The 288,358-nt window shown below is 36.7% G+C and overlaps 1 protein-coding gene across 1 annotated transcript; it reads right to left on the bottom strand.

Annotated features, from left to right (window-relative positions):
• Positions 1-62,669: 62,669 nt before the first annotated feature.
• On the bottom strand, positions 62,670-210,251 carry RPS6KA6 (ribosomal protein S6 kinase A6). The gene is given in 24 exon segments (XM_033233510.1): positions 62,670-67,486; positions 68,050-68,190; positions 102,495-102,612; positions 104,063-104,139; positions 108,332-108,493; positions 110,802-110,905; positions 110,908-110,959; positions 112,087-112,176; positions 112,667-112,789; positions 113,211-113,341; positions 113,932-114,020; positions 114,752-114,765; positions 135,086-135,144; positions 135,927-136,015; positions 136,255-136,325; positions 138,797-138,939; positions 157,262-157,299; positions 157,582-157,688; positions 167,924-168,003; positions 169,413-169,493; positions 170,480-170,561; positions 178,144-178,260; positions 186,062-186,121; positions 209,802-210,251. Coding segments are annotated over 24 exon segments (2,235 nt in total). The 5' UTR covers positions 209,883-210,251; the 3' UTR covers positions 62,670-67,360.
• Between the last annotated feature and the right edge of the window lie 78,107 nt (positions 210,252-288,358).

The following is a 288,358-nucleotide window of genomic DNA, read 5'->3' as shown; positions in this document are numbered from 1 at the left end:
TATCCGCCACAAACAAGGTGGCTTCATCCCTGGGATGCAAGGCTGGTTCGACATACACAAGTCAATAAATGTAATCCATCACATAAACAGAACCAAAGACAAAAACCACATGATTATCTCAATAGATGCAGAAAAGGCCTTCAACAAAATTCAACAGCCCTTCATGTTAAAAATTCTCAATAAGCTAGGTATTGATGGAACATATCTCAAAATAATAAGAGTTGTTTATGACAAACCCATAGCCAATATCATACTGAATGGGTGAAAGCTGCAAGCATTCCCTTTGAAAACCGGCACAAGACAATAATTCCCTCTCTTACCACTCCTCTTCAACATAGTGTTGGAAGTTCTGGCCAGGGCACTCAGGCAAGAGAAAAAATAAAGGGCATTCAATTGGGAAAAGAGGAAGTCAAATTTTCCCTGTTTGTGGATAACATGATTGTATATTTAGAAAACCCCATCATCTCAGTCCCAAATCTCCTTAGCTGATAAGCAACTTCAGCAAAGTCTCAGGATAAAAAATCAATGTGCAAAAGTCACAAGCATTCCTATATACCAATAACAGACAGTGAGTCAAGTCATGAGTGAACTCCCATTCACAATTGCTACAAAGAGAATAAAATACCTAGGAATCCAACTTACAAGGGATGTGAAGGACCTCTTCAAGGAGAAGTACAATCCACTGCTCACCGAAATAAAGAGGACACAAACAACATGGAAGAACACTCCAATGGAATAACAATGGAAGAACATTCCATGCTCATGGGTAGAAAGAATCAACATAGTGCAAGCAACCATATTGCCCAAGGTAATTGATTGATTCAATGCCATCCCCATAAAGCTTCCAATGACTTTCTTCACAGAATTGGAAAAAAACTTCTTTAAAGTTCATATGGAACCAAAAAAGAGCCCACATTGCCAAGACAATCCTAAGTAAAAGGAACAAAGTTGGAGGCATCATGCTGCCTGACTTCAAACTATACTACAAGGCTATACTAACCAAAACAGAATGGTACTGCTACCAAAACAGATATATAGACCAATGGAACAGAACAGAGGACTCAGAAATAACACCACACATCTACAACCATCTGATCTTTGACAAACCTGACAAAACAAGAAATGGGGAAGGATTCCCTATTTAATAAATAGTGCTGAGAAAACTAGCTAGCCATATGTAGAAAGCTGAAATTGGATCCCTTCTTAACCTTACACAAAAATTAATCCAAGATGGATTAAAGACTTAAATGTTAGACATAAAACAATAAAAACCCTAGAAGAAAACCTAGGCAATACCATTCGGGACATAGGCATGGGCAAGGACTTCATGAGTAAAACATGAAAAACAATGGCAACAGAAGTCAAAATAGACAAATGGAATCTAATCAAACTAAAGAGCTTCTGCATGGCAAAAGAAACTACCATCAGAGTGAACAGGCAACCCACAGAATAAGAGAAAATTTTTGCAATCTACCCATCTGACAAAGAGCTAATATCCAGAATCTACAAAGAACTCAAATAAATTTACAAGAAAGAAACAACCCCATCAAAAATTGGGCAAAGGATATGAACAGACATTTCTCGAAAGATGACATCTATGCAGCCAACAGACATATGAAAAATGCTCATCATCACTGGTCATCAGAGCAATGCAAATCAAAGCCACAAGAAGATACCATTTCACACCAGTTAGAATGGCAATCATTAAAAAGTCAGGAAACAACAGATGCTGGAGAGGATGTGAAGAAATAGGAACACTTTCATACTGTTGGTGGGAGTGTAAATTAGTCCAACCATTGTGCAAGACAGTTTGGTGATCCCTCAAGGATCTAGAACTAGAAATACCATTTGACCCAGCAATTCCATCACTGTGTATATACCCAAAGGATTATAAATCACCCTACTATAAAGACACATGCACATGTATGTTTATTGCAGCACTATTCACAATAGCAAAGACTTGGAACCAACCCAGATGTCCATCAGTGGTAGACTGGATTAAGAAAATGTGGCACATATTCACCATGGAATACTATCCAACCATAAAAAAGGATGAGTTCATGTCCTTTGCAGGGACATGGATGAAGCTGGAAACCATCATTCTCAGCAAATTATCACAAGGACAGAAAACCAGACCCCACATGTTCTCACTCATAGGTGGGAATTGAGCAATGAGAACACTTGGACAGTGTGGGGAGCATCACACACTAGGGCCAGTTGGGCAGTGGGAACCTGGTGGAGGGATAGCATTAGGACAAATACCTAATTCATATAGGACTTGGAACCTAGATGACGGTTGATTGGTACAGCAAACCACCATGGCACATGTGTAACTATGTATCAAACCTGCATGTTGTGTACACGTACCCCAAAACTTAAAGTATATATATATATATATATATATATATATATATATATATATAAAATGGTCTGGTATTCTTAGTGCTGGCATGACAAAAGACAATATTATAGTTGGCTCATAAAAAATACTCTTAAGGAGAAGGGACATGGGAAAAGATTTTCAGTGCAAAGGACCATCTCATTAGCTCTCACTTTAGCATTCTCCAACTAAAACAGAAGGTAGTAACCACGCCCCAAACAATGGCCCATTTTCAAAATGGAATAATGCAAATGTGAGATGGATTTATCTGGTTCACCCCTTTGTTTGGCCAGCTCAGCCAAAATGCTCTTTTGTGCTGAGATCAAAGAAATCACACCAAGGACCTATACCCAAACACTATACGAGATATGGGGTGGATATCTAAAAGACATTTTGACCACATCATCATATCACAAGACACTGACTGGCATGCCATCAATTTGGTGCAGTGACCAAGTATTTATTGGCTAGCTCCAAATGAAACATGTTGGTTTTGTGGCACTAATTTATGGCTGTGGTTACCTCTAGGGTGGCTAGGATAATGTTCCCTAGGTTATGTTTGGGGTACGAGAATAATTCAGACCCTGCCAAAACCAGCTAACCATTTTCATTTAAAAATCTTGGACATGTTTGGTATTCCAACGGTATAATCATTTTGTTTCAATCTTTATACCACAGATAGGTATTTAGATGTTATATGGCATATAGGGGCCTTAAAGAATTATACTCAAAAGGCCCTGAATGATAGCCACATGAGTATCTATCTCTTTGCTAAATGATGAGGTCATGCTTATGAGGAAAGTTGAGCTACAAAACTGTATGGCTTTAGATATACTAATGACAACACAAGGGGGGAATTGTGCCATTATAAAAACTGAATGTTGTGTGTATATTCCAGATGAATCAAAGAATATAACCCAACTTAGGACTGATATGAAAACCTAGAAAACCAAAGTGCCAGATCAAAAAACGTTACTAACTGATTGGTTGAGCAGTTAATTTGAACCCTGGGGAATTCCGTGACAGAAACTCTTGCTTATAATATGAATAATAATAATTATTTGTGTTCTGTCCTGTTTTTACTTACAATGTTGTTATTGTATGTGCTTGCAAATAGGTCGATGTGTAACTGGAAGGGCGAGGGTAATAATTGCCCAGAAAATTGCTCTGAGGAGGCAGTGATATAGCCTAACCCAACTTCTAGGTTTGCTTTCCTTTCGTTGCCATAAATCTGACCGAGGTTCTTATATAACATTTTTTCTTTCTTTCTTTCTTCTTTCCTCCCTTTTTCCCTTCCCCCCCCCTTTTTTTTTTTTTTTTTTTAACCTTCATGGGACAAGACTTCCTAGAAACGAGCCCTCATAGTGATGTGGGACCTGAACATCTAGGAATGAGCCTTCCTAGTTACATGAGACCTGAACTTCTAGGAATAAGCCTTCCTAGTGACATGGGACCTAAACTTCTAGGAACAAACCATCCTAACAATGAGAAACTAGCAAAAAAGGAGAGAGAGAGAGAAAAAAACAACCTGACGCAAATAACCCATATTCATTTTAAAATGCTTTTCTCAAAAGATTCTAAGAAAAAGGTTGGGGGGGCGGAATGTGAAAAGAAAATACATTTTTGACCCCAAACTCATTTCTCAAAAGGGAAAAGTCAAGCTGGGAACTGGATCACGCAAACTTGCCTCCACCTTTTGGTTCCTAAATAAGATGGCTACAAGATGAAAAGTGACCTGCCTCTCCCATATTTTGCCCACGAGGAAATTCCTGGTGAGCTGTTCAAAACTTCACCAGGACAATGCAAACTGATAGCTTATCTTTACAGGTGCACTCATCCTGGCCTGCCAGACAAAAATGCATATCTGATTGCTCCCTACCCCATTTTGTCTGTGTCATCTTATGTAAAATGCAGATTCCACACATTTTTCCTTTGCCCCTTTTGTTTATGTGAAAACTCTGTGCTTCCCAATATCCTTCCCTTTCCCCTTTAAATTTGGAGCCCTCAAAATCATCTTCAAAGAAAGGCCATAGACCTGTCTCCCAGATGCATCCTTAACTTTTGCAAATAAATCTCCAAAAATGATTGAGACTTGTCATGTTATTTTCTTGATTGACAATGGGTATGTAGCAAGTTATTAGAAAAGCTCATTTTAACAGGATGTGAAGTCTTATGTCCTATGAAGAGAAATTAGGGGAAGAGAGAAAAACAACAACAAACAAAAGAACAACCCTGGAAAATTGATATCAGCCACATTACTCTGGGGTCCGTACACAAGTAGGCAGGTATAAAAGTGCCTTATATATGTAAATAGGTTGCTGTTATGTTCTTCTGAAGTTTAATTTGTCTGGCTTCAGTTTGCAGGGCTTTAAGAAAGCACAGCTTAGTTATCAGTGGTTTAATATTAGAATAAATGAGGGAAAAATATAAAAGAAGAAAAAAATAAAAACATTATTCTGGATACTTGCAGCCATTTAAAGTTAGAATGAAGTCCAAATTGTAGAAAATAACAGCAATTGAAAAACATTAGAAAAGACTAGAATCTAATAACAGATATACTATAATTTTTGAAACATTTTTTCTCTCTCCAGTTTTTTATTTTTATGGAAGACAAGTCATAGTAGGACTGATTTGCTTTATTATACTTGGCCAAATTATTTGTATACATTGCAGCAAGAATAATTATTATTCACATGGGCTTTTTAAATTGGCTTTGATGGAACTTTGTTCCATAGAAGGAATCTCAGATAAGAGTTTTTAAAGTTGAGCCCAGCCATGGATTTGTACCATTGAGTATCTATGAGTTGGGTAAATTCCTCTTCTCTTGGGGTCCCAAGAAAACTTGGGGCTCCTGGGTCTGTCAGAAAGTGATGATTTTTACTAACCACAGATCAGGAATCCTGTACAGGAACTGTGTAGACAAGGTTGAGGTCAGTTTTCTCAATGGGCTTTTATTGGCTCTATAAATCAAATTTGATTCCTTAAAGGAAAGAACACCATTCCAGTCAAAACCTTAGTAAAATAACCAGTTCTTCCAATTGTGGCCATTACAAAGAAAAACAGATTCTTATTCCACTTATGCAAATAACTTTATTGCCATAAGTTAAGAATACTCAGTTTCCAAATTCTGGAGAAATCAGGTAGAGAGAAATATGCTCCAAATGTTGTTCATAGGAGTATAATTTACTTAATTGTTAAAAACTGTCAACAACTCGAAAGTTTTCTTGACTCTGAAAAACCAACAAAGGATGAGCAACGACTTGGAATCAACCCAAATGTCCATCTGTGACAGACTGGATTAAGAAAATGTGGCACATATACACCATGGAATACTATGCAGCCATAAAAAGGATGAGTTTGCGTCCTTTGTAGGGACATGGATGCAGCTGGAAACCATCATTCTTAGCAAACTATCACAAGAAGAGAAAACCAAACACCGCATGTTCTCACTCATAGGTGGGAACTGAACAATGAGATCACTTGGACTCGGGAAGGGGAACATCACACACTGGGGCCTATCAGGGGGAGGGGGAGGGATTGCATTGGGGAGTTATACATGATATAAACGTTATGCACATGTACCCTAGAACTTAAAGTATAATAAAAAATAAAAATAAATAAATAATAAATAAAACAAAAGTAAAAAAGATTACTTCAGTCTTCTATTAGTTCAATCCATGAAGTTAATTTCTGTTCTGCTTGATATTCATGAACATTTTAATTCTCCATGATCCTGAAAGTTTCTCCTCTATTCTGTTGTCACAATCTCCAAAATTACAGGCATTTGCCACCAAGCCCAGCTAATGTTTTTTTTTTTTTTTATTTTAGTTGAGATGGGGTTTTGTTTTATACATAACCTTTAAATACACTTGTATTTAACTCAAACTCCTGACCTCAGGTGATCCACCTACCTTGGCCTCCCAAAGTGCTGGGATTACAGGCATGAGCCACTGTGTCCAGGCTTTTGTTTTTTTTTTCTATCATAGGCTTGCAAACTCTTGATAACCTGTTTCCTTACCCTAGCAGTTGTTAGCTAAATAGCCTTAAATCTTCATATTGAAGGAAACAACTCTTAGGTGAAAAATCAGATAGCAAAAGTTGCATCTCAAGGTACAGAGAGAAAAGTCTGGTAGTGCTGAAGAGATTAATGGTGGATACCAAATCAAATATACAATTATAGAAATCTATCATAGGATTGTATAAGGAGCCCAATTTTATTTAGATAGGGACTACCTATCTTACAACTGAATGTCTGAGATCTGGAAAAAGCCCACACTGAAACCATCGGTCTTCAAAATGGGATAATTAATATGAGCCTAGACCACGTGTGCTAGCAAAAAGGTGCACTTCTTATGTAAGTAAAACCCTTGAAGCAGTCAAAATAAAAGCATTTTCTTATTTTTTCTTTTGCTAGCTATTTTCTCCCCCTTACCACATCACCTTTGTGTGAGGGGAGAAGGTGGAATTTAGCCACTTCAGAGGCCTTCTTCCCCATAATTTGGAACTTTCCTTTGGATTTGATTAAGTCAAATAGAGTTGGTCAAAACCAATGGAAAAAAAGACTGAAACAACTACAAAAACAGAAACAAACAAAGCAGTTAAGTAAAACAAACAAACAATCACACAACTTATATGATTACTGAGTGTTGTTAACAGTAAGGTGAAATTAAAACTAGCAGATTATTAATCTGAACTTTAGCCAAGAAAAATCCCAATTCAGTTACCTACCTAGGGATAAGTCTCAGGCTGAAGACTGCTCCCTACCATCCTAGAAAAAGGAAAAAACACAAACTCATCTTCTTTATTGGAAGTGAGCTCAAATTTCATGAAGGAGTTATCTGCCTTCCATTATCATGGAAGCAGGAAAACTTGCCTTCCTTGTATTGAAAACAAGAAACATTGCAAAAAAAAAAAAAATGAGTTGTACAGCAAAATAAACTTTAGATCTCGACCAAATTTGGAGAGGTCATGGATTCTCTGAAGGCAAAACCTTCAGGCCTTAGCAAATTGTCCTGTTGATTTGAGCCATAAAGATAGCTCAACCTCATGCCAGCACTGATAGGAGATTTGTGAAAGGTCAGGGGCACCTCCATTCAGAACCCCTTTGTGGTTTACCGAAATGCGAACCCCAAATGTCTGAGACCCTTCTCAGCCAATCATGCTAGACTAAGTTTAGGACAATGTCTGTCTAAAGTAGATGCCCAAAATGCTTTTATTTTTCATTGACATATGATTCCCATATTATATAATTTGCCCATTTGAACTGTAAAATTCAGTGGTTTTTAGTATATTCACAATATATAATCACATTATGTAATTCACATTATGTAATCATAACCATTATCTAATTTGAAAACGTTTTTTATTATTCCCAAAAGGAACCCCATACCATTAGCAGCACGTTTCATTCTTTGTGACCCCCATTCTCTGGCAGACACCAATCTACATTCTGTTTCTATGGAGTTGTCTATTTTGAACATTTCACAAAAATAAAACCAAATAATGTGTTGCCTTTTGTGTTTGCCTATGTTCACTTAGCGTGTTTCTAGGGTTCATCTTTATTGTACCATGTATTAGTACTTCATATCCACTTGCTGCAGCACCATTTATTGAAAGACTATTCTTTCCTTCATTGAACTGTTTGAGCATCCTTGTTTCAAATTTATTACAAATATATGAGTTACATTTTGGGGTCTCAGTTCCATTGCATTCATCTGTATGTCTATTCTTATGCCAGTACCACACTGTCTTCATTACTATAGCTTTGTATTAAGTTTTGAAACTAGAAAGTATGAATGCTATCATTTTATTTTTACTTTTCAAGTTTGCTTTGGCTATTCTGGCTTTCATTCATTTATAGATAAATTTTAGAATCAGATTTCAGTTTATGAATAAAAGTCAGCTGGGGATTTAATAGGCCTTGTGTTGAATTTGCAGATGAATTTGGGGAAAGATTGCCATCGTAACAATATTAAGTCTTTCAATACATGAACATGGGCTGCTTTTCCATTTTTGTAGGTCTTATTTATCTTATTTAATTTATTTCAACAAAATCTGTACTATTCAATGTACCTGTCTTTTACTTCTTTTCTTAAATTATGATTAAGTATGTTGTTCTTTTAAAATTTTTATTTTAGGTTTGGGGTATTTGTGAAGGTTTCTTACATAGGTAAACTCATGTCACAAAGGTTTGTTGCATAGATTTTTTCACACAGATATTAAGCCTAGTACAGAATAGTTATCTTTTCGGCTCCTCTGTTTTCTCCCACACTTCACCCTTAAGTAGACCCAAGTGTCTGTTGTCCCCTTCTTTGTGCTCATCAGTTCTCATTATTTAGCTCTCACTTATAGGTTAAAACATGTGGTATTTGGATTTCTTGTCCTGCAGTAGTTTATTAAGGATAATAGCCTTCACTTCCATTCATGTTGCTACAAAAGATACAATATCATTCTTTTTTATGACTGCAAAGTATTCCCTGGTGATTAAGTATCACATTTTCCTCATTTTATCTGTGATATACGGGCATCTAGGTTGATTCATATCTTTGCAATTGTGAATAGTGCTGCAATGAACATTCACATGCATATGTCTTTTTGGTACAATGATTTATATTCCTCTGGGTATATACCTCGGGATTTCCGGACCAAATGTTAGTTCTGTCTTTAGGTCTTTGAGAAATCACCATACTGTTTTCCACAATGGTTGAACTAATTTATACACTCACCAAGAGTATATGAGTGTTTCCTCATCTCTATAATCTCACCAGCATCTGTTTTATTTTGTTTGTTTTGTTTTTACTTTTAGTAATAGCCATTCTGACTGGTGTGAGACTGTATCTCGTTGTGGTTTTGATTTGCAATTCTCTAATAATCAGTGATATTAAGTTTTTTTCATATGCTGTTGCTTGCATGTATGTCTTCTTTTGAAAAGTGTCTGTTCATGTTCTTTGCCCACTTTGATGGAGTTGTTTATTTTTCTCTTGTAATTTAAGTAGCTTATAGATGCTAGATATTAGACCTTTTTCAGATGCATAGTTTGCAAATATTTCCTCTCATTATGTAGATTGTCTGTTTAATCTGTTCATAGTTTCTTTTGTTGTGCAGAAACTTTTAAGTTTACTTAGATCCCATTTGTCATTTTTTGGTTTTAGTCGTGATTGCTTATGCTGTCTTTGTCAAGAAATCTTTGCCCATTCCTATATAAAGGATGGTAGTTCGTAAGTTGTCTCCCAGGATTTTATAATTTGGTGTTTTACATTTAAGTCTTTAATCCATATTGAGTTGATTTTTTTACATCGTGTAAGAAAAGAGTCCAGTTTAATCTTCTGCATATGGCTAGCCAGTTATTTTACCACCATTTATTGAATAGGAACTCTTTTACTCTTTTTCCCACTGCTTTTTTTTTTTTTTTTGGTCAAATTTGTCAAAGATCAGATGATCATAGGTTGGTGGCATTATTTTCAGGCTCTCTATTGTGTTTCACAGGTCTATGTGCCTGTTTTTGTACCAGTACCATGCTGTTTTGGTTACTAAAGCACTGTAGTATAGTTTGAAGTTGGGTAACATAACGGCTTCAGCTTTGATGTTTTTGCTTAGGATTGCCTTGGCTATTCAGGTTCTTTTTTAGTTGCATAAGAATTTTGAAATAGTTGTTTTCTACTGTGAATAATGTTGTTGGTAGTTTGAGAGGAATAGCATAAAATCTGTAAATTGCTTTAGGCAGTATGACTGTTTTAATAATATCAATTTTTTTTTATCTGTGAGCATCATTGTTTTTATTGGTTTGTGCCTTCTCTAATTTCTTTAAGCAGTGTTTTGTAATTCTCATTGTAGAGATTGCTTACCTCCCTGGTTAGCTGTGTTCCTAGGTATTTTATTCCTTTGTGGCAACTGTGAATGGGATTGCGTTCCTGATTTGGCTCTTGGCTTGGATGTTGTTAATATATAAGAATGCTAGTAATTTTTCTACATTGGCTTTGTGTCTTTGCATCCTGAAACTGTTGAAGTTGTTTATCAGCTGAAGAATATTTGGGCCAAGACTATGAGGTTTTCTAGATATAGAATCATGTTGTCTGCAAACAGGGATAGCTTGACTTCCTCTTTTTTTATTTGGATGCCTTTTTTTTTCTTTCTCTTGTCTGATTGCTCTGGCCAGGACTTCCAATATGAACTGAAAAGAAGTGGTGAGACAGGACATCATTGTCTTCTCCCAGTTTTCAAATGGAATGCTTCTAGCATTTGCACTTTCAGTATGTTGGCTGTGGGTTTGTCATATATGGTTCTTATTTTTCAAGGCATGTTTCTTCAATACCTAGTTTATTGAGAGTTTTTAACACAAAGGGTGTTAGATTTTATCAAAAGCATTTTCTGCATTTATTGAGATAATCATTTGGTTGTCTTTAGTTCTATGTGATAAATCACATTATTATAATTGATTTATGTGTGCTGAATCTACCTTTTATCCCAGGGATGAAGTCTTCTTGGTCATGGTGGATTAGATTTTTGATGTACTGCTGAATTTTGTTTGCAAGTTTTTTATTGGGGACTTTTTATTAATGATTCCATTTTGGAGATTGTTATTGGTTATTGGTCTGTTTGGGAAATCAGTTTCTTTATGGTTCAGTCTTGGGAGGGTGTATGTGTCCAGGAATGTTTCCATCTGTTCTAGGTTTTCCAGTTTGTGTGCATAGAGGTGTTCATAGTAGTTTCTGGTGGTTATTTTTATTTCTGTGGGGTCATTGGTAACATTCCTTCCTAATTTCTAATTGTGTTTATTTGGATCTTCTCTCTTTTCTTCTTTATTACTCTAGCTAGCAGCCTATCTTGTTATTTTTTTCCAAAAAACCAACTCTTGGATTGATTGATCTTTTGAATCTTTGTGTGTGTATGTGTGTGTGTGGTGTGTGTGTGTGTGTTTGTGTGTGTCATGAATTCCTTAAATTCAGCCCAGATTTTGGTTATTTCTTGTTTTCTGACAGGTTTAGTAGCTATGAATTTCACTCCTTAACACTGTCTTAGCTGCGTCCCAGGAATTCTCATTAGTTATATCTTTGTTCTCAATAGTTTCAAAGAACTTCTTGATTTCTGCCTTAATTTCTTTATCTTCCTGAAAGTTATTCAAGAGCAGATTGTTTAATTTTCATGTAATTGCATGGCTTTGAGTGATTTTCTTAGTATTAATGTCTATTTTTATTTTGCTGTGGTCCAAGAGTGTGTTTGGTATGATTTTGGTTCTTTTGCATTTGCTGAGTATTGTTGTATGTCTAATTATATAGACAATTTTTAGAGTATGTGTCATGTGGTGATGAGAAGAATGTACATTTTATTGTTTTTGGGATGGAGAGTTCCATACAAGTCTATCAGATCCATTTGTCCAGTATTGAGTTGAGGTCCTGAATATCTTTGTTAATTTTCTGCCACAATGACTTGTCTAATGCTCTCAGTGGATCATTGAAGTCTCCCACTATTATTTTGTGGAAGTCTGTGTCTCTGTGTAAATTTCTAAGAACTTGCATTATAAATCTGGATGCTCTTGTGTTGGGTACATATAAATTTAGTAAAGTTACATTTTCTTGTTGAATTGAACCCTTTACCCTTTCTTGTTGAATTATATAATACCCTTCTTTGTCTTTTTCAAAATTTTTATTCATTTAAAGTCTGTTTTGTCTGCCATTAGGATTGCAACTACAGATTTTTCCTGTTTTCCATTTGCTTGATAGATGTTCTTCATTCCTTAATTCTGAGCATATGGGCATCATTATGTGGGAGATGAGTCTCCTGAAGACAACATGCCATTGGTTCTTGCTTTTTTATCCAGCTTACCACTCTGTGTCTTTTAAGTGGGGCATTTGGCCCATTTACATTCAACGTTATTATTCATATATGTGGATTTGATCCTGTCATTGTGTTGTTGGCTTGTTATTGGGCAGACTTGTTTGTGTGGTTGTTTTATAGTGTCACTGGTCTGCGTATTTAAGTGTGCTTTTGTATTAGCTGGTAATGGTCTTTCTATATTTATTACTGCTTTCAAGATCTCTTGTAAGGCAGGTCTGATGGTAACAAATTTCCTCAGCATTTAGTTATATGAAAAGAATCTTATTTCTCCTTCACTGAGAAAGCTTAGTGTGGCTGGATATACAATTCTCGGCTGAAGATTTTTTTTTCTTTAAGAATGTTGAATATAGCCCCTCAATCTCTTCTGGCTCGTATGATTTCAGTTGATGTTATTGTAAAAAAATTGCTTTTAAAAATTTTTTTGGAGTGTTCATTGCTAATATATAGAAATAAAATTAACTTTTGTATTTTGATCTATTGAGGAATGTTGGTGAACTCACTTGTTAGCACTAAGAGTTTCTTAGTTGATCCTATAATCTTTTCTATATACAAGATCACATGATCTGCAAATAGAGGTAGTTTTTCTTCATTGCCATCTTAAATTATTTTTATTTCATTTTACTTTATAATTGGTCTAGCCAGAATCTCCAGTACAATGTTTATAAACATTATTTATTTTCATTTTTAAATTTCATTTTACTTTATAATTGTTCTAGCCAGAATCTCCAGTACAATGTTTAATAAACATGGTGAAAGTGTACATCCTGTCTTGTTCTGGAAATTATTTTTAAAGCATTCAGACTTTCATTGTTAAATGTAATGTTAGCTTTGGGTTTTTTGTACATGCTATTAATATCAGATTGATAAAGTTTCTTTCTATTCCTAGTGTGTTGAGGTTTATGTTTTGTTTTTCTTTTACCATTAAAGCATGTTGGATTATGCCAAATGCTTTTCTGTGTCTAATGAGATGATCATAATATGTTATGTAACATTAACTGATTTGCATATGTTTCACCAACCTTGCAATCCAGGAACAAATACTATATGGTAATAGTGTACAATCTTTTATATATATGTTTTTGGATTTGTTTGCTATAATTTTGTTTATAATTTTTATGTATGTATACATGAGGGATATTGGTTTGCAGCTTTTTTTTCTTATCTGGCTCTAGCATCTGGATAATACTAAATGAATTAAGTACTGCTCCTTTCTCTTCTATTATTTGGAAGAGTGTGTAAAGAATTTATATGAAGTATCATTGAAATGTTTGGTAGAATTCACCAGTGAAGTCATTCAGGCCTACAGGTCGTGTGGTGGGAGTAAAATTTTTTTAATTACTAATTTAATCTCTATATTTTTTATTGTTCTATTCAGAATTTTTTCTCTTGAGCCAGTTTTAGTGGTCTATGTATTTCAAGGAATTTGTTCATTCTATCTAAATTATCTAATATTTCATCAGGCAAAAATATTCTCTTTTAATTATTTTATTTCAGTAAGATCAGAGGTAAGAGCCCCTCCTTCACTCCTGATATTAATAATTTAAGCTTTCTTTTTTTGGTCAATCTAGCTAAAAGTTTTCTCATTTTAAAGTCTTTTCCAAAACTTAAGTTTTGGGTTCACTGATTTTTCTCCTTTTTTTGAGACAAAATCTTTCTCTGTTGCTCAGGCTGAAGTGCATTGGTGTAATAAGAAGTCATTGCAGCCTTAAACTACTGGGCTCAAGTGATCCTCCTGCCTCAGCCACCAAGTAGCTGAAACTATATATATAGGCCACCACACTTGGCTAATTTCTTTTTAATTTGGTAGAGATGGGGTCTCACTATGTTGTACAGGCCAGTTTCAAACTCCTAGACCCAAGCCATTCTCCTGTCTTGGCCTCCCCAAACACTGGAATTACAGCATGAGACATAGCACCTGAACTTTTCTAAATTATCTATTTCATTTAAGTCCACTCTCACTTATTATTTCCTTCTTTCTGTTTGCTATGGGATTTGTAGTTTGCTTTTTTTTGCCCCATGTCATAAAAATAGAGGACTGGGTTACTGATTTGAGGTCTTTCTCCTTTTTTTATGTAGATGTTTTGAAGCTATACATTTCTTTTTAAGCATTGTTTTCACTGTATCCCCTAAGTTTTGCGTGTTCTGTTTTTACTTTGAGTTCAAAGCATATTTTAATTTCCACTATGATTTATTTTTTGACTCATTGATTATCTAGGTGCGCATTTCCACATACTTGTAAATTCTCCAACTTTCCTTCTAATTTATTCTACTGTGGTCCAAAAATATACTTTGTATGGCTTCCATACTTTTAAGTTTATTTATTTATTTACTTATTCATTCATTCATTTTAATATTTTCACAGTGGTAACATTTAACACGAGATATACCCTGTAAACACATTTTAAAGTGCACAATATAGAGGTTGGCAGAGCAAGATGATGGAATAGAAGGCTCTACCAATCATCCCTCCCCCAAGCACATTAATTTAACATCTACATAAAGACACATCTTCATAATAACTGAAAATCAGATGGGTACTCACAGTACATGATTTTAATTTTATATCACTGAAAGAGGCACTGAAGAGGCAGGAAAAACAGTCCTGTATCACTGATATCATCCACCTCTACCCAGTGGCAGTGAAAGCGAGGTGTGGAGAGTGTTTCCGTGTGCTGGAAGAGGAAAAACTTAGAAACTGAGGAATTAAACTCAATGCTGCCCTGTTATACCATAAAGAACCATCAGACCAAACTCAGCTGATGCTTGATCACAGAGGGAGCATTTAAACCAGCCTAGTCAGAGAGGACACATGGATCTCAGTGGTTAGAACTTGAGTTCCCAAAAGCCTCACCACCACTGGCTAAAGGGCTCTGCAGTACTAAATAAACATGAAAGGTGGTCAGCCAGAAAGATTGCAATTTCTAGGTGAGTCCTAGTGCTGAACCAGGCCCAAAGGGATTAGACTGGGTGGTGGAGACGACCTATTGAGACATCAGCTGAGGCAGTTAAAGGACTGCCGGCATTAATATTATTTGAAACACAGGCTGCAGACCTTATAGTTCAAAAAGACACTCCTTACCTCTGCTTGAGGAGAGGAAAGGAAATAGTGGGGGAGACTTTCTCTTGCTTCAAAGGGGCCAGTATAAGAATTATTGACCCTAAAGGGAACATAGAGACATCAGGGTAGACAATTTATTTAAAATAAGTATAGACATCTTCTAAAACCTACAGAAAGACATCAATATTGAATTACGAAAAGGTTATAAAACACCAAGAAAATGTATCCCAAAGACTACTTCAAAGGTATTTAATAATCAAACTTCTAAGGGAAAGGACAAAAGGATTCTAATAGCAGCAAGATAAAAACAAAACACACAACATACAATGGGGTTCCAATACATCCGACAGGAAACTCTTCAGTGGAACCCTTATATGTCAGGATAGTGAGAGGCAAAATTTTACCCTAGAATTGTACATCTGGCAAAAATATTCCTCCTACATGAAGGAGAAATAAGACTTTCTCAAACAAACAAAAGCTGAAGAATTACATCAACACCAAACTGTTCCTACAATAAATAGTAAAGGGCATACTTCAGTCAGAAAAAAAAAAGAACAACAATGTGCACTAAGATTACACAATTAATCAATTATAAGGAATAAATACAACAATTTCTTAACATATACATAGTATAGTAAGATTACAATAGAGATCACAAAAAGTTAAAAAGTGTGTGGACAAACTTAAGATGTAGAGTTTTTCTTAGTTTTCTCTTTTCATGTTTGCTTGTTTGTTTATGCAAACAGTGTTATGTTGTTATCAGCTCGACGTAGTGGGTTATAAAATAATATTTGCAGTTCTCATGGTAACCACAAATCAAAAATACACAGAATAAATACATGAAGAATAAAAATCAAGAAACTAGGAGGGGCGGAGCAAGATGGCCAAATAGGAACAGCTCCAGTCTCCAACTCCCAGCGCAAGCGACACAGAAGACCGGTGATTTCTGCATTTTTAACTGAGGTACTGGGGTCATCTCACTAGGGAGTGCCGGACAATCGGTGCTGGTCAGCTGCTGCAGCCCGACCAGCAAGAGCTGAAGCAGGTCAAGGCATCGCCTCACCTGGGAAGCTCAAGGGGGAAGGGAATCCGTTTTAATAGCCAGGGGAACTGAGACACACAACACCTGGAAAATCGGGTAACTCCCACCCCAATACTGTGCTTTAAGCAAACGGGCACACCAGGAGAATATATCCCAAACCTGATCGGGAGGGTCCCACGCTGACGGAGCCTCCCTCATTGCTAACACAGCAGTCTGCGATCTAACCGCAAGGCAGCAGTGAGCCTGGGGGAGGGTCGCCCGCCATTGCTGAGGCATAAGTAGGTAAACAAAGCCGCTGGGAAGCTCGAACTGGGTGAAAGACCAAATCGACGTCTGATTGGGGTGCCTGAAAGTGAGGGGGAAAATGGAACAAAGTTGGAAAACACTCTTCAGGATATCATCCAGGAGAACTTCCCCAACCTAGTAGGGCAGGCTAACATTCAAATTCAGGAAATACAGAGAACGCCACAAAGATACTCCTCGAGAAGAGTAACTCCAAGACACAGAATTGCCAGATTCACCAAAGTTGAAACGAAGGAAAAAATCTTAAGGGCAGCCAGAGAGAAAGGTCGGGTTACCCACAAAGGGAAGCCCATCAGACTAACAGTAGATCTCTCGGCAGAACCTCTAAAGCCAGAAGAGAGTGGGGGCCAATATTCAACGTTCTTAAAGAAAAGAATTTCAACTCAGAATTTCATATCCAGCCAAACTAAGTTTCATCAGTGAAGGAGAAATAAAATCTTTACAGAGAAGCAAATGCTTAGAGATTTTGTCACCACCAGGCCTGCCTAACAAGAGACCTTGAAGGAAGCCCTAAACATGGAAAGGAACAACTGGTACCAGCCATTGTAAAAACATGCCAAAATGTAAAGACCATCGAGGCTAGGAAGAAACTGCATCAACTAATGAGCAAAATAACCAGTTAATATCATAATGGCAGGATCAAGTTCACACATAACCATGTTAACCTTAAATGTAAATGGACTAAATGCTCCAATTAAAAGACACAGACTGGCAAACTGGATAAAGAGTCAAGACCCATCAGTCTGCTGTATTCAGGAGACCCATCTCACAGGCAGAGACATATATAGGCTCAAAATAAAGGGATGGAGGAAGATCTACCAAGCAAATGAGGATCAAAAAAAAGCAGGGGTTGCAATCTTAGTCTCTGATAAAACAGACTTTAAACCATCAAAGATCAAAAGAGACAAAGAAGGCCATACATAATGGTAAAGGATCAATTCAACAGGAAGAGCTAACTCTCCTAAATATATATGCACCCAATACGGGAGCACCCAGATTCATAAAGCAAGTCCTTAGAGACTTACAAAGAGACTTAGACTCCCATACAATAATAATGGGAGACTTCAACACTCCACTGTCAACATTAGACAGATCAACGAGACAGAAAGTTAACAAGGATATCCAGGAATTGAACTCATCTCTGCACCAAGTGGACCTAATAGACATCTATAGAACTCTCCACCCAAAGTCAACAGAATATACATTCTTCTCAGCACCACATTTCACTTATTCCAAAATTGACCACATAATTGGAAGTAAAGCACTCCTCAGCAAATGTCAAAGAACAGAAATTATAACAAACTGTCTCTCAGACCACAGTGCAATCAAACTAGAACTCAGGACTAAGAAACTCAATCCAAACAGCTCAACTACATGGAAACTGAACAACCTGCTCCTGAATGACTACTGGGTATATAACGAAATGATAGGAAATAAAGATGTTCTTTGAAACCAATGAGAACAAAGATACAACATACCAGAATCTCTGGACACATTTAAAGCAGTGTGTAGAGGGAAATTTTATAGCACTAAATGCCCACAAGAGAAAGCTGGAAAGATCTAAAATTGACAACCTAACATCACAATAAAAGAACTAGAGAGGCAAGAGCAAACACATTCTAAAGCTAGCAGAAGGCAAGAAATAACTAAGATCAGAGCAGAACTGAAGGAGATAGAGACACAAAAAACCCTCCAAAAAATCAATGAATCCAGGAGTGGGTTTTTTGAAAACATCAACAAAATTGACAGACCACTAGCTAGACTAGTAAAGAAGAAAAGAGAGAGGAATCAAATAGATGCAATAAAAATGATAAAGGGGATATCACCACCGACCCCACAGAAATACAAACTACCATCAGAATACTATAAACACTTCTATGCAAATCAACTAGAAAATCTAGAATAAATGGATAATTTCCTGGACACTTACACTCTCCCAAGACTAAACCAGGAAGAAGTTCAATCCTGAATAGACCAATAGCAGGCTCTGAAATTGAGGCAATAATTAATAGCCTACCAACCAAAAAAGTCCAGGACCAGATGGATTCACAGCTGAATTCTACCAGAGGTACAAGGAGGAGCTGGTACCATTCCTTCTGAAACTATTCCAATCAATAGAAAAAAGAGGGAATCCTCCCTAACTCATTTTATGAGGCCAACATCATCCTGATACCAAGCCTGGCAGAGACACAACAAAAAAAGAGAATTTTAGACCAATATCCCTGATGAACATCGATGCAAAATCCTCAATAAATACTGGCAAACCGGATTCATTGCAGACACATCCAAAAGCTTATCCACCATGATCAAGTGGGCTTCATCCTGGGATGCAAGGCTGGTTCAACATTCGCAAATCAATAAACGTAATCCAGCATATAAACAGAACCAAAGACAAGAACCACATGATTCTCTCAATAGATGCAGAAAAGGCTTTTGACAAAATTCAACAGCCCTTCATGCTAAAAAAGCTCAATAAATTTAGTGTTGATGAACATACCTCAAAATAATAAGAGCTATTTATGACAAACCCACAGCTAATATCATACTGAATGGGCAAAAACTGGAAAATTCCCTTTGAAAACTGGCACAAGACAGGGATGCCCTCTCTCACCACTCCTATTCACATAGTGTTGGAAGTTCTGGCTAGGGCAATCAGGCAAAAGAAAGAAATAAGGTTATTCAGTTAGGAAAAGAAGAAGTCAAATTGTCCCTGTTTGCAGATGACGTGACTGTATATTTAGAAAACCCCATTGTCTCAGCCCAAAATCTCTTAAGCTGATAAGCAACTTCAGCAAGTCTCAGGATACAAAATTAATGTGCAAAAATCACAAGCATTCTTATACACCAGTAACAGACAAACAGAGAGCCAAACCATGAATGAACTTCCATTCACACTTGCTTCAAAGAGAATAAAATACCTAGGAATCCAACTTACAAGGGATGTAAAAGATCTCTTCAAGGAGAATTACAAACCACTGCTCAGTGAAATCAAAGAGGACACAAACAAATGGAAGAACATACCATGCTCATGGATAGGAAGAATCAGTATCGTGAAAATGACCATACTGCCCAAGGTCATTTATAGATTCAATGCCATCCCCATCAAGCTACCAATGACTTTCTTCACAGAATTGGAAAAAAACTGGTGTAAAGTTCATATGGAATCAAAAAAGAGCCCGAATTGCCAAGACAATCCTAAGTCAAAAGGACAAAGCTGGAGGTGTCACGCTACCTGACTTCAAACGATACTACAAGGCTACAGTAACCAAAACAGCATGGTACTGGTACCACAACAGAGATATAGACCAATGGAACAGAACAGAGCCCTCAGAAATAATACACACATCTACAGCCATCTGATCTTTGACAAACCTGAGAGAAACAAGAAATGGGGAAAGGATTCCCTATTCAATAATGGTGCTGGGAAAATTGGCTAGCCATAAGTAGATGAAGCTGAAACTGGATCCTTTCCTTACCCCTTATACGAAGATTAATTCAAGATGGATTAGAGACTTAAATGTTAGACCTAATACCATAAAAACCTTAGAAGAAAATCTAGGTAGTACCATCCAGGACATAGGCATGGGCAAGCGACTTCATGTCTAAAACACCAAAAGCAATGGCAGCAAAAGCCAAAATTGACAAATGGGATCTAATTAAATTAAAGAGCTTTTGCACAGCAAAAGAAACTACCATCAGAGTGAACAGGCAACCTACAGATGGGAGAAAATTTTTGCAACCTACTCATCTGACAAAGGGCTAATATCCAGAACCTACAAAGAACTCAACAAATTTACAAAAAAAAACATCAACCCCATCAAAAAGTGGGGAAAGGATATGAACAGACATTCTCAAAAGAAGACATTCATGCAGCCAACAGACACATGAAAAAATGCTCATCATCACTGGCCATCAGAGAAATGCAAATCAAAACCACAATGAGATACTATCTCATATCAATTAGAATGGCAATAATTCAAAAGTCAGAAAACAACAAGTGCTGGAGAGGATGTTGAAAAATAGGAACATTTTACACTGTTGGTGGGATTGTAAACTAGTTCAACCATTATGGAAAACAGTATGGCATTCCTCAAGGATCTAGAACTAGATGTACCATATGACCCAGCCATCCCACTACTGGGTATATACCCAAAGGATTATAAATTATTCTACTACTAAGACATGCACACGTATGTTTATTGCGGCACTATTCACAATAGCAAGACTTGGAATCAACCCAAATGTCCATCTGTGACAGACTGGATTAAGAAAATGTGGCACATATACACCATGGAATACCATGCAGCCATAAAAAAGGATGAGTTTGCGTAGTTTGTAGGGACATGGATGCAGCTGGAAACCATCATTCTCAGCAAACTATCACAAGAAGAGAAAACCAAACACCGCATGTTCTCACTCATAGGTGGGAACTGAACAATGAGATCACTCGGACTCGGGAAGGGGAACATCACACACCAGGGCCTATCATGGGGAGGGGGGAGGAGGGAGGGATTGCACTGGGGAGTTATACATGATATAAATGATGAATTCATGGGTGCTGACGAGTTGACGTGTGCAGCATACCAACATGGCATAAGTATACATATGTAACAAACCTGCACGTTATGCACATGTACCCTAGAACTTAAAGTATGATTAAAAAAAAAAAAAAAGAAAATGTGGCACATATACACCATGGAATACTATGCAGGTATAAAAAAGGATGAGTTTGCGTCCTTTGTAGGGACATGGATGCAGCTGGAAACCATCATTCTTAGCAAACTATCACAAGAAGAGAAAATGAAACACCGCATGTTCTCACTCATAGGTGGGAACTGAACAATGAGATCACTTGGACTCGGGAAAGGGAACATCACACACTGGGGCCTCTCATGGGGAGGGGGGACAGGGGAGGGATTGCATTGGGAATTATACCTGATATAAATGATGAATTGATGGGTGCTGACGAGTTGATGGGTGCAGCACACCAACATGGCACAAGTACACATATGTAACAAACCTGCACGTTATGCACATGTACCCTAGAACTTAAAGTATAATAAATAAATAAATAAATAAATAAACAAAAAAAATTAAGAAAGTAAATTTTATCACAAGAGAAAATGACCATCACTAAAAGGAAGGCAGTAAGGAAAGAAAAAAAAAAAAAAAACGAAAACCACAATACAATCAGAAAACAACAAAATTATAAGAGTAAGTTCTTACTTATCAATCATAACATTAAATTTTAAATTTAAATGGACTAAATTCTCCATAAAAATGCATAGAGTGGTTGAATGAATAAAGAAAGAGACCAACTGATCTGTTTCCCACAAGAAACACACTTTACTTACAAAGAAACACATAGACTGACATAAAAGGATGGAAAAAAGGCGGAGCAAGATGGCCGAATAGGAACAGCTCCAGTCTCCAACTCCCAACGCAAGCGACACAGAAGACCGGTGATTTCTGCATTTTCAACTGAGGTACTGGGGTCATCTCACTAGGGAGTGCCGGACAATCGGTGCTGGTCAGCTGCTGCAGCTGACCAGCGAGAGCTGAAGCAGGGCGAGGCATCGCCTCCCCTGGAAGCGCAAGGGGGAAGGAAATCCGTTTTCCTAGCCAGGGGAACTGAGACACACAACACCTGGAAAATCGGGTAATTCCCACCCCAATACTGCGCTTAAGCAAACAGGCACACCAGGAGAATATATCCCACACCTGCCGAGAGGGTCCCACCCACGGAGCCCCCTCACTGCTAACTCAGCAGTTTGCCGCGATCTGTCCGAAAGGCAGCAGCCAGGCAGGGGGAGGGGCGTCCACCATTGCTGAGGCTTAAGTAGGTAAACAAAGCCGCTGGGAAGCTCGAACTGGGTGGAGCTCACAGCAGCTCAAGGAAGCCTGCCTGTCTCTGTAGACTCCACCTCTGGAGAGAGCCCACAGCTGAAGTCCAAGGGAAAGCAGCGGGGGCCGGTGCAGACGCGAACGACTCTGTCTGACAGCTTTGGGGAGAGCCGTGGATCTCCCAACGCGGAGTTGAGATCCGAGAACGGACAGACTGCCGGCTCAGGTGGGTCCCTGACCCCTGAGTAGCCTAGCTGGGAACATCCCCCACTAGGGGCAGTCTGACACCCCACACCTCACAGGGTGGAGTCCCCCTGAGAGGAAACTTCCAAAGGAAGAATCAGACAGGTACACTCGCTGTTCAGCAATATTCTATCTTCAGCAACCTCTGCTGCTGATACCCAGGCAAACAGGGTCTGGAGTGGACCTCAAGCATCTCCAACAGATCAACACAGTTCTTCTGACTGTCAGACGGAAAACTATCAAACAGGAAGGACACCTATACCAAACCCCCATCAGTACGTCACCATCATCAAAGACCAGAGACAGATAAAACCACAAAGATGGGAAGAAGCAGGGCAGAAAAGCTGGAAATTCAAAAATAAGAGCGCGTCTCCCCCTGCAAAGGAGCGCAGCCATTGCCTGCAACGGATCAAAGCTGGTCAGAGAATGACTTTGACGAGATGAGAGAAGAAGGCTTCAGTCCATCAAACTTCTCAGAGCTAAGGAGGAATTACGTACCCAGCGCAAAGAAACTAAAAATCTTGCAAAAAGAGTGGAAGAATTGACAGCTAGACTAATTAATGCAGAAAGTTCAAAACATAAACGAAATGACAGAGATAAACCATGACACGAGAAATACGTGACAAATGCACAAGCTTCAGTAACCGACTCGATCAACTGGAAGAAAGAGTATCAGCGATTGAGGATCAAATGAATGAAATGAAGCGAGAAGAGAAACCAAAGAAAAAAGAAGAAAAAGAAATGAACAAGCCTGCAAGAAGTATGGGATTATGTAAAAAGACCAAATCTACGTCTGATTGGGGTGCCTGAAGTGAGGGGAAAATGGAACCAAGTTGGAAAACACTCTTCAGGATATCATCCAGGAGAACTTCCCCAACCTAGTAGGGCAGGCCAACATTCAAATTCAGGAAATACAGAGAACGCCACAAATATACTCCTCCAGAAGAGGAACTCCAAGACACATAATTGCCAGATTCACCAAAGTTGAAATGAAGGAAAAAATCTTAAGGGCAGCCAGAGAGAAAGGTCGGGTTACCCACAAAGGAAGCCCATCAGACTAACAGCAGATCTCTCGGCAGAAACTCTACAAGCCAGAGAGAGTGGGGCCAATATTCAACGTTCTTAAAGAAAGAATTTTCAACCCAGAATTTCATATCCAGCCAAACTAAGTTTCATCAGTGAAGGAGAAAGAAAATCCTTTACAGATAAGCAAATGCTTAGAGATTTTGTCACCACCAGGCCTGCCTTACAAGAGACCCTGAAGGAAGCCCTAAACATGGAAAGGAACACCCGGTACCAGCCATTGCAAAAACATGCCAAAATGTAAAGACCATCGAGCTAGGAAGAAACTGCATCAACTAACGAGCAAATAACCATTAATATCATAATGACAGGATCAAGTTCACACATAACAATATAACCTTAAATGTCAATGGACTAAATGCTCCAAATAAAGACACAGACTGGCAAACTGGATCAAGAGTCAAGACCCATCACTCTGCTGTATTCAGGAGACCCATCTCACATGCAGAGACATACATAGGTTCAAAATAAAGGGATGGAGGAAGATCTACCAAGCAAATGGAGAACAAAAAAAAGCAGGGTTGCAATCCTAGTCTCTGAGAAAACAGACTTTAAACCATCAAGATCAAAAGAGACAAAGAAGGCCATTACATAATGGTAAAGGGATCATTCAACAGGAAGAGCTAACTCTCCTAAATATATACCCCCAATACAGGAGCACCCAGATTCATAAAGCAAGTCCTTAGAGAACTACAAAGAGACTTAGACTCCCATACAATATAATGGGAGACTTCAACACTCCACTTTCAACATTAGGCAGATCAACGAGACAGAAAGTTAACAAGGATATCCAGGAATTGAACTCATCTCTGGACCAAGCAGACCTAATAGACATCTATAGAACTCTCCACCCCAAATCAACAGAATATACATTCTTCTCAGCACCACATCACACTTATTCCAAAATTGACCACATAATTGGAAGTAAAGCACTCCTCAGCAAATGTAAAAGAACAGAAATTAACAAACTGTCTCTCAGACCACAGTGCAATCAAACTAGAACTCAGGACTAAGAAACTCAATCAAACCACTCAACTACATGGAAACTGAATAACCTGCTCCTGAATGACTACTGGGTACATAACAAAATGAAAGTAGATATAAAATGTTCTTTGAAACCAATGAGAACAAAGATACAACATACCAGAATCTCTGGGACACATTTAAAGCAGTGTGTAGAGGGAAATTTATAGCACTAAATGCCCACAAGAGAAGCAGAAAGATCTAAAATTGACACTCTAACATCACAATTAAAAGAACTAGAGAGACAAGAGCAAACATTCAAAAGCTAGCAGAAGGCAAGAATAACTAAGATCAGAGCAGAACTGAAGGAGATAGAGACACAAAAAACCCTCCAAAAAATCAATGAATCTAGGAGTTGGTTTTTTGAAAGATCAACAAAATTGACAGACCGCTAGCAAGACTAATAAAGAAAAAAGAGAGAGGAATCAATAGACGCAATAAAAAATGATAAGGGATATCACCACCGACCCCACAGAATACAAACTACCATCAGAGAATACTATAAATGCCTCTATGCAAATCAACTAAAAAATCTAGAAGAAATGGATAATTTCCTGGACATTTACACTCTCCCAAGACTAAACCAGGAAGAAGTTGAATCCCTGAATAGACCAATAGCAGGCTCTGAAATTGAGGCAACAATTAATAGCCTACCCACCAAAAAAAGTCCAGGACCAGATGGAATCACAGCTGAATTCTACCAGAGGTACAAGGAGGAGCTGGTACCATTCCTTCTGAAACTATTCCAATCAATAGAAAAAGAGGGAATCCTCCCTAACTCATTTTATGAGGCCAACATCATCCTGATACCAAAGCCTGGCAGAGACACAACAAAAAAGAGATTTTTAGACCAATATCCCTGACGAACATCGATGCAAAAATCCTCAATAAAATACTGGCTAACCGGATTCAGCAGCACATCAAAAACCTTATCCACCATGATCAATGGGCTTCATCCCTGGGATGCAAGGCTGGTTCAACATTCGCAAATCAATAAACGTAATCCAGCATATAAACAGAACCAAAGACAAGAATCACATGATTATCTCAATAGATGCAGAAAAGGCTTTTGACAAAATTCAACAGCCCTTCATGCTAAAAACGCTCAATAAATTCGGTATTGATGGAATGTACCTCAAAATAATAAGAGATATTTATGACAAACCCACAGCTAATATCATACTGAATGGGCAAAAACTGGAAAAATTCCCTTTGAAAACTGGCACAAGACAGGGATGCCCTCTCTCACCACTCCTATTCAACATAGTGTTGGAAGTTCTGGCTAGGGCAATCAGGCAAGAGAAAGAAATCAGGGTATCCAGTTAGGAAAAGAAGAAGTCAAATTGTCCCTGTTGCAGATGACATGATTGTATATCTAGAAAACCCCATCGTCTCAGCCCAAACTCTCCTTAAGCTGATAAGCAACTTCAGCAAAGTCTCAGGATACAAAATTAATGTGCAAAAATCACAAGCATTCTTATACACCAGTAACAGACAAGCAGAGAGCCAAATCAGGAATGAACTTCCATTCACAATTGCTTCAAAGAGAATAAAATACCTAGGAATCCAGCTTACAAGGGATGTAAAGGACCTCTTCAAGGAGAACTATAAACCACTGCTCAGTGAAGTCAAAGAGGACATAAACAAATGAAGAACATACCATGCTCATGGATAGGAAGAATCAATATCGTGAAAATGGCCATACTGCCCAAGGTTATTTATAGATTCAATGCCATCCCCATCAAGCTACCAATGACTTTCTTCACAGAATTGGAAAAACTGCTTTAAAGTTCATATGGAACCAAAAAGAGCCCGCATTGCCAAGACAATCCTAAGTCAAAAGGACAAAGCTGGAGGCGTCACGCTACCTGACTTCAAACTCTACTACAAGGCTACAGTAACCAAAACAGCATGGTACTGGTACCACAACAGAGATATAGACCAATGGAACAGAACAGAGTCCTCAGAAATAACACCACACATCTACAGCCATCTGATCTTTGATAACCTGAGAGAAACAAGAAATGGGGAAAGGATTCCCTATTTAATAATGGTGCTGGGAAAATTGGCTAGCCATAAGTAGAAAGCTGAAACTGGATCCTTTCCTTACCCCTTATACGAAGATTAATTCAAGATGGATTAGAGACTTAAATGTTAGACCTAATACCATAAAATCTTAGAAGAAATCTAGGTAGTACCATTCAGGACATAGGCATGGGCAAGGACTTCATGTCTAAACACCAAAAGCAACGGCAGCAAAGCCAAAATTGACAAATGGGATCTCATTAAACTAAAGAGCTTCTGCACAGCAAAATAAACTACCATCAGAGTGAACAGGCAACCTACAGAATGGGAGAAAATTTTTGCAACCTACTCATCTGATAAAGGGCTAATATCCAGAATCTACAAAGAACTCAACAAATATACAAGAAAAAAACAAACAACCCCATCCAAAGTGGGGAAAGGATATGAACAGACATTTCTCAAAAGAAGACATCCATACAGCCAACAGACACATGAAAAAATGCTCATCATCACTCGCCATCAGAGAAATGCAAATCAAAACACAATGAGATACCATCTCACACACCAGTCAGAATGGCAATCATTAAGAAGTCAGGAAACAACAGGTGTTGGAGAGGATGTGGAGAAATAGGAACACTTTAACACTGTTGGTGGGATTGTAAACTATTTCAACCATTATGGAAAACAGTATGGCGATTCCTCAAGGATCTAGAACTAGATGTACCATAGACCCAGCCATCCCACTACTGGGTATATACCCAAAGGATTATAATTATTCTACTACAAAGACACATGCACACGTATGTTTATTGTGGCACTATTCACAATAGCAAGACTTGGAATCAACCCAAATGTCCATCTGTGACAGACTGGATTAAGAAAATGTGGCATATATACACCATGGAATACTATGCAGCCATCAAAAATGAGTTTGCGTCCTTTGTAGGGACATGGATGCAGCTGGAAACAATCATTCTTCGCAAACTGTCACAAGAAGAGAAACCAAACACCGCATGTTCTCACTCATAGGTGGGAATGAACAATGAGATCACTTGGACTGGGGAAGGGGAACATCACACACTGGGCCCTATCATGGGGAGGGGGGAGGAGGGAGGGATTGCATTGGGGAGTTATACATGATTAATGATGATTGATGGGTGCTGACCTTGATGGTGCAGCACACCAACATGGCATAAGCATACATATGTAACAAACCTGCACGTTATGCACATGTACCCTAGAACTTAAAGTATAATAAAAAAAAAAAAAAAGGATGGAAAAATATTTTTCCTGCTAATAGAGATCAAAAAAAGAACAGGAGTAGCTATGCTTACATCAGACAAAATAGATTTCAAGATGAAAAGTAATAAAAGGCAAAAAACTATACATGATAAGAGATCAATTCCACAAGGATATAAAAATTTTAATATCTATGCACCTAACATTGGATCATCTATATATATATAGGCAAATATTGGTAGAACTAAAGAGAGAGAAGGACTCCAATGTGATAATAGCTGGAGACTTTGGCATCCCAGTTTTAGAGTTGGACAGAACTCCCAGACAGGATATCACCAGCAAAAAATTGGCCTTAATCTATACTATGGAACAAACGAACTCAATAGGTATTTACAGAACATTATATTCAAAAGCTGAATAATATACATTTTTTTCCTCAGCACATGGATCATTCTGAAGGATAGAGCATATGTTAGGTAACAAAGTAAGTCTTAAAACACTCAAAAAAAATGAAATAATATCAAGCATCTTCTCTGACCACAATGGAATAAAAATAGAAATTAAAGAAGAACAATACTTTTGGAAACTATGCAAATACATGGAAATTTAAAAACATGCTTCTGAATGACCAGTGTGTCAATGAAGAAATTAAGAAGGAAAGTGAAAAATGTTTTGAAATAATTGAGAAAGAAAACCCAACATCCCAAAACCTATGTGGTAGAGCAAAAAGAGCACTAAGAGATAAGTTAAAAGCTATAGAGCCTACATCAAAAAAAGAGAAGCTTCACAGAAATAACCTAACAATGCATCTTAAAGAAGTAGAAAAGCAAGAAAAAGTAAATGCAAAATTAGTAGAAACAACGAAAGAATAAATATCAGAGCAGAAATTAATAAAATTAAAATGAAGAAATTAATACAAAAGATTAATGAAATAAAAATTTGGTTTATGAAAAGTTAAACAACATTGACAAACCTTTATCCAGACCAAGAATAATGCAGAGAAGATCCAAATAAATAAAATCAGAGATGAAAAACAAGACATTTCAACTGATACTGAAAAAATTTAATAGATCATTTGTGGCTAATGTGAACAATATGCCAATAAAATGGAAAATCTAGAAGAAATGTACAAACTCCTAGACACATAAAACCTACGAAGATTAAACCATAAAGAAATCCAAAACCTGAACACACAAGTAACAAGTGGTGAGATCAAAACTGCAATAAATTACCTTCGGGTAAAGAAAAGCCTGGAACCCGATAGCTTCACTGCTGAATTCTACCAAACATTTAAAGAAGAACTGATATAAACGCTACTCAAAGTATTCCCAAAATGGCAGAAGAGGGAATACATCCAAACTCGTTGTACAACCAAATATTACGTGATATCAAATTCAAAAACTCATAAAAACAAACAAACAAAACAACAACAACAACAAAAACCCAGAAAACAAAAAATCACAACAAAATACTTGGAAGCTGAGTTCAACAATATATTCAACAATTATTATCACGTCCCAGTGTGATTTGTCACTGGGATGCATGGATGGTTCAACATATACAAATCAATTAATATGTACATCATATCAACAGAAAGAAGGACAAAAGCCTTATGAGTATTTCAATTGATGCTGAAAAAGCAAATGATAAAATTCAACTTCCTTTGTGATAAAAGCAATAATAAAAAAAAAACTGGGTATAGAAAGAATATATCTCAACATAATAAAAGCCATATACCACAGGTTCACAGCTAGTATTATACTGTATAGGGAAAATCTGAAAGTCTTTTTTCTAAGATCTGAAACATAACAAGAAGGCCCACTTTTATCATTGTAATCCACATAGTATTGAAAGTCCTAGCTAAATTGATGAGACAAGAGTAAGAAATAAAGGACATACAAACTGAAAGGAATAAGTCAAATTATCCTTGATAATAAGTCAAATTATCCTTGTTTGCAGTTGGTATAATTTTATTTTTCAATACCACACTTTATTTTTAAATATTTTTTATTTGTATAATTTTTAACGTTCAATTTTTCTGGGTACATGGTAGGTATATGTATTTATAGGGTGCAAGAGATGTTTTGATACAGGCATGCAGTGTGGAATAAGCACATAATGAAAAATGGAGTATCCATCCTCTCAAGCATTTATCTGCTGTGTTAAAAACAATCCAACTATATTATTGTAGATAGTTTAAAATGTACAATTAAATTGTTATTTATTATAGCCACCCTGTTGTGCTAGTAAATTCTATGTCTTATTTAGTCTTTCTATTTTTTTATGCCCATTAGCCTTTCTCACCATCACCCCCTCACCCCTGCCCCACTGCCCTTCCCTGCCACTGGTAACCATCCTTCTACTATGTCCATGAATTTAATTGTTTTGATTTTTAGATTCCATGGTATCCACATTTTTATATAAAAAGCACTTACTAATGGTCAGCAGTATTGTTACCCATTTCAAGTTGTAGGTTTATAGGGTTTTTTTGAAGGTTTCTACTCATTCAGGCCTCCTGTTTACGCATTTTTCAATACAATTTCTTTTACATTTTCTGTCTTTCATCATCTTCTATGTCCTGTGTTAATATAATTTTTCAAAAATTTCTGTCTAAGTGAAGTTGTAATTGGGCTTTTACTTCTGACACATCCAAGAAGGTACAAATTGGTCACATAAGCCAATATTTAATGACAAAGTTTGGATATGTTTTCCTTACATGTCATCTATCTTTTAATGTGAAATGTTCTAAGGAAAACACTATCAATTCATAACTAATGTGTCTTTTCTGGCCTGGCAGCAATCCAGTGGCTTTAAGGTCTTAACCAAGGAATATCTGAGAAGAAACTCACAGACTATGAACAAACATGTTCATATAATTTTGCCAGGGTAATGGCTACAGGGAAGGTAAGTACTGTTTTCATTTGTATACCTGGCCTTGAAATTACAAGAATGCATTTACCTGCTAGATATCCTTACTTCGTTAAGGCTCCAAAAGCTTGAACTTTGCAAATATCTTGGGGAAAGGAGAATTAGGAGCAAAGTACCTGGAGAAGAACAATTTAGTACACAGAGTCTTAAAGTTTGCTGAAGGCATATGGGTCATCAGGGTCAGGTAAACATTTTTGCTACATTTGATGATACCTGGAAGCGCTAGATAATGATTTTCGGATAGCTTTATTTGCACAAAATGACTACGTAAGTGGTGTGATGGAATGACAGAGGGAGAAGGAAAGACCACATCTTAATGAAAAAATTAATTCCTTCAATGGCCAAACCAGGTGCCAAATGGTTATTAAGATTGAAGTAAGAGTGATTGCTGGAGAGAAACAAATTGCAGTGGTGCATTTATCAGATTAATCTGTTGTTTAGTAAGACTAGAACCTGAACTCATGGTTTAGTTAGAGGAATAGATAGAGATAAATCTAGGCCTAATTTGAGGAACTGGGTAAATAGAATGAAGTTTCTAGGAAGATGGTCCTACTAGCTGAGGACACTGGGATTAAAGGGATGGGGACCGCTCAAGGTGAGGCACAGATTAGAAAGGACATTGAAAACAAAGGTGTTTCACAGTTTTACAAAGGGTTGGCCCTTATGATGTTTTCCAGAACTTGTGACTCTGAAAAATACTCCACAGCTCACTTGCTTAGTAAAACCACTATAATGAGTATCATAAAAATCTCAAGTCAGAATCTTGAGTTAAACCAATATCTTTTCACATTGTGAAGAAATTTGAAGCATTCACATCACACCTCCAAGATATCCAACTTGTGATTTTCACACTCAATCCACTCCCTCCTATCTCTCTTTCTTAACCACCCTCACTCCCACTCCACCCTCATATTTACATCTAGTGCCTTGCACATTCTTTATTTTTCCACCAGATTATTCTGCTTCTGGCCTTGTTTTTCCCTCCTGTTCAGTGTATATATCAAGGTTTACAATTTCAACAATGTACTCAACACCTTTCTAGATTCCCTTTTTTACCCCGGGCCAATCCAAGTAACCTTATTTGTCACTTTGGTCCCCTAGGTTATGGAGCACCCTAGAAGTCCCAAGCAAGTCTCAACATGTCTCCTTTAGAAAAAAAAGGACAACTTGGCCCCCACTCTCTGGATTAAGAAAATGTGGCACATATACACCATGGAATACTATGCAGCCATCAAAAAGGATGAGTTTGCGTCCTTTGTAGGGACATGGATGCAGCTGGAAACCATCATTCTTAGCAAACTATCACAAGAAGAGAAAACCAAACACCGCATGTTCTCACTCATAGGTGGGAACTGAACAATGAGATCACTTGGACTCGGGAAGGGGAACATCACACACTGGGGCCTATCATGGGGAGGGGGGAGGAGGGAGGGATTGCATTGGGGAGTTATACATGATATAAACGTCATGCACATGTACCCTAGAACTTAAAGTATAATAAAAAAAAAAAAAAAAAAAAAAAAAAAGAAAAAAAAGGACAACTAAACTACCTCCCTTCTTCACGAGAGAATAGCCTAAGGCAAGGTTTCGGGGACAGAGCCCTGAAGGAGTGGAGAGAAAAATATTAAAAGTATAGGATTGTTAAAAAAGAGGGTGAAGGGGCTCCAGGGATGCCAAACATTCTGCTGTTTAGGCTTGGGGAGCTAAAGGATATATGTTGGAAATAATTGGCAGAACTCACTTCTCTGGTATGGAGCGCTTCCATGCACATGGTTGCACTTCTTCTTCCGAACCTTACCCTAGCCTAAGTTTCAGAGCCAGGGAAAGCTAAAACAAGCAGGAAGAGGTAAGTGGGGTTTCATTCTTCTTAAATTACCACTGAAATTATTTATTTCTCAAATATAATAAGCAAGTTAAAGGGAATTGTTTCTAAAATGCAACCTTTTCTCCAAAAGCAAAAACACACCCAGGAGATGTAGTAAAGGGCACTAACTACTGAAGGGGAAACTCTGATTACTGGTTTATTCCTCAGAAAAAAAAAAATACAGATAATTTTCCCTTCCCTCTCCCATAAAAGCTACTGTTTTGCTTATTAGATTGATGAGGGATAACTTATGCTTCAAAGCTCAGTGTCCTGAGCCAATCTCTACTTTGCAGTGACTTTCACTGGTGCCTATGAATGAAGAATTTTGCTTCTCAAACAGAGCTGAGTATACTTTCCCCAATCCTCAAATTTAAAGAAAGTTTTATTTGCTCAAAAAGATGCTCAATTGTTTTCTCATGTTCATTTCTTCTCTCTTTTTCTAATTTCTTTAATTTTTGTACTGTTTTTATTTTCCTGTGATGAGGAGGAAAGAAGAATGCATTCAAGAAAATGTGATTATAACCGTGCATCTTTCTTCCACACTGACCATTGTCTGTTCTAGTAAACTGTAGGGGTGTTATTTAGGAAGGAGAAATATCAGGGTCTTTTGTCATTAACAGTTATGTTAAACCAATCCCTCTGTGGCCACACCACCATGCACACAGAGTCGGTACTCTGGCACATAGTCTTACAGGATTTTACTAGCAGTTTTTAATCTGCTTTGTTTATTGCTACCAACTAGTTCAGTAAACTTTGATGAGAAAGTTCTCAATGGAAAGTTTCTCCAGTATGAACTCTCCAAAAACTATGTCACTTCTTAAAGTAATTTTTGATTCTGATTTTATAACATGTACAGCTCTATAGCACTTATAAGGCAAATTTTTAATTAAACTTTTTATTTTGAGATTATTGTAGATTCACACGCAGTTGTACAAAATAATATGGAGAAATTGCATGTATCCTTTACCATTTTTCCTGAATAGTAACATCTTGTAAAATTATGGTACATCACAGCCAAGAAATTGATACTGATAAAGTCAAGATAGAGAACACTTAAAGTACCATACCAGTTGCTTTTTTGTTTGTGTGAGATGAAGTGTCACTCTGTCCCCAAGGTCGGAGTGCAGTGGTGTTATCTTGGCTCACTGCAACCTCTGCCTCCTGGTTCAAGTGATTCTTGTGTCACAGCCTCCCTAGGAGCTAAGATTACAGGTACATGCCACCACACCCAGCTAATTTTTGTGTTTTTAGTAGAGACAGGGTTTCATCATGTTGGCCAGGCTGGTCTTGACTCCTGATTTCAAGTGATCTGCCTACATTGGCCTCCCGAAGTGCTTGGATTACAGGCATGAGTCACTGCACCTGGTCTCCCATGTTGGTCTTTTATAGCCACAGTCACATCTCTCCTGCCTACTGCCAGTACCATCTCTAATCCCTGGAAACAATTGATATATTTCCCATCTCTATAATTTTCTTATTTCAATAATGTTATATAAATGGGCCAGGCTTGGTGGCTTCTGCCTGTAATTCCAGCACTTTGAGAGGCCAAGGCAGGTGGATCACCTGAGATCAGGAGTTCTAGAACAGCCTGGCCAACATGGTGAAACTTTGTCTCTCCTAAAAATACAAAAATTAGCCAGGCATAGTGCACGCCGGTAGTCCCAGCTACTAGGGAGGCTGAGGCCGAAGAATTGCTTGAATCTGGGAGGCGGAGGCTGCAGTTAGCCAAGATCGCACCACTGCACTCCAGCCTGGGCGACAGAGCGAGACTCCATCTCAAAATAAATAAATAAATAAATAACAATGTTATATAAATGGAATTAAATTATAGACTATGCAACATTTTAGAATTGGTTTTATTCACTCAACGTAATTATCTGGAAGTTCATCAAAGTTGTACATATCATTTCATTTCCTTTTTTAAATTGCTGGATAGTATTCCATGGTATGGATGTTTGTTTACAACAATGTATGCACTGAAGAACATCTGGATTGTCTCCAGTTTGGGGCCATTATGAATAAAGCTGCTACTAACATTTGCATATAAATTGTTATGTAAATATAAGTTTTCTGGGATAAATCTCCGGGAGTGAAATTTCTGGGTCACATGGTAGTTGCATGTTTAGTTGTTTTAAGAAACTGTCAAATTGTTCTTAAAAGTTTCTGTATCTTTTTACATTATTACCAGCAATATATGACAGTTCCAGCTTCTCTGCATAACACCTTCTTATTGTACCTGTTCTCATAGCTATGTGTAGTAATATGTCATTGTGATTTTTAAAAACAGATTTAAAGGTAAAAATGCAGTTGTGTTACATGGCTATATTGTATAGTGGTTAAGTCTGGGCTTTTAGTGTACCCACCATCTGAGCAGTATACATTGTACCCAATAGGTAATATTTCATCCCTCACCCCCTTTCCACATTACCACCTTTTGGAATCTCCAATGGTTAATGGTCCACTCTGCATGTCCATATGTACCCATTGTTTAGCTCCCACTAATAAGTGAGAACACATGGTTTTTGAATTTCCATTTCTAAGCTGTTTCACTTAGAATAATGGCCTTCAGCTCTATCCATGTTCCTGTAAAATATGTGATTTAATTATTTTGTATGACTGAGTAGCATTCCATTGTGTGTATGTACCACATTTTCTTTATCCAATTATCCATTGATGGACACTTAGATTGATTCCATGACTTTTCTATTATAAATAGTGTTGCGAGGGCGGAGCAAGATGGCCGAATAGGAACAGCTCCAGTCTCCAACTCCCAGCGCGAGCGACACAGAAGACCAGTGATTTCTGCATTTTCAACTGAGGTACTGGGGTCATCTCACTAGGGAGTGCCGAACAATCGGTGCTGGTCAGCTGCTGCAGCCTGACCAGCGAGAGCTGAAACAGGGCGAGGCATCGCCTCACCTGGAAGTGCAAGGGGGAAGGGAATCCATTTCCCTAGCCAGGGGAACTGAGACACACAACACCTGGAAAATCGGGTAACTCCCACCCCAATACTGCGCTTTAAGCAAACAGGCACACCAGGAGAATATATCCCACACCTGGCCGGGAGGGTCCCACGCCCACGGAGCCTCCCTCATTGCTAACACAGCAGTCTGCCACGATCTATCCGCAAGGCAGCAGCGAGGCTGGGAGAGGGGCGCCAGCCATTGCTGAGGCTTAAGTAGGTAAACAAAGTCGCTGGGAAGCTCGAACTGGGTGGAGCTCACAGCAGCTCAAGGAAGCCTGCCTGTCTCGGTAGACTCCACCTCTGGGGACAGCGCACAGCTGAAGACCAATAGGGGAAGCAGCTGGGGCCGGTGCAGACGTGAACAACTCTGTCTGACAGCTTTGGGGAGAGCCGTGGATCTCCTAACGCAGAGGTTGAGATCTGAAAACGGACAGACTGTCTGCTCAGGTGGGTCCCTGACCTCTGAGAGGCCTAGATGGGAGACATCCCCCACTAGGGGCAGTCTGACACCCCACACCTCACAGGGTGGAGTACACCCCTGAGAGGAAGCTTCCAAAGGAAGAATCAGACAGGTACACTCGCTGTTCAGCAATATTCTATCTTCGGCAACCTCTGCTGCTGATACCCAGGCAAACAGGGTCTGGAGTGGACCTCAAGCAATCTCCAACAGACCAACAGACAGTCCTTCTGACTGTCAGAAGGAAAACTATCAAACAGGAAGGAAACCTATACCAAAACCCCATCAGTACGTCACCATCATCAAAGACCAGAGACAGATAAAACCACAAAGATGGGGAAGAAGCGGGGAGAAAAGCTGGAAATTCAAAAAATAAGAGCGCGTCTCCCCCTGCAAAGGAGCGCAGCCCATCGCCAGCAACGGATCAAAGCTGGTCAGAGAATGACTTTGACGAGATGAGAGAAGAAGGCTTCAGTCCATCAAACCTCTCAGAGCTAAAGGAGGAATTACGTACCCAGCGCAAAGAAACTAAAAATCTTGAAAAAAGAGTCGAAGAATTGACAGCTAGACTAATTAATGCAGAGAAGATCATAAACGAAATGACAGAGATGAAAACAATGACACGAGAAATACATGACAAATGCACAAGCTTCAGTAACCGACTCGATCAACTGGAAGAAAGAGTATCAGCGATTGAGGATCAAATGAATGAAATGAAGCGAGAGAGAAACCAAAAGAAAAAAGAAGAAAAAGAAATGAACAAAGCCTGCAAGAAGTATGGGATTGTGTAAAAAGACCAAATCTACGTCTGATTGGGGTGCCTGAAAGTGAGGGGGAAAATGGAACCAAGTTGGAAAACACTCTTCAGGATATCATCCAGGAGAACTTCCCCAACCTAGTAGGGCAGGCCAACATTCAAATTCAGGAAATACAGAGAACGCCACAAAGATACTCCTCCAGAAGAGCAACTCCAAGACACATAATTGCCAGATTCACCAAAGTTGAAATGAAGGAAAAAATCTTCAGGGCAGCCAGAGAGAAAGGTCGGGTTACCCACAAAGGGAAGCCCATCAGACTAACAGCAGATCTCTCGGCAGAAACTCTACAGGCCAGAAGAGAGTGGGGGCCGATATTCAATGTTCTTAAAGAAAAGAATTTTCAACCCAGAATTTCAAATCCAGCCAAACTAAGTTTCATAAGTGAAGGAGAAATAAAATCTTTTACAGATAAGCAAATGCTTAGAGATTTTGTCACCACCAGGCCTGCCTTACAAGAGACCCTGAAGGAAGCCCTAAACATGGAAAGGAACAAACGGTACTAGCCATTGCAAAAACATGCCAAAATGTAAAGACCATAGAGGCTAGGAAGAAACTGCATCAACGAATGAGCAAAATAACCAGTTAATATCATAATGACAGGATCAAGTTCACACATAACAATATTAACCTTAAATGTTAATGGATTAATGCTCCAATTAAAAGACACAGACTAGCAAACTGGATAAAGAGTCAAGACCCATCAGTCTGCTGTATTCAGGAGACCCATCTCACATGCAGAGACATACATAGGCTCAAAATAAAGGGATGGAGGAAGATCCCAAGCAAATGGAGAACAAAAAAAAGCAGGGGTTGCAATCCTAGTCTCTGATAAAACAGACTTTAAACCATCAAAGATCAAAAGAGACAAAGAAGGCCATTACATAATGGTAAAGGGATCAATTCAACAGGAAGAGCTAACTCTCCTAAATATATATACACCCAATACGGGAGCACCCAGATTCATAAGCAAGTCCTTAGAGACTTACAAAGAGACTTAGACTCCCATACAATAATAATGGAGACTTCAACACTCCACTGTCAACATTAGACAGATCAACGAGACAGAAAGTTAACAAGGATATCCAGGAATTGAACTCATCTCTGCACCAAGCGGACCTAATAGACAACTATAGAACTCTCCACCCCAAATCAACAGAATATACATTCTTCTCAGCACCACATCACACTTATTCCAAAATTGACCACATAATTGGAAGTAAAGCACCCCTCAGCAAATGTCAAAGAACAGAAATTATAACAAACTGTCTCTCAGACCACAGTGCAATCAAACTAGAACTCAGGACTAAGAAACTCAATCCAAACTGCTCAGCTACATGGAAATTGAACAACCTGCTCCTGAATGACTACTGGGTACATAACGAAATGAAAGCAGAAATAAAGATTTCTTTGAAACCAATGAGAACAAAGATACAATATACCAGAATCTCTGTGACACATTTAAAACAGTGTGTAGAGGGAAATTTATAGCACTAAATGCCCACAAGAGAAAGTTGGAAAGATCTACATTGGACACTCTAACATCACAATTAAAAGAAATAGAGAGGCAAGAGCAAACACATTCAAAAGCTAGCAGAAGGCAAGAAATAACTAAGATCAGAGCAGAACTGAAGGAGATAGAGACACAAAAAACCCTCCAAAAAATCAATGAATCCAGGAGTTGGTTTTTTGAAAAGATCAACAAAATTGACAGACCGCTAGCAAGAATAATAAAGAAGAAAAGAGAGAGGAATCAAATAGATGCAATAAAAACTGATAAAGGGGATATCTCCACTGACCCCACAGAAATACAAACAACCATCAGAGAATACTATAAACGCCTCTACGCAAATCAACTAGAAAATCTAGAAGAAATGGATAATTTCCTGGACACTTATACTCTCCCAAGACTAAACCAGGAAGAAGTTGAATCCCTGAATAGACCAATAGCAGGCTCTGAAATTGAGGCAACAATTAATAGCCTACCCACCAAAAAAAGTCCAGGACCAGATGGATTCACAACTGAATTCTACCAGAGTTACAAGGAGGAGCTGGTACCAGTCCTTGTGAAACTATTCCAATCAATAGAAAAAGAGGGAATCCTCCCTAACTCATTTTATGAGGCCAACATCATCCTGATACCAAAGCCTGGCAGAGACACAACAAAAAAAAAGAGAATTTTAGACCAATATCCCTGATGAACATCGATGCAAACATTCTCAGTAAAATACTGGCAAACCAGATTCAGCAGCACATCAAAAAGCTTATCCACCATGATCAAGTGGGCTTCATCCCTGGGATGCAAGGCTGGTTCAACATTCGCAAATCATTAAACGTAATCCAGCATATAAACAGAACCAAAGACAAGAACCACATGATTATCTCAATAGATGCAGAAAAGGCTTTTGACAAAATTCAACAGCCCTTCATGCTAAAAATGCTCAATAAATTCGGTATTGATGGAACTTATTTCAAAATAATAAGAGCTATTTATGACAAACCCACAGCTAATATCATACTGAATGGGCAAAAACTGGAAAAATTCCCTTTGAAAACTGGCACAAGACAGGGATGCCCTCTCTCACCACTCCTATTCAACATAGTGTTGGAAGTTCTGGCTAGGGCAATCAGGCAAGAGAAAGAAATCAAGGGTATCCAGTTAGGAAAAGAAGAAGTCAAATTGTCCCTGTTTGCAGATGACATTACTGTATATTTAGAAAACCCCATGGTCTCAGCCCAAAATCTCCTTAAGCTGATAAGCAACTTCAGCAAAGTCTCAGGATACAAAATTAATGTGCAAAAATCACAAGCATTCTTATACACCAGTAACAGACAAGCAGAGAGCCAAATCAGGAATGAACTTCCATTCACAATTGCTTCAAAGAGAATAAAATACCTAGGAATCCAACTTACAAGGGATGTAAAGGACCTCTTCAAGGAGAACTACAAACCACTGCTCAGTGAAATCAAAGAGGACACAAACAAATGGAGGAACATATCATGCTCATGGATAGGAACAATCAATATCATGAAAATGGCCATACTGCCCAAGGTTATTTATAGATTCAATGCCATTCCCATCAAGCTACCAATGAGTTTCTTCACAGAATTGGAAAAAAATGGTGTAAAGTTCATATGGAACCAAAAAAGAGCCCGAATTGCCAAGACAATTCTAAGTCAAAAGGACAAAGCTGGAGGCGTCATGCTACCTGACTTCAAACGATACTACAAGGCTACAGTAACCAAAACAGCATGATACTGGTACCGAAACAGAGAGAGAGACCAATGGAACAGAACAGAGACCTCAGAAATAATACCACACATCTACAGCCATCTGATCTTTGACATACCTGAGAGAAACAAGAAATGGGGAAAGGATTCCCTATTTAATAAATGGTGCTGGGCAAATTGGCTAGCCATAAGTAGAAAGCTGAAACTGGATCCTTTCCTTACCCTTATATGAAGATTAATTCCAGATGGATTAGAGACTTAAATGTTATACCTAATACCATAAAAACCCTAGAAGAAAATCTAGGTAGTATCATTCAGGTCATAGGCATGGGCAAGGACTTCATGTCTAAAACACCAAAAGCAACGGCAGCAAAAGCCAAAATTGACAAATGGGATCTAATTAAACTAAAGAGCTTTTGCACAGCAAAAGAAACTACCATCAGAGTGAACAGGCAACCTACAGAATGGGAGAAAATTTTTGCAACCTACTCATCTGACAAAGGGCTAATATCCAGAATCTACAAAGAACTCAAACAAATATACAAGAAAAAAAAAACCCCATCGAAAAGTGGGGAAAAGATATGAACCGACATTTCTCAAAAGAAGACATTCATACAGCCAACAGACACATGAAAAAATGCTCATCATCACTCGCCATCAGAGAAATGCAAATCAAAGCCACAATGAGATACCATCTCACACCAGTTAGAATGGCAATCATTAAAAAGTCAGGAAACAACAGGTGCTGGAGAGAATGTGGAGAAATAAGAACACTTTTACACTGTTGGTGGGATTGTAAACTAGTTCAACCATTATGGAAAACAGTATGGCGATTCCTCAAGGATCTAGAACTAGATGTACCATATGACCCAGCCATCCCACTACTGGGTATATACCCAAAGGATTATAAATTATTCTACTACAAAGACACATGCACACGTATGTTTATTGTGGCACTATTCACAATAGCAAAGACTTGGAATCAACCCAAATGTCCATCAGTGACAGACTGGATTAAGAAAATGTGGCACATAGACACCATGGAATACTATGCAGCCATCAAAAAGGATGAGTTTGCGTCCTTTGTAGGACATGGATGCAGCTGGAAACCATCATTCTTAGCAAACTATCACAAGAAAGAAAACCAAACACCGCATGTTCTCACTCATAGATGGGAACTGAACAATGAGATCACTCGGACTCGGGAAGGGGAACATCACACACTGGGGCCTATCATGGGGAGGAGGGAGGAGGGAGGGATTGCATTGGGGAGGTATACATGATATAAATGATGAATTGATGGGTGCTGAGGAGTTGATGGCTGCAGCACACCAACATGGCGTAAGTATATATATGTAACAAACCTGCACATTATGCACATGTACCCTAGAACTTAAAGTATAATAAAAATAAATAAATAAGCAAATAAATAGTGCTGCAATAAACATTTAAGTGTTTTTGATCTAATTTATTTCCCTCTGGGTAGTTGCCCAGTAGTGGCATTACTGAATTGAATGTCCGTTATATTTTTAGTTATTTGAGAAACCACTGTACTGATTTTCAAAAAAGTTGTACTAATTTAAATTCCCACTAACAAGTGTTTAAGTGTTCCTTTTTCTTTGCACCCTCACCAACGTGTTTTTTGACTTTTTAATAATGGCCATACTGACTGTTGTAAAATGGTATGTCATTGTGGGTTTAATTTGCATTTCTCTGATGATTAGTGATGATGAGCATTTTTTATACGTTTGTTGTCCAGTTGTATTTATTCTTTTGAAAAATGTCTGTTTGCGTCTTTTGCCCACTTTGTAATAAAATATTTGTTCATTTGCTTGTTGATTTGTTTTTGTTCCTTATTGATTCTGGAGATTAGCCCTTCGTTGATGAATTGTTTGCAATTTTTTTTTTCATTCTGTAAGATATTATTTCTTGTGCAGTGCAGAAAATTTGTAGCTTAAGTCTGATTTGTCTATTCTTTGTTTTGTTGCATTTCATTTTAAGTACTTAGTCATAAATTATTTGCTTACTTCTTTTTCTGTGCAGAAAGTTTTAGTTTAATTAAGTCCCATTATTAGTCTATTTTTGGTTTTGTTGCATTTCCTTTTGAGGACATAAATTTCCCTTTTGGTCACAAATTATTTGCATAGGCCAATGTTCAGAAGAGTTTTTCCAAGATTTTCTTCTAGTATTTTATAGTGTTAGGTAATGCATGTAATTTTAATAAATGTTTAGTTAATTTTTATATGGTGAGAGACAGGGGTCCAGTTTTATATTTTAATTTTTCCAGCACCATTAACTGAATAGGATATCATTTCCCCAGTGTTATTTTTGTTTACTTCATCAAACGTGAGTTAGTTGTAAGTATGCAGCTTTACTTCTGGGTTCTCTATTCTGTTCCATGGGTCTACATGTCTACTTTTATACTAATACCATAATGTTTTAGTTATTATGTAGCCTTATACTATAATTTGATTTCAGCTAATGTGATGCCTCCAGCTTTGTTCTTTTGGCTTAGGATTTTCTTTGGCTATTCAGGCTCTTATATGGTTCCATATAAATTTAAGAATCATTTTATAATTCTGAGAAAAATCACATGGTAGTTTGACAGGAATTACATTGAATGTGTAGAATACTTTGGGCAGTATGGATATATCAGTGATATTGATTCTTCCAGTCCATGAGCATTTGATGTTTTTTCATTTGTTTGTGCCATCTATTGTTTTACACCATCCTTGCACTGCTATAAGGAAATACTTGAGACTGGGTAATTTATAAAGAGAAGAGGCTTAATGGGTGCATGGTTTCACAGGCTGTTCAGGAAGCATGGCTGGAGAGGCCTCGAGAATCTTTCAATAATGGCAGAGGATGAAGGGAAAACAGGCATGCCTTACATGACCAGAACAGGGGGAAAATTGAGTGAGAAAAGTGCCACACTTTTTAAACAACTAGATGTGTTGAGGACTCACTCACTATCATGAGAGCAGCACTAAGGGGGAAATCCACTTCCATTATCCAATTACCTCCCACCAGGCCCTACCTCCAACATTGGGGATTGTAATTTGACATGAGATTTGTGTGGGGACACAGGTACAAACCGTATCATTGTGTTCCTCTCCTCTCCTAAACCTCATGTCCTTCTTACATTGCAAAATAAAATCATCCCTTCTCAACAATCCCCCAAAGTCTTAACTCATTCCAACACTAACTCAAAAGTCCTCAGTCCAAAATCTCATCTGAGATAAAGCTAATCCCCTACATCTATGAACCTATAAAATCAAAACAGTTTGTTACTCCCAAGATACAATGGGTGTATAGCCATTGTGTAAATACTACCATTTCAAAGGGGAAAAATGGCCAAAAGAAGGGTGCAACAAGCCCCATGCAAATCTGAAAACCAGCAGTTCGGTCATTAAACCTCACAGCTCCAGAACAACTCCTTTGACTCCATGTCTGTCACCCAGAGCACACTGATGCAAGGGGTGGGCTCCCAAAGTCTTGGGTAATTCTGCTTCTGTGACTTCATAAGGTTCAGCCCCCACAGCTGTTATCATGGGCAGGCATTTAGTGTCTATGGCTCCTCCAACTGCAGAGTTCAAACTGCTGGTGTATTTACCATTCTGGGGTCTGGTGTATGGTGGCCCTCTTCTCACACCCTCACTAGGAAATGCCTCAGTGGGGACTGTGTGGAGGCTTCAATACCACATTTTCCCTCTGCATTGCCATAGAGGAAGTTCTCCTTGAGGGTTCCACTCCTGCATCAGGCTTCTGCTTGGACATCCAGGCTTTTCCATACATCCTCTGAAATCTAGACAGAGGCTTCCAAGCCTCAGCTCTGGCACTCTGTGCACCTGCAGGCTTAACACTACATGGAAGCCGCCAAGGCTTATGACTTGCACCCTCCAAAGTAGTGGCTTGAGCTGTACCTTGGCCCCTTTCAGCCACAGCTAGAGCTGAATTGCTTAGGATGTGGGTCCCAAGGCTGCACAGGGCAGTGGGGCCCTGGTCCCAGAACATTAAACCATACTGTTCTCCTAGGCCACTGGGCCTGTGATGCGAGGGGCTCCCACCCTGGTCTCTGAAATGACTTCAAGGTCTTTTCTCCATTGTCTTGGCTATCATCATTTCCCTTCCATTTAGTTATGCAAATTTCCATGGCCTGCTTGAATTCCTCCCTGAAAATGAGTTTTTCCTTCTACAACATGACTGGGCTGTAAAGTTTTCAAACTTTTGCACTGCACTTCCCTTTTAAATATAAGTTTTAGTTCTATATCACTTATTTGTTCATGAATATGAGCATAGGTTGCTAAAAACAAGCAGGCCACATCTTGAGTGTTGCTGCTTAGAAATTTCTTCTGCCAGATGACCTCAATCATCACTCTCAACTTCAAATTTCCACAGATCCCTAGAGCAGGGGCACAATGAAGCCAACTTATTTGCCAACTTTCAACAAAAGTAGCCTTTTCTCCAGGTCCCAATAAGTTCCTCATTTCCATCTCAGACCTCATCAGTCTGGCCTTTACTGTCCATATCACTATCAGCATTTTGGTCATAACAAGTCTCTAGGAAGTTCCAAACTTTTCCTCATCATCCTGTCTTTTTCTGAGCCTTCCAAACTGTTCCAACCTTTGACAGTTACCCAGTTCCAAAGCTGCTTCCACATTTTCAGGTATCTTTACAGCAATGCCCCACTCCTGGTACCAATTTTCTGTATTAGTCTGTTCTTGCACTGCTATAAAGAAACACCTGAGACTGGGTAATTTATGATGAAAAGAGGTTTAATTGGGTCACAGTTCCACAAGCAGTACAGGAAGCATGGCTGGGGAGGATTCAGGAAACTTTCAGTTATGACAGAAGGTGAAGGGAAAGCATGTCTTACATTGCTGTAGCAGGAAAAAAAGAAAGAACAGACAGGTGCCACACACTTTTTATACAACCAGATCTCATGAGCACTCGTTCAATATTATGAGAACCAATCACCTCCCACCAGGTCCTACCACCAACATTGGGGATTAAAATTTGACATGAGATTTGAGTGGGGACACAGACCCAAATCTATGATTTCTTTTATCAGTATTTTGTAATTATCCTTGTAGACACCTTTTATATTTTTTGCTATATTCCTAGGTATTTTTTTTTTTTTTGGTAGCTATTACAAATGACACTGAGTTCTTAATTTTGTTATTTGCTTGAATGTTATTGGTGTATAGAAATGTTATCAATTTTTGTACATTTATTTTGTATCCTGAGACTTTACTGAGTTGCTAATCAAATCTCAGAGTCTTCTATAGGAGTCTTTATGGTTTTTGAAGAATACAATTATGTTTTCAGTGAGCAGAGGTAATTTGACGTCTTTGATCTGAATGCCCTTTATTTCTTTCTCTTGCCTAATTGCTCTAGCTAGGACTTCTTGACTATGTCGAATGGGAGAGCTGAAGGTAGGCATCTTTGTCTTGTTCTAGTTCTTAGAAGGAAATATTTCACAGTTTCCCCAATCAGTATGATGCTAGCTTTCTTTTATCATATATGGCTTTTATTATTTTGAGGTATGTTCCTTTCATTCCTAGTTTGTGGAGGGTTTCATTCATGATGGGATGTTTGGCTTAATCAAATGTTTTTTTCTGCATCTATTGAGTTGATTATATGCTTTTTAAATTTAATTATATTTATGTGGTGAATCACATTTATTGGGTTGTGTATATTGAACCATTCTCCCCTCCCTGAGATAAAACCCATTTGATCATATTGCATTATTTTAATGTGCTATTGAATTTGGTTTGCTAATATTTTGCATCTGTGTTCATCAGTGAGGTTGGCCTATAGTTTTCCTATTTTTCTTGTCCTTGCTTGGCTTTGTTATACGGATGATGCTAGTTTCATAGACTGAGTTTGAAAGCATTACCTCTTTCTTGGTTTGTTAGAACAGTTTCAGGATTGGTATCAGTTTTTCCTTGTACATTTGGTAGAAAGCAGCTGTCAATGTGTCTGGTCCTGGACATTTTTTTCTTGGGAGGTTTTTTTTTTTTTTTAATTACTGATTCAATTTTACTACTCATTATTGGTCTGTTCATTATTTATATTTCTGGTTCAATCTTGGGAGGTCGTATGCTTCCAGGAATCTATCCTTTCACTCTAGTTTTTCTAGTTTATGAACGTATAGTTTTGCGTAGTAGCCTCTGATGATCTTTAGTATTTCTGTGTTGTCAACTCTAATGTCACCTTATCATTTCTGATTCTGCTTATTTGAATATTCTCTTTTTTAGGTAATCTAGTTAGCAGTCTATTTTTTTAAAATTTTTTTCACAGAACCAACTTTTCATTTTATTGACCGTTTTTTGTCTTAATTTCATTTAGTTGCACTATAGTCTTTGTTATTTGTTTTCTTCTGCTAGATGGGGTGTAGTTTGTTCTTTTTCTATTTTCTTGAGTTGCAACATTAGGTTGTTAATTTGAGTCATTTCTATCTTTTAAATGCACACATTTATTGTTATATTCTTTCCTCTTAGCACTGCTTTGTTTGTATCCCAGAGGTTTTGGCATGTTGTATTCTTATTTGTATTCCTTTCTAAAAAAAATTATATCTGCCTTAATTTTATTTTTGACTCAATGATTATTCATGAGAAGGCTGTTTAATTTTCATGTGTTTGTATATTTTTGAGAGTTCCTCTTGGAATTATAGTTATATCTATAAAATCTAGTTATATTCCATTATGGTCCAAGAGGATTCACAATATCATTTCAATTTTTAAAATAAAATTTATTGAGACACATTGTGGCTAGGCCCATGTCTTCTAGAGTCCAATTAAAGTCTGGCATTTCTTTGCTGATATTCTGCCTTAATCGTCTGTCTATTGCTGTCAGTGTGGTCAGTGTGGTTTGAAGTCTCCCACTATTTTTGTATTAATATCAATCCATTTTCTGAGGTCTAGTAGAATTTTTTTTAATGAATCTGGGTGCTCTGGCTTTTTAGTAGCTTGCTATATAGTCTTGTTATATAAGAAGAATTGAATCAATCTCTTTACATAATGACCTGTGTCTTAGTTCATTTTACATTGCTGTAAAAGAATACCAGTGGTTGGAAATTTATAAAGGAGTATCCTGAATTTTTGATTGTTTTTTATTTAAGCTATCTATTTTGTTGAATAATTTTTTCCTTTATTTCTTGTATCTTTTTTTGGATTTCCTTGCATTGGGCTTCACCTTTCTCTGGTCCCTCCCTTATTAGCTTAATAACTAACCTCCTGAATACTTTTTCAGGTGAGTCAGGGTTTTCTTCTTGGTTTGGATCCATTGTTGGTGAACTAGTGTGATTTTTGGTGAGTGTTGTTGCGCCTTGTTTTGTCATATTACCAGGGATGCTTTTCTGGTTCCTTCCCATTTGGGTAGGCTATGTCAAAAGGAAAGTATAGGGCTGAAGGCTGCTGTTCAGGGTTTTTTTTTTTTTTTTTTTTTTTTTTTTGTCACGCAGGGTGTTCCCTTGATGTAGTACTTGCCCCCTTTTCCTGTGGTTGTGGCTTTCTGTGAGCTGAACTGCAGTGATTGTTGTCTCTCTTCTGGATCTAGCCACCCAGTGAGTCTACCCAGCTCCTGGCTGGTGCTGGGCGTTTCTACACAAAGTCCTGTAATGTGAACCATGTGTGGGTCTCAGTCACAGATACCAGTGCCTGTTCTGGTGGAGGTGGCAGAGGGTGCAATGGACTCCATGAGGGTTTTTAGCTTTGGTGGTTTGATGCTCTATTTTTGTGTTGGTTGACTTCCTGCCAGGAGGTGGCACTTTCCAGAAAGCATCAGCTGTAGTAGTGTGGAGAGGGACTGGCAGTGGGTGGGCCCTGAATATCCCAAGATTATATGTCCTTTGTCTTCCACTACCAGGGTGGGTAGGGAAGGACCATCAGGTGGCGGTGGGGCTATGATGTGTGTCTGAGCTCAGACTCTTTGGGCAGGTCTTGCTGCAGCTGCTGTTGGGGATGGGGTGAGATTCCCCATCACTGTAGTTGTGTACCTAGGAAGATTATGGCTGCCTCTGCTGAGTCATGCAGGTTGTCAGGGAAGTGGGGAAAGCCAGCAGTCACAGGCCTCGCCCAGCTCCCACACAAACTGAAGGGCTGGTCTTACTAATACCATGTCACCCAAAACGGCCCTGAGTGTGTTTCCAGGCGGAGGGTGGGCTTGAAAACTCGCTGGAGGCTTTCTTCCCCCAGTTGGGAAGGAGAAGGACTTCAGTTCTTACGCGGCCGAATTCGCACCCTTTCCCAATGTCTGGCCAGGAGGCTTCTCACCCCGCCCAAACCATTACAAAGTTCAGCTACGGAAGTCCTTCTTACTGGTGGGGTTTTACCGCCTGCTCCTCTGGCCTCCCTCCTGATGGATCCCTGTGGTGCCAGGCAGGAATGGGCTGCCTGGATTCAGTGAGCTCCCAGGGCCTCACTGCTGCCTCCTCCACTCCTGTATTTCGCTTGGCTGGGCTCTCTAACTTGACTCAGCTCCAGGTAATGTCGAAAACTTCTCCTCCAAACAGACCTTCAGCTTCTCTAGTGGGGGTGTGTGTTTGAAAAACGGGGGTCTCCCATTCCCACTTCCACAGTTGGGGCACTCGCAGTATTTGAGATCTCTCCTGGGTTCTGCAGGAGCAGTCTGCTGCCTTCAGAGGGTCTGTGGGTACTCTCAGGATTACTGATTTGCTCTTGCAGTCGATCTGGAGCTAAAATTCACAGTGCAAGCCTTTGCAATGCTGCTCTATCTGGAGCTGCAATCTAGTCCTGCCTCCTGTCTGCCATTATCTGCAGAAGCTCCAGGAATACATTTCAATGTGACATTTGGAGGGGACAAATATCCAAATGATAAAAACAATTTTTTTTTTTTTTTTTTTTTTTTACTGTTGTTGATTGAAAGTCTGTTTTATCCAATATAAGCATAGCTACTTCTTGCTTTTTGTTTCCATTTGTGTGGAATATATTTTTGACCTTTTAAATTTGTGTCTGCAGTGTCTTTACCAGTTAACAGGTTTTTTTTAATAAGCAGTATATACTCTGATTCTGTTTTTTTTTTTTTTTGTTCGTTTGTTTGTTTTAATCCATTTCATCAACCTATGTTTTTAAGTGGAGCATTTAACCCACTTATGTTCAAAGTGAATATTGAAATGTGAGGTTTTGTTCCTGTCTTAATGTTAATTTTTACCTTGTTCCTTTGTAGTCTCAATTGTGTAATTGTTTTATAATATGTTAGTTTTAAACTTTTGTATGTTTTGATGATTGTGGGTAGTGATCTTTCACTACCATGTTTAGAAGTCCCTTGAGCATTTCTTGTAAGACTGGTCTAGTTGTAATGAACTCCTTTAGTGTTTGCTTAACTGGAAAAGCTTTTATTTCTCTTTTATTTATAAAGCTTAGTTTAGGTGAATACAATATTCTTGGCTGGAAGTTTTTCTTTTAGAATGCTGGAGGTAGAAACCCAGTCTCTTCTGTTTTTCTTTTAGGTTTTTGCTGAGAAGTCCACTGTCAGTCTGATAAGACTTCCTTCATTGGTGATAGACACTTCTCTCTTGCTGCTTTTGGATTTTTTTCCCTTCACATTGATTTGGGGTATTATGAAGACAATATACCTTGATGAGGTTCTTCTTGCAATGTATCTTCCAGGAGTTCAGGTGTTCTTTGAGCTTCTTGCATCTGGAATTCTAAAACTCTAGCAAGACGAGGGAAATTTTTTGAATTATTTCCTTAAATAGGTTTTTTATACTTTTTATTTTTTTTTCTTCCTCTAGAATACCTGTAAATCGTATTTTGGATACTTTACATAATCCTGTATTTCACAAAGGCTTTGTTCATTTTTTAAAAATTGTTTCTCTTTATTTTTATCTGTCTGGGTTAATTCAAAACATCTGTCATCCAGCTTCGAAATTCCTTCATCTGTTTAGTCTAACATATTGTTAAAGCTTTAAAATATGTTTTATAATTTCTTCAAAAATTTTTTATTTCTATAAATTCTGTTTTCATTTAAAAATATTTATGTCTTCTTTCATATTATGAATTGTTTTTCTGATTTATTTGTGTTGGTTTTTAACTTCCCTTGGATCTCATTGAGTTTCCTTCCAATCGATATTTTGAATTCTTTATCTCTATTTTGGAATTCTCATTTTGATTAGATCTATTGCTAGAGCGGTGGTGATGCTTTGTGGGGATCATAACACTATGTTTTTTTCATACTACCAGAGTTCTTACACTGGTTCCTTCTCACTGTAAAAACTGTCTCTTCTTATTTTTGAATTTACTTTCATTTGGATGGGACTATTTTTCCCTCAAATATGTGACTGTAATATTTGTTGTGCATGGTCATTTGGCTTCACTTCTATGTTGCTTTCAGGTGGCCAAGGCTCTGCATGAGTTCCTTCACTATAGATAGGTGTTGTCGAGTGGCTTTCTCAAATGCTTCTTGTACTAGTGATTTACTGGGCATATGAGCAGGCTCGCTGACTTCTGAAGTACCAGGATTGTGGAGGTCTCAGAAAGCTTATCTCTTTCCTCAATATTGTGTGCTTGTGTTAGCAGGTTTTGTATTGGGTTATGCAGTTTAATTTGTAGGCCAGTAGGTGGCATTTATGGCAAAAGCCACCTGCAGCTGAAACAGATGGGTATGTGTTTGATCTTTGTTTACTGGGAGGTGCCCTGTTGTTTCAGGTGATGGGTGCTGGGCGGGTCTGTGGAATGCTCAGGTGCCCTGAGTTCTTGTCCCCTCCCACCTCAGTGTGGGCTTGAGAGATAAAGATAGACAGAGCTGGACTACCATGCTTGCCCACAAATACCCCCAATGACAAGCAGCATAGGTCCCAACTCTGATGCGGGTGGCAGTGGAAGTTCCTTTTGAAATGTACCAAGGTCTCCACACAGTGGGAGGGTGTGCACCAGCTTAACATCCAGGGAAGCAGGGATAAGATCTGTTTTTCTATCCTACCTCTGTCCCAGGAATCATGACTCTTAATTCAGTTAGACACCATAGTCTATCTTCAGGCCACAATGCAGCTAGTAGTCACAGAAAATGATTGTATCACAGTTCTTCATGGAAATGGTTCCAGGGAGAATCCTCTTTCCTAAGCCTAATGCAAATATCTTTGTGGGTCACCTTTTCTCCAGTGCAAGAACACTGCTGCTTTGTGTAGAGACAGAAAGAGGCTGTACCTTTTGGCACATGTGGGTTGGTGCTATATGTGATGGTGTTGTCTGTTTGGGTCAGTCTGACCTCAGATGTTTGGGGGAGTAATCAGGTGCCAGTGGTGATAAAGTGGTCTAGGCAATCCCTCAATCTCCAGGCGCTTAGAGAGGCCCCCTCAATAGTATGTTCTGTCCTAGTGGGACTAGATCAGGGACTGGACCAGAAGACTTTTCTTCACGTGCTGATTGTAATAGGGACATGTGGACTGGTTGTCAGGATACCAGTAGAATGCTCAGGCAGGAGAAGAGTACCTGCACTGCAGGCTCACCACCAGGGAAGGCAGACCCCTTTCACTAGGAGATGTACAGGCAGGCAGCTGTGCGGGGGCATGACTTGCTCACACCTCTGTCTGGCCACAGTGGTTACAGTATCTGTCCCTGGTTGGTATAAAGGTGCCTGATCTCCCCACTCCCCTCCCAGCCCACTGGTGGCAGGAGTGGCAGTGTCAGCAGCAGCCCCAGGGCAGAACACAGGCAGATGGGACTGTCAGGGTGGTGCTGGGCAACAGCTGTTCAGGGCTCAAGAGCTATAAGACTCTATGTGAATTCAAACAATTACTATAGGCAGCTTCCCATGTTTATCTGGAGGCCCGTGAGAGTCAAAAAGCTCTCCTGTAATCATGAATGATAAAACTCCCTGGCAAAAGTGTGGAGCATTGAGGGTTCCACATTCACCCCTTCTCAATGTGAGGGAACCTCGCCTGACTCCATATCAATCCCAGCTCAGCAGTTTGCCTGGTTTCACTCTCCTTTGCTTTCTATAATTCTCATTGCTTTCCCTGGTGAATTCCAGTGTTCTCCCTTAGATAATCAATTCTCAGTGTGAATATTTACTCACTATATTGATTCCTCTCCATGCAAGAGGTGCCCACTAGCTGCATCTAGTCATCTATCTTGAATCAAAACACTATTGTGATTTTAATTTGCATTTTCCTAATGGCTAATGATGTTGATTCCTCTTTTTCACGCCTTTATCTGCCATCTGTATATCTTCTTCAACTGAAATGTTTCTTCATGTCATTTGCCCATTCTTTTATTAGATTATTTTGGTTAAGTTTTTTAGAGATTTTTAAAAAAACATTCTACTTATTAGACCTTTGTGAAATATGAAGTTTGCAAAATATTAGTTCCCAAAATATAGCTTGTCATTTCATCCTATGATCAGGGTCTTTTGTAGACTAGTTTTATTTTTTATTTTGATGAAGTTCAATTTATGTATATTTTTTTCTCTTAAGGACAATGCTTTTGGTGAAAAGACTAAGAAAACTTTACTTAGTCTTAGATTCTAAAAATTCTCTATTTTTTTCAAAAAGTTTTATATTTGTATATTTATTTGAATCTACTATGTATTTTGATTTAATTTTGTATAATGTGTGAGATGTAGGTTGAGGTTCTTTTTATTTCTTTTCTCTTCTTTATTTCTTATTTTTACTTTTTTTTTTTTTTTTTTTTTTGCCTATACATGTCTAGTTGTTCTGGCTCCATTTGTTGAAAAGTCTATCATGCCCCCATTTAATTGTTTTTACACGTTTGTCAAAATCAGTTGAACATATACGTGTGGCTCTATTTCCAGATTCTCTATTCTATTCCATTGATCTGAGTGTCTATCCCTCCACCAATACCAACAGTCTTTGGTACTGTAGCTACATAAGTCTTGAAATCAGGTGAGTGGGTCCTTCTTTCTTTATTCTTTCTTTTCAAATTGTTCTTGCTATTCTAGTTCCTTTGATTTTCCACATAAATATTAAAATAATTTCATCTATACTGTGAAGATTTTGCTGGAATTTTGATAGGCATGTCATTAGACCTGTAAATAAACTTGGGATGAACTAAAGTCTTTATTATTTTAGTTTTTAAATCCATAAGCACCATATTTCTCTTAATTTATTTGACCATTTTATTTCTTATATTGTTCTTTTGTAGTTTTCAGCATACACACTTGTATATGTTGTTAGATTTCCAACTCAGTATTTCAACTTTTCAGAGATTATAAGTGGTATTATACTTTTAATTTTGATGTGCATGTTTATTGGTAGTATATAGAAATGCAATGGATTTTTATATGTTGATATTGTATCTGCCATAGTGCTACTCATTTACTATTTTGAAGAGGAGTACTTTTTTTTGCAGACTCCTTAGGATTTTCCATGAAAACAATAATGTCATCATCAAATTGACAGTTTTATGTTCTTTTTCTTGTTTTAGTTCACTGATTAAAACTTCCTTCATTATGTTGAATAACAACAGTGAGAGTGAACACATAAAAATCCTTGTCTTAATCCCAATCTTAGGGAGTAGGTTATAGTTTTTGTAGATACTCTTTATCAGATTAAGAAATTTCTCCTCTATTACTATTTTTCTGATAATTTTATTCATAAAATGTATTAAATTTTGTCAAATTTTTCTTTGCATCAATTTATATTATCATGTGATTTTTCTTCTTTTGCTTGTTAAAACAGTTAATTACATTGATTGATTTTTGAACATTGAACCAATCTGGCACCCACAAAATAATCCTCACTTGGTCATGGTGTATAATTATTTGTATACATGGCCAAATTTTGTTAATATTTTGGTAAGGAATTTTCTTCAATCTTCATGTAGTTTTGGTATTTTGGATTTATTTTCAACTATACATTTTATAGTTTTCTCTTTTTATGTATTACCTTTGTCTGCTTTTGGTAACAAAGTAATTCTACCTTCATAAAAGGAACTGAGTAGTGTGATTTAAATTATGTGGTTAATTCACTGAATAGTTACAAAACCGTTGAGATTATCTATTACATATTGAGTGGTTGTGGTAGTTTGTGTTCTTCAAGGACTTCATCCATTTCATCAAAATTGTCAAGTTTATGTTTGTGGAGTTGTTTTTAGTAGTCCTTATTATTCTGATGCCTGCAGGGTATGTATTTATATTCCCTCTATCACTGTTAATGATGATAATTTGTGTTTTCATTCTTTTCTCTTTGATAGCCTTGCTAGAGGTGAATCAATTTTACTCATCATTTCAAAAAAATATACTATTCATTTCACTGATTTTATCTATGGTTTCCCTGATCCAATTTTACTGACTTGTACTCTTATTTTTATTATTTTTCTGTCTGCTTGGTTTTATCTTATTATGCTCTTCTTTCTAAAGGTTATTTGGGTGGAAGCTTAAAGATTTGAGACTTTCTCTATTTTAAGGTATGCATTCAATGCTATTCATTCCTCTCTAAATATGTTTTATTTGTGTCCCACAAATTTTATGTCATATTTTAAAAAATTAAGTTTACCGAATTTTTGTATTACATTTGAGACTTTTGTTGGGCCCATAAACTGCTTAGAATGTGCTGTTTTCTTTGCAAGTATTTGTATATTTTTTCTGTTATATTGCTCTTGTTGAACTCTAGTTTGATTTCATTGTGGTCAGAGAATACTCTCTGTATGATTTAATTCTTTAAAATGTGTTGAAGTTTGTTTCATAGCTCAATATATAATCTATTTATGTTCTGTGAACACTTGAAAAGAATGCTGTATAAATGTAGATTAGATCATGTTGGTTGATGGTGTTTGTGAGTTCTTTTATAATGCTGCAAATTTTGTTTTTAGTTGTTTTCTTAATTATCGAGAGATATATGTTGAAATATCCAACTAAAACTGTACTATAATTATAAATTTTTCTATTTCACGGTTAAATTCTATTAATTTTTGCTCCATATATTTTTTATCTCTGTTACTAGGTGCATACACATTTGGATTGCTATGTCTTCTTGGTGGATTTCTTAATTGTGGTGTAATGTCCATTCTATTTCTTTGCTCTGGAGTCTATTTTACCTCATATTAATATAGCCGTTCCTACTTTCATTACTTTATACATAATATATCTTTTTTTTATATATATACTTTAAGTTCTAGGGTACCCCATGGAATATTATGCAGCCATAAAAAAGGATGAGTTTGCGTCCTTTGTAGGGACATGGATGCAGCTGGAAACCATCATTCTTAATATATCTTTTTTCTATCATTTTACTTTCAATCAGTCAACATTATTCCCATTTGGAATGGCTGTATTTACCCAATACCGGTACTCTCATTGCATCCAGGAAGTAACTAACTTGCTTTTGATTTTACAGGCTCATAGGTGGAAGGGACTTGCCTTGTCTCAGGTGAGACTTTGGATTGTGGACTTTTGAGTTAAAGCTGAAATGAGTTAAGACTTTGTGGGACTATTGGGAACTTGTGATTGGTTTTGAAATGTGAGGACATGAGATTTGGGGGGAACCAGAGGTGGAATGATATGGTGTGGCTATGTCCCCACCTAAATCTCATCTTGAATTGTAACTCCCACAATTCCCATGTTCCATGAGAGGAACCCAGTTGGAGGTAATTGAATCATGGGGGCGGTTCTTTCCTATGCTATTCTCCAGATAGTGAGTAAGCCTCATGAGATCTGATGGTTTTAAAAATGGGAGTTTCCACATGATATAAATGATGAATTGATGGGTGCTGACGAGCTGATGATGGGTGCAGCACACCAACATGGCATAAGTATACATATGTAAAAAACCTGCACGTTATGCACATGTACCCTAGAACTTAAAGTATAATTTAAAAAAAAAAAAAAAAAATGGGAGTTTCCCTGCACAAGCTTCTCTCTTTGCCTGCTGCCATTCATGTAAGATATGACTTGTTTCTCCTTGCCTTCTGCCACCCCAGCCACATGGAACTGTAAGTCCATTAAGCTTTTTCTTTTGTAAATTGCCTAGTCGAGTGTGCCTTTATCAGCAGCATGAAAATGGACTAATACAATGACTTAACAAACTATCTTGGTTGGGTTACTAATTCATGGTGTTTGTCAAATAAAAATAAGAAAAGTAAGGTGGAACTTTTAAAGCTGCTATATTATCAGAGAATTCTCAAACTTGGTAAGTAACATGTACTTATTCAATCCATAAACCAGTAGATTTCAGATTTGAGCATGCATCAAAATTACCTTGTTAAACTACGGATCCCTAGGTACCAGAGTTTCTGATTCAGTAGATCTGAAGTAGGCTCAAGAATCGGCATTTCTAACAAGTTCCCAGATGATACTGGTGCTGTTTGTCCAGGGGCCACACTTCGAGAACCACTGACCTAAGTCAATCTCTAGTTCCTAGAGGCACCGAGAGAAAGCACGCTGCTAATGAGAGCAGCTTTATTAAGATAATCCAAATGCCTATCTCAGATGTGCCCATGGAGGAAAATGAACATACTCCAAGGAAGCAAAACCAGAGGCTCACAGGTCAGGTGATTGAGGGTCTCATTCTTATTGCTAGGGCAATACATCCTATTCCAGTCCAGAAGTGTATCATGTTTTATGGACTGAGGACCACGGAGTGTTATTTCCCATTGTCTCATAATCCAAATGATAAATTTTATTGCAATAATTTTGTTCTGTCTCCACCACTGCATGTTGAGGTAGTTAAAATTTTGCTCCTTTTTTTATGAGGCATAGACAAGTTGATTCTAAAGTTCATATAGAAAAATAAACACAGAAGAATGGCTAAGAAAACACTGAAAAGGAAGGTCTTGAGGCAGGAGAGAACTAGCCCCATCAGATATTTAAGCACTCTACCAGAAAGCCTCCATAAGTCAAACAGAATAGCATTGGAACATTGTACAGATAAATCAATGTGATAGAATAATAAGTTCAAGGGAAAAAAAGCCAGCTACATATAAAAATGTAGGGTATGAGAAGGGTAGTATTTCTCAAATCACTTTGGAAAAGTTAGTGTTTTTACAACTGGTGCTGGAAAAACTAGATAGCCATTTGGAAAAAGATACAATTAGATACAGTCCTAACACCACACAAGAATAAAACTGAAACAGATGATAGAGCTAAATGTAAAGTATAAAACTATACAAATGGTGGAAGAAAGCATATTATTCTATAACTTACATATTGAGAAAAGCTTTCTAACTATAAGTAAAAATCCGGATAGAATAAAATAAAAATATAGTTTTGATTACATAAAACAAGTTTGAAAAATTTGCATGTAAAAGTACCGTAAGTAAAAAAAATGACAAATCTGTGAGAACAAATTTGCAACATATATCAGAGATAAATGGTTAACAGCCCTAATTTACAGAAAAGACTTTTCAAAGTTGAGGAAAAGAGACCAAAATCTTTTTTTTTTTTTATTTATACTTTAAGTTCTGGGTTACATGTGCAGAACGTGAAGTTTTGTTACATAGGTATACATGTGCCACGGTGGTTCACTGCGCTCCCTGTGTCCACGTGTTCTCACTGTTCAACTCCCACTCAGGAGTGAGAACATGCGGTGTTTGGTTTTCTGACCCTGTGATAGTTTGCTGAGAATGATGGTTTCCAGCTTCATCAACGTCCCTGCAAAGGACACGAACTCATCCCCTCTCATGGCTGCATAGTATTCCATGGTGAACATGAACCATATCCTCTTATTCCATTCTACCATTGATGGACATTTGGGCTGGCTCCAGCTCCTTGCTACTGTGAACAGTGCCACATCTTATAGACACAAAAATATGAAAACATACTCAACCTCACTCATAATAAGAAAAATACAAACTAAAACTACAATGAAGTGCCATTTCTTACTCTGCAAGTTGGTAAAAATATCAAAGTCTGTCTATGCACTCTGTCAGTGAGGCTAGGGAAAATCAGGTGCTCTCATATACTGCTGGGAAAGATATAAAATGGCATAATACTTATGGAGGGGATTTTGGCAATAGCTAACAAAATTACACATGTACTTATTCTCCAATAGAGCAATCTCAATTTCAGAAATTTCTCAAAATGATACATCAGCAGTATGAAAATGTATACACATAAGGTTATTTATTGCAGCATTATTTGTAATTGTGAAATATTGGAAATTACCTGTCAAAGCACAGGAGTTTAGTTGGATAAACTATAGCATATATACACAATGAAGTACTATGCAGCTTTAAAAATGTATAAGGAAGCATACATATACATTTGCTTATCTTTGGATTAACACATAAAGCATGAACCCCAAAACAATGAAGTTGGTTACCTACAAGGAGTATGGGAAAATGGGGTGGGGAAGACAAAGAAGAAAGTGACAGTTCTCTGAGTATACCTTTCTGTATGGTTTTTACTTTTGAAAATATGTTAATATCTTCTACATATTCAAAAAAAACCAAATCAGTAAGAATAGAAAAATGGGGCTAAAACTGAAATTAAATGTAAACAAATAAACCCAACTAAATTTCAAATGGAAAACAATGATACTGAAGAGAAACTACAACAAAACTTATCTATAAGTCAGCCATCATCTCTCCCTGAGGGAACTATAAATCACCTAGTTCTTTGTTCTGAAGTTACATTACAGAGATGGATAATAATTCAGGTATTCTTTTCGGGTAATGGTGGTATATGCATTATACGTAGGCATAGGCATTTAAAAAATGGCACATATGGGAAGGATACTGAGTAGCCAAAAGGAGAATCGGAAATTTAGTTTGCTATCCACCACCTATTCGCCCTTATTCTGGTTACAATGCATTACTTTCCTTCAGAGGGATCACCCCTTTTCCCCCTTTCAGTTCAATTATTTCTTACGGAGTTGACTCAACCCCGAGGAGCTACACATGAGAGAGGAGGTAAAGTTTTGACCTGCTATTTCCATCTTGCTATTGTAATGCCTGAGAATGGGCCAGCCAAACTGAAAACAGATCTGAGAGATGGAGAAGAAAATGTCCCCATGACTTTGACTAAGATATGAATCCGCCAGTAATCCCTTATGCTTTTTAAACCAGTTTAGCTATGGAACTAGTACTTGCAACCAAAAAATGTCCTAATGGATTTGTTGCAAAATCATGGTTAAAGACATTATCCAGTTCCATGCCCCTTGTATAAGGTTCTTCTTTTTTAAATGCTTTAAAAATCTTAGTATCAGCAAAAAGTATCTGTTGAAGAATTAGCATTCTTCCTCTCACATAATTATGTAACCTGCTAAATTTCTCTTCTTGCCTTTCCTGTCAGGAAGCTCAGAGTTAAATTAATGTTCAAGTAAATTCCTTATTATCCCTGGCTCTTTGCATACTTTTTGTTTTTCCTTTAATTTTCATGATTTCATGTTTCACTTTAGCATCCTTATTGTATATAAGGCTGTTACCATAAACAACCTTGAATCTCTTTTAGAAAGAGAATAAAATCAGTGTCTGGCACAGAAACAGAATACACATTTGTTCAGTAAAAAAAAAAAAAAAAAAAAAAAAAAAAAAAGTGAAAAATACTATTAGCGAAGTATTTCTGTCAGAAATGGAACAATCAGAGATGTCACATATGGTGGTGTACTTTACAATACTTTCTTAAAAAAAAAAAAAAAGTGTAGCTCACCGTACCTACATTCGGAAAATATACCATATGTATCTGAGAGTCTTAAAGCAAAAGGAAAGAAAAAGGCAAAACCTGGGTTCTAACCTATGCTTAGGCATGGAGGTGGGCCAGAGGGATGAGGAAATAACAGACCTACAAATAGGTTGCTTTGTGCTTGGGTAGAGTAGGTTCTAGTTCTGGAAGAAGCCAATAGTAAAAGAATGTAAACTCCATCTTCAGAAATATGTCCCCAGCAGTTTCAATCTGTTTGTTCAAGAGGACACGTGGGGAATCATGGGAGAAGCAAATTGTGGTCTGATACTTCTATCTTTCACTTTGAGGTACTTGAGGGTACCTCAAAGTTAACCATCCTAGCTAACACGGTGAAAACCCGTCTCCACTAAAAAATATAAATAAATAAATAAATAAATAAATAAATAAATAAATAAATTAGCCGGGCATGGTGGCAGGCGCCTGTAGTCTCAGCTACTCGGGAGGCTGAAGCAGGATGGTGTGAACCCGGGAGGCAGAGCTTGCAGTGAGCCAAGATCGCGCCACTGCACTCCAGTCTGGGCGGGAGACGGAGATTCCGTCTCAAAAAAAAAAAAAAAAAAAAAAAAAAAACCCTGTATCATGTTTAGTTTGGTAAGCCTAAATTATTTAAAGGTCTCATTGACCAAAAAATTGCATTACCTATTTTGGTAGCTAATGCTTAAAATAAAACTGCAGAATGTAGTAATACTTTTGTAAGAATAAGTTTCTTAAACTATTAGGTATAAATGGTGATCAGATATTTTATTAAGGGGTTGTGAGATGGAAGACATAGCAAAAGCAGAAAAGAGATTAAAAAGAGGTGGCCAGTAGGAAAGCAATTTTTGCACACTTACCAAAGTTGGCCTAGTGTCAGTCCTGTTTACCTTAAGAAGTTCATTGAGAGAAGCAGAAGTAGTACATGGCACTCTCAATCACCAGGCTCCAAATGCATTTTTGACGCGCATATGAAATAAAATTTCTGTGTATAAGTACAGCTGTTATAAATTAACATGGCATACACATGTGACTTTTTTCATACATTTCTGTTACTCTACTTGATTCTGAGCTTTAAACATTTTTGCCAATCTTTAGACTAATTTTTTTTTTTTTTTTTTTTTTTTGCTGTAGAAAAGGTTGTCACCTTATCTAACTTGCAAACAAATGTATTTTCCTGACAAGTCCTAAAACTACTATAAGCTTTAATGTTCATTTTATTGAATTTCCTTGCCTTATGAGAATATTAGAAGAGTAAGTGGGAAAAATACTAGAGTTTAGGATATATCAGGGTATATGCATAAAAAACCAATATCCTGAAACACCTGTTACATCTGGCCCCTGAAGAAGGTGTATCATTTCCAATAAATTCTGCAATTAGCTGTATGTGTTTAATAAAAGGAGACACAAAATTTTATATCCAAAAATGATCAAGCAAGGTCAATGGTAAAAATGTTAGAAAGTTGCAGCCTTTTTATTGAGTACCCAGAAAATGCCAGTAATTTAACACATCTTGATAATTGTTGCTCACAGAGTTTTGACAATAACAAAAATAAATATAATTTCTATGCCTTCTTTGGCATGTTGTAAATTCAGAATGATAGCCATTTCTTTAGCAGCATTGTGAGAAAAAAAAAAAAAAAAAACATTGTAAAATGCACTACTGGATTTGGTCTTACATGATAAAAAATGTAGTATAATAAATGAAAACTTTAATGTCAAAAAACCCAATGGTTTAAAGAAAACATTAATAAAATAAATGGAACATAAAATTCATAATATAGTCAGAAAAACAAAATAGTTTTTGAACATTGGGGATTGTTTAACTGCAGCTTTTAAGTTTTAAGTACATGTAAATCAAATTTACACACTTTTATTTAATGCCATTTCAGTCTTCAGAAATGCAATGAAATAGTGTGTGTATATATATATAGTGTATATATATATATACTATATATCGTATATATATATATACTATATTTAATATCAGAAATAAGTTTAGGAATTCAAAAGTGCTTGGGACGTGTTGGCAAACTAATTTTTTAAAAATGTGGCTACAGCAAACTGTGGTCGCTTCATAAAGCCTATGTGACTCTCCACTACCAACAGTACTTCCTGTTTGTTTGTTTTTTTTTTTTAATCAAACAGAAAAATCACCTTCTCCCTTTTTTGTACTATGGAATTTAATGCAAGATAAATTCTAACTTACAAACCATGCTGGCATTTGGATATTTAAGGTTTCGAAACACGTGTAACTTTTTAAATCGCTGTTTCTTTTCTTTCTTTTTTTTTTTTTTGAGATGGAGTTTCACTCTTGTTGCCCAGGCTGAAGTGAAATTGGTGCAATCTTGGCTCACCGCAACCTCTGCCTCCTGGGTTCAAATGATTCTCCTGTCTCAGCCTCCCGAGTAGCTGGGATTACAGGCATGCACCACCTCGCCCGGCTAATTTTGTATTTTTGGTAGAGACGGGGTTTCTACATGTTGGTCAGGCTAGTCTCAAATTCCTGACCTCAGGGTGATCCACCACCTCAGCCTCCCAAGGTGCTGGGATTACAGGCATGAGTCACTGTGACCGGCCGGCTGTTTCTTGATAGACTGCTTTCCTGCTGCTAAAAATAATTTTATAATACTAAAAAACAAACCTACATATTTGTTATAAATGGTAGCAACTTCAGAGAGAATGAATTTGGAAAGATAAAGAAAATGTGACCTGAGCAATATTAGTTCATAGGAAAGATAAAAGTAAATAACCTAATCGGTAACATTTTGACAATTTTTAAAAACAAATGCAGTTAGTACATTCTCTATAATTGTCCACCTTAAATTAGATGCTTAATATCTTTTGAAGAATAAGTTAGTTCCCATAACTAGACAGTTGGAATTACAGCAAAACAGTCATCCACAGAAGCTCTATTGTCCAGCGTTTAGAAATGTGAATACAAAGCAAACCCTAACTTGGCAATTACATATATATATATTTATAAGCATTTAGCTAAATTTTATTTAGTGAATAATTGAAACATACATAATTTGCCAATATAATGTAAGCTTGGATTTCCATATTCTAAAAGTACTTTTATGTTTTTCTAAATATTTCAAAGAAACATGTCTATAATTTAATATCTTCAAGTATAGTTCCTTTTTCTTTTATGTATTAGCAATCAAACTGAATTTTAGGTGATCAAGCATAACATTTTATTCAAAGTATATGATGGAATTCACTATTCTGTAAGACTAAAACCAGGAACAGTGCATCCATTAGTATATGTTGTGAATAATCACTATCAATGCCACTATATTCCCACATAAAGAGGCAAATAGTCCACTATTGATTATTCTGCTAATTTCGACAATCATTGATCTTGAGGTACACGCCAAAAATGCCCGAATAAGCTTTGAAATGTAAAACAAAAATGTTTTGAAGAAATTTAATTGCAGTTGGCCAATATATATTTAATATGGTTTGCATTTTTATTTTGAAATAGTATTGTGACTTAAAGGATTTCTAGGTCCTAAAATCTAGAAAAGGGATCTAGAAAAATTTGGACTCCATGATTAATTTGGACTCAATCTTTCTGTGCCTTTTTTTTTTCTTTATAACAGGAATGGGATGGCGGTTGGGGGGAATAAAACTCCTTACGCTATATAGGTCATGTACTGTGAGAAACAATAACACAAAACTATGGGTTTAAAAACAACATATGCAGAAATAACCGCCAATCTCTGTCTACCTCCACATCACTTATCATAGAAGTTCATTAATTGTGATTAAAAAGCTTAAAAGATTTTAAGAGAAAAGGTAGATTGAGAAGTAGAAAGGAAGTAGGAAGGAAATTGTGCAAAAAAAAGAAACAGTTCATTAGATACTCTGACCCTGGGACACACTGTTCCTTTCCCCAAAAATATCTTCCCTGATAAGAACTGAATTTAAAATTATTCTCACCTTGTTAGATTGCCTGAAGATCCAGCAACTAGAAACTTGATTAATGCACAACTTCCTTAAAAATGCCAATAAACTATTAGCTACTGACAGAAAAAATGTAAATTAATTTAATAGGATAGTTTTCCTTTCAACTTTTTAGCTGGAAATATCTGTTCTGAGAGAACGGATATCCTGATTTGGGGAAGAGGAAGAGGAAGGAACAAGGAGTAACAATCACAATCACACAGAATCCTTCTGGGGATAGGGTAAACTTTGTTGATGGAGTATTGCTGTGAGGTGCTCAAGAAGGATAGATAGCATGAAGGGGCTGGAAAGCCAGCAGAAAGAGAATGTACAGAATACCACAAATATGCTTTGCCTACTTTAAAGCCTAAGTTTTCTCGTGGGCCTTCGGGTCAATATAAATGGTTGTTTTCCTTCTTCATATATAAAAGACTTCTATCTAGAAAATACTAGTCAATCTGTATGCAAGTTTCTCTGGGCACTACTATTTTAACATGTTGTTCCAATGGGCAGACATTATAAATACCAAGCATCTGTTCTTAAGGTTGTGGGTTGCCTAAACATATGGAATCCCTTTGAGCCAAACAGAGGTGCTATCAAAATTGCTTTATTGTGTTGAATTACCAATGACAATAAATTACAAAAAACAATGTTTAGACATTGCTGAGTCTAACAAAATAGGCTGAAGTTTGATCTTTGTGAAAGTACTTGAAACCATTGTTCTTTTTTCCCACAAAAATCCCCATCACCAGCACTGCATTCTAATTTTCTTGAAAATTGTTTCCTGAGTTTATTCATGGTAGTATGTGCTTAAGGACAACAGGTTGTTAGTCTATTTGAGCAAACCTGATGTTTTCTCTAAGAAAAACAATTCAATATCCTCCCCCTTCAAGAACAATAAAACCCCAAACTGTGCTATCATTAAATACTACCAAAAACCATTAACTAGAAAAACACAATGCAAAATAATTATTCAAGAACCCATTAGAAACCACAGTATTCTAAAGTCTTATAGAAAAGATGTGTTTTTACTAGTTAAGCATTGATAGAAGGCCCATCAAAAAAATGTTCAATCCAAATCTGCATTTTTGGCTATAGAGTTCTAGCCAAACTGGACAGGAATTAGGCATCTTACCTGGGCTCCTTCTACAAAATTGCAGTATATTTTGAAGCTTTCCCATATAATAAGTTTCCCCCTACTACTGTTGTTAAGCTAGCATATTTGAGTTCTTCAGTAGAAAATCCTCAACCAATTATCGGGTACATCCAGTAGCACACCTGTGTCTTTTATACACTGTCGATCCTCACTGGGTGATCAGAAATCATGCTGTTCATTGTTTAATTCTTATAGTGTTCCTTTTATGATAGGACTGTATGACATGACCTTTCTGAGCAAGCTAATTTAAAATTAATCAAGACTATCTACTTTTTAAAGCCATTGATTATAGAAAACCTGGAAGTTATTTTGTAATCATTTTCATTTTCCAATTTCACTTCCCCTAATTTTATTACTTAAAATGCATCAATGGAAATAGTAGCTCTGTCCTGAAAACTTCAACACCAAATTCACACCTCTGAGGTTGACATATCAATTCTGATAGGAAGAAGGTATAACAGCACAAGATAATGAGAGAAGGAAAATAAGTCAGAATCTATACATACAAACTGTTACATGCAAGTACATATAGTAATAAAGCAAATGAGAAAAAAAAAGCCAAATGGAACATAAAAAGCCATAAGACATGATACCTACTTCTAAGTAATTATTTTTCATGTGGCATAAATTGTTCTTTAACCTCTTTCAATTATTTCCAAAAGATACCTCAAAATAAGAATACATACTTTTATATATCACACCCAGGAAAGAGATCTTTGTGCATGGGGTATAGATTATTTACATTACAAAGAGAATATGTATAGTTTCTTTTATTAAATACCAAAGTTACAAGTTTCCTAGTCTAAATGTATAATTCAGCACTCAGTAATCAACTTTCTCTCTGAATGAAGCAAAGTAAAATACATAGCAAATAGTACACCTAACACACACAAGTAGTTCACTTATATTCACTAAAGAAAACTGTGATATCCTCCAGTTTACATTCATGAATTCTTTCTGTCAGCAGCAGCAGCAGCAGCAGCAGCAGCAGCAGCAGCAGCAGCAGCAGCAGCAGCAGCAGTAGTAGTAGTAGTAGTAGTAGTTGCTGCTGCTGTTGTTGTAGTAATGGTATTTTCTTCAACAGCGTGAAATTATTCTTTAGCATTACATCATTTAGAGAAAAGAATACATACTACACAGTGGTTCTTAATTATACATTAAATAAGACCAATTTGGCCAGCTTTTTTTTATAAATATGATTTTGAAATGTGCTCAAATTTTATGTAGACCATTAATATTATTCATATTTAAAATGTTAGTTTATCTTCATGAAGTAAAATGATTAAGTAGCATTGTCTAAAGTTTACTGTAATACAATATACTATATCATGTGTGCTATATGCACAAGTCCACTACAGTAAGATGTCAAACTGTATTATCATAGGATTCAAGGTAGAATAATATGCTACACTGTACTTCAAAGCACATCGAAGTCAGAAAAACAACAGTGTAGTTCATTTTAAAGGGGATAGATGATGATTAAATCCAATTGGTTAAGTTGAAAGTCGGTTTATATAACACCAGGATAGTGTCAACACCACATACTTCATTTTCAAAGGCTTAACTATGACCTATTTATAAGATTACACCAACAGTATAAAGCCTTTGGAAAAAAAAAAAGCTTCACTTGTACTAAATTTCCATGTGATGTAAAATTTACAGAAGCCTTATAAAAACCTTTATTTCTAAATGAGGCCACTTATGGATAATATACAGATCTGCCTGCACACATTATCTGAGATGTAATTCTTCTATAAAAACTTTGGCACCAACTATATCAAGAATTCATATATTAGCACAAATGTATTTTGCTCTGGCACCAAACCACTATGTTTACATTTTAGTACAGTGAGTCAAACAAATGGAGTCCTTTGGTTTTACAGAATAACTAGCTTTTATAATATGTTTTTATTGTTTTTCTTTTTTTAAAAAAGTCTATCCTTCAGGATCTGATGTTAAAAAATACTAACATTGCTTGTCATTATACTACTATATATATATACTGATTGTTGGTAATGACTCCCCAAACCATAATTGTATGAAAAAGAAAAAATATTAAAGTAACTTTATTGAAAGGAATTTTAGAAGCTAGTGTGCAGAGAAGTTGTGAGGACCTGGTGGACACCAATTATATGCTTAAATAAACACTTGAACACTACTGCAAACACACAGTATGAATATTGTGGACCTGTGCATGGTTTTTTAAATCTCACTTCCCCTAAAAATGGGGATTTAATATTACTTAATATTCAAGTAATTAAGCAGAAAACGATGCCTTTGATAAGATTAGGAAAAAAGCCACACATTTAATTTCATCTTCATCCAGTTTTGCCTAGGAACACCACAAATCTTACAGGCCAGTTGATGTTCGCTTTTTCATGCTCCGTCGCTGGGCTAAGCTTGAAGCAGCTACAGGCTCTAGGACTGGTTGAAAGGTCTTGTGAGTCAGGGCAGAGTATGTTGCAACCATTGCTCCCTAAAGTAATGAGAACATGTCACAAACTAAGTACAAATTCTGGAGTTAAAAAAAAACATTCACATGATATTATGAGACATATATCTAGAACAAAATGTCTTTTCCTAGGAAAATAATTGAATATATTAGATCTGTGCACTGATGAATCAATATTACTTGTATGTTTTTCATTTCAATAACTATGCATTTTACAAAAAATTGTTAAAACACTAATATTTAAAACCTTGGTTCAATGTATATGGATATAGGAATGGTTTCATGAACAGTTATAAATTAAGAACTAACAGCAATCTTTTGTTTCAATATGAAACTTGCATTTAGCCCAATCCTAATTCCAGCATCTCTCAAAAGCAAGGCGGGTACAATCAAGAAATTTTTATTGTTTCATCAGAAAGGCAGTGGTAAAGTAAGCTAAGAAAAGCACATGGTTGTTAATATAAAAATCTATCTTTAAAAAATAAAGATATTTTAAGGAATTATTTAAGTGTCATTAGCAAGTGGCACACAATGGGTTTATTACGTATCTGATATTTTGAAGGCACATAAAAGTATGTTTGTTTTACCTTAACAACATGTGACACATCATTTCTCTTTGGCTGATCATTTGGCAACTGGTCTCTGTGAATTATCCATGAGTGCTTTAATATTTGTTCAGTAGTATACCGCTGACGTGGGTCCATATGAAGCATATGGGAAAGCAAATCCTAAATTAAAATTTAAAAAAGTGTGTGTGTATATGTGTGTGTGTATATATATATATATATACACACATACACACATACATATATAATTTTACATTTACTGAAAATGTGACAGCATTGATAGCCTTGCAATCTATTTATTTTACCTACATTTATGAAAGTAAAATCTATACTCTACACAGTTAACTCTCAAGAGAATCTTGAGAGAGATTTTTCAATATATATTAAATCCCTATACGACACTTTTAAATCGGAAGATGCCAAATCTGTGGAATTAGATGTGTGATTAATGAGGGATGATGAAAATGTAAAATGGCAGAAGTCATCCTGGAATATGCTAAATGTTCAGCAGGAGACAGGAGCTACTGAACTTTGCTGTTAAGCTGTGCCCCAAGGTGTAACGGTACGTGTACACAGACAAAACATACAAGGGAGGGCCCCATGTAGTTAATTCATTCAATAAATGGTGGCTTACTATATAACATATTAAGAAAGCAAACCATAAATCCAATGTTAGCAACTGGCTTCTATCATAGTAGTGCTCAGAGTATTGTAAGTTTTTCATCAGAGTAAGTGTGAGTTTGCTTATGTTATCTCTGTTGTAATAAAAAAAGTTGTAAATTTAATACAACCATACAGGAAAAGTTTTCAGTATATTAAGAGATGTAATAAACTGTCTCTCCAAAGTATGTTTTAGAGAAATGAGAAGTAAACTCCTTAAGAAGCATTTTTGGAGAATCTGGCAAGATGGCCAAGTAACAGCTCTGGTCTGCAGCTCCCAGCGAGACCAACGCAGAAGGTAGGTGATTTTTCCATTTACAACTGAGGTACCCAGTTCATCTCATTGGGACTGGTTAGTCAGTGGGTCCAATCCACAGAGGGTGAGCAGAAATAGGGTGGGGCATCGCCCCACAGGAGAAATGCAAGGAGCCAGGGGACCTCTCTCCCTCAGCCAAGCGAAGCCTTGAAGGACTGTGCTACCCAGCCCAGATACTACGCTTTTCCCACGGTTTTTGCAATCCACAAATCAGGAGATTCCCTGGTGTGCCTACACTACCAGGGCCCTGGGTTTCAAGGAGAATACGGGGCAACTGTTTGGGCAAACACTGAGCTAGCTGCATTTTTTTTTTTTCATACCCCAGTGGTGCCTGGAATACCAGCGAGACAGAAACATTCACTCCTCTGGAAATGGGGCCGAAGCCAGGGAGCCAAGTGGTCTCGCTCAGTGGGTCTCACTCCCACGGATCCCAGCAAGCTAAGAACCACTGGCTTGAAATTCTTACTGCCAGCATAGCAGTCTGAAGACAAACTGGGACAACTGAATTTGGTGGAGGGAGGGGTGTCTACCATTACTGAGGCTTGAGTAGGCGGTTTTTCCCTGACAATGCTAAGGGGGCCAGGAGGTTTGGACTGGGCAGAATTCACCACAGCGCAGCAAAGCGGCTGTGACCAGATTGCCTCTCTAGATTCCTCCTCTCTGGGCAGGGCATCTCTGAAAGGCAGCAGCCCCAGTTAGGGGCCTATAGATAAAACCCTCTTTTCCCTGGGACAGAGCACCTGGGGGAAGGGGCAACTGTGGGTGCAGCTTCAGCAGACTTAAACTTTCCTGCCTGCCGGCTCTGAAGAGAACAGCTGATCCTGACAAGGAGGATTCTCCCAGCACAGCGCTCTAGCTCTGCTAAGGGACAGACTGCCTCCTAAAGTGGGTCCCTGACCCCTGTGCCTCCTGACTGGGAGAGACCTCCCAACAGGGGATCAACAGACACATCATACAGGAGAGCACCAGCTGGCATCAGGCTGGTGCCACTCTGGGATGAAGCTTCCAGAGGAAGGAGTAGGAAGCAATCTTTGCTGTTCTGCAGGCTCCACTGGTGATACCCAGGTGAACAGGGGCTGGAGTGGACCTCCAGAAAGCTGCAGCAGACTTGCAGAAGAGGGGCCAGACTGTTAGAAGAAAAACTAACAAACAGAAAGCAACAACATCAACATCAACAAAAAGAACCCCCGAACAAAAACTCCATTCAAAAGTCATTAGCCTCAAACATCAAAGACAGAAAAATCCACAAAAATGAGGAAAAACCAGCACAAAAACGCTGAAAATTCCAAAAAAAACCAGAATTCCTATTTTCCTCCAAATGACTGCAACTCCTCTCCAGCAAGGGCATAAAACTGGACAGAGAATGATACTGATGAATTGACAGAAGTAGGCTTCAGAAGGTGGGTGGTAATAAACTCCTCTGAGCTAAAGGAACATGTTCTAACCCAGTCCCAGGAAGGTAAGAAACTTGATAAAAGGTTACAGGAACTGCTAACTAGAATAATCAGTTTAGAGAGGAACATAAATGACCTGATGGAGCTGAAAAACAGCATGAGAACTTCGTGAAGCATTCACAAGTATGGATAGTTGAATGGATCTAGTTGAATCGATCAAGTGGAAGAAATGATATCAGAGATTGAAAATCAAATTAATGAAACAAAACGTGAAGATTAGAGAAAAAATAATTAAAAGGAACGAACAAAGCCTCCAACAAATATGAGACTATGTGAAAAGACGAAATCTACAATTGACTGATGTACCTGAAAGTAATAATGGTGGGGAGAATGGAACCAAGTTGGAAAACACAGTTCAGGATATCATCAAGGAGAACTTCCCCAACCTCGCGAGACAGGCCAACATTCAAATTCAGGAAATACAGAGAACACCACTAAGATACTCCTTGAGAAGAGCAATCCCAGGACACTAATCATCAGCTATTCCAAGTTTGAAACAAAGGACAAAATGTTAAGGGTAGCCTGAGAGAAAGGTCGGGTTAACCTACAAAGGGAAGCTCATCAGACTAACAGTGGATCTCTCTGCAGAAACCCTATAAGCCTGAAGACAGTGAGGGCCAATATTCAACATTCTTAAAGAAAAGAATTTTCAAACCAAAATTTCATATACAGTCAAACTAAGCTTCATAAGCAAAGGAGAAATAAAATCCTTTCCAAACAAGCAAATGCTGTGAGATTTTGTCACCACCAGTTCTGCTTAAAAGAGTTCCTGAAGGAAGCATTAAATATGGAAAGGAAAAACTGGTACCAGCCACTGCAAAAACACACCAAAATATAAAGACCAATGACAATATGAGGAAACTGCAACAACCAATGTATAAAATAACCAGCTGGCATCATGATGACAGGATCAAATTCACACGTAACAATATTAATCTTTAATGTAAATGGGCTAAATGCTTTCCATAAACAGAACCAATGACAAAAACCACGATTATCTTAATAGATGCAGAAAAGGCCTTCAATAAAATTCAACACTACTTCATGCTAAAAACTCTCAATAAACTAAGTATTGATGAAACATATCTCGAAATAGTAAGAGCTATTTATGACAAACCCATAGCCAATATCATATTGAATGGGAAAAAGCTGGAAGCATTCCCACTGAATACCAACACAAGACAAGGATGCCCTCTCTCACCATTCCTATTCAACATAGTATTGGAAGTTCCGGCCAGGGAAATCAGGCAAGAAAAAGAAATAAAAGTATTCAAATAGAAAGAGAGGAAGTCAAATTGTCTCTGTTCACAGATCACATAATTGTATATTTAGAAAACCCCATCGTCTCTGCCTAAAAACTCTTTAAGCTGGTAAGCAACTTCAGCGAAGTCTCAGGATACCAAATCAATGTGCAAAACCCACAAACATTCCTATACACCAATAACAGACAAGCAGAGTGCCAAATCATAAGTAAACTCCCATTCACAATTGCTATAAAGTGAATAAAGGAGTACAACCTACAAGGGATATGAAGGACCTCTTCAAGGAGAACCACAAACTACTGCTCAAAGAAATAAGAGAGGACACGAACAAATGGAAAAACATTCCATGCTCATGGATAGGAAGAATCAATATTGTGAAAATAGCCATAGTGCCCAAAGTAATTTATACATTCATGACTTTCTTTGCAGAATTAGAAAATACTAATTTAAGTTTCATATGGAACCAAAAAAGAGCCCTTATAGCCAAAACAATCCTAAGCAAAAAGAATAAATCTGGAGGCATCAGGCTACCTGACTTCAAACTACAATACAAGGCTACAGTAACCAAAACAGCATGCTGCTGGTACCAAAACAGATATATAGACCAATGGAACAGAACAGAGACCTCAGAAATAACACCAAACATCTACAACCATTTGATTTTTGACAAACCTGACAAAAATAAGCAATGGGAAAAGGAGTCCCTATTTAACAAATGGTGCTGGGAAAACTGGCTAGCCATATTTAGAAAACAGAAATTGGATCCCTTCCTTATACCTTATATAAAAATTAACTGAAGATAGAGTAAAGACTTAAATATAAAACCTAAAACCATAAAAGCCCTACAAGAAAACCTGGGTTATACCATTAAGGACACAAGCATGGGCAAAGACTTTATGACTAAAACATCAAAAGTACTTGCAACAGAAGCCAAATTTGAAAAATGAGATGTAATTAAACTACAGAGCTTTTGCACAGCAAAAGAAACTATCATCGGCATGAACAGGCAACCTACAGAAGGGGCTAAAATTTTTGCCATCTATTCATCTGACAAAGGTCTAATATTCACAATCTACAAGAAACTTAAACAAATTTAGAAGAGGAAAACAACCCCATCAAAAAGTGGACAAAGGATATGAACAGACACTTCTCAAAAGAAGATATTTATGTGGCCAAAAACACATGAAAAAAAGCTCACCACCACTGGTCATTAGAGAAATGCAAATTGAAACCACAATGAGATACTATCTCATGCCAGTTAGAGTGGCGGTCGTTAAAAAGTCAGGAAACAACAGATGCTGGCAAGGATGTGGAGAAGCAGGAATGCTTTTACACTGTTGGTGGGAGTGTAAATTAGTTCAATCATTGTGGAAGACAGTGTGGCAATTCCTCAAGGATCTAGAACCAGAAATACCATTTGACCAAGCAATCCCATTACTGGGTATATACCCAAAGATTATAAATCATTCTTGTATAAAGACATATGCACATGTATGTTTACTGCAGCACTATTTACAATAGTACAAACTTGGAACCAACCCAAATGCCCATCGATGACAGACTGGATAAAGAATAGATGGCATATATACAACATGGAATACTATGCAGCCATCATATCCTTTGCAGGCACATGGATGAAGATGGAAACCACCATTCTCAGCAAACTAACGAAGGAACAGAAAACTAAACAGTGGGTATTCTCACTCATAAGTGGGAGTTGAACAATGAGAACATATGGACACGGGGAGGGGAACATCACAAACTGCGGCTTGTCAGGGGTTAGAGGCAAGGGGAGGGAGACGGGTGGGGGAGAGCATTAGGACAAATACCTAATGCTTGCGGGGCTTAAAGCCTAGATGACGGGTTGCTAGGTGCAACAAACCACCATGGCACATGTATACCTATATAACAAATCTGCACATGTATCCCAGAACTTAAAGTAAAATTTAAAAAAAAAACAAAACTGTTGTAATATAGAAACAAAATCATTGTATGCAAATGTTTCATCAATCGCAGAAGCAGTGAAACTAAAGACTCTAAGTAGTACTATCAGATTCTGAAGAATAATGTAATTGGTTGAAACCATGTAAGGGACTAGGGCAACCAATCAAAAGCCATACTGGGGAAAAATGTGCAAAAATAAATGGACAATTAATACTAAAAAGAAGATAACCATGATTTCAATGAAACAAACCTAAATGGTTATTGGAAAAATGATAAAATTTCAATAGTCTGAGGCTTTCTTCTTCTGGTCAAGATGAAATACCAAGGACTGGATGTACCTATCTGCCCAAAACAACCAATTAAAAAAAGAACATAAAATATAGAATATGTCAACAGTTTTCAGGTTATCAGATGTTAGGCAATAAAGGAAAGTGATTCCTAATAGTGGGAAACAATCGGGTTAGCATTGTGATAGCTTCAGCTTACAAACCCGAGAGAGTTTTGTAGCTGCTGTGCAGGTAAGGGAAACTCAGGTGAAGCCTGGTTGGTTTGAGCTGAGGAGATAGAACTGAGACTCAGGGGAGACCAAGGCGGACATAGTTAGCAGGACAGGGTATGAAAGGGATGAGAGGAGCAGAGAGAGAGAATTACAAGGCTCTATAAAAGGTCTCACTAAAGTATCTAGCAGATTACTACTGATAAAGACATGTGAGGAAACAACCCAAGACCTTGGAAAGAACTATCTGAAAGGATTGGATGAAAATCAGGACTCACACAGGTGGGGTGGATTGCCTGTTTCCACTCGCCAAAATGGAAAACATCATAATTCATGAAGTATATTATAGAGTATTTCGAAGCACTTTGCCTAAACAGTGAGTAGCCCTAAACACTAGTCTGGCCCTGCCTAAAAAAATTTAAAAGGAGGACCCAAAAGTATGAAACTGTTTCCAGTAACTTAACTGCTGCTCAGAATAAAGTTCAAGCATACTCACAGGAAAATGAAGAGCAAACTAAACCAAAAATTAGAAGAAAATAAATAAACATCACAGAATAAATAAACAAAATAAAGAAAAAAACAAACGATAAAGGAAAAAGAGTTGGTTTTATGAAAAGATAAACACAATTGACCAACCTTTAATGGGACTAAGAAAAAAGAGAGATGATTGAAATAAATAAAATCCAATGGAAAAGAAGACATTACAATGATATCACAGAAACAGAAAGAATTATGAGACTATTACAAACAACTATATGCCAACAAATGGGAACACCTAGAAGAAATTGATACGTCTCTGGATACATGAAATCTATCCAAATCGAATCGATAAAATAGAAAATACGAACAGACCAATAACAAGTAGCAGGATTAAATCAGTTACAAAAAGTCTCCCATCAATGAAAATCCCATTATCTGATGCCTTCACTGATGAATACTTATAACAAATACCAATCCTTTTCAAATGATTCCAAAGAATTAAGAGGAGAGAATCCTTCCAAATTCATTGTATGAAGCCAGACTAACCCTACTGTTCTAACCAGACAGAAAGAACATAACAACAACAAAAACTATAGGCCAATAGCCTTAAAGAACATAGATGCAAAAATCCCCAACAAAATACCAGCAAACTGAGTTTAACAGCACATTAAAAACATCGTTCAACATTATCAAGAATAATTTATCTCAGGAATAAAAGGATGGCTCAACATATGCAAATGAATACACATAACACATCACATCAACAGAATCAAGGACAAACGCCATAGGATAAATTTAAAATGCAGAAAAAGCATTTGATAAAATTCAACATCCATTCATGATAAAAAAATTAAACAAATTAGGTATAGAAGAAACATACCTCAACATAATAAAGGTCACATATGACAAACCCACAACTAACATCATACTGAATAGGGGGAGGTTGAAAGCTTTTCCTGTATGATCTGGAATAAGACAAATATGCCCACTTTTACTACTTTTATTCAGCAGAGTACTAGAAGTCCTAGCCAGAATAATTGGGGAAAAGAAGAAAGGGGCATGCAAATTGGAAAGAAGGAAGTAATACTGTTACTGTTTACAGATGACATTATCTTATTTATAGAAAACCCTAAAGATGTGACCAAAAATTGTCAGAATAAACAAAGTGCAGTAAAGTTGCAGGATACAAAAGCAACATATATAAATCACTAGCATTTCTATATGACAATAGTGAACTGTCTGAAAAAGAAATCGAGAAAGCAATTCCATTTAGGAGCTGCAAAAAAATAAAGTAGACAGGAATAAATTTAACCAAGGATGTGAATGATCTCTACAATGAAAACTATAAAACACTGATGGAAGAAACAGAAGAGGATACAAATAAATGAAAAAATATTCCATTTTCATGGATAGCAATAATTAATATTGTTGATATATCTATACTACCCAAATCAATCTATAGATTCAGTGCAATCTCTATCAAGGTATCAATGGAATTATTCACAGACACAGAAAAAAATTATAAAATTCGTATGGAAGCACAAAAGACTCCAAATAGCGAAAGCCATTTTGAGCAAAAAGAAGAAAGTTGGAGGCATAACACTGACTTCAAAGTATTCTATAAAGCTACAGTAACGAAAACAGGATGGTGTTGGCATAAAAATAAACATATAGACCAATGGAACAGAACAAACAACACAGAAATGTATTGATGCTCTTACAACCAACTGATTTTCAATAAAGGCACCAGGAACACACACTGGGTAAAGGACAGTCTCTTCAATAGACAGTGCCAAGAAAATTGGACATCTATATGTGGAAGAATAAAACTAGACCACCATCTCTTACCATATATAAAAATCAACACAAAATGGATTGAACACTTAAATGTAAGACCTGAAACTATAAATCTACTAGAAGAAAACATGGGGGAAATGCTTTGTGACATTGGTCTGGATAAGAATTTTTGGATAAGAATTCAAAAATACAGGCAAGAAAAGCAAAAACAGACAAATGGGATTACCTCAAATGAAAAAGTTAGTGCCCAACAAAGGAAATAATCAACAGAGGAAAGAAACAATCTATAGAATAGTAGAAAATAATCTGCAAAGTATATATCTGAAAAGGGATTAATATCCAGAATATATGAAACATTCAAATAACTTAATAGCAAAAAAATACATAATTTGATTAAAAAGTGGTCAAAAAATCTAAATAGACATTTTTCAAAAGAATAAATACAAATATCCAATAGGTATATGGAAAAATGCTCAATATCACTAATTATCACAGAAATACAAATCAAGACCATAATGGGATATTATCTCACCCCAATTAGAATGGCTAGTACAAAAATGACAAATGCTGCCATGGATGTAAAGAACTGGGAAATGTGCTATACTATTGGTGGGAACATAAACTAGTACAGCCACTATGGAAAACTGTATGGAGTTTCCTAAAAAATTAAAAACAGTACTAACATATGATCCAGCAGTCCCACTACTGGCTGTTTACCCAAGCGAAATGAGAACAGTATATTGAAAACATATCTGCACTCCTCTATTTACTGCAGCACGATTCACAATAGACAAGATATAAAAGCAACCTATGTGTTCACCAACAGATAGTGGATTATAAAATGTGGTACATACAAACAATGGAATACTATTGGTCAAAAGAAATGCTGTCATTTGTGGCACTATAGATAAACCTGGAAGACATTATGTTAAATAAAATAAGCCAGGCACAGAAATACAAATACCATATGATCCACTCATTTGTGGAATTTACAAAAGTTGATCTCATAGAGGTACAGAGCAGAACAGTGGTTACTAGGGATTGAGGAGGTTAGGGTTGAGGGAGGGATGGGGAGAGATTACTGAATGGGTATAAAATTACAGACAGGAGAAGTTCTGGTGTTCTACTACAGAGTAAATATAATTAACAATACTGTATTATATATTTCAAAACAGCTAAAAAGAGGATTTTTGAATGTTCTCATCACAAAGAAATGTTAAATGTTTAAGGTGATGAATAAGTTAATTACCCTGATTTGATCATCATACAATGTACACATGTATTGAAACATCACACAATACCTCATAAATATGTACAATGTTTATGTGTTAATTAAAAATAAATCTTAAGAAAAACACATTTGACATTAAGAAAATAGAGCTGGGCGTGGTGGCTCATGCCTGTAATCCCAGCACTTTGGGAGGCCGAGGCGGGCGGATCACAAGGTCAGGAGATCTAGATCACCCTGTCTAACATGGTGAAACCCCATCTCTACTAAAAATACAAAAAATTAGCCGGGCATGGTGGCAGGCGCCTGTAGTCCCAGCTACTCGGGAGGCTGAGGCAGGAGAATGGTATGAACCCAGGAGGCAGAGCTTGCAGTGAGCCGAGATCCAGCCACTGCACTCCGCCTGGATGACAGAGCTAGACTCCGTCTCCCCCCAAAAAAAAAAAAAAAAGAAAGAAAGAAAGAAAGAAAGAAAGAAAGAAAGAAGAAAAAGAAGAAAGAAGAAAGAAAGAAAAGAAAGAAAGAAAAAGAAAGAAAGAAAGAAAGAAAGAAAGAAGAAAGAAAGAAAGAAGAAAGAAAGAAAGAAGAAAGAAATAGAATACTTATAGGAATATAAAAGTATCTAGCACCCACCAAGGTAAAATTCTCCACATTTGGTATCTTCTCAAAAATTAGTGGCCAGGCAAAAAGCACAAAAATGAGAAAGAAAACAATCAATAAAAACTGACCCAGAACTGACACAGATGCCAGAATTAGCAGACAAGGATATTCAATAGTTATTATAACTGTATTCCTGATGTTCAAAAATTAAGTAGAGATAGAGAAGATATTAAAAAAAAAAAAGACTCAAAGCCAGGCATGATGGCTCACGCCTGTAATCACAGCACTTTGGGAGTCCAAGGCGGGCGGATCATGAGGTCAGGAGTTCGAGACCAGCCTGGCCAACATGGTGAAACCCCGTCTCTACTAAGTAAATATACACAAATTAGCTGGGTGTGGTGGTATACCCCTGAATCCTAGCTACTCAGGAAGTTGAGGCAGGAGAATTTCTTGAACCTGGGAGGCGGAGGCTGCAGTAAGCCAAGACTGTGCCACTGCACCCCAGTCTGGGAGACAGAGCAAGATTCCATTTCAAAAAAAAAAAAAAAAAAAAGAGACTCAAATCAAACTTCTAGAGATAAAAACTAAAATGTGAGATAATAAATAATGAAACTAAATCAATAGACACAACAGACACTTTCCAAAAAGAAAAAAAGAGTATAAAACAACAAAAGAGCTGTTTGAGTGAGCTGTGAGACAACGTCACATGGTCTAATATATACATGTAGTTGAACTCCCAGAAGAAAATTGGGAGCAGAAAATAATATTTAAATAAATAATGGCCCCCAAATGTCCAAATTTAATGAAAACCATAAATTCACAGATACAATAAAGTCAATAAAACCCAAGTACAAGAAAAATCAAGAACACTACACCAAGGCACATCAAAACCAAATCACTCAAAACCCAAGACACACAGAAAATATTAAAAGTAGCTAGAGAACAAAAGGACATGTTATATGTGAAACAAAGATAAGGATAACAACAGATTTCTTGTCAGAAAAAAAAAATTTGAATGGGAAGACTGTGGAGCAATATATTTAATATACTGAAAAAAATGTCAACCAAGAATTTTATATTGTATGAACATATCTTTCAAAAACAATGGCAAATATTACAAGGTATAAAGAAGGTCATTTCACAACATAGAGGGGATAAGTAATCAAGAGAAGAAAATTATAAACGTTTATTCATGTAAAAACAAAGCTTCAAAACACATGAAGCAAAAACCATTATAACTGCAAAGAGAAATACACAAATCCATAATGATAGCTGAAATGAGAAAGTAGACATCAGTATAGATTACAGTGGTTACTAGCAGATATTAACCAGTTAGTAAGAAATATTATAAGAAAAACTTCATGCCAATGTGTTTGACAGTGGACAAATCTTTTGAAGTAAAAAAATGCCAATGCTCACTCAAGAAGAAACAACCTAATAGCCTTATACCTTTTTTTTTTTTTTTTTTTTTGGAGTGCAGTGGCCAGATCTCAGCTCACTGCAAGCTCCGCCTCCCAGGTTCATGCCATTCTCCTGCCTCAGCCTCCGGAGTAGCTGGGACTACAGGCGCCGCCACCTCGCCCGGCTAGTTTTTTGTATTTTAGTAGAGACGGGGTTTCACCGTGTTAGCCAAGATGGTCTCGATCTCCTGACCTCGTGATCCGCCGTCTCGGCCTCCCAAAGTGCTGGGATTACAGGCTTGAGCCACCGCGCCCGGCCACCTTATACCTTTTTAAGAAATTGAATTTATAGTTAAATATTTCCAACAAAGAGAACTGTAGGTCCAGACGGCTTTACTGATTAATTCCAATAAACATTTAAAAATAAGAAATTCTAATTCTAAATAATTTTTTCAGAAATTTGAAGAGGAGGCAATGTTTCTCAACTCATTTAAGGCCAGTATTACACTGAAAGCAAAATCAGACAAAGATACTTATAATAGTACATTCATATCCCTCATGAACACAGATGTAAAAATTGTCAACAAAATTTTAGCAAATCAAATTTAGCTATTACAATCAAGTGGTACTCATCCTGGGAATAGAAGGTTGGCTTAGCATTTGAAAATAAAGGTAATTCAAATGTATATCAATGTAACAACAACAATAAAGAAAATCATGTGATTATCACAGCAGACATAGGAAAAGCCTTTGACAAAATCCAACATTCATCTCCAATACAAATTTTCATCAAACCAGAAACAAAATGGAACTGCCTCTATGTAATTAGAAGCATCCATGGAAAACCTACAGCTAACATCATCCTTAATGGTGAAAAATAAATGCTTATACTCAAGATCAGGAACAAAACAAGAATGTCCATTCCTTCCACTTCTACAACACTATACTGGAAGTTCTAGTCACTGAAAATTAAGAAAAAAGACATCCATATTAGAAATCAAGCACTAAAACGTCCTTATGTAAATATTATCATCTATGTTGAAAAACTGATGAAATCTAGAAAAAAGCTACTAGAATTCATAAGTGAGTTTAGCAAGCTTATAATATATAAGATCAATATAATAAAAATATTTCTGCATACTAGCAACAATAAATAGAAAATAAAATTTTAATGCCATTAATATGATTAAAAACAAAATATTTGGGGAAAATATATGATAAAAGATGTTTAAGACCTGTATATTTAAACATATAAAACATTGTTGAGAGAAAGTAAAGACCTAATTGGAAAGAGATACTGTGTTTATAGATAAGAAATGTCAATGCTGTTAAAATGTTAATTCTTCCCAAATTCATCTATAACTCCATCATCATCTCATTCAAAATCCTAATGGACTTTTTTTTCTGATAGAAATTGAGAAGCTGATTATAAAATTCATATGGCAAAGGACCCTAAATAGCAAAACAACAACAAAAAAACCTCAAAAAACTCTGAATAAGAAAAAAGCTGAAACACTCATGGTACCTGATTTCAAAATTTAATTATTAAGCAATAGTAATTAAGATAGTATGATAAAAGTGTAAAGATAGACAAGTAGATCAGTGAAACAGAATAAAAGTATAGAAACAGAACCATGGATATTTGGACAATTGATATAAATACAAATGCAATTTGGTGAAGAAAGGATATTATTTTCAAAAAGTGGTACGGGAACAACTGCATATTCATTCACATGTAAAAATGAACTTTGACCATATGTTGTACCATATACATATGTTAAATTAAAAAAGAACATTGATCTAAAGATAAAACCTAAAATGATAGAACTTCTAAAAGAAAACACAGGGGAAAATACACATGCTCTCATTTATTAAGGGGTTACGGCCTTGAAAAATACAGACTATTGATTGCTAACCCTCATAATCACATAGCTGACTGGGAGCAACTACCTAGCATTGCCAGAGTATTTTACTGCACATTGCTAGCCCAGGAAAAGATAACAATTCAAAGTCCAAAGTAAAGTTTCTATTGAATGCATGTTGGTTTCGCTCTATCGTAAGTCAAAAAATCATCAAACGATCCTGAAGTTGGGAAACCTCTGTATTTGAAATCTTTAGTAAAGCAAAAGTTTATTAGCTCTAATATCAAAAACATGATATACGAAAGAAAAAGAATAATCTTTATCACATTAGAAAGGACTGTTCTTTGAAAGACACTTAAGAGAATTAAGAGACAATCCATAAAAAGAAAATAATTGCAAAGCATAGATCTGATAGAGAACTTGCATTTAAAATATTTTAGGAACACTCAAAAACCCAGTGAAAAAGGGAAAGGTAAAAGATAAATGGGCAAATAAACACATGAAAAATGCTGAACATCTAGGGAAATGATAATTAAAACTACTTTCAAATAGTATTACACACCTCTTAAAATAGCTAATTTTTTTTTAAGGACCATATCCAGTGTTGCCAAAGATGTGGAAGACTAAAATTTTCATATGCTAATAGTGAAAATGTAAAATAGTTCAGGTAATTTGTAAAACAATTGAGTGGTTTCTTAAAATGTTAAACACATGACTCAATCATTCTGCTCCTAGGTATTTATACAAAAAAATAAAAAGAAATACACACATAAAACCACTGGCACATATTCATAGCAGCTTTATTGGTAACAACACAAAACAAATGTCCATCAACAGGTGAATAGATGAACAATGATGTATCCATAAAAAGAAATACTATTCAGCAATAAAAAATAATTAACCATTGCTGTACTTCAACATAGATAAATCTCAAAACAATTATCATATATAAAAAAGATCAAAAGACTGCAGACTTATGATTTAATTTGTAAACATTTCAAAAAATATATAAACCTGTAGTGGCAGACAGCACAACTGTGTGTGCCAGAGAATGAGGGGCGTGGAAGATTATAAATTGAAGATATAGGGCAGGAGGAAAGGAATTACAAAACAGCATGAGGAAATGTTTATGGTAATAGATACGTTCATTATCTTGATTTTCATGGTGGTTTCACGGGTGTGTATATATGTCCTAACATTATGTACTCTACATGCATTTCATTTGGTATCAATTCTACCCCACTATAGTTGCTTAAAAACAAAACAAAACAAAACAAAAAAAACTCAACAGTCTAGCATATAAGTTCTTGAGGGCTGGTAAGATGGCCGAATGGGAACAGCTCAAGTCTGCAGCTCCCAGCTAGATCAACAAAAAAGGTAGGTGATTTCTGCATTTCTAACTGAGGTACCCGTAGTTGATCTCATTGGGACTGATTAGACAGTGGGTGCAGCCCACAGAGGGCGAGCTGAAGCAGGATGGGGCATCACCTCACTCAAGAAGGGCAAGGGTCAGGGAACTCCGTCCCCTATCCAAGGGAAGCCGTGAGGGACTGAGCCACGAGAAACGAAGCATTTCAGCCCAGATACTACAGTTTTCCCACCGTCTTTGCAACCTATAGACCAGGAGATTCCCTTGGGTGCCTAAACCACCAGGGCCCTATGTTTCAAGCATAAAACTGGGCAGTCGTTTTTTGGCAGACACTGAGCTAGTTGCAGTTTTTTTTTTTTTTTTTTTTTTTTCTTTTTCATACCTCAGTGGTGCCTGGAACGCCAGCGATACAGAACTATTCACTCCTCTGGAAAGGGGGCTGAAGCCAGGGAGCCAAGTGGTCTAGCTCAGCAGATTCAACCCCCACAGAACCCAGCAAGCTAAGATCCATTGGCTTGAAATTCTCGCTGCCAGCACAGTAGTCTGAAGTCAAACTGGGACACTTGGTGGGGGCAGGGGCATCCACCGTTATTGAGGCTTGAGTAGGCAGTTTTCCCCTGACAGTGTAAATAAAGCCACCAGGAAGTTCAAACTGGGCAGAGCCCACTGCAGCTTGGCAAAGCAGCTGTAGCCAAACTGCCTCTCTAGATTCCTCCTCTCTAAGCAGAGCATCTCTGAAAGAAAGGCAGCAGCCCCAGTCAGGGGCTTATAGATAAAACTCACATCTCCCTGGGACATAGCACCTAGGGGAAGGGGCAGCTGTGGGTGCAGCTTCAGCAGACTTAAATGCTCCTACCTGCCTGCTCCGAAGAGAGCGGCGGATCTCCTAGCACAGTGCTCGAGCTCTATTAAGGGACAGATTGCCTCCTCAAGTAGGTCCCTGGCCCCCATGCCTCCAGACTGGGAGACACCTCTCAGCAGGGGTCGACAAACACCTCATACAAGAGAGTTCTGGCTGGCATTTGGCAGGTGCCCCTAACACCTCATAAAGGAGAGCTCTGGCGTCTGGCAGATGCCCCTCTGGGAGGAAGCTTCCAGAGGAAGGAACAAGCAGCAATATTTGCTGTTCTGCAGCCTCTGCTGGTGATACCCAGGCAAACAAGGTATGGAGTGGACCTCCAGCAAACTCCAGCAGACCTGGAGCAGAGGGGCCTGACTGTCAGAAGGAAAACTAACAAACAGAAAGGAATAGCATCAACATCAACAAATAGGACGTCCAGACAAAAACCCCATCTGAAGGTCACCGACATCAAAGGTCAAAGGTAGATAAATCCATGAAACTGAGGAAAAACCAGTGCAAAAAGGCTGAAAATTCCAAAAACCAGAATGCCTCTTCTCCAAAAGATCACAACTACTCGCCAGCAAGGGAGCAAAACTGGATGGAGAATGAGCCTGACAGAAAGATAGAAGTAGGCTTCAAGAGGTGGGTAATAACAAACTCCTCTGAGCTAAAGGATCATGTTCCAACCCAATGCAAGGAACCTAAGAACCTTGAAAAATATTAGAGGAACTGCTAACTAGAATAACTAGTTTAGAGAAGAACATAAGTGACCTGAAGGAGCTGAAAAACAGTGTGAGAACTTTGTGAAGCATACACAAGTATCAATAGCTGAATTGATCAAGTGGAAGAAAGGATATCAGAGATCGAAGATCAACTTAATGAAATAAAGTGTGAAGACAAGTTTGGAGAAAAAAGAATGAAAAGTAACCAACAAAGCCTCCAAGAAATATGGGACTATGTGAAAAGCCCAAACCTACATTTGATTGGTATACCTGAAAGAGATGAAGAGAATGGAACCAAGATGGAAAACACTCTTCAGGATATTATCCAAGAGAAATTCCCCAACCTAACAAGACAGACCACCACTCAAGTTCAGGAAATACAGAGAACACCACAAAGATACTCCTTGAGAAGAGCAACCCCAAGACACATAATCGTCAGATTCACCAAGGTTGAAATGAAAGAAAAAATGTTAAGGACAGCCACAGAGAAAGGTTGGGTTACCTAAGAAGGGAAGCACATCAGACTAACAGCAAATCTCTCTGCAGAAATCCCACAAGGCAGAAGAGAGTGGGGGGGGGGCAATATTCAACATTCTTAAAGGAAAGAATTTTCAACCTAGAAATTTCATATTTAGCCAAACTAAGCTTCATAAGTGAAGGAGAAATAAAATCCTTTACAGACAAACACATGCTGAGAGATTTTGTCACCACCAGGCTCCTGAAGTAAGCACTAAATATGGAAAGAAAAACCCAGTAACTGCCACTGCAAATACATACCAAATTGTGAAGACCACCAACACTATGAAGAAACTGCATGAACTAATGTGCAAAAGTACCAGCTAGAATCATAATGACAGGATCAAATTCACACATAACAATGGGAATGCTTCCAGCTTTTGCCCATTCAGTATGATATTGGCTATGGGTTTGTCATAAATAGCTCTTGCTATTTTGAGATATGTTCCATCAATACCTAGTTTATTGAGGGTTTTTAGCATGAAGGGGTGTTGAATTTTGTTGAAGGTCTTTTCTGGATCTATTGAGATAATCACGTGTTTTTTGTCATTGGTTCTGTTTATGTGATGGATTATGTTTATTGATTGGCATATGTTGAACCAACCTTACATCCCAGAGGTGAAGCTGTCTTGATTGTGGTGGATAAGCTTTTTGATGTGCAGCTGGACTTGTTTTGCCAGTATTTATTAAGGATTTTTGCATCGATGTTCATCTGGGATATGTTGTTACAAGAACTTACAAGCGATGCCCATTGGCTATGGGTTCGTTGAGAGTTTTAGCATGAAGGGGTGTTGAATTTTCTCTGATGGTTTTTTGAAAAGATTAAGAAACTAGATAGACTGCTAGCCACACTACTAAACAGGAAAAGAGAGAAGAATCAAATAGACACAATAAAAAATGATAAAGGGGATATAACCATTGATCTCACAGAAATACAAACTACCATCAGAGAATACTATAAACACCTCTACGCAAATAAACTAGAAAATCTAGAAGAAATAGAGAAATTCCTGGAAACATACACCCTCCCAAGACTAAACCATGAAGAAGTCGAATGCCTGAATACACCAACAACAAGTTTTAAAATTGAGGCAGTAATAGCCTACCAACCAAAAAAAGTTCAGGACAAGAAAAATTCACAGCCAAGTTCTACCAGAGACACAAAGAGGAGCTGCTGCCATTCCTTCTGAAACTGTTCCAAATAATAGAAAAAGAGGGACTCCTCCCTAACTCTTTTTATGAGGCCAGCATCATCCTGATAGCAAACCTGGCAGAGAAACAACATATCCATATCTACAAACATCTGATCTTTGACAATCCTGACAAAAACAAGCAACGAGGAAAGGATTCCCTATTTAATAAATGGTGTTTAAAAAGTTGGCTAGCCATATGCAGAAAACTGAAACTGGACCCCTTCATCACACCTTGTACAAAAATTAACTCAAGATGGATTAAAGACTTAAACGTAAAACCGAAAACCATAAAAACGCTAGAAGAAAACCTAGGCAATATCATTCAGGACAGAGGCATGGGCAAAGACTTCATGACAAAAACACGAAAAGCAATAGCAACAAAAGCCAAAATTGATGAATGGGATCTAATTAAACTAAAGAGCTTTTGCATAGCAAAAGAAACTATCATCATAGTGAACAGGCAACCTATAGAATGGGAGAAAATGTTTGCAATCTATCCATCTGACAAAGGGCTAATATCCAGAATCTACAAGGAACTTAAACAAATTTACAAGAAAAAACAACCCCATCAAAAAACGGGTGTAGGATATGAACAAACACTTCCCAAAAGAAGACATTTATGTGACCAACAAACATATGAAAGAAAGCTCATTATCACTGGTCATTAGAGAAACGCAAATCAAAACCACAATGAGGTACCATCTCACACCAGTTAGAATGCCAATCATTAAAATGTCAGGAAACGAAAGATGCTGGATAAGATGTGGCGAAAGAGGAACGTTTCTACACCGTTGGTGGGGGTGTAAATTAGTTCAACCACTGCGGAAGACAGTGTGGCAATTCCTCAAGGATCTAGAACCAGAAATACCATTTGACCCAGCAATCCCACTACTGGATATATACCCAAAGGATTATAAATCATTCTGCTATAAAGACACATGCACATGTATGTTTATTGCAGCCTTATTCACAAGAGCAATGACTTGGAACCAACCCAAATGCCCATCAATGATAGACTGGATAAAGAAAATGTGGCACATATACACTATGGAATACTATGCAGCCATAAAAAAGAATGAATTCGTGGCTTTTGCAGGGACATGGATGAAGCTGGAAACCATCACTCCCCACAAACTAATACAGGAACAGAAATCCAAACACCACATGTTCTCACTCATAAGTATGAGAACACATGGACACAGGGAGGGAAACATCACTCACCGGGGGATAGCATTAGGAGAAATACTTAATGTAGATGATGGGCTGATGGGTGCAGGAAACTACTATAACATGTGTATAACTATGAAACAAATCTGCACGTTCTGCACATGTATACCAGAACTTACAGTATAATAATAAAAAACAAATGAATTATAGGAAGTCCTCACCAAAAAAAAAAAAAAAAAAAAAGAATAAGTGTAAGTTCCTACACTTCCACTCATCAAAAATATGTTTCAACATATTCACCTATACATACTAAAATTTAGTAAGGAGAAAAGTCGTACTTTGCTCATCATTAAACCTTATCTGACTTTTTCTATGTATTTGCCTGAGTATTCTGAGGGATTCTTGAAAAGTATAGTTAGTGATAGAAGTGAGATAATAAAGAGTTTTATGAGATAGGCCTCTTCAAATATTAAAACGTACTTCTATGTCTTAAATTTTACTCCTGGAGGTGTCTATTGGTAATGAAAATTTGAAAAAGTAACATTTGATTGTCTGTCAGAGTGCTTTTATACATTTTTAACATATCACTAACAGTTACTGAACACTTACTATGCATCACATATATAATCTATTTTTATACACACACACATTTATATACTACAGACAAGCTGTTTAATCTTCTAACAACACTGAGGTAGGTAGTATACTATCTTCAGTTTACAGATGTGGAAACCAAGGTACAAAACTTAATCAACATTCCCAAGGTCACACAGCTTACATGGCTCATAAGTAACAGGGTCAGGCTATAAATCTAGGCAGTCCGACTCCTGAGTCATAGTCTTAATTGGTAAACTATACCAGCTCTCATTCTTCCCCATTAATTCAAATATGATGCCTGAGCTTATATAATTATTACTTTCTTTTTAAAGTAATAACTATCACACAGACACAGCAAGTGCTCAATGCTTATAGCATTAAGACAGCATTCTTGGAAAATATAAAAATCCCTGTTCCAGAAAAAATCAATTTTTCATGATGAAGTATAAAATGTTAAATTTTATTATATATTCACCAAATGCACTTAAATAAATTAGGTACAGTTAATGCTAGGATGGCCACAAAATTTGTCATGTAAATAGTGAAAGGCATAACCCAGGACTCTCCCAGGCAAACTGTGATACACGGTCATTTTGTTAAAAAAAAAAAAAAAAAAAAAAACAGGATATAATTACTCTTGGAGTAAAATTCAGCTAAGTTATATATGACTAAGTTACATTACAGATGTTCTACAGGTACGTTAACTTACAAGATGGTCAATTTAGACTGGTCAAAAAGACTGACTAACAAAAGCAAAGTAGATTATCCTGATGTGTAGCTCAAATGATAATGTAGTAAATGTCGCCCTGTCATATATACAAAACAAAATTTTATAATCACTGTTTCCTAAGATATTAACAGAATGCTGATTAGTTCAAAGATATTATTAAAGAATGTTGAAGTCATCAAATGACTTCATAGCAAAAGTATCAATATTTTGTCACTTTCTTTAATGGAGGCTAAAGTAGTTTTAAGAGTACAGAATATATTTATTTTTAACCTTCCTCAATATTATATAACAAACTCTCCTTCACTGAATGAAAAGCAGAGGATGAATGACAAATGAAAGAGAAAGTGGCCATTATCTGAGGTATTAAATAATACTCCCTAAATTTTCTTGGTAAATAAGAGAAAAATAAGCTCATCCATATTTTTAAAAAATCTGTCATTTTCATATGAATAACTTTTCATTTTTTTTGAAGTAGATATGTTAGTGCTGGCCAGTTAAAAATGAAATATACTGAGCTATGACAAAAATAATCACTTATACATAATCAAGCATTTAGTAAGATGACCTAATTGGAAGAAAACCATTATTACCCAAAATTACTAATTTAATCTAACTATCTGACTTGGACCTCAAATATTTTAAGTTGGTCCATTTCTTGACTTTATTTTTGTTCCATTGATCTATTTCTTTTTCCTCAGATTTTAAGTTCTGGGGTACATGTGCACGATGTGCAGGTTTGTTACATAGGTAAACGTCTGCCATGGTGGTTTGCTGCACAGTTTAATCCATTACTTAGGTATTAAGCCCAGCATGCATTAGCTATTTATCCTGAGGCTCTGCCTCCCCTGATCCCCGTAACAGGCCCCAGTGTGTATTGTTCCCCGATATGTGCCCATGGGTTCTCATTGTTCAGCTCCCTCATAAGTGAGAATACTCAGTGTCTGGCTTTATGTTCCTGAGTTAGTTTGCCAAAAATAATGGCTTCCAGCTACATCCATGTCCCTGCAAAGAACATCCATTTATGGCTGCATAGTATTCCATGGTATATATGTACCACATTTTCTTTAACCAGTCTATCATAGATGGGCATGTGGGTTGATTCCATGATTTTGCTATCATAAATAGTGCTGCAGTGAACATATGCATGCATGTATCTTTATAAGAGAATTATTTATATTCTCTTGGGTATATACCCAGTAATGGATTGCTGGGTCAAGTGGTATTTCTGGTTCTAGTTCATTGAGAAATCACCACACTGTCTTCCACAATGGTTGAACTAATTTACATTCCAACCAACAATGTAAAAGTGTTCCTATTTCTGCACAGCCTTGCCAACATTTGTTGTTTCTTGACTTTTTAATAATTGCTATTCTAACTGGTGTGAAATGGTATCTCATTGTGGTTTTGATTTGCATTTCTCTAATGTTCAGTGATATTGAGCTTTTTTACCTATATTTCTGGCTACATAAATATCTTCTTTTGAGAAGTGTCTGTTCTTGTCCTTTGCCCACTTTTGAATGTTTTCTTTTCTTGTCAATTTGTTTAAGTTCCTTAAAGATTGTAAATACTAGGCCTTTATCAGATGGATAGATTGAAAAATTTTTCTCCCACTCTGTAGTCTCTCTGTTCACTCTGATGATAGTTTATTTTGTTGTGCAGAAGCTCTTAAGTTTAATTAGATCCCATTTGTCAATTGTTTGCTTTTGTTGCAATTGCTTTTGTCATTTTTGTCATTGAAATATTTGCCTGTTTCTATGTCCTGAATGGTATTGCCTAGATTTTCTTCTAGGGTGTTTATAGTTTTGGGGTTAACATTCAAGTCTTTAATCCATTAGGTTAATTTTTGTATAAGGTGTAAGGAAGGGGTCCAGTTTCAATTTTCTGCATATGGCTAGCCAGTTCCCCAGCACCCTTTATTAAAGAAGGAATCATTTCCCCATTGCTTGTTTTTGTCAGTTTTGTCAAAGATCAGATGGTTGTAGATGTGGTCTTATTTCTGAGTTCTCTATTCTGTTCCATTGGTCTATGTGTCTGTTTTTGTACAAGTATCATGCTGTATTGGTTACTGGAGCCTTGTAGTATAGTTTGAAGTCAAGTAGTGTGATGCCTCCAGCTTTGTTCTTTTTGCTTAGGATTGTCTTAGATATTTGGGCTATTTTTTGGTTCCATATAAGTTTTAAAATGGTTTCTTCTAATTCTGTGAAGAACGTCAATGGTAGTTTAGTGGGAATACCCTTTAATCTATATATTGCTTTGGTCAGTATGGCCATATTCTTGATTTCGATTCTTCCTAACAATGAGCATGGAACGTTTTTCCACTCGTTTGTGTCCTAATTTCCATGAGCAGTGGTTTGTACTTCTCCTTGAAGAGGTCCTTCACTTCCCTTGTTAGCTGTATTCCTAGGTATTTTATTGTTTTTGTAGCAATTGTGAATGGGAGTTCATTCATGATTTGCTTCTCTGCTTGCCTCTTGTTGGGGTATAGAAATGCTAGCAATTTTTGCAGATTGATTTTGTATCCTGAGATTTGCTGAAGTTGCATCAGTTTAAGAAGCTTTTGGGCTGAGATGATGGGGTTTTCTAGATATAAGATCAAGTCATCTGCAAAGAAAGAAAATTTGACTTCTCTTTCTATTTGAATACCCTTTATTTTGTTCTCTTGCCTGACTGCCCTGGCCAGAACTTCCAATTATACGCTGAATAGGAGTGGTGAGAGAGGGCATCTTTGTCTTGTGCCTGTTTTCAAGGGGAATTCTTCCAGCTTTTGCCCATTCAGTATGCTATTGACTGTTGGTTTCTCATATTATTCTCTTAATATTTTGAGGCATGCTCCTTCAGTACCCAGTTTATTGAGCGCTTTTTTTCTTTTTAACATGAAGTGATGTTGAATTTTATCAAAGGCTTTTCTGCATCTATTGAGATAATTGTGGTTTTGTCTTTAGTTCTGCTTATGTGACGAATCACAATTATTGATTTGCATATGTTGAACCAACCTTACATCCTGGGGATGAAACCAACTTGATTGTGGTGGATAAGCTTTTTGATGTGCTGCTGAATTCAGTCTGCCAGTTTTTACTGAGGATTTTTGTGTTGATGTTCACCAGGGATACTGAATTGGAGTTATTTGTTGTTGTTATATCTCTGTCAGGTTTGGTATCAGGATGAATCTAGCCTCATAAAATGACTTGGGGAGGAGTCCCTCCTTTTTGATTTTTTGGAATAGTTTCAGAAGGAATGGTACCAGCTCCTCTTTGTACCTCTGGTAGAATTCAGCTGTGAATCCATCCGGTCCTGGGCTTTTCTTGGTTGGTAGGCTATTACTGCCTCAATTTCAGAACTCATTATTGGCGTATTCAGGGATTCAATTTCTTCTGGTTGTCACAGGAGGGTGCATGTTCCAGGAATTTATCCATTTTTCTAGATATACCAGTTTATGTGCATAGAGATGTTTATAGTATTCTCTGATGGTTGTTTTTATTTTTGTGGGATCACTGGTGATATCCCCTTTATCATTTCTGATTGTGTCTATTGTCTATTGATTCTTCTGTCTAGCTAGTGGTCTATTTTATTAATTTTGTTTTTTTAAAATCAGCCCCTGGTTTTGTTGACTTTTTGAGGGTTTGTGTTTCTATATCCTTCAGTTCAGCTCTGATTTGGTTATTTCCTGTATTCTCATAGCTTTGTGTGTCTTTGCCCTTGGTTCTCTAGTTCTTTCTGATGTGATGTTAGTTGTTAATTTGAGATCTCTCTAGCTTTTTGATGTGGACATTGAGTGCTATAAACTTCCCTCAACACTGTTTTAGCTGAGTCTCAGAGATTCTGGTACATTGTCTCTTTGTTCTCATTAGTTTCAAAGAACTTCTTGATTTCTGTCTTAATTTCATTATTTATTCAGGAGTCATTCAGGAATAGTTTGTTCCATTTCCGTGTAGTTATGTGGTTTTGAGTAAATATCTTAATCTTGAGTTCTAATTTGATTGTGTTGTAGTCAGAGGACTGTTATGATTTCAGTTTTTCTTTTTTTTTTTCCTGCATTTGCTGAGGAGTGTTTTACTTCCATTTGTGTGATCAATTTTAAAGTAAATGCCACCTGACAATAAGAAGAATGCATGTTCTGTTGTTTTTTGGTGGAGAGTTCCAAAGATACCTATCAGGTCCTCTTGATATAGAGCTGAGTTCAAGTCCTGAAGGTTTTTGTTAATTGTCTGACTTGATAATCTGTATAATATTGTCACAGGAGTTCTAAAGTCGCCCAATATTATTGTGTGGGAGTCTAAGTCTCTTTATAAGTCTCTAATAACTTGATGAATCTGGATGCTCCTGTATTGGTGCATATATATTTAGGACAGTTAGCTCTCCTTGTTGACATGAACCCTTTAACATTACATAATGCCCTTCTTTGTCTTTTATCTTTGTTTTTTTAAAGTGTATTCGTCAGAAACTAGGATAGCGACCCCTGTTTTTTTCTGTTTTCTATTTGCTTAGTAAATTTTCCTCCATCCTTTTATTTGAGTCTATTGTGTCTCTGCAGGTGAGATGCGTCTCTTAAAGACTGCATACCAATGGGTCTTGACTGTTTATCCAGCTTGGCATTTTGTGTCTTTTAATGGAGGAATTTAGCTTATTTACATTTAAGGTTAATATTGTTATATGTGAATTTGATCTTGTCATTATGATGCTAGTTGGTTCTTTTGCATACTTGTTTATGTGGTTGTTTCATAGTGTAACTGGTTTGCATACTTCAATGTGTTTTTATAGTGACTGGTACCAGTTTTTTCTTTTCATATTTAGTGCTTCCTTCAGGAGCTCTTGCAAGGCAGGCCTGGTGGTGATGAATTTCCTTACCATTTACTCATCTGAAAGAGACCTTATTTTTCCTTCGCTTGTGAAGTTTATTTTGCTCAGGTATGAAATTCTGGGTTGGAAATTCTTTTAAGAATGTTAAATATTGGCCCCAAGCTCTTTTGGCTTGTAGGGTTTCCACAGAGAGGTCAGCTGTTAGTCTGATGAGTTTCCTTTTGTAGGTGACCTGGCCTTTTCTCTCTGGCTACCCTTAACATTTTTTCTTTCATTTCAACCTTGTAGAATCTGATGATTATGCGCCTTGCGGTTGATCTCCTGGTGGAATATCTTACTGGGGTTCTCTGGATTTCCTGAATTTGAATGTTGATCTTTCTTGCTAGGTTGGAGAAGTTCTCCTGGATAATATCCTGAAGTGTGTTTTCCAACTTGGTTCCAATCTCCCCATCTCCTTCTGGTACCCCAATCAGTTGGAGGCTTGGTCTTTTTACATAGTCCCATATTTCTCTGAAATATTTTTCATGTTTTCATTCTTTTTTTCTCTATTTTTCTTTGCCTGTCTTATTTCAGAAAGATAGTCTTCAAGCTCTGAGTTTCTTTCCTCTGCTTAATCTATTCTGCTATTGATACTTGTGATTGCATTGTGAAGTTCTTGTGTTTTTCAGCTCCATGAGGTCACTTACGCTCCTCTCTAAACTGGCTATTCTAGTTATCAGCTCCTGTTACCAGCTATTGCGTTATCATGATTCATAGCTTCTTTGCATTGGGTTACAACATGCTCCTGTAGCTCAACAAGGCTTGTTATTACCCACCTTCTGAAGCCCACTTCTGTCAATTCAGCCATCTCAGTCATATGAAGGGGAAGAGGTCCTCTGGCTTTTTGAGTTTTCAGCATTTTTGCATTGATTATTTCTCATCTTTGTGGGCTTATCTACCTTTCATCTTTGAGGTTGCTGACTTTTGAGTGAGGTTTTTGTGATGTCTTCTTTTTTTTTTTTTGATGCTGTTGTTTTGTGTTGCTTTCTGTTTGTTGTTCTTTAAAAAGTCAAGCCACTTTTCCATAGAGCTGCTGCAGTTTGCTGGGGTACTGCTCCACACCCTAGCTTTCATTGATTTTCCCTACCTGGAAATATCACTGGTGAAGGCTGTGAAATAGCAAAGATGACAATCTGCTCCTTACTCTGGGAGTTCTGTCCCATGGGGATACTGACTTGTTGCTGACCTGTATGCTCCTGTAGGAGGTGTCTGGAGACCCTGTTGGGAAGTCTCACTCAGTCAGGAGGGATGGGATCAGGATCTCACTTTAAGAAACAGTCTGGCTGCTTTTTGGTAGAGCAGGTGTGCTGCATCGGGGGAACCCTTCCTTGTCCTGACTGCTTGGCCTCCCCAGAGACAGCAGGCTGGAAAGACTGAGTCCAACTACCTGCAGAGATGTTGCCTACCCCTCCCCCTGGGGATCAATCTCAGGGAGAAATCAAGAGTTCTGTCCCAATAACCTTGGCTGGAGTGGCTGAAATTCCCATAGGGAGGCCCCACCCAGTGAAGAAGGATAGATCGGAGTCCCAGGAACAGAAGCAGTCTGGCTATGATCTGGCACAGCAGCTGTGCTGGGTTGTGGGGAACTCCTCCTCCTCTGGACTGCCTGGACTTCCCAAAGCAGGCAGGCTAGAATGGCTGTTGACTGAATTGCAGTAACTGGTGCCACCCCTCCCCCAAGGGGCTCCATCATAGGGAAACATCAAATTTCTTCCTCTATAACCCTGGCTGGAAGTGCTGAAGTCCTCCAGGGAGGACCTGCCCAGTGAGGAGAGATGGATTGGGGTTCCACTCAAAGAAGCAGTCTGGCCACAATCTGTCACAGCTGCTGTGCTGCTTCATCAGGGACTCCTCCTCATTTGGACTGCCTGGACTCACTGGAGCTGGCAGGTTAGAATGACTGACCCAGCCAAATCAAAGAGTTGGTAGCCACCCCTCCCCCCAGAACTCGGTCCATCTCAGGCCATTTCCAGCCTGTTGCAGCTGGTTGGCTAGAATTCCAAGTCAGTGGGTCTTAACTTGTGAGGTGCCATGGAAGTGGGGCCCACAGAATGATGCTGCCTGGCTCCCTGGATTCAATTACCTTTCTAGGATAGAAGTTTGGAAGGGTCTTCTGCCCTGCTAGAATTCCAGGAGCCAGAGTATGCAAAACTCTTGGGTCTTGGGTCTCTGTGTGTGCCTGAGCAGCTGCCCCACTGAGAATCCTCACAGCTCTGTATATCGAACCAAAGGCCCTGGTGGCATAGGCTCATGAGGGGATCTACTGATCCATGGGTTGCAAAGATCCATGGGAGAAGCATGGTTCTCTAGGTGGGGTCACACAATTGCTCACCACTTGCCTTGGCTGGGGGTGGGGGTTCCTTTGTCTCCGTGCCACTCTGAGGGTGTGTCATCACCCCACCCTGCTATTCTTTGTCCTCCATGGGTCGAGTTGTCTGCCTAATCAGTCTCGATACAAGAAACTATATATTTCAACTGAAAGTGCTGAATTTACACACCATGTTCATTCCTCTCCATGAAAGCTGTGGACTGCACCTACTTCTAGTTGGCCATCTTGGCCCCTCTCAGTGTACTCAGGTTTCTTATTTTTAATGTTCATTTTAAGTGGATAAAAGCCAGCAAAACTCCAAATACTTTGAACACACACGAATATAGGAGCATAGCAATTTTCCTATTCTCACAGTATTCAAATTTAATTCCAAGTTGAAGTTTGGAAAATACTGATTAATAATTAATCACTTCTATTTTCAACGTAATCATGTGTCTGAGGTAAAACTTCTTTATTACTCATACTGTAAGCATGTTTATTTGGTCAAATGTGTAACAATTAATATATCCTCAGTATAAATGAATAACTTCCACACATACTTAAGCAACGCCTGCTTTGATCACAAATAATAATAAATAATTATCTCTCAGAAAAAAACAAGGGTAGATTTCTAATTATTGCATTTGCTAATGTACCTTCCTAGCTTGGTTTAGATAGTGTAGACTTTCACTAGTATAATTTGGCATGAAGCATTTGAAAACTATGGTACTATTATAAGTTCTAGATGAACTTCAATGTATTATTTTAACTGGAAAACTGCTCTGTAGTACAGATCATGTAAAGGATAATGTATTAGTTCATTCTCACACTGCTATGAAGACAGACCCAAAACTGGGAAATGTATAAAGAGGTTTAATTGACTCACAGTTTTGCATGGCTGGGACAGCCTCAGGAAACTTAGAATCAGGGCAGAAGGAGAAGACCAAGCAAGGCCCCTTCTTCCCAAGGCGTCAGGAAGGGGAATGGATGCAGGGGAAACTACCAAACACTTACAAAACTATCAGATCTCATGATAACTCATTCACTATCACGAGAACAACATGGGGGAAACTGCTCCCATGATTCACTTACTTCCACCTGGTGTCTCCCTTGACACATGTGGATTATGGGGATTACAATTCAAGATGAGATTTTGAGTTTGGACACAGCCAAAATGTATCAGGTAATAAGGTTCTGTATACTTCATGTCCATTACTACAGAAACAAAGTGAGTCAACAATAATACCTTTCTTTTGAGTCTTCAATTGTTAAAGGGTTACAGACCTCTCATTCCTCCATTTAACCTGCATGAAAAAAGCTAATAAATACTTTTTTTCTCTAAGAAGTTTTCCCTAATGTGAGTGGATTGAAAAGAGTACTAAACTGAAAATCAGTTCCAACTGTGCCACTCATTAATTGTGTAAGTTAAATTCTATATGCCTTGGTTTATCTGCAAAATGATGAGGTGATGGACTACTTGCCTTCTAGCTCTATAAATCTATAACCTGTAAATACATGAAAAAATCATCTTCTATTAAAAGCAACTTCAAGCCAAAATGAAAAATAAGTATTTATGTAAAACCTCACTGCTTACTGCAAATTATAGTCACTCATAATAGGACAACTGCTGTATAAAATGTATCAAACACACTTGCTGTGTAAATTAACAATGCAAGATATACCAGAAGAAATGATTAGCTTATGAAAGTGTATCCAATTGAGTACTCATTATGCTAGATGTGATAGAAAATGCAAAAATAAATATGTTATTTAAGGCCCCGTAAGTGTGAAGAACAAAATGTACCCAAGTGAATATATGACCAGGCAGAATGTGGTAAGTGCTGTTATAAAGTACATACCAAATAGTAATGGGAAAACAGTAGAGGAAAAGTAGAAGAAACAACACATGCTGGTGAGGCTGTGGAGAAACAGGAATGCTTTTACACTGTTGATGGGAACATAAATTAGTTCAACCATTGTGGAAGACAGTGTGGTGATTCCTAAAGGATCTAGAACCATGAATACCATTTGACCCATCAATCCCATTACTGGGTATATATCCAAAGGAATACAAATTATTCTATTATAAAGATACATGCACGTGTATGTTCACTGCAGTACTATTAATAGCAAAGACACGGAATCAACCCATATGCCCATTAATGGTAGACTAAAGAAAATGAGGTAAATATACACCAGGGAATACTATGTAGCTATAAAAACAAACAAACAAACAAACAAAAAAACTATCATATCCATTGCAGGGACATGGATGGAGTTGGAAGCTATTATCCTCAGCAAACTAACACAGGAACAGAAAACCAAATACTCCATGTTCTCACTCATAAGTGGGAGCTGAACAATGAGAACACATGGGCACAGGGAAGGAAACCACACACACCAGGACCTGCGACTGTTGGAGGAGGGGCGGGAGGAGAGACAGCATCAGGATAAATAGCTAATGCATGCAGGGCTTATTACCTAGGTGATGGGTTGATAGGTGCAGCAAACCACCATGGCACACGTTTACTTATGTAACAAATCTGCACATCCTGCACATGTATCCCAGAACTTAAAATTCATAAAAACATTATACTTTTCAAAAAAAGAATATTCAGGGAACCATGACCTCACCAAATAGACAAAATAAAGCATCAGGTGCTACATGAACAGGTGCTCAAAATCACTAATCATCTGGAAAATGGAACTCAAAACTGCAATGGGGGCTGGGCACGGTGACTCAAGGGTGTAATCCCAGCACTTTGGGAGGCTGAAGTGGGCGGATCACGAAGTCAGGAGATTGAGGCCATCCTGGACAACATGGTGAAAGCTCATCTCTACTAAATATACAAAAATTAGCTGGGCGTGGCGGCACCTGCCTGTAATGCCATCTACTCGGGAGCCTGAGGTGGGAGAATTGCATGAACCTGGGAGGCAGAGGTTGCAGTGAGCCAAGATTGCGCCACTGCACTGCAGCCTGGAGACAGAGTGAGACTTGGTCTCAAAAAACAAACAAACAAAAAATGCAATGAGACATCACCTCACTCCAATCAAAGTGGCTACTATCAAAAAAATCAAAAGATAAGTGTTGACAAAGATGTGGAGAAATGGAAACCCTTACACACTGCTGGTGAGAATGCAAATTAGCACAGTCATTATGGAAAACAGTATAGCGGTTCCTCAAAAAATTCTACCATTATTATCCAGCAATTCCACTGCTGGATATATATTCAAAGGAAATGGAATCGGTATGTAGAAGAGCTATCTGTATGCTCATGTTCACTGCAGCATTATTCACAATAGCCAAGATATGGAATCAACCTAAGTGTCTATCAACACATGGACTGATAAAGAAAATATGGTGTGTATATACATAATGAAATATCGTTCAGTCATAAAAAAGAATGAAATCCTATCACTTGTGGCAACATGGATTAACCTAGAGGACACTGTGTTAAGTGAAATAGCCAGGCACAGAAAGACAAATACCACATGATGTCACTTATATGGAGAATCTAAAACATTGTTCTCATAGAAATAGAGAGTAGAATAGTGGTTACCAGAGGATGGGGAGTGGTGGGTGAGGAGATGGTGAGAGATTGTTCAATGGGTAGAAGTTAATCTTTTAAAAGAGACAAACGAAGAGGCAATAAATAATTTATGTCTGATGGGCAGCAAATGTCACAGTTCTCACAACTAAAGGGCACTAGTTTAAGAGGTTATGGGAAACTGAACAACAGTTTACTTTCATGGCTAGTTTAAAACAAAGGTAAGCAGTAGAACTGTTAAAATGTACATGAGATAGTTTCTTAAAAGGTTCGCATAGCTCCTAGAAAAGTTTCAAAGACAGAACTAAAGTCACCGGATCCATAAAAAGGGATTATCTAAGAGACCTTATGAGATATGTCAACAATATCCCTAATATCTTTTTCTATGAGAAGTTTTCCAGATTACCAGGCTAACAGAGGACATAAGAATAAAACTAAGTTTTAATATGTATTATTACTTAAACACCAGACAGGCCTAAACTTAAAATTCATGGAACATAGAAAATTGAAAATTTGAGCACAATTGGCATGTAAGTCCCCATCTATTTCAGCAGATTGTTTTTGCATTTTTAAAATAGATCACTTTTATTCTGCTAGTTCCATAAAAAACAATGTAAACACAACCATTCTGTACATCTTGCTAGTGAATTCACATAACGCTTAGTTCCCTAATCCTTTGACCTGCTCAATTTCTCCAGTTATTTTCTGTTTGGACCACTGGCCACAGGAGTGGAGGGAGGTTGGGGCTTAGGAGAGAACAATGTGGCTTTTTGGTATGACTTGTTTTATTGCTTGCCCTTTCAGCACACTCCCATTACTCCTAACCCAAAGTTTGAGATTTAAGCCCTTAAACCTATAGGAATCACCATCAGCTTTTTCTCTTTCTGTTTGTTTGTTTTGCATAGGCATAACTAGGTTAGTAATGGGAGACTGGTATAGAAAGTGGTGAGGAGCTGAGGCCAACAAATTGCTTTAAACACAAGATGAAAATGCTCTGTTCTGTCCACACAAAGAATCACCTAATACTGGTGTGAGGCAGTCTCACCTAGCTGTGGAGAAGTCCTTGGAACTAGATCTCAGAAAGACATTTCCAGCTTTAAGTCAGTAGACCTTTTGGCAATGGGCTAACTCCCTTGAAGAAAAATAAAAAATAAAAAAAGAGTTCTACTTTAAAGACCTTGCAAGTGGAGACCGGACACAGTGGTTCACACCTGTAATCCTAGCACTTTGGAAGCCGAGGTGGGCAGATCACGAGGTCAGGAGATCGAGACCATCCTGGCAAACACAGTGAAACCACATCTCTACTAAAAAAAATACAAAAAATTAGCCGGGCGTGGTGGTGGGTACCTGTAGTTCCAACTACTCGGGAGGCTGAGGCAGGAGAATGGCGTGAATCTGGGAGGCAGAGCTTGCAGTGAGCCGAGATAGCACCACTGCACTCCAATCTGGGCGACAGAGCGAGACTCCGTCTCAAAAATATATATATATATATATATGTAAATATATATAAATATACATGTAATATATATAAATATACATGTAAATATATGTGTGTGTGTATATAATAAATAAATAATAGATAGATAAATAAATAGATAGATAGATAGATAGATAAATAAAAGACCTTGCAAGTGCAGAACTTGTCCGACAAAGATTCTTGGAAATGTTAACGGAGATAACTCACATGGGTAACTATGGGCCAACCAGGAGCTATCAACAGCCTGATCTCAGCAGATGTTTTTTAAAAGGAACACAGGAGAATCATATGCATGGCTTTAAACATTAAAATTGATCCTTGGTAAACTGTATTTTCTGAAGCATAAACTGGATGACTAGAAAATACATATTTAATGAATAATACTAGTAGTTCTAATCACATTACATGGGCAAATTTTGCAAATTACAAATAAACCAAATTGCATAGAAATGAATTTTGGAGTTACAAGGAACCAAAGAAAGATTACCACTCAGTTTTCCTGGCTTCTATTCAAGTGTTCCTTCTACTATACCTCACGGCATACTTGTACTAAGGTTAAGATCCAAACAGAATCCCTTGTTTGTTTTTCTAATGTTTACAATTTAGTGACAAATCCCCAGTTTATTTATCCTGACAACGATCAGGATGCTGGAGTTACTTTGCAATGTATTCTACAAACTGGCTAGTGTTCTTGAGATAATTAGCACATATTAACTATAAGCAATTACTTTTGTCATAAAATGTGTTGTACTTCAAATTGTAGCTTAAAATCTTCCGGGACCTAAAAGCCACATGGTGACAAGCGATGAGTTTTCATTTAAAACTTAAAATTTAAAAATTACAAATGTAAGAAATTAGTTTTCAAGCCTGGATTGACTATTTTTTCCCCAAAATAAATAAGGCCAGTTATGCTGAACCTTCACTAACATGACAGCCACTGGCCATATGTGGCTATTAAGTACTTAAAATGTGGGTAGTCCATATTCACACAGCTATAAGTATAAAATATACAGTACATTTTGAAGACTCCATATGAATAAATATAGAATACCTAAATCTTTATATTGATTAGATGTTGAAGTAATAGTATTTTGGATATATTAGATTAAACAACATATATTACTAAATTTAATTTCACTTAAAAAAATTTTAATGTGGCTACTAGAAATTTTTAAAGTATGTATTTGACTTGCATTATATTTCTATTGGACCACTCTAAGCCATCAGGAATGAATATCCAGATGCTACAGATACATAGTCCATTCATTCTCTAAGAAGAAGTTAGCATTATAAAAATTGTCTACATAATCAAGTCAATTTCTGAGTGAAAAGAAAATGATATGGAAATACATGGTAAATCTAGAAATAAACTTTAGTTGGCTTTAAATATATCCTGTTTCCAAAATTTATATTTTTTTGTTTTGGTTAATACAGGAACTAGTTAATATTCCCTGCACATATGTAAACTGATCAGAAAGGAAGGTGGCCGAGAAACATGGTAAAACCAAAAGTTATCCTTTGTACATTGTTCAATTCACTCATAGATGTGTTAATTAAAAACACATATGATACCATCAGATACTCTGCAAACACACACAAGCTGTAACTTAGGGATTTTAGCAATTTAACATGAGTGCACAAAACAAAATGTTATAATTTATACCTTTGCTCCGCCTGAAATATTGTCCCAGTTTCCACCACTCAAAGAGAACTTTCCATTGCCTATACGCAGCAGTATCTCTTCAGGAGTATCATTGGGGCCATTAGCAAATGGAGTGTAGCTATTAATAAAACAGATTTTAATAGACACTAGAGGGTAACGTACCCAAAAAACGAAAGAGATACAAATATTTACTACATGCAAATATTTACTTCAGCGAGTAAGAATATCATCTCACATTTTCTTTCACTGTTAAAGTTAAATTTTATATTTCAAACCATAAATTTAACCTTAATAAAATTTTAATAAAATGGAGAATATTGCTTACATCAATTCTTTCTTTTGTCATTGATCAGCTAATCAATGTAAAATAAAATAAAGGTGGTTTTTCATGTAAAGCTTCAGTCTTAAAACTAGACAATACTAAAACACACATATTCCAGCATAGGTTAGCAAACAAATATACCTAGTACAAAGAAAATATTAATTTCACATATTCATAATTATTTATTGTCTTGTTTCAATGTAGTCATTAACATTTCATCATTATCATCAGTGGAAATGGTTATCATAACTTTTTATTAATATCTATGAAAACTTGGTTGGGTAAATATTTATATCGACACAAAACTCCATAGCCATTACATTATTATGTAGATCAATCATGTAGATTAATTGTATTTGATATGCAAACTTTAGCTACCCTTAAATTTACTATGGTCTAGAACTAAATATTCTGCATAAATTTGTAATACCTAAAAGTCTATTAAATGTACTGAGATGTGTAATTATCACCAAGCCATTAAACTATTTAGAGTCACCATTTTATAACATATTCATAGAGTTCTTGGTACGTCAAGCATATTTAAACCATACTAAATGCACTCTTTAAAATATTATGTCTAAGTACATTATAATTACTTGCTAAACTTGGCCATTTTTTCTATCACAACTCTCGTAGAATAATTTCTACAGCCATAATTTTCACTTCTAAATAAAAGTGCTACTCATTATTGAGAGCAAAATAGTACTCGTATTATTTGTAAAGTATCAACATTAACATAGTCCAATTGTTATTACATTTGTTGTGAGCTTTTCTTTATGATTTCAAGGGAAGGTAGTTGTGTGTGTTTCTGCAGTTTAGCATTGTTACTATATAGATTTGCACAATCTTACTAAACCTGTAGTGCCAGAATAGTTAGAATTCAAGTGCTTAGAAAAAAAAAAACACACTATCAACAAGTTAAGGGGGCAAGTTGTTGGTGAAACATGCAATTATTTTATGATTAAGTAAATATTTTCAAGATCAAAATAGAAATGCACTTTATTTTTAAAAGTTTTAGTTCCAGGTGACAATTGCCTTTTAAAATTATTATGTCACAAATTAGTAGTGCCTCATTCTACACCTTGCTTTATGTTTTTTTAATTTTATAAGTAACAATCAATATTGATATTTTGAAATGTAAATGGCATTTTCCTTAAAGTTATTTTAATCTATTCTCTTTCTAGATGAAGATATACAGATGAAATTCAAATAACAACGTTAATGCTTTTGGATATATGCTTCTTACCCAGCCAACATTGTGTAAAAAAGGACTCCTAAACTCCAGATATCACAAGCAGCATCATATCCCTGTTGCATAAGAACCTAAGAAAGAAATACTCATTATATGGTGTTACTCAGTATAAACTCAATTTTCTCCTAAAGAAGTTGTTTTACTTCTAATAATCTCACCAAAGTTCATTATATAAAAACTTCAACCATTTTATGCACTTGTAGTAAAGACATAATCCCTGACACCTCAATGAGTTTTCTCTCCTCCTCTTAGGAAACCAGATATAGAGAAATCTAAACTTAAGATTAATATGTACAGCGATTTTAATGTATACTATATACAGTACTGAGGCTTTTAATTCTGTCACTGATTCTAGGAGGTAGATAATATTCCAGTTTTGAAGATGAGGAAACTGAAGTGAATGTTAAGTAACTTACCCAACATTACAAAACTAGTAAGTAGCAGAACACGAAGTCTTACTTAAGCCTGTGTTTTTAATATCTATAACTGCCTCTTTACTACACAAGATATGGCAAGATAATATATGATCTCACAAAAGCAGAATGAATTTATATTTTACCATACAAGGCCAATGTCTTGAAAAGAGCAGTATATTTCTGGACCACAAGTACACATTCGATAAATACTGCATGGCTTCATTAATTTTTTATACAACAATTTAGGAAGCTGTTTTTTGGTGCCAGTGTTAATAAAAATCAAACAATACATTTGTTATGTATTCATGTGAGATTTAGCTACAAAATTATTGAGTTCATTAGAAAAATAAAGAGATGAAATAATGCCATTTTCTTTTCATTTAGAAAAACAAGCCCACTGCTACAGCCTCTAGGCATAAGAACAAAATAGAAACATTATTAATGCATTAACACTGGGGATTATATAACCACCAGTATGAATTCTCATCTATAAAAGGCTAAAAATGTTAGTGTTTGGCTTTGACAACTGCCAAACATGAATAAAGAGTATGTAACAAACTTAAAATTTGAAATACGTTTTTTTCTAGTCTTAGTGTATTTATAAAAACACACATATGTGCAAAATTAAGAGGGTAAAGAGGATATAAAAATATAATTGGCTTATATAAATAATATAAGGAGGAAACTATAAAGTACTTAACAAATAACAAGGTATAGCTAAACCACTCACATCATGGTAAATATTAAGTTGGCATACTCTAGTAAAACACAGACTTCTACTGATTTTATTCCCTTATCTGTTTATATTTCTCATCACATCTTACAGTTCCAGACATCACCAAGTTTTCCCTGATTCCCTTAGGAAGCTTTTTAAAGTTTCCCAAGTGATCCAATGCATAGCTAAGGTTGAGGGTCACTGCGTAGAAACCACGTGGACAGGTGAGAGTTAATCAATTTGGCTGTAGGTACCATACACTCCTATAACCTTCCTAGTTATGAGGACAGTCTCGCACAGGAGGTGTCATATTGCTTAATTAGGGCCAAACATGAAAAACTTGTTTTAGGTAAAGAAGAAATGGTCCACTTTTTTTCTAGAGCTAGTTTCAATGCCCTTATAAAAGTGAGCATATAATCATAAAAGAAACAAGGCAGAGTGATAGGATGAATGAAAGAGTACAGAGGGTATGTTTCACACCTTTTTACTTGTATCAAATTAAATACAAAGATAGAAATCACAATTAAAGTAGTCAGTGGCATAAGTCTCTCTCTCACTTGGCTTCCCAAGTCAGCAGAAAGTAACATACACAGAGCTCCTCATTCCTGTTGCTCAAATCAATTAACGTTTGGGGCAAACAATTTGACAGCCCAGAGAAAGAGCAAAGGAGAGTTAACTTCAAAATTAGTTTATAAAAAGCTGCAGACACAGTATCCCTCAACTTTTTTGTAAGCTCCATTAATTCAGGAGCATTCTTTAACCTCAGTAGGCTTATAATATCAGTTGAATAATATAACATAGTGGATTTGCCTTTATTAAAGAATAAAATATTTTAGAGATATATTCACTTTTTGCAACACAGGTATAGTAGAAAAGCACATCTACCTAATAAACCCTAAGATGTTGATCAAACTGATGCATAATCTAAAAACAAAAAGAATATTCTCTCCTTAAGCTAAAATTTCAATAATCAATGTAGCTCTTAGCAAACAAAAACTGTTTATGCACTGTGAAATAATGAATGTATACCCCCATAAATGCCATTTTTTATTAAAATATCTGTACTGACACTTGAATCTTTCTGATTCTAGTTTAAAAAAGAATGCATTTTTATATTTTACCTTTTGAAAGCATCTGAAATTTTAGAAACAAACTGCACTAAAAGTACTCTCTGTGGTTCATTAATAACAATGTACAAATATATTATTGATTCCTAGCATGGGCTTCATCACTCAAAAATAAAACTTTCAAAGTATTTTGAAAATACAAATACTAGTCAAAGGTAGTTCAAGCACTAGTTAGAGAGAAGTGGTCTCCAGATGCCCACCTGAAAACCCTCACTATTACAATGGTAATAGTGTCTTACTACAGTGTACGTCTGTTGGGGAAAAAAACATCAATGAGCTGTATTCTACTCTCTGGGTTTGCTTACCTAACCATTAATCTAAAACTGTTTACCTAACCATTAATCTAAACACGGACATATTATATTTTTTCATTTTAATGTCCATTTTTTATATTTTCATATGGTACATATTCATCTCTAACCTTTTTCCAGTGAGAAGTTGCCATAATACTAAGTAGTTTAGGTCCACAAGATTAAGTCAATATTAAATATTTGGCTATTAAAATGGTTATTCTATACTCTGCTCTTATGTTTACTGTATAAATCTGTTACAATATTTACGATGACCTTTATGATAACCATATATGCTATACATAACAGAAGAGCACTATCTCAAATATTCTGTCCTCCAATCCTGTAAAACCACTGAAATGTCCTAAAAAGGCTAATATTTTGTATGTTCAGGCTTTTATCTCATACACCTTAGGGCAATCTTGTAAGAGATAAAAACTTGCATATTATTTTATGAATTTTATTAAAATATAGATTAAATCACATTCTCTGGATATATACATAATTTCTCATTAGTCAAATCTCTTATCATAAAAAGCTTATAAAACAGATGTTCTGTTTGTTCTTCAATATCAGTAGAGTATTTTCTATATTTCCACTTTCATTACAAAAGCTATTTTTATAGTAGCTGCTTTAAAATATAGACTGATTTACATTAAAATACAAATGGCTTATTGTTAATATATCTGATGTGCACTATTTCCCTGAAAAAGCTAGCATTTGATATAAAAGTAAAATCATAAAATATATACAAGATAGGAATTCTTCTCAAATTATTTTACTCTGCTTCTCCTTTGATTAGACACATTCGATTTTTTCAAACCTGGAGAGTTTTAGGTATTCAGATTTTTGTTGAATATGTAATTACGTCAGTTGGTATTATCCATAACATATAAGAACAGCTACTGACTTAACAAAGAAAGCTTATCTAGAACTTATATGGCCAATGCCATCTGTTGATTCATTTTTCCCCAACTTTACTTTCACTACTATGGAAATTGCTACTGTCAAAACTCCCATCCCCATAGTTAGAATGAATGTTACAGCTTCCCAAATGTGAAATCTGTACCAGAGCCTCCCCTTTCCTTACTCTTCTCCCTAAGAGCATCACCTTTCCTGACTCTTCACCCTAAGATTTAGATATAAATATTATTTTCTGAGAAAAATCCCCATGGCTTACAAAAAACCCTGTGTGGCTATTTTCTCGGGAGTTAGAAGATCTTAAAGACAATCGAGGATGGCACTGCCCTTATATGTTATTTATAATGCTAATCGATATAAATTACCTAATGTTCAGTACAATTTAACATACCTGATGAATCTATCCTAGTTTTGTTATTAAGTGAATGCTGGGTCTTGAATAAGTCATTGAAGTACCTCGAGCCACAGTTTCCTCATTTAGAATACATAATAGCTTGAAGCTGCGGCTATCTTTACCCTACCACCCAACTCTAAAATGGTATGATTCAGAAATTAGTATATAACCCAAGAGAACAGAATAGCCTGATTATTACATTCTGGTTGGTTTTAGATGCTAGTTACCAGTGTAAATATTTATATTAGGGGCTATGAGAATTCACGGATTTAAAGAACTTTAAAACTGAAAAGAACTTTAAAACAGCTTTTATCTGCCTACCATAACATACACATGGCATCATATAGATTCAATTAAAGGAAAAGAATGAAAGGCAAACGGTGAAGTTTTTAAGGAATACCTCAGGTGCAACAAAGTTTGCAGTGTAGCATGGAGTTAAGAGAAGTCCATTTTCTCCTCGAAGTTGTTTTGCAAACCCAAAATCACATATCCTGATTGAATCTGCACTGGCTGATTCATCCATGTATAAAATATTACTAGGTTTAAGATCACGATGAACAACCTTGAATATAAAGGAAAAAAGCATTATATCTATATAATTAACTAAATATCTGAGAAATAAAACATTATATCTACATAATTAACTAAATATCTGATAAAAAGAAACTTTCTGAATTACAAAATTTTGAAAATGACATGTTGCTCAAGCTTAGTAGCCTAAAATATACACAGGAAATTATCTCTGTCAGATAGATGTTCCAGTTTCTATTCAAGCCACTAGTTTTGTTAACCACTTCTAATCTCAATATATCTAAGTTCAATTCTCAGATCCACTTCTGGACATGCCATAATTTATATCACTTAGCATTATGCATAACATATAAGAACAGTTCCTGACTTACAAACTAAACTAAGTTTGGACTTAGTCCATAATGGACTAAGACCCTACTCAACACCCTCCTCCTTGTAGCAAACAACCATAAAACCTGGATATAATACAAAAATCAACTATCTGGAGGCACTGGATAATGAACAGAAGGAGATACACTCTGATGAGGAGTACGCACTTTGTTGAAGGAGGGAACACAGGAACCTATACGAGGAGGTTTCCATATCTGTGGCTTTTAGCCTGGGTTTAATTGCAATCCCTATGGTACACAGTGGTGGTAAAGACATGTGGAAAAACCCACAGTCCTTCTGGCTTGGAGGACCAGAAAGGAGATGCTGGAAAACTCTGAATGCTGAGTGGAGAAACATTATAAAGGAAAGAGCCAGAACTGATCCTTGAATCAAAAATGTATGGAACAGGATCAAAATAGTTTGTATAAAGACAAATAATATGAACAAAAACCAGAGCTGCTGGCCCCAAAACTAGTTTTCAGTTCAAGCTCAGCCAAGAAAATTACTCACTTAAACAAATGAAACAATAATAACTATTGGAGAAAAATAACAAAATATGAAAATCTCTATAACTGATTATCATAATGCTTAGGATACAATCCCAAATTATGTAATATACAAAGAACCAAGAAAATGGAACACAGTCTTAAGAAAATCAATGAATTCTGATTCCAAGATGAACCATGCTAAAATAGATAAGGATTTCAAAGTGACTATTATAATGATCTTCAACAAAGAAAACAAAACATACTTTCAATGCATTAAACTCTCAGCAAAAAAAAAAGGAAGTCTCAGCAGAAAAATAGAAACAATAAAGAAGAAACAAATAAAATGTAGGACTGGTAAAAAAAAAAAAAAAATGCTGAAATTCCCCCATGTGATAAGTTTCCTACTAGTACTATCTACTTTATGTAAGTTACCCTTACCTTTAATCAGAGTTTACTATGCTAAAGCTCTTTAAGGGTAAGGACCAAATCTCACTCATGTTTGAACCCACAACACTTTTTACAATGCCTGGCATGTAGAAATGCTTGATATGTGTCTTATTAATTTAGTTAACTGATGTAAGAACCGGAAGGTTCATACAATAATAAAGAAGAGATGCCTATGATTCTCTTCTCGAAAATTCTCTTCATGCTTTACTTTAGAGAGTGCTGGTAAAGACAATCAAATAATTAAATTATCAAAAAGCTACTGCTTTAGCATCATACATTTCAAAATACTGAAAATATACTTTATTAAACCACACACAAAATTGAGTACTAGTTTATTTTTATTAATTATAAGAGGGGCTCATGCAGAGTTTTCATTACATCAATTCTAAACTGTCATTTTTAATTTATTAAGTTGGTACACATCTACTATCACAACTGATTCAAACTTACATTTTTAAATTATTTCCTACTTTGTTTTTTTATACAGTTATATATATTAAAAGTTGCCTCTTTTGGTAACTCAGTTCATTTGCTTTCTTTATGAAAAGACAGGAAGCAAAATAACAAGCCTGCCCCTTCACCACAAAATTTAATATAGTAATACTTCAAATGTTTAGAATACACATTTCTTACTGTAGTTAGGGGAGGAGCTGGCAAGGTTCAAGAGATATGTTAGGTAACCTGAACTTTCTGTGTTAGGTAACTTGAATAATAGTCACTGTATGTCTTTGGTTAATTCTTTTATATTTGACTTTTAAGTCTAATTATGTTTCATAATTTCCAGGTCAAAGTTAGGTACCTTTATGTAATTCAAACCACTTTTTAAATGAATATGATTTTAAATCAGGGCCAATTGGCAGAGAAAAATAATTATTTCCTAAATCCATAAACTTCACTACATTGTGAGTTCTATTAGGATATTCTCTATAGACATATATGTGAATAAAAGCAATTTATTTTAAGGGGCATCATCTCCTATATTTTTATGAAGATATAGGTCCCAGAATAGAAAGAAAAAAGTTAACTACAACTTACTCCTTGACAATGAAGATAGTCAACTGTCTTACTTATTACATATAGTATATCACTAGCCTCCCGTTCCGAGAAACATTTTTGTTTGAGAATACGGTCAAGTAATCTCCTCCTTTCATTAAATCCGTAACAAGGTAAACATATCTACCATCATCAAAGACCTACGAAAGAACGCAGTTTTAAAACGTTATTATTTATAATTACAATTCTATAATTCTTAAATTATATTTTAGTTATATTTACCTTTCTACTAAACCTGCCTCTAGTATTAAAAACAAAAAAAGACATTATTCCTTCACTGTTAATGTAGTACAGGCTGTACTAAAGGTTGAATTGGCTAAACAATCACCTACACAGTCCCATGAAACTATGTTAAACATATAATTGTATTACCTTTTGAAGTTACAGGTTGCAGTTCATCAAAGAATATAAATTAAAAAAATAGAACTCTGTGCCTCTCAAATGACCTCTATCTCATTTTTTTACTGTATTATAGCTACTTCTCTTCCCCAAACGTAAGCTTCTTTCTGAAAGTAAATGTATTATTTAATTTTATATGCTTCCCTCAGTCCATTATCTGATGTGGTATCTTAAATATTGGTTGAATTCCAATAGTATACCAAGGAAAACAAGTAAGAAAAGTATTTATACACTTTTCACTCAGGGCATGTATGATACACACACACAAACACACCCCCCACAGTAGTTTAAAGATTACAAATCAAAGTGCATATCATTTTCTGACACAAATTGATCAAGGTGATAGTTTTTTCTGTCTTGTATAAAGAGAAAAGAACATTATCTCCTTATGTGAAAAGTGAGCATTCAGTAACATATTAATGAGTTATATATTCATTTTACAAAACTGTAGACTAACACTATTTCACTCCAGAAACAATCCATAATGCTATAGCCAATTACCATACAATCAAGAAAGTAAAATATTCAAGAATTTGGCAGATCCCCAATGTCCTGTATCTTCTATATTGATAGCACTGCAGAATAATAAATGGTGTTAGTTACAATGTTAACTAGTTACCAGCCAGAATATATTCAAGCAATCCAGAAATTCTCATTTACCAATCATCATAGTTATTTTTGATATTCTATAAGACCAGGAGTATAGAATCATGGGAAAAAAAAAATTAAAGTGGCAATTTAAGAGTCTTGAGATTTTTGAGGCATGAAATTAAATATGCTAAAGACATTAAAAGTTTCATTAAGAAAAATAAAGTTCCAATTCCTAACTTCATTAGCTTAGCTGATATCTAGATTTAGAAATACTTACATCCTTCAAAGTAATAATGTTGGGATGTTGTCCATAGCGCATCAGTATTTCAATCTCTTCTGAAGGGTCTCGTTTACTTTTGTCAATGATCTAAGAAATAAGAACAAAAAATATCTGAGGCAAACAAATTATTTTGTCTAAAAATGAGTATTTTCAATTTGGTTATATTTTTGAAGAAGTGCTTAAAAACTCAAGAACAATGCTTACCTCATATTATTTTAACATTTAAAAACATCTTATAAGTTAAAAATTTAACTTATAAGAAAAGAACATTTTAACATTATATCCTATTTCACTGAAACTGTACCAATGATGACGTGATTGTAATTGTCACAATTGCTCAATCTTAACATAATACATGTATAACAAAATTATTCAAATGCAAAAATTCATGAAATATAGTTCCTACATAATAAAGGCTTGAAAAGAAATTCAAAAATGAAAATATTAAGTCTCAGAGTTTTTTCTCATCATCTTATATTTCCTATCTTCATTTACTCAACTGAAAATGCTTGTCAGTTGACTCATAATTTAAATTACATGCATAAAACAAACAAGAAAGCTAGGCTCAGAGACATACCTTCACTGCAAATTCCATGTTGGTAGTTGCATGTACGCATCGCTTGCAAACAGAATAGGAGCCAACACCAATATCCTCTTTCAATTCATATACTTCACCAAATTGTGCAGCATTTCCATTCATCTGTTTGTTTTTAAAAAGTAAAATACTAAGGAGAATGAAATATTTTCACATTTTCTATCTTTTGTCCTAAATATACATTCATCTTAAATCTTTAACTAGAATAATTCATTCTACAGAAGCTTTATCAACATTTATAAATGGCGTGAACCAATCCTTTCTTGATACCCACAGGCAATATAATAAATCAACTAGTTTATACATCACCTTTCTATTTTATTCAAAAGAGGCCACATAAATATAATTTAAAAGTTACCACTGTCTGCTCTTTTCCAAAACATACAGGGACATACTTAATTCATGATTTATACCAAGAGATAAACAAAGTAGTTAAAAATCACTGAAAAAAACTATTAAAAATACATTAGCAATAACAGAGAAATAATTATCCCAAAACTGAATAATGTGATTAAGTGGAATTTACCTGAACAATTGGTAATACATTTGCACTTGTGATAGGAGTGATTTTATATTCTTCTGCAATAGAAGTTGCAACAAAGCTGAATCCTTTGAAGAGCTGATGAGCATTTGCACTGGCTGGCAAACCAGGAGAATCTAATGTCCAAATAATTACATTTAATTATAACTACACACAGAATTCCATGATATAAAGTGTCAGAATTTCTTTAACTATAAAGGAAACCATTCAATGCTGCTATCTAACATATTAAATATTTGATTTATTATATATTATCTGTCTCCTCCCATCTGTATACATGCTCCATTTTAGTCAGTAATTTTTGTCTGTGCTTTTCATTGTTGCATCCTCATTGCTTAGTACATGGTAGGTATTCAATATTTCTTGAATGTATATATGAAACTGTAAAAGACTCAGTAAAATATCTGATGTCTTACCTCCTACCCCATCCTGCAAATCATTAGCATGCCAAAGGACTTATAAAGCAAAGAAAGAAAGAAACTTGCCACCCTTTGACCAAGTTCCTGCCTTCCTGATAAATATTTCCCATTTAAAACATCTACTTGACAGCTGCCCAAGCAATGTTTTGTATAGGATCCATATTTCCCATGGACAAACTAACTCTCTGCAAATTTACCATTCTTTTAGTTTTTACTTCAGAAGACAGTTTATTTTTAAACTATCTACTTAAATAAAATCTCTAATTTTACAGATAAACATGCATTACCTTTAGGTGTTTTTGCAGTAAATTCAGGATCAAAACAAAAAGTATCATCTGGTTTTCCAGAAGCAGGTTTGAAAGGAGGTTGAACTTCTCTTTATATAATTTCTAGAAGGGGCAACCAGATAACACAAAACATATAAGACTTTAAAAATTATTATACTTTGTAAAGGAAAGCAGAACATAATATTCACAGTACATAATAGAAGACTAACGATTTCATACAATAAATTTCAACAGGTTTCAGATACCTGTTAACCAAATTCTAAAATTTTGAGAGCTAATGTTCAAAATGTAATGAGGCCAAGAAACATAGCAATGATGCCACAAGCTGAATTCACAAGGAATGCTCAATTTTGGATATCAGAAGTTTTTGAATGCTCATTGATAATATAGCCATGCAAATACAGCACAATAACAACTAAAATGCTCAAGGCTTTCAAAATCAATAGATTATTTTTAAGAAGTACATATTTCATCTAAAATATTATTTTCACATAAAAACATACATTAAATGTACTGTTTAGGCTTGTATCAGATAATTGAAAAGTTTAGTCTTGTTTAACAATCTAGCTTGCTAAAATCTATGCTTTTGAAAGGCATAGAAAGTTTCTAATAATACATAAAAAGCTACTTTTTTTGAAATCTATTTTTTAAAAAGCTTACAGTCCCACAGTGGGGAAAAATAAATAGGGAATTACTTTTGAGTAATTTTCATTTATTTAAATATGTAAACACGACTTCTGGTTCAATATGTCTTATTAGAAACAGCTCGTGGGTGCGTCTCTCATGATGAGTAATCAAAATAGCAAGTAAATATTGACACTTCAAGTATATTTTCTAAGAGGCCACACTGGAATTCATCAGAGAAGCAATGGAATTGGGAATCACAGAAAGAAGAGAACAAAGCCATGCCATCAGGTGAACTGAGACTGGTGTGGAGCCAGGAGATCTTTGATGCAGGGAAGGGAAGATTGAGTGAGAGACCTCCAGGATTCCACAATTCACGATTCTGTCACAGACTTTCAATGCTAACTATAGGTAAGCCCCCTTGAATCCCCTAGGCCTCCAGTTTAATACATGGAGCTGCCTGGAATCTGCGCAAAGGTACTGCTCAAGCCCATGTGGAATCCCATGAACTTTTGATCCCTGAGCAGCTTGGCACCGTCTGCTGCCACCCCACTAGGCAGGGAGCAGGTAGGTCGGTACTTGTGCACACCTCAAAGACAGATACTGCAGCTGCAGTACAGAAAAGTGAGCAGAACGCATGCTGCAAAGACTGCTGGCCTCAGCTGTTCCCTTCTAAATGAGGCCTCCCTTCTTCAGTGTTGGGTCTATAGCACAGCTGCCCTGCCCCTACATGTATATAGTGGCCACAGCCTGGCATTCTTCTTAGAGCCTAGCTCCCAGAGGCTGGTGACCCACTCTTAAGCTCCCTCAATAGTTGTGCCTGACACCACCATCACACTTGTCACTCCTGGGCCAAGGAGACAGTGGGGAAACTGGGCACCTCTGTGTGCCCCCCAAAGTGAAATCCACTGCCGCTCCATCAGGAGGGAAGTGCAGGTGGGCCAAGCACCCCATAGCTGCCAACCTTCATTGCTTCAGCTGAAGGGGTCTGCCTTCCCCAGTGAAAGGCCAGCAGCCCTGCTCCCAACTGACCAACTCACCTGTTACCTAGAGGCCTTCTGAGAGCCTAGTCCCCATAGGCCTGTGACGGGCCTTGGGACTTCGACCACATAAGCATTCTACAGGCTGTTCTGAGAGCCCAGACCCCAAAGCATGTGATCAGCCATGGGAATCCCACCACCAGAGCATTCTGCCATAATCTGAGAATCCCGTGGGCCCTTTTAAGAGACCAGCTCCCACAGGCCTGTGATCAGCCATAGGGACCCAGTCACCTGAGTGTTTTGCTATATTCTGAGCATTCTGTGGGCGATTCTGAGAGCCCAGCCACCACAGGTCTGCAATATGCATTGATGCACCAACTGTCTGAGCATTCTGCAACTGCCTAAGCGTTTTGTAGGCCCTTCTGAGATCCCAGTCCCCACAGGCACATGATGTACTCTAGGACTCCCATTTCCAGAGTACTCTCCCTGCCTCTGCTTGAGAGTTCTGCCTGTGACTCCGAGAACCAGCCCATCACTCCCTATTATAGCCAGCATCAGGATTCTAGAGACTTAACAAGTCCACTGTCCTGGTCCTGGTCCACTTCTTATAGGACTCATACATGCTGTCCATTGGGCAATCTGGGGGATAAGGAATTGGAAGTTTGCCTAGTCCTATCCACCACTGCTAGTACACGACCACGCCCCAACCTGGGGTCTGAGCTCAGATGGACCCAACCAGATGATACTCCCACAGCTAATAACCAAGTGTATGTGCTAAAAAGTGGAGCCCCTCTGTGATATCTACAGAAAGCAGCAGCATTACCCACTGGCAAACAGGTGAGTCACAAAGCTGTGTGTATTAGACTGATTCAAGAGGTTCCACCCAGAAACCACTCCCATAGACAACTGCAAGACAAGTGTCTTCTGTGGCTATCAGCTATACTGTGGTCTAGAGATACACGGCAGTTGTGCATCTGAACTGAGAGCCACGAACTCTGAGTCAGGGGCGTGACAGGTAAACAGAACATATTGCTACCCATCTAGGATGTGAAGCTAGTCCCTCTACCCTCTGCTGAGACCCTGGCACAACCATGCCTGTGAGGGCTGGTTCCCCAGTTCATCATTGGGGTATTTGTGTGCAAGCCAGGCAGTCAAGCTCTGCCTAGCTCTTTCCCCTCACCCCTCATGGGACAAGAAGGTCAAGGAACCTGGCATTCCACTGTCCAGCCCATCATCTGAAACAACAGAGAGCACCACACAATAAACAAATATCAACTGCATACTGATCTGCTTTTGCCACAGCTGGCTTGTACTGGTAAATGCCACCTACTGCCCTATAGATTGAACTGTAAAACCCAACGTAAAAACCTGATAAGAAGTGCACGGGCCTACAGAAACAAAGCCAAGAGACTTTTGGCTACTTCCCAACCTACTCTACAGTCACATCCCCCAAGAGGGATGGCAGCAGGGGTGAACCACATCCGAATGAAACAAATTCAAAAGCAATATGTGACAGCTTCTACAGATAAGAAGGAACTAACATAAGAACTTCAGGACTATGAAGAAAAAGAATGTAATGATATCCCCAAAGTATCACAATAGCTAACAAGCAATGAAACTTAATCAAATGAAAACTCTGAAATGACAGATAAAACATTTAAAATATGGATTGTAAGGAAGCTCAATGAAATCCAAAAGAAAGTCAAAAACATACAAACAAACACAAAGAAATCAGAAAACAATTCAGGAGATAAAAGATAAATATATATATATATTTTAAAATTCTGGAAGTGAAAAAAAAGATGAAAGGAATTTCAAAACAGAGTTGAAAACTTTAATAACATACTAGACCACGCATAAGAGATAATTTTGAGCATGAGGCCTGGTCTTTTGAATTAAATCAGATAAAATTAAATAACAGATATTTTTTTAAAAAATGAACAGTCTTTGAGAAATATGGGATAACGTCAAGTGACCAAACTTACAACTTATAGGCAGAAAGAAAAAAAGAAAAGAAGTTTGGAGACCGGGGGGCGGAGCAAGATGGCCGAATAGGAACAGCTCCAGTCTCCAGCACTGAGCATAAGCAACACAGAAGACAGGTGATTTCTGCATTTTCAACTGAGGTACTGGGTTTATCTCACTAAGGAGTGCCCGACACTCAGTCAGCTGTTGCAGCCTGACCAGCAAGAGCTGAAGCAGGGCGAGCCATCACCTCACCTGGGAAGCACAAGGGGGAAGGGAATCCCTTTTCCTAGCCAGGGGCACCGAGACACACAACACCTGGAAAATCGGGTAACACCCACCCCAATACTGCGCTTTAAACAAACAGGCACACCAGGAGATTATATCCCACACTTGGCCGGGAGGGTCCCACGCCCACAGAGCCTTCCTCATTGCTAGCCCAGCAGTCTGCGATCTAACAGCAAGGCAGCAGCGAGGCTGGGGGAGGGGCACCCGCCATTGCTGAGGATTAAGTAGGTAAACAAAGACCTGGGAAGATCAAACTGGGTGGAGCTCACAGCAGCTCAAGGAGGCCTGTCAGTCTCTGTAGACTCCACCTCTGGGGACAGGGCACAGCTAAACAACAACAACAACAACAACAACAACAACAAAAGCAGCAGAAACCTCTGCAGACACAAACAACTTTGTCTGACAGCTTTGAAGAGAGGAGTGGATCTCCCAACACGGAGGGTGAGATCTGAGAACGGACAGACTGCCTGCTCAAGTGGGTCCCTGACCCCTGAGGAGCCAAACTGGGAGACATCCTCCACTAGGGGCAGACCGACACCCCACACCTCACATGGTGGAGTACACCCCTGAGAGGAAGCTTCCAAAAAGCAAGAATCAGACAGGTACACTCTCTGTTCAGCAGTATTCTATATTCTGCAGCCTCTGCTGCTGACACCCAGGCAAACAGGCTCTGGAGTGGACCTCAAGCAATCTCCAACAGACCTACAGTTGAGGGTCCTGACTGTTAGAAGGAAAACTAACAAACAGGAAGGACACCCACACTAAAACCCCATCAGTACGTCACCATCATCAACGACCAGAGCCAGATAAAACCACAAAAATGGGGAAAAAGCAGAGCAGAAAAGCTGGAAATTTAAAAAATAAGAGCGCATCTCCACCTCCAAAGGAATGCAGCTCATCGCCAGCAACGGATCAAAGCTAGATGGAGAATGACTTTGACGAGATGAGAGAAGAAGGCTTCAGACCATTAAATTTCTCAGAGCTAAAGGAGGAATTACGTACCCAGTGCAAAGAAACTAAAAATCTTGAAAAAAAAGTGGAAGAATTGATAACCAGAATAATTAATGCAGAGAAGGCCATAAACGAACTGACAGAGATGAAAACCATTACACGAGAAATACGTGACAAATGCATAAGCTTCAGTAACCGACTCCATCAACTGGAAGAAAGAGTATCAGCGATTGAGGATCAAATGAATGAAATGAAGTGACAAGAGAAGTCTAAAGAAAGAAGAGGAAAAAGAAATGAACAAAGCCTGCAAGAAGTATGGGATTATGTAAAAAGACTAAATGTACGTCTGATTGGGGTGCCTGAAAGTGAGGGGGAAAATGGAACCAAGTTGGAAAACACTCTTCAGGATATCATCCAGGAGAACTTCCCCAACCTAGTAAGGCAGGCCAACATTTAAATTCAGGAAATATAGAGAACGCCACAAAGATACTCCTCTAGAAGAGCAACTCCAAGACACATAATTGCCAAATTCACCAAAGTTGAAATGAAGGAAAAAAACTTAAGGGCAGCCAGAGAGAAAGGTCGGGATACCCACAAAGGGAAGCCCATCACACTAAGAGCAGATCTCTCAGCAGAAACTCTCCAAGCCAGAAGAGAGTGGGGGCCAATATTCAACATTCTTAAAGAAAAGAATTTTAAACCCAGAATTTCATATCCAGCCAAACTAAGTTTCATCAGTGAAGGAGAAAGAAAATCCTTTACAGATAAGCAAATGCTTAGAGATTTTGTCACCACCAGGCCTGCCTTACAAGAGACCCTGAAGGAAGCCCTAAACATGGAAAGGAACAACCGGTACCAGCCATTGCAAAAACATGCCAAAATGTAAAGACCATCGAGGCTAGGAAGAAACTGCATCAACTAATGAGCAAAATAACCAGTTAATATCATAATGGCAGGATCAAGTTCACACATAACAATATTAACCTTAAATGTAAATGGAATAAATGGTCCAATTAAAACACACAGACTGGAAAATTGGATAAAGAGTCAAGACCCATCAGTCTGCTGTATTCAGGAGACCCATCTCACATGCAAAGACATACATAGGCTCAAAATAAAGGGATGGAGGAAGATCTACCAAGCAAATGGAGAACAAAAAAAAGCAGGGGTTGCAATCCTAGTCTCTGAGAAAACAGACTTTAAACCATCAAAGATCAAAAGAGACAAAGAAGGCCATTACATAATGGTAAAGGGATCAATTCAACAGGAAGAGCTAACTAACCTAAATATATATGCACCCAATACAGGAGCACCCAAATTCATAAAGCAAGTCCTTAGAAACTTACAAAGACACTTAGACTCCCATACAATAATAGTGGGAGACTTCAACACCCCATTGTCAACATTAGATAGATCAATGAGACAGAAAGTTAACAAGGATACCCAGGAATTGAACTCATCTCTGCAGCAAGCAGACCTAATAGACATCTACAGAACTCTCCACCCCAAATCAACAGAATATACATTCTTCTCAGCACCACATCTCACTTATTCCAAAATCGACCACATAATTGGAAGTAAAGCACTCCTCAGCAAATGTACAAGAACAGAAATTATAACAAACTGTCTCTCAGACCACAGTGCAATCAAACTAGAACTCAGGACTAAGAAACTCAATCAAAACCGCTCAACTACATGGAAACTGAACAACCTGCTCCTGAATGACTACTGTGTACATAACGAAATGAAGGCACAAATAAAGATGTTCTTTGAAACCAAGGAGAACAAGGATACAACATATCAGAATCTCTGGGACACATTTAAAGCAGTGTGTGGAGGGAAATTTATAGCACTAAATGCTCACAAGAGAAAGCTGGAAAGATCTAAAATTGATACTCTAACATCACAATTAAAAGAACTAGAGAAGCAAGAGCAAACACATTCAAAAGCTAGCAGAAGGCAAGAAATAACTAAGATCAGAGCAGAACTGAAGGAGATAGAGACAAAAAACCCTCCAAAAAATCAATGAATCCAGGAGTTGGATTTTTGAAAAGATCAACAAAATTGATAGACTGCTAGCAACACTAATAAAGAAGAAAAGAGAGAAGAATCAAATAGACATAATAAATAATGATAATCACCACCGACCCCACAGAAATACAAACTACCATCAGAGAATACTATAAACACCTCTATGCAAATCAACCAGAAAATCTAGAAGAAATGGATAATTACCTGGACACTTACACTCTCCCAACACTAAACCAGGAAGAAGCTGAATCCCTGAATAGACCAATAGCAGGCTCTGAAATTGAGGCAATCACTAATAGCCTACCAACCAAACAAAGTCCAGGTCCAGATGGATTCACAGCTGAATTCTACCAGAGGTACAAGGAGGAGCTGGTACCAGTCCTTCTGAAACTATTCCAATCAATGGAAAAAGAGGGAATCCTCCCTAACTCATTTTATGAGGCCAACATCATCCTGATACCAAAGCCTGGCAGAGACACAACAAAAAAAGAGAATTTTAGACCAATATCCCTGATGAACATCGATGCAAAAATCCTCAATGAAATACTGGCAAACCGGATCCAGCAGCACATCAAAAAGCTTATCCACCACGATCAAGTGGGCTTCATCCCTGGGATGCGAGGCTGGTACAACATTCACAAATCAATAAACGTAATCCAGCATATAAACAGAACCAAAGACAAGAACCACATGATTATCTCAATAGATGCAGAAAAGGCCTTTGACAAAATTCAACAGTCGTTCATGCTAAAAACGCTCAAGAAATTCGATACTGATGGAACGTATCTCAACATAATAAGAGCTATTTATGACAAACCCACAGCCAATATCATACTGAATGGGCAAAAACTGGAAAAATTCCCTTTGAAAACTGGCACAAGACAGGGATGCCCTCTCTCACCACTCCTATTCAACATAGTGTTGGAAGTTCTGGCTAGGGCAATCAGGCAAGAGAAAGAATCAAGGGTATTCAGTTAGGAAAAGAAGAAGTCAAATTGTCCCTGTTTGCAGATGACATGATTGTATATTTAGAAAACCCCATCAAAAAAAAAAAAAAGCAAAGGAGATAAATAAATGCCACCTTCAAAAACAGTTTAAATTTTTTTTTAATGGGTGAGAAGAAAATGTACCAAGTTGCATGTTGTTTTAATTTAGTAAGATGAGTGTTTATTGTGTTAGGATATAGTGTTCAGAGTCAGAAATAGCTGAGTTTGGAATTCTGCTCCGAGCTGTGTTATCAGCTGTGTTACTTTTTCCAACTCACCTAGCTTTTGTAAAATTTGGGATTATAGTTTTTATGAACAACTCTAAATGGAATATTATATATGAAGTGTTTAATACTGTAGCATAATACACACTCAATAAACATTATTACTATTAAAAAAAAAAAAAAAAAAAAAAACCCCATCATCTCAGCCCAAAATCTCCTTAGGCTGATAAGCAACTTCAGCAAAGTCTCAGGATACAAAATTAATGTGCAAAAATCACAAGCATTCTTATACACCAGTAACAGACAAACAGAGATTCAAATCATGAATGAACTTCCATTCACAATTGCTTCAAAGAGAATAAAATACCTGGGAATCCAACTTACAAGGGATGGAAGGACCTCTTCAAGGAGAACTACAAACCACTGCTCAGTGAGATAAAAGAGGACACAAACAAATGGAAGAACATACCATGCTCATGGATAGGAAGAATCAATATCGTTAAAATGGCCATACTGCACAAGTTCATTTATAGATTCAATGCCATCCCCATGAAGCTACCAATGACTTTCTTCATAGAATTGGAAAAAATTACTTTAAAGTTCATATGGAACCAAAAAAGAGCCCGTATTTCCAAGATAATCCTAAGTCAAAAGAACAAAGCTGGAGGCATCACGATACCTGACTTCAAACTATACTACAAGGCCACAGTAACCAAAACAGCATGGTACTGGTACCAAAACAGTGATATAGACCAATGGAATAGAACAGAGTCCTCAGAAATAATACCACACATCCACAGCCATCTGATCTTCGATAAACCTGAGAGAAACAAGAAATGGGGAAAGGATTCCCTATTTAATAAATGGTGCTGGGAAAAGTGGCTAGCCATAAGTAGAAAGCTGAAACTGGATCCTTTCCTTACTCCTTATACGAAGATAAATTCAAGATGGATTAGAGACTTAAATGTTAGACCTAATACCATAAAAACCCTAGAAGAAAACCTAGGCAATACCCTTCACGACATAGGCATGGGCAAGGACTTCATGTCTAAAACATCAAAAGCAACGGCAACAAAAGCCAAAATTGACACTGGGATCTAATTAAACTAAAGAGCTTTTGCACAGCAAAGAAACTACCATCAGAGTGAACAGGCAACCTACAGAATGGGAGAAAATTTTTGCAATCTACTCATCTGACAAAGGGCTAATATCCAGAACCTACAAAGAACTCAAACAAATTTACAAGAAAGAAACAATCAACCCCATCAAAAGTGGGCAAAGGATATGACAGACATTTCTCAAAGAAGACATTCATACAGCCAACAGACGCATAAAAAATGCTAATCATCACTCGCCATCAGAGAATGCAAATCAAACCACAATGAGATACCATCTCACGCCAGTTAGAATGGCAATCATTAAAAGTCAGGGGGGCGGAGCAAGATGCCGAATAGGAGCAGCTCCAGTCTCCAACTCCCAGCGCGAGCCACACAGAAGACCGGTGATTTCTGCGTTTTCAACTGAGGTACTGGGGTCATCTCGCTAGGGAGTGCCGACAATCGGTGCTGGTCAGCTGCTGCAGCCTGACCAGCGTGAGCTGAAGCAGGCGAGGCATCGCCTCACCTGGAAGCGCAAGGGGTAAAGGAATCCCTTTTTCCTAGCCAGGGGAACTGAGACACACAACACCTGGAAAATCGGGTAACTCCCACCCCAATACTGCGCTTTAAGGAAACAGGCACACCAGGAGAATATATCCCACACCTGGCCGGGAGGGTCCCACGCCCACGGAGCCTCCCTCACTGCTAACACAGCCGTCTGCGGCGATCTATCCGCAAGGCAGCAGCGAGGCTGGGGGAGGGGGCGCCCGCCATTGCTGAGGTTTAAGTAGGTAAACAAAGCCGCTGGGAAGCTCGAACTGGGTGGAGCTCACAGCAGCTCAAGGAAGCCTGCCTGTCTCTGTAGACTCTACCTCTGCGGACAGCGCACAGCTGCAGCCCATTAGGGGAAGAGCGGGGGCGGTGCAGACGAACGACTCTGTCTGACAGCTTTGGGGAGAGCCGTGGATCTCCTAAGGCGGAGGTTGAGATCCGAGAACGGACAGACTGCCTGCTCAGGTGGGTCCCTGACCCCGGAGTAGCTAGCTGGGAGACATCCCCCACTAGGGGCAGTCTGACACCCCACACCTCACAGGGTGAGTCATCCCTGAGAGGAACTTCCAAAGAAAGAATCAGACAGGTACACTCGCTGTTCAGCAATATTCTATCTTCGGCAACCTCTGCTGCTGATACCCAGGCAAACAGGGTCTGGAGTGGACCTCAAGCAATCTCCAACAGACCAACAGACAGTCCTTCTGACTGTCAGACGGAAACTATCAAACAGGAAGGACACCTATACCAAAACCCCATCCGTACGTCACCATCAACAAAGTCCAGAGATAGATAAAACCACAAAGATGGGGAAGAAGCAGGGCAGAAAAGCTGGAAATTCAAAAAATAAGAGCGCATCTCCCCCTGCAAAGGAGCGCAGCCCATCGCCAGCAACGGATCAAAGCTGGTCAGAGAATGACTTTGACGAGATGAGAGAAGAAGGCTTCACTCCATCAAACCTCTCAGAGCTAAAGGAGGAATTACGTACCCAGCGCAAAGAAACTAAAAATCTTGAAAAAAAAGTGGAAGAATTGACAGCTAGATTAATTAATGCAGAGAAGATCATAAACGAAATGACAGAGATAAACCATGACACGAGAAATACGTGACAAATGCACAAGCTTCAGTAACCGACTCGATCAACTGGAAGAAAGAGTATCAGCGATTGAGGATCAAATGAATGAAATGAAGCGAGAAGAGAAACCAAAAGAAAAAGAAGAAAAAGAAATGAACAAAGCCTGCAAGAAGTATGGGATTATGTAAAAGACCAATCTACGTCTGATTGGGGTGCCTGAAAGTGAGGGGAAAATGGAACCAAGTTGGAAAACACTCTTCAGGATATCATCCAGGAGAACTTCCCCAACCTAGTAGGGCAGGCCAACATTCAAATTCAGGAAATACAGAGAACGCCACAAAGATACTCCTCCAGAAGAGCAACTCCAAGACACATAATTGCCAGATTCACCAAGTTGAAATGAAGGAAAAATCTTAAGGGCAGCCAGAGAGAAAGGTCGGGTTACCCACAAAGGGAAGCCCATCAGAATAACAGCAGACCTCTCGGCAGAAACTCTCCAAGCCAGAAAGAGTGGGGGCCATATTCAACATTCTTAAAGAAAAGAATTTTCAACCCAGAATTTCATATCCAGCCAAACTAGCTTCATCAGTGAAGGAGAAATAAAATCCTTTACAGATAAGCAAATGCTTAGAGATTTTGTCACCACCAGGCCTGCCTACAAGAGACCCTGAAGGAAGCCCTAAACATGGAAAGGAACAACGGTACCAGCCATTGCAAAAACATGCCAAAATGTAAAGACCATCGAGGCTAGGAAGAAACTGCATCAACTAACGAGCAAAATAACCAGTTAATATCATAATGACAGGATCAAGTTCACATAACAATATTAACCTTAATGTCAATGGACTAAATGCTCCAATTAAAAGACACAGACTGGCAAACTGGATCAAGAGTCAAGACCCATCAGTCTGCTGTATTCAGGAGACCCATCTCACATGCAGAGACATACATAGGCTCAAAATAAAGGGATGGAGGAAGATCTACCAAGCAAATGGAGAACAAAAAAAAGCAGGGGTTGCAATCCTAGTCTCTGAGAAAACAGACTTTAAACCATCAAAGATCAAAAGAGACAAAGAAGGCCATTACATAATGGTAAAGGATCAATTCAACAGGAAGAGCTAACTCTCCTAAATATATATGCACCCAATACAGGAGCACCCAGATTCATAAAGCAAGTGCTTAGAGACCTACAAGAGACTTAGACTCCCATACAATAATAATGGGAGACTTCAACACTCCACTGTCACATTAGACAGATCACGAGACAGAAAGTTAACAAGGATATCCAGAATTGAACTCATCTCTGCACCAAGCGGACCTAATAGACATCTATAGAACTCTCCACCCCAAATCAACAGAATATACATTCTTCTCAGCACCACATCTCACTTATTCCAAAATTGACCACATAATTGGAAGTAAAGCACTCCTCAGCAAATGTACAAGAACTGAAATTATAACAAACTGTCTCTCAGACCACAGTGCAATCAAACTAGAACTCAGGACTAAGAACTCAATCAAAACCGCTCAACTACATGGAAACTGAACAACCTGCTCCTGAATGACTACTGGGTACATAACGAAATGAAAGCGAAATAAGATGTTCTTTGAAACCAATGAGAACAAAGATACAACATACCAGAATCTCTGGGACACATTTAAAGCAGTGTGTAGAGGGAAATTTATAGCACTAAATGCCCACAAGAGAAGCAGGAGAGATCTAAAATTGACACTCTAACATCACAATTAAAAGAACTAGAGAGGCAAGAGCAAACACATTCAAAAGCTAGCAGAAGGCAAGATAACTAAGATCAGAGCAGACTGAAGGAGATAGAGACACAAAAAACCCTCCAAAAAATCAATGAATCCAGGAGTTTTTTTTTGAAAAGATCAACAAAATTGACAGACCGCTAGCTAGACTAATAAAGAAGAAAAGAGAGAGGAATCAAATAGACGCAATAAAAATGATAAAGGGGATATCACCACCGACCCCACAGAAATACAAACTACCATCAGAGAATACTATAAACACCTCTACGCAAATCAACTAGAAAATCTAGAAGAAATGGATAATTCCTGACACTTACACTCTCCCAAGACTAAACCAGGAAGAAGTTGAATCCCTGAATAGACCAATAGCAGGCTCTGAAATTGAGGCAACAATTAATAGCCTACCCACCAAAAAAGTCCAGGACCAGATGGATTCACAGCTGAATTCTACCACAGGTACAAGGTGGAGCTGGTACCATTCCTTCTGAAACTATTTCAATCAATAGAAAAAGAGGGAATCCTCCCTAACTCTTTTTATGAGGCCAACATCATCCTGATACCAAAGCCTGGCAGAGACACAACAAAAAGAGAGAATTTTAGAACAATATCCCTGATGAACATCGATGCAAAAATCCTCAATAAAATACTGGCAAACCGGATTCAGCAGCACATCAAAAAGCTTATCCACCATGATCAAGTGGGCTTCATCCCCGGGATGCAAGGCTGGTTCAACATTTGCAAATCAATAAACGTAATCCAGCATATAAACAGAACCAAAGACAAGAACCACATGATTATCTCAATAGATGCAGAAAAGGCTTTTGACAAAATTCAACAGCCCTTATGCTAAAAACGCTCAATAAATTGGTATTGATGGAACGTACCTCAAAATAATAAGAGCTATTTATGACAAACCCACAGCTAATATCATACTGAATGGGCAAAAACTGGAAAAATTCCCTTTGAAAACTGGCACAAGACAGGATGCCCTCTCTCACCACTCCTATTCAACATAGTGTTGGAAGTTCTGGCTAGGGCAATCAGGCAAGAGAAAGAAATCAAGGGTATCCAGTTAGGAAAAGAAGAAGTCAAATTGTCCCTGTTTGCAGATGACATGATTGTATATTTAGAAAACCCCATCGTCTCAGCCCAAAATCTGCTTAAGCTGATAAGCAACTTCAGCAAAGTCTCAGGATACAAAATAATGTGCAAAAATCACAAGCATTCTTATACACCAGTAACAGACAAGCAGAGAGCCAAATCAGGAATCAACTTCCATTCACAATTGCTTCAAAGAGAATAAATACCTAGGAATCCAGCTTACAAGGGATGTAAAGGACCTCTTCAAGGAGAACTACAAACCACTGCTCAGTGAAATCAAAGAGGACACAAACAAATGGAAGAACATACCATGCTCATGGATAGAAGAATCAATATCGTGAAAATGGCCATACTGCCCAAGGTGATTTATAGATTCAATGCCATCCCCATCAGCTACCATGATTTCTTCACAGAATTGGAAAAAACGGCTTTAAAGTTCATATGGAACCAAAAAGAGCCCGCATTGCCAAGACAATCCTAAGTCAAAAGGACAAAGCTGGAGGCGTCACGCTACCTGACTTCAAACTATACTACAAGGCTACAGTAACCAAAACAGCATGGTACTGGTACCACAACAGAGATATAGACCAATGGAACAGAACAGAGTCCTCAGAATACCCACACATCTACAGCCATCTGATCTTTGACAAACCTGAGAGAAACAAGAAATGGGGAAGGATTCCCTATTTAATAAATGGTGCTGGGAAAATTGGCTAGCCATAAGTAGAAAGCTGAAACTGGATCCTTTCCTTACCCCTTATACGAAATTAATTCAAGATGGATTAGAGACTTAATGTTAGACCTAATACCATAAAAACCCTAGAAGAAAATCTAGGTAGTACCATTCAGGACATAGGCATGGGCAAGGACTTCATGTCTAAAACACCAAAAGCAACGGCAGCAAAAGCAAAAATTGACACATGGGATCTAATTAACTAAAGAGCTTTTGCACAGCAAAAGAAACTACCATCAGAGTGAATAGGCAACCTACAGAATGGGAAAATTTTTGCAACCTACTCATCTGACAAAGGGCTAATATCCAGAATCTACCAAAACTCAAACATATACAAAAAAAGCAACAACCCCATCAAAAAGTGGGGAAAGGATATGAACAGACATTTCTCAAAAGAAGACATCCATACAGCCAACAGACACATGAAAAAATGCTCATCATCACTGGCCATCAGAGAAATGCAAATCAAAACCACAATGATACCATCTCACACCAGTTAGAATGGCAATCATTAAGAAGTCAGGAAACAACAGGTGTTGGAGAGGATGTGGAGAAATAGGAACACTTTTACACTGTTGGTGGGATTGTAAACTAGTTCAACCATTATGGAAAACAGTATTGGCGATTCCTCAAGGATCTAGAACTAGATGTACCATATGACCCAGCCATCCCACTACTGGGTATATACCCAAGGATTATAAATTACTCTACTACAAAGACACATGCACACGTTGTTTATTGCGGCACTATTCACAATAGCAAAGACTTGGAATCAACCCAAATGTCCATCTGTGACAGACTGGATTAAGAAAATGTGGCACATATACACCATGGAATACTATGCAGCCATAAAAAAGGATGAGTTTGCGTCCTTTGTAGGGACATGGATGCAGCTGGAAACCATCATTCTTAGCAAACTATCACAAGAAGAGAACCAAACACCGCATGTTCTCACTCATAGGTGGGAACTGAACAATGAGATCACTTGGACTCGGGAAGGGGAACATCACACACTGGGGCCTTTCATGGGGAGGGGGGAGGAGGGAGGGATTGCATTGGGGAGTTATACATGATATAAACGTCATGCACATGTACAAAAAAAAAAAAAAAGTCAGGAACAACAGGTGCTGGAGAGGATGTGAGAAATAGGACACTTTTACACTGTTGGTGGGATTGTAAACTGGTTCAACCATTATGAAAACAGTATGGCGATTCCTCAGTTCTAGAACTAGAAGTCCCATATGACCAGCCATCCCATTACTGTATATATACCCACAGGATTATAAATCATGCTGCTAGAAAGACACATGCACATGTATGTTTATTCGGCACTATTCACATAGTACATTTGGAATCAACCCAAATGTCATCAGTGACAGACTGGATTAAGAAAATGTGGCACATAAACCATGGAATACTATGCAGCCATAAAAAAGGATGAGTTTGTGTCCTTTGTAGGGACATGGATGCAGCTGGAAACCATCATTCTCATCAAACTGTCGTAAGAACAGAAAACCAAACACCGCATGTTCTCACTCATAGGTGGGAACTGAACATGATATCACTTGGACTCGGGAAGGGGAACATCACACACCAGGACCTATCACGGGGAGGGGGGATGGGGAGGGATTGCATGGGAGTTATACCTGATGTAATTGACGAGTTGATGGGTGCTGACGAGTTGATGGGTGCAGCACACCAACATGGCACAAGTATACATATGTAACAAACCTGCACGTTATGCATATGTACCCTAGAACTTAAAGTATAATAATAATAAAGAAAAAGAAGTTTGGAAAGCATAATTGAGAAACTAATTCAGGAAAATATCCCCAATCTTGTTAGAGATGCAGATATCTAGATATAAGCAATTCAGAGAACACCTAGGAGACACTATAGAATACAAACGTGACCTAGGGATATAGTCGCCAGACTATCCAAGTCAATGTGAAAGAAGAAATCATAAAAGAAGCTAGAGAAAAGCATCAAATCACGAATAAAGGAAATCTCATCAGACTGACAGTGAACTTTTCAGCAGATATTTTAACAAGTCAGAAGAGAATGGGGACCTAATTTTAGCTTCCTTTAAAAAATGGCATCCAAGAATTTTATATCCAGTCAAAATCAGCTTCATAAAATGAAGAATACATAAAGTCATGAACAGAAAACACTAGAGGAACTTATCACCATTAAATAGGCCCCATAAGAAATGCTCAAAAAGTTCTGAAGATGAAAACAAAAGTATGTCACTCACCATCATGAAGGCACACATAAGTAGAAAGCTCAAGGATCCTATAAAACAATCATACAATTGAGAATCCAAGGCAACTAGCTAGCAACATTATGACAGGATTAAAACCTCATATATCAATATAACCTTCAACATAAATGGCATAAATGTTCCATCCACAATATGTAGACCAGCAAGTTGGGTAACAGACAAAAACCAACCATTTGCTGCTAAAAAGAGACCCGTAGAATAGTAAGCACATTTACAGACTTAAAGTAAATTGGTGGAAATACATATAGCATGCAAATAAAAAACACAGCAGAGCTGAAGTAGCCATTCTCATATCAGATAAAACAGACTTTAAACTAGCAACAGTAACAAAAGGCAAAGAAGGGCATTATATAATGAAATGATAAGGGCTCCATTAAACCAAAAGATTTATTATCCTAAATATATATGCATCCAACACCAGAGTGCTCAGATTCAAAAACAAATACTACTAGACCTAAGAAAAGAGATTGATGGCAATACAATAATAGTGCGGGACTTCAATACCAAATGACAACACTAGACAGGTCATCAAGGCAAATGTCAACAAAGAAACTCTGGACTTAAACTGGACACTAGACCAAATGGACTTTTACAGAATATTCTAATCAACAACTACAGCATATACATTTTTCTCATCTGCACATGTAACACTCTCCAAAATTGAACATATGCTTAACCATAAAGCAAATTTCAATAAATTCAAGAAAATCAAAATCACATCAAGTATCCCATTGGACCACAGTAGAATAAAATTAGAAATGAATACCAAGGGGAACTCTCAAAGCTACATAAGTACATGGAAACGAAACAAGTTGCTCACGAATGACTTTTGGGTGAACAACAAAATCAAGGCAGGAATAAAAAAACTGCAATGAATGAAAATAGAGACACAACATAGCAAAACCTCAGAGATACAGCCAATGAAGTGCTAAGAGGAAAGTTTTTAGTGTTAAATGCCTAAATCAAAAACACAGAAAGATCTCAAATCAATGACCTATTGTTATACTACATGAAACTAGAATAACAAGAAAAACCAGACCAAAGCTAGCAGAAGACAAAAAAAAAAAAAAAAAAAAAAAAAAAAAAAACTAAGTCTCCTTTAGCTGAATAAATGAGATTGCGATCAAAAAAAGACACAAAGGATCAACAAAATGAGAAGCTGGTTCTTTGAAATAATAAACTAAGTTGATAGACCACTAGATGGTTTAACCAAGAAGAAAAGACAGAAAACTGTAACAAGTACAATCATAAATGAAAAGGGCACACATTGCAATGGATACCACAGAAATATATATAAGATGATCAGTGATTACTATGAACATGTATATACATACAAACTAGAAAAGCTAGATGATGGATAAATTCCTGGAAAATTACAGTCTCCCAAGACTGAACCAGGATGAAACAGAAAACACAAACAGACGAAAGGAATAGTGAAACTGAGCCAGCAATAAAAAATGTTCCACCAAAAAAGGCCAGGATCACATAGGTCTATAAACAAGTTTTTCCAGACAAGCAAAGAAGAGCTGGTGCTAATCTTACTAAAACTGTTCCCAAAAATTGAGGAGTTGGGAATCCTTCCTAATTAATTATACAAAACCAGTATCATCCTGAGAGCAAAATCAGGTAAGGACACAACCAAAAAAGAAAACTGCCAGCCAATATTCCAGATGAACATAGATGCAAAAATCCTCAACGAGATACTAGCAAAGCAAATCCAACAGCACATGCAAAAAAATAGTTAATCATGATCAAGTGGATTTTATTCTAGGGATGAAAGGATGGATCAACATTTACTAATCAATAAATGTAAATCACCACATAAAATTATAAACACAAATCATGTGATCATCTCAATAGATGCAGAAAAAGCATTAGAGACAATTCAACATCACTTGATGATTAAAAACCCTCCATATAATAGGCATAGAAAGAACATACTCCAACATCATACCAAATGTGGGAAAGTTGAAAGCATTCCCTTCAGGAACTGAAACAGGTCAAGGATGTCCACTTTTACCACTCCTAGTCAACATAGTACTGGAAAAGTCCCAGCCAGAGCAATCAAGCAAGAGAAAGAAACAAAAGACATTCAAATTGGAAAAGAGGAAGTCAACGTACCTCTGTTCATTGATGATATAATATGATACTGAGAAAAACCAAAAGACTCCTCCAACAGACTCCTAGACTTGATAAACAAATTCAGTAATGTTTCAAAAAATAAAATCAACATACAAAAATCAGTAGCTTTTCTATACAACAATGATGTTCTAACTGAAAACCAAATGAAGGTTCTCATTAACAATCTCATTAACAACAGCCACAAAAAGTAAAATACCTACAAATACATTTAACCAAGAATGTGAAAGAGTTCTACAAGGAGAACTATAAGACACAGATGAAAGAAACTAGATCAAATGGACAAATGGAGAAATATCTCATGCTCATGAATTGGAAGAATCAATACCATTAAAATGACCATACCAGTCCAGGCACAGTGGTTCACGCCTATAATCCCAGCACTTTGGGAGGCTGAGGCAGTAGACTCACTTGAACCCAGAAGTTCCAGACCATCCTGGTCAACATAGCGAGACCTCATCTTACCACAAAAATTTACATTAGCCAGGCATGGTGGCATACACCTGTATCCCCAGCTACTCAGGAGGCTGAAGTGGGAGGATTGCTTAAGCCTAGGAGGTCAAAGCTGCAGTGAGCAGTGATTGTGCCACTGCATTCCAGCCTGGGCAATAGAGAGAGATGCTGTCAAAAAAAAAAAAAAAAAAAAAAAAAAAAAAAAACAAACAACATACTGACCAAAGCAATATCCACATTCAGTACAATTCCTATCAAACTATGAAGATCAGTCATCCTTCAGAGAATTAGAAATAACAATCCTAATGTTTACATGGAATCAAAAAACAGCCTGAATAGCCAAAGCAACCTTAAGTAAAATTAACAAACCCAGAGGCATCACATTTCCTAATTTCAAATTATACTACAAGGCTATAGTAACTTAAACAGCACAGTACTTGTACAAAATTAGACACATAGATCAATGGAACAAAACAGAGATCCCAGAAATAAAGCTGCATACCTATAGTCATCTGATTTTCTACAAAATCAACAACAATAAACAATGAGAGAACACTCTATTCAATAAATGGTGTTGGGAAAATTGCCTAGCCACATGAAGAAGAATAAAACTGGACCCCATCTCTCACTATTCACAATAATTAACTCAAGACGGTTTGAAGACTTAAACATAAGACGTGAAACTACAAAGGCACTAGAAGAAAACCTAGGCAAAACTCTTCTGGACATTGATCTATACAAAGAATTTATGACTAAAATCCCAAAAGCAAATGCAACAAAAACAAAAGTAGACAAATTGGACTTAATTAATTTCCTGCACAGTCAAAGAAATAATCAGTAGAGTAAAAAGATGACCTACAGAATGGGATAAAATATTTGCAAACTATGTCTCTGACAAAAGACTAATATCCAGAATCTACAAGGTACTCAAACAACTCAACAGGTAAACAAACAAACAGACCTATTAAAAGGTGGGCAAAGGACATGAACACACATTTTACAAAAGAAGACATAAAGCAGCCAACAAACATGGAAAAATGCTCAATATACTAATCATCAGAAAAATGCAAATTAAAACCACAATGAAATACGATTTTATATCAGTCAGGAGGGCTATTATTAAAAAGTTAGAAAATAACAGACGTTGGCATGGATGTGGGAAAAAAATGGGTACACTTATACACTGTTGATGGGAATGTAAATTAGTACAACCTCTATGAAAAACCATATGAAAATTTCTCAAAGGTATAATAATAAAAAAAAATTGACCCAGCAATCCCACTAACAGGTATGTACCCAAAGGAAAATCGATCATTATATAAAAAGGACACCTGCATTTGTATGTCTATCACAGCACTGTTCACAATAGCAAAGTTATGGAATCAACCTAAGTGTCCATCAATGGTTAATTCGATACAGAGATTATGGTATATAGACACCATGGAATACCATACATCTGTAAGAAAGAACAAAATCATTATCTTTCCATCAACATGGATGGAGGTGGAGATCATTATCCTATGTGAAATAATTCAGAAAATCAAATATCCCATGTTCTCACTTATAAGTGGGAGTTACACAATGGAAACACATGGACATACAGATGGAAATAACAGACACCAAGGACTCCAAAAGGGAGAAGTTAAAAGGGGGTTGAGGGCTGAAAAATTACCTAATGGTCACTGTTTTGTTGATGGATACATTAGAAATCCAAACCTACCATTATGCAATATCCATGTAAAAAACCCACAAATGCATCCCCAGATCTAAATTTTTTTAAGAAAAAGAAAAATAAATACATATATAAACATTCCACTGATTTGTTATTTAAATTAAAAGCAATAAACCTTTAATCTCTGTGTTCGTCATATGAAATTATTCAATAACAAGCTTTCTACTTAACTTACATCCCAGTCAATATTTGCAAAAAACAGATGTCTTTTGATTTCTTCAACTCCTTCTGATCCTATAAAAAAAGAAATGATATTTTAATTTTATGATTTTTTAAAAATCTTGCTCCCTGGCTTCCAGACTGCTATCTGTAAACAGGAATACACATATTTCATACATTCCTTGAAAATAAAATTATATGATTTCTTATCTGGCATTTTATTAGCTTGTCCTTTCATTTTATTGTGATAAAAATAACTAATGTTCATATTGAACTACAAAGAGTATCATGAAATATTAAAGTGTCTCTCAAATTAAATCAAAATAGTATTAAACATAATACTTAAATACATATTTTTTCACCCCTAATTTATCTTATGACCTTATATTTATATGCCAAATTAAAAGGTACAAAGGAATAAAGGGACACTGAAATGTTCACACGAGGGCATAAATAATAGGATTGCATCTGGATACAGGGAAAGGCTACCAGAAAGGGGTCAAAAAAATAGTTACAGAAACATAATGTTTACTTCGAAGAGTATTGGGAGGGGCAAAATATCTATCTTCAAATATATAGAAGATTACCTGTACAAGGGAGAATCTGTGTATTATTTCAAAAGAAGTAATCCATAATACATACCTAATAATAGGTTGAACAGAAGCTTTCATTAACTAGACTACTTCAGTTTTAAATCATGGACATAACAGAGTTTACTTTGTCTGAAATGCATACACAAAATGAAGAATTCTATGTATAGAAGTAATGTGCTCAAATCAAACAAGAAAACATAAAGATTTAATTATCCTCCCAAAACATGCAGTTACTTCTATAAAAGCTAAGAAAAGAAGCAATACCCAATCTATTTGCTGGATTCCTTTTGAACAACATCCTTAGAAGACTTTGTGCTTCAGCACTAAGAAATTGAGGCATTCCAAGTTTTGCTCTGAAACAGAGGATTTTAGAAAGTTTCACTTCAATTTAGCCACGCATTTGATTTGAAAAATCTCAAAAAGAATTTTTAAAAGTGCTTTTACAAGGGTAAATTATGTCCTGTATATGGTAGAAGGGAACAAGACAGTGAGAAAAATGTTCTCTTGTGTATTTTAAAACCGCAATAATTTTCTCAAAACTGAAAGCAAGAGATTTTTTTTCCCAAAAGAAAAACATACTGTTTACACTTACTTTAATATCATATTCATGGTCTCATTTCTGTCTTTACCTTGAAATGGCAGAGTACCAGTAAGCATTTCAAACTAAAACAAACAAACAAAACATCACCACACAATTAGAACACCTTAGAATATATAGTAAGATTCTTTAGAAAAATTTGAGCCTTCTACTATATAATCATCAAACTGTAAGATCTACATGATAGTAGATCAAAATGGGACCAGAAAATTTGGTTACTTAAAGAAATAAACTTCTGGTATCCCACTCTCTCTCTCTCTATGTATATATATAGCTCAACTGATGGTGACCTGTAGCAGATGAAACCAACCAATTCTTCTTTGGTTCTAATTTGGCTATGTTTTCAAAGCCAAAGCAATTGAAAATATGCACAATGCACTTTCTGTTAAAACAAAGATATTCTTTTGAAGCAAATGTTTAATAATAAAGGAAAAGGAAAAATAAGCAGAAAAGCATTCAAATTCATACATGCCCAACAAAGATTTAACTATTCTCATTTCCTCCACGGCCCCCAAAACAGGACCCAAAAAAGAGGTAGAAGCAGCAGAACACACCACCACCACTCCCCCACCCCCCCGACACGCATGCCAATAGCTTTAAAAAAGAAACATACATCTTAGTTGTACACAGAAGAAGGAAAACATTTTCTCATAGAGAACTGACTGCAATGTGACTAACTAGAACATTAAATAATGGTATAAAAAAAGACTACCTCTAAAAATCATTATAGCACATTAAAGAGAAGTTTTTGTATCTCCAGTATTAAATCTCAAACTTAGATTCAATAATGGCTTTGTCCTTTAGTCTTCTACTCATTTATCTGAACTCACAATCTAAGTGAGCTTATACGTTCAAGTCTCCCCTGTATCTTAATGTCTCCCAAAATCTGCTGTTCAAGCCTTAATCTTTCTCAAACTCCAGCTTTCCTTCCCAAATCTTAAGTAATAGTACACCACCAAAGACTGGAGGAGTAGAGGTGACAACTTCAGGGAGAGAATGAAGGATCATATATAGGACTCACATCTTCCCTCAAAGAAACTATAGGTTGGGTAGTTAATATATACATATTAAGGTCTCCGAATGATTCTGATTCTCTCTCCACTACCCCTTCTGGTTTATCACCACCCAGTGGTGAGTCATTAACCTAGAGTAACCTATGCTACATGTTAGAAATTATTTTTTCCCACTTCCAAAACCAGCTGTCCTCCTCAGTTATCTCTTCTATTAACTTACCATTCTTTCAACCCCCTAAAACTCACAAATTTTATAGGCATTTTTATCTTTGACAATTCATCTCTTTTTCACCTGTGTCATCTAATTTGCTACCAAGGTTAGTAACAGATTACTTTGAAATCTCTATAATCTTACAATTGTCTTTTAAGATCTCTTTTGTCTTCCTATTTCTAGTTTCTTCCAATACAATCCACTTACATAATGCTGTCAAGGCTAATCTTCCTAAAATACAATCTTCTCTAATTTCCATCCTGTTTAGAATCTAAAAGTTTCCTCCTACTCAAAGAATCATGTGTAAATGCTTATAGGTTTATAGCTTCACTTCCTCCACCTTTGCCCTCTTTCTCCACTTCTCTAGTCAAACTGGTTCTCCAAGTCTTTGCTAATATGATCACAATACTCTCCTTCTTGACACACAACTATTGAAATTTTATCCATGCTTCAGGGCTTAATTTTAATTCCAACTCTTCCAGTTTGCCTACATCAGCTTACATAAATCTTCCCTGAACTCCTAAGGTACTTCTTGAGAGTTTATTTAGCTACTCCAGTTGAAAAAGACCAAATATTGTACTTAGAATCAGTCCTTACCCCACAGGCCTCCTAATATGTCAGGCTTATAATAGGCACTTAACATGCTTATGTGTCATTTGGTATGCTACTCAGTGATAAATGGACAAAATGGATCAGCCCTCAAAAGCAAATTATATCTAATTCAACAGCTATTTATCTATCATCCTACTGACTCCTGCAAATTCTATACTTAATCTCATACCAATGGTCATTAAGCATCTACTGTATTAAGCACCTACTGAAATGCTCACTATGCTTGGTACTATTGGAGATGAAAAGTAGTATAAGACATGATTCCTCTGTTCAACAGGTTTATAACCTTTCCAGGGAATGCACGGAACAATCTGACAATAGGACACTATATGGTAAGGTGCTAAGTTCTGTAACATTCAATTAAAATACCACGTAACTGATAAACTCATCATTCTGAAATATAGAATCTGACAGACCTTTTCATAAGTATCAAATATGAATAGTTTATTATAACAATGCTGCCATTTACCTTTTTAGTAGCAACTTTAAAATAAATCAGAACATCAAAACTTTAATTTTTATTGTGTAACAGCTAGCCAATCACAAGGTTTTTGGTGCTAATTATAAATTATCAGAACCCCTTTCTGATCTGCTAAGTCCCAAAATTTGAAATAAAATAATTTTTATATTTTGAAATAAAATAAAATAATTTATATATCAATCACAGGTTGGCATAATTAAAACAAATAATGCTACTTACCATAAGAACACCATATGACCACCAATCAGCACTCTGGGAATGGCCTCTCCTATTTACTACTTCAGGAGCCATATACTCTACTGTACCACAAAATGAGTAAGCCTTCTTTTCTTGATCTACTGACTCCTTGCTGAGTCCAAAATCTATAATAACAGTATTACCAAAAAATGTGTCTGAAAAACTTCAGAAAACAGAAAACATCAAAAGAAACAAAATAATGTATTAAACATTACAATTATTTATGGATGGCCTACAATTATTCTTAAGAAAGTTCCTGCAAGATCAATAAGAGAAAGTAGCTTGTATTTCATAACAATACTTTTTAAGGTCATTTAAAGATCCTTCCATTAAATCTCATCCTCAAAATACATGCTTTCAGGTCTGCACTAGAATACAATGCAAAAAATGTGAGGGAACAACAATTAAATCAAAGCTGCCATATTGATCTAAGTTTTAAAATAGACTAAGACAAAACAGAAATAGTAACTTATACTTTTTAAAATATTAAAAAAACAAATTTTGCTTTGGCTTTGGTGAGCTTCCATTTTTGTTCAAAGCCTTCAAAGAGCTAAAGATACCAATATATAAAAATCAATCTTATTTCCTGGTATTACTAATGAACGACTGGAAGGCGAAATTTAAAAAATACCATTTATAATACCACCAAAAATATCAAACATGAAATCTACAGGTATAAATATACACCTACAGCTATAAAATATATATGCAAGAATCATATGCTGAAAACTGGAAACACTGATGAAACAAATCAAGGTAGACCTAAATAAATGGGAAGATATACCATGTTCATGAATTGGAAGATTTAATGTTGTTAAGGTATGGATTCTCCCCAAACTGATATACCAATTCAATGAAACTTTAATAAAATCCCAGCAAAATTTATTTTGTAGAAATCAATAAGCTGATTCTACAATTTGTATAAAAAAGTCAAGAAAATAAAATAGTTCAAAGAATTTTGAAAAGTTAGAAGAAAGTTGAAGGACTTATACTACACCTGACTTCAACACGTACTATAAAGCTACGGTAATCAAGACAGTGGGGTACCAGAAAAAGGTTGGACATATATATAAACAGAACAGAGGAGTGTACAATAATAGACTAACATATACAGTTAATTTTGCTATAATGCTTCTTTTGAAAATGCAAATTTGTTCTAATGCAATTGATATCTTAGCAAACAATCTAAGTATAACATGAATTTCACACTGGCTTATGGGTGATTTTGTCTGCAGGAAACATCATATGAGCACAGAAAACTGAACCAGCTGAGCTTAGGAAAGTAGAAATACATAAAATGCACATATGCACACAACTCAAACATCTACCAGCTACTTCACTGTATTTGTTATGAGCCGCTCCTGTCCACCTCTAGTGTTAAAAGTTTCCTTCCAGTTCCAGATAATCTAACTTCCACTACATCATTATAACTTACAAACTGTAACTTTTCTGACACCCACTTCCACAAGCAAACTTCAGGTCTTTTTCAAGGTAAGGAACTGTATTTATTGCAGTCTTTATGTATTTCTTAATCATTTAGAACATATAAAACAATGCTACCCTTTTTACTTTCTTCTCTTTTGCGTATCGCTGATTAAACATTTTAAAGTTATGCCCCTTGCCCCATTTTTCCCGTAAGTTCTGTGGTTTATATACTATGGATTTATGCATACTGCAGTGATTTAGATCACATACATCACATTATAACAGAACTGGCTCTACAATGTCACTTAATTTATCGCAAAGGTGCAAAAACAATTCTATGGAGAAAAAGCAGTCTTTTCAACAAATGGTACCAGAACAAGTAGGATAGAGATATAGAAAAGTTCATCCTCATACCATAAATAATTAACTCAAAATGGATCATAAACCATGTAAAACCTAATATAAAATTTACAAAAAAAAATAGAAAATCTTTGTGATCTTGGTTATACATGAAAAGTATAATCCATAAAAGAAAAATAATGATAAACTAGACATTATCAAAATAAACAAACTGTTCTTCAGAAAATGGTATTAAGAAAATGAAGAAGAAGCTACAGGAGGAGAGGATGGAGCAAGATGGCGAAACAGAAGCCTATACCATTTGTAGCTTCTGCAGGAACACCAAAGTTCAACAACTCTCTGCACACAGAAAAGCACCATCACAAGAATCAAAAATCAGGTGAGGGATCACAGTACTTAGTTTTAACTTCCTGTTGCTGAAAGAGGCATTGAAGAGGGTAGAGGAGACAGTCATAAATCACTGATAACACCCCCTGCCCATGCCCCAGCAGTAGTCATGCAATGAGGAGAGTCTTTGCAGATAGGGGAGGGAAAGCTCAGCAACTGGGGGGCTTTACATTGAATTCAGTGCTGCCCTGTTACAGCAGAGAGCAAAGTCATGCTCGCCTCAGCCAGCACCCACATATGGAGGAAGTTTTTGTTACTTTTTATTTTTTAAGTTTTTTTTTTTTTTTTGAGATGGAGTCTTGCTCACTGCAACCTCTGCCTCTCGGGTTCAAGTGATTCTCCTGCCTCAGCCTCCTGAGTAGCTAGGATTACAGGCATTTGCCACCATGGGTGGCTAATTTATTTCATGCTTTTAGTAGAGGCAAGGTTTCACCATATTGGTCAGGCTGGTCTCGAACTCCTGACCCCAGATGATCCATTCACCTCAGCCTCCCAAAGTGCTGGGTTTATAGGCATGAGCCACTGCACCTGGCCAGAGGAAATTTTTGGACAAGAACTAGACAGAAGGGAATTGCCCATCCCAGTGGTCTAAATTTGAACTCCTCAGCAAGCCTCATCATCTTGGGTCAAAGTGCTCTGGGGTCCTAGGTAAACTTAAAAGGCAGTCTAAGATGTAAACTGCAATTCCAAGGCAACTACTAGTGTTGAACTGGAATTAGAGCCAGTGGACTAGGGTGGCATGTGACCTACATAAATGCCAGTCAGGGTGGCTAAGGGAGTACTTGTGCCACCATTCCCCAACTCCAGACAGCACAGCAACAAAAGTGACTCCTTCCTTCTGCTTAAGGAGGAAGGAGCACAAAGTAAAGAGGACTTTGTCTTGCATCTTAGATATCAGCTCAGCCAGAGTAGGACAGGACACTGAGCAGAGTTGTGAGGTTCCCATTCCAGGCCCTAGCTCATGGATGATATTTCTAGACACACCCTGGGCCAAAAGGAAACCCACTGTCTTGAAAAGAAGAACCCAGTCCTGGCAGGATTAATTGCCTGCGATTAAAGAGATCTTGCACCACGAACCACCACCAGCAGCAATATACCCAGGTAGTACACCATGGACTTTGGGCTCTGAGACATGCTGGCTTCAGGTGTGACCCAAAAATTGAGAGCTGTGGTAGCTACAGAAAAAAAATTCCTTCTGTTTGAGAAAAGCAGAAAGGTAATGCACCTTAGGCACCAGCTTGGCCACAGTGGGGTAGGCCAATAAGCAGGCTCTTGAGGTCTCTGAGTCTAAGCCTAGGCTCTTGGATATCATTTCTAGATCTGCCCTGGGGCATAAGGGAGCCCAGTGCTCTGAAGAGTGAATTCCAAGCCTGGCAGCATTCACCAGTTGTTGACTGAAGAACCACTGGGCTTTAAGTGAACGTTGCCAGTGGCCTGACAGAACCCCTGCTATGGGCTGCTGGTGCTGAGGGCTACAGGGAGAGGTTCCTCTGCCTGTGGAAAGGGGAGGGAAGTGCAACAAAGATTCTGGATTATGGTCTGAGTGCCACCTTAGTTGCAGTAGAATAGAACTTCAGGTAAATTTCTAAGGTATATGACTCTAATCCTTGGCTCCCAAACAGCATGTCTGGTCCTACCTGGGGCCAGGCGGAACTCACTGCCCTGAAAGGAAGGACACAAACCTGTTTGGCCTTAACATCTGCTGATTGTAGAGCACTATGATCTTGAGTGAAAATAGGTTTTACCCAGGTAATAGTTACAGTGAGCCAAGGGAGAGACCCAGTGTTGTGCTGGCTTGCAGTTTGATTCAATACAGACTGAGTTGTGGCAGCCATAGGGGTGACTGCATAACCACATCCCCATTCCAGGTGGCTCAGCACAGAGATAGACTCCATTTGTTTGGGAGAAAATAAGGGAAAAGAGTGAGGTTCTCTGACTGGTAATAGAGACAATTCTTCCAGAATTTATCCAAGGCCACCAATGGGGTACCTCTAGGAGCCTATAAAACTGCAGCATTAGGAAGAATCAATATCGTGAAAATGGCCATACTGCCCAAGGTTATTTATAGATTCAATGCCATCCCCATCAAGCTACCAATGACTTTCTTCACAGAGTTGGAAAAAAACGGCTTTAAAGTTCATATGGAACCAAAAAAGAGCCCGCATTGCCAAGACAATCCTAAGTCAATAGGACAAAGCTGGAGGCATCACGCTACCTGACCTCAAACTATACTACAAGGCTACAGTAACCAAAACAGCATGGTACTGGTACCACAACAGAGATATAGACCAATGGAACAGAACGGAGTCCTCAGAAATAATACCACACATCTACAGCCATCTGATCTTTGACAAACCTGAGAGAAACAAGAAATGGGGAAAGGATTCCCTATTTAATAAATGGTGCTGGGAAAATTGGCTAGCCATAAGTAGAAAGCTGAAACTGGATCCTTTCCTTACCCCTTATACGAAAATTAATTCAAGATGGATTAGAGACTTAAATGTTAGACCTAATACCATAAAAACCCTAGAAGAAAATCTAGGTAGTACCATTCAGGACATAGGCATGGGCAAGGACTTCATGTCTAAAACACCAAAAGCAACAGCAGCAAAAGCAAAAATTGACACATGGGATCTAATTAAACTAAAGAGCTTTTGCACAGCCAAAGAAACTACCATCAGAGTGAACAGGCAATCTACAGAATGGGAGAAAATTTTTGCAACCTACTCATCTGACAAAGGGCTAATATCCAGAATCTACAAAGAACTCAAACAAATATACAAGAAAAAAACAAACAACCCCATCAAAAAGTGGGCAAAGCATATGAACAGACATTTCTCCAAAGAAGACATCCATACCGCCAACAGACACATGAAAAAATGCTCATCATCACTCGCCATCAGAGAAATGCAAATCAAAACCACAATGAGATACCATCTCACACCAGTTAGAATGGCAATCATTAAGAAGTCAGGAAACAACAGGTGCTGGAGAAGATGTGGAGAAATAGGAACACTTTTACACTGTTGGTGGGATTGTAAACTAGCTCAACCATTATGGAAAACAGTATGGCGATTCCTCAAGGATCTAGAACTAGATGTACCATATGACCCAGCCATCCCACTACTGGGTATATACCCAAAGGATTATAAATTACTCTACTACAAAGACACATGCACACGTATGTTTATTGCGGCACTATTCACAATAGCAAAGACTTGGAATCAACCCAAATGTCCATCTGTGACAGACTGGATTAAGAAAATGTGGCACATATACACCATGGAATACTATGCAGCCATAAAAAAGGATGAGTTTGCGTCCTTTGTAGGGACATGGATGCAGCTGGAAACCATCATTCTTAGCAACTATCACAAGAAGAGAAAACCAAACACCGCATGTTCTCACTCATAGGTGGGAACTGAACAATGAGATCACTTGGACTCGGGAAGGGGAACATCACACACTGGGGCCTATCATGGGGTGGGGGGAGGAGGGAGGGATTGCATTGGAAGTTATACATGATATAAACGTCATGCACATGTACCCTAGAACTTAAATAAAAAAAAAAAAAAAAAAGAAAAAAAACAAACAACCCCATCACAAAGTGGGGAAAGGATGAACAGACATTTCTCAAAAGAAGACATTCATACAGCCAACAGACACATGAAAAAATGCTCATCATCACTCGCCATCAGAGAAATGCAAATCAAAACCACAATGAGATACCCTCTCGCACCAGTTAGAATGGCAATCATTAAAAAGTCAGGAAACAACAGATGCTGGAGAGGATGTGGAGAAATAGGAACACTTTTACACTGTTGGTGGGATTGTAAACTAGTTCAACCATTATGACACTTCCTCAAGGATCTAGATCTAGATGTACCATATGACCCAGCCATTCCACTACTGGGTATATACTCAAAGGATTATAAATCATGCTGCTATAAAGACACATGCAAACGTATGTTTATTGCAGCACTATTCACAATAGCAAAGACTTGGAATCAACGCAAATTTCCATTTGTGACAGACTGGATTAAGAAAATGTGGCACATATACATTGTGGAATACTATGCAGCCACGAAAAAGGATGAGTTTGCATCCTTTTTAGGGACATGGATGCAGCTGGAAACCATCATTCTTAGCAAACTATCACAAGAACAGAAAACCAACACCGCATGTTCTCACTCATAGGTGGGAACTGAACAATGACATCACTTGGACTCGGGAAGGGGAGCATCACACAACGGGGCCTATCATGGGGAGGGGGGAGGGGGGAGGGATTGCACTGGGAGTTATACCTGGTATAAATGACGAATTGATGGGTGCTGACGAGTTGATGGGTGCAGCACACCAACATGGCACAAGTATACATATGTAACAAACCTGCACGTTATGCACATGTACCCTGTAACTTAAAGTATAATAAAAATAAAAAAAAATAAAAAAAAAAAATAAAAAAACTGCAGCATTATTGGGCTTGGGGTTCAACTCCCAGCGAATACCTGTAAAGTCTTCCCAAGAAGGACAGGTACAAACAAGCCTGGAGTGCGAAGACCAAATTAAAAATCTAACTCATCGATGCCCATACACTCCCAAGCATCTACAAGCAGCAAGACCATCTAGAAAAACATGACCTCACCGGCTGGGCGCGGTGGCTCAAGCCTGTAATCCCAGCACTTTGGGAGGCCGAGACGGGCGGATCACGAGGTCAGGAGATCGAGACCATCCTGGCTAACACAGTGAAACCCCATCTCTACTAAAAATACAAAAACTAGCCGGGCGAGGTGGCGGGCGCCTGTAGTCCCAGCTACTTCGGAGGCTGAGGCAGGAGAATGGCGTAAACCCGGGAGGCGGAGCTTGCAGTGAGCTGAGATCCGGCCACTGCACTCCAGCCTGGGCGACAGAGCAAGACTCCGTCTCAAAAAAAAAAAAAAAAAAAAAAAAAAAAAAGAAAAACATGACCTCACCAAATGAACTAAATAAGGAACCAGGAACCAATTCTGGAGAAACAGAGATAGACATGCAGGCTTTCAGACAGATAATTCAAAATAGCTCTGTTGAGGAAACTCAACGAAACTAAAGATAACAAAGAGAAAGAATTTACAATTCTATCAGATAACTTTAATAAAGAGATTAAAATAATTAAAAAGAATCAAGTAGAAATTCTAGAGCTGAAAAATGCAACTTGACATACTGAAGAATGCACGACAGTCTCTTAATAGAAGAACTGATCAAGAAGTGAAAATAATTTGTGAGCTTCAAGACAGGCTATTTGAAAATACACAGAGGAGACAAAATTTTAAAAAAAGGAGAAGAATAAAGCATGCCTACAAGATCTAGAAAATAGCCTAAGAGGGGCAAGTCTAAGAGCTACTGGACTTGAATAGAAAGTAGAGAGAGAAAGAGGGGTAAGAAGTATATTCAAAGGGATACTATCAGATAACTCCCGAAACCTAGAGAAAGAAATAAACATACAAGTACAAGAAAGTTATAGAACACCCAACAGATTTAAACTAAAGAAGACCACCTCAAGGCATTTAATAATCAAACTCCAAAAGTTCAATGATAAAGTATCCTAAAAACAGCAAGAGAAAATAAACAAATCACATAATGGAGCCTCAATACACCTAGCAGCATACTTTTCAGTGAAAACATTATAGGTTAGGATAGAGGGGCATGACATATTTAAAGCACTGAAAAAAAAAAAATTAGTCTACACTATTATAACTGGCAAAAAGTATTATTCATGCATGATGGAGAAATAAAGACCTTCCCAGACAAACAAAAACAGAGATTTCATCAACATCAGACCTGTCTTATAAGAAATGCTAAAGGGAGTTCTTCAATCTGAAAGAAAAGTATGTAATGAGCAAGAAGAAATCATCTGAAGGTACAAAACTCTCTATAATAGTAAGCACAAAGAAAAATGCAGGGAATATTATTGCATTGTCATTGTGGGGTATAAATTTCTCTTAAGTAGGAAGACTAAATGACGAACCAATCAAATAATAACTACAAAAACTTTTCAAAACATAGTACAATAAGACATAAAGAGAAGCAATAAAAAGTTGAAAAGTGGGGAGACGAAGTCAAAGTGTAGTGTTTTTCATCAGATTTTTTTGCATGTTTGTTTAGACAATCAGTGTTAAGTTTCCATCAGTTTAAAATAAGGGGTATTAGATCATATTGGCAAGCCTCATGGTAATCTCAAACTGAAAAACATACAATATGCAAAAAATAAAGAGAAAGAGGCCAGGTTCACGCCTGTAATCCCAGAACTTTCGGAGGTCGAGGCAGTCGGATCACAAGGTCAAGAGATCGAGACCATCCTGCCTAACACGGTGAAGCCCCGTCTCTACTAAAAATACCAAAAAATTAGCCGGGTGTGGTGGCAGGCACCTGTAGTCTCAGCTACTTGGGAGGCTGAGGCAGGAGAATGGCATGAACCTGGGAGGTGGAGCTTGCAGTGAGCCGAGATTGTGCCACTGCACTCCAGCTTGGGCGACAGAGCGAGACTCCATCTCCAAATAAATAAATAAATAAATAAATAAATAAATAGAAAAAAAACTAAATCACAGCACCACAGAAAATCACCTTCAGTAAAAGGAGGGCAGGGAGGAAGAAAACAAGGAAGAGAAGAGCAGAAAACAACTAAAAAAATGGCAGGAGTAAGTCCCTATTCATTAATAACAACACTGAATATAAATGGACTAAACAATCAAAATACATAGACCGGATGAACCCATGAAAAAGCAAGAAAAAATGATCTGTTGCCTACAAGAAACACGCTTCACCCATAAAGACACATACAGACTGAAAATAAAGGAATGGGAAAAGATATTCCATGCCAATGGAAACCACAAAGGAGCAGGAGCAGTTATATCATACAAAATAGATTTGAAGGCAAAAATTGCAAGAAGGGAAATGGAGGTCATTACATAATGAATGATAAAAGGGGTCAATCCTGCAAGAAGATAGAAAAATTATAAATATCTATGTACCCCAAACTGGAGCATCCATATATAGAGAGCAAATATTATTATAGATAAAGAGGGATATAGAACTCAATACAGTAACAGCCAGTGACTTCAACACCCCACTTTCAGCAGTGGACAGATCTCCCAGATAGAAAACTCAACAATGAAACATCGGACTTAATCTGCACCATAGAAAAAGTAGACCTAATAGATACTTACAGAACATTTCATCCAAAGGCTGCAGAATACACACTCTTCTCCTCAGCACATGGATCATTCTCAAGAATAGACCATATGTTACACCACAAAACAAGTTTTAATATATTAAAAAATCTGCAATAATATCAAGCATCTTCTGTGACCACAATTGAATACAACTAGACATCAACAACAAGAGGAATTTTGGAAACTATATAAATACATAGAAATAAAATAATATGTTCCTGAATGACCAGAGAGTCAATAAAAAAATTAAGAAAGAAATTTTAAAAATTCTTGAAACAAATGATAATAGAAATACAACATAAAAAATCCTATGGAATACAGTGAAAGCAGTACTAAGATGGAAATTTATAGCTGAAAGTGCTTATATTAAAAAAAAAACAAAACTTCAAATAGCCTTATGATGTATCTTAAAGAACTAGAGAAGCAAGCAAATTGAACCCAAATTTAGTAGGAGAAAAGTAATAAATATCAGAGCAGAAATAAATGAATTTGAAATGAGGAAAATAATACAAAAGATCAATGAGATAAAAACTTGCTTTTTGAAAAAATAAACAAAATTGACAAACCATTAGCCAGACTATCAAAGAAAAACAGGGAAAAGACCCCAATAATTAAAATTAGAGATGAAAAAGGAAGTATTATGACTGATACCACAAAAATTCAAAGGGTCATTAGTGGCTACTATGAGCAACTACATGCCAATAAAGGGAAAATCTAGAGAAAATGGACAAATTCCTTGTCACATAAAACCTACCAAGAAATCCAAAACCTGAAGAGGCCAATAACAAGTAGTAAGATCAACACAATAATAAAAAGTCTCCCAGTAATGAACAGCCCAGGGCCTGATGGCTTCAGTGCTACATTCCTCCAAACATTTAAAGAAGAATTAATATCAATCCTGCTCATAATATTACAAAAAATAGAGCAGGAGGGAATACTCCCAAAGTCATTCTATGAGGCAAGTATTACCCTGATACCAAACCAAACAAAGATACAACAACAACAAAAAACTACAGGCCAATATCTCTGATGAATAATAATGTAAAAATCCTCAACAAGATACTAGCAAATTGAATTCAATAATACATCAACAAGACTGTTCATCAAGACCAAGTGGGATTTGTCCCAGGTATGCAAGGATGGTTCACCATATGAAAATCACGTAATATGATACATCATACCAACAAAATGAAGGACAAAAACTACATGATGATTTCAACTGATGTTGAAAAAGCACCTGATGAAATTCAACATCTCTTCATGATAAAAAAAAAAAAAACCCTCAGAAAACTGGGTATAGAAGGAACATGCATCAACATAATCAAAGCCATATATGACAAACCCACTGTTAATACCATAATGAATTGGGAAACACTGATATCCTTTCCTCTGAGACCTGGAACACAACAAGGATGCCTGCTTTCATTACTGTTAATCAACATAGTACTGCAAGTCCTAACCAGAGCAATCAGACAAGAGAAAGAAATAAAGAGTATCCAAGTGAGAAAGGAAGAAGTCAAATTATCCTTTTTTTACGGATGGTATTATCTTACATTTGGGAAAACCAAAAGACTCCTCCAAGAAACTATTAGAACTGACAAACTCAACAAAGTTGCAGGATACAAAATGAACATACAAACATCAGTAGCATTTCTACAGGCCGACAGAGAACAATCTGAAAATGAAATCCAGAAAGTGATCCCACTTATAATAGCTAAAAAGAAAATCAAATACCTAGTAATTAAACAAGAAGTAAAGTATCTCTACAATGAAACTACAAAACATTGATAAAAAGAAATTAAAGAAGACATGTAAACAGGAACGTACTAAAATGATGCAAGAAATTGAGAAAGACACACAAAAAATGGAAAGATATTCCAAGTTCATGAATTGAAAGAATCAGAATTGTTAAAATTGTCCGTACTACCCAAAGCAATCTACAGATTAAACACAATACCTTTCAAAATAGAATGAGATTCTACACAAAAAGAGAAAAAAAAAAGTCCTAAAATTTATATGGATCCACAAAATACCCAGTATAGATAAAGCTACCTATGAGAAAAGAACAAAACTGGAGGAATCACATTATTGACTTCAAATTATACTACAAAGCTATAGTAACATGGTACTGTCATGAAAACAGAAACATAGAACAGGGGAATGGAATCGAGAACCCAGAGATAAATCAATGTATCTATAGTAAATTCCTTTTTGACAAGGTGTCAAGAACATACAATGGGTAAAGGACGGTGTGTTCAATAAACGGTGCTAGGAAAACTGGATATGCATATACAGATGAATGAAACTATAACACTAGCTCTTGCTATATACAAAAATAAAAACAAAATAGATTAAAAATTTACATCTAAGACTTTGAACAATATAACTACTACAAGAAAACATTGGATAAACTTGCCAGGACATTGAACTGGGCAAAGATTTCTTAAGTAATAGCCCACAAGCACAGGTGATCAAAGCAAATATGTACAAATTGGATCACATCAAGTTAAAAAGCTTCTGCACGGCAAAGGAAACAATCGATAACATGAGGAGACAATTCACGGAATAAGGGAAAATATTTGCAAACTGCCCATCTGACCAGGGATTAATAACAAGAATATATAAGGAGCTCAAACAACTCTACAGGAAAAAGTCTAATAATCCAGTTAAAAAATGAGCACAAGATCTGAATAGACATTTCTCAAAAGAAAGCATACAAATGGCAAACAGGCATATGAAAAGGTGCTCAACATCACTGATCACCAGAGAAAAGCAAATCAAAACTACAGTAAGATATAATTTCTCCCTAAAATGAGGTCTTTATTCAAAAGTCAGGCAATAAAAAAATGCTGACAAGGATGCGGAGAAAAAGGAAATCTCATACGCTGTTGGTGGGAATGTAAATTTGCACAACCACTATGGAGAACAGTTTAGAGGTTCCTCAAAAAAACTAAAAATAGAGCTACCATACAATCCATTAATCCCACTGCTGAATACATACGTAAAAGAAAGGAAATCAGTACAATGAAGACATATCTGTACTCCCATGTTTGCTGCAGCACTGTTTTTTTTTTATTATTTTTATTTATTTATTTATTTTTTATTTTTTTGAGACGGAGTCTCGCTCTGTCGCCCAGGCTGGAGTGCAGTGGCCGGATCTCAGCTCACTGCAAGCTCCGCCTCCCGGGTTCACGCCATTCTCCTGCCTCAGCCTCCCGAGTAGCTGGGACTACAGGCGCCCACCACCTCGCCCGTCTAGTTTTTTTTGTATTTTTTAGTAGAGACGGGGTTTCACCGTGTTAGTCAGGATGGTCTCGATCTCCTGACCTCGTGATCCGCCCGTCTCGGCCTCCCAAAGTGCTGGGATTACAGGCTTGAGCCACCGCGCCCGGCCAGCACTGTTTTTAATAACCATGATAAGAAAGCAATCTAAATGCCCACTGACAGACAAATGGATAAAGAAAATGTGGCACTTATACACAACAGAGTACTATTCATCCATAAAAAAGAGTAAGAACCTGTCATCTGCATTGTGGGTGGAACTGGAGATCATTGTGTTAACTGAAATAAGCCAGGCACAGAAAAATAAACTTACGTTCTCACTTATTTATGGAAGATGAAAATTAAAATATTGAACTCATGGAAATAGAGAGTAGAAGGATGGTTACCAGTGGCTAGGAAGGGTACAGGGGAAGGGACTTAGAGGATGGGGGATGGATAATGGGTTTGAAAAACAGTTGGAGAGAATAAATAAGACTTAATATTAGCTAGTACAACAGGGTGAGTATAGTCCAAAATAATATAATTATACATTTTAAAATAACTAAATGCATATGACTGGATTGCTTGTAACACAAAGGATAAATGCTTGAGATGATGTATATACCCCATTTACCCTGATGTGATTATTAGGCACTGTATGCCTGTATCAAAATCTCATACAACACATAAATATATACAAGTATGTACCACAAAATTAAAATTTAAATTTAAAAAATATAAAAAATTATAGGTTGAAAACCAAACAATCCATTTTTTAACGGGCAAAAGATCTGAATAGACACTTCTTCAAAGAAATAAATACATGAAAATGTGCTTAGTGTCATTAGTTTTAGAAAAATACAAAACAAAACCATGATAATTCTACCTAATGCCTATTTAAATAGATAAAATAAAAAATACTAAGTACAAAATGCTAGTGAGGATACAGATACACTGGACATTGCGGGTGAATATACAAAATATTACAACCACTTTGGAAATCAGTTTGAAGTTTTCTCACTTAGTTAAATACTCTCAACATATGATCAACTAATCTCACTCCTTATGTACTTACTTAAAGGAAATAAAAATTTATGGTCAAAAAACCTATACATGAAGGTTTACAGTGGCTTTATTCATCATTGCCCAAAAGAGGAAACAACTCAAATGCCTCCTCATTGAGAAATGGATAAACAAATCATGGTACCACCATAAAATGAAACACTACTTAGCAATTTTAAAAAATATTCATTGATACAGCCAACAATATGGATGAATCTCAAATGCCCTATGCTAATTAAATGAAGCCAGTCTCAAAAGGCTGTATACTGTATGCCTCTGTTCATAATTACATTATGGAAAAAGCATACATATGGGAACAGAAAGTAGACTGGTAGTTGGCTTGGGGTAAAGGAAGGATTGACTTATAAGGGGAGAATTTGGAGGAGGAGGGTTATGGAACTGTTCCATATTTTTATTTTGGTGATAGTTACAAGGCTGTACGCATTTGTCAAAACTTGCAGAACTATACACAAAAAAAGTGATTTTTAAAAATTAAACTTTGGCCGGGCGCGGTGGCTCAAGCCTGTAATCCCAGCACTTTGGGAGGCCGAGACAGGCGGATCACGAGGTCAGGAGATCGAGACCATCCTGGCTAATACAGTGAAACCCCGTCTCTACTAAAAAATACAAAAAAAACTAGCCGGGCGACGAGGTGGGCGCCTGTAGTCCCAGCTACTCGGGAGGCTGAGGCAGGAGAATGGCGTAAACCCGGGAGGCGGAGCTTGCAGTGAGCTGAGATCCGGCCACTGCACTCCAGCCTGGGCGGCAGAGCAAGACTCCGTCTCAAAAAAAAAAAAAAAAAAAAAAAAATTAAACTTTATATTTTGAGATGATTGCAGATTCGCATGCTGTTACACGAAAAACTACAGGGATCCTGTTTATCCAGTGTCCCCCATGGTAAAATCTTGCAAAACTATAGTACTATAACCACAGCCAGGACACTGACGTTGATGCAGTCAAGACACAGGATAGTTCCATCACCAAAAGACATCAGAAGGATGAGTTTTAACATATGTAAAGTATACCTTCATTTTAAAAATTAAAAATCTATAAGCCTTATATTGCTCGTTTACAACAAAACATCAACATTAACTCTTAATTTTAGGTCCTCCCAAAACTGATTTTCTAACTCTGCGCAATATTTTCGTTTAAAAAATCACTTATCCTTAGATAATAGCTTAATGTATTTTAACTTTCAGTATAATCTTTAAAAATCTTTTCACTGTGCCACTATGTTCTTTCTCTGTATATTGAAACTTGTAAACTCTGCACATTCCATTTACAAAAGTAAACATAATTAACATCTAGTCTTCCAGGTCAGTTCAGCTGAATATAACATAGCTTGTGGAGAAGAACACTGGTTTCTTTGGCCATTCCAGAGAGAAGGGGGGAGAGAAGAATTTTCTTATTCGTCTGTTACCTTTCAGAGATTTATGCCAATCCACAGAGTTCCTTTGCTGTACTATTTCTGACTAAACTGTTATTTAACAACTATAATTTGTTCAGCAATCAACTAACAAAAATTGCACAACTATAAAACTAGCTACAAGATTAGATAAGCCATATGTTATACAATGGTTTTTCCAAATCACTAATTTGAAAATAAAAGAAAATGTACAATTCAACTATATAATGGAAGGGTTATTTGGGGGGTAGGTTTGAGTGTCAGTGTTTCACATCTTTGTATTCTAAAAGACTCTTTTGTAAGACTTTAAACTTTAAAAGCACACTCAGAATATAATACTTTGATGAATATTTACTATAAATAAAAGCAATCTCAGTGATTAGTTTGCAAGTAACTATAAAAACGACATAGAATTATTTTCTCAAGTACACATTTTTCTCTTAAATACTCAGCTCAAGTAGTGTGTGATTTACATCTCTGACCACTGTATATTTTTCTTCTCTCTCTTTGTAGAAGTTGCTTCTGAATTATGTCTCTCAGAAAACACATTATAGGCTGGGCACAGTGGCTCACACCTGTTACCCCAACACTTTGGGAAGCCATAGCAGGAGGATTGCTTGAGGCCAGGAGTTCAAGACCAGCCTGGGCAATATAGCAAGACTCCGTCTCTACAAAAAAAAAAAAAAAAAAAGCTGGATGTGGTGGCATGTTCCTGAAGTCCCAGCTACTCAGAAGCTGGTGTGGGAGGATGGCTTGAGCCCAGGAGTTAAATAAAGGCTGTGATAAGATGTGATCATGCCACAGCCCACCAGCCTGGGTGACAGAGTAAGATTCTGTCTCTTAAAAAAAAACAAAATTTAAAAAGTGCAACAGATTAGAGTAATTACAGTTCAAATAGATTCTGTATTCAAGCTATCCTTTTTAATGGGATATTATGATTAAATAATTTTTCTAAAGAGGCAAGTCATATTATAAAGTTATTTTTATATAACTATGGGAGGGATTTTGTACAGAGTATGAAAAGGATGCAGGATTTCAGAAAAAAAAACTTAAGTCTTATAATAATATATAATATAATAATATATTAGTAAGGATGTAGATATTTGGGGATATCCATTCTCATCCACTCTCATTCTACTGATCTGCTATAACAATCATAAACTCAGAATGAGGCCAATCAGACTCAAAGCACAGTTATAACACGAAAATTTCTATAGTCCATTGTAATTTCACAGCAGCCTGTCATTTCAGATATTAGGTCCATTCCTTATGCCTGGAGAATTTTTAAAGTGGACTGGTGGAAAAAAAAAAAAAAAAGTATTGTCATTCTCCTGCAATCATTCTTGGAAAACAGAATGCTAGTAAAGACCCTCCCTAGGTGAGACATTGCTAAATCATAACAACATGCACACAGCCCCCTGGTGTCAACAGCAAATAGCAATCAATCTGGTATTTTTTACTGTACTATTCAATATGGAAGGAAAGAAGGAGATAGGAAGAGACGTCTAGCAGGGAGGAACGACACACAAGAGGTTAAGAAAGAAAGAAAGAAAGCAAACAAGAAAAATTAAAGAGAAAGAGAGATAAAGAACATAAAATAAATTAAAAGAAACATTGTAAAAGAATTCTTAAACCCATTTATGCCTAGTGTTCCATTATTGGAACGCTAAGCATGTGGGAGTTATTTATATCCTACTGCTCAAGGTCATCATCAAAGTCTGACTGCAAAAATTCAAAAAATTGCAGCCTCAGGCATAAATGGGTTAAAATACTTGCTGTGAGTGGTCATACTTTAGCCAACCTCATTGGAATGCTGTCAGGGTAAATCTATAAATGTAGTCATTACAAAACCTTGACCTAGGTTATAATCACAAAACTGTAAATTATCTAATATTTATTATGGTACACAGTCTTTAAAAGAAATGTTTGTGCCATTGCAAGAAAATAAATTGAATTGTTAAAAAAATTATGAATCACATTTCTTCCTGTTACATGCTTTGTGTCCCTTGCTTATAAATTAATATTGATCCTATCTATTCTTCCCTCCTCAGACAGTTTAAGTCTCTAAAATCTATCAAAAGCAGAATTAAAATGAGAATACTAAATACAAATCAACTTGGCATCATTATTTACGTAACTAACCTTAATGTAGAGAGAGAAAAATAGGTTTTTTTCTACTCTTTCCCACCTCTCTTTCTCACCTCTGACAAAAGAGGTATAGTTTATTAAGCAAAAATGAAAAGAGGAATTAATTTTTAATTATCTTTTTAATTGCTGTAAAATACAAATTTATGTATTATATAAAAATCTCGAAACTCTACTGTTCCCGATTGTTATTTTCCTTTCCTTTTTCTCTTTAAATATCTTCAAACCCACATAATTTCTTTTGTACATGAAAAAGATAATCAGGCTGTGAATCAGTAAGAGTCACTAAACTTTATTTGAACTTTTTCATATTTATGTCAGCTTTTGAGGTAACTGATATTTTATTTTTGCATTGATGCAGTATACACAGGAATTTAAAGCAACTTACCTTTAAACTGTACCTATTAAAATTATCTGTAAAGACCACATCTTCATTTTACCTCTGTTCTAACATTCAAATAATAAAATACAGAATTTACTATCTATTGAAAACACATGTAACCTTTTGAGACTGGCTCACTCAGCACAACGCCCTTGAGATCCATCCAAGTTGCTGGATGTCTCAACAGGTCTTTCTTTTTTACTGCTGAGTAGTATGCCATCACATGGACATATGACAATTTATATTTATTCATTCCCCTTTGAAGAACATTTAGGTAACTTCCAGTCAGGCTATTACAAGTAGGGTTGTTATGAACATTCATATACAGGCTTTTATGTGAACACAGTTTTTATTTTTCTAGGATAAATGCTCAGTAGTATGACAACTGTATGATTCTATTTCTATATCATTCTCAAAATAACAAAATTATAGAGATGTAGAACATATAAGTGGTTGCCAGGAGTCAGGGAAGGCAGAGGGAAGGTTGTCACTATATTTCAAATGTGATGACTACTTGTGATACATCATTCTGTCTAGACTGAAACTCAGATGACGTATTGTTACATTTATTAATGATAAAAAACTATCATTAATTATTTACAATAAGTGTATCTAATGTACAATTTTTTAATATTACAATTAGAACATATTGAAAGCAGTCTAACCATCAAATAACATTTAATTCACTAAAGAGACGAATAAATTGCAAATCAAATTCAGAAAGAGAAAAAAACAGGCTTAGACAAATTTATATTAAAGTAATAAAAAATATGAATCAAGCGGCTAAAGGTATAATAAGAAAATCTGCATACCTGTTAATTTGATATGTCCTATTTCATCAAGCAAAATGCTGTAAATCAAAATTCACATTCAACAAGATGGAATAAAATATTTTACATAAAACATTTAAATAAAAATCATAAAACTAAGATCAGTATCTATTAATATATTTAAAAAATTTAAATGATTAACTTAAAGTCAATGTATGTCTTACAAAGATTACTTTTTACAAACAAGTTTCATGTAATTCATATAGAATTCCCTATAATATTTAAAAGACCTAATGGAGTTTGACAAAAAGTACTTCCAGAAACACAGACAATATGAATACAAAAGAAGAATACAGCTTTACTTTTCTGGCTTCAGGTCTCTATAAACAATTCCTAATTGGTGCAGATGATCCAAAGCAAGGGCCAGTTCTGCGAGGTAGAATTTCACATCTTCCTCTGTAAACAGAACCTAGAACAAAATAATGAATTATCATTTGATCTTTCTTTCAGTATTCAGTATATTTAAAAATACTTCTTTCAAAATGAGTAGACAGACAAATCTAGGAAATATAAGATAATAAGCATAGTCAATTCTTATTTGACTGGCATAATTATTGGCAATACCAGAGAAATAAGATTTCTACATAAATGAAATGAAACTCTTTAAGAATGCGTCTCTTCAATATTAACCATTTTAATGTAAATCTTTCCAAAACATTATGTTGTTTGTATATCTTCTCACACTAAATGCACAGCACAAGATTCACCTTTTTTAAAGTGACTTAGTCCCATAATACCAATATTAATTTTAGTACTCTGCTATAATATAGTTACCCTTAGGGTATTTGAAATATAGAAGGTATTTTGTTTTAGCTCTGGGAATTCCACTATTTCTACCATTCTCTCTTTTACTGTCTACTATCATTTCTCAGAAATTTCACTTTTAGGGGCTCTACAAACCCAAAGCTTTTACTACACTACCACAAGTTGTTAAATTAGTAACTCTTATCTTACACACAATTGTGAACTCATCTCTGACCTAAGGGGTGGATCCAAGCCTCTTCTGTTAGTAATGTATATGAGTGTAATGGCACTGTATTACTCAATCATTTTGTGCCTGGAAATACAGCTGCTATGATGAAGTGAAGAGTAATGAACTTGAATCAGAATTGGCAGTGTAATATCAGACATGTCACTTAGCCCTTTGGGCCTCAGTTTCTAAATCTGTAAAACAGGACAATAATATCTGCTGTATATACCTAACAAGGTTGTTGTAAGAATCAAATCAGTTTATGTGGAAAAAAAAAGCTTTGTAAACTTTAAAAAACTATATACATATAACCATAAGGTATTATTATTATAGGTTTATATCTAAATCCATTCACTAGTGAGTATTCATTTACACATAGAATTGGAGACTAATCAACCATGAGATGTAATTTTTAAGGTTTAGCAAGAACTCCAGATTGGTGAAATCAAATATTTTTCTCAAAATGGGTTATTTTCATAAAGAAACCTCTGGATTATTAAGAAGGCTCAAAACTGCATAAAGTACATGTCATAATAGCTTACAACCTGATTGCCCATTTAGAATTATGGCCCCTGCATTTCACAATGCAGATCCAGGTTACTAGTAAAATTGCAGAGAATGAGCAGTTAATAACTTCTGATATGCTAACTACTTTTTTAAATGATCAACAGAAAAACAAAGATGGCTTATTATCTAAGTTTTGGGAGCATTAATTTGAATATATAATGGTAAAAGTATAAAAACATCACTTTCACTTGACTTTTTATTAAGAATAAAAATAATTGTTGCCTATTCAACTTCTAATCAAGGATAATAAGAAGTTCTCTGAAAGCTAATACATAAGAAAACCCTAAATAAAAACTATTTAAAACTAAATTAGAAAAAACTTTGCCTAGTTACAGTTATGCAAGCCTATCACCTTGTCATGAAGTTGTCTTGGTGGAAAGCCTCATGATAGATGCAAATAAAACATTACTAAGTAGAAATTATGTGCCAGGCACTGTACAATCATTATGTTATTATAGCTTCCAAACTCTATGACGTAGGTATTAGGAACATCTTGCAAATGGAGAAAGAAACTCAGAGTGATTAAGTAACTTGCCCAAAATAACACAGCTAGTAAGAAGGAGGCCCAAGACGTGAACTCAGGGATACTCGTCCATAAGAATGAACTCTTCCCCAGAAGCCACTTCTGCCACATGCTATGCTGCAATGTTTGCTTTTCTAAAAAACAAATTTTAGGTTCACTGCCAATAATGCTTTCCAACCCACTAATCGTCCTACTCATAAATCGCCCTCCCCCACGACAAAATGAAAATCATCCTAAACTCCAGTACTCTTGAGCTAAGCACTTTTAATATTTTGTCATCTGCTTTTCAATTTTTTGTGCATATCTGTGTTCGAATGTGTCTACGAATGTGTGTTTTAATAGAGTTGAAATCAGACTACCGTATAAGTACTGTTTAGTGGCCTCCTTTATCCCCAGTTGATATTATGTCATAAGCATTCTATGTCTTTAAAATTTCCAATAGTTGTACAATATAACCATACCAATTTACTGTAAGTTACCTAAACATTCTCCTTCTTGACATTTAGGTTATTTCCAGTTTTTCACTATTTGAAATAACTCTGCAATATGCATATGTACATATTACTGATATTTATGATTATTTTCTCAAAATGAATTAAGAATTTTTTTTTAAAAAATGAAATGCTGGGTCAAGGAGCATAAATAGTCAAGATTCCTGACATACACAACAAAATTATTTTCCAAAAAGGTTATAGTAATTTCCACTCCCATCAGCAGTTTATGAAAGCATTTGTCTTACCACATCCTTGATAGCATGGAATATACCCTGTAAAAAGCCTTTTCAAATTTGGTGTGCGAAGATGGCATTATTTTTTAAATTTGTTTTGATTTTTAGGCTGAACACTGTTTTTCATGTTTAGTAGTCTTTCTACTTTTTTTGTGAATTATCAGTAATGTTTGTGTCTATTTTCTATTACTGACTTACTGTTTTGTCAATTGGTACAAGTCACTTAAATATTAAAAATGTCAGTTTTCTATCATATTAGCTGCAAATACTTATCCAATTTTGTGCTAGTTTTTTATGCTCAGTAATCCTTAATTTTTGCTAGTCAAATATATAGATGATTTAAGGAGAAATTCGCCATCCAATGGTCAACAAAATATTTAGCTGGTTTTTCAAGATTTAGCTCTTTTATGTAAGTAAGATTTATTTTTGTATATGGTAGAGATGGCATTTTAAAACGATTTTTTGATATATTTAAGCGATTTCTCAAATACTGTTTATTGAACAATCTCTTTGCCGTAATTCGTGATTCTTCCTTTATCATAAATATATGGTAAGTAATCTATAACAGGATATTTTGGGGATATACAGTATGTTTCTAATCTCGTGTTGATACTATAATGTTTTGTTTATGCACACTTTTATAAAGTTTTAAACAAGAGAATTTGGGGAGGCCAATGCATGAGGATCACTGGAGCCCAGGAGTTTGAGACCAGCCTGGGCAACATAGCAAGATCTCATCTCTACTGAAAAAAAAAGTAGCCGGGTATAGTGGCGCATGCTTCTGTAGTCCAAGCTACTCGGGAGGCTGAGGCATGAGGATTGCCTGAGCCTGGGAGGTTGAGGCTGCAATGAGCCAGGATAATGCCACTGCACTCCAGACTGGTGACAGAGTAAGACCCTGTCTCAAAAAACAAACAAACAAACAAAAAATGTTATTTCTTTGCATTTGTTTACTTTTCCAAGGAAACTATAAAATCTGTCAACATCAAACAAAAATCCCTATTGTGGCTTTATTTAGAATTTTGTTAAGCCAATAATTAACATTAGAAGAACTGACAGCGTTAAAATAATCAGCCATTCATTCTACTACATTTCTTGATATAAGCAAAATAAAGCACAGCTTAAGAGTTCTGTTTGTTTACCTGTGTGTGTGTGTGTGTGTGTGTGGTGTGTGTGTGTGTGTGTGTATTCTGAGGAAGGGAAATTTGGATAGGCATCTTTCCCTTTAAAATACAAATGACATACATTATAAAATTCTTTAAAACACACAAAAATGTACTTAAAAAGTCTTTTTCTAAGGTATAAAAACATGTTCTCATTTTGGATTATTTAACAATTTTTTGTACACACAAGTGAAGTATAACCAACAAACATCTGATTATTAATAAGCTGTCTACAGAAGTAACCATTGAATCATTTTTTAAAAGGCTGCTCAATCAATGTACTAATTTATTATCTTTTGGGTAATGCATTTAAAATGCTTGCTCTTACCTAATATTCCAGACTTAGGAATCAAAACTTACTGACTGCATCTCTGTGCTAGTATGGGTTTAGATAGTCCCACATCGAGAATGGAGGTCTGAAGAGTTTAAAAGAAAATTAGAAATGACTACAAGAATTTCTCAAGCATATTTGTGACACTTCTAAAATCTACGCAAGAAATCATGAATAATGGAGCCTTATTATACCATTGTCCTTCTATGCCTTGGTACCAGTTTTTAACAAGGTCCTTTAAAGACCCTCCTTAGAAGGGGGTCCTAGACAATCCCTTTCACATATTGAATTATGTTCTATAGTTAATAATATACCAATACACACCCTATGCTCACACATGGCACATTCTACACTGGAGGTAGACAGAATAAGCCAGAGACCTTCGCCACTTAAGCACTGGCTAGCATACCAGAAACACACTGTTCCTTTATCACAGCACGTTCTAGAGCTCTGGGAATCAACAGTAGCTCTCCCAAATTCTACACTGTAAATTCTGGAAGTAAGACATTGAACTACTATCACCCAATTAAAATGCTACTCCCAGACTACTACTTAAAGAAAAAATGAAGCAGACAAAGACAGGATTTAATCTCATGCCTGAAGAATCTAAAACACAGGACAAAACATATGAAATGATACTTTTCAAGACACTGGACATCAGGCAACAAAAGACACTGAATACTGAGAGACAGGGAACAAATGAAGTATGCCCCACAACTGCCTTAGCTTACTACCTGGAAAGAGTTTCCAAGTGGTAGTACAGGGAGGGCTAAGTCAGGTGGAGCCTGAAAGACTTCCTGAGTAGATAAGCCAGAACAGACAGTCTTGGAGAAGGAGGACAAAATTCACAGGATCGAGTATTAGAGAAGAGTAAACTGCACAAAGAGAACTCTGTAGATATGCAGACAGTCTCCTTCAATCATTCAGCAGAGAAATACTCAGCACATGTGAGTGAGGACATTACCCTAAACCAGGAAAGGAATGAAGGGTTAGGAACCAATCGATGAACTCACCATGGCCAGGAATAGTTCCTGTTGCCTTCAGCCACAGCAGAAAATCTCATAATTCATAAGACATCAGACAAAGTAATTAGAAGGATTTTGCTTCAGTAGTGGAGCAAAATTAACCCCTGACTAAAAGCTGTGTTAGTCCAATCTAACAAACTTTAAAAGTAAGACCTATAGGGATCAACTAGTTTTATATCTCAGAACAGAGATCAATAATAGTTACAGAAATACAAAAATGTTCATCACCTTAACAAGCTAAATGTCACAATGCCTGCCATCCAATAAAAAACTGTCAATCACGGGTGGGGCACTGGGGCTCATGCCTGTAATCCCAGCATTTTCAGAGGCTGAGGCGGGCAGATCACTTGAGGTCAGGAGTTTGAGACCAGCCTGGCCAACATGGTGAAATCCCATCTCTACTAAAAATACAAGAATTAGCCAGGCTAATTGTGCACCTGTAGTCCCAACTATGCAGGAGGCTGAGGCAGGAGAATCACCTGAAGCCAGGAGGCAGAGGTTGCAGTGAGCTGAGACCACGCCACTGCACTCCAGCCAGGCCAACAGACTGAGACTCCACCTCAAAACACACACACACACCACACACACACACACACACACACACACACACACACACACATATATACATATACACAGTCAAACACGGATCCGAGGAAACTACCCCCGCCCAAGTCCAGGAAGATAAAAACCTTAAAAGATTAAAAGAGCCCACTCAGCTCACAAAGGACTGAGCTAGCTCCTCTTCCCAAAAGGGAGAGTGAAAAGCCTCATAAATCAAAGAGTGTTTGTTAGAGTATAAGAAAGGACATGCTTCAATACTGAGGAAAAATTAATCTTAAACTAAATACTTCCCTAGTCCCACATGACTAAAGCTTAAACACAAGGCCCAAAATGATCAAAGTGTTTACAAGACAATGAACTGCATCCTAGAAAAGAGCTAAATACTACTTGTATGAAAATAAAAGTATCTAGAATGTAAGAAAATTAAATCCACCATGCCTGCTATCCAGTAAAAATGACTATGCAAGTATGATTCCATTGAAGTACAACATAAGGAACAGACAATACTTAAACAAATGAGTATGGTTATGTTCCAATGAAACTTTATTTACAAAGAAAAGTAACTGGCCAAATTTAGCCTGAAGACCGTATTTTCCTGACCTCTGAGTTAAAACTTATACTACAAATCCTAAGGCAACTATTAAATTATACAACAAAGTGTTATGGATAATATTTACAAACCAACACCAGAGATAAAAATGAAATTGTAAAAAAAAAAAAAAAAAAGTAATTAAAAAGAAGCCAGGAGAAGAGGGAAAAAAGAACAAAGAACAAATGTGACAAAAATAATCCCGAATAGCAAGATGGTAGATTTAAATACAACTGCAAAAATAATCATAAAATGTAACAGGTCTAATATCCCAATTAGAAGACACACTCTCAGATTGGATTAAAAAACAAGGAAATTATGCTTCCTTAAGTACCACACATTAAATATAAAGACACAAATAGGCTAATGTTAAAATATGAAAAAAGATATACCAAACTAACAATACTTTTTTAGAAAACAGTTGGAATGACCATATAAGTATCAAATTAGATTTTGAAGAAAAGAACATTACCAGGGACAAAGTCAGTCATGTCATCTCATAATGATGAAGGGATCAATTCATCAAGAGGGAATAATAACCCTAAAGGCTTATGTACCTAATGACAGAACTTTGAAACACATGAAACAAAAACTGACAGAAATTCAAGAAAATATATACAAATTCATAATTAAAGTAAAAGGTGTCAATCCTTGTCTCAAAAATTTGTAGAATAGGCAGAAAATTAGAAAGAATATAGGCAATTGAATATCACTGTCAAACAACTTGATACAGTCCACATTTATAGAACCTTCCACCATCCAAAAATAGCAGAATACACATTCTTCTCAAGTGGACATGAAACATTTACCAAGATACTTGATATTCTGAAGCATAAAGCAAATAAAAGTAAGTTTAAGAGAATTAAAGTCATACAATGTATGTTTTATGACCACAACAACATTACAGTAGAAATCAACAATAGAAAGATATGTGGAAGAATGCCCAAATATTTGTAAATTAAGCAGAGTTCTAAATATCCAATGGGTCAAAAAATAGAAAGGAAATCATAAAGTACATTGAATTGAGAGAAAATAAGTGACACATATCAAAACTTGTGGGATGACCCTAAGGCAGTACTCAGAGGGGAATTTATAACACAAAACACCTACATTATTAGAAAAGAAGAAAGGCCTCAAATTAATAACTTCAGCTCCCATCTTAAAAATCAGAAAAAGAAAAGCTAATGAAACACAAAATAAGCAGTAAAAAGATTAAAGCAGAAAACATGTAATAGAGAACAAAATAGAATACAGAAAAATCAATGAAACCAAAAGCTGTTTCTTTGAGAGTAATAAATTGATATATCAAATCTCTAGTGAGGCTAAACAGAACAAAAACAGAGCAAACATGAATTACCAACATCAAAAGTGAGAGCAGTGACATCACTAACAATTCCACAACTACAAAAAGGACAATAAGGGAATATTATGAACATTTTTATGCCAATAAATTTAGTAACTTTGATGAAATAGACAAATTCCTTAAAAGACACAAGTTATCAAAGCTCACTCCAAAAGAAATAACACAAGTCTATTATATAAATTGATTTTGTAGTTAAATACTTTCCTGTAAGAAAAACTTCAGGTTCAGATGCCTTCACTGGTGAATTCTATCAATCATATAAGGGCAATTTGTCACTGAATCTACACAAACTTTCCCAGAAAGTTAAAGAGGCAAAAACTATACCCAACTCATTCTATGGAGTCAGAATTACTCTAACACCAAAAAGAGACAAAATAATACAAGGAAATCACAAATATCCCTCATAAAAACAGATGCAAAAATTCTTAACAAATTTTCAGCAAATATCATCCAACTTTATAAAAGGGTAATACATCAAGACGAAGTGGGGTTCATCCATAAATGCAAGGTTGGTTCAACATCTATCAATCATTGTAATTCACCACAGTAAGACTAAAAAAATTATAATCTCAATAAATGATGAAAAAGCATTTGAATAAATCTAAAATTGATTTCTGATTTTTTATAAAACTCTGAAAAAACAGTTACAGAAATCTTTCTCAACCTTTGAAATCTATTTCTAAAAGTTGCTAGAAGTATTAAGTTTGGCTAGACTGTGGGAAACAAGCTCAATACACAAAAAAATGACTGTGTTTCCACCCAATTTAAAATTGATATTAGGAAGTCAATTCTATTTACAATAACATTAAAAACAGGATTTACTTAGAGGTAAATCTGACAAAAGAAATGCAAGAATTACACTGAAAACAATACTGGGAGAAATTAAAGATGACCTAAATAAACTGAGAAAGATATCATGTCCATGAATTAAAAGACTCAATATTACTAAAATGTAACTTATCTGCAAATTGACCTATACATTCAATAAAATCCCAACCAATATCCCAGCACAGCATTTTTGTACAAAGTGAAAAGCTGATTTTAAAATTGATATGGAAATGCAAAGGACCTAGAAGAGCCAAACTTTCAAAAAGAAAAGCAAAGTTCAAGGATTTGCACTACCTCACTTCAAGACATATTATAAAGATACAGTAATTCAGACAATGTATAATTGTAATAAAGATAGACAAATGGACCAATGAACAGAATAGAGTATCCAGAAATAGGCCTTCATATATATGATCAATTGGTTTTCAAGAAAAATGTAAGGTGATTCAGGGAAGAAAAGACAGACTTTTCCAACAATGATGCTAGAACAACTGGATATCTATGTGAACAAAAGAAAAGGACTTCTGCACATACCTATAACCATATACTAAAATGAACTCAAAACGGATCCTAAATCTAGATGTAAAATTCAAACTACAAAACCTCTAGAAAACATAATAGAAAATCTTTACCTGTAATTAGGCAGATATTCCTTATATAGAACACTAAAAACACAATAAAAGGAAAAAAATCCTATAAATCAGACTTCATCAAAATTAAGAACTTCTGCTTTTCAATACAGTGTTAAGAGAATGAAAAGACATACTATAGACCAGAAGAAAATATTTCCAAATAACATATATGATCAAGGACTTACATCCAAAATATATGAAGAACTCTCAAAACTCAATAAGAAAACAAACATTCCAACTAAAAAAAACAGGCTGAAAATTTAAACAGACATTTTACCAAGAGGATAGATGGCAAATGAGCTCATGAAAAGATGCTCAATATCATTAGTCATTAGTGTGACGTAATTCAAAACCACAATGGGATACCACTAAAAACTAATCTAATGTTCAAAAATTTTAAAAGACTGACCATACCAAATGTTGGCAAGGATGTGGAGCAACTGAAACTCTCTTACGCTGCTGGTGGGAATGTAAAATTTATATAATCACTTTGGAAAACAGTTTGGCAGTGTCTTTAAAAGTTAAACATACACCTAGCACATGACCCAGTCATTATACTCTTAGGTATTTACCCATGAGAAATGAAAACATATGATACAATCACTTGTACATGAATGTTTATAGCAGTTTTATTAGTAATATCAAAAACTGCAATGACCCAAAATTCATCAACAGGTGAATGATAAACAAATCATGACGTATCCATACAATCAGTAATACTATCCATCAATAAAAATGAATAATTAGTACATGCAACATAGATGAATCTCAAAATAATTATGTTAAGCCAGACAAAAAGAAAATGAATATACCATATGATTCCATTTATATAAACTCCTAGAAAATACAAACCAAATAGTGACAGAAAGCAGATTCAGCAGGGTTAGGGCAGGAAGACGGTATCACAGAGGGACACAAGAAAACTTTAAGGAATGACAGATATGCTAATTATTCTTATGGTAATGATGGTTTCACAGTTATATACAAATGTAAAAACTTATAAAATTGTATACTTTAGTATGTACAGTTTATTGTATGTCAATATACCTCCATAAAGCTATTTTAAAATGAATAAACACTACTCCCAGAGGTGTTTAGGTAGCTTGAGTAGCCAAAGTCCTAGGCTTGCCCGTATCTACTTTATCCAGTTATTCATATTGCTCTTCTGCCTAAGAAAATGAGTAGCACATTGAGATGATAGAAAATGCCATTATCAGGCACATTACCAAATACTATGCAATGAAACAAACAGAGTAGCTACCACTTAAAATTTCAATAGGAAAAATGTAATTAGTGGAAGAACAAAAGTGATACTTTTCTTAGTTTTGTTTCAAGAAAATATAGTAAAAATGTACAGTTACTTACCTCTTTGGATAATCTTGTGAAAACATCTCCTCCCCTGAGAAAATCCAGTATTAAGTACAGTTTCCCTTCAGTCTGAAAGGCTAATTAAAAATTAGAATGTAGTAACAGGACAATCTCAAAGGCTTAAAAAGCTTAGTATGCTTTTAAATTAATATAAGTTTAGAATTTCACAGTATTTACTCACATGGTCCATTAATGGATAACATCTCAAAATTAAACCCAGTGTTTAATCTAGTGTTGAAATAGCTATAAACCCCTTCCCAGAACATAATCACCCTTGAATGTGGCTTTACACAGAACTTCTACCATCAAAAATTTCCTAATTTATGAAGCATGTTCTACTGCAATTGCCTAAACTTAGCCTATCAAACCTACTGAAAATTTACGAATTCTACAAAGCTGAAAATGCCACTTCCTCTATTAAACTTTCCAGGATGTCTCCCTTTTCACATTTTTCCACAGCTTCCTTAACCTCTTCTTCATTGAAATTACTTGCTGCTACTTTTGAGATCTTATTATATTTATACCTCTTTAATAGTACTTATTCCATTTTGATTTGTACAATTAATTTCTTTACATCTCTGTGTTCTCTATAGGTTATAAATTTCTTGAGGTCAAAAAGTGTTTCATTTCTATAGTCCACTGAATTTAATACACTACTTTTGCACACAATAAGCGTTTACGGATTGACTTACTACAGATTTGGGAAGGTCTTTAGATGTTACTTTTTTTATTCTGTTAGTATAACAAGGAGTAAAAGAATAATGGGTGGAAATTTCTTATGGGTTTTTAATAGTGATAATTGGGTATATATTTTAATGCATTATTTGTCAAAATTACACTAAGAATAAAATCAACAACTGCTACTTTTTTAAATATAGAAAAATGGAAGTGACAAAGTACACTATATCTGAGAGATAGATAGATAGACAGATAGACAGATAGATAGATAAAGTTGATCTCATCCATATGTTAAATTAGCAATGGAGCCATGATTAAAATTGAGAAATGTCTAACTCCAAAGTTCATGTTCTTTCCATTACATCTACTGCTTCTTATTAGTAGTCCTTTTCCATTAAGTATAAAAAATAACTCAAGCAGACTAACATAACCACATGGTCCTCTAGAATATAACCAGGAAATAGATAAGTGTGGTCATTATGTAAATTATCACAACAGTTTACAGTCTAAGATTATGAAGTTACAGCCTAGTAGAGTACATAAATACTACCAGACAGGTAAGTGAAAAACACTATCTTGTTACTTTAAACAAGTTAACCAACTTGGAAAAATGAAGGACATACAACAAATAACTAAATACTGATATTTATTTCAGAAAAAATACATTTTACATAGTTGAATATACTAAATAAGTCTAAAGTATTTATTTCCTGTTATAGTATTGTGTGAAAGGAAATCATAATTCTCTAATTCCATATTAATAAATAAGGATTAAAATAAATAAAAGAATAAAAGAAAGATTACATACCATAGTGCAATTTGACAATAAATGGATGATTTACTTCCACCAGTATATCCCTCTCCATCTTTGTCCGAACTCTGTCTCGAACTAAAAATTACATAAAGGTACAATTTTTACTCTCTTATATCATTTCAATTAAGAGTCCATCAATAATTTACCAAACAACAAATATAAATATATAAAATGTAACTTCATAAATGCCTAAATTTTCAGTATTCATATTCCTAGATAATAATGACCATATTCTCAGAAAGCAAAAATATTCATTACATCTAGAGACAGGTTAAGGTGGCATAAATAGGTATGTAGAGAATATGCATTATTATGTGTTCATCTTTTTTGGTGGTTGTTGGTGGTGAGACAGGGTATTGCTCTCTTGCCCAGGCTGGACTGCAGTGGTAAAATCTCAGCTCACTGCAACCTCCACCTCCCAAGCTCAAGCAATCCTCCCATCTCAGCTTCCCAAGCAGCTGGAACTACAGGAGCGTGCCACTACACCTGGCCCATTTTTGTATTTTTTGTAGAGACAAGGTTTCACCAGGTTACTCAGGCTGGTCTTGAACTCCTGGGCTGGGCTCACGGGTTCAACCCGCCTCAGCCTCTCAAAGTGCTAGGATTATAGGTGTGAGCCACCATGCCTGGCCTATCGATCTCTTTAATTGTTCAAATGAGTTTACTGATTGAAAGTGATCATAAGCGGTATTTTTATCACACCCTAAAAGATAGTGCGTGCAAATGGTTGTGCTTTCTCAAAATGTAATACTCACACAGACAGAAAAGGAAAAGTCAAGAATTTTGAAAGAAAAGAGTATAGCCCAATTAAGTTAATAAGCTTAAATTAAATGAAATATGTCACTTTTTCTAGCATCAAATTTTTACTAGGGTGTATTCTCACTAAGTTAAGGCATATGCCAATATCAAATCCAGTAATATTACCTACTGGCTAGAAAAACTGCCACAAATACCAATGTTAAAAATAGCTACATCTATTCACCTTATGCAAGTAATACACAGCATCTTTCTTAAAATACGCTTTGCCAAATTCTATTTTAATAAACTTTCTAATTTTCTACCTTTTAAAGAGGCTTTTTTTAACACCTTCATTGCATAGAGTTGCCCAGCATCAGGACCGGTCTTCTTTCTAACAAGAAAAACCTAATAGAAAATTGAACAAAAAAAAAAAAAAAAAAAAAAAAAGGAAAATTCATATTTCTAGTCATTCTTGCTCTACACAAACACACCAGCATACACTTGTATCCTTGCATTTTCTCTAATTTTATAAACATATGCCTTCCCATAGAGGGAAAGGAGAGATAGTGAGAGATTTGTTGAAGGATGCAAAATTACCCTGATCTGATCACCATACATTATATGGATCAAAACTTCACTATGTACCCCATGAATATGTATAACTATTTGTCAATTTAAAAAAAAAAATGAAAAAAGTTATACCTTCTCCTATAAATTATGCTATAATTTACATTATTAATATTTTCTCACTTTCCTTAGATTTAATAAATCATAATGTATATAAATAGTACTATAGAAAGGAAAATTTTTAAAATAGATGACCTGGTCCTGAACTTGGAGAATTTTATGATGTAAGAGATAAATAACACAATGAAAGACAAACTTGAGCTACATACCTCCTTTTAAGACCCAGGCCCACTTTTTGTTACCTTAATAAAGAGCAAACAAATATTATGACCCTATATACCTTAATTAAATATGCTTTATTGCTAAAAAATGCTAACGATCATCTGAGTCTTCCATGAGCTATAATCTTATTGCTGGTGGAGGGTCTTGCCTCAATGTTGATGGCAGCTGAGTGATCAGGGTGGTGGATGCTGAAGGTTAGGGTGGCTGTGGCAATTTCCTAAAATAAGACAATGATGAAGTTTGTTGCACAGATTGACTTCCTTTCATGAAATAATTTTCTATAAAATTTGATGCTATTTGATAGCATTTTATACACAGTAGAATTTCTTTCAAAAGTGAATTCAATCCTCTCAAATCCTACCACTGCTTTATTAAAGAAGTCTATGTAATATTCTAAAGCCTTTGTTGTCATTTCAACAATGTTCATAGCATCTTCACCAGAAGTAGATTTCATCTCAAAAAACCCATTTTCTTTGTTCATCCACAAGGAGCAACTCATCATCCATTCAAGTTCTATCATGAGACTGCAGAACTTCCATCACATCTTTAGTTTCACTTCTAATTTTAGTTGTCTTGCTATTATTTCTACCACATCTGCAATGATTTCCTCCAATGATGTCTTGAACCCCTCCAAGTCATCCATGAGGGCTGGAATCAACTTCTTCCAAACTCCTGTTAATGTTGATATTTTGACTTCCTCCCATGAATCACAAATGTTCTTAATGACATCTAGAATAGCAAGTCCCATCCAGAGGTTTTCAATTTGTTTTGCCCAGACTCATCAGAGCAATCACCATCTACAGCAACTATAGCCTTACAAAATGTATTTCTTAAATAATAGGACTTGAAAGTTAAAAGTATTCTTTGTTCCATGGGCTGTAGAATGGATATTGTAATAGCAAGCATGAAAACAACGTTAATCTCCTTGTACATCTCTATCAGGCTCTTGGGTAACTAGGAGTATTGCCAATGAGCAGTAATATTTTGAAAAATGTCTTTTTTTTTTTTTTTTCCAGAACAGTAGGTCTCAACACTGGGCTTAAAATACTCAGCACACCATGCTATAAACAGATGTGCTGTCATTCAGGCTTTGTTGTTCTATTTACAGACAAAAGGCATAGTAGATTTAACATAATTTTTAAGGGCCCTAGAATTTTTGGAATGGCAAATGAGCACTGGCTTCAACTTAAAGGTTCCAGGATCACTAGCCTCTATCAAGAGAGGCAGCCTATCCTTCGAAGCTATGAAGCTGGGCACTGACTTCGCTCTAGCTATGAAAGACTAGATGGCATCTTCTTCCAACAGAAGGCTGCTGCTTCTACAATTAAAACCTGTTGTTTAGTGTAACCACCTTTATCAATCATCTTAACTAGATTTTCTGGCTAACCTGCTACAGCTTTTACATCAGCATCTGTAGCATTACCCTGCACTTTTATGTTACAAAAATGGCCTCTTTCCTTAAATGTCATGAGCCAACCCCTGCTAGCTTCAAACTTTTCTTGTGCAGCTTCCTCACCTCTCTTAGCCTTCACAGAATTGAAGAGAGCTAGGGAATTGCTCTAGACTAGGATTTGGCTTGAGGGAGTGTTGTGGCTGGTTTGATCTTCTATTTAGACCACTAAAATTTTCTCCATATCAGCAATAAAGCTGTTTCACTTTCTTATTATTCATATGTTCACTGGAGTAGCAATTTTAATTTCTTTCAAGAACATTCCCTTGCATTCACAACTTGGCTATCTGTTTGGCACAAGAATCTTAGCTTTTAGCCTATCTCAGATTTTGACATGCCTTCCCCACCAAGCTTAATAATTTGTAGCTTTTGATTTAAAGTGAGAAATGCAGAACACTTCCCTTCCTTGAACACTCCAAGACCACTGTAGAGTTACTATTTAGATCAATTTCAATATTCTTGTAGGTCAAGGAATAGAGGGGCCCAAGGAGACAGAAAGAGATGGGGAAACAGCTGGTCAGTAAAGCAGTCAGAACACACACACCGGTTATCAATGAAGCTCACTGTCTTATGTGTGTGTGGTTCATGGCACCCTGAAACAATGATAACACTAACATCAAAGATCACAGATCACAAAGAACCATAACAGATGTGACAGTAAGGAAAACATTAAAACACTGCAAGAATTACCAAAATATGAGACAGAGACAGAAAGTGAGCATATGCTGGAGGAACAATGGCATCCAAAGACTTACTCAACACAGGGTTACCACAAACCTTCTATACACACACACACACAGACACATATATGTATATTCACACACATACATAATATCTGTGAAGCACAATGAAGTGAAGGATATCTGTGAAGTACAATGAAGTGAAGCATAATAAAAAGAAGTATAGCTGCATTAAGAAGATGACAACATCAATGTGGCAAATAAACATCTGCCTAAATTCAATTATTTGCTGGAAAGCTCAGATTCTACCATTGACAAAAAGAGTATCAGTTGTTTTTCTATGAACAGGCTCATTTCATTCATTTTTGAGAAAACACCTACCAAATAAGCATATTTAGGTAACCATAGTTTATTGTCCTTTCAAGGAAAAGTGGTGATCCATGAAAACAATGGTTGGTTCAGCTCACAACTCAAAAAATTTGCACAAGTCCTCTGCCTTGAGACAATCATTCTATTTTGTTATGTGGCTAAAGGGCTTAACATGTACTTCCTATTTCATCACAGATTATTCAAAAAAAGGGTATTCAAGGATTGAGATTTAATAAATGTAATAATTGTTAATGTCTCATCAAGGACATTCTTAAACTGTATATGTAAGAAAATGAAGAATACAATGACTACTGGTACCATTTGAAGTCACTGCCTTGATTGGCCAACATGCCAGCAGTTGTACAAATAGTATCTTAGGATGATTGTGAAGTAGCTTTGACTTGAGGACTCCCTGAAAAGGTCTTGGGATTGTCCAGGGGTATGCAGACTACAATTTCAGAACCACTCTTACAAAACATAGCCCTCAGTGGGATTGTAAAGAATGGAGTATGAAGAGTGAGAAGACGCAAGCAAGGAAGAAAGAAAGAGATAGTCTAGTTTTTCTGAAGACACTGCTGCATAAAGGAGCCACTTTTTCCCCCTACTTCTTCTAACATTCACTAGTATCCCAATATGGCATTTAATAGGATGCATCATTCGCAGTCTAGAGAAGTAACCTGTTATCATCTGATCTGTTTTTTTTTTTTTTTTTTTTTTTTTCAGGTCTTATGAGTGACTTTTCTGGCGTGAGAAAATATCATATCTCACTGCCCCCTTCCCAAAATCAACTACAAAAGTAGTTCTTTTTCCACTCCATTCTTATGTATTGCCTAACATTTCTCAACCTTCCCAAGGCTATGTTTACTGATCTTTACTATTATAATGTCCTTTTTTGTCATCTGAAATTCTCCCTCCTCCTTCCACCTCACTTTCTTCAGGTTCTGCAGCATTCTAAAAGCTTAACAGTAGTAACAATCTAATTTGAAATAAGGTGATAATATACTTATCAGTGATCTATTTCTTTTTTCCTAAGATAAATCATCCTTGAAAAATTTCCTTAACCTGGTATAATAAGTTGTGCTATATCACCTTATCTTCCCATATATGTACTCATTAGTTATTCAATCAACAAATTAACACTCATTAAGCACATATTCTGTATCAGACACTGTGCTGCACACTGGGGGATACAGAAATAAACTGTGAACTTGAGGACAGAGAAATTTGTCAGAAACATCATGTCCTTTAAAGAAACAAATACAAGTATGCTACAGGCTAAATTACGTCCCCTCAAAGTTAATATGTTAAAGTCCTAACTCCCAGTACCTCAGAACATGACTGTATTTGGGGATACGGTGCTTAAAGAAATAATTAAAGTAAAAAAGTTGTTGCGTGGCTTCAAACTACTGTACCTAAAACCGTATCTATATGATTAAAACAGGCTTCTTTTCAGTCACTCTAATCCAATCATGGGAAATTGTCCAGAAGAATAGGTGAGTTACTCCAATGTACTTTTCTCTCAATCACATGGACGTTTATATTTTCCTATAAGAATATTCAGTAATTGTAGTGAACTAGAAGATCACACATATTTAAATGCTGATTGAAGAGAAAGAACAAACTTCAGGAAATTTTAAGATGTAAGCAAATGTTTTTAAAAACTATCACTTGAGAGTTGATCACTTATTTAAGAGTACAAGTATTCAATATTTTCAAAAATTCATTTTTAAGTGTAAAGTCTTCACTATCACAAAAGCAATTTTTTTTTATAATCCACAAATGTTAAAATGTATGTTTTGTATAAATATTATTTGGCACATGATATATAAGGACAACTAATCAGACAATTTCAAAGGTATTTTCATGTGTTTGTGTTTTAAAATAATTAATGTAAGTTGGTTAGTATACCTTTAAACTCATACATTAATGATCATTAATAGCATTATACTTGGTGTGCTTAGGACAGAATATTACATGCACTTTCATGATAATAATGCATGCTTCCTTAAACTACAATTTTAAGTTGACTTTAGCAGGGTTCCCCCACTGTTAAATAGACAATAAAAACATTTAATGTTATAAGGCTTTATATGGGCTAAAATCCCATTTACTGCATTTTAACAATGGAACTTTTGAAGAAAAACTTAAGACTCTGCAGCTTAGAGTCTCTTGGAATTGCTCCTACACTTATCTGATTCACGGTCTTGGCCAAATTCCTGAATAGGTTCAGCATATAACAAGTCACACCTACACAATGCCTACGCAAATGATGTAACACTGACAAGCAAGTATGTTCACATCCTAGGGAGAAAAAAAGCCACCTCCTTAATATTTCTTTGGTTGATTAACTACATAAAGATCACTATTTTGTATTTTAATATTAGGAATTAAAAGGTTTCAATGATACTCTTCTTAAAACTAAATTCCAGCACAGACAAAGCTGAGATCTCCCTGAATTTAAGGACTACATGACAACTTTTCAGCATGTTGCTATATTTAACATGAAGATGTTACTGAATATATTTCATTATGTTGTACAGTAGTTTCTTTATGAAAACCCATGAGAGAAATTTCTCTGGTCTGTTTAATCTGTTTCCACCTTTAAAATACTGTCAATTATAATACACTCAAATATATTAGCTTCTTTATAATGGCTGCTGGAAAACTTAAGTCTTAATTTTTGACCTACTAGAAAAAGACTTACAGACCCTTATGTCATGCTTTTGTGAACAGAGTGTACTCCTGGCTTCATCTAATCTTTCCTGCTCTGCGTTTTCTGTTTCCATCATATTCACTACTTATTTTTAATTTTATTTAGTATCCATCTATGAAAGCCTTAATTCCTTTCTGGAACAAAGCTGGAGATAAACAAAAGCATATATGAGTAAATACATACATCAAAAGACAAAGCAGGTAATTTTAATAGCTTGAAATGTTTGCCTGGTGATATTTTATTTAAGTGAAATATTTAAGCATTTATACATCTGGAATATAAAATAACTTCATCTCTGTTCTTCTAAAATTAACACCATAAAAATAGCTATAAAGTGTAAAATAGTTAAAAGAATATTGCACTTTTAGAAACTTTAAAATAAAATTGTATATAATATACATGCCAACTCTACAGATCAGTTCTATAAACACTCCCCACCGACATCATGATCACCACCACCACCAATCTATTAACAGTTCCTTCTAGTTTTTCTCTCCTCAGAACACTGTTCAAGTGCCATCTCCTTGTCTTATATATCTCCTGTACCAATTCACTGCCAAGCCATAATTCATCTCAGTTTGTCCTTTTTGTGCCCTGAAAATGTTTCTTTATATTTCACTTTATATTCTATAATGCATAAATATTAGGTTTCTTTAAGACGACATCTATTTTATACTCATTAATACTGCTTATACAACTGTTGTGAACACACCGAGCATTCAATAAATGTCTTTCCTTGGGAGGCTAAAGTGGGAAGATCACTTAAGGCTAGGAGTTCGAGACCAGCCTGAGCAACACAGCAAAACCTTGTGTCCAGATTTTTTTTTTTAATTAGCTGGGTGTGGTGGTGCATGCCTGTAGGATCAGCTCCTTGGGAAGCTGGGGATGGAGGATCACTTGAGCCCAGGAGTTCAAGGCTACCGTGAACTACAATCATGCCACTGCACTACAGCCTGGGTGACAGAGCAAGACACCATCTCTAAAACCCAATAAAATAATAAAATAAAAATGTATTTATTTTAAAATGTTCCAGAGGACTATAAATAATCTATGTTCAACTGCCTTATTTCCCCCCTTTAAAACTAAATCTCAGCCACTTGAAATTAATAGTTTCTCTTTATCTTTCTCCCTTAATTGTGGTTGGTACTGTTTTTCTCAAGGCTGTTATTATGTGTAAGCAATATTTTTCATGTATTAGATGTTAGGTATATAAAGGTCAGGAACCAGACCTATACACTTCTTTTCTAAAACCATGTTATTAAGTGATTAATAAACAACTTTAATAATGACTATAATAGTTAATCTTACTCAATTTTGCTTTCTGCCTTGAAATGTAAGCTCTCTGAAGACTTAAATTTGACACAAACCACGTATCACCCAGTAACTACCCTCGTTCTACTTTACACACCCTTGTTCTACTTTATTTTAACAGATGATAGACGAATTCATACATGAATTAAGATATAAATTCTGATTTCTGTGACACAGCTAAGAAATGTAGATTAAATTACCAGGAGAAAACAAGCTATATTCATGCCAGCATGTGAGCAAGGAGATAGGAATACCATTTTTTACAAAAATCAAGCTACTTTGATTTAGGCAGCTAATAAAGAGTATGCTATATTTTTCCCTAGAGAAATCAGTAAGCCTAGGGATTGGAAAACCTTGATTGTTATAGAGAAGTACAAAGAAATGGTAATAAAAGTACAACAGAAACGAAAGGAATAAAATTAAAGAATTACCTTTGTGTGCATCCTTTCAGAAGTTTAGAAACAAATCATTAATCAGATTTCTACGTGTGTGTTCACTTTTTTTTTGCTAAATGTTTAGAAGAGAAACAAATGGGGAAAAAAAAGTATTCATTACCTTTCCAAATGACCCCTGACCAAGAACTTTGAGCAACTCAAACTGTGCAGGATCTGCTTTCTCATAGCCTTCCTTAACATGATGAGTAATAGGGATTTCTTTAACAACTCCTTCATCCTGTAAAAAGAAATCCAAACAATATTTGAATCCATTTTCAACATCTTCTGATTAGTTCCATTTAAAATCAAAAGTCATAATAGAAATAATATACCCAACTCCCTCAATGTAGCAGAGAGTTTTATGGGTTACCAGTATCCTTATTTCCTTGTTTCTAACACATACAGCACATACAGATGCACCACCACCACCTTCCCTACTACATAATTTCATGTAAATAAAATATAAAAAGAAATCTATGCTTCAGCTTTCCCTTCCAGCTTGGTAGCAATATAATAAAATTGTTAACAACAGTCTCAAGACCCTTCACTGGACTGTGACTAATGAGGTAGAGGCAGGAAAAGTCAAGAAAAAACCTTGTAATATGGGGCATGACCAAAAAACGTGACCTCAAGAGTTCTTTTAAATAGTATTTCACTATACTATTTTAAATGTTTAAATGGTCAACTAACCACATCAATGAAAAAGAAACTGGCATAGACCAACAAAATCTGCAGAGCCCAAACAAATGTTTCCAGGCTATGGCCTGTTTACTGAAATTTTATATATAAATTATATGCCAGATTTCGTACCACCTGGGTGAAGCAGAAAGGATGCCACCCAGTGAGTGGTTCTTCCCCTTGATGCAGGACTCCACTCAGCTGTGATGACTACATTCAAATAAGCTGTAATTAATTCCAGTCCCTAGAGAAGCACAATAGCTAGGATGACAGATGTATATCACAAAATAACAGAGTTGGAAGGGATATCTTATCCAACTCTCTGACTGTATAAAGAAGAAAACTAAGACTCACAAAATTTAAGTTTACATGACTACTTAATCACAATGTCTATAAATCTTGGTAGCATTCCATTAGAGCATACTAATTTTAGCCTGGATGCCAACAATGTTCTCAATCGATTCATTCTTCAATTAACTGATTAGTCAGTGGTGATTGTAGCCAAAGTGAACAAGAGCATGGTCCCAAATGAGCGAGACTTCATGGCAGCTAAAATAAGGTCCATGGAATATAGGTAGTCAGACATTCACTATCTCAAGAGGGGTACCTAGGCAAAGAAATTTTAATTGTAGGTGTCAGGAACCACTAGCAAATCACAAGAAATGAAGAATAACTGATTCTGAAAGTATATCACATGTTTCTTATACATCAAAATAGTATTTCACCAGACCCTTTTAAATAGTGATGGCAACTTACAAATGTTTTCTGAAAACAAAAATTAAATTAAAATCAATCTGCTATGGAAGTGAATTTCCCTGTTTGAAAGGGTCCCTGTTTTAAAAAGTCAACAACTTTTTTTAATGCAAATATATATGCTTTGTAGCTGACATCTGCGGACTATATTAAAGTATAATATATCTGTAGTGCCTATAAGCTAAGAAACCTTAGCTAAATCACAAACCCCTCTCTCCTTCAGTTTTCTCACATGACAAAGGGGTTTTGTTAGATGGTCTCTAAGGTCCCCTCAATGTCTGTGACTCTATATTGAACACAATATAATATTTTTTATGTTCAAGAAGGTTCTTCAGGTCCCTGCTTATGTTTAGATTACCACTATAAGCATGGATCATAATGGCATCAGTTTTTTTAGAAGTGTTCAGAGTTAGGAAACGAACTGTACTCTAGTTAGTTTCACCAAACCTAAGCAGGTTTTCCAAATGAAAATGTTTGTCCAATGCCCTTTTACCGTTTATTAATAATCCACACATGCCCATCCTCTAAAATGCAATGTCCTTCAATTTTCAGCAGCAGTACCCTAAAAAGTTCCCAATATGAAAATGCAACTAGATGAGAAAAATCACTCTTTCCAGGAGACAGCCAACATAAAATGTTACACTGTATCCTAACAACTAATACTGTGTCTTTCTTTCCCACTGGACTGTGGGCTTCTTAAATTCAGGTATTATACCACATTGATCTCTTTATTCCTAATGCTTAGCACAATACTTTTTTGATCTCATAAGAGCAGAAAGACAAAGAAATCTGCTCAATGTTATAAAAGAAACAGGAAAAAATACATACTTTTTAAAACAAAGAGAGTGTTTACCACCAACAAATAGGGCAACTGTGAGATGATGGATGTTAATTTGCTTAACAATAATAATAATTTCACAATATATGTGAAAACACCCCATTGTACACCTTAAATATATACAATAGAAAAGAAAGATTTTAAAGGTAAAATTAGTAAGAAATCTCAAAATTATTCTTAAATACAGTCTACAAAACAAAATATATATATACCCACAATTTCTTTTTTTTAAATATATAAAGGAAACAAGGAAACAGGAGATTCTGGCTAATGAAATTGTGTCAGCTTTGAATATAACTAACTTTGTGATAATAATATTTCTAAATAAAATAAGCAAATTTTCCCATACACTGTGAAGAATATAAACTTTTTCCATATTATCCACTGTCAGTATTTTTATTACACTGTGCTGAGTATGTGCTGTACTCAACACAAATAAAGGATACAATAACCGCTGAATATTAACTTAATGCTTGGCCATTTGCCTTTTTAAATAAAGACATATGTTCCTAGGACAAGTACTACATATTATATCCCTGAATTATGACTACTGTGCCTTTACACAGACAATTTGTAATGCCCTGGTTGCCCATAAGAATCACCTGTAGAAGAAATATTTATTTACTACACTTATTTGGGTCCCACCCTCAGAGATTGTGGTTCAGAAGAACTATAGGAGGACGTAAGCATATGTATTTTTTAAGCCTCCCAAGTTGATTCAGACACATGGCCAGGATTGAAAAACAATATTTGGTGCTTCTAAGATTCATAGTTATATAGATATATAATAGATATACACACAAATACATACACATATGTGCATACGTGTGCACACACACATACACGTGCGTATGTGTTTATATATAGCGACTTACTATTTTTATCATTTCTATGCCACTAGCTCTTTTTTACTTTCAAAGTATGTGATACCCTCCTGTGTCACCATTTCCAATACTTAATCTGTCTTACTCCATCTGCTCCCTACCCCATTCTTGTCTATTGCCTAAAATTTCTCAGCTGTCCTGAGGCTATGTTTATTGATTTTTTACTATTATAATGTCCTTTTTGTCAACTGAAACCCTCTTTCTTCCTCCACCTCCCTTTCTTCAGGTTCTGCACCATTCCAAAAGCTTGAGAGTAGCAACAATCTAGCCTGAAATAGGTGGTAATGTACTTATAAGTGATTTATTCTTTTTTCCTAAGAATAAATCATCCTTGAAAAATTTCCCTATCCTGGTATGATAAAGTTGTGCTATATCACCTTATCTTCCATATATACACTCTTATTATTCACCCAGCAAATCAACATTCATTAAGCACATATCCTATTATCAGACATTATGCTGCACACTGGGGATACAGAAATAAACTGTGAATTTGAGGATAGAGAACTTTGTCAGAAACATCATATCCATCAAAGAAACAAAAAGCTACAAGTATGCTATGGGCTAAATTATGTCCCCTAAAAGTTAATATATTCAAGTCCTAACTCCAAATACCTCAGAACATGACTGTATTTAGGGATAGGACCCTTAAGGAAGTAATTAAGGTAAAATGACGCCATATGGTGGGTTCTAATCCAATATGACTGACATCCTTATAAGAGGAGGAAATTAGAATACCTGCACCCACAGAGGAATGACCATGTAAAGGCACAGGGAGAAGACTCATCTATAAGCTAAGGAGAGACTATTCAGAAAAACCAACCCCGCCAACACCTTGATCTCAATCTTACAGAATGCAGCATCTTGGAAAATAAATTTCTGCTGTTAAAGCCACCCATCTGTGGTTATTTGGTTAGGGTAGCCCTAGCAAACCTATACACAGTACACAATCTTAGTTGATCTTTGGAAACAATGTTGCTACTGTGAAATGAAGATTTAATAATCTCCAAATAAGGACCCCTAGTCTTTCTACATCAAATAACAAATCTGAATCTGAATCATAGCCAGGAAGACTATGAATTGGGTTTTATTATTTTTTTGCAAGCATAAAGTAATCAGTGATATATAGAAGAAGTATGAAGGCTCAACCACAACCAAAATAGTATGCTCTGACCTCTATAATCTGTGATCATCTTTTTAATCCAGAGGGCCAACAGTGCTGTAACACTGGGAAAACACACTGTTAAAGTACAAAATGAACTGTCAAATCTACTATTGCTCCATTCATTTGATAAATGATTTGTTTAGGAAGATGAAATCACCTGTTAATTGAAAAGAGAAAAAGCTGATGACAACCTAATAGCAATACACTATAGCTCAATTACAACAGTTTTCATATGACTGTGGAACTAACCTCCAGAAAACAAATCAAAACAAAAGAAGTATTTTTAAAGCCTGAACTTGTTCATTTTTATTTAATAATAAAACATTCATCTATTCAAACATCTGCTTTATTTGTAGGTACACAGGCCAGTTTGGTGAAAAGATCACCCTAAAAATCCAAGAATCATTTAGTTGTGGATTTGTTGAAACATATATGCAAAGACCCAGAAGAGCAGCTTGATATATCCTTCTCATTCACTGAATAATATCGGGTCACTGAAAACCATGTCAAATATTAGCAAATTTTGAAAGAAAGCTAAGGGTAATATCAATATAAATGCCAAAATGCCATGAGGGTGAACTAAGCACATCAAAATTATATACACAATGGAAGGTATCTGCAGAAGACTTAGGTTTGTAAAAGTTTGCATTGATGACTGAAAACCAAAGAATGCTGGCAAACTAGTTCCCACTTGGTTTGGTTTATTCTACTTACGGGGTCAGCTCCTTAGTTCCCTCATCTACAAATTGGCAATAATACCTACTCTATTTCAGATCTCAGTCATATGGATCAACTGAGAACTCTGAAAACCACAAAACATCCATAAAAATTGAAGTTACTGAACTTATTTGTACAGATGTTCCTGGACTTATGACAGTGTTGTCCCAATAAACCTACTGTAAGTTGAAAATGCACTTTCAACTTACAGTGAGTTTATCCAAACATAATCCTATTGTAAGTTGAGGAACATACTGAATATCACTTTTGCACCACTATAAAGTTGAAACTCATAAGTTGAACCATCCTGAGTTACAGACCCTCTGTACCACTTATCTTTGCATACCTGATGGTGCAGCATAACTCCACTTTATAGTGGCTAACCAACATTTTTTAGTTGAACAATAATTATTCATCTGAGAGTTTTGCATATCTATAGGACAAGGGTTCCACTTTTTTAAGTAACTGAATAGAAATTAGAAGTAAACACCAGCATTGCAAGAGAAAAAATACTGAAGCATAGTAAGGCTAAATGTGAATCAGAATAGAAAGACAAATAGAGGAAAAAAAAAAATCCACCATACAGGAAGCAGGCATTCTCAGCTTGAAATAGTTGCTACCTGTGGTTTCACTGAGTCTAAGTAAAACACACTTGTAAAAAAGTATTTTTGAAATAATTCTTAAGAGATATATGTCAAGAATAGTTTTTAAAATAAGAAATTCACGGCTTAAAAATATCAGGATATCAAATTTGTCTTTCAAAATATACATTTTCAGATAACTATGACATTTATATCTCTGCGTAATGAAAATATAAATCACTTTAGAGACTAAACATGTTGCTGACCTTTCACTACTGTAATCAACAAAGAATCTAATTGCTAACTGAATCTTCTTTGAAATTTTTAAGATATTGATAGCATTAAAAATATGTATTTTATTTCAGGAAAAAGAGATACTGGGTAGAGTTTATAAAATAAATACAAATGGATCATAAACTACCAAATATAAGACAGCTATGCTTATTTTGACAACAAATAAAAAATTAATTCATGCCAGCCAACTACTAAAGGACACAAATCATAACATACTTTTTCTAACCTTGACATTGAAAGAAGTAGGAGACTAGGTGGTGAAATATGATATTAGATATAGTTTACCAGCGACTTGTTACCAAATGCTTACCATCACAGAGCAGTGTCTACAATCCTAAACTATTTTAAAATGGTAAAAAAAAAAAAAAAAAAAAAAAAGCCAACCACAAAAAAAAACACAGCAATCACAAAGAAAAAAAAATCCTAGCTATATATTAAAAATTTTAAGGGATAAATATATATGGTGTTTTTAATCACTCATATAGTTTTATTGACACAAATTGAGTACTTTAACCATCACACACCCAAAGTACATGGTTTCAAGTCCAGATAACTCAGGCCACAAACTAAATCAAATCCTTGGAAGTGATTCTAAGTCCTTTACTCTCCAAAATTTCACACTCTACCTTTTAGCCACTGAAGTTGATTGCATAAGGTAGATCATATGAGTAACTAGCACTGTATATTTTTACTGCCTTTCCACTGAAAACTGAACTTCCTGACTTATCTTCTGTTAAAATTATAAAGGTAAATATTTGCCAATCACCCTGTGTATGTGTCCTTGAGTTTATGCACCACACACACTGTTCCCCTGTGATGTGAGGCATGATGTCCTTGTGAATTTATTAATGCTAAAATATAACAAGCAGCATTCTCCACTGCGTTTAATAGTTCCTTATACTCCTTTATCTTTTATAAACTGGCAACATTAATATTACTATGCCTATTAGTCCGTATGATCTGTAGACAATCTCTAGATAATGTTTTGATAGTTTACATTTAATTATACTCAAAATTACAATATATTATTAATATTAAGTAAAATGCAAAAGCTACAAAGACAACATTGCATCTCTCATCTTGTCAATCAAAATTAAAAGTGTTGTTACATGGTTACTATCTGCAAAAATAGTTACATAGAACATTTCAAAGGATAGTTTTGGACAAACCCAATTTAATTCTTTCTGCTGGTTTCTACTGAGCTAATTCCAATTATGAACAAGTTTTGGTGGAGGGGTCATCAAAGTTGATTTCATCCACAACCAAACAGTAAAAGGATAATGTTCTCCTTATCTTCCACTTCTTCGGGTCTACACAACATATCTGACCGAAAAGGAAGCACACTGCCCTAAGTCTTGATTCCGCTACTAGCTAGTTTTATCACCTAGTATAAATCACAGACTCTCCAGGTTTCAGTAGACTATTCCATTCAATGAAGTATTACATAATATCTCTGAGGTTCTTCCCAGCTTAAAAAATCTATAACTCTATGAAACGATCTATAGAAATAACAACCATGAAATAACACACAAATAGAGATGCTGATTTAATCAGACTCTCCCTAAAAGTTTTAAGAATACTCTCTGCAAAACTAGATCTTGTAAAATAAGACTCTAGTATATAGGCATTACATAGAATGGTCCAATGGCTAAGCACTATTTAAAACTAGTTAGAAACTTCTGAAATAATTTACATGTAATCCTTTCTAAAAGCCAGGAAATGGATTTTAAATGATTTCAAGTTATGCTTATATAGTTCAGTATTTCCAAGTCAGATATCCTTTCTACCCTGAGGTTGAAGATAATCTTCTCAAAGGATTCTATATTTAAGTATAATAATTCAGTTACTCATACACTGGCAAGTGAAAATTTTATCCATTACACTTAAAAATTCAATAGCATGTAAATTATGTCTCAATAAAGCTGTTTATTTTTAAAAATGCATGCATAAGTATTTCTGTCAGGAAAACCTGTCCTATATTTTAAACTGCAGTTGAGTTATTAATAATTCCATTTGCCTATTACCAACTTACCTGAATATGTTTGTCTGATAGGAGCTTTTCTCCTTCCCTTTATTCTTTTTCCTTATATGCTAAAAATGAGGCTTAATAAATTAATATAAATACTTACATGACAAGAATCTGCTTCTCCCTCTTCCATTGGCTCATCAACCATTTTAAGACCATTTACCTGAAAAACATTGTTCAAAAATTGAGGTTCAAGAGTATTAAAACAAGAGTGATAACTAAGAAAAATATAACCCTAGGCATTTCCTTCCACAATCTAACAAGATCCACACTTACTGAAAAACAAAAGGACAAAGGACACATAGAAGTACTTAGAAAAGGAACACTATTAACATGGTTCCCAGATTCTCCTTGAGAAACTTTGATTTTCAGAGCTTTATGCTTAATTTCATATTGTTTACAGCTCTGCAATAACAGATAACTATATACTAAGTATATAACCTATGTACTTTCATTAAATTGTCCCCAACCAAGTATTTATGAAAGGAAAAAAAAAAGCCACAGAAATCTACCATGAGGGTATATTCAAAGCAAATTACAATAAGAAGAGTTTTATATAATTGCACTGTTGTGAATTCCTCTTTCATTCAGTTAATTAAACCTCATCAGATACTATAAAGAAGAAAGAACAAACTATAGGAGAAAGATATAAGTAATCATGGAAGCAAAATAATTCAACATGCAGAGCTCAGTAGGTAATATTACTCACTTTTTAACCACTAATTCAAGAAACAGTAAAGTAGAGGACTTAGATCAAGGTTCTACAAACTATAACCATGAGCTAAATCTGACCTCCTGTCCGTTTCTGTAAAACTTTTACTAGAACACAGCCAGATCCATTTTTTCCGTCTTATCTATGGCTGCTTTTGCACTACAACAGCAGAGTTGACAAGTTGTGACAGAGACCCTATGCCTGCAAAGCTTAAAATATTTCCTATCTGCACCCTTACAATCTGCCAAACACTGACCTGAGATGTTTGAAAATTAGGTAACAGGAAGACGACCTAGATACAAAGGATTTTTACCACTGCCTATTTGTAAGTCAACAGAAAAAAAATTAAAAAGTAAATTAGAGTTTCTTGTGATAGTCAAAATGAAATAAGCTCATAAGCTTATCTCTCCCCTGATTATAAACTAAAATCCTTATGTAGAATACAAAAAGAAACTACCTAAGAATTCCTAAAATGAAACAATAACAAATTAATTAGGGAAAATCAAAATTTGAAAACTAACTCTGATGAATTCCCTAGGTTTATTTTCCACCTTTATCTCCAGAATTTGACCCGAGGAGAGAATAAGTCACAACATTACACAGTAGACATCAACAAAAATTCTAAGAAAAATCCCATTTTCTATACAAAGGACCAGGAAAAGACGTACTTTTGAGCCTGTAAACATAAGGAGAATCCAAGATTCTCCATGTACACACTTTCTCTTTTTTGATGCTGAGCCCAACTCCAAGGCAAGCCCTGATCAACAGAAAATCCATCTCTTTGGCCAGAGGAAGCAGGAAAAGAGGTCCCTATTATAAGAAAAATGTGAGGGTAATCCCTGTTAACTTTTTTTTTCACTCTCTTCTTTACTTCATTCAAAAGGCAGCTCCAACAGTGTAAAGTTATATTACAGCATAAAAGTCTAAGACTCTGAGAGAAACTCATATTTCTGGCCAGCAGAACACAATAAAGGGCCCATGGGAATTGAAGAATGTGAAAGAAATCAAGAGAGGACAGAATGAAGACAGCAGATCCCTAATTCTGTGTATGAACCAACACAAGTCCTGGTCACAACAACAAACTGCATGTGTGCAGAAAAGCCTAAAGAAACATAACAAAGTCTTTGAGTACTGAACTACAATACCGATAACTGCTCGTCTCAGACTAACCACTGAATTAGCACATCCAATGAGTGGCACATGCAGAGTGCTGACCCAAACTCTCTGAAAACTGAATTAACATTGGAACCATTATCCAGAGAGGACAAGACATAACTTTGGAGTCAACCTAACTAGGTAGATTGCCTGCTGAAACAAACAAATAAATCATCAACAAGTATCAACTCCAAGATGGCTCCAAAGTTGAACTATCTGACAAGAATCTTAAAGCAGCTATTATAACTATGCTTTTCTGGATAAAAATAAACACACCTGAATGAAATGATAAAAGGTTCTTAGCAGAGAAATAGAAACTATAAAAAAAAGTAATTCTAGAACTAAAAATCATAATATATGAAAAATTTTAAAAATACTGGATAGGCTCAATAAAAGAATGGAGGTGGCTGAGGAAATAAAGTTTAAGACAGATTAACAGAAGTCATCCAATATGAAGAAGACAGCGAAAATGATGAAAAATAAACAGCCTCAGAGACAAATGAAACACTATCAGACATTCTAAAATCCGTCATTAACATCCCATAAAATAACAGAGTAATACTGAAAAAATCACTTAACAAAATAAAGCCAATCTCATTCATATGAAATAATGAAAACAGGGAAATGTATAGAGACAGAAAGCAGACTAATGTTTGGTTAGGGGTGAGGTATGTGGAGACGGAGGTCATAGCTAAAGGGTACAATGTTCCTTTTTGATGTGATGAAGAACTTTTAAAATTCACTGTTGTGATAGTTGTATATATTTGTGAATATAATAAAAAGTATTGGACTGTATATTTTAAATGGGTGAATTATATGCTATGTGAATTTTATCTCACTAAAGCTGTATTTTCAAGATAAATAATGGCTGAACATTTTCCAAATTTGAAAAAAAAAAAAATACAGTTTTAAGAAGTTCAGTAAATCCCAAACAGAATAAAATTAAAGAAATCCACCCCAAGACATGTCTTAAGCAAACTACTTTAAACCAAAGGAAAAACTGGGAAAAAATACTGAAAGGAGTGAGAGAAAAAACTACACAAAGGGGAACACCAACTGAAAGACTACAGATTTCTCATAAGAAATCATGGAGACCAGAAAACAGAGAACATTAACCTGAAATCATTGGAAACATGTTAAGACACAAATCTGTACATACATTTTTACAGCACCTTTATCATTGTCATAATCGGAAACAATCAAGATGGTCTTCAATTGATGAGTGGATAAATAGAATACTACTTTTTACTCATCAATAAAAAGAAGAGAACTGTTGATACTTGTAACAACATTGATGAATCTTAAAAGCATTTCTGCTAACTGAAAGAAGACAAATCCAAAAGGCTAAATATTGTATGACTTCATGTATAAGATACTTTGAATAAAGCAAAACTGTAGGGAAAGAATTAAGATAATTGGTTCAACTGGTTGGGGGTAAAGGAAGATATCACTCAGCAATTAAAAAGAATAATATATTGATACATTGAACAACATGGATGAATCCCAAACACATTGTAAAGAAAAGGAGCAAGATTCAAAAGGCTACACTTTGTAGGATTCCATTTATATGTTATTCTGGAAAAGGTAAAACTAAAAGGAAAGGTAGTGGGTGCAAGGAGTTAGGGATAGGGGAGAGGCTGACTACAAAGAGGCATCACATGGGAAGAGTGTGTGTGTGTGTGTGTGTGTGTGCCGGGGAGGGTGGGTTATCGAACTACTCTTTATCTGGATTGTGGTGATGGTTACACAACTCTATACATTTTTTAATCTCAAAACTCTACATGAAAAAGAGCGAATTTTACTATATGAAAAATTGGAAACCAATTTATTAAAAAGTAAATTAGCATTATTTACTCAACTAGCATCTTTATTCTAAAAAAATCCCATTGAAAACCAGCAATGGTCAATAAAGTCAGTAATGGTGTCTATTTTGCTAACGGATCCATCAGTCATTATCTTATTTGATCTCTCTGCAGCATGTCACAGGTGACCACTCTCCTATTTGAGTCTTTAGCTTCTGTAATACCATATACTCATTTTATTTTACTCCAATTCCTTTGCTGCTTTTTTTCAATACCCTTGAAACACTGTAATTCCTCAGGAAATGGACTAGGATCACCTTCTCATCCCACTCCACATTCTTTGCCCAGGCAGCTAATTTGCTAACATGATTCACGTTTACTCAGTGACTAACTCTCAGTTCCTGATCCATATATCCAACTGCATACTTGACATTTCCACATGTTTATCTCAGATGTCTCTCAAAAATAACCAATACAAAAAGGAATTCTTGACCCCTGCTTTATATCTGCCCTTTCTTCAGGGTTTCCCATTTCATTAAATGATAATACCATCTACCACCTTAGCTCAACAAAACAGATTATGTGAGATTAAAAAAAAAAAAAAAACTGTGACAGATTCATCGTAAGCATATAGGAAGAAGAGCATTCAGAAAAACAGTGCAGAAATCAATATTAAGACAGAATTGTGATAATTAAATTTTGCCATAAAATGACTTTCAGAATTTATCCGTAGAAAAAAGGATTATGCATAGAAAGAGGATTATCCATAAAAAAAGAAAAATATTGCTTTCCTCTGTTACTTAGTTACTGGTTACTTCCTATTCATACCATCTTATGACTAATTTATCATGAAGCTGTGGGTCTGAAGGAACTAGAAATAAAATGAATGTGAATGAGTCAAGAAGATCACTCTATCCTGGAAATTATTTCAGTCAGAAATGGCCTTTAGAAACAGAACACTCCATTACTCCCATCTCATCTACCCTCAAGGTACCAGGTTTTCAGTATAAGAATATTCATCCTACGGAGAACCACACTGGATATTCATTGATATTTACTAAAATTTAAATCATTTTCATCCACATAAAAACAAAAATAATTTCTGAATTCTCTGGGACAATAAATCCTTATTTCAAAAATAAAATTTGTAATTTAAAAAGATAAGCAGACATGCTGCTTTCCCCTTTAGTGCCAAATGGTAAGAAAAAAATCTACATATGATTCTGGAATGTTTACCAGCAATAATAAAGGTAGTAATAGTTTACTCACATATTTCAAATCCGAGTGAACAGACTCTCGTACCAGGGCTTAGAGAATAATACTTTAAAAATTATTTTTACATTTTATCAGAAAAGACTTAAATCACTTCCAAGTATGCTGGACAACAGAAATACTAAACTGAGTTGCTGTACTCATCTGATCTCAGAAAATCACATAGGTCAGTTCAAATCAATTGCTTTCTTACTACTATTGACCAAAGCAACTCATCAAGGAAAACTGAACTGAGAAATTAAAAAAAAAAAAAAAAATCCCTTTCAGATCCTTGGAACTGGAGGTGGTATGGGATAGTGAACATATGAATACATATAGTTTAGTAAAAGAGTTTACTGTTATCTATGATACATAAACCTGTTCCTTAATGTTACACAAAAGGAGGAATTTAACAGAGCTAATAGCTTGGTGCTGGAAGATATATTGAAACTTAGAAGTAGGTCCACATCTAACTAGAATAAAATCTACTTTTTCCTTATTTGTGTGCACCTCTGAAGAATAAAGTAGAGAGGTACACCTTTCTGAAGAAGATAGTAGAGAGATACACAAGTAAGAACTAGACAGAAAGCGAGAATAAATATGGGTGATGTAAATGATTAACAAACATACACAGGACAGCAGTTTCCACAATACGTTTGACCGGATTATATATTTTCAGGTATTCTCCAGGATCTCCAAAATCAACCTATTAAAAAAAAATATTGGGAAGGCACAGTGGCTCATGTCTGTAATCCCAGCACTTTGGGAGACTAAGGCAGGTGGATCACCTGAGATGAGGAGTTCGAGATCAGCCCGGCCAACATGGTGAAACTCATCTCTACTAAAAATATAAAAATTAGCTGTATGCAGTGGCACACGCCTGTAATCCCAGCTACATGGGAGACTGAGGCACAACTGCTTGAACCCAGGAGGTGGAGGTTTCAGTGAGCCAAGATTGTGACACAACACTCCAGCTTGGATGGCACAGTGAGAATCCTTCTAAAAAAAAAAAAAACAAAAACAACAACAACAAAAAAAACACCACTATAGTTATTTAGTACCTAATGTTAAAAATATACTTAAGAAGATGACATTCTAAAGAAAATGTATCTCTCAATAAGCTTAACATTTACATATTAGTCACTGATAGCTTTTGTAAAGAAGAGTTCTTCTATTCAATTTTTTCACTTTATTTGAATAACACAAGTAAATTAGAGCTAAACATAAGGTGGGTCCATATCTACCTAAAATAAAGATCTGGCCATGCATAGTGGCTCACGTCTGTAATCCCAACACTTTGGGGGGCCGAGGCAGGTGGATCACCTGAGGTCAGGAGTTCGAGACCAACCTGGCCAACATAGTGAAACCCCATCTCTACTAAAAATGCAAAAATTAGCCAGGTGTGGCAGTGTGCACTTGTAATCCCAGCTACTGGGGAGACTAAGGCAGCAGAATAGGAGAACTGCTTGAACCCGGGAGGTGGAGGTTGCAGTGAGCCAAGATCACGCCACTGCATTCCAACCTGGGCAACAGAGTGAGACTCCAGCTCAAAGGCAAAAAAATAAAAATAAAAAATAAAAAATAAAAATAAAATAAAAATATATGCCTGTATATTAAGCTCAGGACAAAATAAAACAGAGAAAGAAACCTACCAATTGAGCAATGTGCTGGACACTCTAAGATGGGTCCCCATGATCCTCACCTCTTGCTGTTTACGCCCTTCTATAATCCCCATCCCCTTGAATGTGAACATGGCCTATCACTGAATTCCAACCAATAGAATATGGCAAAGGCGATGAGATTTTACATATACGGTTACACTATGTCATATAAGACTCTAGAGGCTCTCCTTGCTGGCTTGATTGAAGTAATTAAGTGACCATGTTGAGAAAGTCCACATAACAAGGGACTGTGGCCATCCTCTAGGCACTACAGGCAGCCTCTAGGAGTTGAAAGCAGCCTCCACTCAACACTCAGCAAGAAGCCAGCGACCTCAGTCCTGCAACCACAAGGAAAGGAACTCTACCAAGAACCTGAGGGAGTGTAAAAGTAGATTCTTCCCCAAGTCAAACCTCTATATAACAATGCAGAACAGCTCAAACCTTGATTACATTTTTGTGGGAATCTAAGCAGAGGACCAAGCTGACCCATGTGTTGATCACAGCTTTGTGAGGCCCTAAGCAGAGGATCCAGTTGAGCTATGCCCAGATTCCTGATCCACAGAAACTGTGAGATAATAAATGTGTCTTGGTAAAGCTGCTAAATTTATGGTAATTTTTTGCAGCACTAGTTAATACAATCAAAAGTGTCAATGACAGAAAATTCTCCCCTGAAACAGACTTTCCAGAGACATATTTTACAGTTTAATTGTTTTAAAACAGATCTTTTCTTATTAAACTCACATATTTGTTCTCATCTGGTAGAAATAAAACTATAAACTATACACCAGTAAGTGACCTAAGACAAATATTTAAGTGGTGCCAAATTTTTAATTTTAGTTTTAATAAACTTAAAATTGAACAGTTCTATTTTTGTCCTTTAATCTTGCTTTCTGAAAAATCAATCACTAACTTAAGTACAGTATAGAGAACATAATTTCTTTTTTTTTTTTTTTTAAGTTCTGGGATACATGTGATGAACATGCAGGTTTGTTACACAGGTATACATGTGCCATGGTAGTTTGCTCCACCTATCAACTTACCATCTAGGTTTTAAGCCCCACATGCATTAGGTATTTGTACTAATGTTCTCCACACCCTTTTCCTGCCAACCCCCGACACACCCCAATGTGTGATGTTCCCCTCCCTGTGTCCACGTGTTCTCATTGTTCAACTCCCACTTATGAGCGAGAACATGCGGTGTTTGGTTTTCTGTCCCTGTGTTAGTTTGCTAAGGATGATGGTTTCCACCTTCATCCATGTCCCTGCAAAGGACATTAACTCATTCTTTTTATGTCTGCATAGTATTTCATGGCGTGTATGTGCCACATTTTCTTTATCCAGTCTATCATTGATGGGCATTTAGGTTAGTTCCAAGTGTTTGCTGCAATAAATAGTGCTGCAACAAACATGCGTATTATATATAGTGTTTATATATAGTGCTGCAATAAATAGTGCTGCAATAAACATTCATGTGCATGTGTCTTTATAGAATGATTTATAATGCTTTGGGTATATACCCAGTAATGGGATTGCTAGGTCAAATGCTATTTCTGGTCCTAGATCCTTGAGGAATCACCACAAGAACATAACTTCATATTCCTTTAACAATCAGGGATATCTCAATATCTTAAGAACTAACCCTCTCAACATGAATTATCAACAGCATGGCTTTGTTGTCATGAAAGATGAAATGCAAACTAAATGCAGAATATATCCTGGAATTTACTTTTTCAAAATAATTCCACCATACATAAGGATGTGGAGAAATTGGAATCTCTGTGCACTGTTGGTGACAACGTAAAATGGTATAGCTGCTATGAAAACCAGTATAGCAATTCCTTAAAAATTTAAAATAGAATTACCACATGACCTAGCAATCCCACTTCTGTGTATAGAACCAAAACATCAAAAGCAGGATCTCAAAAAGACATTTGTACACCTATGTTCATAGCAGCATTATTTACAAATAGCCAAAAGGTAAAAGCAACCCAAGTATTTATCAACAGATGACAAGTTAAACAAAATGTGGTATATACATACAATGGAATATCATTCAACCTTAAAAAGAATGAAATTCTGATGCAGGCTGCAACATGAACCATGATGATATTATATGAATTGAAATAAGCCAGTCATAAAATGACAAATACTATATGATTCCATTTATATAAGGTATCTAGAATAGTCAAATTCATAGAAATGGAAAGTAGAAAGGTGGTTGCTAGGGCTGGCAGAAAGGGGAGAATGGAAAGCTTTTGTGTAACGTGTAAAGAGTTCCAGTTTTGCAAGATAAAAAGAGTACTGCACAATAATGTGAATGTACTCAACACTTTTGAACTGTATTCTTAAAAATGGTTAAGATGGTAAATTTTGTTTCATATATATGTATTTACATATATGACAATTTAAAATTGTAATGCTAAAAATAAGATTAGTAATACACTGTATCAGGTAAATTTCTTGTCATGTGCATCTAGACTTAAAGCTCCTTGAGGAATGATGCTGTGTTTCATTCATTAGGCAGGCATAGTATATCATGAAAACAGCAATTCTTCAGTGTCAAGTAGACCAAGATTCAAACTCTAAAGCTCTACTTTTACTGCCTTTGAAAAGTTTATTAAGCTTTCTTAGTTGCGATTTCTTCATCTGTAAAATAAGCAACCTAGGATTGTCAGGATTCATACAATGTTCCTAAAGCAGCTGGCACAGTGTCTGACATGTGCTCAATAAATGCCTGATGGGGGAATGTTTTTCTGACAAAAACAGAACACAGAAAAAAATATATAAAAACATTTTAGCTAATAAGTCATCAGAGGTGAATAATGCTCCCTGTATAGAGAATAATAAATCTGTGAATCAAAACTTACTGCCATATCATTATCATAATAGTATTGACTCAATAGTTTTAGTTTAGTTTTTTATTTCATTTATTTATTTTTTTGAGATAGGATGTCGCTTTGTCACCCCAGGCCGCAGTGCAGGGGCAGTGCGAACACAGTTCATTGTAACCTCGAACTCCTAGGCTCAAATAATCCTCCTGCCCCAGTTTCCCAAAGCACAGGGATTACAGTCATGAGCCACAGTGCCCAGCCCTAGTTTAGTTTTGATATGTCATACCGTTGTGGAAAGATCACTTTTAAAATTATGATAGAATCACTTTTGGTCAACGTGAAATGAATCTACCAAACCAACCCATAAAGGTATATACATATTCATGAACATATTCCTTGCTTTAAGAAACACAAATTGGAGAGAAATAAAAAAGTATCTTTGTATATTTTTACTATAACACACTTTATCAATTTATCTAACAGTCTTTTAAGCAAGACATTTCCAAAAATAAGATTTAGTTGGTTTGTTTTTTTGGATTCACCAGGCGAATTTTAATTTGTACTGTGTCTTTTATACTACCAAATACTTTCAAAGATTTATTAATATCTATGGTCATTTCCCCAAAACACTTTAATCTTTTCAAACTTTTAAATTATATTGTCAACATACTGCTTATGAGAAATCCGATGACAACTACAATAATTATTTAAATGATCTACTTTGATCCTTTCTGGCTTTCTCATTATACAATATTCCTGTAGTTTGTACCTCAAAAGGTTTGAAATATACCCACCTAATTATTGTCACTGCTTCAGGGGGGACTTAAGGAAGGGCAATTCTGTTTCAAATCAATTTAAAAGAGATGTCTTTTTTTTAAAGAGTCTCAGAATGGGACAAGAGTATACAGCCTCCGAGCGATTACTTTAGTCAAGTATTTAAATGCAATCATGAGGCTCTGTTGTAAAAGTATTAGCTGATAAAACATATCCATGTTCAAATTAGGCATAAAACCAAGTCCAGAGTTAAATATGAATGATATTTGGAGTATTTGCCATTTTGAATTACCTGTGCTTTTGAATGCCAAGTCATCTTTATCAAGACTCACGTTACACTTTCCCTTTTTCCTTCCACCTTACCCTATGCAGACTTCTATCAGTAAACACTGTGTTACTTGTTAAGTATCTGTTCCATCTATCTATCAGACTGTAAACTCCTGGAGGAAAGGGATCACATCATATTACTCTTGGTTACCCCAGTACCTAGCATAATATCTGGAACATAATAGACACTGGAAAAATAGTTACAAAATGGAATGACTAAAATCTGGGATCTAAATGAATAAAATTTATAAAATAACTTCAATAATAAGCAAAGGCCATTATTTTTCCTTAGATTTTTATTAGTTTTCTTACTAAAAATGTTTAAAACCAACTTTAAAACATAATTTCATGAAAAAGTTACAGTAAGTCATTTTACTTCTCATTTCTGACTCTTAAATGCTAACAGCAAAGAGGAATTCAGCTTTTTCAAAATCACATTAAAATATATTGCTTGGGTTAGTCATAAAATTGTTTTCAAGAAAAAAAATCTTAGAAATTCTTTGTATTTCATATCTTGCATGGAAATCACATTATGAACCTCAGTATCCATGGGACATTGGTTCCACGACCTCTCGTGGATGCCAAAATCCACAGATGCTCAAGTTTTGTATATAAAATGATGTAGCATTTGCATATAACTATACACATCCTCCTCTACACTTTAAATTCTCTGTTATTTATCTGTTATATCTCTTCCTCTATATTTTAAATTATCTCGACTAACAGCTATTTAAACGGCATTTATATTGCTAGATATTACATAGCAATAATATTATCTCTATTAACAGCTATTTACATAGCATTTATATGCTAGCTATTACACAGCCAAGAGTAAGGGGAGCTATGCAAAGCAAGAATATGGCACAAACTGAACTGCCATACATATCGAGGCTCTACTTTCTTGACAGCTTATTTGAGTAGGAGGAAATCAGGTATTATATTTTAGAAAAGCAAAAGGGTGGGAAAGATCTATTAGTGAATCTGTGAATAATGCCACAGGAGTATGGAATTAAAACATTAACAACCAAAATATTTTTTTAAAATCTTTCTATAAGGCTAAATTTGTTGGTATTTGTGACATAATATATCATCCTTCAGTTCAGACATTTCTTCGTGCATTACGGAAAAATGGGTAGATACACAGTTAATTAGTTTTCAGTTATGAAGACAGAAATTGAGAGTAATAACCAAATGAACCCTATCTAGTAACACAACACTTTATACATATTTAATCATAATTTGGTGAATGCATGCAAAATAATATTTAGAACCAATTAAAACAAATCCAATTATCATCATGCTTTTAAAAAGGACTATTTTTTAAAAATAGTAGTTGTACTACTACTATTACTACTGAGTTACTACTGAGTCACTGAGTAACTACTGTTACTACTGAGTTAAACTAAGTACATCAATATTACATAAACATTAGAAGGTATTTCCAGAACATTTGAGTTTTTACAACCTTGTTTCAATGACAGAAAAGCAGCTCCCTGGTTTCTATTCAGGCAGGAATTTGTTTACTCTGCTTAGTTGAAATCAGAGCTAATGACTTTATTGGTTTTGAATAGCTCTAAAGTGTTCCCAATGCAAAGGCACTGGCTGTCTGGCCAGTCTCATATGGGCTACAACACATGAATTTGGGAAGTTTACTTTCCAAAAAATATAAGTATTCATGTGGTATAAATGAAGTCCCATATATATACAACCTACATACACACATGACATTCTGAGGTAGTAATTCTCACTGTTGTAACCTCTTCAAGATATGAAGTCTATATAATCACATTAAAATACTACCTTTGGGGTATGAATTAAGTTTAAATTGTCTACTGAGTTATATTTCAGGGTTAAAGAAGTACTTTGTCTAGAAAACCTAAATCTTTAGTTATTTTTTGAAAGGAAAAATAACTTTATTATTCTTGACAAACATTACATACAAAGTACAATTGTGTTACTTCTCAAAACAATCATAAACATGTTAATTCCCATTTTATATGTGAAGAACTGATTAATTAACATTTACCTAAAAACACACAGCAAGCTAGTAACAGGATAAAGCAACTCGTTTGTCCCAGTGAGTCACAGTTCCTAAACATCCTACATCATATTACTCTATTCTTTCATCATTTCATAAACAATGGAGAATAAAGGAAAAAATTTAAAATCTAAAATGGGTTTCTATGTGGAAGAAGGTCAAAAATAGACAGCTATTACACAACCTTAGCTTGAGGTCAAATTCTACCTGATATGTGTGGGGTTTTTTCCATTAATAAATGTTTGCTGTCAAAAACTACTCAGAGAAAATCACAAGTCAATAGACTATAGAAAACAGAAGCTCAGTGAATACAGAAAATATAAGCTCAGTAAAAGCAGTACCATCCTCTTGAGAAATGAACACAAAAAAGAAAAAGCAGCCTTACTACAGCTAATCAAGGAAGAATAAAATGTTTCAAAACTCAAGCCACATGTAGAAGCAGATGGTCAAAAAGGAGAAATGTGTATTTGTATATAAATACCTTTAAATAAGAAGAAATTCTAATAACTGCATAATTAGATATGATACTTAAATATCATTATACAATAGTTGATTTTTTTAACTTCCAAGCCTGTTAATCTTCAATAACTCAGGTTGCAGATGTGATATATTTAAAAATAATAACATTTACTGAGTACTTACAATGGAAAAGACACTCTTCTAAGTGCTTTACATATATTATATGCTACTGTTATCCCCATTTTACAGATAGAGCGACCAAGTAAAGTACAGAGAAGTAACTTGTCCAAGGTCACACAGTAAATAAATAAACAGCCAGAATTTAAACTCAGGCATTCTAGCTCTAGGGAACCAGCTCTTATCCTCTATGCTATTCCGAATTTCTAAAGAATCTGAGATGGCTAACCAACTGTTTATATTTCCTTAAAGTTTAACAATCAACTTAATTAGCAAAATATTCTCAATACAACCCAACCTACATTATTCTCATATTTCCTCTTTCACGTAGGAAGGCGTGAGGCACTTAGTATCATTAACCAAGGTTAAAGAAAGTAGTTTAAAAATGTTTCTCAAAGAACGAATATCATTCTCTTCTTAAAACCAAAATGAATATGCAACTACTATTTGTCAATTTTAAAAACTAAAATAAATTGTTTTTGAGACAAGGTCTCGCTCTGTAACCCAGGCTGGAGTGCAGTGGCCTAGTCATGGCTCACAGCAGCCTTGACTTCCCAGGCTCAAGTGATCCTCCCACCTCAGCTCCACAAGTAGCTGGGACCACAGGCACGCGCTACCACACTCAGCTAATTTTTTATTCTTTTTAGAGACAGGGTCTCACTATGTTGCCCAGGCTGGTCTCAAACTCCTGGGCTCAAGTATTCCTCTCATGCTGCCTCCCAAAGTGCTGGAAATACAGGCATGAGCCACCATGCCAAGCCAAAATAATTTTATTTAAAAAGAGCAAAATTAAATCTATGTTAATGATGGTTAACAAAGTTCCAACAATCCAGGCTCCCATTTTCTTGGCAAATAGATAGTTTCTAGAATATGAACTGAAGCTTATTCAGTCTTGTAGCTCTCATGTCTAGTACTAAGCAACTAACAGGTCACAAACTGCTACATAAAAAATGTTAGGGGTAATGTACAGATATGGGGGAGGAGATAAACAGAGAAGTGGCCGGCGCGGTGGCTCAAGACTGTAATCCCAGCACTTTGGGAGGCCGAGACGGGCAGATCACGAGGTCAGGAGATCGAGACCATCCTGGCTAACACCGTGAAACCCCGTCTCTACTAAAAAATACAAAAAACTAGCCGGGCGAGGTGGCGGGCGCCTGTAGTCCCAGCTACTCGGAGGCTGAGGCAGGAGAATGGCATAAACCTGGGAGGCGGAGCTTCCAGTGAGCTGAGAACCGGCCACTGCACTCCAGCCCAGGCGACAGGGCAAGACTCCGTCTCAAAAAAAAAAAAAACAAACAAACAAACAGAGAAGTACCACTGCAGAATGAGAAAGTTCACACAAAACTTCCAGTACTATTAGGTTTGCTCATCTATAAAAGGGTCTAAGAACAGTCACTTAATATTTTGAAAATTAATGACTGCAAAGAAAATATACCAGAGAAATTATTTTGTTTTTTAATAAAGATTATTTCACTAAACCCGATACAGAAACAACCTTAAGAATTTTATTAACTAATTTTGTTAATTTATTTTATTAACACCATATATCTATGCTCAGTAAGTGCAATTCTGAAGTTCCATAGGACTAATGCATTAAAATTATTATGAAAACTACACATATGTGACCAAATGATTTTTGATATAGTACAAAGGCAATTCAAAGGAGAACAGGTAGTCTTTTCAACAAATGGTGGCAAAGCAACTGGACATACCTGTGGGAAAAAGTAGACTTCTACCACACTACCCACCATATTCAAAAATTAACTAGAAATGGATCAAAGACCTAAATTAAGACATATAACTAAAAAACTTCTAGAAGAAAACTTAAGGGAAAATTTCTGTAACTTTGGATTAGGCTAGGATTTCTTAGATACAACACCAAAAACACAACTCATAAAAGAAAAAAAAAACTGACAAACTGGACTTTGCTAAGATGAAAAACCTTGACTCTTTGTTAAGAGAATGAAAAGACCACAGAATGGGAAAAATATTTGGAAATCGATATCTAATAAAGGACTTACATTTGGAATATAAAGAATTCTCAAAATTCAATAATAAGAAAACAACTCAACTTGAACAATTTCAAAAATTTTGAAAAGACAACTCATCAGAAAATATATATGGATGGCAAATAAGCATATGAAAATATGCTTAGCAACATGTGTCATTAGGGAAATACAAGTTAAAATCACAATTAGATACCCCTACACTCCAATTAGAATAGCCAATTTTTTCCACTTAATCTGACAACACTAAGTGCTGACAAGTATTCAGAGCAGCTGGAATTCTCATACAGCAACCTCACTCGTAAGTGTTTACCCAATATAAGTGAAAAGTTATGTCCAAACCAAAATTTTCACACAAATGTGTATAATGGCTTTATTCATAATCACCAAACACTGGTAACAACCCAAATCCAAATGTCCTTCAACTTATTAATGAACAAATAAACTGTGGTACATTCACATAACAGAATAGTGCACAGCAATAAAAAAGAAAGAACTAATGATACATACAATATCATGAATAAAGACCAAATAAAATCAAATTAATATTGTTTATAGATATGAAGTTGCTGAATGACCATGTCTTTTTTGAAAATCCGTATTGACTGACCTCCCTTAAGAGATTCTATAAGTATTCACTTATCCCAACATAATTGCTCTACACATGATAAACACAATAAATGTTTTATGATTGTGCCAGGTCTAGAGTTACTCTTCTCCATCTGTAAAATAAAGTACAAAATCATATACAATTATTTTACATATGTTCTGTCATTCTTGTATATGTCTCTATAATCAACATATGGTTTTCTGTATATGCCCATGTAAGTTTGAAATGGAATTGTTTCCAACAGCATTCATTTATCACAGCATCTAGTCCAGGTGAACAATCAGGAATGCAAAATATTTTTTATCATATCAGACCTAATGGTTTATCTATTTCCCTTAATTTTGAATTTTGACTATTCTCAATTAGTACAATTTCTTTTAACACATACACCAAACCCCTCTCATGATGCTGTATTTAAGAAAAACTAAAAGTCATTTGAAACCTAACATTCAGTCCACATTTCCCCTCATATGAGATTTTTCTCCTTTGTTTTCTGAAGTTTTGTCCACTCTGATCCTTTAAGTAGAGTAATAAATCCCTATACCTCAACTCTCATCAAGCTTATGATTTTTAGGATAATTCATGTTCCATTTTCACTTATGCCTTAATGACTAATTTCAACTGTAGTAATTGAAAATAGCAAAAATGTTTTATGTAATAATTTCCCCAGAATCTTCAGAAAGAAAGTATAAATTTTAATTTCTGCTTTTTTGAAAAAGGTAGCAAATTTCCCCCTAAAATTTCCTTAGATTTTAAAAACTGATCTTGATCTTTATTTTTTCAGTTTTTGCATTTTTTCTCAAAATTCAGTTGAGTGTATTTGTGTGGCTCTATTTCTGTGTACTCTATTCTGGTCTACTGATCTATGCATCTATTCTTCCACCCATACCACATTGTCTTCATTATAGTTACATAGTAAAACTTAATATCCAATAGAGTAATTCCTTATTTTATTCTTCTTTTTCAAAACTGTTTCAGAGTTTCTAGGTCTTGTACTTTTACATATACATTTTAGAATATACTTGTCTGTTTACAAAACAAAACAAAAAACAGATTTGCTGGGATTTTGTTGACATTTATTTAACTTAAATAGACAGGCATGGCTATTGAATCAGCACATCTGACTGCTAATCTAATATGATTGCTAACAACTTACCTATATTCTCTCCTTATTTTCAATATTGTCCTTAGTGGGGAGATAGCAATGTATAGAGGAAAAAGCATGAATTTAAAATAATCTAGTTTCAAATTCCAGACATACTTCCCACTAACTTGCATGTATCTTTCTATTCTGTTAAAAAGACACAACTGTCTTACCAAGATGTTTTGAAGAATGAATAAAACTGAGATAATCTATGATGCATCTAGTACTAGCTGGTACATAGTTCATGCTCAATAACACTATATCTCTTTCTCTCTTAAGATTCGATACCTTTAAATGGAATGGATTCCAACCTTTTTCCAGGTTAAAAAAATTTGTATTGGGTATTTAAATTGCTATATTTCCTCTTAAAGTTTGTCTTTAATCACTTTACAGGAGAGGCAGAGGGATTCACAGTAATAATTATCCATGGGTTTTGAAATTGTTTGTTAGAGATGTAATGGGATATTTGTCATTCAAAACAGTCACTATATCCTTACTTAGCTAGTAAAATGGATGAACAAGTAATTTAACCTCTTAGTTTTATGGCCGAACTATATGAAAATTAGCTACGGTGCTAAAATTTTGTTTTTAATGCTACTGGAAAAGCAAAGTCCTCAAAACTAAACAGCAAGAACATACACGACAGTTTAAACAACCCCATTTGGCTCCAGTCATATCTTAAAACAACAACAAAATAAAACACACAGAAAAATATCACAATTCACAGATAATTTACTGTAGAGCTAATTGCTAGCTTAAAAATTAATATTCTTTTGTTTTCCTATAGAATAGTGAAAACTATGTGACTATTTCTCTTTTTATTTTGGCCTAGAGCTGTGGTTTTTAACCCTGGCTGTGCATCTGGGGAATCTAGATTAGTTAAATGTGAATCTCTGAATGGAACACTGGCATCGATATTTTTTACACTCCCAGGTAAACATAATACACAGTCAGAGTTGAGAAAAACCAGCTAAGGAAACTCAAGGTCAAATTTATAATTCAACTATATTTTAAACATGTCGTAGACCCTTACAGCCTGATTATTTGTGCTCTATTTTATCCTTCACTCCCTACCCTCCAGCCTTTTCATATATCTCCTACTTTGTTTTCCCTCATCCTCAATATCAAAATAGTTATCAGATTATATTTCCCATATACTATCTCAAATACTTGGTAAAATGAAGCAAATGACAAGTAACACACATGCACTCTACTCCACCCTCCCTCTTTCTCTGTCTCTTCTCTTCCCCCCTCTCTCTCTCTCACACACACACATGCAGACACACACGTGCACACAAAAATTACAGCAGGACCTGTTTCTAATGTAGAGATACAGATTAAAATCTAGCAGTGAAATCAGTTATAGAATGTCTCCCAGGGCAATTTAGAAAACATCTCTTATCTGCAAAAGCCAGATTTAGCTCAGCTCTCTAAATCTCTCTCCCATTCAACTCCTTTCCCACCTAAAAACAAACAAAAATAAAGAAAATACACACAAAAAAAAATTATCGGCAGGAACAGTAAATAATCCTTGGAAATAACATAAATGAATAAACATTACATAGCAAAATCTGACAAAGTACTGAAAGGCTTATACCTCAAGATTCCCAGTGCTTACCAAATCTTAAGAAGTGCTGCTACATACAATGGTGGCACCAAGAAAGAAATTACAGGAAGGGAAAAAAATCTTGCATTTCCTCATCAAAATTCTAGACGAGAGAGTAGGTACTAAAACAATATGGCCCAGAAAAGCAACTACACTATCCGTAGGTCTTATTATGGAACACAGAGGTAATGATTAGCTCTCTTGATGAACTAATCAAGGTAGGGAAATATAGAGGCCCTGCCCCGAGGAACTGACCTGAATATTTCCAGATCAGACTGGTTTAAAGAAAGATTGACTTGGAGGAACTGAGAAGGCACCTGTGGCAGGGAGGGGCCACTGTCCTCTGACTCCTCCCTGCTTGTCTATTCCAAATAAACCTGGTGAAAGCATACAAAAAATACAGATGTCCCTGCTCTCTTTCCACATTCCAGAAATAAGTACTGGTCACTATTTTCAGAATAGGACTCTGTACTCACGGCTGCTGACTATTTAAGATGAACACTGGTGAAACAAGAATTACAGACCTAAGGCCCATTTAAAAAGAATAAAAAAAAGTTTTAGCTAGTAATAAGCGTATTCACCTTCGGTAGTAAAGAATTTAAGCATTCTAAGCATGATCAGAAATCTTCAGAGTGGAGTGCTATTATTCAATACAATATTAGAAAGGGGAGAGTTCATTTTAGCTTTCTATCTCCCTATACTACAAGATCTATTGATTTTTGTATTAGTCTAGTGGCTAATATAGAGACTTATATTGGCAGGTATGCATTAAATACCTGTTATATTGAATTCATTCCTACCAGGATGCTTCTAATCTCAGTTGTTTGTTATTTCTTCTTACTCTCCAACATCCAATCATTTACCAAATTGTAACTATTCTACCTCTGCCAAGTCTCTCCCATTAGTCATCTCTTTTCTACCCTTTCTGTACCCGTTCAAAAATCTCATTACTACTTCCACTAACACAATAGCCTCCTAGCTGGAATTCCCCACCTTCCATATCTCCCCCATTCTTCACCACCATCAATTATTTTTCAAAGCACAAATCTAATGTCACTCATGTTCTCAAAAACCTTCAGTGACTCCTATTTATGAGATAAAATTGAACCCTTAAACTTGCTTAAAAAGTCCCATTCAACCTAGGCCTAGCCTACCTTTAATACATTCCTTATCTCTCACTATATCCCCTCTCCCACATCACAGACTTATAACAGCATCAGACTCTTCCTTCTTTCAGAACATTTCCATGCCTTTTCTTATATTGTCCCCATCCACGTGAAATATGCTCCTTTCATCTGTGAAAATATTACCACTTTCTAATGCCCTGCTCAAATTCCACCTCCTTCACAAAGGTTTACCAGATCCATTCCTAAACCACCACCACCCCATTGTTGATAATCGTGTGCCTTCTACAGTAACAATTTCCATACATGCCTGTCTAACTACCTGAATGTAAACCTGTGGGGGTAGGGTAAGCATTTCACATTACAGCACTATGTACAGCACTGCCTTGTACTCAATAAATGCTTCATGAATTGAACCAATTCCTACCATGACAAGAGTTCAGAATTTTTAAAAATATTAAAAATTTCAACGAAACACCTCATCAGCCTGATATAATAAATGAAATTATCTGTCTCTTATCCTTCCAGTGTTTCTAAATATAACTTTGTATTTAATCCCTGGATCACCCTATCTGTGATTACAAACATTCACAGTGAGAGCACCACTATACTTAGATGAAATGATCAAATTTAGGAAGGGTTCTTAAGAAAAACTGCTTACGAAACGGAAAGTTATGGCCATGGTTATCTGAATCCCAGGATTTTAACATAGATAACAATAGTTCAGAGTTTAGGGGCATGGAAAGAGGCATGATGGCTGTGGGAAAAGAGAAGGAACTATTGTGTACTAGAGACTATGTGCAAAACATCTTGCTAAGTTTATTAAACCCAGCACTGAATTTTCTTTACAAAACAACTCTTGAAGATGGTTTTTTCTCCAACTTATAGATAAAAAAAGTGAGGTTCAGAAAAGTTAGGTAACGTGGATTGTGTCACACCATGAGTATGGCATGGAGCTCAGACAAAAACTCAGATTTACCTGCCTTCAAAGCTGTTCTTTCCTCTATTACTATAGGGTCTCATGAAAATTAATTAAAACTAGAAGTTTTTCCCAAATTGGTTTTATCAGTAAACTACATACTCTCAAAACTAATTTGCTTAGACAGGCATGGTTCTGAGCACCTGCAGTCCCAGCTACTCGAGAACCTGGGGCATGAGGATTGTTTGAGTCCAGGAGTTCGAGGCCAGCCTGGATAATGGACAATGACACAGAAAGACCCTGACTCGAAAAATAAATAAATAAATAAATAAAAACTAACTTGCTTAAACAAAAATAGCATTGCTAAAGAAATAATATAAAAGTACTAGATGTTTACTATGATATGAAATGTGAAAATTCTATAATCAACTCGATAAGGAAGCACTTGGTTCCTCACCAAAAAACAACTAAGTGAACAAACTGTAACATGCATGGCATTAAATCATGAAAAGTTCACATTAGTCAAATAGGTTGTTCTTTATGATCCTTGCCCAGGAATGACCCATCCCATCTCAAGTAAAATCTCTTTCTTGATCCTGACAGAAACCAATCAAAAGCTAAAATTGTGACTGCGTGAGGGGTGATGCCCTTTGAAGTTCCTATTCCCAGTAGACCTGATTGAGACAGTCCCTGCAAGAGCTCTCACAACCAGTTTCTTGCTTACCCTATTTCCCCTCTTCTAAGAACTCTCTTCCCAGAAACCAAAAGATCCCAGGTTTCCCCTTCTCAGGCCCATTCTCCTCCTCTCACTGAGACCAAGCTAATTATTGGTTGAAACCTGACACATTTCACCACAGAACAATTTTACAAACAGTGGTTAGGCTCGGCATCATTATACCTCGCTATTGTGTACTGATCTAAAAATATAAGTACCCTTGATAAGTTTTTCCTGTGGGAAAACATGTTAAGAGTCTCAAACAACCAATTTACACACTTCTGAATGGTAATTCAAAGGTTAACAACTGTCCATGCAAGCAAGACAGGTAAAAGATACAAAAAGACTCCAAAAGATATGGTATTGTCTATAATCTTTAATCTTACCAGATTCAACACACACAGAAATGGACGGAAATTATTTCTTTTGACATTAAAGTTAACAGATTCTTACCTACATTTTATTTAAGGATTCTAGCACATTTTAAAAATATATATTCTACAACAAAAACACTCTTAGTCCTAAAATTATCACGATTGAGGGTTGTAGAGCTTGTACTCAAAATTAGCATTTCTAAAGCCAACATCAACAAATTTGTAATTAAAATAAACATAAATTATCAAAAGTAAACTTGTTTACTTCTTATCAAAAGATTATAATTAAAAACAAACAAACTCTTCTAAGTACTAAGTGGGTCTGTTCAAATGTAGCATTTAGTTTTCACCTAGAATATTTTTATTAAGTAACTTGCAGGGTTAAATCTAACCAATCATAACTGTTTTAGAGAAAGAAGGCAGAAATACTATCTTCACCACATTACCTTCACCTTTCGTTTTACTTCATAGGGATTAACAATTTCCACTCGAGTATTTTTCCAAATTGCTGAGGTAGAGAGACCCATTGTTAAATCTCTACAATACCTAAAACATACTGCAAACAATAAAAAAACCATATGTGGTAATTACAATTTAAAACATACTACATTCAAAGTTAACAGAAATAATAAAATAGTAGGCATGCAAAAGGCTTCCCACCTCCCATCCCATCCTTATAGGGCAAAGCATTTAACTGTTTTTATAAACTAAATGCCTATGACTATAAGTTCTGTTAGACAATTGTGCAGTTAGCATTCCCATATTTCAACAAGAAAGGAATACCTATTCATTTATCTTGTTCTTATGAGATGTAAAATATTAAAATGTATATTGGAATTGCTTGGTTTACTAGTAAAATATTTCCTATAAGTATAGAGGGTTCAGATTTAGGGTATTTCTGAATTTATTTCCACTACATTCCTTACCACATGCTAGTCTAGCATGTAATCTTATCCCCAGTTTAGTTGATAAACAACAAAAAAATTTAAAGAAAAAAAACCAAGATAATCATACAACAGCCAAATGTGTATATATATTTTTTTAATGGACCAAGTACTGGAAGAAAAGTTGCACCCTTTAGATGTCGAGGATTGAGAGTCTTACCTCAAAATATCCTACTGTGAATCAATTTCACCAACTATTTTTAGGAGGTGTATGGTGGCCTCTACTGGAGTAGTACGCAGTCGATTAAGTTATCAGAAAAGGATCCAACTTTCTATCACAAAAGACACGTTTTTGTGTTTAAATGCTGCCCGCTTTTATAACAATAAAAACAAAGCACCTGTGTACATCTACGTTCTCACTGCACAGCTGACCAAAGCCCAACCAGAACAGTTTCAGAGGTAAGAACAGTGGGAAGAGAGGTGAACCAAAGTATTTTGGTTGAACCTCGCTAAGTCTTACCAAAGATTCGACTTATGTATAAGGGTTGAGGTTTACTTTGCGTCTTCTTTTACAGACCAATGGGGCGGGGACAGCGGTTGTGGAAAGGAGAAGGGGCGGAGCAAGAGTGCAGTAGAATCAAGGGGACCTGAGAGGAAGCAGTAGAACATCACCTGAAACCTGGCAACTGGAGATAGGTCGCCAGTGTATCTCGACTTGGGTCATTACAAGGAACCATAACAAGCCACAGAGAAACGAGAAAGCTGTTACCAGGGAACACTCGTACCTATGTGCAAATGTCCCCAGAGTTACTTAGTCACCTTGGTGTGTTTGTTGCACTGGGTTCATAAAGCGCCCGGGGTTCAACAGCGAGCTGGAGTCCGCAGCTGTCCCCCAAAATGTTCCCAGCCAGCAAACTAGGCGCGGCGGAGAAAACGGGACGCGCGGAGTCAGGCACAGCACCCCGCCAGTCCCCCAGTTCCCCTTCGGGTCGGAAAGTGAAGAAACTTAGTCACAACAACTCTGGCGTGGCCCGCCAGGCAGGCGCTCCGCCCAAGGCCGAGCCCGGGCCCAGGCTGCACTCACTCCGCATGCCCGAGCCCGCCGTCTCATCCCCGCCCGCTCCCCAGCGAAAGGGCAGTGCAGGCAGCATCTAGGGGGCTTGCCCGGGAGCCCGCTTCCCGGCCCCACGCCTCTCCTCTCTCGGTCCCCAGCCAAGGTCTTGAGGGGAAGGAGGCGGGGGTTGGCTCCAGCCCGTCTCGGCCACCACACTAACCTCGCCGCTGCTCGCGCCGCCGCCGCTGAACACTTCCATTTCTCTGTCCCAAGGCTCGTCCTGAGGAGCGAATGGTAGCATCTCCCCTTCAGGAGCACTCGAACAGGAGCTGCCGCCTACCGCTGGCGCAGCCGCGCATCCTGTCTATTGAACTGGCCCGCCGCCGCCGCAGCAGCGACCCCCAGCCCCGCCTTCAGCGACCGCTGCCCTCGCCGCCGGGTCTCTCAGAGGCTGGGAGCAGGGGGTCGCCGCCGCCGCCGCCCGGTGATTCCCATAGAGAAGACAACTCTGTGCTGCCTCTCCGAGAGCTGCCGCTCGGCTCGCGCTCACCACTGCCACCACCACGACGGCCGTTCGGTGGTGCCTCCCCCCAACACCCCGCTTCCTCGGGTCCCCTCCCCGCTCCCTGCTCTGTCAATATGGCGGCAGCGGCGGCGTTACCTGTGCGGCGCCTGGACCCCCCCCACGGCGGCGGCAAAGCGGCGTCACCCAAACGTCAATGGAGATTCCCCAGCCTGGGGTGAAGGGGGCGGGATAGAGGGGCGGGGTGGATGCGGAGGACCGCGTGGTGGGTGGTGGAATAGAGGGGAGGGGGGCGTGCTGGGCTGGGGAGGCTGCTGAAGAGTAGTAAAAGCCCCTGCTAGCGCCTCGGTAAACCGGCCCGCTCCACGGAGCATGCGCAACACTCTTCACACATGCTCAGCAGGCCCTCTCAAGTCCACGGAGCAGCACTGCTGGCGGGCGGTAGGATTCTCAAAAAGGATGCTGGAACTGAAGGACCCTCCCGAGCACTTGAGGAGTCAGGGGCAGGGTAGGACTCCAAGAGTATCTCTTTGCAGGGCTTACGAAAAGCAGGTGTCTTATATGCCAAACCACGCCATTTCAATACTTAGTGACAAGTACTAGGGCGGGGATTTTAGTATATCATACATTATCCTCCTAGGAGGTAAAGGCAGGATAACCCCCATTTAAAAAAAGTAAATATGCCTGTCCTCCCTACCCCCCACCTCACTTGTCCCTCTCAGTATGCTCCCGCTGGTTGCCCTCACACTATTGATGACACACAATGCTTCTCTTCTTCACACATGCACACACACAGGCAAACATATGCCACTTAATGGACTCCACTTGTGGCAACAAAGGCATGATTCCGAAGCTTGCCCATCCTCCAGTCCCCTCTGAGAATATTGCGTCTGTAGTGACAATAATCATAATTTTTACTACCTTCTTCAAAGCGAGCTTTACTACTTCGCTACTCTAAGCCACACACTGTATTGGGAGCTGGCGATATAACAGAGATAAAGTACAATGTTACACGGGGGATGATCAAGATGCCTCTCATCAAAACACTTCAGAGCTGAAAGTTTAAAAGTTATTCCGCATTTGACACTTCAAAGACTTAAAAGAGCAACTGTAACAGCGGCTAAACCAACTCAGGACCTTGGAGAGGTTTCTAACGTTCTTCGTAAAAGGCACATCACCCCCTTTCCCCTTCTACACCTAGGGCTATTGAACTACGCCCTCCGTTTATTTCATCATCTGGTCTCAAGAGCTAATGAAGCAAAGCTGGCCACAGAGATTGCACTGAATTACAAACAAGGATAACTGATAGTGTCCTCCCACTTACTCTGCTGAAAATCTCAAGGGAAAAGTGAGCTTAACGAACAGGGTTCTCTAAAAGTCAAAGCTTTGAAAGTAGTGGGTGCACGGGGCTATAAATCGTGAAAATGTGTGAGAGTGTGTGCACGCACACACACATAAACTCATATGTGGCTGAACTGACAATATTAACTAGATACAACCAATTTTTTTTTTTTTTTTTTTTTTTGAGATGGAGTCTCTCTCTGTTGCCCAGGCTGGAGTGCAGTGACGCGATCTTGGCTCACTACAACTTCCACTTCCCGGGTTCAAGCGATTCTTCTGACTCAGCCTCCCGAGTAGCTGGGATTACAAGCGTGTGCCACGATGCCTGGCTAATTTTTGTATTTTTAGTAGAGACGGGGTTTCACCGTGTTGGTCAGGCTGGTCTCGAACTCCTGACCTTGTGATCCGCCCACCTCAACCTCTCAAAGTGCTGGGATTACAGGCGTGAGCCGCTGCGCCCGGGAGGGCCAACCTTTTGAGCCCTGGGTCTCCTCCAGCTCCTCTTGCCTACTCAAAGGCTTTGTTCTGCAACCCGCGCCCCCCACTAACATCGTGTATTTTTTTCTCTCTACTGAATCTCTCCCGTCAGCAAAAACATGTTATTGACAGCTTGCTTGAACACTTGCTGGTATTTGATGGAAGTTCATGGCTTATTCTTTCTTTAAACATTTTCTTTACTTGGCCTCCGGAACAAAATAATATTTGTTTTTCCCCTACATCATTGTTTCTCTTATACATCTTCCTGTCTCCTTTACTGGATCATCCCTCCTCTTCCCAATCGCTGCCTGTTGGAACTTCAAGGTTCAGTCCCACCCTCTTTCTTTTTCAGCATTCTAGGTATTCCCATGTCCCATCCAGACCTGATATGGTTAGGTTTCGTGTCCCCACCCAAATCTCATTATGAATTGTAACCCCCATAATCCCCATAATTCCCATTTGTCAAGGGAGGGACCAAGTGGAGGTAAGTGAATCATGGGGATGGTTTTCACCATGCTGTTCTTGTGATAGTGCGTGAGTTCTAACAAGATCTGACAGTTTTATAAGGCGCTCTTCCTTTTTTGGGCACTTCCTCTTCCTGACGCCAGGTGAAGAAGGTACCTTGTTTCTCCTTTGCCTTGATTGTAAGTTTCCTGGGGCTCCCCAGCCATGATGAACTGTGAGTCAATTAAACCTCTATGTTTTAAATAAATTACCCAGTCTTGAGCAGTTCTTTGTAGCAGTATGAAAACAGACTAATACAATCAATTGGTAACAAGGTAGTGGGGTGCTGCTATAAACATACTCGAAAATGTGGAAGCGACTTTGAAACTGTGTAACAGGAAGAGGTTGGAACAGCTTGGAGGGCTCAGAAGAAGACAGGAAGATGTGGGAATGTGTGAAACTTTCTAGAGACTTGTTAGATGGCTTTGACCAAAATGCTGATAGTGATACAATGAAGTCCAGACTGAGGTGGTCTCAGGTGGATATGAGTAATTGTTGGGAACTGGAATAAAGGTGACTCTTGCTATGCTTTAACAAAGAGACTGGTGGCATTTTGCCACTACCCTAGGGATCTGTGGAACTTTGAACTTGAGAGAGATATGTTAGGGTACCTGGTGGAAGAAATTTCTAAAAAACAAAGAATTCAAGAGGTGACTTGGGTGCCCTTGGAAACATTTAATTTCATGCATTCACAAAGAGACGATTTGGATTTGGAACTTATGTTTAAAAGGGAAGCAGAGCATGAAAGTTTGGAAAATTTGCAACCTGATGATGTGATAGAATAGAAAAACCAATTTTCTGAGAAGAAATTTAAGCTGGCTGCAGAAATTTGCATAATTAACATGAAGCCAAATGTTAATCACCAAGATAATGGGGAAAATGTCCCTAGGGCGTGTCACTTTAAGACCTCATTATATACAAAGAAAAGTTGGCATGCCAATAACCAATTACTAGTCTATATAGTTGAACATAATTAAAATGCCTTTTATTCTGATGCCCTGTTAAGGAATCAGACTATGAAAATGGGTAAATTTGGAGGTGTCAATAAGAGATTTTTTATATATATATATATAATATATATATTATATATATATCTCACACATACCATAGAGAGAAAGAGAGACAGAGAAAGGGAAACAGAGATGCAGAGTATTCGTTTAGACCGAGAACACATGCGGCAGGTGATAGACTTCTAGGTTACGTGTGGTCAATAATTCAGATATAAGCAAGTTGAAATTAGAAAATAGGTAGACATTGAAATAGGCAGAGTTTTTGCCCAGGGTGTCATGACACCTTTGGTACACATGGTCTAGTACCCTGGATAGCTCCCTGGAAGATACGATGATTTGAGTCTAAGCCTGGTTTCAAAAAGAGAGCCTTTTTTGGACTTAGATTCCCACCCCTCACTAGGGTTCTGAATATTAAGGAAGCTCACACATTTATGTAAATTTGAGTCTCTGAAAAATAGAAAGTGGAGAGTTATTTCAATATCCCAAGTAACATTTGGACCTCCATTACATAAAAGGGGCACATATTTTGGCCTAGTTTGGAGCAATGTAGGAGTATACATATTCTCCAAGTAGGCCTACAATAGAGTCCTTATACAAAACGAGATGTTTAAAACCAAGTGTTGGTTTTCCATACTAAAACTCAGAATTACTTTCATTATTTTCATTCTGCATTTAGTGATTCAAAGTTCATTTGGGTACTAAATTGTTTTGTGAGTCAACCTACTATGTTTGAAAGGTTTTAAAAGTAAATGTTATACAAAAAGTTTCAAAAGTAAATGTTGTTCAAAATAATCTTATAATCTCTTGACATTTTCAAAAACCTTGATCTTATATAACCATAAAAATTATCCAAAGGCAACACAGCTTCTACCTAACTTGCCAGCTATTTACATCTTTGAGTATGATCTAGTATACTTGAATGGAAATTTAATTAAAACAAGATTAAAACCTACCCTTATTTGAAGGTCCAACAAAGACATTACTTATCTTAAAAATGTTTTCTTGCTTTTATTGATACATAACAATTGTACATATTTATGCAGTACATACAATATTTTGATACATGCATAAAGTGTTTAATTATCAAATCAGCATATTTAGGATATCCATCACCTCAAAGACTCATCATTTCTCTGCACCGGGAACATTTCAAATCTTCTAGCTACTTTGAAGTATACAACAAATTACTAACTATATTCACACTATTGTGTTATTGAACACTAGAACTTATACCCTTTATCTATCTGCATATTTGTACCCATTAACCAACACCCCTTCACACCACCACCCTTCCCAGCTTCTGAAAACCATCACTGGACTCTCTATCCCCAATAAATAAAAATTTTAGCTCCCACTCTCATTCATTCTCATGAATGAGAATGTGCACTATTTGTCTTTCTGTCCTTTGCTTATTTCACTTAACATAATGGCTTCCAATTCCATCATGTTGCTGCAAATTAGAGGATTTTATTCTTTTTATGGCTTAACAGTAATACTCCTTTGTATATATGCACCATATTTTCTTTATCTGTTAATCCATCGATGGACACTTTTGTTGGTTCTGTATTTTGGCTATTGTGAATAGTGCTACAATAAGAAATACAATAGGGATGCATGTATCCCTTTGATATACTAATTTCCTTTCAGTTGGTAAGTACCCAGCAGTAGGATTGCTGGATCATAAGGTAGTTCTATTTTTATTTTTTTGAGAAACCTCCATACTGTTTTCCATGACTGCACTAATTTATATTTCCAGTAACAGTGAATAAGAGTTCCCTCTTCTCTCCATCCTCACCAGCATCTGTAAATTTTTATATTTTTGTAATAGCCATTCTAACTGGGTAAGATGACATCTCATTATGGTTTTCATTTACATTTCCCTGATGATTAGTGACGTTGAGCATTTTTTTTTTTTTAATATACCAGTTGGCCATTTGCATGTCTTCTCTTGCGAAATGTCTATTGAGATGTTTGCCCATTTTTAAGTGGGACTGTTTCTCGGTTTGCTGTTGAGTTCCTTATACATTGCAAATATTCATTCCTTGTTGGATAAATATCTTGAAAGTATTTTCTCTCATTCTAAAGTTTGTTTCTTCACTCTGTTAATTGTTTCCTTTGCTTTGCAGAGGCTTTATAGTCCTGTTTTTTATTTTTGTTTTTGTTGTCTGTGTTATTGAAGATTTGCCATAAAAATCTTTGCCTTGACCAAGGTCATGAAGTGTTTCCTCTATATTTTTTTCTAGTAGCTGTATAGTTTTGGGCCTTATTTTTAAGTCTCTAATGCATTTTGAGTTGAATTTTGTATGTGGTAAGATATAAGGATCTAGTTTCATTCTTCTGTATATGGATTATGGATATACAGTATTTCCAGCACCTTCATTTGAAGACAGTGTCCTTTTTTAAATGAATGATCTTGGCACCTTTGTCAAAAATCAGTTGATTTTAAAAACATGAATTTATTTCTCCACTTGCGGATCTGTTCCATTGGTCTACTGTTTGTTTTTATACCAATAACATGCTGTTTGGGTTACTATAGCTTTGCAGCATACTTTGAAGTCAGATTTTGTGATGCCTCCAGCTTTGTTCTTGTTGAGTATTGCTTTGGCTTTTTGGGGTCTTTAGTGGTTCCATATAAATTTTAGAATTATTTTTATTTTCTATTTCTGTGAATAATATCATTGGTATTTTGATAAGGATTACATTCAATCCGTAGCTTGCTTTGGATAGTATGGTCGTTTTAATAATATTAATTCTTGCAATTTGTAAACATGAGATGTATTTTCATTTGTTTGTGTCCTCTTCAGTTTCTTTTATCAGTATTTTCTAGCTTTTGTTGTAGAGCTCCTTCTCCTCCTTGTTAAATTTATTGCTAGGTCTTTTATTTTTTTGTAGATATTATAAATGGAATTGCTTTCTTGATTTCTTTTTCAGATAGTTCACAATTGGTGCATAGAAATGCCACTGATTTCTTAATATTGATTTTGTATTCTGCAACTTTACTGAAATTTTAATCATTTCTAAGACTTTATTGATGAAGCCTTTAGGCGTCCCCCCTTCCCAATTGAGACAGAGTCTCATTCTGTCTCCCAAGCTGGAGTCCAGTGGCACGATCTTGCCTCATTGCAACCTCTGCCTCCCAAGTTCACGCAAGTCTCCTGCCTCAGCCTCCCGAGTAGCTGGGATTACAGGCATGCGCCACCATGCCTGGCTAATTTTTGCATTTTTAGTAGAGACGAGATTTCGCCATGTTGGCCAGGCTGGTCTCAAATCCCCGACCTCAGGTGATCGGCCGCCTTGGCCTCCCAAAGTGCTAGGATTACAGGCGGGAGCCACCGCTCCCAGCCAGCCTTTAGGCTTTTCTATATATATGATCATATCAACTACAAATAGAGACAATTCGACTTCCTCATTTCCAATTTGGATGCCCCTTCTTTCTTTCTCTTGCCTGAATGCTCTGTCTAGGACTTATAATATTCTGTTAAATAAGACTGGTAAAAGTGGGCATCCTCGTTTTGTTACATTTCTTGGAGAAAAGGCTTTCATCTCTTCCACATTCAGTATAATGTTAGCTGTGGGTTTGTCATATAGGGCCTTTGTTATGTTATGTTCCTTCTATGTCTAATTTGTTGGACGGTTTTATCATGAATTAATATTGAATTTTATTAAATACATTTTCTCCATCTAAAATGCAGATTATCATATAGTTTATGCCCTTTATTCAGCTAATGTGATGTATCTTTTTATAAATTTACACATGTTGAAAAATCCTTGAATCCCTGAGATAAATCCCACTTTATAATGGTGTATTATTTTTTTCATGTGTTCTTGGATTCAGTTTGCTGGTATTTTGTTGATGATTTTCATACCTATGTTTATCAGGGATATTGACCTGTAGCGTGTTTATTATAATTATTAACATTGTATAATTGGCTGGTTTTGATATCAGAGTAATGGAGGCCTCATAGTATGAGTTTAGAAGAATTTCCTCCTCTTTAATTTTTTGGAATAGTTTTAGAAAAATTTGAGTTAGTTATTCTTTATAGGTTTCGTAAAATTCATCAGTAAAGCCAACCAGATCTGGGCTTTCCTTTGTCACTAGACTTTCTATTACTGATTCAATCTTACTACTCTTATTAGTCTGTTCAAGTTTTTCTATTTCTTCCTCATTAAATCTTGATAGGTTGGTATGTGCCTAGGAAATTATCCATTTCCTCTAGGCTTACCAATTTCTTAGCATATAGTTGTCATAATAGTTTCTACTAATCCTTTGTATGTCTGTGGTATCAATTGTAATGTTTCCCTTTTCAACATTGATTTTATTTGGGGCTATCTTCTCCTTCTTCTTTTTGTTTAATCTAGCTGGTGGCTTATCCATTTGTTTATCTTTTCTTGAAACCATCTTTTTATGTCATTGATCCTTTGTATTTTTAAAAATCTTTGTTTATCTTAGATGTCCTCAAATATTTGTTATATCTTCCTTCTACTAATTGGGGTTTGTTTGTTCTTGCTTTTATAGTTCCAATAGGTGCATCATTTGATTGTTTCTTTGGGATCACTTTACTTGTTTAATTTCTTTTTATTTTTACCTTTTGTGCGTATATAGTAGGTGTATATATTTATGGGATACATGACATGTTTTATTACATGCATGAAATATGAAATAATCACATAATGGAGAATGGACTATCCATCCCCTTAAGCATTTATTCTTAATGTTACAAAGAATCCAGTTACACTTTTAATTATTTTTAAATGTGCAATTGTTATTGACTATAATCACCTTATTGTGGTATCAAATAGAAGGTCTTGTTCATGCTCTCTAACTATCTTTTTGTACCCATTAATCATCCCCAACTCATCCCGGCTCCTCACTACCATTCTCAGCCTATGATAACCATCTTTCTGCTCTCTATGTCCACGAGTTCAATTGTTTTGATTTTTTGATCCCACAATTAACTGAGAACATGCAATGTTGCTTTTTTGTGCCTGGCTTATTTCACTTAATATAATCATCTCCAGTTCCATCCGTGTTGTTGCAAATAACAGCATCTCATTCTTTTTATAGCTGAAGAGTACTCCATTATGTATAAGTACCACATTTTCTTTATTTATTCATCTGTTAATGGACACTTAGGCGGCTTCCAAATCTTAGCTATTGTGAACAGTGCTGCAACAAATATGGGAGTGCAGTTATCTATTCAATATACTAATTTCCTTTCTTTGGGGTGTATACGCAGCAGTGAAATTGCCAAATTGTATGGCATCTCTCTATATACAGATTTTTAAGAAACCTCAAAGTTGTTATCCCTAGTGCTTGGAATACTATACAGTCATAAGAAGACATGAGAATATGTCCTTTGCAGGGCCATGGATGGAGTTGGAAGCCATTATCCTCAGCAAACTAACACAGGAACAGGAAACCAAACATTGCATTTTCTCACCTATAAATTGGAGCTGAGTAATGAGAACACTTGGACACATGGGATGGAACAAGAAACACTGTGGCCTGTTGGAGGGGGTCACTGGTGGGAGGGAGAGCATCAGGAAGAATAGCTTATGGATGCTGAGTTTAATACCTAGGTTATGGGATGATCTGTGCAACAAACCACCATGGCACATATTTACCTATGCAACAAACCTGCACATTGTGCACATGTACCCTGAACTTAAAATAAAAGTTGAAGAAAAAAAAACTTAAATGTAAGAACTGAAACTGTTAAAATACTAGACAAAAACTTAGAGAAAACTCTGGATATTGTTGTAGCCAAGGAATTCATGACTATACCTCATAAGCACAGGCAACAAGTACAAATATAGGCAAGTGGAACTTAAACTATAAAGCTTCCACCCATTAAAATAAATAGTCAACAGAGTATATAGACAGCCTGCAGAATGAGAGAAAATACTTGCAACCCCAGTGAGATATCATCTGGCACCAGTCAGAATGGCTATTACAAAAAGTAAACAAACAAACAAACACCAAAAAAACCTAACAGCTGTTGGCAAGGATATGCAGAAAGGGAAACACTTATAAACTGTTGGTGGCAGTGTAAATTAGTAAGACCTCTATAGAAAACAGTCTGAATATTTCTTGAAGAACTAAAAATAGAACTACCATTTGATCCAGCTCTCACTACTACTGGGTATCTACCCAAAGGAAAACAAATCACAATATAAAAAAGATACTTGCGCTCTTATGTTCACCACAGCAATATTTACAAGAGCAAAGATATGTAATCAACCTGAGTGTCCATCAACAGGTGACTGGATAAAGAAAATGTGGCATATATGCACAATGGAATACTATTCAGTCATAAAAAAAGACATCATATCTTTTGCAGGAACATGGATGGAACTGGAGGCCATTATCTTAAGTGAAATAATTCAAAAACAGAATGTCAAGTGCCACATGTTCTCACTTATAAGTGGGGGCTAAATAATGGGTATGCATGGACATACAGTGTGGAATGATAGACACTGGATACTCTTAGAGTGGCAGGGTGAGATAAAGGTGATGGATGAGAAATTACTTAATGGCTACAATGTACATTATTTGGGCAGTGGATATGCTATAAGCCCAGACCATACACAATCCATCCATGTAACAAAACTGCCCTTGTACTTCTTAAATTTATATAATTTATTTAAAAAATAAATTTTAAAAATTAAATGAAAGACAAATAGGTCAATGGATTATAATATACTCAGAAATAGGCCCAAATGTAAATGGCCAACTGAGATTTTACAGAATTGGAAAGGTAATTCAGTGGAGAAAGAATAGATTTTTCAACAAATGGTGCTGGAAAAATTTGGATATCCATGTGGAAGAAAATGAAGTTTGATCCATTGCTTGCGATACATACAAAGAAAAACTCAAAATGGATTATAAACATAAGTACAAAACCTAAAATCTATAACATTTCTAGAAAAAATAATGTAAATAAGAAGAAATTTTTTGTGTTCCTTGGATGGGCAAAGGTTTCTTAGATTTGACCCTAAAGGCATGATTCATACAAGCAAAAACTGGGCTTCATCAAAATTCAAAATACGTTCTCTTACAAAACATCATTAAGAGAATGATAAGACAGGCCATAGAAATAAAAAAGAATCAAATATTATATCTAAAAAGGATCTTGTATTCAGAATACATAAGAAACTCAAAATTCGGCCAGACGCCGTGGCTCACACCTGTAATCTCAGCACTTTGGGAGGCCAAGGCAGGCGTATCACAGGGTCAGGAGATCGAGACAATCTTGGCTAACACAGTGAAACCCTACTCTACTAAAAGTACAAAAAATTAGCCGGGGTTGGTGGCGGGGCCTGTAGTCCCAGCTACTCGGGAGGCTGAGGCAGGAGAATGGCGTGAACCAGGAAGCGGAGCTTGCAGTGAGCCGAGATCTCGCCACTGCACTCCAGGCTGGGCAACAGTGCAAGACTCCATCTCAAAAAAAAAAAAAAAAAAAAGGAAGAAAGAAAAGAAACTAAAAATCCAATAATATGATAAAACAACTTGTAAAATGCATAAATGATTTGACAAACACTCCACCAAAGAAGATGTACCAATGGGAGCAAACCATGTGAAAAAATGTTAAACATCATTAGCTATTAAGAAATCCACATTAAAACCACAATATGATATCACTGTACACCTGTTAGAATGACTAAAAGGCAAACAGCTAGGGAAAAAAAAAACTGAAAATATTAAGTATTGAAGAAAATCAATATCAACTGGAGCTCCCTTAACTTTCTGGTGGGAATGCAAAATGGTGCAGGCACTTCGGAAAACAGTTCAGAAGTTTCCTACAAAGTTAAACATACATTTATATAACCTTGCATACCAATCACAAATATTAGCCAAGGAGATGAAAATGTACATTCATACCATAAGTTTTGTGTGAATGTTTATAGCAACTTCAATAATAATTTCTGAAAACTGGAAAACACCAAAATATCTTTCAACTATAGAATAGATAAACAAAATGTGGTACATCCATTCAAAGGAATACTACTCCGCAATAAAAAAGAATAAAATACTGGTACCTGCAACAAATTGGATGAATTGCAATTACATTATTTCAAGTGCAAAAGATGGCCTTGAAAAGCTTCATATTCTACAATATCATTTGTGTAACATCTTAGAAAAATGTAAACTGTAGGGCCAGAAAACAGATTAGTGGTTGTCAAGGGTTGCAGATAAAAGGCAAGGGTTTTGTTCAAAGGGCCACATGTTTTGGGGTTGATACAAATGTTCTCTGGTTGTGGTTACATGATTGTATGTGTTTATCAAAACATACAACTGTATCCTAAAAGTGTGTTTTATTCTACAAAAAATATTCTTCAGTAAACCTCACTTATAAAATAGGACATCAAACAAGCAAAAAGTATGGAAAAACGCACATAAATGTACAAATTATGAACAAAAGTGAAGGGTAATGGTAAAAGGCTTGAAGGTAGAGAAGTACAAATAGTAGATTTTGCAAAAGGACATTTTGAGGTTCAAGGAGAGTATTTAAAGGTGAGGAAACTTTGTGACAAAACCAGCCCTGGTTCCCTTTGTTATGGGTGGGAGTGTTTATGTGCCAATTATAGAAGAGCATCTCATATCTTGTTTACCAATAGCCTATAATTTCACCTGATTTTTCCTCCCTTGAAAATACTGAGTACTGTCATTCTAGAGTATCTATGCAACATATTCCCTGCAATACTGCAGAGCTTGTGAAAATGGGGAGTCCAGAGTGATTGTCTTGATATGCTATACCCTAAGGTCAATTGCTCCACCTAAACAGATTTTGATCAACACTCTCAGAAAGAAGCACATGCAAATTTGAAAATTTTAATATCTATATGTGTTATTTGGAGGTGGCCACAACATACCTTAGATTGCTTTAGTAAATGGCAGAAAAGTGACTTACATTTCTTAAATACATTTTACTCACATTCGGTTAACATATACAAGAGGAGTGGAAATCATTATTTGAGTGCTCTTAGATTCCTTTTATTTGGAATGTGTTTAAAATATATGTGATAAAAACATATATTTGGGAAATGTAATATATTTAAAATGTAATATTCATGTTCATTATCATAGAAATGAACATATGTGCAGATACAACAAATACTAATGTTGAGAACACTTGCTTAAAGTAAAAGGTTATACTGCTTCTCAAATGCTGCTATTTTGAGTTCCTTATGATTACTTGGGTCTATGCTACTGAGTTTCTGATTACTACATTATTACATTTTCACATTATCACAATTTGCAGATGAACATGTTTCAGAAAAAGAGCAACATTTTAAACTTCTTCAAAGAGAAAAGATAGCCATAATACCAGTCTGTTCAGTAACGAACACCCCTACCAACCAGGTGGCTTTATGCCATTGCAAGTTATCCTGTTGCTTAATCTTAATTATACATCTTCTTTGGGGGGAAAGTAAATTAATAGTGAAAGAGAATTATTTATTAATATATTTTACATTTATAATTTATTTACCCCGCCTATACCCAAAAACAATTTGAGGCACCACATTGTTTATATTCACTGGAGCAAAGAAATGGCATTAAATAAATGACTTAAATTAATAGAAGTTAAATTATCCACAGATGCTATCCATTCCCTTTATTTGGAGTACATCTAATTGTAATATCCAGCTGGTTGCCTTCACAACATCCCACCTCCTTCAACCTCCTTTTATTCTTTTCCAAATTCCCTCCCACTTCTGCCTTCCCACTTTCTTCTCTCCCCACTCTGGATTCAGACTCCATTAGCCCCTTTGCACTCCCTATTGACTCTCTTATCTCATTCTTGCCCCCTCAATAAAACTGCCCTTCTCCCTCCTTTGCACTCTCCTTAACACCTTCATTCCCTTCATACCAGGCCCAGCCCCCATCCCTTTGTCCCCTTCTCACTCATGCCTTATATCATCCCTGATCTCCTGTCTCCCAGCCCTTCTACTTTTAGTCTACCCTCGGTTTCAGGGAACACTCACCTACTACCTCCCTAATACTACTTGGATTACCACCTACTAGTTACCACTATGCCCTCTGGACAGTGTTACCTGCCTTCTAGTCTTTTATTATATGCAGCTAAGTTTGTTCCAAAGTGGCCATCTCACTTTACTGAGAATGTTAAACTCCAGCTACTCACCTCTCATGGCATATGGTCCGTGGTGCTTTTGACTAAGTTCACATTCTTACATAACAGTGATAATCATATGTGCTGGCTGTCATTTCCCTTACAATAGAATATCAGATAAACATGTGGTGCTAGAACAGCTGAGTATGTTTAATAAAAATGCTAAGGAATTATTTAGAACGTATTGTATGGAGTCATTAGAATTTATTTATTCAATCCTTGTATCTCTGTTAACTTCTCAAATAATGATACCTATCACTCCTAATTGTCTTACTCTGATATGACTATCTATCTACTCAGGCTTGATTAATATCACCCATTTATTGCATGTGTACTATGGAAAGTAACAATGCACTGTTGATCTCACCTTAATCAGAAGCAACACTCAAACCTTTATCGGGAGCACAGGGCTCTGTTTAGATTAGATTATTTTCATCTAGCATAGATGCTAATATGCTTGCAATTTTAAAAACAATTTTACTTTTCTACTTGTACTTCGAAAATAATCTGTATTTTGATTTACATACCTAATGAACAGATGAGAGTTAGATCCATTGTATATAGTGTGTCCCACTTACTTGAATAAAGATTCTGATTTAGAAATATTAATTCATCATGATAAATAATTTCACCTTGTTTTCAGAGATAAAAATCAAGCTGCCAGAAAACATTTACTTAAGCTGACTTTATAAGTCTTATATAAATGAACTGTGTATTATCACTGATGCGTGCTCTGGCACATCTTTTTTTTTTTTCAATCATTGGGAGGAAGAATTTGCTTATAGCTAACGTATTTATGATTATTCATGCTTTAGTCTGCTCTGGAGCTAACTAAATAAAATGAAAAGGTATAATTTATAGAAACAAAATTATGATTAAAATATAAGAATATAAAACTCAGTTTACATTGTCAGTACTTTTCCCCATTGAGCCTACGTTGTTAGTGTCATACTCACATGTGATCCTGCAAGGAGTTTGACTTGACTCAAAAGGATAACAAAGTGACAACTTCCACCTGCTTTGACTCCTGTCCAGTTCCTGTTAGAATTTTCAGAATCTTTTTTCATTATATCATATTTAAGTGTAGGGTCAAGGCAGGAACTACTGGACTAAGGAAGGCACGGACTCTTGTCCCCAAATGCTGGGACTCTTTATAGCCAGAGCAGCTCACTTGGTGCATAGTGTATAAAGGAAAGGATCTTAGCCATCCTGTTGCCAGCAACATTTGGCTACGAAGTTCTTTCAGCATAACTCTTCTATTTGGGAAATATCCTTATTGCAACTTTTGGTCCACAATCATCTGTTCTTTTTGCAAAAACCTCAGTCAAGCAAAGATACTTCTGCCAAACCCCACCTTCTATCCCTTTACTTTCACTTCCAGCCCATTTCTCCTGAGAAAACCATATTGCCATAGGAATTTATTTACTATCTGTTCCCTCCAGACATAATCTCTATCAGACTTTATCAAGCCTACTACTTTTGATTATTCATTTAAATTATTCTCTTTCTTGACTATCCTAGTGCCAACTCCACCAGGAAAGATCCAAGTAACCATCCTGGTGCAAGCCCCTGTTATATCTATAGTTATTCGGTGTAACAACAGATTAGCTGCTAACAGCCTTGTTTTAGCCCCGTTGTTTATGAGATCTTTCTTTCACAATGTCTTCAGTGTGCATGAGTATAAGAATCCTTAAGAGCTTCATTTTGATTCTGCTCTGTTCACCTGAGCCTTTCCTGCATAATTGATACTCGTTAGCCCCTACTGCCCTACTGGGGGGTGCTGTGCTAGTCCGACAGGTGTAAATTTTATTAAATATGTGTCACTACAGCACTCTTCTTGGAGATGATGTTTTAAAATATCGAGTATTGACGCATTTTATTTCTCTAATAATCAATGATGCTGAGCTTTTCACATATATGATTGTTGGCCACATGCATATCTTCTTTTTAAAAGTGTCTGTTCATGTTCTTTGCTCACTTTTTAATGGGGTTGTTTGTTGTTGTTTCTTTATTTGTTGAAGCTCCTTATAGATGCTGGATATTAGACCTTTGTCAGATGGATAGTTTGCAAATATTTTCTCCCACTCTGTAGGTTGTCTGTTCACTCTGTTGATAGTTTCTCTTGTGCAGAAGCTCTTTAGTTTGCTTGGATTTCATTTGTCAATTTTTGCTTTTGTTTCAATTGCTTTTGGTATCATTGTCATGAAACATTTGCCTATTCCTATGTTCAGAATTGTATCACCTGGGTTGTCTTCCAGGGTTTTTATAGTTTTGGATTTCATATTTATGTTTTTAATCCATTGATCATTAGAATAATGCAAATCAAAACCACAATGAGATACGATCTCACAACGGAGTGGCTATTACTAAAAAGTCAAAAAATAACAAATAATGAAGAGATTGAGGAGAAAAAGGAGCATGTGTACAATGTTGGTGGGAATGTAAACTAGTTCAACCATTGTGGAAGACAGTGTGGCAATTCCTCAAGGATCTAGAACTAGAAGTCCCATATGACCCAGCCATCCCACTACTGTATATATACCCACAGGATTATATACCCGTTCTTGGGTATACCCAAAGGAATATACACTGATGTTGGAGTAAAGATGCATGTCTGTACTTGAGAAAATCCCCTCTAATTACTCAGCCACCACTGTTTGTAGCTACTTTTTCATATGCTCTGTATTATTTGACTTGCTGACATTTCAAATGTTAACTTTAGAGTCCCTTTTTTTCCTTATTACACATTTTTGGTACCATTTTACATCAGTAACTACAAAAACCAGCTTAGAATTTCTGTCACCTTTTCCCCTTTCCTAATAAGCTTGCTTTCACAAGGATAGTTTAGTATTGCCAATCGTCTTCAAACAATGCCTTTTTTTTTTTTTTCAAAAATCTACAGTATACTATGTTTTTCATTAATTAGCACTATGGCTGTTAATGTTCAGACAACATAGAAGTTGAGGATTTAGGCAGTTTTCTGAACAAATGTTACATTTGTAAATGTTTAACACCAATATTTTCCTAGTTTCAAGCAAAGCTTGAATTTTGCTTAAAATATCCAGGTGCTATAATTGAGGCCAAAGAAGTCACTTTTTGTTAAATCAGGTGGATAATTACTCTAATTCTTCAGTTTACTTTGCATGAAGTAATTAACTGAGAGAAATTCCACTGAAAATTTCAGTGAAAAGAAATAGTCAAAAATGAGTGCTGAGTATCTTCAAGCCCAAACAAGTAGCTAATTGCCTGAAGTCACTAATTGTTAGTTAACCAGTCTCAGTTTTTGAAATATAACCATGGTGAAATTGGAAGAAAGAAAAATAAACATCCTTTAGCATGCCTACCACAGTGCTCAATCATATATACTCAGAGTTAGTAGCACATTCAAAATTATACCTTTTCTTCAATTTCTCATTTTACTTCTTAAAGTAAGTTTATGGTGTCAACATTTATGTTAGTACAGAATAAAAAATGACTTGAGACAAGCTTAGCAGTTCACTTTGAGTCAATTTTCACAAACATCTGCTTTGGACATGAAGAAAGACTCTAGAGGTAGAAAACTTAGCAAGAACTAGAATAATCTAATAAATCTGAAATGTGATGATTAACTAGAAATATTTTTACATATATCATTTCTATTTTGCTAGAACACAGCCTAGAAAGTCAGGATAAACAAATGACAAATGTATAGACATACTGAAAACTGGAAAAAAGGTTGGTGTTAAATAATGTCAAACGTAAAAGAGGGTCTCGGAAGTCTTAACATCTATGAAACGGTTTAAAAACATCCCTGAGGGCAAATGATATTGAAATTATGAGAAACAAAATGAATGTATAGGAGTCCAATTTTCCCCTTTGAACTGGTGAATGAACCTTATTTCACAACCTTCTATTACTCACAAGGTTTTGCAAAATTCAAATAGACCCACTTAGCCATACATATGGCCAATCTATACTAAAGTCATTTCATAAAGTTAGCTATTTACATTATTCAGAGAAATCTCAAAGGGGAAAATTTTAAACCTATCTTTACTTTTAATACATCTACTTTTTTAGTATTATAGAGTGAGGAGAAATGTTACATAAAAAATAAACTTCTGACTTGCCTCACTATAATTAAAGCTTATCTCATTTAGTCTGACTTGGGGGGAAATGTTGAACAGCTGTCTGATCCATCCCTTCTACCCCAATACCTTTCCAACTATTTGAAGACTTGTGGTTAAGCTAATCCTTCAGTTCTCCTAGGTTTCTTTTACAAGGCAATTTTCTAAAACTTTCAAAGGAATCACTTGGCTAGCTTACCCTGGCCCTTCTCTAAATGCCCCCTGAATCTAAAATAAAAGTTGAAATTATTAAAGTAAAAAGATAAATAAATACTCCACGTCTCAATTAGACCATAGATGCTGAAACTGAATACATTATTCCACTTGGAAGACATGAAAAAAACCTAACACAGAATATACCAAGATTACATCTCAGCTCCTTCATACTATTAATATATCTATATAAAAGATAATGTTCACATTTACAACCATAGGGCATTCCATTACTGGCTTTTTTTTTTTTTTAAATTTAACCTATGACTCCCACAGGCCCAATGCAGTTATTTGCTATAATTATATATAATGAATCCAGGACCATCTTGTACTCCTCTGAAATCTGGTATTCCTCCCTCAGTGGGCTTACTTTTAATTGACTTTGTCTTGATTATTTTTACCCGTTTCAACTTGTCAAACTTGTTTAGCATCCCAATCTTATCTCACTTCTCCTAACCCCTATACTGACAAAAGCAGAATTCTTTGAGTATGCATTCCTTAAAGAAAGTCTCAAACATGATATACCTATTTGATGAGTCTGCATACAGTCATGACACTAAGACATTCAACATTCCTGCCCCTTGTTCACTGCCTAATAAAACCCAAAGTCTTGTTTATTGATGCTCTTACCTGATTCCCACGTCTTTGCTAATGTTCAAAGAATGGGATGCAACAGCACAGGCTTAAATTGGAGTCAGCCTTACAGCCAGATGCTCTACAATGTGTTCTTCTAGAACTTATTGCACCTCAAAATAGTTACTATCTGTAAGCGTTTTCCCCCTGGAGTACAACCTGGAAAAAAAAAATGTGACTCCAGCCGGAACAGTGGTAAAGCTGGGAAACAAGGCAACTCAGTACATGAGGAAGGGGAGGGGACAGAATGGGGAAACAAGTTCCCAAAATAGGAGATATCACGTTAACTCTTGCTCTCTGGGGGTCCAGAGATAGCTTTATGCTGTCTGTAATATACGAGAGGAAGAAAACGCAAAAGAAAGGGTGAATGAGACTTCACCCCTTACAAAGTGTAGGCCTTACATATCCCTCAGGCACAGAAGGGAAAATAGGCCAACTTATTCCCTCTTCCTCTAGTTTCTCCTGGGATGTTAACTTATACTTTCTTACTTAAATTCCTGGTATTTCCATCTTGGAACTGTCTTTATCCCTGGGCAGTAATCGGCATAAATATACCCTTCCACCTCAGCCCAGATGTTCTGGCCACCAGCCAATTGTTTATGTCCCCTCTATCAATAATTAGATTGTGCCTAATCATATAGCATTTAGATGCTACAAATATCAACATGAGTAATTAACTTGGACTGTGAACCCAATTTACGGCATTCAATACATATTAAGTCATAATAAACTAGTATATTATTATATCCGTGTAAGTTTGTGATAAAATTTAAAAAATAGATTATATCAAATTATTTAGGGTTTGTGGAGATTAAAGTATTTATGTGTTGAGAAGATACTTGGAATTTTAATTTCGATAGTATAGATGTAAGCAAAGTTAATTTGGAATCTTAAGCACTTGGATTTGTGTGGGACAGAGGACAGCTGAAGCCTGACATTTAATTTTTATTTTATTCATTTCTAATTTATACTTAATTCCAAAAAGTATTCAATGCAGCTGGCATTGAATTGGAGGTGTGCTATAATCAATCATATATTAAATAATTTCATTCAAATATTTTTAAAATGAATGACTAATATATTTGCACCATTTCTATTTTTATTTAAATGCCCCCAAATAGCTAGGTTGAAAAACAGTTTTTATCCTTTTTAAGGAACATTTAGTGATGAGAGGAATTGCAAGGCATATTTCTGAAACGGCAGGTATTTGTTTTAAGGAATGGATATGTGACAGAACATTTTTCTGCATTAAAATAATGTATCCCTATCTCTCTCCTTTTTCAACTCTCTTCAATTTTGTAATGTAATTTAATATAATAGAAGAATAGTGTTCTTCCTATTAGAGGTAAGTAATCATTACTACTGTATAACGATGTCCTATTTTCTCATTTTTTAAAGGTACTCTTTGAAAGCATTTCTTCACATTAGCTGTTAGAATCAATTATCAAGACTCCAAACTCACGATTGTTAGTCACCCTTGACTAACAGTTGACTATAAGCATTGTGACTGATATGAATCAAAACAATAAAAATAGCATCCAATTTTATAGATGAGAGTGGTCAATTTTGAAGAAAAATAAAATGCAGGAAGAAAAGGAAAAAATCTAGTCTAGGTAATATGCTAGATTTTTCATATAAGTTACCTAATTAAATCATGAAAATTCTATAAAATAGGTATTATTATCCCCATTTTGCAGATAAGAAAACTGAAGTTCAAAAATGTGAATTGCCCACAACTAATTAGTGGCATAGCTCAAAGTGGAATTGAAATCTGTTTGAGTTCTAAGGCTGTGCCCTTAATCACTACTCACCACTGTGGTAAAGGGAGAGCATAATGAAGAATGAGGTACAAAAACAAACTAATTTCCAATAAAAGTGGCTACTCATTCCTTTCCTTGCTGCTCTTCTACTCTGCCCCAACAATAAAACAAAATAATATAGATTCTCTATTAACTGCCAAAGTATATTTACATAGCTGAACTACTTCTAAATGAATTGCGTTTATGAAAATTGATGAAGACTTTTGCATGTCCACATTCAGAAATAAGTGTTTGAAAAAATGAATTTAAGTACTGAGGTTTAGAACTGTTAGTTAAAAGCATTAAGTATCTTTACTATTTCAAGTCCCCAAACTAGCCTGTGTGTTTATAATATAATCATTTATACTGCCATATAAACTCTTGGGAACCTATTCCCAAAAAAATAAAATTAAAGAAAAACATTGTGAGGGTAAATTATAAATGATTAAACAGGAGCTGACATGGATGTAGCATTAGTATCCTAACGGCAATGTACAATGCAGAATCGACTAAACGTCTTTATTGGCTCTGTACATTGGTTGATGACTGATGGATTTGGTGAATAACTAGAAAATTTTACAGCCAGAGCATGTATGTAATAATAATCAAATATTTGAATCTTTAGCAACTTCCTAGAGGCATAGTCTTTCCAAACCTGAAAAACAACCATTATTTAATCTTACTAACCCTCTAGCTATCACCTTATTTTGTTTTCATTAATGGTCAAACTTCTCAAATAGTCTACATGAGCTTACTCCTCTTTCTATATAACCTCTCCCTCTAGATACCACTTCAGTTTTATTTCTGCTCCACCTCACTAGGGCAACTGCTTTCTCACAGTTTACCAATGACCTTCTTGTTAAGAAATCCACATTCTCTCTTCACAGTATGTTGTTGCCCATCACCTCCACCTTGAATTTTTTTTCATTGACCTCCATACCACTATCTATCTTTATTCTTTTCCTTTCTCCCCATATACTTATCTTTATTAACTTCACTGGTTACTCTTCCTTCTACACCTGTTTGTGGACTGATTTTCCAATGCTCCTGCTCTTTTTTCATTCTTTACTCTAGAAATTTCATTCATTTTAATGACTTCTATGACATCTGTGTTGATGACAGCTGAAATGTAGCAGGATGAGCCACAGACAAAACCCCTCAGACACCAGGTTAAAGAAGGAAGTGGCTTTATTTGGCCAGGAACATCAGCAGACTTGCGTCTCGAGAACTAAGCTCCCTGAAGAAAGAGTTCCTGACTCTTTTAAGGGCTTACAACTCTAAGGGGTCCACGTGAAAGGGTCGTGATAGATTGAGCAAGCATGGAGTATGTGACTAGGTGAGGGTGGTGAGCAAGGCAAGTATTTCTCCATACCATTGTCTGTGATCTATAGATAGCACAGCGGTTAGGGTGGGGGTTAATCTTTAACCCACAGGCCTGACCACTGGTGCTGATCAGTCTGTTATTTTTCAGTTTTTACTTCCTCCTTTTCTTTGGAGACAGGAGACAGTAAGAGAAATGACCTCTCTCCTCAAAGCTAAATCTTCAGACTACCTCCAGCCTCATAATTCCTGCTGAATATGTTTACTTGATTATTAATTATTAGTATAGATTAGTCAAGTCCAAAATAGAACTCATCATATTCTCCACATAAATATCTTTTCCCTGTCACCTTCATCACTTGTAACATTCTCCCATCTATGATTTTTCTCTTTTCTCACTTGTTACATCAAGTCAGCCACAAGTTCTACCAAATTCTCTCTTTCTCACTGTTCTTATGCCTCTGAGTCAATTGGACACACCTGTTCAAGTTAGAGCTGGCCCAAAATACAAAGCTACTACCAGCACTTTGCATTATGGCTCCAGAATTTACCAAGTCTAGATCTCATGCTTTTGCTCTACCACTTGCTCTGTCATCCTAGATACTTGCATATTGGTCATTTTTCTCTCCCAGTTCTCTTCTACTAAAATATTAGTTTCAAGGATTTAGCATTTTATATTTAACATTTGTTCCTTTCCAGGACATGATTTCCAACTTTTCCCTTCTGGTAAGACTGTATAACATACCCAGTGGCCCTGCCATGTAATAGAAATTACTGATGTTTTGACATATTTTAAGAACCTAGAAACTATGTAATTCTACTGCCTGCCTGCTTGCTTGAACTACAACCCTCTTGGAAACCCAATCAGGGGAAAAATGGAATAGACTGTTCCTGTCTTAACTTCTCTATTCAGCGTAAATCCCACTATCAAATATTTCAATTATTCTTTTGACCATTTCCTCACCTTTCTTATTCATTGTCCTTATGTAGCATCCACATGATAAAATTCAAACCATGTGTCAATCCAAATGTCCACCTCTCTGGCCCTACTATGCTGAGCTCCTGAATGTTGTTGGAGAAAATTACAAATTAGTCTATTGCAAGTTCTTGGTCTTTAATCCCAACTTGCTTCCAATGCCACCCAGTAATCTTCCTATTGTTCTCTCTTAATAATAGCTCTTTCAAACCTTCTCTACTCTCCTACCACTACTACCCCTCTGCTCCACAGTCCCTTCAGATAATTTCACCTCTTATTATGTGGAAAAATTAAAAACCATCATAAGAGAACCCTTCAAATGTTCTGCCATGCCACCTATAAACATCCCTGCTCAGCACTCAGTCTCCATTCCTTTTTCTGTAACAATAGAAAAGGTGATCTACACTAATATAAGGCTAATACTCCCACATATACTCTTGATCCTATTGTTTCCTGATGTCTCAGACTGCCATTACTTCATCAAGTCCCCCACCCCAAGTATGCCTGCTCTCTTTCTCCTGAATCTTTGTCCTTTCCCTCCCTACTATATCTTCCCAACAGCACTGAAATATACTTAACTCTCTATCTTAAAAAAAAAAAAAGAACATGACTCCCCTTGATCTGATGCCCACACTAATTACTGCAACAATCTTTGATTATGCATAATACCCAAGTTTCTTTAAAGAGTTGCCTATCCTAATTGTTTCAATGTCCACTCATATCATTTATTATTTAATTTACTATAATTTTGTATCCACTCCATTATTCATTGACATTGCCAAAGTCAGTAATGACCAATGTAATATCCAGTGGTCACATGGACCTCTCCCTCTTACTGAAATTCTTTTGGTTTCTAAGACACTATCCTGCCTTTCCCCCTAGCTATGTAGCTGCTGCTTCCCTGTCTTTTTGGGGGGAGAATCTCTACTTCCTTCAACAGTCCTTATTTTTCCTTTTTTTTTTCTTTGAGATGGAGTCTCACTCTATTGCCCAAGCTGGAGTGCAGTGGTGCCATGTGGCCTCACTGCAACCTCTGCCTCCTGGGCTCAAGCTATTCTCCTGCCTCAGCCTCCCTGGGATTACAGGCACATGCCACAATGCCCAGCTATTCTCTGTATTCTTTGGTAGAGATGGGGTTTCACCATGTTGGCCGGGCTGGTCTCGAACTGCTGACCTCAAGTGATCCACCTGCCTCGGCCTCCCAAGTGCTGAGATTACAGGCATAAGCCACCGCACCAGGCCCAAAAGTCCTTTAAATGTTGATATTTCTTAGTGTTCTATCCTCAGTCCTTGACTTTTTTCATTTTACATTGTCTTCCTTATGTAGTCCTATCCCCGTATGCTAATAAATCACAAATTTAATCTTCGACCCAAATCTCCCTTTTAAACTATGAGATATCTCCTACTTAAACTTCCCTCAGGCTACTCCATTCAACATATCCCAAACTGCATTTGTCAACTTCTATCTTTAACTTCAAATTTCCAGAACTGCTCCTCCCGCTTTGTTTCTATTGCCAGTAAATGATCTCATCATCTACCTCATTGTCCTAACCCAGAAACCTAGATGTCAACTTTGACTATTCTTCTTCACTGAACTTCTCAACATACCCTAGATGGTCAGCACTTTCACAACACAGTCCTTTTGCAAATAATGCCTCTCTGCCTGAAATACGCTATTTTCTTCCTCTTTACCTAGGACACCTCCTACTAATCTCACCCAGATTTCTTCTTGAAGACTTTACATTAAGAACCCCTCCAGGACTTTACTCTTCTGAGTTTCCATAACATCCTACTCAAAACTTTGCTGTGATATGTACCCAATTTTCTTCACTTCTCTATGTTCCTCATAAGACTGTAAGTAACGTGAAGGTAGAGGCTTGTGCTTTAGTCATGTTTGTATCCATGCACTTAATATGGTATAACATTGACACTTAAAATGGGCTATTGAATAACATTTTAAAGGTTTATCAGAATAAAATAGGCAGACAGAAAGAAAAACTAGAGAAAAGTATCAAAATGGTTTTGGTAAGAAGATGTAGAAGTGTCCAATCTGTGGAAAACAGAGATTTTTCCTTCATCTCTCAACATTAACACATTTTAATCACCTTTTAGTCTAATTATTAAACTATAGTGCTAATTGTAGGATTATCAGAAAACACAAATAAATTTTTTTATTATTATACTTTAAGTTGTAGGGTGCATGTGCACAATGTGCAGGTTTGTTACATATGTATACATGTGCCGTGTTGGTTTGCTGCACCCATTAACTCGTCATTTACATTAGGCATTTCTCCTACTGCCATCCCTCCCCAATTCCCCCACCCCATGACAGGCCCCAGTGTGTGATGTTCCCCACCCTCTGTCCAAGTGTTCTCATTGTTCAATTCCCACCTATGAGTGAGAACATGAGGTGTTTGGTTTTCTGTCCTTGCTATGGTTTGCATAGAATGATGGTTTCCAGTTGCATCCATGTCGCTACAGAGGACATGAACTCATCCTTTTTTTATGGTTGCATAGTATTCCATGGTGTATATGTGCCACATTTTCTTAATCCAGTCTATCACTGATGGACATTTGGGTTGGTTCCAAGTCTTTGCTATTGTGAATAGTGCCACAATAAACATATGCATACATGTGTCTTTATAGTAGCATGATTTATAATCCTTCGGGTATATACCCAGTAATGGGATGGCTGGGTCATATGGTATTTCTAATTCTAGATCCTTGAGGAATCGCCACACTGTCTTCCACAATGGTTGAACTAGTTTTCATCCCACCAACAGTGTAAACGCATTCCTCTTTCTCCACATCCTCTCCAGCACCTGTTGTTTCCTGACTTTTTAATGATTGCCATTCTAACTGCTGTGAAATGGTATCTCATTGTGGTTTTGATTTGCATTTCTCTGATGACCAGCAATGATGAGCATTTTTTCATGTGTCTGTTGGCTGCGTAAATGTCTTTTTTTGAAAAGTGTCTGTTCATATCCTTTGAGCACTTTTTGATGGGGTTGTTTGATTTTTTCTTGTAAATTTGCTTAAGTTCTTTGTAGATTCTGGATATTAGCACTTTGTCAGATGGGTAGATTGCAAAAATTTTCTCCCATTCTGTAGGTTGCCTGTTCACTCTAATGGTAGTTTCTTTTTCTGTGCAGAAGCTCTTTAGTTTAATTAGATCCAATTTATCTATTTGGCTTTTGTTGCCATTGCTTTTGATATTTTAGTCATGAGGTCCTTGCCCATGCCTATGTCCTGAGTGGTATTGCCTAGGTTTTCTTCCAGGGTTTTTATGGTTTTAGGTGTAACATTTAAGTCTTTAATCCATCTTGAATTAATTTTTGTATAAGGTGTAAGGAAGGGATCCAGTTTCAGCTTTCTACATATGGCTAGCCTGTTTTCCCAGCACCATTTATTAAATAGGGAATCCTTTTCCTATTTCTTGTTTTTGTCAGGTTGGTCAAATATCTGATGGTTGTAGATGTGTGTTGTTATTTCTGAGGCCTATGTTCTATTCCATTTGTCTATATCTCTGTTTTGGTACAGTACCATGCTGTTTTGGCTGCTGCAGCCTTGTAGTATAGTTTGAAGTCAGGTAGTGTGATGCCTCCAGCTTTGTTCCTTTGATTTAGGATTGTCCTGGCAATGCAGGCTCTGTTTTGGTTCCATATGAACTTTAAAGAAATTGTCCCACAATGGTATCATAACTCATTTCAGATTATTTTTAAATATCTTCATGATGAAAAATTATGATGAATATTATACAAATTCCTGTATATCCCATGATTATTACTTCACGAGAACTCTTAGAAAAGTGGGAGAGAAAGTCAGAAGAGGAGGTTAGAATGATGCAATGTGAGAAAGACTCGACCTGCTTTAATTGGCTTTAAAGATGGAAACAGACCATGAACCAAGGATTATGGAGACCTCTATATGTTAGAAAAAACAAGGGAACTGTTTTTCCTCTAGAGCTTCTAGAATGAAAGACAGACCTGCTGCCATCTTGATTTTAGCCCAACAACAACAACAGAAAAAATAATAACAAGGAAAAGTAAAATACTTGTGTTACTTGTGAAGGAAACTTTCCTGTACAGTTGGTCTGCCTGCTACCAGGGATCAGGAACAAAGAGGTAGAACCTGAGGAAGAGGATTACCAATTCATTTTTGACAAAAGCACCAAGAACATACTTTGAGGAAAAGGCAGTCTCTTCAATAAAAAGTGCTGGGAAAACTGGATATTCATATGCAGAATAATGAAATTAGGCATCTATCTCTCATCATATACAAAAATCAAATCAAAACAGGCTAAAGATTTAAATGTAAGACCTGAAACTATGAAGTTCCTAAATTAAAATTTGGGGAAATGTTTCATGACATTGGCGTGGGCAAAGACTTCTTGAGTAACACCTCAAAAGCACAGGCAATCAAAGAATGAACAAATGGGATCCCATCAAGCTGAAAAAACTTCGCACAACAAAGAAACAATAAATAAAGAGACAACCTACAGAATGGGAAAAAAATTTATAAACTATTCAACTGACAAGGGATTATGAACCAGAATATAAAAGGAATAACAATTAATAGTAAAAACCAAATAATCTGATTAAAAGTAGGCCAAAAATCTGAATAGACATTTCTCAAAGACAACATTCAACAGCTCATAGCTATACGAAAAATGGTCAACATCACTAATCATCAGAATAATGTGCATCAAAGCCACAATGAGATCTCATCTCGCCCCAGTTAAAATGTTTTTTTTTTTTTTTTTTTTTTTTTTTTTAGAAAAATAAATAATAATGGATGCTGGTGAAGATGTGGAGAAAGAGGAACTCTCGTACAATGTTTGTGGGAATGTAAATTAGTACGGCCATGATGTGTAGTCACTTCATACAGTACAGTGTGAAGGTTCCTCAAAAAACTAAAAGTAGAGCTACCATATAATTCAACAATCCCACTCCTAGACATGTATTCAAAAGAAGGAAATCAGTATGTTGAAGAGATATCTGCACTCCCATGTTTATTGCAGCACTATTCACAGTTGCCAAGATATAGAATCAATCTATGTGTATATCACCAGATAAATGGATAGAGAAAATATGGTATATATACTCAATGAAATATTATTCATCTATAAAAAATAATGAAATTCTGTCATTTGCAGCAATATGGATGGAACTGGAAGAAGTATAAGCCAAGTACAGAAAAATAAATATTGTATGTTCTCACTCATATGTGGAAGGTAAAATATTTGAATCATGGAGGTAAAGAAAGGCTAGGAAGGGTATTGAGAAGGAGGGACAAAGAGGGAGTGGTTAATGGGTACAAGAATACAGTTAAATAGAAGGAATATAATCTAGTGGTTTGGTAACACAATAGGGCAACTAAAGTTAACAATAACTTATTGGATATTTCAAAATAACTGAGGAGTGGATTTGGAATGTTTCCAACACAAAGAAATAAGAAATGTTTGAGGTGATGAATGTTCATTACACATAGTATGCTTGTATCAAAATATCACATGTTCCCCATAAATATGCACAACTCTTATGAATTATTAAAATTAAAAAATTTTTTAAAATGGAGGCTTCCCAGTTAAATTTGAATTTCAGATAAAAGGAGTAATTTTTAGTATAAGTATATCCAATGTCAACAGTAAGTATTTTGGACATATTTATACTAAAATAATTTTTATATGAAATTTAACTGAGAATCTTGTATTTTATCTGGCAAACTTTATTAACTGGGTATCCTGGTAATTTTAGCTAAATCTGATTCTCCTACTGAAGGATTTAACTTCACGGTGTTACCATGTTAACACCTCAAATACCTTTTTCATTTCTTCCCAAAAAGAAGTTGTGTCCCAGTGAAGTTGTGTCCCAGTGTCTCATACATGAGAAGCATTAGCATATGAAATTGTGGAGAAATCATATTGGGTATCAAAGCCAACATTATAGAGGAATGTTGGCTTAGGCCCAGTGCTACAGTACAAATTCAGGCAAATCAGCTCCCCTCTTTGAATTCTACTTTTCACATATTCAAATGAAGGGATTTGGATAAGATCCTATAATTAGTGAATTAATTATTGGAAGTAATGTGATGCAGTTCTATTGTAAAGGATGATAATTTTACACTTGAATGGGCAGAGCTGACACTGACACCTGCACAGGTGGCTCCCTGCCTGGAACATGGACACTGCTTCCATTACAGCAGGTGGTGCATGGCCACGCTCAGCAGCTCCAGGATTTCATTCTCTCATCTGCACTCTGCTATTGGGTTCATCCCGTGAATTAAAAAAAAGAAAAAAAAAAAAAAAATTAATTTCACTTTTTAGTTATGTAGCTTCTATTTGGTCATTTTAAAAATAACTTCTTTTTTTTTACTGAGGTTTTCTATTTTTTAATTTGTTTCAAAGAATTTGTTATTGATTTTTGGATTCAATTTATGATGGCTGCTTTAAAATTCTTGTCAGATAATTTCAACGTCTCATTTTTCCTGGTGTCAGCTTAAGTTGTTTGTGGTTACCTCATTCAAATTGTGGTTTTCCTGGCTCTTGGCATAAAAGGTGATTTTCATTTGTGAAAAAAAAAGAACTCTTAGAGGCTCTACAGTCTTTCTCACATAGTTTTCATTCCCATGGGTGTCTTTTTTCTCAACATAATGTTTAAAAAGTTGTTTCTAGCCAACCGAGATCTGTCCTGCTATAAAACTAAGGATTTTTTTCCATCTGCAAATTTTCCATGGTCACAGAAGACAGTGATGAGTATCTCCTTTTCTTTACATAAACTGCCTTTATTTTCCTGTGGACAGAAATTCCTTATCCTTCTCTTCCTCAGACAGAATAGCCTTAATTATGTTAGGGCTAGTCTCCTTCTTGATGAGTATTTGGGTCCATTTTCAGGAAAGTTCCTCCAGTTTTTGCAAGTCTTAAACCAAATAGAATGCTATTTTCAAAAAGTAAATAAGCTAAAGAGCCATTTGATAATAGTAAAAGACATATTCAGCTTAGAAGATGAGAACCTACATTTTAACAAAGCACCAGGAATGCTTTTGTCTTTTCCAATCCTCTGTTCAGGACCACACAGAAGCAATGTCCTTTTTTCCTTGTTAATTCATGCCTAAAATGAGGTGTTCACGGGTTAAAAAACACCAGTGAATTACTCACTGTATACGATTTCCAGCTCTTTATCAATGCCACTCTTTTTCACAGCCAGATTCATGCAAAGTCAACATTTTAAAGTTTAATAATAATAGATTTCTGCAAGTTAATCCTGCTGATTCACTGTACTTGGTTGAGGCTGATATTTTCCCCTCAATTTCCATAGCTACCTAGACCATAAAGACAAAAGTTTCTCATCACTTTATAAACTCTCTTACACATGACTTTTCACTAAGCAGTCTGCTAACCCAAAAAGGTTGATAAAATTGTTTCCAATTAATTTATATTATATCATACTCCACTCATTCTCAAGACTTCTCCTTGAATTTATATTCAGTGCCCACAGGAGAGGACAAATGTCTTTGCCTTCTATAAGCCAGGCTGTTTTCTATCTTTTTTCCCTGTCTATAACCCTGAAAAGAAGGGAACTCAAAAGGGAGAGGAGGCGCTTATGGTAGCTAAATGGCGTGTTTTACTATCATGACCATCTTCTGCTCAACAAGCGCTGAAGAAAATAGATACCATAAATAAGAGGACAGTGCATTAGAAATAGGCTAGTGTGCTCAGCTAAGCTATAAATGAAGAAGATAGGCTTTTTGGCCTTGTGTGTGTATCTTCTTTCTCTCCCTCTTCTCATGGGGACCTTACCCCTGTGATGCCTGGGCCCAGATTGCCTTTGCATCATCCTCCAAATGCCCAGGTTTCCCTCCCAAACCCATTTGGCTGAAAGAGCCATCTATTATCTGGACCTTTCTCCTCCTCTATCTCATTAGTAACACTCAATTATAGTGTTCTTTCCTCCCAAGGCCTTGCTAGGCGATTGAAACTGATCTGAGAAAATAACTCGGGCTAAGATATTAATAAATGATAATGACCTAATGAGTTTCTGTTCTGAGGTAGCAAATGAGGACCATTACAGGAGCCTTCCACATCTTCTTAACTCCAAAGTGTGACACTTTCAGGCACTATGGACGATTTTGAGAGATAAATTTGGGGCTTGCTCCAGTACCCTTTAAATCACATGCCACAGGCAGCAGCAGCTGGAATCTCTTGAGCTTCTATTACAGGTTGATAGCAGTCACATATTCTCATTTTTCTCCCCTTTTAATTTTACCTATCAAACCCTATCCCCTGTCAGATATGATCAATGACAGAAAAGGACCTTTATAGTTTATAAAATATTTCCCGGGGACATCTCCCTTTCTTCCCCTCCCTAATATGTGATTCTCCCTGTTTGGACAAGTGCTTAAGTGCCTGAACAAAGAGGCTTGTATTATTAATTATGTATGTATACTCAAGGGCCTCTGCAATGGGCTTAAAAAAAAAAAACTGAAAGAATATGTAAACCAGTAAAAGGATCATGTTGGTTAGCACTTAGGGGCAAATAGACACTCTGGGTTCAGTGCCCCTTTCAATTCCAGACTCCTGGAAATATCCAATTAGTGCATGCGCATTGCAAAGAAAGACCAAATGGAATGTGTTTTGTCAGGGCTCTGCACAACCCTTGCAGAGATCCACTCTCAGTTACACTAATCAGATCATTAGGTTGCACTCCACAACTTACATACATGCTAGACACGGCATTTTAAAATGTTGATATCACTGATAAATCCAAAGCCATTTGAGAACTTCTCGAATGCACTATTAAAAGCACTAAAGTTTAAAGTATGTTTAATTATTTCCCATAAACATAATTCTGAAAGCTCTTTTCGTTTATTTCAAGGGAAGAAAATCAATTTTCCGTCTGCTGTTGCTAACTCAAATACAGGATGGGAATTATATTTATACTTATTTTTATTACTTCACCTTATATTTTTCTAGCTGTAGATCTCATTGACATAGCACTAATCATAGAAACTCTAAAATGAAAAGTCATACGGATCTTCTAAACAGGGTTTTTAAAGGAAAAATATTTGGTAGCATCAAGCACAACAATTTCTCGAGTGACGAGTTAAATGGAATTATTTATAGACTGCCACCCATTGCTTTAAAAATTACTTCTGTTTTTATACTTGCCATGAATCACTATTATCTCTCCATCTCCCTTTCTGTCTCTAGGTCTCTTTGCTCCTTCATATTCACACCTACACATTCATTCACAGTCCACTTTGTCAGAGACTAAATGATTATTCTTTGCAGCTGCTGACTCATCTGAGTCAGCTAGAAGTGCTAGAACCCTTCCTGCCCATCTGCCTAATTACTGACCAAGCACTGAATCAGAAATGCAGTAAGTAATCACATAGAAGACACAGAAGATGTCAATTCTCTTAGGAGAGGGTGAATAAATAGGCAGAGATTGTGAAATATGTTGCCTTTGGATTTTAGCTGATATGCATGTTTAATGAGCAGCTTCTTACAAGCCAGACATCGGATTTTTACCTGAAATCTGGGGTGCATTTTGCAGCAGCATTTCTTAGAATCCAGAAAAAAGAAATGATACATTGCTGCAGCAAAAATGAAAATGCTCATGAACACATGAATAATGTTTTTCTCCTCCGAATGGTATATACCAGCTCAGGATATGTGGAATCATTTACTGATGGATGTACTGATTTAAACCGAAAACTCCTTTAAAGTTAATAATCTATCAACATTCCTGAGGAAGATTATGATATGGCCATGAAGTTATGTTATTATCTTCCTTGAAGAAATATTCCCACAATTGGCAAAATTTCTTAGATTTGAAATCAAATTAGAAATCTGGCTGCTCATGGTGGCTCACGCCTGTAATCCCAGCACTTTGGGAGGCAGAGGCAGGTGGATTGCTTGAGCTCAGGAGTTCAAGATCAGCCTGGGCAACATGGAGAAACCCTATCTTTACCAAAAATACAAAAATTAGCCAGATGTGGTGGTGCACACCTGTGTCCCAGCTACTGGTGAGGCTGAAGTGGGAGGATCGCTTGAGCCTGGGAGGTGGAGGTTGCAGTGAGCCAAGATCATACTACTGCACTCCAGCCTGGGTGACAGAGTGAGACTTCATCTCAAAAACAAAAACAAAACCAAACAAAAATAAATCTGGTGTCATCCCTGATTTGACAATTAAATTAGAAAACATACAAATTGCCTGGCTCAATTTTTAATACCAATAAGCTCAGTGAGAACACAAACATGTATTCCAAGGGCTTCTCTATTTGGTAATGGATGAAGTTCAGCTTTCATTTTAGTTGGAGGCTTTGGGTATGAAGCCTGGCAGAAACTGTTGTGGTTTTAGGAGAAACAGTTGTTTTGGGGATGGATGTAATGTTTAATTGGTCGCTAGATTTTATTGTTTCCATGACTATAGTCCCTGGACTGACTTAAAGGGTGGACTCTGAACTAAGAAGCAGAGAGGTTTCAGAGGAAATATGGATTGAAAATAGAGACACCTAGTTATTGCACAATCCCTACCTCCTACCTCCTTTCTCCTACTTGCAGACTGAGATAAGACAATCACTTAACTACACTGTGCCTACTACTTCACACTCTATAAAAGTGGCCAAAGAAGTGCTCCACATCTTAATTAGATACTTTTACATATCCAATACGCATTATATAATCAATAAATACTTGTTGAAAAGAGTGTCAATTTTCAAAGGAAATCACAAGCTCCAAGCTGAATCCTCATATAGCCATTTTGTTCCTCTGGCTTTGTCTTCTCAAGTTACAAATGGGGTCTATCCCCTAAAGCTGTAGGGAAAAATCAAAGGGATCATACTTGTAAAGCAGTAATAACAAAGTATCTAAAGATAAAGCTGTCCACAAACCAGAAACCCTTGTTTCTGAATGTGCATAAATGCTCAGTTCACTGTGTCCAGATATGAAGGTATAGAGGGAGGAAGATAAAGCAGTTCATTATTCATCACTTAAGGCAGTCATAAAAAGGGACACATTTTCATTAACAGTGGTTTGAATCGTTAGAAAACCTAAACTACTCAATCCATATTCAGTGCTTGCTCTACTCTGCTGTACTAAATGAATACTGGATTGGAGTAGGTGGTTGCTGTTAAATAAGATTGAGGGTTTATTTTTCTGTGAATTCAAACCAAGAGCTCAAAAACTTCAGCGATAGTTAATTTTGATCAATCTCTTTTTGTAGTATAAAGTTGAAATTCAGCCCAAAGATTTCAGATGTTTTAATAATCCATCTTATCTAACAGTAACTTCAAAGCTGTAACTTCTTCCTCACTCACTTTTTCCCAGATGGTGTTGCCTAACATACTGCTTTCTATCCACTCCATTCCCTGTCCCTTCATTTTCACATCTCCCCCCATCCCCATACTCTTTTTATTTTAATGTCTCTCATTCAATCCCTTTGCAATGTCCTCTGTAGTCCTTGAGCTTTGAGATCCTTCATTTCCTTTTTCCCCTCTTTATGAAGGTATTTTTTCTTTATTTTCTTCCAGAAAAAAATTATTTTGGATAGTAAAGGTAGGTAGAGAGGAAGCATCAATTTTTATTTCTTTTCTATTCTTGGTTATCTGTCTATCTATCTATCTATATATTTATCTAGCTATCTATCTGTTATAAATTTCTAACTCTCCCGGTAATAAATTTTTATCTCCATTTCTTGTATAGACCATCATTTTCGTTTTTGTTCTTGGAATTTATATTATTTTGTTTTACAATTTCTCCAAAATCCCTTCTCTCTCTTACTATCCTTTTGTCCTACTCTTAAAATCATCCTATCATTTTAACCAATTTTGCAATCTATAACTTCAGGCTTTAATGGTTTACCAATCAAGAGTTTCATGTCTCCTTTGCTGACATGTTCAATCTAGGCAAATTGGTTTGGTTAAAATGAGAACCAATTTAAAAATAAGAAAACAAAGACAATCTTTCTAGTAATTTTTAATAGTATGTTTTTGTCAGTATAAGTTTTGACTGAACCCTTTTTTTTTTAAGGAAATTATGGTAAAGATTTCTGGAGATATTATCTTAGTCAACTTTAATGGTGGGGGGCTGATATATTATTCACCTTGCATCATCATTCACAATCCCTTATAGATACAGCGGGTAGAATAGAACAGGAGGAGTCAGTGTGCTATTTTGTTTTTCTATAGCTTTTCCCCTTTTGGTCTTCCTTTCTTAATGGAGTTCTTACTTATTAATAAAGCTAATAATAACACTAATAATAACCATCCTCTCAAAATATGACATCCTATAGTTCACTTGTCCTAGGTCAGCTCACCGCTCCCCCACAGTTAGATAATATCTACCATTAGATTTCAAAGCCTCACCTGGATGGTCTCCAAGCCACGTAGATCAAGGGTTGAAGGACTGACATGTAGGGCAGTTTCCTCAATCACATGTTCCTCTCTAATGCTTACAGATAGGCTCAGTGGAGGGAGGCTGCAAGCAACAATCTGGTTGGAGGGAGGCATAGCAACTCATATTCCCCTGAACTCTTGCAATTATCACAAAACTTTAGTGAAATACCCATGGCTCCTCATCATAGAATGGTTGCCATTTTATTCCCTTTAAGATGATTTTACAATCCCTAAAGCAAGAAAATAAAATGAATGTGTTGGAAGTCTTGATTACTGTGACCAAAATAAGAAGAGGCAAAGCAAAAATTAAAGTTGTTGCTTTAATCAAAAGTCAATCTGACATTGTTGACAGTGAAATAAGCATTACTTTCCAGTCATTAGGCACCACAAAAAAAGTTCAAGTGCCACCACAACAATAGTCTCAAAGAGGTTTGGGAAATACAAGTCACCCAATCACCCAGTGACATTTCCCAGGATTCACATTAAATAGACAAGAGGAATGGAATTATGCTATTCTTATTAAGCCATTCAACTAGAAAATGGCAAAATAAAAGATAAGCCAGCAAAGGATCCCTATAACTTCCCTCAATACCCTCTTTGCATCCCTATTAAGAAGAGGAAATTAGATAAAATGAACAAAATGCTGCAGTTGGCAGCAGGCCACTGAAGAAGGAAACTTGCTAACTATAGCGAAAAATCAATGCTATTAAACAGGTGGTTGCAGAAGAATGGGGATTTAACCAAACAGTAAATAAAGAAGCTCCTAAAGCTGATTAATCAGAAGATGGAGTTACTGCTTGGAATGATGAAAGAAAAGAGCCAGCAGTTCCTGTGAAAGAAAGAATATATAAATGTTTGACATAATGGAAAACCATATTAATCTTACCATGAACTTATTTAGGGATACTAAAGCTCTATTGGAAACAATTCCTGTGATACAAACCTCCAAAAGCTACATATGATAAAATTTGTCAAGTATTAGAAGTATCCAAGGCCAGGCATGGTGGTTCATGCCTGTAATCCCAGCATTTTGGGAGCCCAAGGAGGAAGATCGTTTGAGGCCAGGAGTTCGAGACCAGCCTGGGAAACATACAGAGACCCTGTTTCCACTTAAAAATATATATATTAAAAAAGAAAAGACTTCCAAAGAGACCACAATGAATCTATTTTAAACTCTAGTTATTCTCTGTTTAAGTACTTATTTAAGGGTTATGTTCAGAAAGTTGAAAGTACAGGCTAGCCTAAAGCCTACAAACAGAATGTTGTGTCTCATATTAGTAGAGATTATGGATATCACAGCACTATCCACAAGTGTTAATAAATAACCTTAAATAATTTTTTGAGACAGGGTCTTGGTCTGTTGCCTGGGCTGGATGCACTGGTGTGGTCAAGGCTCACTGCAGCCTTGACCTCCCAGGCATAAGTGATTCTCTCACCTCAGCCTCCCAAGTAGCTGGGACCACAGATACATGCCACCATGCCTGACTAGTGTCTTTATTTTTTGTAGATATGGGGTCTGGCTGGTCTCAAACTCCTGGTCTCAAGCCATACTTCTGCTTCAGCCTCCCAAAGTGCTGGAATTAAAGGTATGGGTCACCACACCCAGTATAAGGTATTTATATCTTATACTGTCTATATCTTGAAAAATTGCTGTCATTATTATTTTTGATTGGTTCAAATTTAGTTTTCCTGCTCAAGATATGAGTAGTTTACACACAATTACAACATTATGATATTCTGCACTTCTCTATATACTTACTATTAGCAATGAGTTTTGTATCTTCTGATGATTTGTTATTGCTTGTTAAAGTTCATTTCTTTCAGATTGAAGCATTTCTTGTAGGACAGGTCTGGCATTGATAAAATCACTCAGCTTTTGTTTGTCTGGGAAAGTTTTTATTTCTCCTTCATGTTTGAAAGATATTTTCACAGGATATTTTATTCTAGGGTAGAATTGTTTTTCCTTTAGCACTTTAAATATGTCATACCACTCTCTTCTGTCCTGTAAGGTTTACACTGAAAAGTCTGCTGCCAGGTGTATTGGAGCTCTATTGTATGTTAGTTGTTTCTTTTTACTTGATGCTTTTAGGATCTTTCGTTATCCTTTACATTTTGGAGTTTGATTATTAAATGCCTTGAGGTAGTCTTCTTTGGGTTAAATCTGTTTGTTGTTGTATAACTTGGATATTGGTATCTTTCGCTAGGTTACTGCTACTATCCCTTTGAATAAACTTTATATCCCTGTCTCTCCATTTTCTCTTTAAGGCCTGTAACTCTTAGTTTGCTATTTTGAGGCTATTTTCCAGATCTTGTAGGTGTGCTTCGTTGTTTTTTATTCTCTTTTCTTTTGTCTCCTCTGCCTGTATATTTTTGAATAGCTTATCTTCAAGCTTACTAATTCTTTCTTCTGTTCTGATGCATTCTTCCGTATGCCAATTGCATTTTTCAACTCCAGCATATCTGTTTGATTCTTTTAAATTCTTTCAATATCTTTGTTAAATTTGTCTAATAGAATTCTGAATTCCTTCTTTGTGTTATCTTGTATTTTGTTGAATTTCCTCAACACAGCTATTTTAAATTATCTATCTGAAAGGTCATACATCTCTATTTCTCTGGGATTGGACCTCGGTGTCTTATTTAAATCATTTAGTGAGATAATGTTTTCCTGAATAGTTTCAATGCTTGTAGATGTTTGTTGATGTCTGAGCATTGAATAGTTGGGTATTTATTGTCATTTTCACAGTTTGGGTTTATTTGTACTCATCCTTTTTGAGAAGGCTTTCCAAGTATCCAAAGGGAAATGAGTGCTATGATCTAAATTTTTGGTTACTGCAGCTGATACTGCATTAAGGAGCATCCCAAGCCTATTGATGACTCTATGACTCTTGCAGGTTCTTAGAGGTACGTTGGTGGTCTTGGGTAAAATCTGGGAGAATTCCCTGGATTACCAAGCAGTGTCTCTTGTATTCTTCCCTCACATTGTCCCAAACAAAGGATGTCTCTCTCTCTTTATCTCGAGTCACCTAAATCTGGGGGTGATGCAAACACCTCTGTGGCCACCACCACTAGGATGGTGCTGGGTCAGACCTGAAGCCAGCACAATACTGGGTCTTGTCCAAGGCCCATGGTGACTATTACCTGGCTACCACTGATGTTTATTCAAGGCCCAAGGGCTCTTTAGTCAGCAGGTGATGAATCCAGCCAGGCTTGTGTCGTTCCCTTCAGGACAGCGGGTTCACTTCTGGCCCGGAGTGGGTCTAGAAATGCTGCCTGGGAGCTAGGGCATGGAGTCAGGAACTTTAGGAACCTACTTGGTGTTTTATTTTACTGTGACTGAACTGGCACCCAGGTTGCAAGACAAAGTCATTTCTACTCTTCCCTCTTTTTCCTTAAGCAGGAGTCTCACTCCATGATCACCATGGCCGGGAACGCACTGGGTCACACCTGAAGCCAGCATGGTACTGGATTTCACCCAAGGTCTGTGGAGAGTACTGCCTTCCTACCACTGACGTTTATTCAAGGCCCAAGGGCTCTTTAGACGGCAGGTGATGAATCCTACCAGAACTGGGCCCTTCTCCTCAGGGCAGCAGATTCCCTTCTGACCCAGGGTAGGTCTAGAAATGTTGTCCAGGATTTAGGGACTGTCATGTGGGCTTCAGGACTCTGCTTGATGCTTTATTATATTGTGGCTAAGCTGGTATCCAAGTTGTAAGACCAAGTCCTCTTTACTCCTCCCTCTCTTGTCATCAAGGGAAAGGAGTTTCTCCCAGAGTTGTGAGCTAGGCTGCCTGGGGTAGGCGTATGGGTGACACAAGTACTCCTTTGGCCACTCCAGCTGGTGTCTCACTAGGTCACGTGTACCCCAAGTCCACTGGCTCTGAGCCAAGCACAGCACCAGGATTTGCCAAGGAATTGTAGTGTGTGACTTAGGCTGCCTCACAAATTTATTTAGGACTTCCCAACTCTTTAGCTAGTGTTGGTGAGGCTAGCTGGAACCCAGCTGCTGGGATAGATGACTTCCCTCTGGCTATCACTGTTCTAAATGCTCCCTCCATGGACACCAGCTGAATCCTGCCCTGTGTTGCTTTCCGCTGGACAGGGCAGCACTGAGTTCCAATGAGAAGTCCCACAAGTACCTAGATTCTCTCTCTGCACCAAGGAGCTGGCTGCTGCTGGAGGATGAGGGAGGGGTGGCATCAGCAACTCAAGACTGTCTTTCCTGCCCTCTTCAGTGCCTCTTTCCTTCATATGATGTTAAAACCAGGTGCTGTGATCACTCACCTGATTTTTGGTTCTCATGAAGGTACTTAGGTGCTTTCCCCTGTGGACAGATTTTTTTGATTAGGTATTCCTGTCGGGGTAGAAGGGGAGGATTATCGCTGGTGGGGTCTATTGGCCATCTTGCTCTGCCTCCTGTCTCTACAAGAGTCTTGAATAGACTGTTTCTTTTAAGTTAATGTCCACAACACCTGAATGGTCTCAGATATAACTGATTCCTGGAAGCAGGTTCCTTTGGGTCTGAACAAAGGTTAATTGCTAACTAGAATACAGGTTTTAGTACCCTGATGTGAGAAGCCCCAGGGCAAGGCAAGCAGCCACATGCAGAACACGCCGACCTGTACTGCCCCACTCTTATAGGTTGGTGCAGAAATATTTGCAGTTTTTGCCATTAAAAGTATGGCAGAAACCACAATTACTTTTGCACCAACCTAACACAACATTCTTTTAAATAAAAATTGGGATTTTACACAAGCTCCAACCTCAAAGGGCAGGACCTAAGCTTGGAATAAGGGGAAAACAAACCATCTTTTAAAAATATTATTCACATGGAAATTCCAATAAGGATCTCTAGAAGACTCAAAATAAAAGCTATCCTGATTACGACTGTTCCAAGTTGAGTATTGGGGGGACATACACTTGATTATAAGATCTTGGAATTTAGGACAAGAATTTGGGAAACAGTAAAATAGTATAGTGCTGAAACAATGTGCTTTAAGCAAAATAGAAAGTTATTTAACAATTATTCAAGCATTACCTACTAAAGAATGTGAACAAGAGTTTGCTATCCAAATCCACTAGCCATCTGAAAGTACTGAGCTCTGAATTGCTGTAAAATTTGTAATACAAGGTGCTCATGCCAATACCCAGAGTTACAGCAAAATATTTCTTGGTAATATTATAAAAACCAGCACTAGACAGCACTGCTTCAAATTTTACCATGTGTACACTTACCATCCAGCAAAGAATTCTAGAGAATACCCCCCAAACTGTGACAAGACTAACATTATGAATGATAAACAAGGGACATTTTAAAGTAGCCAAAATAGGCACTTGCCTATGTGTTATGATTTAAGAGGCACTGGGAAAGGCACATGACCCAAACTACATCCTTCACTAATGGTTGAAGTCTCATCTTACCGATTCCTTAATTTAAGGATTTCAAAGTGGTATGTTTCCAAACTTCCCTTAGCCCTAAATTAAAATATAATTGTTGCCAACGAGGGCCAAGGGCTGATCTTTTTGCAGTCATTAGTTATTAATATGTAGTACTTTACCAGAAATACTCACAAATATGACCACTAGTTAAGAGAACTTCATTCTATGTTGGAAAGTGCCCCTAGGGCAAGATTACAACTGGAAATGATGTTAAAATGAAAAAGAGAGAAAGAAAACTTTGCTTACTTCATTTATCATTTTGCCCAAAGTTGGTCTTGCTTATAGATATGGACGACAGATAAAGCAAAATTCTTGTAAATGCAGAGTAAGAGTAGAATTAAGGACGTGGTATACGAATTAGCATTGTAATTAAAAAAAGAACACTTACTCCATAGAAGATAATGTAGAAATGGTACTTGGTGAAAAGATAGAGATTTGAGTGGAGAGAAGAAATATTTGAAGTGTCTCATTTATACAAACGTCTACTTCTCAATGTCAATGTAAGCACTACTTAGAGGACACATGACAAGGATAAGGTTGGAGTTTGGGACTTAACCCTTTTCCCATTTGAGCTTAGAATATGCGCTGGCAGTGCTTGAGGCTGCATCGTTTACCCTGAGATAACTTTGTCACAAAATATCTCACTTTTATTATTATTTTTGTATCTTTCTAGTATATGGACTTTGGAAACAAAAGACATAATTCTATTTATAGCATTCTGTTTTTAGTGGTGATATTTCCATTTACAAAATATAGTAATTCACAGTCAATGAAAATGTCAAATCCTAGAAAATGTAGCATTTCTAACACATGATGTTAACATCGTTCTCAAATATTTGTTGGCCGAAGATCCATTTAATCAATCTGATTTTTCCGAAATGGATGATTCTGATGATTCAGACAATGCTGATGTTAGTTCTGTTTAGAAATAACTCCAAGAAGAGGTTTTATATTTTATTTTCACATTTAAAATTAGTCAGATTTGCTTCAGCCTCAAAGAGGGTGTTTATGTAAAATTAAATGAGCACTGGCACTGAGCTGCACTTACTTTTTATAAACAGGAAAAGGATACTAGAAATTGTTTGGAAATGTGACAGAGGTTTACAAAGAATCTGAACTTCCTCTGGTGACCCTCGACTGCCTATATATAGGAATGGAGAAAACATACAAGATAATCAGTCTACTAATGACAAAATATATTATGTTTCACCTGAAAGCTGTAATTGAAACAATGGTTTTTCACATGAAGGCAGAAAAGAGACAATATTGGGAATTTATTTTCCCCAAATTGTCACACTTGAAGTAAACCTTTTAAAGAAAGTGTGGTTATAATCTGTATGAGGATGTTAGGAATGATTAGTTCTACACCACTAAAATAAAGAGCAGGAGATGATGTATTAGTTCCTTGATTACACTATAACAACCTAATAGCAAAATCAGCCTTGAAAACTGAGTTTCACTGTTCTGAATTGTATTGACTCAGCCAAGATTTTAAATGTAAAACAACATCAAATTATCTTAAGGCTAAAAACAGATAGATTGCTAAGTGACACTGAAGGATTTGGTGAGTTAAAATAGTGATAGTCATTAAAAATTACACTAAGACCAAATTCTTTTGACATTCATGAAAAATATCTATACTCTTTAGAAAAACTAAAGGATTACATTTTACTTTCAAAAGGTAAAATAATTGAGGCACATATTTAACTTAAATATACATGTGAAAATTTCTAAATTATATTTGGCCAAAATAAGGGTAATGGTCCTAAGATTCATCAGCAAATTAAGAAAGAATGACACATGAGAAACACAGGGTTGATTTAAAACAAGAGGCAAGACCTCACGATATTTGGTTCACCAGCAATTATCTTTCAAAGCTGGCAAAAGAATTCTATGACTGTGTCTGATCATCACCATATGATTCACTGAGAAGAAACTATAACAACAAACCAATAAAGTTTGGTCAGGAGACAAAGGATTTTGCCATTAAGCACAATCTCTAGCACAGTGAAATAATCATGTAGCTTTGTCGCTTAGTATCTAAACTTTATACAGTACTTTCACAGTCTGCAAAGCACTTTCACAAACATCATCTCTGTTCATTGGTTTAGATTGGTTTCCCATGAGTTAAGTAATGTACACAAGGTCGCAGCAATAGAGCTAGAACATAAACCTGACCTTCAGACTCCAAGTTCCTCTCACTCTGCTGTTTTATAGGTGTCTCTCAATAGATACATTAAAAAAAACTTTTATAAAACAAATAATTAAGTATATAACTTTGGCAAAAAGATGGATACATTTCTAGACCTTACCTTGGTAACTAGAGAGGATTTACAAATCCTGGTAACAAATCATTGTCCTTACTGACAATCTAAAACATGGCAATTATTGATAAGTTTTCATCTTATTAGGGTATTTCTAGTCCAAAAAACAAATCACTGTAATAATATTGGGAAACTGATTTTATGTTATGAAAAATTTATACCAGATTAATCTGAGGGGTTTTGATTATGTGTTGATCATCATAACAACAATAACATAAATCAAAGAACACCAATTTTTTCCATTCTATTAAAATAGAGAGCAATACTGCACCCTCTTATGAGATAGCTTCTTCTTGGGTACTTCTATTTGGGTCCAGGTAAAGGTAATTCTTCCATTTTCATCATTGATAATTCAAGAGGAGGGGCTCCAATAACAAGTGTGCCCTTTACTAATTTGTGACCATAGATGAGTGACTTCATAACTGTAAACTTTACTTCTCTCAGTTGTGAAATGGGGATTGTAGTGGGGATGAATGGTTATAGGTTATATGAAAATACCTTGCATGTAATATGTCATTTTTATAAATAATTCTTTTACTAGTGTGTGGATCAGAAAAGAGACACCATCTTGACCGTAAACAAGAGATAGAAGAGGGTAGAACTAAGACATTTCCTCTCATTGTGAGCATAGCAGAATTTTTTTTTTTTTTTTTTTTTTTTTTTTTTTTTTTTTTTTTTTTTTTTTTTTTTTTATTTTTTTTATTATTATACTTTAAGTTCTAGGGTACATGTGCATGACGTTTATATCATGTATAACTCCCCAATGCAATCCCTCCCTCCTCCCCCTCCCCATGATAGGCCCAGTGTGTGATGTTCCCCTTCCCGAGTCCAAGTGATCTCATTGTTCAGTTCCCACCTATGAGTGAGAACATGCGGTGTTTGGTTTTCTCTTCTTGTGATAGTTTGCTAAGAATGATGGATTCCAGCTGCATCCATGTCCCTACAAAGGACGCAAACTCATCCTTTTTTATGGCTGCATAGTATTCCATGGTGTATATGTGCCACATTTTCTTAATCCAGTCTGTCACAGATGGACATTTGGGTTGATTCCAAGTCTTTGCTATTGTGAATAGTGCCGCAATAAACATACGTGTGCATGTGTCTTTGTAGTAGAGTAATTTATAATCCTTTGGGTATACCCAGTAGTGGGATGGCTGGGTCATATGGTACATCTAGTTCTAGATCCTTGAGGAATCGCCATACTGTTTTCCATAATGGTTGAACTAGTTTACAATCCCACCAACAGTGTAAAAGTGTTCCTATTTCTCCACATCCTCTCCAACACCTGTTGTTTCCTGACTTCTTAATGATTGCCATTCTAACTGGTGTGAGATGGTATCTCATTGTGGTTTTGATTTGCATTTCTCTGATGGCGAGTGATGATGAGCATTTTTTCATGTGTCTGTTGGCTGTATGGATGTCTTCTTTTGAGAAATGTCTGTTCATATCCTTTGCCCACTTTTTGATGGGGTTGTTTGTTTTTTTCTTGTATATTTGTTTGAGTTCTTTGTAGATTCTAGATATTAGCCCTTTGTCAGATGAGTAGGTTGCAAAAATTTTCTCCCATTCTGTAGGTTGCCTGTTCACTCTGATGGTAGTTTCTTTTGCTGTGCAAAAGCTCTTTAGTTTAATTAGATCCCATGTGTCAATTTTTGCTTTTGCTGCCGTTGCTTTTGGTGTTTTAGACATGAAGTCCTTGCCCATGCCTATGTCCTGAATGGTACTACCTAGATTTTCTTCTAGGGTTTTTATGGTATTAGGTCTGACATTTAAGTCTCTGATCCATCTTGAATTAATTTTCGTATAAGGGGTAAGGAAAGGATCCAGTTTCAGCTTTCTACTTATGGCTAGCCAATTTTCCCAGCACCATTTATCGATGCAAAAATTCTCAATAAAATACTGGCAAACCGGATTCAGCAGCACATCAAAAAGCTTATCCACCATGATCAAGTGGGCTTCATCCCTGGGATGCAAGGCTGGTTCAACATTCGCAAATCAATAAACGTAATCCAGCATAATAACAGAACCAAAGACAAGAACCACATGATTATCTCAATAGATGCAGAAAGGCTTTTGACAAAATTCAACAGCCCTTTATGCTAAAAACGCTCAATAAATTCGGTATTGATGGAACGTACCTCAAATAATAAGAGCTATTTATGACAAACCCACAGCTAATATCATACTGAATGGGCAAAAACTGGAAAAATTCCCTTTGAAAACTGGCACAAGACAGGGATGCCCTCTCTCACCACTCCTATTCAACATCGTGTTGGAAGTTCTGGCTAGGGCAATCAGGCAAGAGAAAGAAATCAAGGGTATCCAGTTAGGAAAAGAAGAAGTCAAATTGTCCCTGTTTGCAGATGACATGATTGTATATTTAGAAAACCCCATTGTCTCAGCCCAAATCTCCTTAAGCTGATAAGCAACTTCAGCAAAGTCTCAGGATACAAAATTAATGTGCAAAAATCACAAGCATTCTTATACACCAGTAACAGACAAGCAGAGAGCCAAATCAGGAATGAACTTCCATTCACAATTGCTTCAAAGAGAATAAAATACCTAGGAATCCAGCTTACAAGGGATGTAAAGGCCTCTTCAAGGAGAACTACAAACCACTGCTCAGTGAAATCAAAGAGGACACAAACAATGGAAGAACATACCATGCTCATGGATAGGAAGAATCAATATCGTGAAATGGCCATACTGCCCAAGGTGATTTATAGATTCAATGCCATCCCCATCAAGCTACCAATGAGTTTCTTCACAGAATTGGAAAAAACGGCTTTAAAGTTCATATGGAACCAAAAAAGAGCCCGCATTGCCAAGACAATCCTAAGTCAAAAGGACAAAGCTGGAGGCGTCACGCTACCTGACTTCAAACTATACTACAAGGCTACAGTAACCAAAACAGCATGGTACTGGTACCACAACAGAGATATAGACCAATGGAACAGAACAGAGTCCTCAGAAATAATACCACACATCTACAGCCATCTGATCTTTGACAAACCTGAGAGAAACAAGAAATGGGGAAAGATTCCCTATTTAATAAATGGTGCATAGCAGAATTGAATATAATTGGCCTTAAAATAACATGAAGTGTTAGTCCTCTTATACTTGGGACTCTGCTATTAAGAACCCATACAGAAACCATGAGGCAGCCAGCAGGAAAATGTATCAATCAGAACGAATTTATGTACTTGCCTTTCATTAGGTTTTTGTTTTGTTTATTGTTTTCCAAAACCAGTCACAAAAGCTAGATCTGTTCTCATAATACTTTGAGGTCCAAAATTTGGAATAAATTCACTTCACTCACTAGTCGTTCAAAGTTGTTTTTGTTTGTTTGTTTGTTTGTTTTTGTTTGTTTGTTTGTTTGTTTGTTTACTTTCTAATTCTTCTCTATATACACAGGAAAATATCTAAAAAGCAACAAGTTCCTATTTCCAACATGCACTGAAGTTTGATAAAATGTCAGTAATGAAACCAAGATCCCATCTTACTGCTATGAAATTATTGGACTCTTTAAGGCCTAAAACTTCTTAACAAACATTACACTTGTAGAAATTAGTTCATCAATGGGAGCACATGAACACAGAAAGGGGAACATCACACACCGGGGCCTGTTGGGGGTTGAGGGGCTCTGGGAGAGATAGCATTAGGAGAAATATGTAATGTAAATGATGAGTTGTTGGGTGCAGCAAACTACCATGGCACATATATAACTATGTAACAAACTGGTACATTGTGCACATGTACCCCAGAACTTAAGGTATATATAGAAAAAGAAATTCGTTCATACATCTTTGTAAAAAAGCTAAGCTAATTCCGTGTTGAAGTACATTTGACTGAGTTAAAGTTTAGGCAACCTGTTAAAATAATAAGTTTCAATAGAAAGTATGGAATGGTAATAACTATACAGACCGTCACAACTCCAGAGAATACCTTACTCAACTGGCAATACAAAGCAGTAGAACAAAGGAAAATCTTAATTCCTATAAATTAGAAGCCGGTGAAAGAAGTGCCTCTGGAATTTTATCAGCTTGAAATGACCAAATGAACATATCCTTTTCAACAGTTAAGTATTGCCTGGAAATTTGCTACGGTAACTGCTCTGAGATTATTCACACCAAGTAACCTATATTAAGTAGCCCACACAGTGTGTTATAATTTCTGCACATATTAAATGACCGTCAAGGGAAAATGAATGTAGATAGAATACATCATCTAATCACATGAGTGGGCACACTCATGCATTATACCCAAGTTCACTAACGATTTTTAAGATATCTGATTGATGTGGCAGCTTAGAAAGCAATTGTATTCTTGTAGCTTCAAGTTGCAGAAATCAATTTTGCACTGATTTAACAGATCGCTTTGGCATGAGAAAAACAGAGCAATCAATGATGGTATCAGCAGCATTTTTGTCATGCTGACCTAAAGGAGCTGGCTATATCAGTCTGAAGCAAAAAAAAAAAAAAAAAAAAAAAAGCATCCACTGCTGCCAATATATCAGCATTAGCTACTCAGCTCGTATTTGTTTTTTTTTTTGTTTGTTTTAGTGTTGAAATAATCTGATAAAAACAAAAGGAAGAAGCCTCAGGCCTTGAAACACACAGTTAGAAATAAAGACCATATATATTAAATATGTTAGTGAATTGATTCTCAAAATGAAGACAAGAGAGGTTTATAGAATGAACATGGGTTTATATTCTAAATAACATACGGAAGTGAATTGGAATTGTTAAGAGAAACTCAAGGGAAACGTTAGAGCTTGTGGCCAGTGAGGTGGATGGATAATGTTCAATAAAGAATATTTCTGTAATAGGTATTTGGAAGAATTGTGAATGTAAGGGAGGTTCATATGCTCCCTTAAACTACAGGTGGAAAGAAAATGGGAGAAGGAGAAAATTATTTTAATAGTAAGTACTTGGTAGAATTCACCAAGTGTACTTGTAATATAAATGGGAAAGAATATAAGAATTATTATTTATTTATAATTTTTTACATTGAGACCACTTGATATACACTATTTCTGAAAGTCGTTGAACAAACTAACAACAAAAGTTCATAGTTATACAGGAATGAACCTGTTATATTTATTTTCATTCTTTTTTCTTCCCAAAATGCAGCTTCATCACATTGCTCTGAATTTAGTTTTTCTTCTGAGACTTCTGTCATGTCAGATGTAGAATCACATTTCTTCCATCCCTATGAAGTAGCTAGAGGAAAGTGGGGAAGGATAGGAAGGAAGGAAAACCCAATTATTTCTGTATAAACACAGCAAGTTTATATAATTTGTAATAATTCAGCAGGGTAATCATAAGTTAGTAAGAAAGAATAGCCAAGAATTCAACTCTGACTCTCCAGTTAAAGACAAAGAATGAGAGCAAATGCTCCCTACGGGCATGTATTAGGAGAGAGAAGTAGCATTTCATCCGTAATACAATATTTTCTTTATAAAAATTTTTTTAGATAAAGTGAGATTTGCAGAGTAACTAACAACAATAAGTAAGTATCTGAATATGAACTTAGAAGACATTGCTTTTTGTTGACTGCTAGTCTAACTTTAACCTTTCTTGATTGTGTAAATTGAGAAGGGTTATGTGACTTTCAAACCCCCAGGCCATAATCCTCTCAGTTCTAGACAGAAAATCAAATACCAATATAATTTTATCCATTTAGACAAATTTGCATGCCTACCATGTGCAAGGCACTGTGGAGGAAGAGATAAAAGAAACTTCCCATACCTGCTTGTTTTTAAGTAGCCCATACTCTAATAGAAGGGATAACGCATAATGGATAGGTTAAACTGGGTCAAGAGACAGGAGGCAGTTAGAAGGCTGTTACAATATTGCAGTAACCCATGTTTTATAAAAAAACTAATTAAAACATGAACTAGAGTGGTGGCAATAGAATTTGAAAGGAAGAGGCACATATAAAAGATATTTCAGAAATAGACTTGGCAACTAATTTTATGTGATATATGAGAAAGGAGGAGGAAAAGATGACTCCCAAGTTCCTAGTTTGGGTGACTAAGAGAATGATCAAATCACTGATAGAAATAGCTAGGTCAAGGGGAGGAACAGATTCATAGGGGAAACAAAGGCATTTGATTTTAGGCATGATGATTTCTAACAAAAGTTCTCTAATCTTGTTTCTGTCATCCTCAAACCAGTGATCTCTATATTTTGTGTACCCCATCAATACATGTTGGGTATTCACCCTCCAAATTTGTAGATCAATTATATTAATCTATCTATCTATCTACAAAATTAGAAAATGTAAAAAACAAGTTAAAACTAACAACAGTCTTATGCTATTTTTATATCCACACTCCAATAGCTTGTTTTGCATAGTTCACATAGAGCACTAAACAATTTAGCTATACCTTGGCTTTTCAACTTGTAACACAGAAGAAAAATATTGATTTGTCGAAACCAAGTTAGTGATAAGGAATTCACATTATAGGAAAAAGTGTATGCTGCATTTCTTAGGTTATATATATATATATATACACATACATACATATATATGTGTGTGTGTGTGTGTGTGTGTGTGTGTGTGTATCCATCATTAATAATGCTCGATCTTTCAAACTTTGGCATCAGTTCAAAAGGCAGGGAGATTTCCATAAACTTGATTGGATTCACATGGGCATCTTATACTAATAAAACCTTAAAAAATAGCAAGCTAAGACTCCCCCCAAAAGACGGGCTCCAAAAAAAAAAACAGCAGGAAAGTGAGTCCCTGTTGAGCAATTTCTCTTGGCTTTTATATTTTGTGAAGGAAGCATTTGAGAGTGAGGCATATTCCCTTTTAACCTTCACAACAACTTCATGAAGTATTATCCATCTGAAGAAAAGATGCAAAAACCTGGAAACCAAGGCTCGAAAGAATTAAATTACTTGCCCAAGGTCACTCAGTTAGTATGTGCTAGAGCTCGGATTTGACCCCAAGTCTTGACCTAGAGTTATATTCTTTTAGCTAGACCACAGCTGCCTTAAATCCTTTTGACTCCTTTAGTTTTTAAGACTGTTTCAGTTATTCTATCAATGCACATTCTTTAAATTTCTGCCTGGTCTCTAACTCAAACTTCAGAAAAGAAAGAAACAAGATGATTCTAAAGGAATAGGAAAAAATGACAGAGTAATGTAATTCTTGTCCATCTCATTTTCTTTCCTAACAGACTAAGGTTATATTCTCTCAATTTCCCAGCTTTTATTTTTGTCTATCATACTGACTTCTATACTGACTTCTGGGTCAGTTCTGTGTTAAAAATGAGCTGTTTCTGAAACATGAGCTCTGCCTGTTGGAATTTGAGTTCCACTTCTGGGTATGGTCATGAAAGTACAAGTACTCTGAAGTCTGAGGACATGTAATTACTCCTGGTTAAATTCAAATAACTTAAACTGGCAACTCAGAGACTATTTCATCTTCAATACACTAGCATGGATTCACAGACAACAAGTCAGGCCAAACTAACTTCATTTCCTTTTTTGATAGCATGAACAACCTAAAAGAGCAGATGAATGCCTAATTGCTAGTGTATCTGAATTGAACAAAATGTAATCTCCTTGTTGTTAGGATAGACAAAATGTGGCTTGAGGGAATAGGAGAATTTATAGTTAGGTGACTAACCATTCTCACCAATATATTAATTAATTCTGTGTTGACAACAGTGGAAAATTATAAGCCTCTCCTATTTTATTCACATTGTTATTAGAGTCTCAAATAAAAATAGAAAAAGAATCATTTTTTAATTGACAGATGACAAAACTGCAGGGGAGAGAAACTTCGTCTGATGCCAATCTGTAAAGATGGGTAAAATCTAGCCGCATGAACTCTAGAAGTAATTAATACAAAATACCTGAATTTAGTTTGAAAAACTAATTATAGAAAGATACCTGTCTTAGCAACAGTATGTGTAAAGAGATCACTGGAGCTTTTCTTGTTGATCACGAGCACAGAATGCCAGTAGTGAAAGGTAGCTGCTGAAAAGCAAAACCCAAAAATGGAAAACACCACCACCAAAAAGCAAAGCCAATGAAATTTTAAAACCAGGAAAATGCCATTTAAAACACTACAGTGTCTAGATCAAATTGTTACACATTTTTCTTAACGTAACATATCATATTGGAGTGAGAATATCTGGAAGTAGGGGCACATTTGAAGGAGGACATTGACAAACTGGTATGTGAAGGAAGGCAGAAAACCATCCTTTTGGAAGAGACTGTTGGGTTACACAGGACCCAGTAGCAACTTTCAAAACTTTTAAAGTCTGTAAAATGAAGACTGGGTTCATTCTCATTTTGATAAGGCACGTATCTAAATCTCAATTAATAGAACTCAGTGTTTTCATTAACTAAACTATGAAGCCCATGTTGGATAAAGTAATGTAATCAGTTTTCCTGGAGTGTAAGTCACTACCCGACTATACGTGATACATTTTTAAGAAATTTCACTTATTCTTCCAGGCACTATGATAATATGCTCTCATTTAGTTTTACACAATAGTGACATATCTCAGGAGCTAGGGGAAGTTCAAGTTAGGGCAACTGCCAAATTGCTTTCAATCAGGCAGTTGCTTGATTCTGGAGAGAATCTGAGCTATTCCTGCAGTTGTGGGTAAATTGAAGGGCCACATTACAACTGTAAACGGGAAGAGTGGGTAGACAGAGTCTGTTCAGGTATGTATGTTCTCAGTAAGTTGCCTAAAGGCTGAGTCATCTCTAGGAGGTTGAAGATCTGAGAGAAATCACACTGTGTTCTTTCTTTCTCAACATTTGGATTATAGGGAATAACATGGAAAGTCTGAGAGCAGAAGAATCACTTAGAGGTCAGCTTGATGGTACATGCATGAAATAGAGAAAAGACAATGCCACCCCTGGCTGCTGTTTTGCTTTGGAACAGAGGATAGGCATGACTGCAGAAGAAGAATGGGATGTTTATGTGTTTGCATATATGTGTATATGTGTGTGTATGTGTGTGTGTGTGTGTATGTGTATATATATATATATATATATATATATATGCAAAAGGGAAAAACTAAGGTCAAAGACCCAGGTGTCATAGTAAAATAGAGGGAACACGATATGGACAGAGTTAAAATAAGCAGTGAGTTTAATTCATATAATATATATGAGCTTCAGGTATTTTAATATTGGTTGATGAAATGTCTTCTTCACTACCTATCCTCCCATAGGGGTGTCTGAAAGTTAGAACCCCAGGGAGATCAGTCCCACTTGCTATATTCTAGGAACAGCTCTGCCCATTGACTTGGAGAGAGAAAGTGCCCATTTTACAGCTCATCTTAACACCAGAGCAGAGCTTAAAGATAATTATTTGAAGAGAGAATTTTGGCTCGATCTGAGTCTCTGAGTTTCTGAGTGCCAATCCTGGTGTCCCCTAGAAATTGCAACCATGCTTCAAATGACTGGATGTGATCAGAAACCAGCCTAGTGGCCCTGACAAGGGTGTGAGACTTCTATTCACTGCCAAAACTCTGCAAGAAGAAAACTGTGTGAGTTTAGCAAGGTTATCAGCTCGAACAGCAGAAATGGGCATTTTCTAATTTAAGAAACCAATAACTAGTAGCTATCTGTTAGGAAAGAAAGGATAGATTTGTTGCTAAAGAAAGCAAAGTTGAATTCTGGAAAGCTAATCAAGTGTACTGAGACAAAGTAGCCCAAGCCCCAAGAATAACCAGTGACAAATTAGTTTTTCATTCTGCCGCTTTCACGCATGTTTTAAGAATATTCTTGAAAAACTACTCCACAGAGAAGCTGGCCCTTCACCTTCATCCAGAGGCAGTCAGCCTGCTGCAGTGGGAGGGCATAGGGCCAGAAATCAGGAGCCCTGCTTTTTAGTTATACCTCTGCCACTGACTTGTTTTGTGACGTTGCAAAAGCTCCTTTACCTCTAACACCACATCTACCTCACAAATGTGCTGCAAGAACTCAGTGAAATAATGCATGTAAAAACTTTGCAAAGCATGGAGCACTGTAGAAGTATAAGGGATTATTATCCAAGTAGGTTTCTTGCCAACCTTTCTGGTATCACCCTCAAGTCTTCTTCAGCTTTGGCACAAGGTTCTCAATTCTCTGCTTGCTCCTTCCTGACTTGGAAACAGAAGTTTTCACCCTCCCTTCTTTTGTCAGCTTTCTCCTTGATGGGGCCTGCTGAATGTAATTATTCTTTATCAGTTCTAATTTCTCCTAGAGAGACCCAGTCTTCCTCAGGAAATGAATCTACCTTTCTATAAACACCAACTCTTCAGGCACAACATACTCATGTGGCAGGTGTGATGCATGGCGGAAAGGAAAAAGAAGCAATATACAGCTCCAGGAGAGAAATCTGTGATTTCAGTGAGACTTTCTTGATGAACTTTCAGTGCCCAGAATTCTCTCTCTCTCTCTCTCTCTCTCTCTCTCTCTCTCTCTCTCTCTCTCTCTCTCTCTCTCTTTCTCTCTCTCCCTCTCCCTCCCTCCCTCCCACATTCTCTAATGAAAGACTCAGGCCAGTCTATATACTATAGCAATCAGAAGTCTTACCTGATACTTGCTCTTTGCTCCTGAGCCTATGGTGGCCACTCTGTCTTCTCTCTACCACATGTGAAGGTTTTAATTCAGTGCTGCCCATTTATACCCTAATAAGAATGGCAGGACTCCAGGAATCTCTATCCTCACCAATCATAAGTCAGAACTCCCAAATTCTTGGCCATTTCTGATTTAACCTTGTCTAAGATGTCAGCTTTCTAGGTGAGGGAAGGATTTAGCCTCAAAAATCAAGAAGCTGCTGTCTTGTGCCTGCTCTCCAGACCCTGGACCTGCCTTCCCCAATTCCAATAGACAACTCTGTGTGTCAGTAAGGCAGAAAGAATACCCTGGAGAGTAAGTCTTACAGGCAACATGAGGAGAATGGAGAAAAAGAAATCAAGTCCTACAGAATGAGAAGCTCAAGTGTATAATGGATCCAAAGGGAAAAACTAAGGTCAAAGACCCCGGCGTCATAGTAAAACAGAAGGAACGGGATATGGGCAGAGTTAAAATAAGCAGTGAGTTTAATTCAGGCTTGGCACAAGAGTACATAACAAAGCAGGGTCCTAACATGCAAGCTTAATTTGTTAACTTGACATCCTAACTGTCATGGACAAAAGTGGGGTCTATAGATAAGACATGGGGCAAACTGAGGGTAGAAACTGAGCCTAAGAATAGTACCCTAAGCTCTGATGCACCCAGATAAGCCTTCACAGTAGGAGGATTTCATATGTCTGAAATTCTTAGACCAGGAGTTCCAATTTTCAGCACCTCACCTGGTATGAAAAAACAAGAACCTTAGAGAAGAGAGTGAGACTATACAGGGATCAAAACTGAAGTTAAAGCAATGTACAGGATTCTGGGATACTTTTCTGGATCTAACTAAATCTTCAGGCAAATACTCTAGTGGAATAGAATATAGGGTTTGCCTTTCTGATTTGAAGATTGGGATATCTCATTTCATATTCTGTCTTGGAGACATGGCTGGTAGGCAAAATAGTTCTCTCTTTGTCCCATCATGCTCTCTACTGCTTCTTGCTCATTTACCTTATTACTTACTCCAACTTCAGGTTTATTCGTCCCAAAATATAACTCAGGGCTTGGATTAGTATATCACGAAAGAGGTCTGCTACTGTTAGTCTACTCCCCACCACATGTAATTGGCCAAAGGGGACAAGAATTGCAGGATAAAAAGGCATTAACTTTTGGCAGAACTTCCCATACTAACCAGTCCCTACTGGAGGTGTCTTGGGACTACATCCACTGTAGAACATAATTCTCATTCATAAAAACAACAATAAGCATCCCTGGTTGTCCATAGAAACAGAAACAGATGAAGACATTTCACAGAGTAGGACCCAGGTGGTAGCAAGACACTGTGCCAAAGGCAAAAGGTATGAAATGGTGACCAGATGTTGCAACAGATTGTGTAAAGAGGATCACAGGAAAAGAACTAAATCTTTTCTCAGGTAGCTCCATTTAAAATAATACCTACACACCACACAACCTAAATGCCCATCAACCAATGAGTGGATAAAGAAAATGTGGTATATATACAACAGGGAATACTACTCAGCCATAGAATGCAATGAAATAATGGCATTTGCAGCAACTTGCATAGACTTGGAGACCATTATTCTAAGTGAAGTAACTCAGGAATGGAAAACCAAATATCATATGTTCTCAATTATTAGTGGGAGACAAACTATGAGGATGCAAAGGCATAAGAATATATAATGGAATCTGGGGACTCAGGGGAAGGATGGGAATGGGATAAGGGATAAAAGACTACATATTGGGTATAGTGTACACTGCTCAGGTGACAGGTGCACCAAAATCTCACAAATCATCACTAAAGAACTTATCCATGTAACCAAAAGCCCCTTGTTCCCCAAAAGCTGTTAAAATAAATTCAATAATAATAATACCCACATGAAGTTTTCCTTGTATTAACTGGCACAGTGCCTACCTAGCACAGAGCCTGGCACATAGTAGGCAGTCAATAAATGGTGGTTGATTGAATGAATCACAAATTACACACTAAAACAGTCAGGCGAAACTTTTCAAGATCTGTAATCATAGCTGTTAAAAGGATGTAAGTTGTAGTAACATTCCCTGTGTATTGAATTAACTACTTTGATAAATACGTTTTCTTAGCTGAAGTTTTACTTTTCCTGTCAGGATTTTAAGGCCTCAGCTTTGTACAATTATTTCCTTAGGTGTAATGGGGAAAATTATCTAAGACCCACTAAGATTAGAGGGAGGTGGAGGAAATTGGAAGGCAACCAGTGAAAGGTAGGAAGGAATCCAAGCATGTTAGATTGGGAGAGAGAGAACTATCCCTCACCTCATTAATGTGACTATAAAATTTGTTCTTGCAAAAAGCAATAGCTAAAAAAATTAAAAATAAACATACTCATGGATTTATCCAGTCAACAATTATTTTTCTAAACCCCCTTGATATGATTCAATTTAAATTATAGAAAGATATAATGCGGGCAGGAAAATTTTCAGTTTCCAGTCTATGGCATTCTAATTCTTTAATATACCCTGCTAGATGAAGTAAAAGATTGCTGGGTAAATGTACAGGCCTAAGTTAAGGTATAGCCTGGTTCTGGAGGCAAGCAGGGTCCAGAGACTTAGAGACCTGAAGGTTATCAAGAGGATCACAGATGTACAGGTCTAATTAGTTTTAATATGAAGGCAGCAGCTATTTGTTTCCACTTGATTTTAACCTACTATCTGGGTGTGGTTGTACAGGTGTGGATCACAGTTAAAAGAAATTAAAAAGCCTATATGCGTATTCTGCCATTATCAGAGAGCCAGGGAGAGAGATGGTAGACTTACTCCTCCTATTTTAATCTGGTCCCTGCGCTAAGTGTAAAATAATAGTCACTTAAAAGTCTCTTGCATATTAGTATCAACTTCTGGGGTCTATCACTTTGCTGAATCCATTCTTTTTATTTTCCCAAGTTTGCTGCTTTTTCCATGCCCCAGTTCCTCTCCCACTGACTGTTTTACTGTGTTTCTCCCCTCTCTGCCCACACTACCCCCACCCAATTTATTGCCCCTTTTTTTGGCTCCCTGAAATGTGTTGGACTTGCAGAGGTATGGACAGTTTCTTTAAAGCCATTTTAACCTGGATCTTTCAGTGTCCTTGGCTCATAGCTCATTTGTAATCCCATAAATACCAATTTGATAGGAAAAACTAAGCAGAAAGAAAATCAAATCAAATGTCGAGAAAAATTTTCCTGCTCATCTTATATTTTTCTAGTTTCTTAATGGTGTTTTTCTTTATTCTAATTGTGGACTATGGAGATGTGAAGGACGTTTCTTCTTCTGTATTTTATGTACTATGCGGCAAGATAGGTCTATTCAGAATGTTCTAAATAACAATATCAAACATAAAATACTATAATTCAGTTGTGTTGTGGAGGGCTTAGATATTTCTTCAATAAGCACTTCATGGAGAAGCAGCCTAGTGTAGAAGAAAGATTACTGAACTAGGAGTTGAGAAATACATTTGAATCTCAAATATTTCATTTAATTCTGGTGTAACTTTAGACAAGTTTCTCTCCTTCCCCAGTAAAGCAATGACAACAATAGTAAATGTGTATTATGTATTTACTATGAACCGAGCAATTAAGGAGTACCTTATATAACATATAACCTTTAAAACATCCCTATATGGTAGAAACTATTATAATCAACACTTTATAGATTAGGTGTGCAGCTCAGAGCGGGCAAAAAAAATATGCCCAATGTTGTACATAGCCAAAGGGCTGTGCAGGCTTCAGAACTGAAGGTCAAGCAGTTAGTAAGAGTCAAGACTGGCACTCAACCTCAGGTCTGTCTGACTCCAGAGATCACACTTTTAACCAATATGAAATGCTGTTGCTTTACCACATTCTATTGATCCTTAGTTCCTACATCTACAAAAATGAAGATGTTCTATTGATCTCCGAAGTACCTATTAGCTCTAACAGATTGAGTCTAATGTCAAAAGGATATTGAGATCTCCAGTAGTAGCTGAAATGGCAAAAAGAGCCAAAAACCAGGCATCAATTGTTCCCCTCACATCACGTGGAAAGAGATCTATCATGCCATTGCTCTTTCTTAATGATGTTGGGAAGAAGCAGGAGTGTGTAGCATCAATAAGGTTTTGAGTTACTAAGTCAATGGGAGAGAAAAGCATAACACTTCTGTCACGAAACTAAAGATCTGAGAGAAATCTCCAGCTTCTCGGTTCAGGAATCTATTAGGAAAAAATAATTGTTCTCTTCAAAGAGTAGAGAAGATGAGCCCCACACAGATTGGCAACCAATAACAATGTAGGAAAAACCTCTGAATCTTCTCAGGAGAATTCAACAAGGCTTGAATTTCAATTAAAGAAAGAATTGGTATATTAATTCAGTGTCATAAATGATGAATTACCTCCAGCGAGTAACATTCCAGAAGGGAAATTCATTCCTTTGGTTAACATACCAAAAAGACATGGAACACTGATGAGGCAAGATTTAGTTTGTGTAAATATATAATAATCACAATTTATAACATTTACAACTTTATCAGAGTACGTGATATTCATACTCTATTGTGTAATCATAATCTCCCCAGTTTATTCTTGAGGCCGTGATTAAATGGGATAAATATTCACAACAGATAGTTTTTCTACAATGTCTCCATTTTTCTTTTTAGTTAGTCAGTCATTAATCATTTACAGTTATTTATTTATTATTATTATTACTTTTGAGACAGAATCTCACTCTTGTCTCCCAGGCTGGAATGCAGTGGTGCGATCTAGACTCGCTGCAACCTCTGCCTCCCGGGTTCAAGCGATTCAGATGCCTCAGCCTCCCAAGTAGTTGGGACTACAGGCGTATGCCACCATGCTCAGCTAATTTTTTAATATTTTCTCTGTAGAGACAGAGTTTCACCATGTTGCTCAGGCTGTTCTCGAACTCCTGAGCTCAAGTGATTCACCAGCCTCAGCCTCACAAAGTGCTGGGATTACAGGCGTGAGCCACCTCACCAGGCCCACAGTTTTTTTAAAAAGTTAAATACTTTATTATTCAGTAGTTTTTATTTTCTCCCTCAAAGAAGACTCATGGTTGTTATATATTCTGAGTTCTTTAATGCTTTAGAATATCTGCCTGTCAATTTCATATTTGATCTAAAACTTAGCTAGCATTCTTGGATCACACTGTAAACTTGGCTAGTATTCTTGGATCACACTGTTTTTTAGAACATTATATTTTTCCATTGTCTTCTGACATCACATATATCTTAGAAGAAGTTTCACGTGAGCCAGTTATTTTTCCACATGTACATGACTTGCCTTCTTTATCCTTAAAGTTTAAGGATGTAATCAGTATATGACTTAATTTCAATCTTTATCAGATTCACCTGAAACACAAAGTATAGTGTTTAGACTTGCATATTTAATTCTATCATCAGTTCAAGGAATTTTCCTGCTGTTATACCGTCTAATAATTCCTTTATTCTATTTGTAGAATAGAGGTTATTCTCTGTTAGCATTCTCCTTACTAGATCATCTTTGTTATCCATCTTTACTATTTTCTCCTGAATCTAATTTGTCTTTATCCTCTGCGTTTACTGTGATTATCTCAAAATTTTTCTCTTTTATTAATTTGATTTTAAGCAATTCTCCTCTATTCCTTGATATTTCTAGTTTATTCATTTTTAAATAGTGAGGTTGTTGTTGTTGTTGTTGTTCTCAGTTTGTTTCCTTCGCTTTGTGCAAATCACATACCTGTTTTCAGTTCATTTAGGTATATATCTAGGGGTAGAATTACTGGGTCATATGTCACCAAAAATGCCACACCTGGAAAAACCATCCTTCAAAAATGAAGCAGAAATTAAGACAATCCCAGATCAACAAAAGCAAGGGAATTTGTCTCTGGATATCTCCTACAAGAATGCTAAGGAGAGTCCTTTAGACTGAAATGAAAGGAAGCTATATGGTAACTCAAAGTAATATACAAAAAAAAAAGGTCTCTGGTAAAGGTAACTATACAAGTAAATGTAAAGTCTAGTATTATTATATTTTGGTTTGTAACTCCTCTTTTTGTTTCTTATATAACATGAAAGACAAATGCATAAAGCAATAATCATAAATCTATGTTAATGGACACATAAAAGATAAATATTAAATTTTTGTCAATAAAAACATAATGCACATGAGTAATATAAATCTCATAAAAATCAGGAAGTGGTGGAAGACAGTATAGGAAGTATAAGAGTGTTATTTCCCTCATCTTTCAAGGCAGAGAATCAATACATATTATGTAAAATTAAAGCATAAAGCTCAACAATTTCTGAATCCAAAATCTCATTATTTTTAATTCTCTTATATTGGCTGTTCATAAAACATTCTATGCATAGTTCCACCTCCCCAACTGATGGTGTGATTATGACAGTCACCAATCCACAACCTGGAAAGCAAAGGAAGAATGTGCACTGGAAGACAGAGGTAAGATATATGGATTTCTGAGTCAAGGTCAGCTATTGATTAGTCAGCTTCCACTACTAAATATTGCTAAAACTTGATAAGTTCACCAGGCCCTGGAAAGTAGGGACAAAAGTAAAAAATCTGACTCACTAGATGTTTCAGTGCACTAAAGCAATAAATAAAAGGGTTTTTAGTGGCACTACCACCTCTCAGGGAGGTGATTTGAGAAGATGTTATCGAATGAAACGGAATACTGCTTTAAAAGAATTTCTGGCAGTAGAATGATTAAGAGGTAGTTACAAGGTAAACTCTAGGGCATAGGTGAAAACCAAAAGGTTGGGGGGCCAGGTTGACATGATCAAAGGCTCTAAGTACACAGACAAGGCATATCTTCACAGGGTAAAGTTCTTCCCATAGGGAGCTTCAAGAGCAGTGAACTATGCGACAATTCTGGCACTTTGCTAGCTATATGATTCTAGGCATGTCATTTCCTCTCTAGAGGCCTCAGTTTTCCTCACTCTAAGGATATTCTTCATACTTTTTATATTACTGAGTCTGATACCCATGGGCCTACTTTTTCAGGGTCAGCTGAATCTAGACAAAGTTTTCCAAGTAATGACTACTAGACATCCATTTCCAGGCAAAGTCCCTGGCAAGAGTATGAGATTGGCAAAGTTTATCTCTGAAACCCTTTCTAGTTTGGTGGGCACTCCTCATCTTGCTGCTTGTTTCAATTCCTCCCTCAATCCTTCAACAACTAACCTAAAGTCCTTCAAAGGTTAGTTGATAAAAGTTTAAATACTGATGGTGGGACAGTGGTCAGAGATTAGGGAAGTATTTATGGAGAAGACAGGATACCATTTGAAGTGGAAACATATGGGGCAAAGGGAATGGTTTAATTCGTTGAACACACAGGGTAGATTTCTGGGAGAACTGGCCTAGAAAGTTTAGAATGGGATGAGATCGTGGGGGCCTTATTCCCTAGGATTGAAGCATTTGGAATTAACCTGATTAACAATGAAGAGCCTTTGAAGATTTTGCCCAGAGAGTGACATTAACAGTATAAAGCACAGTCCTCTAAAAAGCTCCAGTTAAAATGAAATTACTTTCCCTGGGACGCTAATGCATTCATTTGTTAGCATTTCTTAACACCTTAGAGAGATACATTATCAAAAAACAAAGTGCCCTAGGGGACTAGGTCACAGGCACAGGACAGAGTAATATTGATTAGGTAGGAAAAGGGAGCAAACAAAGTTTAGAGAACAAGCTGAACCAGAATGTATATTACAAGGGGCTCCTAAACAGATGGAAAGCAACAGGAGAGCAGCACTGAGTCTGAGGTGAGGACACATAGGTCACTGATAGTTAGGGTGTGAAGCTAGGTCTTGGGCCCAAGTATGGCAATCTAAAGACAACTTCTGTTTCAGAACCTGTCTTTTCTGTTAGCTGGAAATCATACCATTAGAGATTAATTCTTTAGGATCTGGAAAGTTTTTTGTTTTGTTTTGTTTTTAAGATGTCTTGAGACCTCTAAGAAACTCAAGGCCGGGCACGGTGGCTCAAGCCTGTAATCCCAGCACTTTGGGAGGCCGAGACAGGCGGATCACGAGGTCAGGAGATCAATACCATCCTGGCTAACACGGTGAAACTCCGTCTCTACTAAAAAATACAAAAAACTAGCTGGGCGAGGTGGCAGACGCCTGTAGTCCCAGCTACAGGGGAGGCTGAGGCAGGAGAATGGCGTAAACCTGGGAGGCGGAGCTTGCAGTGAGCTGAGATCGGCCACTGCACTCCAGCCCGGGTGACAGAGCAAGACTCCGTCTCAAAAAAACAACAAAAAAAAGAAACTCAAATATCCCTGGGGAACAAACATTTAATGCTATTGGACTCTAGTCTCATTTCTCCTCATAGCCTCCCTTTTTAGATCTGTAAAATAAAGGCAAAACGTGTTTTGTTAAACTTAAAAGCTGGGATAAGGGAGATCATCAGAGGGTCCGATGAGATAGTAGCTGTTACAGCACATTATAAATGATAAAATGCTAGACCAGTGTAAATGAGGGTGAATATTTTATAGGTTGTCTTTCCCCCCCCCACACTACCTAGCAGAGAGATGAGCATTTTGTTGTATACACTTACCAAAATTAGATTAAAATAAATAGGTGTAATTTAATATAGTTTCACAGAGATTATGTTGAGCTGAACATCTCTAACAACAAAAACAGACAAAAAGTCTTTCTGATGGAAAGGTTGATCATGATCATAATTTAGACTCCAGAAGATATATGGAAGCTTGAGAGGCAGCAATTATTTATATTTACTTGTGTAGTCTCTGGAAGATTTATGGTTAGGCTGTTGAAAATCCAAATTTTGATTCAGATTATCACTATTTCCAATTAAATTCAATTACAGAGTACTGCTCTATGCTATTTTACTTTAAAGATGTGAGCCACTATAATTCGTTTATTGAAACAATTTCTTGCATTTATTTTTTAAAAAAAAACTTTTAATTTTTAATTTTTAGAGGTGGGTTTATAAGTTTATGGAGTACATAGGATATTTTGATACAGGCATGCAATGTGAAATAATCACATCATGGAAAAAGGGTTGTCCATCCCCTCAAGCATTTATCTTTTGTGTTACAAACAATCCAATTATACACTTTTAGTTAAAGTGTACAATTAAATTATTTTGACTGTAGTCACCCTGCTTTTCTATCAAAGATAAAGTCTTATTCATACCTTCTAATTGTTATTTTTCTGTTCATTAACCATCTTCACTTCCACCTACCCCTCCATCCTCCACCAGAGTCCCTGCTGTCTAGTCCAGCCTCTGGTAATCATCTTTCTACTTTCTATCTCCATGAGTTCAATTGTTTTGATTTTTAGATCCCACAAATAAGTAAGAACATATGATGTTTGTCTTTCTGTGCCTGGGTTATTTCATGTAACATAATGACTTCCAGTCCCATCCATGTTGCTGCAAATGACAGCATCTCATTGTTTTTTATGGCTGAATAGTACTCCATTGTGTATAAGTGCCACATTTTCTTTATCTTTTCATCTGTTGATGGACACTTAGGTTGCTTCCAAATCTTAGCTACTGTGAATAGTGCTGCAATAAGCATAGGAGGGCAGATATTTCTTCGATATACTGATTTCCTTTATTTTGCATATATACCCAACAGTGGGATTGCTGAACATATGGTAGCTCAATTTTTAGTTTTTGGAGGAACCTCCAAACTATTTTTCACAGTGGTTTTATTAGTTAACATTCCCATCAACAGGGTACAAGGGTTCCCTTTTTTTCACATCCTGTCCAGTATTTATTATTGCTTATCTTTTGTATACAAGCCATTTTAATTGAGGTGAGAAGGTATCTCATTGTAGTTTTGACTTGTATTTTTCTGATGATCAGTGATGTTGAGCACCTTTTCATGTGCCTGTTTGCCATTTGTATGTCTTCTTTTGAGAAATGTCTATTCAAATCTTTTGCCAGTTTTAAATCAAATCAATATTTTCTTTCTTTCTTTTTTCTTCTTTTCTTTTTTTTATTTTTTTTTAATTTTTTAATTTTTTTTATTTTTTTGAGACAGAGTCTCACTCTGTTGCCCAGGCTGGAGTGCAGTGGCATGGTCTTGGCTCACTGCAACCTCTGCCTCCCAGGTTCAAACAATTCTTATGCCTCAGCATCCTGAGTAGCTGTGATTACGGGCATGTGCTGCCACACCTGGCTAATTTTTTATGTTTTTGGTAGAGACGTGGTTTTGCTATGTTGGCCAGGCTGGTCTCAAACTCCTGGCCTCAAGTGATCTGCCTGCCTCAGCCTTCCAAAGAGCTGGGATTACAGGCATGAGCCACCATAACTGAACAATATTTTTTCCACAGAGTCCTTTGAGCTCCTTTTACATTCTGGTTATATTAATTCCTTGTCAGCTGGGTAGTTGGCAAATATATTCTCCCACTCTGTGGATTGTTGCTTCACTTTGTTGATATTTTCAATAACTCTTGGTATAATATCTCTGGTGCTAAGTTTTCTCATTGGTTAAGATATGGTGGATGGACTAGATAATATCAAAATTTATTCAGAGGCTAACATTCTAGCATTTTTGCTTCACAATATGACCTGAAGCCTTGAGTTCCTGGTAAAGTTGAGTTCCTAGTGCACTGGGTGTTAGCAAGCACTCTGATTGGAAATGTGAGACAAGGGAAAATTTAGATAATGACTTCTTAGATGTTCTATCTGATGACAAATGTTCAATAAATCACACATTGGTTCTGAAATAGTAAGGGAATTTCATTCTCACAGGATCTAAATGCTTATGTATAGGGTTGAATAACTGAAAGGAAAGTATAAAGAATTTTTGCAGTTTCAACTTTCTTGCAGAGAATGGGATGGGTGAGCAATAATATTGATCCCTGTGAAGGCAGTCAAGAAAAGGTTCACTAAATTTCAGTCTGATGATGAGTCACCAGATCCACTAAACTCAAGAAATATCTTAGCCATTATATGAAAGAGGTATCATAGGACAGATAGCCCCATTTTCAATAAACTTTATATACATATACATATTTAGAACTTAATGTTCATTAAAACCCTCTCAGCCCTTATAGCTACTTATCTGAAAAAGGAACATATGTTCGTACCTAAATAGGATGCTCTTCACTAAGCTCATGAAAAATAAGCAGAAACTTAATAACTTTAAATCTGATGTTTCAACATGAAGGTCAAAGGTCTATTACAGTAGTCCCCTTCTCTATGATTTTACCTCCCAAGGTTTCAATTACTCGAGATCAACCATGGCCCAAAAATATTAAATAGAAACTTCCTAAAATAAACAATTTGTAAGTTTTAAATTGTGTACCATTCTGAGCAGTGTGGTTAAAATCTCTCACTATCCCACACTGTCCTGCTCCATCCTGCCCTGGATATAAACCATGACTTTGTCCAGTGGGTCAACGAAAAGAGTCAAACTCTGTAAAATATTTTAAAAGATTTATTGTGAGTCAAATATTAGTGATTACGGTCTGTGACATAGCCATCAGAAGGTCCTGAGAACATGTGTCCAAGGTGGTTGGGGCACAGCTTGGTTTTATACATTTTGAGAGGCATAAGACATCAATCAAATACATTTAAGAAATACATTGGTTTGGTCCAGAAAGGCATGACAACTCAAAGGTGTGGGGAGAAGTGGTGCTTCCAGGCTATAGGTAAATTTAAATATTTGCTAACTGACAATTCTGAAGTCTTATAGTGACTGCCCTTAGAGACAATATATGACTAATGTTCCTATGTAGATCTTTAAATGGTGCTAGACCCTTAGTTAATCTCTTTAGAATTGGGAGGGCCTGGAAGAAAAAGATCTAGCTATGTTAATAGAGATTCTTTGCAGATGAAAATTTTCCCCCACAAAGGACATGAAAATTTTCCCCCACAAAGGACAGCTTTGCAGGGCCATTTCAAGATATGGCAAATAAACACGTTTTGGGGTAAAACATTTTGACTTTCTTCTTTGTCACATAATGTTATACTAGAGTCAGATTGGAAAGTAAGTCACAATATATAGAATTTATGGTTTGTAAGGCATGACTCTCCAGACCCCTTAGATAGGAATTTGGGTGGGATAAAAAAAAAAAAAATAGAACTCAGTCCTCAAGCATACCCACACTGTATACACTTACTACATTAGTCACTTACATTAGATTACATTAGTCACTTCTTAGCCATCTGGGGAAAATGTCTGATAACCAGTTAGTATATCAGTGCTTGTGTCATAGTAAACCTTATTTTACCTAATAATGGCCTCAAATGCAAAAGTACTGTGCCTAATTTATAAATTAAATTTTATCATAGGCCTGTATATACAGCATAGGAAATAACATAGTATCTATAAGGTTCTGTACTAGCCATGGTTTCAGGGGTCCATTGGGAGTCTTGGAACAAATCCCTGAGGAAAAGTGGGGAGACTACTGTATCTACAAAGATGACCTGATGAGTCCCATAGACTTTCAGAATTAGAAAATTATCAGAGCTCATTCAGCCCAACCCTCTGATTCTAAAAGTGACAAAGTTACTTGAACAGGGTACCACAGTGTGTAGAAGCAAAGCCTAGATACAAAACAGGTCTTCTGATTGCCAACAGGGACAGCGTGCCATCATGGTAAAAGTGTGGACTTTAGAACCGAAGATGTGTGATTGAAGACCAAAACTACCACCTCCTGACTGTGTGACCTCAAATTATTTACTAAATATCCCTGAGCCTTGGTTTTGTTTTTTCTCATCTATAAAATGAGAGTTTTAATACTTACCTGTGGAACTCTTGAGAGGATAATAAATACATAATCTCTAGTTCACATGGCAAGAAACAGCATAACACAGTGATTAAGGAGGATGTGTAGGGCATCTCCATGGGGCAGGGGTGGGGGTTAGTAAAACTAAGGGAGGGAATTAAGAGCAAATCCAGCCTTAGGCAAAGCTGTGGTTTGTCTAAAGTGACACTTGTACTCTTTCCCCCAAAGAATTCTTGCTGCTTTTAATACCAACTCCCCTCTGAGCATTTAACAAACCAATCATCCCTAAGGTGTGGGTGGTTTAATGTGTTGCCCTTCCAAGGAGCATAACTGTACCTTATTTAGCAAATCCTCTGTCCTCTTCTTTCTTTCTTTTTCTTTGAGTTTTGTTTTGTTTTGTTTTTGTTTTTTGTCATGGTCTCACTCTGTCTCCCAGGATGAGTGCAGTGGCACGATCACAGGTCACTGAAGTCTTAACCTCCCAGACTCAAGCGATCCTCCCACCTCAGCCTCCTGAGTAGCTGGGAATGCAGGTGTGCATCACTGTGCCCAGCTAATTTTATATTTTTTGTAGAGATGGAGCTTCGCCATGTTGCCAAGGAGTTCAAGGCTGGTCTTGAACTCCTGGGTTCAAATGATCCACCCACACTGGCCTCCCAAAGTGCTGGGATTACAGGCTTGAGCCATCATGCCTGACCTCAAATACTCTTCTTAACGTTTTTGTTTTGTTTTGTTGCTTGTTTGTTTTAACAACCAGATGGATCTTGGTACAATCTTTTTTTTTTTTTTTTTTTTTTTTTTTGAGACGGAGTCTCGCTCTGCCGCCCAGGCTGGAGTGCAGTGGCCGGGTCTCAGCTCACTGCAAGCTCCGCCTCCTGGGTTTACGCCATTCTCCTGCCTCAGCCTCCCAAGCAGCTGGGACTACAGGCGCCCGCCACGTCGCCCGGCTAGTTTTTTGTATTTTTTAGTAGAGACGGGGTTTCACCATGTTAGCCAGGATGGTCTCGATCTCCTGACCTCGTGATCCGCCGTCTCGGCCTCCCAAAGTGCTGGGATTACAGGCTTGAGCCACCGCGCCCGGCCGGATCTTGGTACAATCTTAAAATGAATCCGAATATGTGAAACTGGAATTCTGTGGAAAATCTAGGTAGGTATAACAGTAAAAGTAAGGGAGAGTTCTAGCCTCCAGTTTCTCTAATTCTGATGTAGAGGTGGAAGCTGAGTACAAACATCACCAGCAGAGTGTAGAGTGTAGTGAAAACCACATGCGGAAAAGAGGGAAACTCCTGTGGGCTTCCACCACATAATACAGTTAATTGGACTGGGAATCTTATCCGGAGTACTGGGAGTCCCATATCCTGTGAGATATCCTTTTACTTCCTTCGCATAAAGTTTCTGATTCCTCTTTAGGTTGATAGCATTCATTTTCATTATTTTTAGAGGTATCAAAGATTCCCATTAAAAAGAAGGAACTTTCCTAGCACCTGTCAAATAATATCACTCAGGCATCTGCCTATGAATAGGCGTCACTCTGAGATTTGGTATTTGTTGTATAGAGAAGTAGAAGAGTGTTGAGTATATATTTGTCACCGGATACTTCTGCCAGAGGACAGCCTGTCTGCCTGTTTCTCATTGCTTTAGTCATTCCAACAAGGTGTGACTTTCCCTGAAATTTGGAAATTGCAGTTCCTTCTATAACTGACATTTTTGTCAGGTGGATTTGTATAACCAAGTCTTTCACTGTCTTGTTTCAGTCAGAGTGACAAAAAAACCCAGCCCAGTGGAATGGACATACCACAAATAGACTGAGAGACTATGAAGATGTATTATCTGTTACCATTTCACCATTTTTCCACAGTGAGTTTAAATTTTGCACCTGAACCAAGAACCAAGAATAACAATGTATCCTTTTCCTCTACAAAACTATATTTGGTCTAATCTATGTTCTGAAAGGAAGTAACCATTGGAAAATCAAAATAAATTAAGGGACTTTAAATCCATTTAGGTTCTCCTGATTTCAGGAGCTGTACAGCAAGTAAAAGGATAAGGATAATCCTATATAATGTCATTTCAGGGTGTGATTTCAAGTACCATTCTTCCAAAACATCTTCCTCTGCTAAACTGCTAATTCCCAAATATCTGTCATTCATTAACTCAAAAGACACCTGTGTCTACCATGTGCCAGGTACTAGCAGTGGAAGATGGTACAGGAGAAAGTTCGGGAAAGGTGAATGAAAAAAAAGGATACCACCAAGAGATGAAAAGGTTCAGACAACAGAAACAGATTTTTCTGGTTTCTCAAGTGCGATGCTAATGACACTGTTAATATGTTTGATTTACAGCTCCAATTAGCTAGTTCAATATAGGTGATTGGAGCTTTTGACCGACTAGTACCCTTTTAGTTGTGGAATAAAATTATCCTGCAAAGAGTAATATTTTATATTTAGGTTTTATTTCATTACTTAAAGCTTTGGAATGATTATGGAATAGGAATTGCATTTATTTAAGGTACATAATATTTAATTCAGTAACTCAATATCTACCCATATTGTTAGCATGTAACTGATTCAGCACTCTTGTTTTGAGCATAAGAGAGCAGAAAAATAGTTTGTCATTGCTATAAGGGTTTTTTTCCAGGACTCATTTGTTTCTAATTCCTGAAAAGAATTACCTAGAGTATATGTATATATATATATATATATATTTTTTGAGAACCACATTGTATAAGTTCGAAGATCACTGATTATATGTGTTGGCATCTACAGTTCACAGGGACCTACACTGGTTTTGCCAGTATTTTATATAATATCCTGAAACCAATAGGCAGTGATACAATAATACTCCGGGGCTACTATTCAAACAGTAGGTTAAACAGATTTCTTTCAAAGTTCATATGGAAACCAAGCAAATGGCTTTGATTTTTATTGAAAGAGTGCTATTTCTTTGGAGAAACTAATTATTAAACATGGTACAATACTATTGACTATTCTATAGACCTCATTCAACTTCCACCAGTTTTCTCAGGAATATCCTTTTTCCTCTCCATGATTCCAACTTTCCATTTAGTTGTCATGTCTTCTATGTCTTCTCTGATCTGTGACAGTTCCTTATTATGTCCTTGTCTTTCATGACCTGGTCATGATTAGACTGGATTATCAATTTGTTTTGCTGATACTACAGAGATTGGCATAGCCTTCACAGTTGCACATATATATAGTATATATATATAATGGTATATATCTAATATATAGATGGTTGGTCATGTTAATTTATTTTTTTAATTTTATTTTTTTTTATTTTTTTATTTTTATTATACTTTAAGTTCTAGGGTACATGTGCATAACGTTTATATCATGTATAACTCCCCATGCAATCCCCCCTCCTCCCCCCTCCCCGATAGGCCCCAGTGTGTGATGTTCCCCTTCCGAGTCCAAGTGATCTCATTGTTCAGTTCCACCTATGAGTGAGAACATGCGGTGTTTGGTTTTCTCTTCTTGTGATAGTTTGCTAAGAATGATGGTTCCAGCTGCATCCATGTCCCTACAAAGGACGCAAACTAATTTTTTTTGATGGCTGCATAGTATTCCATGGTGTATATGTGCCACATTTTCTTAATCCAGTCTGTCACAGATGGACATTTGGGTTGATTCCAAGTCTTTGCTATTGTGAATAGTGCCGCAATAAACATACGTGTGCATGTGTCTTTGTAGTAGAGTAATTTATAATCCTTTGGGTATATACCAGTAGTGGGATGGCTGGGTCATATGGTACATCTAGTTCTAGATCCTTGAGGAATCGCCATACTGTTTTCCATAATGGTTGAACTAGTTTACAATCCCACCAACAGTGTAAAAGTGTTCCTATTTCTCCACATCCTCTCCAAACATCTTGTTTCCTGACTTCTTAATGATTGCCATTCTAACTGGTGTGAGATGGTATCTCATTGTGGTTTTGATTTGCATTCTCTGATGGCGAGTGATGATGAGCATTTTTTCATGTGTCTGTTGGCTGTATGGATGTCTTCTTTTGAGAAATGTCTGTTCATATCCTTTCCCCACTTTGATGGGGTTGTTTGTTTTTTCTTGTATATTTGTTTGAGTTCTTTGTAGATTCTGGATATTAGCCCTTTGTCAGATGAGTAGGTTGCAAAAATTTTCTCCATTCTGTAGGTTGCCTGTTCACTCTGATGGTAGTTTCTTTTGCTGTGCAAAAGCTCTTTAGTTTAATTAGATCCCATTTGTCAATTTTGGCTTTTGCTGCCGTTGCTTTTGGTGTTTTAGACATGAAGTCCTTGCCCATGCCTATGTCCTGAATGGTACTACCTAGATTTTCTTCTAGGGTTTTATGGTATTAGGTCTAACATTTAAGTCTCTAATCCATCTTGAATTAATTTTCGTATAAGGGGTAAGGAAAGGATCCAGTTTCAGCTTTCTACTTATGGCTAGCCAATTTTCCCAGCACCATTTATTAAATAGGGAATCCTTTCCCCATTTCTTGTTTCTCTCAGGTTTGTCAAAGATCAGATGGCTGTAGATGTGTGGTATTATTTCTGAGGACTCTGTTCTGTTCCATTGGTCTATTTCTCTGTTGTGGTACCAGTACCATGCTGTTTGTGTTACTGTAGCCTTGTAGTATAGTTTGAAGTCAGGTAGCGTGACGCCTCCAGCTTTGTCCTTTTGACTTAGGATTGTCTTGGCAATGCGGGCTCTTTTTTGGTTCCATATGAACTTTAAAGCAGTTTTTTTCCAATTCTGTGAAGAACATCATTGGTAGCTTGATGGGGATGGCATTGAATCTATAAATAACCTTGGGCAGTATGGCCATTTTCACGATATTGATTCTCCTATCCATGAGCATGGTATGTTCTTCCATTTGTTTGTGTCCTCTTTGATTTCACTGAGCAGTGGTTTGTAGTTCTCCTTGAAGAGGTCCTTTACATCCCTTGTAAGCTGGATCCTAGGTATTTTATTCTCTTTGAAGCAATTGTGAATGGAAGTTGATTCCTGATTTGGCTCTCTGCTTGTCTGTTACTGGTGTATAAGAAGCTTGTGATTTTGGCACATTAATTTGTATCCTGAGACTTTGCTGAAGTTGCTTATCAGCTTAAGGAGATTTTGGCTGAGACATGGGTTTTTCTAAATATACAATCATGTCATCTGCAAACAGGGACAATTTGACTTCTTCTTTTCCTAACTGGATACCCTTGATTTCTTTCTCTTGCCTGATTGCCCTAGCCAGAACTTCCAACACTATGTTGAATAGGAGTGGTGAGAGAGGGCATCCCTGTCTTGTGCCAGTTTTCAAAGGGAATTTTTCCAGTTTTTGCCCATTCAGTATGATATTAGCTGTGGGTTTGTGGTAAATAGCTCTTATTATTTTGAGGTACGTTCCATCCATATCGAATTTATTGAGCGTTTTTAGCATAAAGGGCTGTTGAATTTTGTCAAAAGCCTTTTCTGCATCTATTGAGATAATCATGTGGTTTTGTCTTTGGTTCTGTTTATATGCTGGATTACGTTTATTGATTTGCGAATGTTGAACCAGCCTTGCATCCCAGGGATGAAGCCCACTTGGTCATGGTGGATAAGCTTTTTGATGTGCTGCTGAATCGGTTTGCAGTATTTTATTGAGGATTTTTGCATCGATGTCATCAGGGATATTGGTCTAAAATTCTATTTTTTTATTTCATTTTATTTTTTATTATTATTTATTTTTTTGAGATGGAGTCTCGCTCTGTCGCCCAGGCTGGAGTGCAGTGGCCGGATCTCAGCTCACTGCAAGCTCGCCTCCGGGTTTACGCCATTCTCTAGCTCGCTCCCGAGTAGCTGGGACTACAGGCGCCCGCCATCTCGCCCGGCTATTTTGTTTGTATATTTTAGTAGAGACGGGGTTTCACCGTGTTAGGCAGGATGGTCTCGATCTCCTAACTCATGATCCGCCGTCTCGTAAAATTCTCTTTTTTTGTGTGTCTCTGCCAGGCTTTGGTATCAGGATGATGTGGCCTCATAAAAGAGGTAGGGAGGATTCCCTCTTTTTCTATTGATTGGAATAGTTTCAGAAGGAATGTACCAGCTCCTCCTTGTACCTCTGGTAGAATTCAGCTGTGAATCCATCTGGTCCTGGATTTTTTTCGTGGGTAGGCTATAATTGTTGCCTCAATTTCAGAGCCTGCAATTGGTCTATTCAGGGATTCAACTTCTTCCTGGTTCAGTCTTGGGAGAGTGTAAGTGTCCAGGAAATTATCCATTTCTTCTAGATTTTCTAGTTGATTTGCGTAGAGGCATTTATAGTATTCTCTGATGGTTGTTTGTATTTCTGTGGGGTCGATGGTGATATCCTTTATCATTTTTATTGCGTCTATTTGATTCCTCTCTCTTTTCTTCTTTATTAGTCTTGCTAGCGGTCTGTCAATTTTGTTGATCTTTTCAAAAACCAACTCCTGGATTCATTGATTTTTTGGAGGGTTTTTGTGTCTCTATCTCCTTCAGTTCTGCTCTGATCTTAGTTATTTCTTGCCTTCTGCTAGCTTTTGAATGTGTTTGCTCTTGCCTCTCTAGTTCTTTTAATGTGTGTGTTAGAGTGTCAATTTTAGATCTTCCTGCTTCTCTTGTGGGCATTTAGTGCTATAAATTTCCCTCTACACACTGCTTTAAATGTGTCCCAGAGATTCTGGTATGTTGTATCTTTGTTCTCATTGGTTTCAAAGAACATCTTTATTTCTGCTTTCATTTCGTTATGTACCAGTAGTCATTCAGGAGCAGGTTGTTCAGTTTCCATGTAGTTGAGCGGTTTGGATTGAGTTTCTTAGTCCTGAGTTCTAGTTTGATTGCACTGTGGTCTGAGAGACAGTTTGTTATAATTTCTGTTCTTGTACATTTGCTGAGGAGTGCTTTACTTCCAATTATGTGGTCAATTTTGGAATAAGTGCGATGTGGTGCTGAGAAGAATGTATATTCTGTTGATTTGGGGGGAGAGTTCTATAGATGTCTATTAGGTCCGCTTGGTGCAGAGATGAGTTCAATTCCTGGATATCCTTGTTAACTTTCTGTCTCGTGATCTGTCTAATGTTGACAGTGGAGTGTTGAAAGTCTCCCATTATTATTGTATGGGAGTCTAAGTCTCTTTGTAGGTCTCTAAGGACTTGCTTTATGAATCTGGGTGCTCCTGTATTGGGTGCATATATATTTAGGAGAGTTAGCTCTTCCTGTTGAATTGATCCCTTTACCATTATGTAATGGCCTTCTTTGTCTTTTGATCTTTGATGGTTTAAAGTCTGTTTTATCAGAGACTAGGATTGCAACCCCTGCTTTTTTTTGTTCTCCATTTGCTTGGTAGATCTTCCTCCATCCCTTTATTTTGAGCCTATGTATGTCTCTGCATGTGAGATGGGTCTCCTGAATACAGCAGACTGATGGGTCTTGACTCTTATCCAGTTTGCCAGTCTGTGTCTTTTAATTGGAGCATTTAGTCCATTGACATTTAAGGTTAATATTGTTATGTGTGAACTTGATCCTGTCATTATGATATTAACTGGTTATTTTGCTCGTTAGTTGATGCAGTTTCTTCCTAGCCTCGATGGTCTTTACATTTGGCATGTTTTTGCAATGGCTGGTACCGGTTGTTCCTTTCCATGTTAGGGCTTCCTTCAGGGTCTCTTGTAAGGCAGGCCTGGTGGTGACAAAATCTCTAAGCATTTGCTTATCTGTAAAGGATTTTATTTCTCCTTCACTGATGAAACTTAGTTTGGCTGGATATGAAATTCTGGGTTGAAATTCTTTTCTTTAAGAACGTTGAATATTGGCCCCCACTCTCTTCTGGCTTGTAGAGTTTCTGCCGAGAGATCTGCTGTTAGTCTGATGGGCTTCCCTTTGTGGGTAACCCGACCTTTCTCTCTGGCTGCCCTTAAGATTTTTTCCTTCATTTCAACTTTGGTGAATCTGGCAATTATGTGTCTTGGAGTTGCTCTTCTGGAGGAGTATCTTTGTGGCGTTCTCTGTATTTCCTGAATTTGAATGTTGGCCTGCCTACTAGGTTGGGGAAGTTCTCCTGGATGATATCCTGAAGAGTGTTTTCCAACTTGGTTCCATTTTCCCCCTCACTTTCAGGCACCCCAATCAGACGTAGATTTGGTCTTTTACATAATCCCATACTTCTTGCAGGCTTTGTTCATTTCTTTTTCTTCTTTTTCTTTTGGTTTCTCTTCTCGCTTCATTTCATTCATTTGATCCTCAATCGCTGATACTCTTTCTTCCAGTTGATCGAGTCGGTTACTGAAGCTTGTGCATTTGTCACGTATTTCTCGTGTCATGGTTTTCATCTCTGTCATTTCGTTTATGATCTTCTCTGCATTAATTAGTCTAGCTGTCAATTCTTCCACTCTTTTTTCAAGATTTTTAGTTTCTTTGCGCTGGGTACGTAATTCCTCCTTTAGCTCTGAGAAGTTTGATGGACTGAAGCCTTCTTCTCTCATCTCGTCAAAGTCATTCTCTGACCAGCTTTGATCCGTTGCTGGCGATGGGCTGCGCTCCTTTGCAGGGGGAGATGCGCTTTATTTTTTGAATTTCCAGCTTTTCTGCCCTGTCTTCCCCATCTTTGTGGTTTTATCTGTCTCTGGTCTTTGATGATGGTGACGTACTGATGGGGTTTTGGTATAGGTGTCCTTCCTGTTTGATAGTTTTCCGTCTGACAGTCAGAAGGACTGTCTGTTGGTCTGTTGGAGATTGCTTGAGGTCCACTCCAGACCCTGTTTGCCTGGGTATCAGCAGCAGAGGTTGCCGAAGATAGAATATTGCTGAACAGCGAGTGTACCTGTCTGATTCTTCCTTTGGAAGTTTCCTCTCAGGGATGACTCCACCCTGTGAGGTGTGGGGTGTCAGACTGCCCCTAGTGGGGGATGTCTCCCAGCTAGGCTACTCAGGGGTCAGGGACCCACCTGAGCAGGCAGTCTGTCCGTTCTCGGATCTCAACCTCTGCGTTGGGAGATCCACGGCTCTCCCCAAAGCTGTCAGACAGAGTCGTTCGCCTCTGCACGGCCCCCGCTGCTTCCCCTATGGACCTCAGCTGTGGCTGTCCCCAGAGGTGGAGTCTACAGAGACAGGCAGGTTTCCTTGAGCTGCTGTGAGCTCCACCCAGTTCGAGCTTCCCAGCGGCTTTGTTTACCTACTTAAGCCTCAGCAATGGCGGGCGCCCCTCCCCCAGCCTCGCTGCTGCCTTGCGGATAGAGCCGCAGACTGCTGTGTTAGCAGTGAGGGAGGCTCCGTGGGCGTGGGACCCTCCCGGCCAGGTGTGGGATATATTCTCCTGGTGTGCCTGTTTCCTTAAAGCGCAGTATTGGGGTGGGAGTTACCCGATTTTCCAGGTGTTGTGTGTCTCAGTTCCCCTGGCTAGGAAAACGGATTTCCTTCCCCTTGCGCTTCCAGGTGAGGCGATGCCTCGCCCTGCTTCAGCTCACGCTGGTCAGGCTGCAGCAGCTGACCAGCACCGATTGTCCGGCACTCCCTAGAGAGATGACCCAGTACTCAGTTGAAAATGCAGAAATCACCGGTCTTCTGTGTCACTCGCGCTGGGAGTTGGAGACTGGAGCTGTTCCTATTCGGCCATCTTGCTCCGTGGTCATGTTTTAATTTAGTATGGTTAAGGTAACATTGCTACAATTTTAACTCTAAGTTTAATTTCACCCCTGTAATTACAATTATATTGTTGGGGAGATACTTTGGGGTTTTGCAAATAATCATGTTTCTGATCATTATTTTGCCCACTAGTTTTAAATCCTCTATGATTTTTATCTGAAACAGTTATATATAACTGTCAAGGTGGTTCCGTTTTCCTATTCTTTCTACTTTATTCACTAAATTTTTTTATAAAAAGGAGTTATTTCTTCTTCCATGTATTTATAATTCATCAATATTCTGTAGTATGGACATGGGGATGTTTATTTTATTCTATGGATTATAATCCAGTACTGTCATTATTTAATTTTTTTGTTCAAATTGTTCCAGCTTTGGTCATTGAGATCACCTTCAGGTTGACTCCTTCGTCCCTCTAACATGTTCCCTCCTTTTTTGAGTACCTTGTTACTCTCTGGGACAATAAGATGCCCCAGACTCATTTTTATATTATCTACCCTAGCCCTAGAATCAGATATTTTATCGTGGATTCTGATTCCTTTTATAAGATAATGATAATTAGAAACTAACATCTGAATGCTAGGTATACTCATGTTACAAGGTTGTCACTGTTTCTAGGCTCTTGGTGAACTGAGATAAGAAGTACTGATGCTCTGCGACTTATGATGGGGTCACATCCCGGTTAACCCATCGTAAGTTGAAAATGCCTTCAATACCCTGATAAGCCCATTGTAAAGTTAAAAAATTGTAAGTTGAACCATCATAAGTCAGGTAGCATCTGTATATGTATATATGCTAACAGATATATACACACATCCATGATTTCTGTATTTATTCATCTGCATATATATTACATTAAGCAAGAGTTCATACTGATGTTTTTGACTTTCATCTCTAATTCCAATTCAGCACAACAAGATTCATTTAGCCCTCCCTCTTTTCCTATTTGTAACTTTTCTCTGACAGTATGAAGCCTGGTTTTTTTATCTATAATCCTAGTTAGTACATACATAAAGCACTTTCAGCCTATTTGTGAACTTTCTATTATATTGTATAGATGATTTTTATGAGTACGATTCATAGGAAAAGAATGATTTACTGATTTACTTTAAAATATAGTGTAGGAAAACAAGATTGGGAATGAGGTTTTCATCCTGACTGTATGAATTCACATAGACAAATGTTCCATGTGATATGAACTCTATTCTCTCCTTTACATCCAGTGGAGCAATTAGTAAGTCCCTTTCTGGTTTCACAGGAAAACAATTTAGGGGAGTTCTTGCTCTCTCAGTCATCAAATATAGTAAGCAACCTACTAGCAATAATATCAATAACAACTAACAAGCTAACATAAGATTACCTGTGTAAGGTACTCTGCTAAATGTTCTATATGCAATATCTCATTTAATTTTCACAGTAATCCCCCAAAACGTAAGACTATAATATTTTCTTTTCATTTTGCAGATAAGGAATGAAGTCTAAGAGAGTTAAATAATATGCTCAAAGTCACACAGAAGGAATGGGAGCGTAGGTCACTTTGACACCACTGTTAGCACTCTACCACTATCTTACACTGTCTTACTATAGTAAAGCATACTGGGGAGAAAAAGAAGTTTGGCAGCTATAAAGAGGGTGCTACCCATGGCAAACAAACCCTCCACAGGCAATCTATTGTTTGTTACAGTATTGTCTAAGGACCACTTGTATCAGAATCACCCAAGATGGTTTTAAAAAAATGAAGCTTCCTGGGCCCAAGCCAACCTTACACACCAGAATCTTAGGATTGGGACCTGTAAATCAGTTGTTACACAAATGTTCTAAGTGATTCTTCAATTTGAGAAATATGTTGGCACTCCCTGGTTATCTAGTGGTTAGGTTTGTTCTCTCAATTTAAGAAATATGTGGACATTGTCTGGTCACCTATCTCATGCCAGACTTCCCAATGTGAAACAGTGCTCTTTTTAGTTTCTTAAATATATGAAAATATCAGGTATCGCAGGTCTATCAGTCCTCATCCTTCAACCAGGAAGAATGTGATTCCATCAGAAATACTCATTTTTTCCCAGAAAGCCAAAGTCTATTCATTCTTTTTCCCAAAGCTCTTTGTAGCCTTTGGATGAAGTAAATAAAATGCTGTTGTTTTCAGTCATTTTATGAGGACTGTGAGTAACTGCTAAATGCTAACAATCTGTTAAAACCAGCAGAGTTCACACCCTAACTTTCAGCATTTTTCCTAAAACCTATAACAGATTTGTAATGGCAGTAGTTTCAGAAGAATGCAAAACTCGGGATTATGAAGACAGAGATACATGATTTAGGCAGGGTTAAGGTTCATAAATTGTGAGATGCAAACTTTCCCTGTTTAATCTTCAGGTAGCTAGTACCCTAAACACACCAACCACAAAGAATTGTATTTGTTAGTACACTTTTAAATATAATTAATTTGTATCATTGACTTATATATCTTTTTTTCCCCCACCACTCCGTTGTCACAGAAAATCTGCAACATCATTGTTTTGCAGCAGCAGCTTCCACAGAGTAGTCAGCTTTTACCAAAGCCATCCAATGGTACTACAATCCCAACAGAAACAAGATAGCCTTCTCTCAGTATCTCTGGATCCAATTACACCTCTATCAGTCAAGCTACAGGTTTTTAGCGGGCTAGA

Source organism: Trachypithecus francoisi, unplaced genomic scaffold, assembly GCF_009764315.1.
Source record: "Trachypithecus francoisi isolate TF-2019V2 unplaced genomic scaffold, Tfra_2.0 Contig01451, whole genome shotgun sequence".
Classification (NCBI taxonomy): domain Eukaryota; kingdom Metazoa; phylum Chordata; class Mammalia; order Primates; family Cercopithecidae; genus Trachypithecus; species Trachypithecus francoisi.
Note: the sequence above shows the minus strand (reverse complement) of the source record. Positions and strands in the feature narration are given on the sequence as shown.